This window comes from Neofelis nebulosa, chromosome 5 (assembly GCF_028018385.1).
Source record: "Neofelis nebulosa isolate mNeoNeb1 chromosome 5, mNeoNeb1.pri, whole genome shotgun sequence".
NCBI lineage: Eukaryota > Metazoa > Chordata > Mammalia > Carnivora > Felidae > Neofelis > Neofelis nebulosa.
Window position 1 is genome coordinate 41,285,942 of NC_080786.1, and position 288,358 is coordinate 41,574,299.

The window sequence follows — 288,358 nt, forward strand, 5'->3', positions numbered from 1 at the left end:
ACTTGGCAGGCCAGAAGGGAGTGGTATGATATATTCAACTTGATGAAGGGAAACATATGCAACCAAGAATACCTTATCTAGTAAGGCTGTCATTCAGAATAGAAAGAGATAAAGAGTTTCCCAGTCGGAGTTCCGGAAGATGGCGGCGTAGGAGGACGCTGGGCTCACCGCGCGTCCTGCTGATCACTTAGATTCCACCTACACCTGCCTAAAGAACCCAGAAAACCGCCAGAGGATTAGCAGAACGGAGTCTCCGGAGCCAAGCGCAGACGAGAGGCCCACGGAAGAGGGTAGGAAGGGCGGCGAGGCGGTGCGCGCTCCACGGACTGGCGGGAGGGAGCTGGGGCGGAGGGGCGGCTCGCTGGCCAAGCAGAGCCCCCGAGTCGGGCTGGCAAAAGCGGAGGGGCCAGACGGACTGTGTTCCGACAGCAAGCGCGACTTAGCGTCTGGGAGGTCATAAGTTAACAGCTCTGCTCAGAAAGCGGAAAGGCTGGAGGACAAAGGGAGGGAGAGCTGCTGAGCCCCCAGACGGCAGAGCTCAGCTTGGCGGGGAACAAAGGCGCTCGCCAGCGCCATCTCCCCCGCCCATCCCCCAGCCAAAATCCCAAAGGGAACCAGTTCCTGCCAGGGAACTTGCTCGCTCCGCGCAAACACCCAATTCTGTGCTTCTGCGGAGCCAAACCTCCGGCAGCGGATCTGACTCCCTCCCGCTGCCACAGGGCCCCTCCTGAAGTGGATCACCTAAGGAGAAGCGAGCTAAGCCTGCCCCTCCCGCCCCCGTGCACCTTGCCTACCCACCCCAGCTAATACGCCAGATCCCCAGCACCACAAGCCTGGCAGTGTGCAAGTAGCCCAGACGGGCCACGCCACCCCACAGTGAATCCCGCCCCTAGGAGAGGGGAAGAGAAGGCACTCACCAGTCTGACTGTGGCCCCAGCGGTAGGCTGGGGGCAGACATCAGGTCAGACTGCGGCCCCGCCCACCAACTCCAGTTATACACCACAGCACGGGGGAAGTGCCCTGCAGGTCCTCACCGCTCCAGGGACTATCCAAAATGACCAAACGGAAGAATTCCCCTCAGAAGAATCTCCAGGAAATAACAACAGCTAATGAACTGATCAAAAAGGATTTAAATAATATAACAGAAAGTGAATTTAGAATAATAGTCATAAAATTAATCGCTGGGCTTGAAAACAGTATACAGGACAGCAGAGAATCTCTTGCTACAGAGATCAAGGGACTAAGGAACAGTCACGAGGAGCTGAAAAACGCTTTAAACGAAATGCAAAACAAAATGGAAACCACGACAGCTCGGATTGAAGAGGCAGAGGAGAGAATAGGTGAACTAGAAGATAAAGTTATGGAGAAAGAGGAAGCTGAGAGAAAGAGAGATAAAAAAATCCAGGAGTATGAGGGGAAAATTAGAGAACTAAGTGATACACTAAAAAGAAATAATATACGCATAATTGGTATCCCAGAGGAGGAAGAGAGAGGGAAAGGTGCTGAAGGGGTACTTGAAGAAATTATAGCTGAGAACTTCCCTGAACTGGGGAAGGAAAAAGGCATTGAAATCCAAGAGGCACAGAGAACTCCCTTCAGACGTAACGTGAATCGATCTTCTGCACGACATATCATAGTGAAACTGGCAAAATACAAGGATAAAGAGAAAATTCTGAAAGCAGCAAGGGATAAACGTGCCCTCACATATAAAGGGAGACCTATAAGACTTGTGACTGATCTCTCCTTTGAAACTTGGCAGGCCAGAAAGGCTTGGCACGATATCTTCAGTGTGCTAAACAGAAAAAATATGCAGCCGAGAATCCTTTATCCAGCAAGTCTGTCATTTAGAATAGAAGGAGAGATAAAGGTCTTCCCAAACAAACAAAAACTGAAGGAATTTGTCACCACGAAACCAGCCCTACAAGAGATCCTAAGGGGGATCCTGTGAGACAAAGTACCAGAGTCATCACTACAAGCATAAAAAAATACAGACATCACAATGACTCTAAACCCGTATCTTTCTATAATAACACTGAATGTAAATGGATTAAATGCGCCAACCAAAAGACATAGGGTATCAGAATGGATAAAAAAACAAGACCCATCTATTTGCTGTCTACAAGAGACTCATTTTAGATCTGAGGACACCTTTAGATTGAGAGTGAGGGGATGGAGAACTATTTATCATGCTACTGGAAGCCAAAAGAAAGCTGGAGTAGCCATACTTATATCAGACAAACTAGACTTTAAATTAAAGGCTGTAACAAGAGATGAAGAAGGGCATTATATAATAATTACAGGGTCTATCCATCAGGAAGAGCTAACAATTATAAATGTGTATGCGCCAAATACCGGAGCCCCCAGATATATAAAACAGTTACTCATAAACATAAGCAACCTTATTGATAAGAATGTGGTCATTGCAGGGGACTTTAACACCCCACTTACAGAAATGGATAGATCATCTAGACACACAGTCAATAAAGAAACAAGGGCCCTGAATGATACATTGGATCAGATGGACTTGACAGATATATTTAGAACTCTGCATCCCAAAGCAACAGAATATACTTTCTTCTCGAGTGCACATGGAACATTCTCCAAGATAGATCATATACTGGGTCACAAAACAGCCCTTCATAAGTTTACAAGAATTGAAATTATACCATGCATACTTTCAGACCACAATGCTATGAAGCTTGAAATCAACCACAGGAAAAAGTCTGGAAAACCTCCAAAAGCATGGAGGTTAAAGAACACCCTACTAACGAATGAGTGGGTCAACCAGGCAATTAGAGAAGAAATTAAAAAATATATGGAAACAAACGAAAATGAAAATACAACAATCCAAACACTTTGGGACGCAGCGAAGGCAGTCCTGAGAGGAAAATACATTGCAATCCAGGCCTATCTCAAGAAACAAGAAAAATCCCAAATACAAAATCTAACAGCACACCTAAAGGAAATAGAAGCACAACAGCAAAGGCAGCCTAAACCCAGCAGAAGAAGAGAAATAATAAAGATCAGAGCAGAAATAAACAATATAGAATCTAAAAAAACTGTAGAGCAGATCAACGAAACCAAGAGTTGGTTTTTTGAAAAAATAAACAAAATTGACAAACCTCTAGCCAGGCTTCTCAAAAAGAAAAGGGAGATGACCCAAATAGATAAAATCATGAATGAAAATGGAATGATTACAACCAATCCCTCAGAGATACAAACAATTATCAGGGAATACTATGAAAAATTATATGCCAACAAATTGGACAACCTTGAAGAAATGGACACATTCCTAAACACCCACACTCTTCCCAAACTCAATCAGGAGGAAATAGAAAGCTTGAACAGACCCATAACCAGCGAAGAAATTGAATCGGTTATCAAAAATCTCCCAACAAATAAGAGTCCAGGACCAGATGGCTTCCCAGGGGAGTTCTACCAGACGTTTAAAGCAGAGATAATACCTATCCTTCTCAAGCTATTCCAAGAAATAGAAAGGGAAGGAAAACTTCCAGACTCATTCTATGAAGCCAGTATTACTTTGATTCCTAAACCAGACAGAGACCCAGTAAAAAAAGAGAACTACAGGCCAATATCTCTGATGAATATGGATGCAAAAATTCTCAATAAGATACTAGCAAATCGAATTCAACAGCATATAAAAAGAATTATTCACCATGATCAAGTGGGATTCATTCCTGGGATGCAGGGCTGGTTCAACATTCGCAAATCGATCAACGTGATACATCACATTAACAAAAAAAAAGAGAAGAACCATATGATCCTGTCAATCGATGCAGAAAAGGCCTTTGACAAAATCCAGCACCCTTTCTTAATAAAAACCCTGGAGAAAGTCGGGATAGAAGGAACATACTTAAAGATCATAAAAGCCATTTATGAAAAGCCCACAGCTAACATCATCCTCAATGGGGAAAAACTGAGAGCTTTTTCCCTGAGATCAGGAACACGACAGGGATGCCCACTCTCACCGCTGTTGTTTAATATAGTGCTGGAAGTTCTAGCATCAGCAATCAGACAACAAAAGGAAATCAAAGGCATCAAAATTGGCAAAGATGAAGTCAAGCTTTCGCTTTTTGCAGATGACATGATATTATACATGGAAAATCCGATAGACTCCACCAAAAGTCTGCTAGAACTGATACATGAATTCAGCAAAGTTGCAGGATACAAAATCAATGTACAGAAATCAGTTGCATTCTTATACACTAACAATGAAGCAACAGAAAGACAAATAAAGAAACTGATCCCATTCACAATTGCACCAAGAAGCATAAAATACCTAGGAATAAATCTAACCAAAGATGTAAAAGATCTGTATGCTGAAAACTATAGAAAGCTTATGCAGGTAATTGAAGAAGATATAAAGAAATGGAAAGACATTCCCTGCTCATGGATTGGAAGAATAAATATTGTCAAAATGTCAATACTACCCAAAGCTATCTACACATTCAATGCAATCCCAATCAAAATTGCACCAGCATTCTTCTCGAAACTAGAACAAGCAATCCTAAAATTCATATGGAACCACAAAAGGCCCCGAATAGCCAAAGTAATTTTGAAGAAGAAGACCAAAGCAGGAGGCATCACAATCCCAGACTTTAGCCTCTACTACAAAGCTGTCATCATCAAGACAGCATGGTATTGGCATAAAAACAGACACATAGACCAATGGAATCGAATAGAAACCCCAGAACTAGACCCACAAACGTATGGCCAACTCATTTTTGACAAAGCAGGAAAGAACATCCAATGGAAAAAAGACAGTCTCTTTAACAAATGGTGCTGGGAGAACTGGACAGCAACATGCAGAAGGTTGAAACTAGACCACTTTCTCACACCATTCACAAAAATAAACTCAAAATGGATAAAGGACCTGAATGTGAGACAGGAAACCATCAAAACCTTAGAGGAGAAAGCAGGAAAAGACCTCTCTGACCTCAGCCGTAGCAATCTCTTACTCGGCACATCCCCAAAGGCAAGGGAATTAAAAGCAAAAGTGAATTACTGGGACCTTATGAAGATAAAAAGCTTCTGCACAGCAAAGGAAACAACCAACAAAACTAAAAGGCAACCAACGGAATGGGAAAAGATATTTGCAAATGACACATCGGACAAAGGGCTAGTATCCAAAATCTATAAAGAGCTCATCAAACTCCACACCCGAAAAACAAATAACCCAGTGAAGAAATGGGCAGAAAACATGAATAGACACTTCTCTAAAGAAGACATCCGGATGGCCAACAGGCACATGAAAAGATGTTCAACGTCGCTCCTCATCAGGGAAATACAAATCAAAACCACACTCAGATACCACCTCACGCCAGTCAGAGTGGCCAAAATGAAGAAATCAGGAGACTATAGATGCTGGAGAGGATGTGGAGAGACGGGAACCCTCTTGCACTGTTGGTGGGAATGCAAATTGGTGCAGCCGCTCTGGAAAGCAGTGTGGAGGTTCCTCAGAAAATTAAAAATAGACCTACCCTATGACCCAGCAATAGCACTGCTAGGAATTTATCCAAGGGATACAGGAGTACTGATGCATAGGGGCACTTGTACACCAATGTTTATAGCAGCACTCTCAACAATAGCCAAATTATGGAAAGAGCCTAAATGTCCATCAACTGATGAATGGATAAAGAAATTGTGGTTTATATACACAATGGAATACTACGTGGCAATGAGAAAAAATGAAATATGGCGTTTTGTAGCAGCATGGATGGAACTGGAGAGTGTGATGCTAAGTGAAATAAGCCATACAGAGAAAGACAGATACCATATGGTTTCACTCTTATGTGGATCCTGAAAAACGTAACAGAAACCCATGGGGGAGGGGAAGGGAAAAAAAAAAAAAAAGAGGTTAGAGTGGGAGAGAGCCAAAGCATAAGAGACTGTTAAAAACTGAGAACAAACTGAGGGTTGATGGGGGGTGGGAGGGAGGGCAGGGTGGGTGATGGGTATTGAGGAGGGCACCTTTTGGGATGAGCACTGGGTGTTGTATGGAAACCAATTTGACAGTAAATTTCATATATTAAAAAATAAAAAAATAAAAAATAAAAAATAATAAAATAAAATAAAAAAAAAATAAAAAAAATAAAAAAAATAAAAAAAAAAGAGTTTCCCAGATAAACAAAAATCAAAGGAGTTATGATTACTAAACTAGCCCTGCAAGAAATACTAAAGGGGACTCTTTGAGTGGGAAAGTAAGGCCAAAAGCAACAAAGAGGAGAAAGAAACAGAGAAAATCTTCAGAAACAACAACTTTACAGGTAATACAATGGCATTAAATTCATATCTTTCAATAATCACTCTGAATGTCAATGGACTAAATGCTCCAATCAAAATAAATCGAGTATCAAGATGGGTAAAAAAACAAGACCCATTTCTGTGCTGCCTACAAGAGACTTTAAACCTAAAGGCACTTACAGAATGAAAGTGAAGGGATGGGGAAACTTTATCATGCTAATAATGGACATCAAATGAAAGCTGGAGTAGCCATACTTATATCAGACAAACTAGATTTTAAACCAAAGTCTGTAAAAAGAGATGAAGAAAGGCATTATATCAATATAAAGGAGTCTATCAAACAAGATCTAACAACTGCAAATATTTATGGCCCCAACTTGAAATACCCAAATATATAAATCAATAGATAACACACATAAAGAAACTCATTGATAATAATACAATAAATAGTAGGGGACTTTAACACCGCACTTACATAAATGAACAGACAATCTAAACAGAAAATCAACAAAGAAGTAATGACTTCGAATGACGCACTGGATCAGATGGACTTAACAGATATATTCAAAACGTTTCATCCTAAAGCAGCAAAATACACATTCTTTTTGAGTGCACACAGAACATTCTCCAGAATAGATCACATACAGGGTCACAAATCAGCCCTCAACAGGTACAAAAAGATTGAGATCATATCATGCATATTTTCAGATTACGATGCTATGAAATTTGAAGTCAACCACAAGAAAAAAATTGAAAAGACCACAAATACATGGAGGTTAAAGAACATCCTACTAAGTAATGAATGGATTAACAAGGAAAGTAATGGATAAATGAAGAAATACATGGAAACAAATGAAAAGGAAAACACAGCAGTCCAAAACTTTTGGGATGCAGCAAAAGCAGTCATAAAAAGGAAGCATATACAATTACAGGCCTACCTCAAGAAGCAAAAAAAGTCTCAAATACACAACCTAACCTTACACCTAAGGGACCTACAAAAGGAACAGCAAATAAAACCTAAAGTCAGCAGCAGAAGGGAAATAATAAAGATTAGAGGAGAAATAAATGATATAGAAACAAAACAAAACAAACAAACCAAAAAAACCAGCAGAATAGATCAATAAAACCAGGAGTTGAGTTTTCAAAAAAATTAATAAAATTGATAAACCTCTAGCCAGACTTATCAAAAAGAAAAGAGAAAGGACCCAAATAAATAAAATTACGAATGAAAGAGGAGAGATCACAACCAACACCACAGAAATACAAACAATTATAAGAGAATACTATGAAAAGTTATATTCCAACTAACTGAGCAATCTGGAAGAAAGGGATAAATTCCTAGAAACATATAAACTACCAAAACTGAAACAGGTACAAATGAAAAATTTTAACAGACCCATAACCAGCCAAGAAATTGAATCAGAGTCCATGGCCAGATGGCTTCCAAGGGGAATTCTACCAGATATTCAGAGAAGAGTCAATACCTATTCTTTTGAAACAATTCCAAAAATAGATATGGATGGAAAACTTCCAAACTCCTTCTATGAGGCCAGCATTACCTTGATTCCAAAATAAGACTAACACCCCACTAAAAAGGAGAATCACAGGCCAATATCCCTGACGAAAATGGATGCAAAAGTTCTCAACAAATTACTAGCAGATCTGATCCAATAGTACATCAAAAGACTTATTCACCTTAATCAAGTGGGATTTATTCTTGGGCTGCACGGGTGATTCAATTTTGCAACTCAATCGAGATTGACGACATTAATAAAAGAAAGTGTAAGAACCATATGATCCTGTCAATAGATGTAGAAAAAGCATTTGACAAAACACAGCATTCATTCTGGATAAAAATCAAAGTAGGTATAGGAGGAACATAGCACAACATCATAAAGGGATCCATAGCTAATATCCTCAATGGGGAAAAACTGGGAGCTTTCCTCCTAAGGTCAGGAACACAACAGGGATGTCCGCTCTCACCACTGTTGTTCAGCGCAGTAAGTTCTAGCCTTAGCAATCAGACAACAAAAAGAAATAAAAGCCAACCAAATCAGCAAAGAAGTCAAACTTTCACTATTTGTAGATGACATGATGCTTTATGTAGAAAACCTGGAGGACTCCACCAAAAAAACTGCTAGAACTGATACACAAATTCAGCGAAGTCACAGGATACAAAAATCAATGTACAGAAATCTGTTGCATTTATACACATCAATAATGAAGCAGCAGAAAGAGAAATCAAGGAATTGATCCCATTTACAATTTCATCAAAACCCATAAGATACCTGGGAATAAATCTAACCAAAAAGATAAAAGATCTCTACTCTGAAAACTATAGAATACCTATGAAAGAAATTGAAGAAGACACAAAGAAATGGAAAAACATTCCATGCTCATGGATTAGAAGAACAAATATTGTTAAAATGCCTATGCTATCTAAACAATCTGCACATTTAATGCAACCTCTATCAAAATACCACCAGAATTTTTCACAGAGCTAGGACAAACAATTCTAAAATTTGTATGGAACCAGAAAAGACCCCAGATAGCCAAAGCAATCTTGAAAAAGAAAACCAAAGCAGGAGGCATCACAATCGCAGACTTCAAGCTATACTACAAACCTGTAATCATGAAGACAGTATGGTACTGGCACAAAAACAGACACATAGATCAATGGAACAGCATAGAAAACCCAGAAATGAACCCACAACTAGATGGCCAACCAATCTTCAACAAAGCAGGAAGAATATCCTATGGAAAAAAGACAGTCTCTTCAACAAATGGTGTTGGGAAAACTGGACAGCAACATGTAGAAGAATGAAACTGGACAATTCTCTTGCACCATACCCAAAAATAAATTCAAAATGGGTAAAAGACCTAAATGTGATACAGGAAACAATCAAAATCCTAGAGAAAAACACAGGCAGAAACCTCTCTGACCTCAACTGGAGCCACTTCTTACCAGATACACCGCCAGGGGCAAGGGAAATAAAAGCAAAAACTGAACTGTTGGAACCTCATCAAGATTAAAACCTTCTGCACAGTGAAGGAAACAATCAACAAATCTAAAAGGCAACCTATGGAATGGGAGAAGACATTTGTAAGTGAAATATCTGGTAAAGGTTAGTATCCAAAATCTATAAAGAACTCATCAAACTCCACACCCAAAAAAACAAATAATCCAGTAAAGAAATGGGCAAAAGACATGAATAGACATTTTTCCAAAAAAGACATCCAGATGGCTAACAGACACATGAAAAGATTATCAATATCATTCATCATCAGGGAAATACATATCAAAACCATGATGAAATGTGACCTCACACCTATCCAAACAGCTAAAATTAACAACACAAGAAACAATAGATGTTGGCAAGGATGCGGAGAAAGGGGGACCCTCTTACACTTTGGTGACAATGCAAAGTGGTGTAGTGACTCCGGAAAAGAGTATGGAGGTTCCTCAGAAAGTTAAAAATAGTACTGAGCAATTGCACTACTAGGTATTTGTCCAAAGGATAGAAAAATGCTGATTCAAGGGGGCACATGCACCCCAATATTTATAGCAGCGCTATTAACAATAGCTAAATTATGGAAAGAGCCTAAATGTCCATCTATGGATGAATGGATAAAGAAGATCTGGTGTATATATACAATGGAACATCACTAGGCCATTAAAAGAATGAAATCTTGCCATTCGTGAGAATGTGGATGGAGCTAGAGTGTATTATACTGAGCAAAATAAGTCACTCAGAGAAAGACAAATACCATAGGACTTCACTCATACGTGCAATTTAAGAAACAAAACATGAACATAGGGGAAAGGAAAAAAAAGAGAGGGAGGCCAACCATAAGAGACTCTTAACTATAGTAAACATGCAGCAGGGTACGTTGGTGGGGGCTTGGGCCAAATGGGTGATGGGTAGTCAGGAGAGCACTTGTTGTGATGAGCACTGGATGTTATATGCATATGATAAATCACTAAATAATACTCCTGAAACTAATATTACACTATACGTTAACTACACTAAAATTTAAATAAAAACTTGAAATACTAAAAAAAGAGCAGGATGATACCTTAACAAAAAAGTCTTAAAAGTGCACACACACACACACACACACACACACACACAAGCCAATACAACTGCACATTTTCTTTGTTTAGAATCTTTTCTGTGTAGTTCAGAAAAAAAAAGTTGGTTTAGTTGGCTGAAGGGAGGAAGGGTTAAGGGTGGAGAGGGGTGGAGGAGTTATTTGCTTATTGAGTTGGGTAGGGGAAATCAGCAAAGGAATTGAGCCAGTTGTTATAAAATTTAGGAATATTGGGGAAGAGAGATAAATACTGTAAACTTTTAGATCCATTTCCTGAGCATTAGCAAGGTGATCTCTCTTCGCTTCTTCCTCAAGTATTCAACCTTTTTAAAACTCCTTTACATACAGAGAAGATCTATATTGCTCAGTGAGTTCTGGAGTACCATTTTGGAGTATTTTGTTTCACAAATGAAAATACAGGAAGCCCAGTTAAATGTGCTTTTCATACAAGCAATGAAAAAAAAAATTTTTCTGTGTGTAAGTGTCAGATATTGCCTGGGACAATCTTTTACTAAAAATGGATGTCCTCAATTTGAATTTAACCAGGCATCCTGTATTCCATCTAGCAATCATATCCATCTAGCTAAGACATAGATAAAACAAAAAGTTTATTTTCTCGGATTACTTGCAAATTGGAGGAAAGTTTTCCAGAGGTTTTCGGGAAGTAACAGCTGTTCCCAAACTTGGCTGTCCGTTGGAACCATCTGAGGAACTCCAGATTCTGGTGGTGTTGCTCTGAGATTCAGCCAGGACATGGAATTTTTCCAAGCATTCCAGGGGACACTAATGTGCCACAGAGAGGAGCTGGTGACTGATGTCCATGGTTCTCATCCTGCACAACACAAAACAGACCTAAGGATTTTTTTTAAAAGTACCCATAGCCAGATCCCACCCCAGAGCAAATAAATCAGTATGTGTATGGGAGGGGGGGAGGAGCAGGCCCCTTACACTGCAATTTAGGAAAAGCTCCCAGTAAATGCTAATGTTCCTTTAAAAGCTGGAAGCCCTAAATTATAGCTTAAACTATGGCATCCTAAGGAGGGCTATCTATAGGAAACTTTTAAAAGTTTATCTTTTGGGGTACCTGGCTGGTTCAGTCAGCTAAGTGTCCATCTTTGGCCTAGATCATGATCTCACCGTTCCCAGGTTCAAGCCCCGCTTTAGGCTCTGTGCTGACAGCTCAGAGCCTAGAGACTGTTTCAGATTCTGTGTCTCCCTCCGTCTCTCTCTCTCTCTCTCTCTCTGCCCCTCCCCCACTCACACTTTGCCTCTCTCTCTCTCTCTCAAAAATAAACATTTAAAAAAAAATTTTTTTTAATTTTTTTTTCAACGTTTTTTATTTATTTTTGGGACAGAGAGAGAGACAGAGCATGAACGTGGGAGGGGCAGAGAGAGAGGGAGACACAGAATCGGAAGCAGGCTCCAGGCTCTGAGCCATCAGCCCAGAGCCCGACGCGGGGCTCGAACTCACGGACCGCGAGATCGTGACCTGGCTGAAGTCGGACGCTCAACCGACTGCGCCACCCAGGCGCCCCTTAAAAAAATTTTTTAAAATAAAATAAAAAACATTTATCATTAATATTTTAAACTAAGAAATTAATATTTATTATAATCAATTCAAGCCATAGAAAAGTACCTAGGGGCACCTGGGTGGCTCAGTTGGCTAAGTGTCCGACTTCAGCTTAGGTCATGATCTTGTGGTTTGTGAGTTTGAGCCCTGCGTCGGGCTCTGTGCTGACAGCTCAGAGCCTGGAGCCTGTTTCTGTTCTGTGTTTCCCTCTATCTCTGCCCTTCCCCCACATGTGCTCTGTCTCTATCAAAAATAAATAAATCTAAACTATGAAATATTTATTGTAATCAATTCAAGCCATAAAAAAGTATCTAAAATAAAGATGAGTCTCCCAATTCTACTTTCCAGAGGTATCCACCCTCAAAATCTTGATCTGTTTTTCTTATGCCAGGCATATAGGGAGGAGGAGAGAATCAATGAGAGGCACATGATATGTGTTAGTTATCTTTTGAAGAAGTTGCCACACTTCATTTTTTTAACTTTTTAAATGTTTATTTTTAAGAGAGAGAAAGAGTGTGAGCAGGGGAGGGGCAGAGAGAGAGAGGGAGACACAGAATCTGAAGCAGGCTCTAGGCTCCCAGCAGTCAGCACAGAGCCTGATGCGGGGCTTGAACTCATGAACCCCGAGACCATGACCTGAGCCAAAATTGGATGCTCAGCCGACTGAGCCACCCGGGAGCCCCCCAAAGTTGCCACACTTCACTTTTAATGTACCAGAACTTTGTCGTGTCACCACTTCAAGGAAATAGTGTGTTTATTCCAGGCTTCACTGTGAACCAGTGAAATCAGGAGCTATAGAAGGGGAGAGGGAGGGGAGTCTTGAGGAGACAAAACAACCTCTACCACAATCATTTTCCACTCCTGATATTTGGGAGCATTCCTGGCCGTCCTCTGCCCCCTCATGTACTTGCCTCGGGGAGCGGGGATGAGTTACCCAGCTAGCAAGTTTGGAAAAGGAACTGGGCATAATGTCTCAATCCATCCTTTTTGTGTCCCTGTGGGGGGGCAGCTTGTCTGCAGAAAGCACACATTCCTCGCTCCTCTGTGGGTAAGTTTATAGGGGCAAGCCTCCACCAGGGGGCCTTCTGGTTTTCCAGCTCTACCTGAGACAGAGAGGGCAATTGTGATTCTACACCTTTTTGTAAACGTATTGCTGCCAGAGAACATCACGTGTCCTTAAAACAGCCTTATCAGAATAAAAGTAATTTGTTTCCTTCCTGTATCCACCTCACAAATGAATTCATTCACAAAGTAATCTCTCAAAACACCAGTAATATAAATATAGTTTCCCTTTGAAAGTTATAGAGCTATCAGTGAACAAAATAGCGGAAGTTTTCCCTGATTTCCATGTCAAGGCAGGTCCTGTGAGCAAATCTCAAACAAGTGGCACGAATATGTCATAAACAGAAAATCACAAAGCCATATAGAATGGGGAGAGATACACAAAGACACGAAACACAGAGGAAAATAGAAATTTTTTTTTTTTTTTTTTTTTTTTTTTACTGGTAGAGAAAATAATAGTGAAGCAATTGAAGGGGATAAAATAGACACTGAGCACTACCAGGAATACAGCTGACTGTCATCCCATAAGCCTGATTCTTGAATAAAATATTCCCCATCCAGCTATGTCGTCTGTATGTCACCTGCCAGGCCAACAGGCAGACTAGGTCACATCTAGGCAAGAGTGTGCTCAGTTGCTTATTAGCTTTATTACCTTTCCCGACTTAAGGTAATGGCCTGATTGTCTTTACTCGACTGACATTCCTTTTGAACCAACAATTACATTGTTGGTTTGTAACAAACAACAAAAGGCATATATTTATATATAATGTGTAAAAATATATAAGTATATATAAACTATATATATACACACACTATATATATATACACTATATATATGTAAGTATAGTGTATATATATATATATATATATATATATATATATATATATAAAGAAACTGAACTCAGGTGTAATTGGTGACTACAGAAGATATTGTATCAGTGGATGAATGGATGACTATAAAAACTTTTATGGGACTCATGAGATAAACATCTTAAATGTTTTTGCTGTTGTAACATACTAATCCAGTTTCTTCTTTCTAGTTAGGAGACCTCTGAGAAATTACTCTGCTTTCCTGAGGTAGACTGTAAGTATGCGCTTAAAATGATTTAAAACATTGGAACACAGAAGGCAGCGCCGCCAGACGCGGACCACAACTCGGAGTCCGCCGCTCCCCCTGCTGCCAGGGCTCCTGGCGCTGGGCCTGGGGCGCGTCTGCTGGGCGCCGGGAGCAGGTGCGAGGCACCAGCCTCGCTCTCGGGGACGTTCCTGCGATGTGGACCTCGACAAGTGCAGGGACTGCACGTTGTGCCCCCAGCGACTTCACAGTGGCTTCTGCGTGGGCTGCTCCCCAGATCCTCCAGCCTCCTGCCCCTTGCTGCGGCCCATCCTGAGGGGCGCCCTGAGCCGAGCCCTTGTGCTGGGACTGCTTTCTGGCTTCCTGGACTGGAGCCCGTGCTGCAGGGTAGAGAAGTTGACGACTCCCGTCGAGGAGTCTGGAGGGAAGTGCTGTCCTGAAATGACGCTGATCTAGGGACAGCCCACTCACCTGCCAGCAGGAAGCCCCACCCACTCATCATTCATTCATTCATTCATCCATTCATCTGGAGCCAGCCCCTGTTCCCCGAACTCACCACCCCCACAGGTAGCCCCACAGACAGCCAGAGCCAGATGCTACCAAACACAGAGGTGTGGACGGAGAGGGGAGGAGCGAAGCACCTCTCCAGGCCTGGGCCTCGGCCTCAGAGGAGCCTCACAAGGTGTCTGATCGCCCCGACTCTGGCGCCGGGATAGAAAAGGAGACCCGTGCTGGCTCACACCAGACAGGTGACACTAAGGAACCTCGGCATTTACACAGGCCGCCCACTCTAACTCCCCCCTCCTCCCCCGCGGCCCCGGGGACCAGGCTGACCTAAGGGACAGACACAACACCGGGTCCCACCCGCCAGATGTACTCAGCCTGGGAGGTTAGGAACCTGTTCCTAACACTAGGGGGCTGGCCCCAAGACACTGCTCCCCGACCCTCAAACGAGCGGATATTTCTTTATTTTGGGGAGAAAGTGTGAAGGGAAGAGAAAATTTATTAATAGTCTTTAACTTAGAAAAAAAGACTAGATTTAGAACATTAGAAAAATTTGAAGCAGCGTGTTTTTTTGTTCTGTTTTTTGTTGCTCACAATTCCAATGTTGTGAAAGATGTTGCATCACAATGTTTTAACTCGCTGTTAAATTTTGGGGGTGGTGGAAGGACACTGGAATAACAAATGGAGATGTGTGCTTTCACTTCTGGTTCTACTCCTAATTCCTGATGTAACTGTGGGTACTACATGGGCCTCTCTCTGTTCCCTCATTTCTATAGTAGGATGTAGAGCACATAGTCCTTAGTGCCCCTTCTAACTCTAGCAGCCTTGGATTCTTTCATTAAAACTTCTAGATTAGTACCAATATCCTCTTGGCTGAAGAAAAAAAAAACGAGCCTAGTTTACTGAGTAGCCCATGGGCCAGTGCTGCCCCCTGCAGTGGACTGACAAGGGGGTGGGGGGCCGCTAGCTAGATCAGCATTTCATCATTCCAATTGCTCTCTCAGTCACTCTCCATGGGCGTATTCTTGCATAATCAAGAGTTTTAAAAACGAATTTGTTTGTTTTTATCAGTTATAATGGAAACAATTAAAACCCACATAAGGTATGTTTAATAGCTATTAGCTAAGATAATTTGAGTAAACGTGTCGTTAAAACTACTCAAGGAACGGACTCTTTCCATAATTTTCCAAAATTCATATATCTAAGCCTGGGTTACAGAAGAGCTGGTTCCATTTTAGACGAACCTTTTTGATCTAACAGTATTAGAGACATTCAACATAATGTTGAATGTGAAGAGAATGTTAAGAGAATCTGGAATGCAATCCTATGATGATAGATAATACACTTCAAATAGAAAATAAAAAAATTAGTTGTAAATTAAGTCTAACAAAGAGTAGTAATATAAAAGTTCAAAATTGTTTTAAGTTTTGTCTTTGTGTTAAAGCATTATCCCATGAGTACTTTATAATAAAATTGTGTGTTGTTAAAAAAGAAAAATAGATCACCGGGGCGCCTGAGTGGCTCAGTTGGTTATGCGACCACCTCTCAATTGAGGCTCAGGCCACGATCTCGGGGTTGGTTAGATGGAGCCCCAAGTAGGGCTCTGCACTGATAGCACAGATTCTCTCTCCCCCTCTCTGCCCCTCCCTTGCTTGTGCATATACACACGCACACTCCACTCTCTCTCAAAAATAAATAAGCTTCAGAAAAAAGGCAAAAAACAAAAAAGAAAAATAGATCAGTTCCATTGCTGCCAATGTTGCAAAGATCATCTTAAAACCCTTTTGCCATAGAATGCCTAGAAAGCCTAAAGTGTAACCCAAAGCTATGTCAATGCGAAGTGTAACTCCTAAGAGAGTAAGAGGATTTAGTAGAGGTCAAAATCATGAACAATCTGAAATATCTGACTATTAAACACAGACTGATACTTTCTCTGTAGCCCAGAGAAAAGAGTTACCAGTCTTTATTGGCCAGGGGCTTAGATTTCATCTATCAAGATGAGACAGGAGATGAGCCATGGCTTAAAGCGAAGGTGTGGCAGAAAACAGAGACTACCACTAAAATGGGAACTTTCAAAGAGACATTCCTTACATTGTAAAGGAACTAGAAAAAAATTCACCTACTGGCAAACAGAGATCAGGGAAAGCTTGGCTGTTTTGGCTTGTACACCATAGGTATAGAAAAAATTGTTCCCTAAGAATTTGTAACCAAGATTTATGCTCACTATTTTGGTTTTCATATTTAAAATAAATACGTGAGTTGGGAAGCACTAAACTAACAGAATAACATAAAAGTGGTCTTTGGTTGGATGCACCACCGGCATACCAGCAGAATCAAAAGCACATCTCTAGGAGAGAACCAGACAAAACCCCTCAGAGCCTCATGGGCTTTCCCTCCATCATCCTAAACTTGAGAGAACCATTTTCCTCTATTTCTGTTTCCCCGTATTTCTGAGTTAACATATAAAGAAACCACATATCGCACAACAGAGGAAAGAAGCATCGGGGACGGTATATTGCATGTAGCCTCTGGAGTCACCTGTAAATAATCGTTCTACGGACATAAGCTAGCTGGGTCACCTTATGCAAGATACCCAAATCTCCATTTTCTGGTCTGTAAAATGGGGATTATTATAGTACCCTATTTTACAGGGTTTGAATTGAATGAGTTAGTATATAGAAAGTCCGTACAACCAGAATGCTGTCTGGAATATAGGAAGAACTAGAAAGAGATCCGATTATCATCACCATCAGTCATTAGTTGGTTACATTACACCCCCTGTCTCGTGATTGGGCTGGTTTTCCTCTGTGTGTGCCCAGATGCATATTCGTCTACCCTGCGATTATATCTTGAGGTGAACCCAGCAACTACACATCTCAACAGTATATGAGTTCATATGACTGGCTCTCTTATTGAGAAGCAGCAGAACTAAGAATTGCAAGAAAATTTAATGGGCCATCATGAAGCTAGCTGATTACAGAATGTTTGTAGAATACACTATTTACTTTGTTTAAATTTTTTTAAGTGTTTATTTTTGAGAAAGAGAGAGACAGAACGGGAGCAGAAGAGGGGCAAGACAGAGGGAGACACAAAATCCAAAGCAGGCTCCAGGCTCCGAGCTGCCAGCACACAGCCTGATGTGGGGCTTGAACCCACGAACCATGATATCATGACCTGAGCTGAAGTCTGATGCTTAACTGACTGAGCCACCCAGGTGCCCCTACTTTTTTAGTTATTACGTGAAGAGGCACCACCACCACCCCAACCTTAGCACTCACCCCACCTCTGTCACCACTACCACCCCAACCCCCCCCAGTGAACACTCACCACCCACCCATTCTGGACAACTGGGAAGGAGGATGAGGAGAGAAGGCTGCCTGACCAAATTTCTAGTTGGACCTCAAGACTGGGCAGCTCTACAAGCCCTTGCATTGAATACCACCTGCTGTGCTCTCCCCCTTCCAGGGGCTGTTATGTTTCTCACCTTTTATACATTCAATTTTCCTTCATTACAATTACAACTGGAGAGCATGGAGATTCATTGGCGTCCAATCTCTTTCTATTACCTCTTGACGAAGTTTGTTTCTTCCTCTGAAAAAGGGGTATTGGATGTTTATCTCATGATGCGGTTGTGAGAATCAAGTAATATACATTTTCAGAAAAAATTTATTTTATGCAATAATTCTTCAAACGTGTGCTGCAATTGCACACTTCCTTGCTTTATCCTTGCTGAGGGACAGAGGACTACCTTTGCATTTCTGTCTCCTTGAACGCCTAACAGTGTCATACACACATTAGAACTATTTTCACTCACTCAACAAATATTTGTTGAGCATCACAGAGGTACCACTCTCTTGGGCTCTGTGTTTACTGTAATAAGAAAAATCAACCCCGGTTTTGTGTGATGAAAATGTGCTAAATTGACCTTTTCGATTGTATTTACTGTGTACTCAGCTGGCAGACAAGACCGTAAAATGTAAAATCTTACCTCCAGCAGGGCCAGGAAGTGTACTTTGGCAAATGACACAACCCGCCCATCTAAACTATCTGACTAAATGGGACAGAAAGAATTAAATAGCACCTGAGATGTTACCAGTGACGTGGCCTCTATGTGCCAACATCCCATTGAACACAGGTCCATGGTCCTCAAAGATGTGTATGTAGTTTTTAAAAGTCTGTCTCCTCAGTTAGCCTGTGACCCCTGAGGATGGTAATTATGTATTTTTTATCTTTGCATTTCCCTCTGCCTTCAGGAATAACCCAGTGCCTGGATTTAGTAGATGCTCACTAAGGTTAAGTATTAGTGCAATGAAATACTGGAGAGGAGGGTATACATTTTGAATGGTCAACCTTTTTACTGGCTACTATAGTAAATATTCCAAAAATAAATCCACTGATTGTGTTGTTATTCATTAGGCAGATCCTGAGTGAATGCCTATCACGTGCTATTATTAACCACGCTAAATGTTATCATGTAGCATTCTATGCTGCCTCACTTGACTACACTTGAAATGTATCATTTTGTTTTTCTCTATTCTGGGATTTACAATTTAAGACGCCTAGAGGCAAGGAAAAGGGAAACAGACTCTGAAGGTCAACCAAATTATGGTAAAAGATCCATGTTCAATATTAGTTATCACTAGCCGAAGAGTTGAATTTGGTATTAGTTTATTGAATCCAGACCTATGGGTTTTCCGAGTTTGCATCTTTCAATATAAGTTAAATTAAACTTATATGGCAGGTACTGAAAAGTAGCCAATTGTCCCAGCACCAAGATGCCATTCTCTGAAATCACTGTTTATTCTAGACTTGAACTTAATTTAACATCTAGTTGGTTGAAAAATTCAGCTAGTAAATTAGTCTGGTAACCAGTTTTTGTGTAATTTCTGGTAAATGTGATTGTTAAAATTGTTTTAAAATGCATCCTTCACTGACAGTGATAAATTCTAGCAGCTTTCCTGCATGATATACTCCTATTGATATCATACTTAAAATTTAAATATGCCTTGAGTAAGGTATAAGAAATAAGCATTTATAAATAACTTCGTTATATCACAAAGCTAGTTACTACTATAAAACATTACAAAATGACTTTATTAGAATTAAACCTATACAAGAAAACAAGGACCCTGAATGCAAACCTGACTGATAATTAATAAGAAATTACTTCACAAATCCCTTTGAAGTATTAAAAACCTGTTTTAGTCCATTTTGACTGCTGTAACAAAAATCCCATATAGTGGGTGGCTCATAAACCACAGAAATTTATTTCTTGCAGTTCTAAAAGTCCAAGCTCAAGGGCCCAGCAGATGCTGTATCTGGTAAGAGTCCACTTCCCAGTTCATGATGGTGGTCTTTTCACTGTGCCCCCACGTGGCCCCCACTGTGCCCCCACGAGGGACAAAGGAGCTCCTTGCCTTTCTTTTATAAAGGTACTAATCCATGGGGCACCTGGGTGGACCTGTTGGTTAGGCTTCTGACTCTTGATTTCAGCTTAGGTCATGATCCCAGGGTCGTGGAATCAAGCCCCTTGTTAGGCTCCATGTTGAATGTGGAGCTTGCTTTTGAGATTCTCTCTCTCTCTCCTTTTGCCCCCTCCCCTGCTCACACACACTCTCTCAAATAAACTTTTTAAAAAGTATATAAAGGTACTAGTCCATTCATAAGTGTTCCACCCTCCACCCTCAAGTTCTAATCATCCCCCAAAGTCTCACCTCCAAATACATCTCATTAGGGGATTAAATTTCAACATATGAATTTTGGGGGACACAAACATTCAGTCTATAGGATTCCATCCAGGTCAGGACAAAATTTCATGTCCTTCTCACATGCAAAATACATTCATTTCATCTAAACAGCCAAAAAGTCTTAACTTGCTCCAGCATCAACTCAAAACTCTGAAAGTCCAAAGTCACATCTAAATAAGATATGGATGAGACTCAAGTATGACTTATCTTGAGGCAAAGTCCTCTTCTTCTGTGAACCTGCAAAAACAAACAATTATGTGCTTCCAAGATACAATGGTGAGACAGGCATAGGATAGACATTCTCATTCCCAAAGAGAGAAATAGGAAAGAAGAAAGGAGTGACAGGCCCCAGGTAAGTTCAAGACCAAACAGTACAAACAACATTAAACCCTAAGGCTCAAGAATAATCTTTGACTCAGTGGTTTGTCTTCTGGGCCCTTTGGGGTGGCCGTATTACCCACAGGGCTCGGCAGAATGGCCTTCCCTGCAGAGACTCACTGCCTGGGCCCTGTGGGTCTCCAGGGCTGGGGTGCCAAGCCCAAGGCTCTCCCAGATGGCCCTGTCCCTAGAAATCTAGGTGAAGGTAGCCATGCTCCCTTGGCTTGTACACTATGAGCATAAACAGAAATGGGGCCATATGGACCCACACTTTCTGCCTACACCCTCTGGACACGTGGCCACTGAATCTCATGCCATACTGGGGCCCAGCAGAGCCACATCTGGGGTGGCGGAGAAGCATGGTGAGAGAGTGCGGAGAGCAGAGCCCCCCGTGTAAGGTAGTGTCACGTAGTGTGCAGAAAGGTCCCACAGGTGCTGAAGGCCCCTCCTTTGGATCACTCAGCCTCCTCAGCCCTTGTCATCAGGGCCTATAATGACAGCAGCAGCTCTTTGGATCACTGAATCGCCTTCAGGGTCATTCTTACATTGTCTTGGAGAATAGTTTCCTAGCTTCTGTTCAGAAGGCTCAATCATATTAATTTCTTTATCAGTACCTTGGCCACATCCTCAATGTTCTCATTTTTTGCTATATGGATAGGCTGCAAATCTTCTAAGTCTTTAAGTTCTGCTTCCTTTTGTTTAACAATTCTGCTTTTAGGTCACTTCTCTCTGCTTGCATTTGACTGTAAGAAGTCAGGGGGACCCTAACTGCACCTTCAACACTCTGCTTAGAACTCTCTTCAGCTAAACCTCTAGTTTTATCACTTGCAAATTCTATGTTCCACAAAACACTAGAACATGAACACAATTCTGCCAAGTTCTTTGCCCCTTTGTAATAAACAGGGCCTCTCCTCAAGTTTCCAACAACATGTTCCTCATTTCCATCTGAGACCTCATCAGAATGCTCTTTACCAATTCATGTTTCTACCAACATTCTGTTCAGGATTAGTTAGCTATTCTCTAAGAATACTGAGGCTTTCTCTATGTCTATCTTTTCTTTCCAAGCTCCCAACAGCATCGCCTTTAAAGTTCTGTTAAAATATCTAGGCTTTTTCTAGAATGCATCTCAAAATCCAGCTTCTGCCTATTACCCAGTTCCAATGCTGCTACCACATTTGTGTGTTATAGCAGCACGCTCACTTCTCAGAACCAATTTCCGTCATAATCCATTTGGGCAACTGTACAGTACTATAGACCAGGTGGCTTACAAAACAAATATTTATCTTTCACATTCTGGAAGCTGGGAAACCCAAGATCAAGGGACTGACAGATTACAAGGACACTAATCCCATTCATGAGGGCTCCACCAGCATGTCCTATCACCTCCTAAAGTCTCCATCTCCAAACACCATCACATTGGGGTAATTCATAAATCTGGGGGGAAATACAAGCATTCAGTCTATAGCAAAGACTCAATCACAAGTCAAAAAATAAAACAGTATTTCACTATAAACCATATTATATTTATTTAAAAGCCAAAAACAATATGATGAAGCATTAAAATACAAAGAGAGTAGCTTTTTTTTAGTGACTCTGATCAATTTTACACAATGAAATACCATTAAGAAATATGAAACTATAATATGAACCATAGTATAAAAAAATAAGGCAAATAGTATTACTTTTAAAGAAAGAGGGATAATAACTGTAAGAGACAACTTAATGCCATGAAAACTTTGAACAGAAACTTAAAATGTCATATGTTAAATAATCTTTTCTTAGCATTATGCAGCAGGTCTTGGGATGTAGGGATGCGGGCAAGTAAAAAGGAAGTTTGTACAGATCAACTTTCTCAATATTATTGTCTCATTTCCTATATAAAATGTCAGATATTATTATAAGAAATAATATGTATGTCTAAGACTGCAATCGTATTTTCAAATATAAGGTAATTGTACTTTTTAGAAAAGCAGCAGTTTAACATTTAAAAAAAAAGCTAGCAGTAGCACCTAAATATAGAAATTACAAGAAGCTGAATAAAACAACTTTACCATGAAGAGATAAATATAATTGTAAAATGAAGCACCTTTTTTTGACTTCAACAGGAATTGTGGGCAAAGTCTGTCATCTCCGAGTAATCCCATCAGAGAACACTTAGAGTTGCTTTATTTAACAAGGAGAAGAATACATTTCATTCTACATACTGGCTGTGTTGAAAAAACACAGTCCATGTCCAGATAGGAAGGTAGAGTACAAAAGACACAGGTTGATTCATCAGCAACTATTCACCAATACACTGTGCTCTTAACTAGCTAATAACAAGTATGCTTATACTGGAACCATGTCGATCCTACAGAATTTTACTGTTAAGCTCTAGTTCACAGAGAAGTTTTATTATCTTCTTTGCACAGGCAGATTTATCTATCATCTAAATAAAAAGCAGCTAAGAAATATTTAAAAACGTCAAAATTCATAGTTTTGCTTTTACAAAGTGCTACACAGAATGCCACATTTCAAAATTTAGAAACCCAACTTCAACTCCTGCAGTTAGAAAAACATGGTGATTATCAGTGATCCTGAAAGAAAGAAAAATAAAAACTATCTCCTCTGTGTCACACCCCATGAGATATGAAAGTTCAATAGGCAATCTTTGAGATTTGGCCAAAATATTTCATATGTAAGGCATCTGTGGCCAAGAGAGATTAAATAGATTAAACGCAAGCTCCTCATAAGGACACTGATGTCTCTGAGTTGCTCAGAGATCTAGACAAGCTGTGGCCCTTGTCACCTCTTTTCCTGATAGGATGACCCTGACTCCATGTCCAGGCAGGTCCTGATAGACCACGCTAGTGAATGAGGGAATAGGTATGGAAAATAGAACCTTACGATTTTTAAAAAAATGTTTTGTTTGGTAATAAAATCAAATTTTCCATTGAAACTTATAAACTTTCAGAACAAGGTTTGATACATATGCACAAGTAAATTTTTCCTTGTACAATAACACACAGTATTTCTGCCTACCTTCCTTTTTGTTTTAAAGGTCAAGAGTATTATTCTTTTCACTTAGAATCAAATTTATCTTCAGTAACAGGACAAGTTGATGGAGAGGACAGGTTGGAGAGGGTTGGGGATAAAAGCTGTTTTATTCTATCTCAAAGACTGCTCTAAAAAGCTTGCCATTTCATGACCCATTAATGTGAGAGCCCTGGGATTCATTTTCCCTTATCTCAGGGTAAGTAAAGTGTTTTCAAGCTCATTGTATTATGTTTACTTGGTTAATGAGTTATAGCTTTTTCAAGGTGAACTCCTAGTCTACCATGTAGACAGAGAGACAATCAATTAAAACACATGGTTCAATCAATTAAAACACGTGTTCTTGCCCTTACACTCAGCCTACCTGTCAGAGCTAATACCCAGTAAAAATAATCTGCAAAAGCAGATACATATATTTGCAAATAATTCAGGGGATTATAAGCCCAATCCAACTTCTCTAATTTTTTTTAATTAACCATAATTGTTGATTTGCTGTGTCCATCTATCTTGATGAACGTCGTGGTGATCTTTCAAAATACATGAAGTCCTGAAATTAGAAAAAAAAATATACATATATATATATAATATATACATATATATATTAGAAAAAAAGAGACAACTGTATGTATACAGATGGATACATAATTAGATGCAATGCATAAAATATTATCCTTTATAATTTATCAGGCAATCCTCTTTCTAGTTAAAAATAAATAAATCTAATGAAATCTTTATGAAGAGGACCTAATATGAAGAGCAGCAATTAAAAAGTTGGAACTATTGGTAGCCAACAACCTTTCCATTTGGGGGTACCAGTTAACTAAATTTTCATTGTTAAAAAGACGAAAAACTTGACAATCAAAATTAAATGTTAAATATACCAATTGCAGTACGTTAACTACATTTTTAGGGTAAATATTTTCCATTTCATTTCTATGCTTTACTTATGAATATTAGCCATTAATCAGCCAGTAATACAGCAAGGGAACTGTGCCTACTAAACCTAAGGAAGATACAGCACCAAGGAGTACAATGACAGAGAGGCAATAAGGTGGAGGGAAAGGAAATCAGCTCTAGAGTTATTTTATTTTCTCAAGAAGTCAAAGGACAGGCATCTTTAAGTAATGAGAAAGACAAATAACATGCTGTGATGACAATCACACCCACTGGATGTCTAATATTCTCCAAGCACTCTTCTGGCCCCTGTACTCAGATGATAACTAATGTTCATCACCCTGAAAAAATCTAAGTATTTTTGTCTCCATTTTACAGATAAAAAGAATGAGGCCGGGAAGTGTTCGACACTTTGCAAAACATGTCACTAGTAAGTGGTAGAGACAGACACTGGCCTAGTTGCAAATGTTATTGCCTTTCTATTATACTACACTGCATCTCATTGGAAAGAATAACTCACTCAAGACAAGTCAAAAGGAAAAGGCTTACAATGAGGAAGCAGGCTCCAAAAATCATGGCTTTCATCTTCACATCCATATCTAACGGGAAGTGAATTTCAAACTGGTCAGCATCCCCCATTGCTGATAACAGACCGTTCCACTTCCTAATAATACTGCCGATGTTGGATACACCATCAAGGGATTTGACCTAGAAAGAGAAGCATGCGACTTAATGATGATTAAAAAGTACTATACGTTTCATTCTTCTACTTAGAAGCACTTTACACTGAGATAAGCATAAATACAGTACAGGAAATTAATAACAGTAATAACATAATTTCAAATAGGGAATTATGGCCAAGATGGGTTAGGTGCCTTGCAACTGGTTAATAACTGAGCTGGGATCAACAATAGCCAGGTTAGCCAGGGAGCCCACCTGTCCATCAACTGATGAAAGGATAAAGATGTGGTACGTACACACACACACACACACACACACACACACACACACACACACACTGGAATACTACTCAGCAACGAAAAAGAATGAAATGTTGCCATTTGCAACAACATGGATGGAACTAGATGGTATTATGCTAAGTGAAACAAGTCAGTTAGAGAAAGACAGATATCATATGATTTCACTCATATGTAGAATTTGAGAAACTCAACAGATGAATATAGGGGAAGGGAAGGAAAAATAAGATAAAAACAGAGAGGGAGGCAAACCATAAGAAACTTTTAAAGACAGAGAACTGAGGGTTGCTGGAGGGGAGGTGGGTCAGGGATGGATTAAATGGGTGATAGGCACCCATTAAATGGGTGATAGGAGCGCACTTTTTGGGATGAGCACTGAACATCGTATGTAAGAGAGAACTCACTGGGTTCTACTCCTGAAACCAAGCCTACACTGTATGTTAACTGACTTGAATTAAAACAAACAAACAAAAAACTCAAAAAACAGAACTGGGGCCTATCTGACAGTTCTCAGGCCAATGCTCTTGTTTTCAAGAGCAAATGAGGTATGATTTGAGGGAGATACGATTTGAATTGATTTTGAAATTCTTCTTCATATAGTAAAGGGTGGGAATTGGGGATTGGGAGGGAGTCTCTACAGTCTAGAGAAACACATGAACAAAAGTAAGGAAGCATAATTCTACGTATTTCACAAACTTCATATAATCAGTCAAGTTTTTGTGGGTCAAATCCACCCTGTTGTATGTCAGAATTCCGAAGAGCTTTGGCTTCTCAAAGGGGGACTCAGGCACTTGCTAACTTTTGGCGATCAGAATGATCCTATATACTCTGCCCCTGAAATGTGGCTACATTTTCTATTTCTCTACAATGGTCTTTTAACAAATAAGCAATGCCTGGAGAACTAAAAAGGTTTATTGGGTGTCATAGAAAATACTTGAATGAGCAACTTTAGATAAAGAGCCTTGCTGAATTGCAAGACATCTTCTAAGAAGCTCAGGAAATATTTCTAAGAATCTCCTTTGTCAAATTCATAGGATAATAAGCAATCATTTTGTAGTCAGTGAAATGAAGGCAAAACAGGAGGATTTTTCATTTTTCTGAGAAAATGTTATAATCTATTATGAGTTTTAACTATGTTATCAGTGTTATCCTGTCTCTTGAGGACACAGACTTCCACCATGCAGATAGACGATTTGCACAATCTCGGGGTGATCCATATGTTCTGTGATCTGTTGGGCACTTTCATTGCTCAGGACCTGTATCCCAATCCTGCAAATCTTTGGTAAAAATGGTTAATTAAATACAACCAAGAACAAAATAAACAGAATCTATTGGGCTATTTTCTTTCAGGTTTAGTGTTTTACATGGGTCTTTCTCATCTTCATCAAACACTGAAATCATAAACAAAGTAGCTCACATTTTGGGAAACATTAAGCAATCCACCAACAATAATTTGCAAATATGTCAACCGATAACTCTTTCCTCCTTCTACTTTATTCATTCATGTGAAAAAATAATCTAAAACCAAACAATTCTAAGGTCTGTCTGTACATGTTGAAAAAATACTAATAATGTTATTTTTACATTTACCTCAAAAACAGAATCTGAACCACAGCCATAGGTTGAACATGGCCCACGTACTCGCATCACATTTTCTTTCTTCTCATTCTGGATGCTGTAAACTGCCCTGCACAGGTTCCAGTGTTCTGCAACAAAGCCAATGGTGACACCAGGAGGACACTGCACCTCCAGCTGCAAAGAAGCAGTGACAGAGGGAAGGAGGCTACATATATACCCGTACGCACACACACCGTACGTTCTTCCCTCATGCAAGGACTGGAAAAAATGTTAATGATACAGACTCTTCCATTGTACCCCAGGCTATTTCTTAGGGGTGTATGTCAGTGAAAGGCCTTGAGAGGTGAGGTCACATTTCCCTTTGGGACAGACTTACTGCTTGTTATACAATGATCATTTCTCCAAGCTCAGTGCTTCTCAGCTGTATGCACACCTGCCCGCTCCTCTGAGTTAACCCCAGAGAACTTGGGGGCAAGGGGTCTATACCAACATGCGGCTCCTTACGCTGGTACTGCTTCCTGTGCTGTAATAAGGTTCTCTGTCTCTGCTCTAGGTGCCTCATGTCTTCTGGCACGGTCCATGACAAAGTAACAAGGTAACTTCCTAGACTTAAATCTCAGACATGACAATTGTAATAGAAAAGAGAAAGAGAAAAGAGGCATTCTGTAAACTGTAGACTGTGGAAACAAAGGATGTATGTATGAATATATAAAGCCATTTTTCCAAGTTTTAAAATTGTCCACTACCCTGTTTTAACTAATCATCTTTAATAATATTCCTTTGTGAAGAACTAAGATCTTCATATTTAATAATAACATGAGCCATAAAATTAAATTATTTAGTAAAAGCTCAGAGTTGATGGCTCTTCTGGTGTCATTTATACTTTTCTAACAGTTTTGAGTCCACTGGGTCTCAAGGGCAGGACTACACAGCTTCACAAACTGCCAAATCAAGGCATTATTTAAAAAAAAAAATATTGTTCACATATATACATTCAAACATATACATAAGCATATAAATTTGATAACTTCCTAGGATTAAGATCTCATATAAGTTTAAGCCTAAGGGGGAAAAAAACTGTAAACAGGTAAATTACTTTAAAAAAAAAATTCATTTGAGAAGAAAAAACCGAACTCATCAATACGAAGAATTCCTTGTATCGTCAAAAGGGTTGAGGATTAAAGGTGAAGATTCATCTCAAATTTAAGGCTGTTATTATAGGGCGCCTGGGTGGCTCAGTCGGTTAAGCGGCCGACTTCGGCTCAGGTCATGATCTCGCGGTCCGTGAGTTCAAGCCCCGCGTCGGGCTCTGTGCTGACAGCTCAGAGCCTGGAGCCTGTTTCAGATTCTGTGTCTCCCTCTCTCTGACCCTCCCCTATTCATGCTCTGTCCCACTCTCTTTCTTAAAAATAAGTAAACATTAAAAAAATTTTAAAGAGAAAAAAAAAGAAGTGTGGTAAATTGTATACCTTTTGTTTCAGATTCTGTGTCTCCCTCTCTCTGACCCTCCCCTGTTCATACTCTGTCTCTCTCTCTCTCAAAAATAAATAAACGTTAAAAAAAAAATTTAAGGCTGTTATTACAAACACAGTAGTGAGAGAGAAGATACCTGGGAACAACAACTAACATTCTCTGAGCGCTGTACTACCTGCCAGGTACTGTAACGACAGTTAACATTCATTTACTATTTAATCCTCAAAGCAATCCTACGTGATGGTACCATTATTATCTCCATGTTATAGGACATCAAAACACAGAAAGGCTTGTAAATAAACTAACATTCAGGAAGTGCTGGTACTGAATATAATCTGTCTTTATATATCCCAGTAATTCCACGGGATATTATGCATAGTTATGTACGGAAGTACTGAGGCCCAATGAGGTTAAATAAATTATACCAACATAAATAGAAGGCGTATCTAGAATTCAAAATTCTTGTTGACCTCTGTCTAAAGCTGCTTCTTTTCACTGCAGCAAACAACCTTCCTAGAGCCTCACAGGTTGTAGAAGAGGAACCCAGCTGTAACTCAGAACACCTGCTTTCTAGTTCCAGTACTTGGTGGAGTGTAGCACGCTCATCAGGTGCTTAACTTTCTGAGCCACCCTTTCTTTATCTGTGGCAAGGTGTGGATTGGGATGGACAGTGTACAGTTATCTAAAGTGTCTTCCAATTCTAGGGGCGCCTGGGTGGTTCAGTGGGTTAAGCGTCAGTCTTCAGCTCAGGTCATGTTCTCGTGGTTCGTGAGTTTGAGCCTCTCATCGGGCTCTGTGCTGACAGCTCAGAGCCTGGAGCCTGCTTTGGATTCTGTGTCTCCCTTTCTCTCAGCCCACCCCTGCTCACACTCAGTCTCTCTCTCAAAAATAAACATTAAAAAAAGAAGTTTTTAAGTCTCTTCCAATTCTGAAAGTATACAATTATGTCTAGGGACAACTTATCTGGGGATAGGTAGGTGCATTTAGACAAATGTGTGTGACTTCTGTTCTAGGTAACAGATACATTTCTAACTCAGTAGACACAACCGACAGAACTGTGGTCACCAAATAAACAATCCTGATTTGAACCTGAGCCCCAACTAGCAGAAGACAAGAACCCACAAGAAAAAAACCCTCTGTGATTTTCCTCAGGTGACACAATTTGGCGGCCCTCCTCCCCATCCCCCTTCACCCCCTCGGCTCTCTTCTTTCAGTCTGACCAGCAGAGCCAGTGAAAACCCCCTCATATGTCATTCTGGAAGGAGCACAGCAATACTGTCAAGAGTTGGATCAGGAAGAGACAAGGAATTAGACTTGTGTTCTCTGACCTCTTGCCTGGTGGAGGGACAACAGAAGCAACAGCAGGTGCATCTGAAAGGCCTCTGCATGGTCATGATTTCTCGGCCCATACAGTCAGTGACCCGGAGGACAAAGGGCCTTAGTGTCCGATAAGCATTTCTGGTAAAGTCGTCTGTGTCTTCATTTACGATGTAAACCATCTGGTCCAGGTTGTTTTTAATATCATATCCATTATTAGTTTCAAAAGATGTGATCACTAAAAAATAAAATGAGAAAGCCACTTTAAATTAGAAGCAGTTAAAATGGGCCTCAAGAAGTCCTTTTGTAGTATTCCTTAGGTGCTTAAAGCAAAATAGCTTTTTAAAATTTTGAAGTGAACTATATTCAATTGATTAGGACACCAGATAATTCACTTGCCCAAAAAGTATTCAGTAATTTTGAAAATGTTAAATGAAGGTCGGTATAAAATGATTTAAAACATTTTTCCACATAAAAGCAAAGACTGAAACTATATTCCTGGTGTATCTGAATTCAGAAAGCTTTCATTAAAAAGGCATTTAAATAAAAGTATACGTTTTACCATAAATGAATCAGCTCATGAAATATACTGAGATGACCAGGGTCATTACCAATTGCAATGAAGAAAGTCAGAGACTGTATGTGGTGGTCAAATGGATGTGTGGAACTGGGGATAAAGTGAAGGTTAATAATCAAGTGAGGATGAACTGAGACCAGGCATTATGTTGACCGTGATTCCTTTTTACTTCCAAAGCAAGGGCACTGGACTAGAACTTTGCAGATTTAGATTCTATGTCCAGCGCTACCACTCATTAGCTGTGGTGCCTCTGGCGAACTCATTTAGTGTCCTGGCTCCTTCTTTTCCTCTTCCATTAAAGATGAATATGTAGAATATGGTATGGGGGTTGACCAGATAAAGTGTAAGTCTTTTTCAAGTCTACGAATGTATGTATCATGTATAAACAGATAAAATTATACAAAATAATTCCCTTTCTTACTTTCTTGAAAGGGTGAAAGAAGACAGTCTTTTCACTTCGAACCACTAAGAAATGACCAATATAAATAAAGAACAAGATATTGGGTAATGTCAATTTCCACCTGATTCAAATTTCCACCTGCTGAACACTAACAAAATTATACATACTTTCCAGAGGCTCAAAATGCTGAAGGACGTGAATGGTGTCCAGCTGTTGGGATAGAACAAAGCAATTAGGAAAAAATAATCACAGAATTAAATCAATGTTAGAAAAGGAACTGATGAGATGGGTATGAAAAGGTTATCAATTGATACCAAAATATCTTTTCAGCATTGAATGGAATAAAAAAAAAAAAAATTAGTGGAAGTAGCCTGTCTGCACCTGTTCCGCAGAGGAACACAGGAAAACCAGTGTTGTCCAGTTCTATGTTAAAAGACAAACAGTTGCCTGGTAGATCAGAAAATCATTTTCCTGCTGCAGTAACAGCATCCAGAAGAAGCTGTGTGGATGTAGATTGTTTCTAGCTCAGTCCCAACTCACTGGTCTTATCGACACGTCACTCACAGACTGGAGTTGCTGGGGAAGTTCAAGACAGTTTAACGTGGACCAACCACACAGTAGGCTATTTTCTCAGCGGCTTACAGAGAGCAACTCAGCCAGGGACCTCACACAGGAGTATCTAGTTTTATCTTATTTTCACAGGTACCTCTGGAAGATGTTCACACACTGACTTCCAATCATTTGAGCTACTAATGCCAGGGTCTTCACTAGGTGCATGCTTTAATTAAAGGAGAGGGTCCACAAGGGCTGGAAGCATGTGATTGTATTAGGGCAAAGGGGAGGAAACATTCTGGGATGGGATCTCTTGAAAAGGGAGCTGGGAAAACAACTAGATAAACTTCTACCTTAATACCACTTAGGAATCACCCTAAAGTCAGACAGTTTGTTGGGCTCATTACCTGATAGAGTTGAGAATATTCTAGCAGAAAAGAAGAAACTTCTTTGAGGACAGAGTAATCACATCTATTTAATTTTATTTTTAATTTTTTAATATTTATTTTGAGAGAGAGAGAGAGAGACTGTGTGTGTGTGCGCGCGTGAGCCGGGGAGGGGAAGAGAGAGGGAGACAGAGGATCTGAAGCATTTTCAATGCAGAGCCCAATGCAGGGCTTGAACTCACTGTGAGATCATGACCTGAGCCAAAGTTGGGACACTTGACTGAGCCACCCAGACTCCCCTCTATATTAAATTTTATTTTTTAATTTTTTTTTGACGTTTATTTATTTTTGAGACAGAGAGAGACAGAGCATGAAGGGGAGAGGGGCAGAGAGAGAAGGAGACACAGAATCGGAAGCAGGCTCCAGGCTCTGAGCCATCAGCCCAGAGCCTGACGCGGGGCTCGAACTCACGGACCGTGAGATCGTGACCTGAGCTGAAGTCGGACGCTTAACCGACTGCGCCACCCATGCGCCCCTTAAATTTTAGATATATAGATCATTCCTAATCCCTGAGACCAGAATATCGCCTGAAATGTCATATTTCACCGAATATTCATTGAATACAATGGCTAATAAAAGAATACGTGAATGTGGTAATAAAGAAAGTTAAAAATAACCAGACATAAATGTTTTGTGGTGTTTAACTGATTACGGAGGGTATGGAGAGGATACAACCCTTCCTTCATTAAAAAAATTTTTCTGATATAAAAACACAATCCGGTGAGGGGGTGTAAACACATCTTATAAAATACCAAAAGTGGTCACTAAGATGGTTTATAGTTCCTTTAAAAATCCAGAATTAAAAGTCAAAATACTGTTGATAAAAAGCATCCACTTGCTGAGTACAATATTCTAAAGAAATAATGCCTGTTAATATAAAAGAAGTTTGTCCAGAAGACACTATGGCTGTTAAGGAGCAGTTCTCTAACAAATTGGTGGAGTCACTGGCCACGCCAACCCTCTAGAAAGAATATAATCCTGCTACTTTGGATGCTCCAGAGTATTGAGAGTCCCGATAATGATTCATGGAATCTGCACAGGAGACTGCAAAAAGGACAGGATAAGGAAAATGATAAAGCAAGGAAGGGCTGTTTGCATAAAAGTGTTTCCACTAATAACATCCACACAGCTACCACCTGTTGGATGGACCCTGTGTGCCAAAAATAATAAGCACAGTATAAAGCTTTCCTTCTTAAAAATTCTCCTAACAACCCAATAAGGTATGTATCGCTAGTACTATTTTATTGATGATGAAATTCAAGCACCAACAGGTTATAGAAGTTATTGAAGGCTGCATAGTGAGGAGGAACGACAGCTAGAATTTAAAACCAGGTTGGTCTGTCTCTAAACCTGTTTTGTTTCCTTTCTCACTTATTTTTTTTTATTCAAAACAAACCTGAAGAAACAGAATTCATAAAATGTGTTAACTTCTGTCAGAATAGAAGAAATTAAGAAACTGTTTTTTAATATTTAGATGAACAAAATTAAAGTTATACATTTAGAAAAATGACTGCAGATCTTGGATTTCTAAGGACAATTTCTATACTTATCATCTAGTATAAAAAAGGAACTTTTAAAACGTGATTAACTATAAAGCATTTTTTAAGCTTCTGAAATAACGTAGGGGTTTACTCTACCACTGTACTTGAATGACTGGTGCTGTAGTTTGTCAGTATTTTGCCAAAACAAAAACTGAATAAAATTTTTGGCTCATGTGAAATCTCAGTTTTTGTGATCCAACTGTTTTGACTTTGAAATATCAACACTATAACACTGTACCTATGGTTCTCAATGCACAGGATTCAGAAGGTCCCTGTCAATATATAAAATGGAAAAGAGAAACACATCAACTCCAAGGAGTATTTGGTTATGTGGGGAGACATGTGTTGAACTGGCAAGTCCCTTGCTTATAATGTATTTCAAAATGTCTTTATTTACTTATTTATTTTTAATTTACATCCAAGTTAGTTAGCACATAGTGTATTAATGATTTCAGGAGTAGATTCCAGGGATTCATCCCCTACATATAACACCCAGTTCTCATCCCAACAAGTGTCTTCCTTAATGCCCCCTCCCCATTTAGCGCATCTTCCCACCCACAGCCCCTCCAGCAACCCTGTTTGTTCTCTGTGTTTAAGAGTCTCTTCTGTTTTGTTCCCCTCCCTCTTTATGTATTATTTTTGCTTCCCTTCCCTTATGTTCATCTTTTTTGTATCTTAAATTCCACATATGAGTGAAGTTATATGATATGTCTTTTTTTTTTTTTAAGTTTATTTATTTATTTATTTAAAAAAAATTTTTTTTCCAACTTTTTTTTTTTATTTATTTTTGGGACAGAGAGAGACAGAGCATGAACGGGGGAGGGGCAGAGAGAGAGGGAGACACAGAATCAGAAACAGGCTCCAGGCTCCGAGCCATCAGCCCAGAGCCTGACGCGGGGCTCGAACTCACAGACTGCGAGATCGTGACCTGGCTGAAGTCGGACGCTCAACCGACTGTGCCACCCAGGCGCCCCTATTTATTTATTTTTGAGAGAGAGACAGAGAAAGAGTGCACAAGTGGGGGAAGGGCAGAGAGAGACAGAGAGAGAGAGAATCCCAAGCAGGTTCCGCATTGTCAGTGCAGAACCTGATGTGGGGCTCGAACCCATGTACCAGGAGACCATGACCTAAGCTGAGATCAAGAGTCAGATGCTTAACAGACTGAGCGGCCAGGCGTCCTTCCTTTTTCTAAAATCAAACATGATTCAATAGGTTCTAAGTTATTTCCAATACTAGCTTTATCTTATTTTCACTAAGCAATATTTTTGAGTTTCTGACATGTGGTTTTAAAAACACCATTTGGAACACTGATTTGACGTACTGACCCAGTTTCTGATCTGGATACCCTGGTGCCTCCAGAATGTACATAGAGGTGGAAAATAAGAATTCACTGTGTTGTGGGAAGAGATTCTCTGGAACTTGGCCTGAAGCAAAACCCTTGGTAGGTCTCCTCTTTTGGCTTACATTTTATGTTTGGAGGGTGGCAGGGAGTGGCTAATGAAAATCATGGGTAATGAGAAAAAAGGATGGGCAGAGACCCCCAGTGATTCACTCACGGTCTGTTCTGTTCTCTTTGATGTTGTTTTTCCTGGTGTTAACTCTTCACTTCTATGCAAATGAGAACTGGCGTCTTTGATAGTTTTTCCTCTAGTCCTGTTTTTGAAACCGCCTTCAACAGGACACCTTGCAAATCTTAAAATTCAACATACATCCTTCAGAAAACGGTGCCGATCCCACCAAATACATTCCTGTATTCCTCATTTCCCCTTCATATTTCTGAAATGAGTACAACTCCCATGGTCTCACAAACTGGACCTCTGTCATCACTGACCTGTCACTTTCATCTACTCTATCTAGCTTTGTATCTCTTCTTGTCGGATCCCCGGTCATACTTCATAAGAAGATCATTTGGATTTGTGAGGACTACCTGGGTTAAGTATTCCAGACCAGGAGGACAGTTTGGTATAGGAGGAGGCCCTGGCATCCATGTTACTGAAACAGGCTGATTTGACATATGGTATTTGCCAGGCTGGAACTGGATAGGATGGGCACCACCAGCTGGCTGGTATGAGAAGAAGGTACCGGGCTGCTGTGGACTGTTGTATCCCATAGGCAAGCCTCCTGCGTAGCCTGCAGGAGGAGGGACAGCTGGTCCAGGGGGTCCTGTATCCAAAAACAAATGGAAGTGTTATACACTATTAACACTGTAACACAGCAGAAGTTAGAATGACCTTTTCCATAACAAAGACAGGTATCCCACAACATCCACTTAAGAATAAAACATGATCCATTTTCTGAATGTGTACCATGTACCAACAATGTACTCAGGGTCTTCACATATTACCTCATTTAATCCTCTTTAACCTTAGAAGACAATTATGCTACACAAAGGTACAGAAACAAGATCTGAAACACCAAGTAATGTGCTGGCCTCTCTCTGTATTAGGTTCCTCCTTTGGAGATATCAATAATATACCTACTTCATTAGGTTATAGTGGGCTTAGCCCAAGACCTAGCACATAACTGGCACTGTACACTGATGTTCTTAAGGTCATTGAGATAGTAACTCAAAGGGGTGCTTTTAATGATGGCTCGATCATTCCAGAACAGTTTCATCACCCCACAAAGAAAATCTATACCCATTAGCAGTCATTCCCTATCTTCTGCCCCAGCCCGCGGAAACCACTGTCACCACAGATTTGCCTAATCTGGACATGTCATATAAATGAAATAATGTAACATACAACCTGTGTGTCAGGTCTCCTTCACTTCGCATAATGTTTTCAAGGTTCAAGTGACCATGTGGTAGCATGTACTAGTACTTGATTCCTTTTATCGCCGAGTAATATTCCGTTGCATGGACATAGCACATTTTACGTATCCATTAATCAGCCAATGGACATTTGGGTCATTTCTACTTTTTGGCTTTTGTAAATAATGCTGCTGTGAAATTAGTGTACAAGTTTTGGTGTGAACCTAAGTTTTCAATTCTTGAGTATATACCTAGGAGTGAGAAACTAGCCTTAACTTTTGGAAGAAACGGCCACCCTGTTTTCCAAAGTGGAAATTCACTGGTTAATACTCCTACTGCTGAACTCATTTATTAGTGCTAATTGTGTGTGCGTGTGCACATGTGTGTGTGTATTCCTTATGATTTTCTATATATAAGATCATGTCATCTGCAAACAGAAATAGGTTTGCTTCTTCCTTTCCAATGTGCATGACTTTTATTACTTTTCCTTGCCAAATTGTCCTGGCTAAAACCTCCATACAATGTTGAATAGAAGTGGCATGAAGAGATATCATCTTGCTCTTGAGACATCTTGCTCCTTTCTTAGGAGAAACACTTTCAGCTTTTGCTATTAAGCATGATGTTAAGCTGTGGGTTTTTCATAGATGACTTTTATTAGGTTGAGGAAGTTCCCTCCTATCCCTAGTTTGTTGAGTGTTTTTTATCATGTGGGATGTTTAATTTTGTCAAATGCTTTTTCTCTATCTACCGATATTATCATATGATTTTTGTAGTAATATTCCATTAATATGGTACATACATGGGTACATACATATGATTTTCATATGACAAACCAACTTTATCTCATATTTGGGATAAACTGCACTTGGTCATGGTAATAATTCCTACCACATATTGTTAGATTTGGTTACTACATTGTTAGTATTTTGTGGAGCATTTTTACATCTATATTTATAAGGAATATTAGTCTATGGTTTTCTATACTCTTCTTCTGATTTTGCTAATAGGGCAATACTGGCCTCACAGAATGAATTGGGAAGTGTTCACTGTTCTGTTTCTTGTAAAGGACTGGTATTAAAATCTTCATTAAGCATTTGGTAGAATTCACTAATGAAGCTGTCCAGGCCTAGGCTTTGTCAGAATTTTTTTTTAAATATTTATTTTGAGAGAGAGAGGGTGTACATGCGTGCACATGTGCAAGGGGGAGGAGGGGCACAGAGAGCAGGAGAGAGAAAGAGTCCCAAGCAGGCTCCACACTGTCAGCAGAGAACCCTATGTGGGGCTTGAACTCATGAACAGTAAGATCATGACCTGAGCTGTGATCAAGAGTCTGTTGCTTAACTGACAGAGCCACCCAGGCACCCCTATCAGAAATTTTTAAATGACTAATTCAATCTCTTTACTTGCTATATAGCTGCATTCAGGTTTTCTATTCTTCTTGGAGCCACTTTCAGTTGTTTGTATATTTCTAGCAATCTATTTCTTCCGGTTTTCTAGTTTGTTGGTATACAATTGTTCATAGTATTCTTTTACAATACATTTACATTTTTGTAAGCTTTTTAGTAATGTCTCCATTTTCATTCTTGATTTTAATATTTTGAATCTGTGTTTTTTCTTGGTCAGTCTGGCTTAAGATTTCTATTTGTTGATATTTTCAAAGATCCAACTTTTGGTTGTGTCCATGTGGCCCACTGCTTTTCTTTTTCACTATTTTATTTACCTCTACTTTAAATTCTATTATTACCTCCTACTTAAGGTTTGGCTTCTTTCTAAGGTGGAAAGTTGGGTTGGTGATTTGAGATCTTTTTTTAAAAAAAAGTTTTCTAATGTTTATTTATTTTTGAAAGAGAAAGAGATAAAGTATGAGTGGGTGAGGGGCAGAGAGAGGAAGACATAGAATCTGAAGCAGGATCCAGGCTCTGAGCTGTCAGCCCAGAGCCCGATGCAGGGCTGGAACTCATGAACTGTGAGATCATGACCTGAGCCAAAGTCGAACGCTCAACCAAGTGAGCCACCTAGGTGCCCCTCCTCCTTTTTAATGTAGATGTTGATAGCTACAAATTTCTAAGCTGTTTTAGTTATATCCCATAAGCTTTGGTATATGGTGGTTTCATTTATCTCAAAGTATCTTCCAATTTCTCCTGTGATTTTTTTTTTTTTTTTTTTGCCCTTGGTCATTTAAGGGTGTGTCAATTTCCTCAGATTTCCCAAATTTCCTTCTATTTTTATTGATTACTAACTTTAGTCCATTGTGAACTCTATATGATTTCAGTTGTTTGAAATTTACTGGGATTGTTTTATGGCTGAGTCAGTAGCTCTATCCTAGAGAATGTCCTATGTGCACTTGAGAAGAATGTATATTCTATTGCTGTTGGGTAGACAGTTGTATATATGTCTATGTTTAGTTGGCTTTATGATATTGTTTACAGCCTCTAGTTCCTCTTTCATCTGCTGCTTAGTTGCTCTGTCCATGACTGCAAGTGGGGTACTGCAGTCTCCAACTGGTATTTATTGAATTGTCTATTTTGCCATTTAATTATGTCAATTTTTGCTTCATATACTCTGGAGCTCTGTTTTTAGATGTATACAATCGTTATGTCTTCCTGATGGACTGACACTTCTGTTGTAAGATGTTCTTAAACTCTATTAAACAATTATTGCCTTAAGGTATATTTTCTCTTATGTAGGTATAGCTATTTCATTAATTCTTAACAACTGAGAAACATTGTTTTAATGCAGCATTTTACAATCTGTACGTACATCAGTGGGCTGTAAAATCAATTTAATGATTCACAATTGCAATTTTTAAAATAAGATTTACTACATTAGAGGGGCGCCTGGGTGGCGCGGTCGGTTAAGCGTCCAACTTCAGCCAGGTCACGATCTCGCGGTCCGTGAGTTCGAGCCCCGCGTCAGGCTCTGGGCTGATGGCTCGGAGCCTGGAGCCTGTTTCCGATTCTGTGTCTCCCTCTCTCTCTGTCCCTCCCCCGTTCATGCTCTGTCTCTCTCTGTCCCAAAAAATAAAATAAACGTTGAAAAAAAAAATTAAAAAAAAAAAAAAAAAAAAGATTTACTACATTAGAATAAAGTAAAATAGAAAAAAATCAAACTGTATTGCCTGAATGCTGTATACTCACTGAACTGAGTGCTGCTTGGTGAAATGTTATATATAGCATATATATAATAAATATTATATAAATATTGTTACATATATACATATACGTGTGTGTATATTTATTTATATATATATTTATATATTTATATATACATTTATATATATTTACTGTGGGTCATAGTAGGTTGTCATCCAGAATGCTTGAGGGGGCACTTGGATGATTCAGTCAGTACAGCATAGGACTCTTGATCTTGGGGTTGTGAGTTTGAGCCCCACATTGGGTGTAGACATTACTTTAAAAAGAAAGAAAAGAAATTTAAAAAAAAGAATGTTGGAAAGCCAGTGATTTAAAGACCCTTTTGTTTAACCAATGTAAAGAAAGAAAAGGTTCTATTCTAGAATGGAAAAGATGGGGACAACGTTACAAAACTACGATGCATAGAAGTTTGTTTTCACCATGGTTGGAAATAGTTTTGTGGATACTCTCCTCAAAGGCAAAAAACAGATCTTATCTAAATATAGGTTAAACTAAGTGTCTCTCTGAAAATTGCTATTTATTAAATTACTGCTTATAATGTGCATATATGCATGTATCTGTGTTTTCTTATACATGTGCTCAAAAATTACTACATGTTGGTACAAAAGACAGCAAGGAGTGTTAGAAGGCAGGATTCACCTCATGTCTAAGTAAGTATGCTAAAGGGAACAAGACGAAGATAGTTAAGCTTGGACTGTGATGTTGAAGCCCCACTGATGGTATCCTATTTCCCAAAGTAACCCAGGCATTGGGCACTGTGGGTCTACAGACTGGGGAATCGGTTTTTGTTATCAAAAAGCAATGCCACACAGCTGTGTAGGGCAGGGACTGATATTTCCTGAAAAATGGAAACAGTCCCTTAGTAGCTGTTCTTTGAAAAGGTCACTCTTACGGAATTAAAAGATTTGAAAGAGCAGGTTAAGGTGGAGAGTACTCTCTCTCAAGAGAGCCCAGAGAACCAGGTACTGAACACCATGCACCCTAGGAAGGAACTCCTGTTAGAGGAAACTATGTTTACTATTTTTATAAGAGGGAAAATAGTTAATACTTACTGAGCTTTATTATGTTCCAGGCACTGTTCTAACTACTTGACATCACCCTTCTATGGTAGGGACTATTATCCTGAATTTACAGAGGAAGAAATTGAGGCATAAGGAGGTTAAGTAACTTCCTAAAGAATCAATGGTGTCAATATGTGACAGACTCAGAATTAAAACTCAAGCATTCTGACTGTAGATGCCCCTTAATTAAAATACTCCCTTTAGATCAAAGGCTAGGTAGAGGCTAGGAACACCCAAAACAGGACTCTATGGATGGCCTTGGCACTATAGACTGGAAGAGCAACTCTAGCTGGCGGCTGTTTTTTTTTAGGCCTTAAGTTTTGTGTACACACACACACACACACACACACACACACACACACATACACACACCCCTCCCTCCTGTGGGATGTCATGGTACAGGAAAAAACAGCTTAGCTAGCAGAAAGCTGGCTTCAGAAAGAGTAAGAGGTGACCAGCATAGAGGCAAAGCAGTGGTCTGGGGTCCGCCAATGCTGACGAGACCAAACACCACCAGGAAGGGACACTCCCCCAAATTTCCAGAAGTTGTTTGGGATGAGAAATAAAGAGAGATGATACTTTTTGAGCAAGGCAAATTGGACAGAGGGTCAGATTCTGGAGAGCTGGGCATTAAAGGGGAGAGTGGCTTTTGAAGCTCATGAAGTCTGGGACATTTTGGTTACTCACAAAAACCCCACTCATGAGCATCATGAATTGTAGAACTATTTCTTCAATACTCACTGAGAACAAGGCTATGAAATGAATCAAGCATTCCTTTATTTGGGAAACATCCCACAAGCCCATTTCAAGGACGTGCTGCTGTGACTGCTGCTAGAGACAGAAAGAGGTAGAAAGACACATCTGTCTTCAAGGACGTTCAGTTCTGCGTTGAATACACAGATTAAAAAATAAAAAGTGAATGGTTATCATGAAGCAAGTAACTTGTGCGATCAGACGTGGATTCACGGTGTGCGAAGAGATTAGAGAGGAGCAGTGCAGGGTACCTAGGCAGAGGAGGTACCCTGTGGGTCTAGTGCTGACAGGTTAGACCCAGCCGGCACCTCCCCAACGGGCAAAGGTTTTATGCGGGGGAGCAGGTGCGAAATGAACAGCTGCACAGGGGAAACCCATAATTGCAGGGGGGCAAGGTTATGTATGGAGACTGAGCAGACAAGGCTAGAAAGGAAGGAGGGAGTGATGATTATGAAGGATCTATACGCTGTTCAAAGAACCTAAACCGTACGCCAATAAAAGAGAAAGTGAAGTGATCAGACTTACACTTGGACCCTTTGTAGATGAGGTTAGGTTAGGCAGGAGGTGCCTGCTGTGGGAGGGTCGACAGAAGGCAATGTAGGAAGTCTAATAAGTAACACTGAAGGGACAGTCCCATCTCAGTAACAGACTGGATATGAGGAAAGATTCTCACATTCTGACATGGGTCCCTGTGGCCTCCAGAAGAGAGAAAGAATAGAGGGAATGTGTTCCGGAGCAAGATGCCCAAGCTTTATTGCAGACCACTTAGCTTGAGATCTGGGGTCCTTCCAGGGGAAGTGGTCTACAGGCAGGTGGAAATGCAAGTTCAGACCACAGGAGACCGATATGGGTGGGGGCTAAGGGAGGCTTAAAGTCAAAGGAATTAAGGGCATTAAAGACAAATACTTTATAGTAGTTCAAGTTCCTTCATGTTAATTACAGGGATCTAATTTGCATCTGTCATCATAGATAAGTACATAATTCAGCCACTAGGTGGCGATCACAATGAATTTTTGTTACTATATTTCATAACTGAAAATTCAGTTGTATGCTCTACTAGATAATGTTTTTCAATTTATCTAGTCATTTGATTTAAATGACATATCCTACTCTCTTGCTAATTTTTTTTTGATACAGAGGAAAAGACACTTTCCCAGATGAGCAGAACATGGTTACAATCAATGTTACTTAAAAATGGTAGAGGGATACCTGGGTGGCTCAGTCGGTTACGCGTCCGACTTTTGGTTTCAGCTCAAGTCATGGTCTCACAGTTTGTGGACTCCAGCCCCACATCAGGCTCTGAGCTGACAATGCAGAGCCTGCTTGGGATTTTCTCTCTTCCTCTTTCTCTCTGCCTCTCCCCTGCTCAAGCTCTCTCAAAGATAGATTATGTAGATCATGTTGACAGTCACTGAAGTAAATTTAGAGAAATGGTCAGATATAGCATGATTATAATTTAGGACTGTCAACATTGTGGACTTAGTAGGAGTTGAGCTAGTAATGAGGGGTTATATTGGACCAGATCTATACAACATGCATATTTATGAGGGAAAGGGGAAAAGGAAACCCTGCTGTTTTCAGAAAACACCTCAAGGGCACAGGTTAACTGAGCTCCATGGATCTTGTGTCTAGAGCCAAAACAACATTTTTACCATGATCCTGTGGGTACTGAAGTTTCTTCTCCTCTCTCACAGACTAACTCAATGGTTTCCACCTCTAAATATACATTTAAATATATATTTAGAGAAATATTGCAGGGTGCCTGGGTGGCTCTGTCGGTTAAGGGTCCTACTTCATCTCAGGTCATGATCTCACAGTCTGTGAGTTCGAGCCCCGCATCGGGCTCCCTGCTGACAGCTCAGAGCCTAGAGCCTGCTTCAGATTCTGTGTCTCCCTGTCTCTCTGCCTCTCCCCTTCTCTTTCTCAAAAATAAAGATTTAAAAAAATTTAAAAAAAGAAATATTGCTACACTTCATCATTTTCTAAGTCATTAAAATGTATTTATGTAGAATCCTATTTCTTTCCTTACTTCAAAAGTAAGTGTATTTCTAATTTAAAAAATTTTACACATTGCCCAATTACTTTCTTTCTTTTTTAAAGTTTATTTATTTTTGAGACAGACAGATAGAGTGCAAGCGGGGGAGGGGCAGAGAGAGAGAATCCCAAGCAGGCCCCATGCTGTTAGCACAGAGCCTGGTGCACGGCTCGAACTCACAAACCACGAGACCAAGACCTGAGCTGAAACCAGTTAGTTTGATGCTTAACCAAATGAGCCACCCAGGTGCCCCACTTTCTAAAAAGACTGTAATAACTCAAATTTCTACTAACATCATGAGCATCCATTTCATTGAGTCACCAACAAGTAAACTCAGACTTCTAAAGATATTAGTGTAACTCCTTAGCACCCAAGGCCATTCACCTCCATTTCTCTTGCATTTGTCCCATGCATGTCTCATACCGGACCTTCATAACCTCATGCTTTTGTACAGATAGTTCTTTTTTTTTTTTTTTTAAATTTACATCCAAGTTACTTAGCTTAGTAAGCATAAAATACAATAATGTTTTCAGGAGTAGATTCTAGTGATTCATCCCCTATGTATAACACCCAGTGCTAATCCCAACAAGTGTCCTCCTTAATGCCCCTTGCCCATTTAGCCCACCCCCCCCATAGCCCCTCCAGCAACCCTGTTTGTTCTCTGTATTTAAGAGTCTCTTATGTTTTTGTCCCCCGCCCTGTTTTTATATTATTTTTGCTTCCCTTCCCTTATGTTCATCTGTTTTGTATCTTAAAGTCCTTGTATGAGTGAAGTCATATATTTGTTTTCCTCTGACTTATTTCACTTAGCATAATACCCTCCAGTTCCATCCACGTAGTTGCCAATGGCAAGATTTAATTCTTTTTGATTGCCGAGTAATACTCCATTGTATATATACATCACATCTTCTTTATCCATTCATCCGTCAATGGACATTTGGGCTCTTTCCATACTTGGGCTATTGTTGATAGTGCTGCTATAAACATGGGGGTGCATGTGTCCCTTCGAAACAGCACAGCTGTATCCCTGGGATATATACCTAGTAGTGCAATTGCTGGGTCGTTCTATTTTTACCTTTTTGAGGAACCTCCATACTGTTTTCCAGAGTGGCTGCACCAGTCTGCATTCCCACCAGCAGTGCAAAAGAGATCCCCTTTCTCCACATCCTCGCCAACATCTATAATTGCCTGAGTTGTTCGTGTTAGCCATTCTGATAGGTGTGAGGTGGTATCACCTTGTGGTTTTGATTTGTATTTCCCTGATGATGAGTGATGTGGAGCATTTTTTCATGTGCCTGTTAGCCATGTACAGATAATTCTTCCTGCCAGGCATGGTTCCTTCCTCCTTTTCTTTGAGTGAGAAACTCCTCAGCAAGCCAGAAAAATTTGACTTCCTCAGTTAGGTCTTCCCTCAAATCCTTGTTAGAGCCAGTTACTGTCATCTTGGCCCTACAACATCTTCTTCATGTTTTCATAACGGAGCAAAGAGAATGCCATCAGGATTTGTACAACCTCCTTCCTCAGTAGCCTACAAATATATTCTAATTGACATCTGGTAAACTACTTGGCACCCTGGAAGCTTTCGATACTTATTTACTCAATCACTCAATTAATTACTCTTAAAAGCAGTCTTAACTATTATCGTTTTCTGGAGAGGTGAAAAGAACCTTTCTGAATATTTAACCCACCTGGTACAAAATGGGAATTATAGTCAGGAGGTGCATCAGGCCTTTGATCAGGAGACTTTGTCTGATTGTCCTTCTCATCTGCAGGTTGTTCAGGGGCTGTGGGGATCACACCTTGGGAAAGGGAGAGGGGACATGATTTACAATGGAAGTGATAATGTAGTAACAGAATATATTCATTTTTTCTTATCCATGAATCTAACTATGAAACACACTACTATATTTTAAAGACACGACTCTTTATGTATATTAGCTTTTAACCTCTTAATATGTATTGATGAATTTTCAGGCTGACTATAGATTTAAAAAAAAAACTAAGCGATTATTCACATTGTGCTATGATCAAAGCGACACACTTTTACGTTAGTGGTCTGGCTGACTTCATGCTGATTCCTACCTACTTGAACTCCTTGCACATTTGCAAAAACTGTTTTCCCCACTGTATGTTATGGATAACACAGTCATATATAGAGTGAATCTTATTTTTTCCCTAACCTCTTTTGGAAAATGACTGTGTTTAAATAAATTCAAAACATAACATGATAAATACGTAATGGCTTACAATGCAGTGGTACCACACACAACACATTTAGAGGTGGTTTAATCTACCTCTCCAGTAAAAGCAACCTTGCTTGCTGTAAATACTGCAAGGGAGGAACTGAACTCACTTTCCATGACGTTATCTTGTCCTCTTGTTGCAATCAGAGAAATGTCTCCTTGTATTCCCTACAAGGAAAAATTCTGAATCTCTTCACTAACTCACTTTTATTGCAAGAAAAGCCCAAGTCCCATAAATGTGGTGTTTCTTGCCTTCTGTCATCTCCTGCATTGCTGGGAAATGCAGGCCTGCTTTTGAGCCCTCCTCTATGCAGGCAGACTGTCATCACAGGTTAATTAAGATTATACTCGGGGCGCCTGGGTGGCGCAGTCGGTTAAGCGTCCGACTTCAGCCAGGTCACAATCTCGCGGTCCGTGAGTTCGAGCCCCGCGTCGGGCTCTGGGCTGATGGCTCGGAGCCTGGAGCCTGTTTCCGATTCTGTGTCTCCCTCTCTCTCTGCCCCTCCCCCGTTCATGCTCTGTCTCTCTCTGTCCCAAAAATAAATTAAAAAACGTTGAAAAAAAAAATTAAAAAAAAAAAAAAAAAGATTATACTCCTCTTCGCAGACTTACTTTCTTACTTTTGTTTCCTTTACTTTATTTTCCCCACATATTTGAGAGATCTTTCAGTACATACGTGCCCACATAACTCCCTTTTAATCCTTTTCTGCCAAAGGTAGATAGAAATGTTCACATGTATAAATGAACATATACATGTTTTCTCCAAATGCTAAAAATAAGTAAATAAATAAACCTCAAAAGGAAATAAACTCCAATTTTTTAGGAAAAAAATCACACAATTCACATTTGAAAATAAAGCGTATTAAAATTTATTCATAAAAATTTACCTGACATTTTGAAGAATTCCAATTAGTCCTGAAAAATAAAACATTTTTTTAAGTTTATTTATTTTGAGAGAGAGAGAGAGAGAGAGAGAGAGAATGAGCAGGGGAGAGGCAGAGAGAAGGGGACAGAGGATCTGAAGCAGGCTCTGAAGCAGGCTCGGTGCTGACAGCAGAGAGCCCGAAGTGGGGCTCGAACTCACGAACTATGAGATCAAGACCTGAGCCAAAGTTGTACGTTTAACCGACTGAGCCAACCCAGGCACCCCCAAAATAAAACATTTTAATACTTTAAGATATATGTATGGTTACTATTATGCCTTAGTGATACATGTAAAGATCTGTAATTTTTTTAGCTGTCAGTTACCTTTCATTCATTCCTTCATCAATTCAACAAATACTTACTGAGCACCTATTACGTATCAGGCACTATTATGGATGTTGAAAATATAGCAGTATGAAACTAATATAACACTGTATGTGAACTATACTGGAATTAAAATAGAGGAAAATAAAGAAAGTATAGCGGCAAACCAGATGGGCACTCCTGAAGCTTATATTCTAGTGGAGTGAGACCTAAAAACATGTCAAATACATAAGTTTAAATTTAGATACAGATAGTAAATTTAAATTTAGTTTTAGATAGTCACATAATTTCCATTTGAGATAAATCATAATAATGTGTTCACAAAAGACCTATATACCTGGCTGACATTTTTGAAGAGTTCTAATGAGTACTAAAAATAAAATGTTTTAAAGCTCTATTTACATCAACTTATATATACATTATTACTTAGTAATACAAGTAACAGGTTTTGTGGGGTTTTTTTAAGTTTATTTATTTCATTTGAGAGAGCACACACATGTGAGCAAGCGAGGGAGGGGCAGAGAGAGTCCCAAGCAGACTTCATGCTCAATGTGGAGTTTGATGCAGGTCTCAGTCTCACAACCGTGAGATCATCAGATACTTAACCAACTGAGCCACCCGGATGCTTGATTTTGTGATTTTTGTCTACAAAAATTACATTTTGTAATTTGAATTACATTTGTAATTCATTTGTATTTTTCAATCACAAATTCAATTACATTTGTAATTACATTTGTAAAGTGAATTACATTTCACTAAGTTTTGTATTAATTCAACAAATATTTACTGGGCACCTATTGTGTAGGCACTACTATAGATGTTGAAAATACAGTAATAAACCAGAGAAACAGTTGCCCATCATGCCGGAGATCCTAATTTAGTGCCATGAGATTAAAAACACATTAACAAATATTTCAGATTAAATTGAGGTAGTACAGTTATAAAGAAACAAAGTAAACAGTTCAGGAAAAACATGGATGGCAGTCCTAGGAGGTAACTTTGAGCTATTTGAACTACAAAAGGCGGCATTACACTAAAAATGTAGGAAGAGAGTTGCAGGACAACAGGAAACATGTGCAAAGGCCCTGAGGTGGCACTGAGTTCGGAATACTCAAGGGTGACAAAGAGGTCAGGTATGACTGGGACACAAGGAATGAGGAGAACGGAGGGAAGAGATGGAGACAAGCCTGATCACACCTGAAGGCTGAGGCAAAACATTTGCGATTTGCTGTAACTGCAGCCGGGAAATCTTCGGAGGACTTTCATCAGTGGAGTGATGAGATCTGATTATACTCTATCTTGAGGGGGCAAGAGTGGAAGTATGCAGTGAAGACGGGATGGCAGCAGTAATCCAGGTGAGCCCGATGCTGGCTTAGACAGGCAGGTAACACGGAAAGGGTGAAATGTGGTCAGAAGCAGAAGCTGCAGGAGTTTCTGATGCACTAAGAGGAGTCAAGATTGGGTGTCAGTGTTCAGGCCAGGGTATCTGAGTTGATGACAATGCCATTAACTGAACTAGAGAGGAAGATGGTAGGGGAAATGGCGGGGACTGGGGAGGGCAGGAATCAAAAGTTCAGGGGCGCCTGGGTGGCTCAGTCGGTTGAGCGTCCGACTTCGGCTCAGGTCATGACCTCATGCTCGTGAGTTCCAGCCCCGTGTTGGGCTCTGTGCTGACAGCTCGGAGCCTAGAGCCTGCTTCAGATTCTGTGTCTCCCTCTCTCTACCCCTCCTCCGCTCATGCTCTGTCTCAAAAATAAATAAACATTAAAAAAATTTTTTTTTAAAGTTCAAACTAGGCATGTTTTAAGAGACCAAAATAAGTTTATTTCATTTAAATAAACAGTAGATATATGTAAACATTATGAGAATAACTCAAGAGAAATAAACCAGAAGTTGAGATGGGATTTGAAACAAGGGGTGGGGAGAGATTTCAGGAATTCATTCAAGATAATAAAAAAAAAAGTTATTATCAGGGAAAGGAATTTTAAGATTTTTGAGTTCTGGATGGTACCAATTAACAAGGAGAACATCAACAAAGGCTATTATTTACTGAATGCTTATCTAATGTCAGACAACAGGTTGAACACTTTCCATATATTATTTTTAATCATATTATCTCGCTCATACATAAATGGTCAACCCTGCTAAAATCAAGTACTTCTTAATTCAAAGTTTCTTTTGGATTTTCATTCCAACGTTTCGACCTATTCATCAGATCACAAAATGTGGTCATTTGTGTAGTTCGAACTGAGTAGCAAGTTATCAATGCAGAGTAGGTATGTCGAAGAAACATCAGATCACCATGTAAGACAGTAGTCAATATGGATACTGAGTCGACTCACTGAATACCACCATGGCATAAGCCAGTGTGTAGATTTCCAGCTCACGTGACTGTCTTGCCAAGCATGGGTCAAATACCATCAACCTTGTACCATTTCCACTCACATCTGGAACTTCAGCTAGTTGTACAAAGTCCTATGTGTCTTAAAGGCTAAAAAAGTATTCTGGGGCACATCAAAAAACCAGACCCAATTGCAGACCAACCAAGGAGGACACGGAATGGATCCTATACCTTCAGTGATGGTAACTTCTGGTATTTAGAAAATGACCACACCTTTCTAGAATCTTAAATTCTGGACACTCCTAGGAATATACCCTCAAGTGACTCTTATACATTTACAGAGAAGGTATATACAAAAATGTTGACAACACTGTTCATATTAAAATAAATTCAAAACATCCCTAATGTCCATCAATGATACATTGAATAAATAAATTCTGCTACATTCATATGATACAAGACCCTACTGTAGTGAAAACAAACTACAGCCATACACATCAAGAGAGATGAATCTCAACACTACTACGACACTAACCAAAAAAAAAAAAAAAAAAAAAAAGCCATTGGAGAACACATATATATCATTTAAGAATGTTCAACAGTGGAAAAATGAAACACAATATTTTTTCTCTGATACATATATGGGGGAAACTTTAAGGAAATGTTAAGGAATACACAAAATTCAGGAAAATGGTTTCATACGGAGATCCGGTGTGGGGCAAGTGCTCAGTAGTGGCCTACAGGGGCTTGATATTCCTCCTAATCTAGTTCTAACAGGGTGGTGGAAACAGGAGTGATGGGTTCTTACTAGTCTTTAGAAGGTACATATTTGTTTAAATAGGCATGTGTCTGACATGATTTCACAATAAAAAAGAACTATTTGACAGTTATATGTGGGAATAACCTTCTAACTAAACATATGCTTTTCCTTTCTACCTTAATCCTGGGAACTGTACACCATGAAGAAACAGTGATGGAGACAAATTAGAACAGATTAAGTGCCTTAATGAAAAGGAGTAAATTATCCATCCATCCATCCATCCATCCAAACTATCTATAGTGGCAAACGGTAGAATGCAAAAGCAGAAAATTTTAACAACTGCTGAATTTAAGTCAAGATAGAGATTTGAATATTTTTTATGTTCAAGATAAAAACTTGAAAGAAGAAACACAGAATTCTGGACCCCAAACATGAAGCAGTACCTCTGGGGTCCAGGTCGGGAAATCTGTACTTTTAATACAGCCCCAAGGGATCCTTATGTTCAGGCTTGTTTGAGGCTGATCTTGTGCAAGGAAAAATAATAGCTCTCAACCATGCCAGGCAGAACTTAGAATTCAAATCTGATTTAAGTGATTGAGTAGCAACTTGAAAAAATCTTTAAATTTTAAAAAATTTATTAAAATCTTTTACAAAGCAACAAACATCAAAATCAAATGTATGTAAATACTACCTCACAGGCTGCAGGTGTTCACAGAATTCGTTTACCTCTCCTCTCCTTTGAGATGCTCATTTCTTTTCCTTTTTCACCCCAAATTCTCTTCCCGCTGTTATAAAATTTTACTATATGGCTTTATCCAGAATGTTACATAAGGCAGGATAATTTCCAGTTGGTACGAGCATGAATGTTGTAACTTAATCCTCCCTTAACATTCAATGGATTGTTTCAGATTTCCCAATCACCGAGCAAGGACAAAAAGTGCCATAGGTTGACAGGAGGCTGAGTTTTGGCTTTACATCAGATGGAATTCAGATTAAAAAACTGAACTGTGTCTCCATAACAAGTCAGCGTGACGTGGTCCCAAGAGTTATGAATTCCAAAGGTCTTTTGCATTTTCAGGGCTTAGGCTGCATACGAGGGAATCTAAGCCAACTGGCACGTAATAAAGAGGGAAAGGAGACGTGGGCTGGATAGGACGAGATGGTTTGCTGTTTTGCAAGGCAGCAAACCTGATAGCGTAAATGGAATCCTACAGCAAGAGAGCATTTACATGGGTTCCTCTTGCTGTGTAGAACACTGCAGCTGTACTGTATCTTGCTTGTCAGTTCCACCTTTGTGAACAGTGACATACTAGGAAAGCTCAATGAAACCACAAGCTCCAGAGCCATAACATGGTTATTTGAAACTTCAATCATAAAACTGAGAATAATGAGAATAATGGTCAGCTTTTTACAGTTGAATGTTTACTGGAATCTGTCCTGGCATCTTGGCAAGGGAGCCTCTGGACATGTGATAATCTTGCAATTTTCTAGGCAGAAGTCTTGGAAATTTGCTAATGCAGACTAAGACCGCGGGCTCTGCCCGTTTCCAGTGCCTTCAACCGTGAGAGGAGAGAAACGCAAAGCAGGAGGTCACTGTCTGTACAATTCCTCTGTTTCTTCCTGGAAGGGCAGGAAAAACAGCTGGTTCCTGCAAAGTCGTAGTCCATCTACCACAATTGTCCATTTGGGTTTAACATGGAACTTCTAGATGACATCCTTTGTATTCAAGGGAGGAATACTTGAAGGAGAGACTGGTGCACACCAGCACACTTCACATAGTATGAACAGTGGTTCAGATAGAGACAGATCCCAGGTATCCCTAACGGCTACGTGACTTTGAATGACTACTCTGCTGTTGGGTTATCTGTTGTGTCATGGGCAGCATGGCAGTTGGATCCACCTCCAAGAATGAAATGGTACACTCAGATAGCACTTAAAACAGTGCCTGGTACATAGCAAATCCTCAACAAACATGCATTATTACTAAAATTTCACTAGGTAAAATAAACCAGCTGGTGAAGAGACCAAGAATAAGTTACAGCATTCAAATGTAGTATAAAAAAAGAGCTGTCTGCCATTCAGCCATTTAATATGCATTACTAAGCATCCCTGGTGAAGACTTTATACTGGGTTTCAAGCTGACACCAGTAACTCCCCATCTTCTGCCACCAGTGAGTATGGTTCTAGCAGACATGATTTTACGAGCACTGTAATGAGTTTCAAATTGGAAAGGACTAGGAGAAAATGGAGGCATTGCTAGAGGGCTTTTTCTATTTGTAGCTTAATGAAAGACAAATGAGTTAGAGTACATCTTACATGTTCCACAGGATTTGCTTTTACTTTTTAGTAAGGTAGTGACATTAATTATATTATTCAGATGAATGGATTTGTCCAGTAATTGACTTTAAAAATAGAAGACAAAGTTATGTTAAAGACATCTTCTAAAAATTACAATACTCATTACAGTTCCAAGATATAAGTATTGAAGTTATTTTTTTAATTATCCTGCATTATGAAAAACTGAGTATTTTATGTCTATATTAGTGTAATACTTCATGGTATATATTTGAGATAATATATGTGTACGTGGTTAGAAGTAATATTACATTTGATTTATTTGAAAATCTTCATAAAACTTAACAAATGTAAACGTTGGTTTTTGGGTTTTTTTTCAAACATTCGTACTTTGTAAACCTCTTATTTCATAATAATCCATGCTGGGTAGATATAAAATAATATGCTAATAATCCTAGGAATGTATATATGGTTTGCTTTAAAAAGAAATATCTATTAGGCTTTGATTAATCTCTCATGTATTAACCATTTTTTTCCATTTCCACAGGAAGTGATGACTACTCACTTGCGGTTGTTACATATAACTTAGTGATATATATGAAAGATTTTGTCTGGCTTTTGACCCAGGATCTGGGAGAAACTTCCAAACCCTTGGGATCTCCTGTGTGATAGGAGTGTCTTTTTTTTTTTTTTTTTTTTTTTATAATGTTTATTTACTTTTGCGATAGAGAGACAGAGTGCCAGCAGGGGAGGGGCAGAGAAAGGGAGACAAAGAATCCAAAGCAGGATCCGGGGTCTTAACTGTCAGCACAGAGCCCGATGCGGGGCTCAAACTCACGGAACTGTGATCATGACCGGAGCCAAAGTCTGACGCCTAACAGGCTGAGCCATCCAGGCACCCTAGGAGATATCTTTATTAATCATGGTAGGCCCTTGGATCACACTTAGGATTATGCTAAGGAGATGTCACTGAATGGGGACCAATCATACCAGAAAGATCACCATGTGATTAAGAGGGTGGTATTTTATTGATCTCATGACCTCTGGGGAGATGGACGGGGCTCTAGATTTAGTTCAATCACTTGCCAATGTCTCAAGTAACCATGGCTATGTAATGAAACCCCAATAAAAACTCTAGCCATCAAGGCTTGAGCAAGCTTCTGGTTGGTAAACACAACTGTATGTTGGGAGGGGACACATTCTGACTCCACAAGAAAGAGGCATGAAAATTTCCATTTGAAACCCTAAAAGACCTCACCCTATGTGTCTCTTCATTTGACTGGTCTTGATTTTTACGCTTCATAATAAAACCCACATTGTAAATGTAACACTTAGAATTCTGTGAGTCATTATAGTGAATGATCAAACCTGAGGTGCTGAGAACCCCTAAATTTGTAGCCAGTTGTTCAGAAGTGTGGGTGACCTGGGGATCTCTGAACTAACGGGTATCTTATGGGGTGGCAGTTTTATTGGGTATTGTACCTTTATATTCATGCAGTCTGTGTTAACTCTGCGTGGTTAGTTTCAGAACTGACCTATACTTAAAAGAGTTTTTGAAAAGTTGCTAAACTATTACAAATAGAAGCACATATATATATATATTTCTGATTACAAAAATAAAACATCATCATTTGTAAAACATCAGTAAGTATAAAGAAATGAACAGAACTCTTAAGGCAACCTTCCAAAAATAACTATTCTTAAAATGTGGGTGAACGTCTTGTGTGTGTATGCATGCATGTATGTCTTTGTTTCTGTGTGTATGCATGGGAGGGGTTTTATAATAAATATTATTAGAAATACTGTGAACAAATATGTGCTTAAGTAGAAGGTACCAATACACTACCTTAACTTATTCAAACTATTCAATTTTTATTGTTCACACTTTTCTGGTATTATGACTAATGTTACATGATTTCCATTTGCATAAATAATGGCACAAACTTCTGACTATTCCCTTATAATTAAATAATTTAAGAAGGATGTGTATTCTACAGGTCAATGTTTTTACAACTTAGGAAACATTTTGCCAAGTTATCTTCTTTTTAGCAAGGCTCCTTCAGTTTAAACCCAAATCATGTGAGTGACCATCTCAGTGTTAATAAATAAAATTTTCCTTTAAATTTTACCAATTTGGTAAGTGAAAAATTTATTTTGTATTACCATGCCATTAAACATAATTCTTAATTCAGTAACTTTTAAAAATAATTTGCTTCCTGAATTTCTTGAGAGACAGAGAGAGAGAGAGAGAGAGAGAGAGAGAGAATCTTAAGCCAGCTCTGCCCTCAGGTGGAGCCTGATACGTGGCTCGATCTCACAACCTTGAGATCATGACCTGACACAAACTCAAGAGTCGATACTTAACCCACTGAGCCACACAGGCACCCTTTGAAAGAGAAATTTTAACTGGTATGGTGTCTTATAGATTTTAAATAATCACTAATGCAAAAATATTACAAAATAGCAGGTACTCAAGTACTGTATGGAAGGAACTTTTATTTACACATTCAAAAGGACTGTTCATTCTTCCTTTTTAAGTGACCCTTTAAATACCTATTGCTAATTAAACATATAAAGTTTGTATTCACTTCTTTGAAGAAGCAAGACAAAGACAAACGGACATTTAATGCACGCCTACAGAAAGAGCTCCCAAAATTGGAGGTTTAAAAGCAACAGATGCATTGTTTCTATTTAGCTTGCCCATGGATTCTGGATTGAATATTAATATAACTAATGCGATTACCTTTCTGAAAGAGAGAAAATCCAAATTAACACATGTTAAAGGTACCCTCTGTGAAATCACTGCTAAAGAAGAAATTACTTCCAATCAGATTTGACAGGAATACCCAAAAATATGGCCTCTGAGCCTCCTTAAATCTTATACATTTAGGGTTTAACTAGGTTTTCTGCAGTAAATGCACTAGACTTGTTATCTGTTCTTTTGCCCACCGCCTTTTTTTTTTTTTTTTTTTTACATTTTTTTATCTTACATTAAGAGATGAAAAAGGTTGGGCTGCCCAAGAACTGATCATTATGTTTTTTTAATTTTATTTTTTTAATTTACATCCAAATTAGTTTATAGTGCAACAATGATTTCAGCAGATTCCTTATTGCCCCTTACCCATTTAGCCCATCCCCCCTCCCACAACCCCTCCAGTAACCCTGTTTGTTCTCCATATTTAAGCATCTCTTAGGTTTTGTCCCCCTCCCTGTTTTTATATTATTTTTGCTTCTCTTCCCTTATTTTCATCTGTTTTGTCTCTTAAAGTCCTCATATGAGTGAAGTCATGTGATTTTTGTCTTCCTCTAATTTCGCTTAGCATAATACCCTCCAGTTCCATCTACGTTGTTGCAAATGGCAAGATTTTATTCTTTTTGATTGCCGAGTAATGCTCCGTTGTGTGTGTGTGTGTGTGTGTGTGTGTGTGTATATATATATATATATATATATATATATATATATATATGTATGTATATATATATATATCACCTCTTCTCTATCCATTCATCCATCGATGGACATTTGGGCTCTTACCATACTTTGACTATTGTTGACAGCGCTGTTATAAACACTGGGGGGCATATGTCCCTTTGAAACAGCATATCTGCATCCCTTGGAGAAATACCTAGTAGTGCAATTGCTGGGTCGTAGGGTAGTTCTAGTTTTAATTTTTTGAGGAACCTCCATACTATTTTCCAGAGTGGCTGCACCAGCATGCATTCCCACCAACAATGCAAAAGAGATCCTCTTTCTCCGCATCCTCACCAATGTCTGTTGTTGCCTGAGTTGTTAATCTTAGCCATTCTGACAGGTGTAAGGTGGTATCTCATTGTGGTTTTGATTTGTCTTTCCCTGATGATGAGTGAATATTGAACATTTTTTCATGTGTCAGTGGGCCATCTGGATGTCTTCTTTGGAGAAGTGTCTATTCCTGTCTTTTCCCCATTTCTTCACTGGATTATTTGTTTTTTAGGTGTTGAGTTTGACCGGTTCTTTGCAGGTTTTGGATACTAACCCTTCATCTGATAAATCGTTTGCAAATGTCTTCTCCCATTCTGTGGGTTCCCTTTTAGTTTTGCTGATTGTTTCCTTCGCTGTGGAGAAGCTTTTTATTTTGACGAGGTCCCAGTATTCATTTTTGCTTTTGTTTCCCTTGCCTCCACAGACGTGTTGAGTAAGAAGTTGCTGCGGGCAGGATCAAAGACGTTTTTGCCTGCTTTCTCCTCGAGGATTATGATGGCTCCCTGTCTTACACTGAGGTCTTTCAGAACTGATCATTATTTTTATAGCCAATGTTTCAAATCAGAATCTGATCTATTAATAATGATCCTTTTTTATCTTTAAATTGTATTCAATAGGCAGTACACAGATAGTAATTTCATAAAAAGCTTTGGATACTATGACAGAGGTGGAAACAGAGGCCCAGAGAAGTTATTTAAAGGCTTTTCCCCAAGGTTGTACAGCCACTGAAGTACTGCCAGCATGTGACCAACAATCCAGTCCCCCCACTGCCAGACTACAATGTGTTGCTATCCACCTGTGCCTTCCTCTTATCTACCGCAGCCACACCAGAACTCTTCCGTATTTACCTCTGAGGTAGGGTGGAGTGGAAAAATAATAAAAAAACAAATACAATTTAACGAGCCATTTTTCCTTGTTTCTGGTGATAGCCTTGGTAGAATCAAAAGGCAGACACAACTAGTTCAAGTATGCTTCTTTTTGAATATGAAATTCATTTCATAACCAAGTAGGTCTGGCCTTTGAATCATTCCTACGGTAATGGGGATACATTTATATTAATCCATCTATTTTGGCTCAGGACAAGTTTTGTGGATTACAAATACACTAATTCATATGTGATATTACCATGGATAATGTTAGCTGTAAATGTTAAACTCAGTCAGTTTACTTATTTTACTGAATACAATGAGTATGTGAAGAATTCATTCCTTTAAATACTACTTTTTAAATACTTTTTTTTTAATTGTAGAGAGAGAGCACAAGTGGGGGAGAGGGGCACAGGGGGAGGGAGGGAGGAAGAGAGAGAGAGAGGGAGGGAATCCATCTTAAGCAGGCTCCATGATGAGCATGGAGCCTGACGTGGGGCTTGATCCCACAATCCCAGGATCATGACCTGAGCTGAAAACAAGAGTCAGATGCTCAACCAACCGAGTCACCCAATCGCCCCTGAAGAATTCATTTCACAGAAAAATTCTACAGTAAGATTTCTCATGATATAAACAGAGCTCAGGAAGAAAGTGCTTTTCAAGGGCCTCCTCAACCTTCCTCCCTGGGAAAATGGTCCAAGAGGAGATCATGTTTATAAAAGGGAGTACTAGGGTCTCACCTACTCTGCTATTGCCCAACAGATCTGCTGGACCAAAATGAAAACACTTTTCTGTCTTGGAGGTGGTATCATGTGGTGGAGAGAGTGTAGAGGAGTGAAGAGTGGCCTCCTGGTAAGGAATCTTAAAGGGAATGGGGTAAAGAAAATTAGCAGCAGCTACAAACAGAAACAGTTTTGAAAAAGTAGGGGCTTTAAAGGGGATTAAATTTTGGTGGAAGCCCTACTAGAATGTAAGTCTCCTAAAGGAAGAGATTTTTACTTATATAACTCCTTACACATTCTGGATCATGACAGAGCACAGGATTTATGTATTTTACAGGCATCAGTTTCCCTGCATTAAAAAAAAAAAAAGTGTTGTATATTCTAAATAAATTTAGAATTAAATTAAATTTCCTTTTTTTAAAAATTCTTTTTTAATATTTACTTGAGAGAGAGAGAGAGAGAGAGAGAGAGAGAGAGGGAGGGAGAGGGAGAGGGAGAGGGAGAGGGAGAGGGAGAGGGAGAGGGAGAGGGAGAGGGAGAGAGAGAGAAAGCACAAGCAGGGGAGGGACAGAGAGAGGGAAACACAGAATCCAAGGCAGGCTCTGAACTGTCAGCACAGAGCCCGATGTGGGGCTCAAATTCGAGCTGTGAGATCATGACCTGAGCCAAAGTCAGATGCTTAACCGACTGAGCCACCCAGGTACCCCAAATTAAATTTCTTTATGTGAAGGCTTTTTTGAATGTTAGTTGACTCACATGGAGATATTTTCCCTAATTTGCTCATTTTTGTCACTTTTGCACTAGGCTATATTATTACATTGTTCTGCTCACAGTATAAATTATAAAATGAAATTCTCTTGACCACATATGACTTCTACAACCCTGCTATGTAGAAGCTACTGAAAATGTTAATCTATTTATACACAACATACTACTTACCTATATTATATGTTGCACACTTACCTATATTTATATACTATTTATATGTTACATATTGAAATACACCAGAATACTAAGTCACAGTGCTGAAAAGAGTAAGCAAACCAGTCATGTTTTTAAATTCTCAAACAGAAATCATCATTACATTCCTATTTAAAACTAACTGCAATGAGGCCAAACAGAAAACATGATTCTTTTCAAGTAAAAAATTTACCACTTTTTAGAGAAAATTTAAAGTACTCTTCAAATTAGCAGTTAGCTATAGAGAATTGTGAGGTTATGTACTGATTAAGACCCCTAATAAACTGGCATAATATGTTTAAAACACTCAGTTTCACCGGGTTTCAATTTTAGATATCAGTTACTAATTATCTAGGAGGTGCCAGGAACTTTGTATATTTTGAGTGAGGTGGGTATTATGGTTTTCATTACACAGATAAGGAAAGAGAAGCTCAGAGTTTAACCTGTTCAAGGTCAGTTTTACAAACTGGGGAAACTACGGTTTAAAACACTCTCATCAGGGGGCGCCTGGGTGGCTCAGTCGGTTAAGCGTCTGACTTCAGCTCAGGTCACGATCTCACAGTCCGTGAGTTCGAGCCCCACGTCGGGCTCTGGGCCGATGGCTCAGAGCCTGGAGCCTGCTTCCGATTCTGTGTCTCCCTCTCTCTCTGCCCCTCCCCCGTTCATGCTCTGTCTGTCTCAAAAATAAATAAATGTTAAAAAAAAATTTTTTTTAAATAAAAATAAAAAAATAAAAATAAAACACTCTCATCAGAGGCCAGACTACTATTCTAAACACCACTGAAAATTGCCTTCTGTCTCCTTGTTGCCCTCTCTCTCCTATGCCACCCCCCTCACATTGCTTTCAAATTATCCCGCTCTCCTACTATCCCCTATAATATGAAAATTAGGCCTTTCTACTGAGCTCCCTGTCGACTTCCATTTTGTAAGGTTGTTGAAATATATTTTAAAAAATATTTGAAATGTATTTTGAATATATTTAAAATATATTTTGAAAAAAAATGATAGGTTACATGTTCCAGTTCTGGGTAAGATCTAGTAAACCTACATCACCCTCTCTCTCCCACTGAATACAATTAACTAACCTAGACAGAATGATTTGGCAGCTATTTGAAGACTCTGGAAACCAAATGGGAGAAGAAGGCCAGAATTGGAAGTACCATAAACTGGAATCAGGCTCCTGGTCTGTCTCTGGTATCCCTAACCTGATATATTTCAAGGCAGCCCAAAGCACGGCAGGAGGCACCAGGCGCAGAGACAGCTCCAGGACAAGCCCTCTGCTCCTGGCTTGAGAAGCAGGAAGGGAAACTCCTAAAGCTCAGAAAGAGTTGGAGAGTTTCCCAATACTTTTTCTTTTTCTCCACTTGCTCATGCCCCAGATCCTCACAATCCTACTGTGGAGAAAGGTGTGATTGCATCCAAGGAGGCTCACAGGTGCCTGGAATACTAAGAGAGGGAAACCTTCCCCTGGATATAAGGACCTGGGGTCCCAAGAGGATGCGGTGAAACTTCTCCCTTGGTTTCCTTTCTCTCTGTACCCTTTAACTTGGCTGTGTACGCAAGTTAATTTGTGGGAAGCACACAGCAGAGAAAGGTAAATAAAATCTCATTTTTCTGGTTCAATAACTGAAAAGGAGGCCGAGAAAACTGGTAAGGAGATGGTAGAGGAGAAGCTTCAGAAAGTGTCCCAGTAAAGTTATTTATAAACTTCTGCATTCATCCCTGAGTGATGCACACATGGATCTGATCCTAACAAAAACTTTGAGAACTGAAGGGAGACCACAGCCCAGGTCTCAGGCTGGCCACTGCACTGCAGAAGAAATCTAAATGGCAGGGCCAAGACTCTGAAGATCAAAACCGACACTCACATCTCAATGCACAGAAGGTTGGTAGAACCTGTGGCCTGAACCCAAACGGGTCAACAGCCTGCCAGAACAAGAAGAAAATCGATTTCCTCCACAGCATCTAAATCAGACTCAGAACTTTTTTAAACATAATATTCAAAACACAGTATCCAGGATAGAGTACATGTGTGCATAGAACCAGGAAAGTCTGAACTCATGTGGGCTGAGAGCCACCACTAAAAACACTAGTCACAAGATATAGTCCAGAACGCAGTAACAGATTAAATACTACAAAAAGATGGAAATAATGCTGAAAAAGACAGGAAATGAGACACAGAGGAATGAAAAAGAAAACAAGCAGGTATAAATTGTAAATATGTCAATAGTTACATTAAATATAATGTACTAAGCCTACCAATGAAGAGACATAGATTATCAAAATAGATAAATGGATGTGTTCTTATAATGATCCAATTACACGCTTTCTGAAAGAATTCACTTCACATGTAATGATAAAGTAGACTAAAGGAAAGAAGATAGAAGAGATATACCAAGCAAACATGTACAAGAAAGATGGAACATAAATAAAAAACAAGTGCAGCTGAGTGTCATCAACAGATGAATGGATAAAGACGTGATATACATATAAACCGTATGTGTGCATGTGCATGTTGGAATATTATGCAGCCATAAAAAAGATGAGATCTTGCTATTTGCAACATGGACAGACCTAGAAGACATTATGCTAAGTGAAATGAGTGAGACTGAAGGACAAATACCATATGATTTCACTCATATGTGGAATCTAAAAAAAACAAATTAACTAACAAAAGGCAGAAACAGACCCATAAGTACAGAGAACTGGTAGCTGCCAGAGGGAAGGGGGGGGGTAGGAGATGGGCAAAATGGGTGAAGGGGAGTGGAAGATAGAGGTTTTCAGTTATGGAATACGTAAGTCACAGAAATAAAAGGCACAGCATAGAAAATATACAGTCAATGGTACGGTAATAGCAGTATATGGTGATAGATGGTAAGTACGCTTGTGGTGAGCAAAGCAAAACGTATAGAGATGCTGAATCACTATGTCGTACACCTGAAACTAATGTAACATTGTGTGTTTACTCAAAGTAAAAAATTTAAAGAAAATATTGGACATAAATCCTACCTTAATGGGCATGTATTGAACAATCCAATCAAAGACAGAGATTAGCAAAATGGGTATCAAAGAAAAAAAAAAAAACATGATCCAACTACACACTGCATGCAAGAGACATCATTTGGATTTAAAAACAAATAGGTTGAAAGTAAAAAAAAAAAAAAGTACATACCATGCAAGCAAGTGCTAACCAAAAAGGGCAGTGGCTATATACTTTAAGACAAAAACTATTTTAGGAGATAAGGAAGGATATCTTACAATAATGAGGGTCAATCCACCAGGAAAATAGAACAATCAAACACATAACAAGAAAGCCACAAAGTACATACAAGCAAAACTAGACAGAATTGAGAGAAGAAACAGTCAATTCAACAGCAACAGTTTGAGACTGCAATACTCTATTTTCAATAATAAATAGACCAACCGGGCAGAAGATCAATGAGGAAATAAAGGACTTGAACACTTCCATGAACCAACTAAATCTACTACTCATTTACACAACACTGCACCCAACTATAACAGACTAGATTTTTCTCAATGTATATATATGGAACATGCTCCAAGATAGATCACTCATCAGTCCATGAAACAAACCTCAATAAGCCTTAAAAGACTGAAATCATATAAATAAAAAGTGCTCTGAAAATAACAGAATTAAATTTAGAAATCAAAAACAGAACAGAATTTTGGAAATTTATAATATGTGGAAATTAATACGCTTCTACATAAGCAACAAATTAGCAAAAAATTCACAAGGAAAATTAGAAAATGCTTTGAAATGAATGAAAATAAAAAGACAAAATGCCAAAAAACATGAAATGCGGCTAGCACCATGCTTAGAAGCAAATTTATACTAGTCAATGCACATGTTTTTAAAAAGATGGCTCTCAAATCAATAACCCAAGCTTCCACCTTAAGAGCAGATTAAAACCAAAGCAAGCAGAAGGAAAGAAACAGTAAAGATTAAAGTAGAAAGAAATAAAATACAAAACAGAAAAAAAAAATAACAAAACCAAAAGTTTTTGCTTTGAGAAGATCAACAAAAGTGACAAACTTTTGGCTGAACTAATGAATAAAGACAGAAGACTCAAATTACTAAAAGCATGAACAAAAGGAGGCATACTGCTATTGACCTTACAATGAAAAACAAAAAAAAATTATGAAGTAATATGAGCTACTATATATCAACAAATTAGATACACTAGATAAAATGGCCAAATTACTAGAAAGATATACTCTACCAAAACTAACAGAAGAAGAAAAAGAAAATCTGAATAGAATCATAACAAAATATTGAATTAGTAATCAAAAAACTTCCCACAGAGAGCCCAGGCACAGATGACTTCTTTGGTGAATTCTACCAAATGCTTAATAATAAATACTAATCCTTCATAAACTCTTCCAAAAAATAAAAGTGAACATACCCCACCTAATTCTAAGAGTCACTGTGACCATGATATAAAAACAAAAGACATCACAGAAAAGAAAGCTACACTAATACCCCTTATGAATATAGACACAAAAATCCTCAACACTAAGAAACTGAATCCAGCAACACATAAAAAGGTTTATACACCATGACCAAGTAAGATATATACCAGTGATAAGATACTGGTCTAATCCAGATAGTAAAAAGACACATGAAACCATGCTCAACGTCACTCATCATCAGGGAAATACAAATCAAAGCCACACTGAGATACCACCTCACACCGGTAAGAGTGGCTAAAATGACCATATCAGGAAAATATAGATGCTGGTGAGGATGTAGAAAAGCAGGAGCCCTCTTGCCCTGTTGGTGGGAATGCAAACTGGTGCAGCCACTCTGGAAAACAGTGTGCAGGTTTCTCAAAAAAATTAAAAATAGAACTATCCTATGACCCAGCAATAGCACTGCTAGGAATTTACCTAAGGAATACAGGAGTGCTGATGCATAGGGGCACATGTACCCCAGTGTTTATAGCAGCTCTTTCAACAAGAGCCAAATTATGGAAAGAGCCTAAATGTCTATCAACTAACAAATGGATAAAGAAGATGTGGTTTGTATATACAATAGAATACTACTTGGCAATGATAAAGAATGAAATCTGGCCATTTGCAGCAACGTGGATGGAGCTGGAAGGTATTATGATAAGTGAAATAAGTCAGGCAGAGAAAGACAGATACCATATGTTTTCACTCATGGGTGGATCCTGAGAAACTTAACAGAAGACCATGGGGGAAGGGAAGGGGGGGAAAAAAGTTACAGAGAGGGAGGGAGGCAAGCCACAAGAGACTCTTGGATACTGAGAACAAACTAAAAGTTGATGAGGGGTGGGGAAGAGAGGAAAGTGGGTGATGGGAATTGAGGAGGGCATTTGTTGGGATGAGCACTGGGTGTTGTATGGAAGCCGATTTGACAATAAATTATATTAACAAAAGATACTGGTCTAACACACAAAAATCGAGGAACGATTTAATAAGAAAAGTCAAAAGCACCACAGTCAGCTCAATATATGAAGAAATGTATCTGACAGAATTCAAAACCTTATCTGATTTTTTAAAAAGTCCAGTCAACAACCTAGAAATGATATGAAACTTCTTTAATCTGATAAAAAGCATCCATACAGTGCCCCACTGCTAACAGTATGCTCAATGGAGAAAGACTGAATGCTTTCCCAAGACCAAAGAACAAGACTAGAACATCCACTTTCACCACTTTTATTTGATTGTACTACAACTTGTATACAGGGCATTTAGGCTAGAAAAAATATAATAATGAAAGGTATCCATCCAGACTGGGAATGAAGAAATGTGACAAGTCTTGCATTAAGATGCTCCTAGGAAATCCGCTAAAAACTATTAGAACTAATAAATAAGTTCAACAATGTGGCAGAACATAAAAGCAATACACAAAAGTCAAATGTGTTCTATACACTGGCAATGAACGATATAAAGAAACCAATTCCATTTACAATGGCATCAAAACGAATAAAATACATAGAATAAATTTGACAAGAAAAGTTCAAGACTTGTGCATTGAAAACTAAAAAATAATGTTGAAATAAATCAAATGAGATTTAAATAAAAATGCAGATATCCCAAGCTCATGGATCAGTCAACATGATACAGTTAAGGTGGCAATACTCCCCAAATTGATCTATAGATTTAACATAATCTCATTCAAAATTCAAGTTGCCTTTTTTTAGGAACTGACAAGCTATACATAAAGTTCACATGGAAACAAAAGAAAACCGTAACAGCCAAAACAATCTTGAAAACGAAGAACTAAGATGGAGACCTCATACTTCCCAATTTTAACCCTTACTACAAGACCACGGTAATCCAAGTAGTGTGGTACTGGCCAATGATAGGCAAAGACGGAACAAACAGAACTGGATGCCAAGACCATACAATGAGGAAGGAATAGTCTGTTCAACAAACAGTGTTGGAAAAACTGTACATCTATATACAAAAGAATGAATATAGACCCCTACGACATCTGATACAAAATAATTCAAAATGGACCATAAACGTAAATGTAAAAGGTAAAACTAAGAAATTTTAGGGGGCACCTGGGTGGCTCAGTCGGTTAAGCATCCAACTTTGGCTCAGGTCATGATCTCACAGTTCAAGTCCTGCGTCGGGCTCTATGCTGACCGCTGGGAGCCTTGAGCCTACTTCAAATTCTGTGTCTCCTTCTCTCTCTGCTCCTCCCCCACTCATGCTCTGTCTCTTTGTGTCTCTCAAAAATAAATGTTAAAAAAAATTTTTTTTTAAAAGACAAAAATGGGAGTAAATTGTCATCACCTTGGGTTAGGCAATGTTTCATAGATATGACACCAACAGAATAAGCGACCACAAAAGAGAAAGAGAGAAATTGGACTTTATCAAAATTGTAAAAGTTTGTAGTTCAAAGAATACCATCAAGAAAATAAAAAAAATAATCCACACAATGAGATAAAATATTTACATATCATATATGTGGTGAGGGACTTTTATCCAGAATACAGAAAGAACTCTCATAACTCAATAATAAAGACAAATACCCCAACTGAGAAACAGCCAAAAGGATTTGGACACTTCTCCAAGGAAGATATATGAATGCTAATAAGGATGTAAAAAGATTTTCAACATCATTAGTCATCAGAGGCATGCAGATCAAAATTACAATTACTTTTCACATCTACTAAGATAGCTATAATCAAAAAGAGACGATAAACAAGTGTTAGCAATTATATGAAGATACTGGAAACCCTTATTCACTGCTGGTGGAAATGTAAAATGGTGCAGCCACTCTAGAAAAAAGTCTGGCAGTTCCTTGAAAAATTAAACACAGAGATGAATACAGTTAATACAGTAAACATATGACCCAGCAATTTTATTCCTAGGTACATACTAAAATAAAAATAAAAAACACTTTCACAAAAACATGTTCATAGCAGTATTATTAAAAATAGCCAAAGAACAGAAAAATCTCAAATGTCTACCAACTGATAAATGGATAAATTCATGGCTGCAAAAATCTGTGAATACAATAAAAATCAATAAACTTCAGATGCGTGAATTTTATCATGTGAATTATATCTCAACAAAGTTATTAAAAGAAAGCTGGATATTAATATTCCACTAGATTTCATAGCAAACAAAAAAATTATCAGAGATAGAGGACCATCACTCACAAGTAGAAGTCAATACACCAACAACACACAGCAATCCTAAATGTGACTGTGCCTAAAAAGAGGACTTCAAAATCCATGAAGCTAAAACTGACAGCACTGAAAGGAGAAACAAAGTCCCAACTGTAGTTGGCAGACTTGAACACTTCCTGCTCAGGTAATCTACAGCACCAAGTGGGGAGAAAGTCAATAATGATACTAAAGAACTAGAGCATCATCCTCAACCTACACTGACATTCGTAGGGCACTCCACTCAACATCAGAATGCCCACCCTTTTCAACACATGGGACCTTCACCCACACAGACCATTCTCTCTGGGTCATAAAACAAACCTTTAAAAAGTGCAAAGAATTTTTTTCTTAATTACCAAGGATTAAAATCAAGCAAAGTGTGTTTTCTGATCATACTGTAATGTAGCTGGAAATCACTGAAGAGTAACAGGAAAATCTCTAACCACGTAGAAATAAAAACAACTCACTTCTAAATAATCCAGAGTCGAAAAGGATGTCTCAAGGGAAATAATATTTTGAACTGAATGAAAACAATAGTTCATGAATGTGAACTCTTGAGAAGTATGTAGATTTTTTAAGGATTTTATAAACTTAAAGTTATTCATATAGCAACTTCCCCCAAGACTGACCTCGTGTGGATTCCAACTACAGTTAACGTAACTTCCTAGTATAGCTCCAGTATACTATTTTTTATTCTCTACTTGTAAACTAATTGATTTATGCTGTCCATTTAAATTTGGAGAACCATTTTAAAACATTAATAGACAATTTCCTTCTCCCCTTAAAAATGTGATTGCACCATGGCAAGTTTATCAAGGTCAATCGCTTTCTGAGATTTAGCTATTGCAATGATTATATATTAGAGTCCAACTGTGTGGGGTCAATTCTCACAATAAAATATTCTGCAAAAACACTGCATACCTAGTTTAGGTTAAGGACTTTTCACATATATCACAAAGCAAATAGCACCATGAACCCAGCAAAATCCACCTCATCATGCCTCAATAAAGTTATCACCTGTTTAAATATATCTAACTATCCTTCCTTGGATAAGGACCTAACACTTACCATTTGGGAAAGGAAAGAAAAAAAAATTAAAACAATGAAATACTTTTCTACTGTGAATATTTAACTATTCAAATACAGAAACATGTGTATGTACATATTATAAACAACGAAGAAAATGATACCAAAAATCTGGGACATAATCAAATTTGCGGGTCCTTTATTCTTTTTTACTTTGGGAAAACTTCAAAACTTTTATAAGTATATAAGCCTCCAAAATTATAATACAAATACAACTGAGAAAATAAAATTGAAATAAAAATTAACACTTTCTCCAACCAAATGTAATAGAGGTGTTTTGTGTAGATTATTTAGCTGGATCTAGTTACTAAGGATATTTTTAAAGTAAATATTCTTCGATTACAACATTAAATCAAGTAGGTTTTAAAAAACTTGTATTAACATGCTATTCAAAGCACTTGACATAGAAATTTTTAAAAGATTTATTAATAGAATATGCAACTTTCCTACAAGAATTTTCAAAATATTAACTCACCAGATGTTAACATTTCCAAAGTAAATGTAGACATTTATCTGCCTTCTTAAACCAATACTGTTAAGGTTATTTAAGAAAGTCAAATTGGCTAAACACATAATAACGTGGTCCAGTTTGTTCTTGTGACTTAAAATTAGGCAGTCTTCATCACAATGAAATGAAAAAAAAAAAAAGCAAAAATTTCATAAAGAGAACTTCAGTCACACACAGAACATACACTAGACAAGTATGAAAGTTTGAACAAATTGATTTCCAAAGTTCCTCCCCACACAAAAATTCTGTACCTCAGCAATCAAGTACAATAATTCTCAAGGAAGAGGGAGTGGGTGTATAAAAGAAATCCGAAACTATTCCAAATATGCCATAGAGCATATCAGACCAGGTGATGCTGATGCTGCTGATTCAGGATCATACTTTGAGAACAACCAATCTAGGGGACTTCTTCCAGTGTATGAGGTTTGAAACCATTTCCCAAGTGATTTTGATATACCCCTCACCACACACCCACCCACCCAAAGTTACAGATCTACATCTCTTTCATCAGTAAAAATTCATCTTCAAAGGGAATCATTATCTTAATACTCAATTAAATCTTCAATTTACTAATGTCATACCTATCTAAATTTTTCCTCAAACCTCATTTGTACACACAAGTAAATTTCTTCTAAAGTTCAAAAGAAATCCAAAATACGCTATAAAATTTTTTTAGGTTTATTTATTTTGTGAAGCGGAGGGGGGGGGGGCAGAAAGAGAGGGAGGGAGGATCCCAGCAGGCTCTGCAGTGTCAATGTGAAGCCCAGTGTGGGGCTCAAACTCATGAACCACGAGCCCATGACCTGAGCCAAAGTCAGATGCTTAGCTGACAGACCCAGGCGTCCCTTGCTGTAAAATTTTTAAGTGATACATTTCACTCTCACAGAAGGAATATAATCTAATAGATTTTATAATCCAAATTGAAAAGAAAATAAAAAGAAATAGAACTGAAATAGAAAATACTCTCTTGTAGCGTATCTATAACTATAGAGATGTCAGGTTCACCAAAGATGAAATGTTTTACTCACCCTTCCAAGTTACAATTCTCTTTGTAGACTTTCAGCCAAAATTTTGGCTCTTGTAAGTATGTATAGTTATGTGGATTCGCTTTATGGGTTTCTTGGTTACTAGGGAACTGGACAGATGAGTGGGTTTAATATGAATGGATTAAAGTCCAATGATTATGAAGATTTCAGTCATTTCCTGTTCCACACCGTGGCAACTTAATAAGCTGCTGTCACATAGCTAGAATTAAGAAAACTATCCTACTCGCAAAACAATTACAGAGGTTTGCACTAACAAGATAAACCGAGGTCTGTTATATGGGAATAAAATATGCAGAAGTTTTTGTATTTGTCCCCAGTAGAAATGTCCCAAAGGTACACAGAATCCCTCATTAAGACTATTTGTAGAACATCTATTTATTTAATTAAATCAGCCCTACGGAGAAAATGTGATTAATTTCCACTGGGAACAAATACAAATGGTGGCAAAATCTAATCTATTTATATTATGTTTTGAGAACTTATATAAACATATTTCTTATTTCAGCCACATGGTTCCTCTTAAACAAAGGGTTTATGGTGGGATATTTCCTTCTTTTTAGCAGATAAGAATCTTGGAGGCTGGTTATTTGGCTTTATTTTAAAATAAAAGAATGAGATTGAATGGAAGCAAAGTGATAGCCACAGTTCATAAATATCTTTAATTAAACATATTAAATTAGTTTAAATCATTTAAAAGAATATTAGGCCTCTCCATTTTGGCTTTCAAGGGTAAAATGTTTTTTTACTTAGAGTACAAAAAATATCAGAAGAGTAATATTAGCATACTATTTATACAATGCATTTAAGAAAACATTACCATGCCAGTTACGATACCTGAAAGATTACCAGAGAATGCCTTATTGCCTCATTTTCTGGCTAGTCTTCTAGTATTAAAAACTAACAAAACAGGATAGCATGTGACCTACAATGAAATCATTTCGATAAGAAACCTTACATTTATAAAAACATATTTGAAAATAGGTATTATCTGCAAACGCTGGAATTGGAATTAATCAAGCACCAAGGGGTACATGTATTTATACCACAAAAAAGTAAAAATCCCTCGTACCTAGATCCCCATTTTCCATTTCAAAAGGCAACGAGTTTGTCTTCCAATAGATTAAGTATACACAAACTAATAATATGCCTTTTAATACAAATGAGCCTTCTATATACCTTTCTGTATTTTGTTTCTTCATTTGTTAAAGTGTCTTGATGTTGACTACAGTTCATATAACCTTATATTTTTCAATAGCTAGACAACGGTTTATTTATTTTTGAGTGAGTGAGTGAGTGAGTGAGTGGGAGAGAGAGAGAGAGAGAGAGAGAGAGAGAGAGAGAGAGAGAGACCCAGAATCTGAAGGAGGCTCCAGGCTCTGAGGTGTCAGCAGACAGCCCAATGCGGGGCTCAAAGTCATGAACAATGACATCATGATCTGAGCTGAAGTCAGATGCTTAACCGACTGAGCTACCCAGGCGCCCAACAACAGTTTACTTAATTGGCCCATTTTTTTCAAGTTTTTGTTTAAATTCCATGGGGCGACTGGGTGGCTCAGTCGGTAAGCATCCGACTTCAGCTCAGGTCATGATCTCGCGGTTCGTGAGTTCGAGCCCCGCATCGGCCTCTGTGCTGATGGCTTGGAACCTGGAGCCTGCTTCGGATTCTGTGTCTCCCTCTCTCTCTGCTCCTCCCCCACTCACACTCTGTCTCTCTTTACAAAATAAATAAACATTAAAAAAATAAATAAATACAATAAATACAATAAATTCCAGTTAGTTAACATACAGTGTTATATTAGTTTCAGATGTACAATACAGTGATTCAACACTTCCAAACAGCACCCAGCGCTCATCATAAGTGGACTACTTAATCCCCATTATCTGTTTCATGCCCCACCCCCATACGCTTCCATTCTGGTACCATTTTAATTGGCCTATTAATGATGAAAATTTAAATTGTTTCCAAATATATGTGATTAAAAACATGCTAATATATTTCTTTGTATACCTGTGTATTAAATTCCCGGAAGCACAGCTGCTGGCTCAAATTTTGTGCATTTTATTTTGACATGCATTGTCAAACAGTACTCCAAAGAATTTGAATCCATTCATATGCGAGACAAAAATGTGTTTTGTCTCGCATTCATATGCGAGACAAAAAATACTATGATTTTTTTTTTAATGTTTATTTATTCTTGAGACAGAGACAGAGCATGAACAAGGGAGGGGCAGAGAGAGAAGGAGACACAGAATCCGAAACAGGCTCCAGGCTCTGAGCTGTCAGCACAGAGCCCCACACGGGGCTCAAACGCACGAACTGTGAGATCATGACCTGAGCCAAAGTCGGACGCTTAACAAACTGAGCCACCCAGGCACCCCCCCTAGTATGATGTTTTAACAATATTTTTGTTATTGCCAATCTGAAAGGTAAAAACATTTTATTTTACAAATCTTATGTGGAAGTTGAGAAGTTTTTATGTTTAAAAGTAATTTTCATCTCCATTTCTGTGCACTGTCCAATGGTCATTTGTCCATTTTTCTGTTTGTTATTTTTTAAAGATCTTTTTGCTATTTATATGAATAGTATTAGAACTTTAAGAATTTTCTTCCCAAATTTGTCATTTGTTTTTTTTGTATTTTTGCCATACGTTTTACTTTTTATACTCCAATTTTATTTTTCTTTTTAAGCATCTCTCTCATCCTGAAGAACTATAAAGGATAATTTTAATTTTAATACAATGCTGACATAGATAAAACAGGAACACTTCTGCATTTTTGTTTATAAAAAAAGTTTACATGCTGTGAAATCCCTCGGGCAAAAGTTTTTAGTTATATGCCTCTAGGAAACATCATAGCACGCAACATTAAGGATGGAGATAAAGGAAGGCACTTTCAAAGGAAGAAGCTGAAAAGGGGCATTCAAAAATGAAGTAAATGAAGAGAACAATATAGAAAACTCTGTGAAGGAAAATATGTTTTTTCTACATTGAATGACAACTAATATATCCAGAAAGGTATGATTCTATATAAATTACTAATTACACTTTCAGGATCTTTATTATTTTGTAATTTTTCCTACTATAATATCATTTTTCTTTAGACATGTATACATTATAGAACTAAAAGGGGGCACCTGGGTGGCTCAGTCGGTTAAGTGGCCGCCTCTTGATTTTGGCTCAGGTCTTGAAGTCATGGTCCTAAGATCTAGCCTGGGTATGGAGCCTGCTTAAAAACTCTCTCTCCCTCTGCTCCTCCCTCTTCCCTCTTCTTCTCTCCCCACCCCACCCCACACAAGCAGGGGCACACGAACCTGCAGGGTCTCTCTCTCTCTCTCTCTCAAAAAAAAAAAAAAGAAAAAGAAAACATGAATATGCAAAATATAATTACTTAGAAAAATGTTACTGTATATATATTCTATATCTATGTGTATACACACACACACACACACACACACAAATATATACACACACATACATACTGTGTTTCCAATTGTTTTTTGTGTTCCAAAGTATAATATACTTTGGACATATTTCTACTTTACACATTATCCCACCTTTGGATATACCATAAATTATGTAACCAAATCCCAATCAACAGTTATGAAATTGTTTCCAGGTTTTCTGTTATTAGAAACACTACTCTGAACATCTTTGACACATTTATTTGTACACTGAACAGCATGATAAATTCCAAGAAGTGAATGAATATTTGAAAAATTTAATAGGGGCACCCGGGTGGCTCAGTCGGTAAAGTGTCCAACGTCGGCTCAGGCAAGGATCTCACAATCCTTGAGTTCAAGCTCCACGTCAGGCTCTGGGCTGACAGCTCGGAGCCTGGAGCCTGCTTCAGATTCTGTGTCTCCCTATCTCTCTGACCCCCCTCCCCACACTCATGCTCTGTCTGTCTCTATCAAAAATAAACAAACATTAAAAACAATTTTAATAAAAAAAAGAAAAATTTAATAGCTATCACCATTAAAAAGTTTTATCAATATATTTCCACTAAGAGTTTGTTAGAGTGTATTTCTCTCAGCACATTATCAACAATACTGAGTATTATCAGACTTTCAAAATCACTAAAATGTGCAAAAACTGTCTTACTTTAATTGCATTTTTTTCTGATAATTAGCCTGGCTGAGTCTTCATATAGCTTCTCATTTGCATTTCTCTTGCTTTGAAGGACTCTGTATAGTCAAATTGGGTTGTTGATTTTAAAAGTCATTAATGAGAGTTCTAGGCATATTAGCATAATTAATTCTTTTTCTGTTAACAACGCCCCAATTTGTATGTTTTCTGCGTGCAAATGTTCGTAAAAAGAATCATGTTCCTAAACAGGCTGTAGGTTTGTGTATCAACCTCAAAAAATGTTTTCCCCAAATGCTATGCTTACAAATATTCATTCAGGTTTTCCTCTTTTACTTTCAGGTTTCACACATTCAGATTCAAATTAGTGAGTCATCTAGATTACATTTGTGTGCAAAGAATGAGAGAATGTTCCAGTTTTATTATGTTTTCCCCAATACCTGATTATTTAAGCATGATCAATTAATTACATGTCATTTCTTCCCCACTACGAGATTTAAAATGTATGTTTTATAAAATGGCAGCACTCCTTTATGCTTAAATCTGTCTCTGTAGTTTCAGCGATTTTTCTGGTCTATTCCCTATTCCATTGCACTATAGCTTTGATTATACCTTTTATCATATAGTAAGGTATACATACTGTTTTTCCACATGAACTGAACAGTTGATTTAGAAACAAAAAAAAAAATCAGGAATCTATTTAATTTATATATTCTCTTAGAGAAATTAGACCTTTTTTAAATGTTTATTTTTGAGAGAGAGAGACAGAGAGAGACAGAGAACGAGCAGGGGAGGAAGAGAGAGAGGAAGACACAATCCTAAGCAGGCTCCAGGCTCCGAGCTGTCAGCACAGAGCCCGACGCAGGGCTGGAACTCACTCAGCAACTGCCAGATCACGACCTGAGCCACCCAGGCTCCCCATGGCAGCTACATTTTTAAATATGCAATATAAAATTAAAAACTCAAGTTGTTGATTCTAAGAGAAGATAAAAAGACCAGAAAATAAATGAAAGAAAAATCTGTCTTAAAACATAAACGTTTCACTTTACAGAAACAATGCAAGTACACCCCGAAATAAATTACACCTCCCCAGTGAGCCCGCATTTTTAGAATGAGAGAAGGGTCCTCTTTTGCAACCCCCGCCACTCTGCCCGCCAAGCGTGCGAAGTTACTACAAAACCCTTCACCTGCGAACCAGCCTAGCCTCCGTGCGTGGTGAGCCAAGGGAATGCCTGCGAGAGCGGCAACGGGAGCCTGATCAGGCAGGACCCGGCCTGAGGTACAGAGACCCGCGGGTGGCGAGAGCGACCCGGGCAATGCACCTTCTTCCCGCAGGAGCAGCTAGAAAGGGGCCAGGGAGGGCCGGGAAGCGCAGCCAGCTCTCCCAGAGCGCGTTATTGCTGCGGCACAACGGTCTCCCCACTCGAAAGCTTTCACCCCGGGACCAATGCGGCAGACGTTAAGGTCCAGGGGTCCCGACCCCCATCTCAGGGTTGGAAAGAGGTCTCTGCTTGTCCCGCCTCCTCTCGCGGCGGCAGAGGCGCTTCGCAATCCCGCGCCACCTGCGGGAGCAGCGCGCCGCCGAGGGCCAGCCCAGGACGCCCGCAGGCCCCGACTACCCCCGCCACGCAGCTCGGCGCCCACCGCCCGGACCCCGCTCTTCGCCCGCCCTGAAGGCCCACTCACCGCCGGGCCCGCAGTCCGCTCGGCACCCGCGACGCCGGGCCGGGGTCTAACTTTCCTAGCGGAGCCGAGGAAAGAGGAGGAGCGGAGGAAGGGGGCAGGAAGAGGAGGGCTTTCCAAATTAAAAACAAACTAAAGCCTGGAGGGGAGGGGGCGGTGCGGGGCTCGGGGGCGTGGCCCCGGCTCGCCCGGACCCTCCCCCGGGGCGCGCGGCCGCCCGGGCCTCCGACCCCGCCCACCGCCCCCCGCGCTCCGCGCTCCGGCGCCGCGGGTCTGTGGTCCCGGGAGGCGTGGGCTTCCGAATGAGAAAGGAGCGGGAGGGGGACCCGGGGAGAAAGGTTGTCGCAGCTCTAGAGTGAGAGGAAGAGAAAGGTAAGGGCAAGTCGACGGTTGCATCTAGTCAGAGACGCAGGTTCCACAGCCTGTGAGGAAGAGTTTTGCTGACCGAGATTACAGAGCATGGAAAGGCTCTTTCGCAAGAGCCTGTTAATTTGCATCTGCTCCCACCCCCAGACCCTTGGCTTGGAGAATTGGCCTTGGCAATGCAATGCTAGCTGGAAACACAGTGCAGTCCCAGGCATTTTGTTTTCTTTTCCACAGGTTTGGAGGAGGCCAACTTGATGTTGGAGGGAGGGAGTCCGGGAATGAGGGGAGGGGAGCAGGGTTGCCTAGTTTTCTGACCTTTGGAGAAAAATGCCATTTGTTAATTACCATTGTTAGGCACAATGCTTTTTTTTTTTTTTTTTAAACTCCTAGGGTTCAGGTTTGTGGTGGTCCCTGGGAAGAACAAGTCACTGACTGGAACTAGGGGAGTCTAAAGGCCCCTAACGTTATAAAAAAAAAAAATTCAGAACTGGGCAGAAGTAAATTAGATTAAGCACTGAGAAGTACTTGGCAGTGCTCCACTATGGGAGAAGTTTGGAAAGGGGAAGGCATACGGGAGGAGAGTTCTGGAATTTTCCATTTTCTTTTGTATGTATGCTATTTTGTTACTATGCATGTAAGAATAGGTTTTAAAAGTTCATATTGTATTTCTCAGTAATCATTGCACAAGGCATTACATAAATACAGAAAGAAAGCCACATGGAAAGCATAAAAGAAACTAGTGCCAAAACTACAGCAAAATATAACACTATTTATTAGCTTTGTTCTAAATTCCTAAGAGTGGTCAAGAAATTGAGCTTATGAATGCAAATATCCACAATGGCCACATGAAAGATAACAAACAATTCAAAAGCAAGACATGTCTTGTGAAACACACTGATTTGAGGTGGAGGGAGGGAGAAATAATGGAAAGTGTGTCTTGTGCCCAAATCAGAAGTTTTGAGGGGAATAAAAATGATTCAAACCCTTGTCTTTCTGAAATTCCTAATCTGATGATATCTCTACTTGAATACTTCGAGGGATGACAAATTCATTATTGTTTTGTACTAATCCTATTATAGTTGCTCTGCTCCTTTGCTACACCTCTTTGTATTATTTTGTTTGTACCGGTTGTTCTTAAATCACCACCATCTTAGAGTTAATATTGTACATCTTCGTATAAAATTAAGAAATTTGCAACAGAGCTTTTTGGTTCCTCAACACTATGTGCCATTGCTCTCATGCTTAACCTGCACACAGATTATAGACCTCAGAATAAAATGTTATGTTTTGATAAAGTAGTCAGTTGTCTTTTACAGAGATTGAGAAAAGAAAAAGGTAACTTTTAGATTTACTCACATATGTATAATTTTTGCTTTTCATTTTTTCTTGTAGATAGAGACTTACCTCGTTTCCCTTTGGGCTGGAGAATTTCTTTTGGTATTCCTGTAGTATAGGACAACTCCAGACAAATTCGCTCAGCTTTTTTAATCTAAAAATATTTTTATTTTATATACATTTTAATGGTATCTTCACTGGATATAGAATTTTGGGTGAACAGATATTTTTTTCTTCCCCTACAATTTACATTTTTAACCTCCATTTTATCTGATGGGATTCGTATTATTGGTTTTTGAGATGAAATGTGTCAGCTTTGGTTTTCTGCAGTTAGTTTATGATGTGTGGTTTTCTTTGTATTTATCCTACTTAGTTTCCTCTGAGTGTCATAGATAGGTAGGTTGATAGTAGTTAAATTTTCAACCCTAATTCCTTTAAATTACTTCCCAAACTGATTCTTGTTCTTTCCTTTCCTCCTGTGAATTCAATTAAATGTATATTAGACTACTTACTGTTACTTCATTGGTCACCAAGACTTTATTTACTTTTTTCCAATTTTTTTTTCTCTCTCCTTCTAAATGTTTATTTATTTATTTATTTATTTTTTTGAGAGACACAGAGAGAGCATGGGAAGAGGGGTAGAGAGAGAGAGGAGAGGGAGAATCCCAAGCAGGCTCTGGGCTGTCAGCATGGAGCCCAATGCAGGGCTCTATCTCACGAACCATGAGATCATGATCTGAGCTGAAATCAAGAATCCAACGCTTAACCGACTGAGCTACTCAGGCACCCCCCAATTTTTTTCTCTCTAAATTGAATAATTTCTATGGTTTGCTTTTCATAATTTACTGGCCTTATTTCAATCTGTTGTTAAGCTCATTACAGATATTACATTTTTCAGTTCTTGTATTCCTATTTGGTTCTTTTTCACAGCTTCTATGTACCTGCTGAGATTGCACACCTGTTCATTCATTTTGACCATCATTTTCTTTAAATTATTGAACATATTTATAATACCTGTTTACTACTCTGTTCCAATATTTGTTTCACCTTGGGCTCTATTTGCATAGGTAGCTTTTTTTTTTGACATAGCCACAATTTTCTGTTTCTTAGGATGTATATTAATTTTTTATTGTGTATAGGATATTGTGGATAATTATTGTAGAATTTCTGATTTTTGTCTTCTTTCTCTGAAAAGGATTAATTGTTCTCAGACATGTAGCTGAAGGCAGATCATCTTTAACTCCTGGACCTTTGGTTTATACTGTGTTAAGGCCAGTCTATCAAATGCCTGAAGGTTTTACCAAGCCCCACTATCCTTGGCAGTCCTCATATTCCACACTCTATTTCCTGGCACTGAACAGCAAAAGAAACCTCTGTCCAGTCCTTTTAGCTGTTACTTTCTGCTGTCATCACTGGGGACTCCCCAGCGCATGTATAGTTCAATGGTCAGTGAAGAATTATAGGGTTTTTTACAGGCAAATGTTAACGTTCTTCCCTCTGTATCACCTTACTTTCTGATATTACCCTCAATGCGCAGCCTGTAATCTCTTCACTGACATCACAAGTCAATAAAACTGAAGCATTCCACTTGAGTTGTAGCTGCCCTGCACCTGAGGACTGGGGACTGTCCACAGGGAAGTGGCTGTATAAACATGGATCTCACTCAGTTATTATAATTCTCTTCTTTTACTGGTCAAATCCTCTACAGTTTTAGACTGCTTTTGACAGCTCTCCAATGTCTTCAAGTAATTGTTTCAGGTTCATTATTATCCATGGGATAGTTATTCCAGTACAAGCTAACTTATCTTTTTTTTTTTTTTTTTTGAGAGAGAGAGAGAGAGAGAGAGAGAGAGAAAGAGTGAGCCAAGTGGGGGAGGGGTAGAGAGAGGAGGACAGAGGAACCTAAGGAGGCTCTGTGCTGACAGCAGCAAGCCCGATGTGGGGCTTGAACTCATGAACTGCGAGATCATGGCCTGAGCCAAAGTCAGACTTTCAACTGACTGAGCCACCCAGGTGCCCCCAAGCTAACTTATCATTACTGAAATTCTAACTCTCACAGACTCATAACATTTTCAAGTATTTCATTGCTAGAGAAACCAAACTGTTTTAAAGTTCTTTTTATTAAAATCTATATCCACAAGACATTCTGCGTTTTTGCTTGCTTCTACTTTTTGTTCCAAAAGATAATATATTTCTTCCTTTAATTCAGTAGCCTTTTAAGTTTTTGTAAATTGCTATCCACTTTTCCTTAAATATTTTCTTCTGAAGACTGAACGCTCTTTCTTTTTGCTACTTCTATTTTTTCATGATTGCAGATTCCTTACATTGAGATTAGCTTCCTTAGAGTTATTAATTACTTTTTAATAGTTGGTCTGATACTGTGTAACACAACAAAATATCAATAGGACCCTATTATTGAGGCCCAATTATGTTAGCTTTATGGGCATAGTAACCATTTCTAGTATATTTGTGGTGATTAAACCCCAACATTAGTGACCCTGGAGTCTGTCTTTTCATTGTATACGACAGAAATTTTACTTATTAGTATTTGGTAGATGATCTTTTATTTCCTGACCTCCGTTCTTTAGTCCAGTAAGGTCTATGCATAAGATGTAAGGGAAATGGAACCCAAAGAATTTTAACAAAAGAGTAAACAAAAATCATAAGAAATGAGAGTAGGCTGGGGCGCCTGAGTGGCTCAGTCAGTTAAGTGTCGGACTTCGACTCTGGTCATGATCTCACGGTTCGTGGGTTCTAGCCCCAAGTCAGGCTCTATGCTGACAGCTCAGACCTGGGGCTGCTTCGGATTCTGCGTCTCCCTCTCTCTCTGCCCCTCCCCTGCTCACGTTCTGTCTCTCAATAACAAATAAACATTTTTTAAAAATGAGAGTAGGCTGAAGTTGGGGATGGAAGGATATGAGCATGGTGGAGAAAGGCTTTTCCCAGCAACTAAAGTATTCCTTGATTTTTTTTTTTTTTTTTTTTTTTTGCCAGCAAATAATATTAGGTGAATTGCCCAGATTTCAATGATCATCCTCCTAGCTACTCTCAAAAATTTTGGAGTCAGAGTACTCCGTGGCCCCTACAGCGTTCATACATTATAACATTGACGGAGAAAATGAACTTTCCTTCCAACTAATCAGTGTAAAGAGAGTACTTGTACAACTGGAAATATTTCTATTCGTGTGCAGCATTAGATAGGAACAGGATGCCAGCAACAAAATGCTTCAGGGTAAAGTTTCTCATTGTCAGATTTCTCCTTATGGATGGACTTGTTACAAATGTTGTGTTTCAAACTGACTTCTCTGGCACATTAACCAGGAAAAGTCAGTAAAAACAGAAATCCTTGTAATGAAATTGTTTCTCTCCGGAGTGCACATAATGGAAGTTTTTTTGCTCTCTTTGGAATCTTACCTGCTGACTTAGGGCTAATTTAGCAGGGGTTTCACCCAGAAACTCATTTAATGGCAATTTAAGAACACAATGTGGCTATCCATTTATAGACAGTATCCTCAAACCAGCTCTTTAAAGCTATAGATACAGAGTCTGTACGGGCAACTGACTTTTTTATTTTAGAAAGAGAAACTTGTATTTTGCCTATATAATTTCATTTTCTTCATTAAATCCATTTAGGTCCACAGCTTTATGACTAAAATTAGATGTAGCCTATTAAGGTTAATTTGAATCTGTATTTTGTTAACCTTTTGTGTTAGCTTTTTTCTTAGATTTTGTCATATACATTGACTTTTTTATGTCTACTTTTTTAACGTCTACATTTATGTCACTGATACAAATGCTGGGATAAATAAAGAATTTGATAAGTTACCACTAGAGGCTAATTTCAGGATGAAAGAAATTCAGTAATTAATACTTTTGATAATTGTTCAACCAGCTAAAAATCCACTTAGACTGTCCTGTTATATAGCCACTTTTTTCTTTCTTGCCCAAAGCAATTAAAATGAACATTTGTGCTACACGTATGTTAAAAACAATGTTCATCATGGTGGTCCCATGATCTCTCTATAGTAACAAGCAGGAAAGGAAAATGTGTCCACTTCCTAAGTTTGATATTTGAGAACACAAAATTGTTAATGTTTACCACTCCTTTTGCTAAATGCTCACATTCTATTATTTAAAAAATAATACTATAAATTTGCCTGAAATTGATATTGTAGTGTATTGTGCATTGAATTGTATCCCCCTAAAAGATCTTAATGCCCTAATTTTTGGTACTTGTGCCTGTGATCTTACTTGGACATAGGGCCTTTATGAATGTAATCAAATTAAAGTGAGACCATACTCTGGGCGCCTGGGTGGCTAAGTCAGTTAAACACCTGACTTTGGCTCAGGTCATGATCTCACGGTTCATGACTTCAAGTCCTGCATTGGGCTCTGTGCTAACAGCTCAGAGCCTGGCACCTGCTTCACATTCTGTGTCTCCCTCTCTCTCTGCCCCTCCCCTGCTCACGCCTGTCCCTCTCTGTCTCTCAAAAATAAACATTGACAAAAAAATTTAAATGCAACCATACTAAATTGGAGTGGTCCTAACCCAATGACTAGTGCCTTATAAGAAGAGAGAAATTGGAACACAGAGACAGACGAAGGAAAGCACCATGTGACAATGCAGGCAGAGAGCGGAGTGACGTGTCTATAAAGCCAAGGAGCACCAAGGATTGCTAGCAACCTCCAGAAACCAGGAGAGAGGTATAGAAGTGATTCTTCCTCTGAGTCTGCAAGAATGAATCAACCTTAATAACACCTTTTCTTCAAATTTCTAGCCTCCAGAACTGTGACAGAATAGAATTCTGTTATTTAATGTGATCTGGTTTGTGGCAATTTGTTAAAGCAACCAGAGAAAATTAAAATAGAACGTGTGTGTGTGTGTGTGTGTGTGTGTGTGTGTGTGTGTATAAGATTTCTATAAGTCAATATTGCACTTTTTTCTCTGTGGAAATTGGGAGAGTTTGCCTTTCACTAGTTTTCTGAATGTTCACATGTTCTATGATGTTGAAAATATAATTGACAGTGGTTTCAAAGAAACATCTACATGTTATTTTGTGCCCATGGATGTAGTTTATATGATTTTAAAAGCTTGTATTTAAGGTGCTTGCATGGCTCAGTTGGTTGAGCACCAACTTCGCCAACCTGAGCATGGCTCAGGTCATATCTTGCGGTTTTTGAGTTCAAGCCCCGCATCAGGCACTGTGCTGACAGCTCAGAGCCTGAACCTGCTTTGGATCCTGTGTCTCCCTCTCTCTCTGCCCCTTCCCCACTAGCACTCTGTCTCTCTTTCAAAAATAAAATGAACATTTAAAAAAAAAAACTTAAAAAAGCTTGAACTCATTTATACCATCTATTCAAATTTTCTTTGATACATGAAGTGGAAAGTGGGTTGCATCTTCAAGAATACAGCAATAAAGAATGGAAAAGAATGACTGAAGTGTTTGGGGGAACACATGAAACCCAATCAAAATTATTTCAATATCACCTCAAGGAAGCACAAATACAAATGATTTATCAAGAAGAAAGAGAATTTCAATCTTATTGAAGTAAAATTATACTAAAAAACATGGGGTGATTTTTAAAAAATATATCTCAAGGAACCTGGGTGGCTCAGTTCGTTAAGCCTCCAACTCTTGATTTCAGCTCAAGACATATCTCCTGGTTCCTGAGATCAAGCCCTGCACTGATCAAGTTCAGCATGGAGCCCACTTAGGATTCTCCCTCTCTCCCTCTCTCTCTGTCCCTCCCCCGTTCACTCACTTGCAAATAAATAAATAAACATTAAAATAAATATTAAAAATATTTATATTTCTCTATAAACAAACAAACAAGTCCACAAGGTGTTTTGCAGGAAGAGAGAATCTAGAGCCAGAAAACTAAAAAAGTTACAGAAGATTTGGAGTTGACTTTACACAGTGAGGAATATAAGCTCATACTCATACATAATTTGGAAAGCTAATAAATTCAACCTTTGGAGTTCTAATAAAACAAGAGAGTTGAAGCACACATCAAATTGGTATTCTGTTATCATTTCATTCAACAGATATTTAAAAAGTATCCTGAGCCATCTCTTTGGGTTCCTTGGAAATCAAACTAAGGGACAAATAGTGGGGTAATGCCTCCATTTGAAAGCACTAAACTTAAGTTGAAAAAAAAACATTTTTGTTAATGTATAAAAAAACAGGAATAACAAACCTGATTCAGAAACATGTGTTCTCTGTCTTACATGTAGGAAGCCATGGGTAGAAGAGACTCTGGGTTGCATCTAGGTGATAGAAATTTCCCTCGTGGCCTTAATAATGCAGTAATTCCTGCCTGCTTCCCAACTGGCCTCCACTTGCTCCCACTATACCTCTGTGTTATGGGATGCTATTCACTCTCATTATCAGTTCTTAGTTCCACATCTCTTCCACATTAATACTTTTCCACCTCTACTAAGCTCCAGGGGTTAGGTGAATATACCATATCTACAAAGCAAAGCAAAAAGAAATCGAAATCCTTGACCTGTAAAGAAAAAAAAAATGGGATTACTGTTATCTTCCATTTTTCTTTTTTTTTCAATATATGAAATTTATTGTCAAATTGGTTTCCATACAACACCCAGTGCTCATCCCAAAAGGTGCCCTCCTCAATACCCATCACCCACCCTCCACTCCCTCCCACCCCCCCATCAACCCTCAGTTTGTTCTCAGTTTTTAACAGTCTCTTATGCTTTGGCTCTCTCCCACTCTAACCTCTTTATTTATCTTCCATTTTTCAAAAATACCTCAATCTTGCTACACTTTCTGGTAGAGAAGGGCAGAGGAAGGACAGGGAACAGAGAGGCTATGTGACACAGAGAGGTAGCCTAAATAGTTTGTCCAGCAGTAGACAGCTGTACAGTGTCTTTAAGGCTCATATTTCAATAAAAATGTAAATCTACAAGACAATTTGAAGAAAACAAGTCTCATTAAATTAGTACATTGATTGGGCGCCTGGGTGGCCGCAGTCAGTTGAGCAGCCAACTCTTGATTTCGGCTGAGGTCATGCCCTCACACTTTGTGAGATCGAGCCCCGTGTCAGGCTCTGCGCTGACAGCACAGAGCCTGCTTGAGTCTCTCTCTCTCTCTCTCTCTCTCTCTCTCTCTCTCTCTCTCTCTCTCTCTCCCTCTATACCATGCCCAATCCAAGTGTGCTCTTTCTCCCTCTCCAAATAAATAACTTAAAGAAAAAAGGTTAGTACATTGATGTGTTCATTGAATTGTATGGGAAAGACTTTGTAAAGAGTAGTCCATCATTTTACAGTGGAGGGGAGATAATACATGCCTATTGGACCAAAGAATTAAGATTTCTGAATGCATGAGAAGTGTACTGAACAACATCACAAGAGGAGGAACACGATAGCTTCATAAGAGTACATCCAACAGACCTCCTGACTTTCAGTTTAATTTGTATGGAGTGTACCTGTCAGATGTACCAGAAGATGAAAACAAGTGCAGAAGTTTCGTGGAGACACTAGTGGAGAGACTATCCAGTTGGGCTGCAGAAAATCTGTGCTGATTCTTTCACTAATTTGGAAGAAGTCTGAGCTAAGCCAAGCACAGCGCTTGACACATAACTAGCACTAAATTATTTGCAGAACAAAAGTATGAATCAAAGTAAGGAAGTAAAGAGGAGCACTCCTAGTTAAAATTACTGTTACTTGTTTGGGGAAGTTTATGAAATAAGCAACCAAGTTACATTAATTCAAACTATAAATTATTTAAGCTAAAGAGAATAGAATCTGAATAGTATCAGTTGAAAATTTATCTTTCCTAAGGCACCTGGGTGGCTCAGTCGGTTGGGCGTCCAACTTCAGCTCAGGTCATGATTTCGTGGTCTGTGAGTTCAAGCCCCGAATCAGGCTCTGTGCTGACAGCTCAGAGCCTGGAGCCTGCTTCGGATTCTGTGTCTCCCTCTCTCTCTGCCCCTCCCCTGCTTACACTGTGTCTCTCTCTCTCTCTCTCTCAGAAATAAATAAACATTAAAAAAATTATTTTTTCTTCCCTGCTTTAAATTTCATTTACAGTCTTGACAATAGATTTTTGTAAATTACAACAAAATTACATCTTTATGTTTTGGAAAAAAACACCAAAAAAAGACTACAAACATTTAAGTTCCAGTTTGATCTGTGACAAACCTTTAAATCTTTATTCTTATTTGTCATTGACATAATGCCAATGCTCCTCTTTCAAAGAAATTTTGATGATTTAAGACTGAAGCTCCCATCAGCATAGTTTCTTTTATTTATTTATTTATTTATTTATTAAGATTTTTTTTTAAATTATTATTTTTAAGTAATCTCTACTCCCAACATGGGACTGGAACTTACAACCCTGAGGTCAAGAGTCTCATGCTCTGCCTACTGAGTTAGCCAGGCACCCCAGCCCAGTTTCTTCACATCTGAATCTCCATGAATTAGTATAATCCTGGCACTTTAGCCAATTAATAAGTACTTGTTGAAGATTTCACAACTGAATAGTAATTCAAATGAAACTTTTCAGCAACATGGAAAAGAAAACTTCTCTTTTGAATCTTTCTAGCTCCTGGTTTGATTAATTCTGTGTTATACTTTTTCAGATTACCTGGCCATCATTTCTGAGCTGATAGAATCAAAAATGTCTGTCAAATTTACAAAACAATATTTCCTCCCAGTGTGAGAGTACATTAAAACATTCCTTACTTTGGATACATTCCTCTTCTAGGCTGTTTGGAAGCAGTGAATCTGTCCACCTATAAGAAAACAAAAGAATTCCCCACCTTTTCATCAAACGATTCTTGGTCTCCTAAAAAAATAAACAAAAAATGAAAGGTTTGCAGATATCCATAAATGTTTGACTCATTGAATGGCACCAAAAGAGAAATTTCAGTCAATGAAAGAGGAAGACACAGTTAAAACAGAGGGAAGAGGAAATGAGATTAATTCTGGAGTACTAACAATTACTCCATTAAGTCCACTCCAATGGACTCCAATGAGTCCATTAAAAGCAATGATAGCAAAACCAAAATGTAGGGCTGCTAAACGAACATTTTGGTAAGAGAAGTAAAATTTGGTATGACCCCACTTGTTGAGTTCTAAAAATATATATATTAAAAATTTAGTAAACAAATCTTGATTGTTCTGTTTTATGACAGATTCCCGAGAATTGAAATATACTATACAAAAATGACTAACCAATCAAACAAACTAATACAGTGTACAAAATCAGTACTTCAAGAAGAGATCCATTGACTGTAATGGAAACCACTCTGACTTCTAGGGAATGTTGGTCAACCATGCAGATAGCCAGATACACAGTCACATCGAGTCTTGAAGGAAATACAGTAACCGACCCCTGGGTATGAATGTAAGAAAAGTGAACATCATCATCTCAGAATGAAGGCATTATGATTGTTTTTATTATTTGAATCAAGGGAAATATTTGGATTTACAATACTTACCTTTAGTTTATGACTAAGCAAACTGCTGGATGTTAACAGGCAGAATCTAAATTATGTGAAGATGCCCTTTGCAAACATAAATATCTCTCTTAGTGATAGATTAAGAAAGACATTAAGGTAAGAAAGCTGAGTGATGTGAGCATTGCTTCTTCTTAATTTGGATATAGCAAGTAAGTTACCAAGTTAAAGAGAAAGGGGTTTATAGAAATGAAATTAAAAAGAAATTATGTCCAAACCAGATTGAATCTTGCAGTGCATGAAGTGTATATCAAGAATCTATAGCAAATACCAGAAGAAATATGTGAAAAGCTCATCAAAGAATGAGAAAAACAATAAAGATTTGGCTCAAGGTTTCAAAGGGGGGAAAAGGAGTCAAAAGAAGTTTTTAAAAAAAATCTGACAAAATCAACACTTGGAAGATTGTACTTTTCATGTAAAAAAGATAAAAATTTCATTAATTTTTGGTGTCCACCTTTCTATAAACTTACATGTTCCCTACTTAAAAGGCAGATAGAGGTGGTAGAAACATCATGTTCCTGAACATCTGCAGAAACTGGTAACACTTAGGAAGTAACTGTAGTCATTGATCTCTGGACAGTGGAACCGGGGAAATTCTGCAGTTTCTTATGCTCAGTGTTGAAAACCATGAAACTGAGACTCCTACTAAACTAATACAATTACGTATATTTTGTTTGTAACCCTGAAACTTTACCTTTGAAAAAAAAAAAGGCAAACAAAACAAAACAAACAAACAAAAACCTCTGGTCAAAGGAATGACAATTCAGAAATGTGCTGTAAATTTCTCTCCGAGACAACTGATCAAAATGTAACATAGCATTAAAACAATTTTTTTTTAATTTTCCATAAAGTTTATTTATTTATTTTGAGAGAGACAGAGACAGCACGTATGGGGGAGGGGCAGAGAGAGAGAGAGAGGGAGAAAGGGAATCTCGAGCAGGCTCTGTGCTGCCAGCGCAGAGCCCAATGCAGGGCTTGAACTCACTAAACCATGAGATCATGGCAGGGCCAAAACCAAGAACCAGTTGCTTAACTGACTGAGCCACCCAGGCACCCCAGCATTAAAACATATTTTAATGAAATATGGCACCTACGATATATTTTAAAATTCTGGTGGAGTACATCAACTAAGAATTATTTATTGAACAGATACAGGGGTATCTTTCAAGCCCTCCTTGTAGATGCATTTGGGCCTCAGCAACTGTCTAAAACCATGGTTCTCAAAGCTGGCTTCCCCGTAGACTTACCCACCAAGATTTGTAAAAATATCAGTGTTTGGGCTCTTTATCCACAAAGATTCTGATTTAATTGTTATGGTGTGGACCCCAGAAACTAACGACTAGGTCTACCTCTAATATTTTGGGGAAACAAGTAAATGCTCTCTCCATCTCTTGTCTCTCTGTATTTTCTATTGTTCTTTTTGTTTTATTTATTTATTTTATTAAGGTCTGGCTTTCTCTGCTTCTGTATTCACATGACAGAAAACGGTCCCTGAGCTGATCATCTGTGATAGAAATGCTGGTCATCTTAGGAAAGTATGGATGCTTTTCTAGTACGTATAGGTAAAGATGTAGAGAATGGTAAGTGGCTGGCTTTAAAAAAAAAAAAAAAAAGCCCAAATAAAGCAGGTAATATAATACTGTTCAGTTATAGAGAAATTATCTTGGATCTCTAACTCTCCTTCCTATGCTGACATGTGAAATAGGACATTTCAACACAACTTCTGTACTTACATTTTCTTTAATACTTTTGAAAAAAGTATTAAAATTCGTAGGCACACTGAAATTTTACTAATAAAATCATTGTTTCCTTTAGGTGTAATTCTTTAGTAGTTTTCATGAATAGGCATATTTCTTCTGCTGTGCAGACATAGCACCCCTCATTGTGAACCATCCTGTTCCTGGATCTCAGTTTGCTTGTTAGCCTCACCGAGGGGGGGTGGTGACAAGGTGGAGGGATGGGGACTAAGGAATGTGAGAGTGTGAGAGAGGGACATGATTTTTCTTTTTTTGACTACCTAGTAGAAACAAACCCAAAGCTTTTCTAAGTTCTAAGTAGATCTGCTAATCTTTAAGCAAGAGTTTTGTCATCTTTATTATTGTCGATGTCTCTCAGACTACAATATAATCTCCTCCCACATTATGTTCTTGAAACTAGTCCTTCCTTACTTTGTAATCCGTCATCAGAAGAGCATTCAGGTTTGGCTTTTCACAGTTCTGAAACCACGATTTGTGCCGTTAGAACAAAACACGATCTGGTTTTCTTTACTGCCATGGGCACTTTAGCCTACACCTCTGCATTCATTACTCTGCTGATGGGCCTTGGCAAAGCAGGGAGGGGTTTTGGCAGTGTCCTTGGTACAATCACAGCCTTCCAGGAACATTAGAAAAGCACTCATCCTGGCTTCGTTTTGGCCTGGGTCAAGCCATAGCTGTAGCCATTGTGTCACAAGGGACTATCACCCTCAATAAGTCCCTACTTGGAAGTTGTTCTCAAAGCAACTTGGTTTTGCTGTGATAAACAATAAACACTGTCAAGAATTGCAGCCCTGAGATCTTAAGGGAGTCTGACATTCTTTGACCAGCGAGTCTAATTACCATAATTTGAAGCTACCAGTGACGAACTAAGAGCATCACCCGTTCCTCCCTCTGCCCGTCTCTGCTTAAGAAGCATTAACTGACTTTGAAGTATTTCTGTTTAAAAAGTCAGGCACTCATCTTTCCCGGAACACCAGGATAATTGTTCACTTCCCCAACTGAGATTGAAATAAATGATATCACTGTAGTTTGCAAAAAAGCAATTTTACTTCTTCATGAACAAAACACCAGTTACTTCTCAATATAGTCCAACCATATTTTTTGTATATTTTTAAAATAATATAATTGCTAACCCTATCTCTTGGCAAAAGTCTTTTAGCAATGAAATAGTTGGGCAAAAATCACATGATGGAATCAAAAGGGGTTAATGAAAAGACTCTCACTTTAAGTTTTCAAAAAACAATACTTAATGATTACACAAGTCTTCAGAAACTCCTTTTGTATACTTTATCTTCAATCTTCATCAAGCTTAATTTAAATATGAGAAAACAGAGAGGTAAAATAAAAAATTTATGAGCTTGTTGTATGTTGTTGAATGAGTTCTTGAACGTTGTTGTAAGAATTCAATCCAAATACTCTGACTTTAAGTCCGGTGCCCTTTTCACTATGTCACGTGACATCCACTGAAAAGCAAAGAAACAAAACCCTAATTAGTAAACTGCCAAAATCCACGCAAGATAAACAAAATTCCAAATGATTCCATACACTCCACACTCAGTATGATTCAGTCATCTCACGTGGGTGGATGCAAACTTAATCTACATTAGCAGATAGATGTCCAGTGTCCAAGCAAGGAAGGTCCCAGGCAGTTCACCTGTCCTCTGCAATGCAAAGAACGTGTCTGAAATATCATTTAGTTCTCAGGGCCTCATCTCAAATAGAGCTGCAGAACGTAAATTGTCTTAAAGAGTCAGTAGAGTGAGAGTGCATCTGGATATAGCTTCATTTGAAAAGCAGCTAAAGCCAGAAATATTTACACTGGAAAAATAAAGATTTAGGAAGAAGGAAGAATGGGCCAGTTGTTTTGAAGTATTTGAATTACATACAAGTAACTTTGCATTGCAATGTGTTGGTGCTAAAAACAAGGAATAGAATTTTCTTTTTTTTTTTTAATTTTTTTTTTTAACGTTTATTTTATTTTTGAGACAGAGAGAGACAGAGCATGAACAGGGGAGGGGCAGAGAGAGAGGGAGACACAGAATCAGAAGCAGGCTCCAGGCTCTGAGCCATCAGCCCAGAGCCCGACGCGGGGCTCGAACTCACAGACCGTGAGATCGTGACCTGAGTTGAAGTCGGACGCTTAACCGACTGAGCCACCCAGGCGCCCCAAGGAATAGAATTTTCAAAGGAGGATGAATGATGTTCCTTCAGTATACCACTTTCCAATCATTACAGCTCTCCAGAAGTTTCAAGGGACTACCTCACGAACAGGGTTCAAAGGGTGCCTGGCCAGTACATTGTACAGAAGATTCCAGACCTGCCCACCTCCACCCAGCTCCCAACAGTTTAACCCAAGAAGGAAAGACTTGAGAGGTTCACTTGTTAGTGCAAGAGATCATACCTAACACTTTGACCATAGAAAGAGTTTGCCTACAAATACTTATAATAATGATTATAATAATGGTACTTGCTGCTGCTGCTGCTGCTGATAATGAAGATAGGAAATTATACCAGTCATTTGAGAAGCTGAGTATAGCGCATTGATTCTCTGGTTCTTTATCATTCTTTTTTTTTTTTTTCAAAATAATACCCTTGGATGTTCAGGAGACAGACTGAAAAGCAGAGGCTCAGTTAATGCCCTCAATTTAGAACTACATCTCTAAGAGAGACAGTGCCCTTGAGCTAAAAATGTAATTCTTGGCTTGGAGTATCCTGGCAGAGATCAGAGCAGACAACTGCTCCTATATGCTGCTCTCCATTGAAACAAAGCTGTGTGATGCTCACTGAAACAAGTCTTGAACTGCTCTGCTCCTCTGTCTCAACAGGTCCCCTGGAACCGAGGATTTTGTAATACAGCTTTATATCTTTGCAAAGGTTCTGTGGCCTTTGAGTGCCTCTGCCTTTGTTGGGTGGTTTTGTAAACAGTGACTGGATGTTAGGTCCCCTGGGTTAGAGGCAGACAAGATCAGTCCTGCCACTCTACATGTGTGTGCCCCCTAGATGTCCTCCCTTGCAATAGTAAAATGTCAGTAATGCTTACTGCACTGGCTTGTTTGAAGGACTGAGGTAATCACATGCATAAAGGATTTAGCATGATGTATAACAAATAAGTGCCGAGAAGGTATTCGTTGTTTTAATCACATTCATACTCATTGTTTCAAGCAAGAGTGATTCCACAACCTCAGATAGTTCTGCGAAGAGTCCAACTACAGTTTTGTTGTAAACAGCTAAGCCTTTTTGCCTATTGCTTACAATAAAGTAAGGTTTGTTGAACAATATGATGTTATATAAAAGTCATCGTAAAATATCAAATAAATACTTACAATAAATGCTATGTATCGGGATATAGAAATTGCTTCGTGTTAACTTGTGGCTTTTTATTTTATCAATTTCTTTGAAATATGGGGAGGTGAGAATAAAGAGACATTGTGCAACTGGACCAAGATAAATATAGTTTTGGGTTCTGAAGCAGGAGCTTCCGGGAGGGTGATGACTGGAATTAGCTCCCTTCCCTGTGCCACCAAATCCTATGTGTCTGTTCTTCCTGAGTCAGATGGAAGCTGATGTTTTGGGAGTCTGCGGGCCACTGAGGCAGTGTGTTCCACAGTGGCCTTGGTGTGGAAGCTAATGCGCAACCATGAACTCTTGGGCCGGATCAGTCTCTGAAGCCAGGGTTCCTATACTAAAGCCAAGAAGAAACTGAATCATGGGCAGATCCCTCCTGCCTTGTGTGCAGGAGAATAAGAATAGAATGGGTCATCAAGAGGTTTTCTTGACGGGCACCTGGGTGGGTCAGTCAGTTAAGTGTCAGACTTTGGCTCAGATCATGAACTCTCAGTTCATGAGTTCGAGCCACACATTAGTCTCTGTGCTGACAGTTCAGAGCTTGGAACCTGTTTCAGATTCTGTGTTTCCCTTTTTCTCTGGCCCTCCCCTGGTCACACTCTGTCTCTGTCTCTCTCTCAAAAATAAATAAACATTAAAAAAAAAAAAAAGAGGTTTTCTTGAGGTGCTACAGTAAAGAAAGGTTGACTTGCTTGCTTTTACTCTATCAGTCTCAGAGGAGAAGCCACAGACCCCATAGTGACCCATATGCCCTAGCAACTCTGATCTCCTCCCCTATTCCTCTCTCTCACTTGCTTCTGCTCCAGTCACACTAGCCTCTTTCTGATGCTTAAATGTCAGAATCACACTCCCACCCCAGGATCTTTGCAATCATTACACCCTCTGTCTTTCTCAATTATGTAGTATACTTATTTTAAATTCTTATATTTATGAATGCATTTATTAAATTTATTTTCTGCCTCTCCCTCTTTTCGCCCATATTATCTTCATTAGTCCTAGAAAAGAAAAGAGTAAAAAAAATAAATAAAATTTTATGCACAATAGGGGCACCTGGGTGGCTCAGTCAGTTAAGTGTCTGACTTTGGCTCCAGTCATGATATCGCGATTCATGGGTTGGAGCCCCGTGTCGGGCTCTGTGCTGACAGCTCGGAGCCTGGAGCCTGCTTCGGATTCTGTGTCTCCTTCTCTCTCTGCCCCTCTCCTGCTCATGTTCTCTCTCTCTCTCTCTCAAAAACAAAATAAACATTACATAAAAAAATTAAAAAAAAATAAACATTAAATTTTTTTTTAAAAATTCCATGCACAGGGCCGCCTGGGTGGCGCAGTCGGTTGGGCGTCCGACTTCAGCCAGGTCACGATCTCGCGGTCCGTGGGTTCGAGCCCCGCGTCGGGCTCTGGGCTGATGGCTCAGAGCCTGGAGCCTGTTTCCGATTCTGTGTCTCCCTCTCTCTCTGCCCCTCCCCCGTTCATGCTCTGTCTCTCTCTGTCCCAAAAATAAATAAATGTTGAAAAAAAAAAATTAAAAAAAAAATAAATAAAAAAAAATTAAAAAAAAAAAAAATTCCATGCACAATAGAGACAACTTTGGAGTCACTAAATTCTATTCCTGAAACCTTTATTACACTATATGTTAACCTACTTGGATTTAAATAAAATCTTAAAAAAAGTAATACGTTTAACAAGAAATGGATAGAACCTTCATGAAGAAGACTGAAATTTCAATGCTTGTTGTAAAATATAGGAAATGTAAGCAATGCTTTTCAATGGGAAGACTCAAGATTTCAAAAATCAATACATTTAAAGTTAATATATTAATTTAATACAAAAAACACTTAACTTTTAAAAAATTGCTAAAATGGTCTTCAATTACATGAAGAAAAAAACTAAATGCCCAAGAATAGCCCAAGAAAACACTGGAAATGTAGTTTAATATATAGTTCACAGTAATTGAGCTATTGAATATTTTTTTACAATGATTCAAATGATTTTGAAAACAATGTCTCTTAGCTTTCAATAGCAGATTTCTTTGTAAGCAATTATATATACTCACAAATATACGACAGTTGTTAAGTTTGCTAACCTATTTTCTTAAAAAAATTTTTTTTTAAGATTTTTATTTATTTTTGAGACAGAGAGAGACAGAGCATGAGCAGGGGAGGGGCAGAGAGAGAGGGAGACACAGAATCTGAAAGGGTCCAGCCTCTGAGCTGTCAGCACAGAGCCCGACGCGGGGCTCAAACTCATGGACTGCGAGATCATGACCTGAGCCGAAGTCGGACGCTCAACCGACTGAGCCACCCAGGTGCCCCTTGTTAACCTATTTTCTACTCTGCTCTTGTTCAATTCTCATAATATGTTTCTTCCTATCATAATTATACTGTGATGAGTTTTAAATTTGGGGGACATAAGACTACCAGAAACAGGTTTGTTTATAGGCTCTAAACATAAATAATGCAAAATAATAGAACATTTGAAAATGGCTACTTCCAGTGAATACATAGAATTTCTTTGCTTTCAATGTTTGTATATATTTTTCCTGTTTGTTTTTTTTTAAATTTATTTATTTATTTTGAGAGACACAGGGGCTCGGTGCTCTCAGCCCAGAGCCTGATACAGGGCTCAAACCCATGAACTGTGAGATCATGACCTGAGCTGAAATCAAGAGTTGGATGCTCAACTGACTGAGTCACCCAAGAGCCCCTATATTTTTCTTGTTTAAGTGTATGTTACCTGTGGATTTGGTGCCTTCCATGTTACTATGACAAGAAAGAAACTGTCCGTTCCCCACCCACTGAATTTAGTCAGATATTTTAGTCAGAAGTCAGTCAACTTCTCCAGGCCATTGATTCTTGTTAGGTTCGTAATGGAAATATTTTCAATATTTTTCTGATTGTGAAAATGATCCAGACATATTATAAAGATTGAAACAACACAGAAGAGAGGGAGCTAATGTGTCAGATGGAAACACACTCAAACACACACAAATGCAGGATAGAAGAAAGGGCCCAAGGCATTCTTAATTTCAAGAATATATTTACCACATACAAAACAAACAAGTCCAGTCTGGAGACATGTGAAATTCAGATGTGGTAGCCTGGTCCTGTTGACTCGATCTCAATTAGCCGACATGTGCCAATACACTGTGCCAGCCTTTGGACCTTAGGCCATATAGATAGATAGATAGATACAGATAGATACAGACAGACAGCTATTTCCAGATATATAGATATTTCTTTCTGGATTGAGAACATGCACCAGAAACCACCTAGCCTTTTGAAATGTCCACCTCCAATATCTTCAACTCTTTCTTTTTTCTTTCTTCTGCTTAGGCAAAATTTAGGCTTTGCCCCTGATCTGAAAAAAGTACTCTGTTGTCTCCGTTTCTCCCTATACACCATGGAGACTTTTCTCTTTCTTCTCGACTGAAAAGCATTTCTATCTTATTTTCCATTCATTTCTCAACTGCTTGCAATCTGGCTTGCTTTCTTAATTCTCCATGGAAATGATTCTGGCATAGTTCACGAATGACCTCTGTATTTCCAAATTCAATGGAAACAATTAAGTCTTTATTTACTGACCCCTCATGGCTCTCTGCTCCTTGACATCACACCCTCCTGGTTCTCATACTTTTGCAGTTCTTTGCCTCTTTCACAACTCCCCCCCCCCTGCCCCCCCGCCACATAACCTCTAAATGTCCATGTTCCCTAGGATACATTACTTGACAAATCCTTGTTGGGTAATCTCACCTTTTCAAATGTTTTGTGACTACCCTTGTATTGAAATTCCCAAACCTCTTGATTCCACAGAGAGCCCATCCTCAGCTATAGACTCATATATCCAATTGCTTACTAGACATTCCCATCGGGGCCTGGCAATGGCATCCCAAATTCAACAGATTCAAAATAAAATTGATTTTATCCCAGGCATGTTTTTCTATGTTTCCTGTTTTGATTGGTGGTACTATAATGCACTTAGCTAGAAATCAGGAGTTTTCCTTGAAACTTACCTTCCACTAATTAACATCTAATCAATTGCTATATGTGTGTAGATCTTGCCTCTTAAATAATTGTCCTCTTTTCCTTCTTTAATACCACAAAGGTATGCAAACTGTCTTAATGATTGTCTTAATCATTGTCTTAATGATGTCACCAAAATACAATTCAAACCACATTAGTCCCCTGTTTAAATCCTTCATTGCCTTGGGGCACCTGGGTGACTCAGTCAGTTGAGCTTCTGACTTCTTTCTTCTTTCTTTCTTTCTTTCTTTCTTTCTTTCTTTCTTTCTTTCTTTCTTTCTTTCTTTCTTTCTTTTTCTTTCTTTTATTTATTTTTGAGAAAGAGAGACAGACACACACAGAGCGTGAGTGGGGGAGGGGCAGAGAGAGAGGGAGACACAGAATCTGAATCAGGCTCCAGGCTCTGAGCTGTCAGCACAGAACCCAACGCGGGGCTCGAACCCAGGAACTGTGAGATCATGATGACCTGAAACAAAGTCGGACGTTTAACAGACTGAGTCAGACTGAACAGACTGTTCCTCTTTTCATATCATCCCCTTATTTTGGAATCTTCTACTTCCATCCCTCTTCTATTTCTGCCCTTTACCTGGGTAACTCCTATACAAATCCTGGCTCAGGCCTTACTCCCCAAACCTTTCCAACTCCTCTCTGCTATTCTTCCTTCATCCCATTGGGTTAAATCCTCTTTTTATGGATCCTCCGGCACCTCTCCCTATCATCATCCTCACACCGTATGTTACAATTAGCTTTGTGGGCTCATGGGTAGACTGTGTCCAAGGTGGCACCTGTGTAATCCCAGTTCTTAGCACAGTGGCAGGCACATGGTTGGATTCAATACATATCTTGGATGGACAGATGTATGGTATCTTTTACTAGATTTCTTGAATAGTCACTTAGTGAGTGCCAACTAAATGGAAAGTATCACAGGCATTATCGTCGCCAAGGACATACTGTTTGTTCCATTTTTCTAATTTTCACCTCTTTTTGATTATATTAAGATCCAAGAACATTTGAAAATGTTTTGAAAATGAATTAACAATACACTGAAAACTAACGATCCACTGAGGACGTATTTGTTAAACAATGTTTGTGTGTCAGCTGGTGTGGTACTTGCTTCCTCCATTACTTTGGTACACATCCAAAGAGGAGGTTAAAACCATTGTTTTATTTAACCACGTTTACACATTCCTGTTCCTTTACCTTGTAGAAGTTTTCAACAAACTTAGAACGTTCTTGGACATAGGAGCAACTATGATACAATCTACCACAAAATTAGCCATGGCTGGACATGATCTAATAATATCCATTATATGTTTATTTTACATTGTAATATTTATTTGTGTTCTGCCAGACCTGAGCCAAGTCTTAAATAATCTGCTTAAATGATTGGCTTGAGTAAATTGAGTCATGCCTGAGCTTCATACTGGTCAAGAAAAAAAAAAAAGGAGATGTATTAACAACTACATTTCATATGTCTTTGAAAATAATTGTAGAACAAAAAATTAGTTTAGGTAATGATTTAAAGAAAACATTTTATATGAATCATATCATTAAATTCAGAAAAATATGATTTTGGGGGACATGCTTTTGATATTCCTGATGACTCTGAATACCCCGGACTGGAAAATAAACTCTTCACTTTCTCATACCAGCGGGTGGGTGCTAACATCATGCTTTTCAGATCAAGAAAACCGGTGTAATCCCTCTGCTGCTCTCTTAGATCTACGATGTCTTAATAATAACTGGATGATAATGCTGGATGCCATAGCTGAGAGATGCAATTTCACTTTTAGTTCTGCATATCCACAAAAATTTTGTGTTACCACTAAAGATCCTAGGATTACTAGGTACACAGATTCCTGTCACGTTCTTTCTCTTTGATTTTCTATCTGTCCCAACATATACTTTTTAAAAGACTTATTTCGGTAGATTTTTCATACCATAAAAGCCACTCTTTCCAAGTGTGCTGTTCGGTGGTTTTTGGTATATTCAGAGAGTTGTGCAACCATCACCACTGAGCAGAGATAATAAGCCCCAAACACACAACATTCTGGCTGTCATTCCAGCCCATCCCTACTCTTATGTTCCTGGACAGCTAACTCTTAAATTCCATCTCCATCTGTTTCCTGACCTTTGATCCTTTTTCTCATTTAACACTTGCTTCTACCCTGGAGACCTGGCATTTGTATTTTGTCTCTGATTTCTGACAGTCATTAAGGACTTTGACTTAGAATTGCTCGCCAGCTCTCTCTCACCAGTTACTTCTGGGACTTCTCTTGCTTTAGCTGTTCTTTACAAATCTATCCATGCATACAACCCACCCCAACCACTCCAGCCAGTCAGGTGTTTCCCAGAAGAGGGTCATTCAAACACTTTGCTTCCAAGTTTTGTTTCTTGGGACTCAGCTCTTGATGAAGTTATAGCAACTTGAATGAGCTCAGAATCTCTCATATGGCTTGTGAATCAAGAGCTGAAAGAAAATAGGGATCTTGTTTAGGAGAAATTTAGGGCATGCCTTCAGAAACTGGGAACTGCTTCAAAACCAGGCACATAAAGATATGAGGTACAACCTGGTGAGGCACAGATGAATTGCCTGTGGATCCTAATTCTAGATTACCCCTCAAGGCTTTGCATGGATATATACTGCTGATTCTTAGCACAGAATGAATCATATCTCAGAGTTCATATTGGAGATGAGAGGGGGTCTTTAGGGAGCCCTTGTAGTTGTCACTTTCACAGGGACATTGCTGATATCGAAAGGACAGGGGCCAGAGATGCTAGACCTCCTGCAATGCATAGGACAATCCTGCACAAAGAATGTTTGTTGGTATCCTGAATGACTTTGAATGCCTAGTGGGGGGCATGAAAACAATATGTGTTTAATTATCGAGTGTATCAAGTATTTCATCAGTCTGATAGGTTGAAGACTACGGACTTAAAACATTAACTGTCTGCAGTTCTACTACCTTTGGCCTCACAACCTGCACTAACAAGTGACTTCGGTCACAAACCCTGCCCTGCCCTCCCCTCCTGGCAATGCCCTGAACATCAACCTGAGTCCTGATGGGGAGATCCCTCTTTACCTTTCCCTCAGAATAAACTGGTTATGTGGCCCAGGAAGAGCTATGGTCAGACAGTTGTCCCAGCACCTCCTGAGCTAGCAAGTGAGTTGAAGTACAGCTAGACAGTAGGAGCAGGGACTCTGGACCCAGATCAGCTACTTTTGAACTCCAGCTTTGCCACTTACAAACAGACCTTGAGGAAATCACAAAACTTCCCCTTTCCTCAGTCGCTTTCTCTGTAAAGAATAGGCAATATTGGTACCTGTTCTAGAGGTGTGTTGCAGGATTAAATGTCAGTAAATATAAACTGCCTGTGAGAGCATCTAGTACAAAGTAGTATGTCAACTATTGTTATTCAGGAACCTATATCACTGATGAATTATCCTCGAATAGGAAGGTCGAATGCCACGTCAATTCTCATCATTAGATTTGTGACTTTGGGCATTTCATTTCAGCCATCTGACTTTGTGTTTCTCATTGGTAAAACGAGATGAATAATTCATGCCCCTGTTATCCAACAATGACTTAAGGTCTATCTTGTAAAGGCTGGGGGCACACAGCAGCAAGCATCACATAATGCACATGGGAACTCAGAGTGTCAGCAGGAGCATGAGTCTCCCGTTTTTGCAATTTCCTAGAGGAGTGTGCTTGGACAGCGGGGCTGGGTACTGGCAGAAGTACTTGCCCTTTGCTGCTGTCTCTTTTTAATGGAGAAAACATAACAGTGATCTTGCTCAGGGAATAGATACCTTGAACCTTGGTGCCAGTTTTTTAATGATGTACCAGAAAATCCAGCTTTCTAGGACCTGGAGACAGTGGAGGAAGTTGCCATACTACCCAGAGAGAGAGGTCCAGAGGCAGGAACCAGTACTCCTGTTTTTCTGTACAGCAGTGACAGATAAAACGTAGATAGATTTTTTAAACTGTTAAGCACTATGTACATTAAATTTATCTATGAATATCAACAAGTAATGGTGAAAGATTACCATGAAGAATACAGTATGTGGAATATACAATGTCTATGACATTATGTTCTTTAATCCCAAATACATAACTTTTGTTTAAACAAGAAATATTTCTGATCTTGAAATGATTTTCACGTTTAATCAAACTTGTGCTTGGCAGCTCACAACTGAGATGAGGAATGAAACTGATGGCCAAGAGGGGAAAAATAAAGAAGAGGAAAAAAAAAGTGTTTCAATTAGTGTAATTCTTGTTCTGAAACTAATAGCAAGATTTCTAAATCATTAATTTTCATAATTCTTCTTTAGTAATACACGTAGTTATTTGTAGAGTCACCAGAATAAAATTCACATGTGTAATTTACGTGATGCTGGAACTTACAATAGAAGCTTAATTTGCAGGACTACATTTCAGTGAGGAAACTGAAAATAACTTGCTCCAAACCCAGGAGCTGATAAGTGATGGAGCCAGGACTCAGATCTACATTTATTACATTCCGAAGCCTGTAATTGCCTAAACCAGACAGAAATGGGGAATACTTCGCTTGCTTCAATATTTAGAGTGATACTGTCCTCTGGCCAGGACTGGCTTCCAGGACCCCAGAGCAAGTGCAATTGCCCAGGGCACCACATGTGGCTTAAAGCCTACTATTGCCTCCTTGAAATTCTTAATAATTTTAATCAAGGGACCTAGCACTTTCAGTTTGCCCTGGGCCCAGAATTATGTAGCTGGTCCTGCTTCTGGAAAAGTCCTGCACAGCTTTTTAAAGAGTCTTCGTGTTTGCAATGAGTGTCACAAAATCTAGACTTATCAACTAGCAAAATTGTTCCTGAACATCTTTGGGAGTGACTCATTTCTTTTCATTTTGGTAAAACAGCTTCACCTCTCAGACATCAGTTTTCTCTTTTTCTCTTCTGGAATTCCCCAAAGAAAGGCACCCCACCGGTTTTTTCTATAGTTATCTAGAATGATCTTTTGGCTTGAGCAAACCACAGGACTTGAGACAAATGTAACTTCCTCTAGTTTCCTGAAGGGATATGTTGACCCTTCTCAGCAGTTATCTTCAAAATACAAAAGCTGAGAGATAGGAAGAGAGAGAAACTATAACACTGTTTCTGGACTGTCTTCTACCTAGAAAGAGTGTATTAATCTCTCATTGTGTTCCTACAGCACCTGATATATACCTTGTTAATCGCCTTTGTCACCTGGGACAGGTTTAATTGTGTTTCTCCTCTAGTAGACTACTTTAAGTGGTAGAACATATTTTTGTTCATTTTTTAAATCTTTGGAGCACCAATATTTAACAATATTTTAGTGAAGTGTTTGGTGAAATTAAATGAATTGCCAAATTTCTCCCCATATTTCATGACTTTGGCAATTACATATTTCAATCCCAATTGTTTGTTTTTCATATGAGTTTACGTGAAAAATTGTCCCCTCCAAAAACTTAATGAATCCCCAAAATTGATGTGTAAGTGCTTCATTACCTAAAAGCAATGTTTCCAATTAGTTTCTGCCTCTGCTGCCTCTGGGTTTTATTTTCCCAACCCGATTTACCTAAAGCTTTAGCTGAAGAGAAAAATGAGCCACTGATTAAATTAATGTCTTATCATAAGACAAAGTGAATTACTATTAGCATAAATCCTTCTTCAACAACATTTGACAAAAAGTACTGCTAGTTATCTAGTCAATGCTAGATAAGGACATATTCCAACTAGAGTTGGAATATGGCACTCACATTAAACAAGAGTATCTTTTGAAAGACAGTGTGGTTGAGGTCACCTTTCTTGTAGAAGAGGAAGATTTCTGTGCATCAGAACACGTAATTTTCAAAATTGATAGGATCAGGGTCCAAACTCGCCAATCAAAATCCTGTGAATCTTTAAAAAATTTAAGAGGAAATAGCAATGCTAATCTGACAGTGTTCTTTCAGGAAATAAAGCATGATTAGCCTACTGCTCTGCTAGGGCTGCCATAATAAAATGCCACAGACTGGATGGTTTAAGCAACAGAAACTCATTTTCTTATAGCTCTGGAAGCTCAAGTTTCAAGATCAAGGTGTCCTCAGAGTTGGTTTCTTCCCCCCCCCCCCTTGTTATTATTTTTTAATGTTTATTTGTTTTTGAGAGAGACAGAGCATGAATGGGGATGGGGCAGAGATAGAGAGGAAGGCAGAGAGACTCTGAAACAGGCTCCAGGCTCTGAATTGTCAGCATAGGGCCTGACATGGGGCTTGAACTTGGGAATGGTGAGATCATGACCTGAGCAGTCGGACACTTAACTGACTGAGCCACTCAGGCTCCCCCCTCAAAGTTGGTTTCTGATGAGAACTTTCTTCCTGGCTTACAGATGGCTGCCTTCTGTGTCCTCACCTGGGTTTTCTTCTGTGCACATGTGGAGAGAAAGAACTCTCAGGTATCTCTTTCTTTTTATAACACACCAGTCCTATTGGATTAGGGCTCCACCCTTATAACCTCATTAACCATAATTACCTCTCTAAAGGCCCTATCTCTGGGGCACCTGGGTGGCTGTTGTTCGGTTAGGTGTCCAACTCTTGATATTGGCTCAGGTCATGACCTCATGGTTCCTAAGAACAAGCCCCATGTTGGGCTCTGTGCTAACAGCACAGAGTCTGCTAGGTATTCTCTCTCCTTCGCTCTCTGCCTCTCCCCCATGTGCACACAAGCTCTCTCTCAAAATAGATAATAAATGTTAAAAAAATAAAAAAAATAAAGACCCTTTCTCAAATACAGTCACACGGGGGGTTAGGACTTCAACATATGAATTTTGCAGGGGCACAGTTTGGTCCATAACAATCCCTAACTGGTTTGATGAAGTCAGAACAGAGGTAGGTTGGGGTCAGCTTGCACAGGCTCACAAGAACCAACTGTGAGCATCTCTTCCTAACTCTGCACTCAGTGACTTAAAATGTGCTTAAGTAGGAGTACTGACACTATCAAAACCATCAACCACTACCATTCAACATCATTTAAGATACATTATCACTGAATGCATAATCATATATAACAATCACCATTGTATAACAACAAAACTAAATAATAATGCCAACAAGCATTGCAGGTATACGTATTAGCGAAACACTAAACATTTGGAAATTGCAAAACAAATAAAATCTTATATGCATTCTCTCTGACTAAATTTACTTTGAATATTGTGTTCCACTTGACTAATGAAATGGATTTTATAAATAAAACAACAGATGCATTGGTTTTTCCCAATATTTAATTGTAAAAATTTTCAAATACACAGAAAAGTTGAAATACATTATATCAAACACTCATATATCCATGATCTGGATTTTACAATGATCATTTTACTATATTATATTTTACTATATTATATTACTATATTATATTCATTATAATGAATACTATATTATACATAATACTATATTATTATATTACTATATTATATTCATTATACTATATTGTTTTACTATAGTTGCTTCATCATCCATCTATTCCTTCACCCATCAATCAAAGCTTAATTTTTTTTTACGTATGTCATAGTAAGTTGAAAACACCAATACACTTCTACTAGATACTGCAGCATGCCTGTGATTAACTATTATCCAATATTTTTATTGGGTTCCTTTTTTTCTTGAAAGGTAAAATTTCTATATGGTAAAATGGATAAATCTTAAGTGTATCACATGTTGAGTTCTTACAAATATATTCACTTGCGTAACCTACACCATTATCAAGATACCGAACATTAGCCTCGGCACTGAAAGCTTCCTCATGCTCCTTTCAAGTAGAGTCCTGCCCCACCCTTTACTGGCAACAACTGTTCTGATTTTTTTCTTACCATAGAAATTTGTTGCCTATCAAATTATTGATTCTATACATGGAATCATACAGTATGGATTCTAGATATGGAGCTTTTTTTCTTTCATTCAGCAGAGTATTTTTGAGATTAGTCCATGCTGTTGTATGTACCAATAGTTCATTCTTTTTATTACTATGAAGTGTTTCGTTGTTTGAATGCAGTACAATTCTTTATCCATTATCTTCTCACGGAAACTCAAGCTCTTTCCAGGCTTTAGCTGTTATGAATAAAACTCTCTAAACATTATGTACAAGTGTTTTTGCAGACATATGTTTTCATTTCTCTTAGGAATTGAATTACTGTGTCAAAAAATAAACATATGTTTAGTTTCATAAAAAAATTGCCAGAGCTTTTTCCAGTGTGGTTGTACCATATTATATTCCCATCAATAACGTATGAGAGGCATAACTACTCTACGTTCTCTCCAACAGTTAGGTCATTAGTTAACCCATTCTTTTTTGTTTTAACCATTCTGATGAGATGTCTGGGTATCTTTTCATGATTTTAATTGACATTTTCCTGCCATAAGCAATACTGAACATTTTTATGTGCTTATTGGACACTTGTACTTCTTGGCCAAATGTCTGTTGAAATATTTTGCTTACTTTGATCCATTTTTTGTCGTTTAATTATTAAGTTTTAAGAGCTTTTTAAAATATATCCTACCAGTCTTCTATCAGATACATGTTTGTTAATATTTTTTTCTGAGTAACCTATACATTTTTAAAAATGTCTTTTAAACATTTTTTTTAACATTTTATTTATTTTTGAGACAGAGAGAGACAGAGCATGAACGGGGGAGGGGCAGAGAGAGAGGAAGACACAGAATCGGAAGCAGGCTCCAGGCTCTGAGCCATCAGCCCAGAGCCCGACGCGGGGCTCAAACTCATGGACCACGAGATCGTGACCTGAGCTGAAGTCAGATGCTTAACCGACTGAGCCACCCAGGCGCCCCTAAAAATGTCTTTTAATGACAGAAGTTTTTGTTTTCCATGAAGTCTAATTTACTTTCTTGCTTTTACAGTTATTGCTGCAAGATCTTTACTTAGGTCAAAATTACAAAGATACTAAACTATGCTTAGGTTTTAGGCTTTATAGATTTAGCTAATATATTTTAGCTTGAGTTCATTTTTGTGTTTGGTATTAGATAGTCGTTGAGGTTAATTATTCCCATATGAATATGTAGTTGTTCCAGCCATTTGTTGAAAAGATTTTTCTATCCTCCTTGGATTCATTTGGCACCTTGTCAAAACTTAATTTACTACCAACACATGACTGTATTTCTTGATTCTCTATTCTGTTGGACTGATCTGTGTATCAGCCCTATGCTAGTTCCATGTTGTCTTGTTTACCATAGGTTTACAGTAAGTCTTGAGGTTAGCAAATGTAAGTCCTCCAGATTTGTTCTTTATAAAGATCACTTTAGATATTCTAGGCCATTTGTGCTCCTGCATAAACATTAGAATCAATTTCTACCAAAGCACCTGCTGGGATTGTGTTGGAATTGAACTGAATCTATAGACCAATTTGGAGTGAACTGATATCTTAATGACTTTAGGTCTTCAAAATCAATAAACTTCATTATGTGGACTCTAATTATTTAGGTCTCCTTTATCAACTTTCATCATTGTATTACAGTTTTCAGTGTGAATGTCCTTTATATCTTTTGAGAGATTATTTCCAAATATTTTATGATTTTTGATGCCAACATAATAGAGTTATTTCTTTAATTTTATTTTCTAACTTTTTTTTTGTTATTAGTATATATAAATGCAATTGACTTTTAGTTGTATACTGTGACCTTGCTAGCTCATTTATTATTTTTGGTATCTTAATTGTATTTTCCTAAGTTTTTTCTATGTTAAAAATTATGTCATATACAGATAGAGACAAGTTTATTTGTTTTTGAGTTTTAGGCCTTTTAAATATTTTATTGCCTTAGAGCAATCAGGACCTCCAGCATAAGGTTCAGTAGAAATGGTGGGAGTGGGCATCCTGGCTTTTTACAGATCATGGTGGAAAAGCACTAAATATTTCAGCATTAAGTAGCTTCTTTGATGCCACTTGTCAGGTTGAGAAAGTTTTACTATTCCTACTTTGCTGAGAGTTATCATGAATAAACTTTGAATTTTGTCAAATGCTTTTTTCAATCTATTGAAATGATCATAGTGACTTTGTCTTTTATTGTTAATATGGTGAATTACATTGGTTGACTTATGAATGTCAAACCAGCCCTGCCTTCTTAGAATGAACTCCTCTGATCAAGATGTATTCTTCTGCACTCTAAATCACTCGACTTGATTTCTTAGTATCTTGTTAAAAATCTTTTGTGACTTAGTTTATGAGAGATATTGGTTTAGAGTGTTCCTTTTTTGGTAATATTTTTGTCAGGTTTCAAATCTAAAGTTATACTGGCTTTATAAAACCAATTGCAAAGTGTTTCTCTTCTCTGTATTTTCTCAAAGAGTTTTGTAATATTGGTATTATTTCTTAAGTATTTGTTAGAATTAATCAGCGAACCATCTTAACCTGGAGATTTCCTTGTGGAAAGATTTCAATAAGAAATTCAATTCCAGTATTAGACACAGGCCATGTACATTTTCCACTATATCCTGCATTAGTTTTGTGAAGTTGCATAGTTATATTTTCAAGATATTTATATACTTTATCTTGTTTATTCAATTACTGATAATCATAATTTCTTTTTCTTCATGGTAAGTCTAGGTAGGTTTATTTTGTTGAGGTTTTCCATTTATATTTAAATTTCATTGAGTTCGGATATATTTATTTTCTTCGTTATGTGTACTTTGAGTTTTTACTTCCTTAGGTGGGGTCTTAAATGGTTCCCTCTAAAGAAATTTTTCTAATATAAATAGTTTAAGATACAAGTTTTCCTGAAAGTACTATTTTAGGTGTACCACACAAATTTTGATATGTTGTATTATTATAATTCATTATCCTTCCTCTTTTGATTTCTTCTTTCTTCCATAGATTAGAAATATGGTGTTTAAATTTTCAAATATTGCCAGTTTAAAGATATTTTATTAGTAATTTATACTTTAATCCAATAATGGCCAGAGGGTATACTCTATGATTTCAATTCTTTTAGGTTTACTGAGACTTATTTTATAGCCCTGCATACGATATATCAGAATGAATATATCATTTATAATTGAAAAGAACATGTATTCTGTAGTTCTTGGGAAATATCAATTAGGCTAAGTTAGTTAATAGTGCTATTCAGATCTTGGTTATCTATCTATCTATCTATCTATCATCTATCTATCTATCTATCTATCTATCGTTCTCATTGTTCTATCAATTACTGAGAGAGAGGTTTTTTAATCTCCAACTATGATTGTGGAAATGTCCATTTCTTCTTTTAATTCTTTCAAATTTTTTTCCTGAATCATAAGGCTGTTTTCAGGTATACTGAAGATTGCTGTATCTTTCTATATTATATCTTTATTCAAGATATAGTAGAATATTTTATTATTATGACATGCCCTTATTTATCTTTGATAATATCTTTTACTTAAATACAACTTTTTGTGATATTGATATCATTCTCCAGCCTTCTTATGCTTACTGTTTGCTTGGTACATTTTTCCATTCATTAATTTCAGTCTTTCTGTATCTTTAAGTTTTTATTTAAATTACAGTTAACATATGGTGCAATGTTAGTTTCAGGTGCACAATATAGTGATTCAACACTTCCATACAACAACCAGTACTGATCACAAGTGCACTCCTTCATACTCATCAACTATTTGACCCATCCCCCCACTAACCTCCCTTCTGGTAACCATCAGTTTGTTCACTGTAATTAAGAGTCTGTTTCTTGGCTTGCCTCTCTCTTTGTTTTTCCCCTTTGCTCATTTGTTTTATTAAATTCCATATAGGAGTGAAATCATATGGTATTTGCCTTTCTTTGACTTATTTCACTTAGCATGATACTCTCTAGCTCCATCCTTGTTGCTGCAAATGGCAAGATTTCGTTCTTTTTATGGCTGAGTAATATTCCATTGTATATTTACACCACATCTTCTTTATCCATTCATCCATTAATAAACATTTAGGCTGGCTTCATAATTTGGCAATTGTAGATAATGCTACTATAAACACCAGGGTGCATGTATCCCTCTGACTTTTTGTATTCTTTGGGTAAATACCTAGTACTGCAATTGCTGGATCCTAGGGTATTTCTAACTTTTTGAGGTCCATATTGTTTTTCAGCATGGCTGTACCAGTTTGCATTCCCACCAGCAGTGCAGGAAGGTTCCCCTTTCTTCACATCCTTGCCAAAACCTACTGTTTCCTTTGTTGCTGATGTTAGCCATTCTGACAGGTGTGAGGTGATATATCATTGCGGTTTTGACTTGCATGACTTGCATGATCCTGATGATCAATGATGCTGAGCATCTTTTCATGTGTCTGTTGGCCATCTGGATGTCTTCTTTGGAAAAAATGTCTGTTTATGTCTTCTGCTCATGTTTTAGTTGGATTATTCATTTTTTGGGTGTTGTTATAAGTTCTTTATATATTTTGGATACTCTTTATCAGATATGTCATTTGCAAATCTTTTCTCTGATTCCATAGGTTGCCCTTTAGTTTTATTGATTGTTTCCTTCATTGTGCAGAAGGTTTTATTTTGATGAAGTTCCAACAGTTTATTTTTGCTTTTGTTTCCCTTGCCTCAGGAGACATATCCAGAAGGAAGTTGCTATGGTCGATGTCAAAGAAGTTATTGCCCACGTTCTCTTCTAGGATTTTTATGGTTTCAGGTCTCAAATTTAGGTCTTCAATCCATTTTAAATTTATTTTTGTTTGTGGTGTAAGAAAGTGCTCCAGTTTCTTTCTTTTGCATGTTGGTGTCCAGTTTTCCCAACACCATTTGTTGAAGAGACATTCTTTTTCCCGTTGGATGTTCTTCCTTGCCTTGTTGAAGATCAATGAACCATATAGTTGTGGGTTCATTTGGGGTTTTCTATTCTGTTCCATTGATCTATGTGTCTATTTATGTGACAGTACCATAATATTTTGATTACTACAGCTTTGTAATATAACTTGAAATCTGGAATTGTGATGACTCCAGCTTTGCTTTGCTTTTTCAAGGCTGCTTTGGCTATTCAAGGTCTTTGGTGGTTTTTGTATCTTTATTTTTTTATAAGGAATTAAAAAATTTTTTTAACGTTTATTTATTTTTTAGAAAGACAGGGACAGAGAGTGTGTGGGGAGGAGCAGAGAGAGGGGGAGACAACAGAATCCAAAGCAGCTTCCAGGCTCCAAGCTGTCGGCACAGAGACTGACATGGGGATCAAACCCAGGAGCCATGAGATCATGATTTGAGCTGAAGTTGGACGCTTAACCAATGGAACCACCCAGGAGGCCCTTGTATCTTTGTTTTAAAGTGTAACATCTATATGTAGTATATAGTCAGTTCTTTTTTTTTTTTATCCATACTGAAAATTTCTGGCTTTTAATAAATCTATCGAATGTTTAGTTATATTCATATCTAATTTTTAGTGGGTTTTTTTTTCTGGGATAACAGTACATATCCTTAACTTTTCACAGCCTATTAGAGCTAATATTATAGTACTTCATATTAATGTAGAAACACTAAAAATATGTGGGTCCATTTAATCATTTGTGTGACAATTATCATATGTAGAATCTCTTCTATATGTTATAAATTCCTCTGGGGTTATAATTTTTGGTGTAATTATTCATAAGAATTTAAAGGACTTAAGAGAAAAAGGTCTTTCCATGTGCCATTTCAATGATCTTTATTCCTCATGGATATACAAGTTTTCAGCTGGCATAATTTCCCTTCAGCCTGAAAGACTTTCCTTAGCATTTCTTGTAGTCCAGGTATAGTAGTGAAAATTTCCACTTTACCTTAAAATATCTTAATGCCATCTTTATTTCTAAAGCATATTTTCACTCAACATAGAATACTAGACAACAGTTTATCCTTCGCTACTGAGTTTTGTGAGTTCTTTTTCTGTTCTAGATAGTTGCCCGTTTTGGGATATGTAATTAGCAAATTTTTCTCCGAATCTTAGCTTATCTTCTTACTTTCTTTACAGACACTTTTGCAAACCAGTATGTTTCAGTTTTGATGAGGTCCAATTTATCAATTTTTTATGTATTGTGATATTGTTGTCAAGTCTAAGAACTCTCTGCCTAGTCCTAGATCTTAAAAACTTTCTCCATTTTCCTAAAAATTTTATAGTTTTACATTTTTACATTAAAACATCTGGTGCATTTTGAGGTATTTTTGTGCAAAGTATGAGGTTTATGCTGAGATTTATATTTTTGTCTGTGGATGTCCAACTGCTCCGGCAACATTTATTGAAAAAGCTAGGGGCGCCTGGGTGGCTCAGTCGGTTAAGCATCTAACTTTGGCTCAGGTCGTGATCTCACAGTCCGTGAGTCTGAGCCCCCACGTCGGGCCCTGTGCTGACAGCTCAGAACCTGGAGCCTGCTTCAGATTCTGTGTCTCCCTCTCTTTCTGCCTCTCCCCTGCTCACACTCTCTGTCTCAAAAATAAATATTAAAAAAAAAAAAAAAAAGCTATCCTTCCTCAATTGAACTTTTTTTTTTAACCTTTGTAAAAAAATCAGTTGAATAAATTTGTGTGGATCTATTTTTGGATTGCATATTCTGTTCCATTCATCTATGTGACTGCCTCCACCAATACCACACAGTCCTCATTAGTATAGCCACATATTAGGCCTTAACACTGGGTAGAGGGAGTTCTACCTCTTTGTTCTTTTTCGTCATTTTCTTTTCGTAGCTCTTCTAGGACCTCTGCCTTTATATACAAATTTTAGAATAAGCCTGTCTACAAAACAAGTTTTTTGGAAACTTAAGAGGCATTATATTAAAATTATACATCAATATGGGGAGAATGCCTTTACTATGTTGACTCTCCCAATACAATGTAACAGTATACCCATCTCTTTATTTATATCTTTGGTAACTTTCAGCATACAGATCTTGTGCATGTTTATGAAATTTATGAATAAACTCTGAGTTATCATTCTGCCTAAAATCAAGGCCTGGAAAAGACTACCTAAGTCTTATCTTCCTTGGAGTCATTGTAAATGGTATCATATTTCTAATTTTGTTTCCTACATGCTCGTTCTTAGTACATACAAATGCTACTGATTTCTATAGCTTGATCTGTGTCCCGTGACCTTTCTGAACTCATTCATTAGTCCTAGGAGTTTTAATTGGTATGTAGACTTATATTGGGATTTTTCTTGCAGACACACATGCCAGCTTCTTGAAACTGCGGATTTACATATTTTGTCAAAACTTGGGAAGTTTTTAGTCATTGTTGTTTTGGTTTTTTTTTTAATACTCTTTCAATCTCTATCCCTTTGTCCTCTCTGATAACAAATATTTTGGGTTCTTTGTTATTGTCCCATGGGTCCTTGAGGTTCTGTTCATTTTCTTTTCATCAATTTCCTCTTTGTTGTTTGGATTGGGTCAGTTACATAAAGTTCATAGATTCTATCCTCTCTCATTTCCACTCTACTACTGAACCCATGTAGCATGTTTTTTGTTTGTTTTTAAATTTCTGTTACTGTATTCAGCTCTACCATTTCCATCTGGGTCCTTCGGTTTCTGTGCTGAGATTTTCTATTTTCCCATCTCCTTGAAGAGAATTTGTAATTGTTTATGGAATCATTTTTATGATGATCGTTTTGACATCTTTGTGAGATCATTACAATATATGATTCATCTTGGTGTTGGTTATCAGTTAATTTTCTATCCTCATTCAAGTTGTGATTTTCCTGTAATGAGTGACTTTTAAAAAACTGTATCCTGGACATTTTGGCTTCTTTATAAGGAGGCCCTGGGTTCTTTTTAATTTTTTTGTTTTAGGAGGCAGTCCCCTATCTTTGGCCTAATTCTATGGGCCATGGTTCCAATAACCCTATTATTTTCAGAACCAATACAGTGCTATTTTGCTATCTGCTGCTTGCCTTAGTTTGTAACCTACAGTCGTCACTGGTCCCAGCTGTAGCTGTTTCAAGAAGTTGAAGGAGCTTCCCCAGGCTGAGTGCCTCTTGCCTATAGAGAAGAGATGCTCTAGCACATGGGACAGTGAACATTTCCCAGGTTGGGTGTTTGTCTTATTATGATACCTTTTGCCAGTGTTGCCAGCTAAATGACGTTTCCGGGCTCGGGAGAAGAGTCTCACGCCCTGTGGGAGATAAGAGCACTTCATGATCTAGACATGTGTGGTGGGATCCCCCTGGTTGACGTCCTATAACTACCTGATGTCTCTGGGAGGAAGAGCACAGTCTCAGGCCTGAGAGGGAAGAAGAGCACTTCCTCTGGCTATTTAAAGTCAGGGGCTCTTCCCAATCTGTCCCTTGTGATTCAATCAGTGTCCCCCGGCATTGCGGATGGGACTCCTGATCAGTCAGGAAGAGAAGTTTCCCTACCTGGGCCACACTCTGTTCTAGGCTGCCATCAAGAAATGCCAGAGCTGGAAATCTTCTTATATTGGGTGGGGATTGTAAGATACCGGCTGCTGTATTGTTCCCCCCCACACCCATGCTGGGGTCCCAAACAAGTTCCCCATTCTTTACCAACTTTCAGTTATCGTTTGCTGTCTCTTCAGTTTCCTCTAGTATCTAGAGGAAAGAGCATGAGGAGACAAATCTATGCCATCCTGTACAGACCAGAAGTTACATTTAACTTTTCTAGCATCATTTCTATGACTGCATAGTACTAAATTATAAAGATATGCAATTAACACATAAAGTGAAGTCTTGATGTATCCTATCTTTGAACAGGGTTGCATTCAAAGAAAACATATTTTCAATTCCAAGAGCACTTCAAAAATAATGTGCTTTTTATCAATGAGGAGCCAGACTTTTATGAAGCATGTGTTATATTTGAGTTACACAGAAAACTTAAAGGTCTTCTAACTTCTGTAGTCCAACATTTCATCATTTCTTTGCAAGACACTCTGAACTGAGGTTAAGGAGAAAGAAAAAGGAAAGAAGATGAGACAAGGAGGTAAAGCAGAAAAAAAAAAAGAGGAAGAAGATAGGCAGGAAGTAAGTTGGAGGCCTAAAAAAATAGCAAAGAGCTCAGTGGAAAGCTTATGTGAGGAAGATCCATGAGAGGTAAGGGAAAGAAGGCAGTCAACAGGGAAATGGGAAAAACGGTAACAAAATTCACATGGTGTTCTTACAAGAAGAGGAGATTAGGACATAGAGACACCAGATTCACGCCTGCACAGATGACCATGTGAACACAGTGACAAGGTGGCGGCCATCTGTAAGCCAAGGGGAAAGGCCTCAGAAGAAACCAAACCTGCCAACAGCTTGACCTTGAACCTCTAGCTTTCAGAATTGTGACGAATTACATTTTTATTGTTAAGGCCACCCAGTCTGAGGTATTTTGTTATGGGAGCCCTAGCAAACTATAACAGTTGCATAACTCTGAAAAGATACTGAATGCCACTGAATTGTATACTTTAAATGGGTGAAACTTATTATATAGAAATAAAATCTCAATAAAGCTGTTTCTAGAAAAGTACCATAGGCGATTCCCTCTCCCAGAAATGGTTACAAACTATGGGCTAGACCATGTTAACAAACAGTCCTGACATTTCTGTGCATGGCCCTGAACTCAATGCTGCTAGGTTTTGGGTTTGATCAGATGCTCAAGGACCTCACAGTCCACTGTATAAAACTGTTCAAGAACCAGAAAGTGTGACTACTGTTTGGAGTGAATCTAAAATGTGAAGGGCCAAAGCAGATCAAATTTTGCAAGCCCTCGTTAAGAAACATACTACAGAATTATGTGTGAAAGTGAGTATTGCTTTAGATTTATAAAAGAGATCACAAATTTTACAAATTGAAAATTAAAAAAAACCTGACGAATGCCACAATCATCCTCCAATCCAGAAATATTTTTATTCATTACAAAATTCACAAATCAAATTGCAACTGTTTATGAACAAGCAACATAGAAAATGGTAAAGCAGCTCAAATGATTGCAATTTGACTTGGCTGATTTTATAACTTTTCCGTTACTGTGTAATTAATGATTGCAAATTTAACAGCTTAAAACAACATACAGTTATTATCTCATAATTTCTGCGAGTCAGGAGTCCGGGCACAGCCTAGCTGAGGCCCTTGCTTAGGGTCTTACAAGGCTACAATTAAGGTGTTAGGCTGCGTTATCCTCTGGAGGCTAGACTGGGTGAATGTGTACCCAAGCCTTTTAGGTTTGTTGGCATAATTCACTTCTTGGCTGCTGTGTGACTGAGGTGTCGGATTGCTTGCTGTCAGCTGAAGGCTACCTGCAGTTCTTTGCCACCTGGACCTCTCCCTAGGTTCACGTACAGTGTGGTAGCTTACTTCTTCAGGTCAACAATAGAGAAAAATCTTTCTCTAAGACTTCTCAGCTAAGGTAAGAATGACATCCCATACCTTTGTTATATACTGTAACCTAATGAAGAAGGAGATACCCCATCTCATTTTAACATCCTATTGTTTTAGAGCAAGTCTTGGGCCCTGCCTACTTCCAAGCTGTGATAAGTGGTGTCATAAACTGATGTAATTGCAATGTGCTGGAAATTACTCAGTAAAATTATGCAATTACCTAGGTTAATGGCAAGATTATGTATTAGACATCACATCATGGCCCATAAGAACCTTGTATGCTCTTGTCTGCTGTACTTGTTTGCTCTTTGTGTGAGGGCAAGGTATTGAGAGGTATCAGCCTGAAGCATATATATGAGAGAGAGAGACTCAAACTACCTGGAACGTGAACCAGAGCATCCTATTTTGTGCCAGGCTTTGGGTAAAAGAAAAAGAAAGACTGTAGTGATTCAAAACAGGAGTAAAAATGATATGAAAATATAAAAGAGACAGAGAAACCATGAATACACAAGACGTAAGGATTCCATGGATGAGCTGCCCTCATGCGGAAGCCCTCTGCCAACTTCACGCATGGGCCTATGAATAACACAACATTCCTGAACATTTTTAAGTCCCCCTGAACAAAGGGAAATGACCAGGGAATCCTGTGAAGACTGTGGGTATAAAAAAGAGAATGCCATACCTGTCCATCATGTTAATAAACATTACCTAATATTGGAACTTCAGTTTTCTTATGTACAAAAATAAAATATTATTATCTGTGAACAATATTTTATCTATGAACTAATAAAAAAGTTTCTCCTAAAGGTCAAATTCTATGATTGTGTAAATGCTCTCAAATATTCCTTATTGTACTCTGAAGAAAGTTTGTCACATATTTGAGATGTAGAAGAAGCTGAATTATGGACTTTGAACTTAGAACAAGTCCTCAAGAAAACTAATATTGGGGAAAATAATGCTGGAAAATTAACCTGAAGAATATGCAGTTTGTTTACATAAGTACCCACAGAAAGAATTATAGTTATTATCTGAATTAAATATTGACAACTAGAAATACATCACAAATATTCACCAGTAGGGTAGGACAGCATCTATTTGCTCAGTATGGAAAATGCTAGATTAGATATATACCCAATATCCAGAAGTAATAAAACTTTACTTTCTTATTATTTTTCTAAGACATTTATTTCCCACTTAGAGCACTTATGCATTATCTGAAAGCTGTAAACAATGTTTATGGTGTAGTGTCATTTATCTAAATAGAGTTGAGAATCACGGATACATTAATAATATAAATAACAGTAATAATAGTAAAACATATTTATTTAATCATTATGAAAACCCTAAAGAGAGGGAATTATTACCCTTACTCATCAATGCTTAGGGAGGCTTCATTAAGGGTTTTGTACCAAAAGGACAGTGCCAGATTATCAAACCCAGGTCATATTTGGATTTCTGAAGCAAAAATAGTATCATTTTACATATTTCTTACATATAATAATATGATTAAATTCAACTATTTATATTTATTCCTAATTCCCAAAGAATGGATGAAATCAAACCACTACTAGAAGAGAGATTTTGCTGTTAATTCTCAAAATGCTGATTCCCATAACGCACTGGGGCATGAACATAAACTTTGCACTTCTTTCTTCAGTTGAAAAAGACACATCAGTTCCATACTTCACATGTGGCAGTATGTGAACTGTACAATAAAACAGGACAATGCTGGAAACCAAGAAACAAAAATGCACCTACCCGTTGATAAATTGGTTCCATGGATCTATGTTCCTTGAAGCCAGAGACCCTGTGGTCTCACATGTTATCAACATTCAGGTGTCTCAGTCACCTGTACTGGAACACTATCTGCCTGATCACTTGGCAGAATTCTAGAAGATTTTTTCCACAATTTGACCAAGTGAGAAGTTCTGGGATACTATACACATTAATGAGGAGTATGAAAAGTCAATTCTTTCTCTTAAGGAAGGGCTTGCTTAACTAGTACTCAACCACATTTTCAGTAAGAAAATGTAATAAATTATTATTAGTTCAAATCTGTGTTTCCATTGCATGAAGCTCACATTTTTTCATTCTGCCAATCCTAGTTCCTTCCTACATTCTTAAACATGTGTTAAACATTGCTCATAAAAATGCCACGTATGGTAAAACTAGAGAGTCAGTCCCTGGATATGAGTAGCAATTTTATAACACAGCAAAGAACAAAGGAATCTGGTGTATATTGTCCTGCAATTTCATGTATGCGCAATTTAGAAAAACTCAAAGTACAAAATATAAGCTCACTTCTGTTTGGACTGGCCTTCCTCATCTTTAAAATTTTTTTTTTTTTAACATTTATTTATTTTTGAGATAGAGAGAGACAGAGCATGAACGGGGGAGGGTCAGAGACAGAGGGAGACACAGAATCTGAAACGGGCTCCAGGCTCTGAGCCGTCGGCACAGAGCCCGATGCGGGGCTCGAACTCACATACCGCGAGATCGTGACCTGAGCCGAAGTCGGACGCTTAACCGACTGAGCCACCCAGGCGCCCCCCTCATCTTTAAATTATTTCCCAGTACTGGGCAACTAATACTTACTACAAATTCAATACTACATAGCTTTTAAATAACTTCATAATAATACTTTTGCAAAATGATTACATCTCATCAAAGTAATCCCATACATACATACACACACATACACAAATCAGATGCAAGAAAAGATCTGTTTGCTTCTTTTTTAGCAGAGCTTTACCTTGAGGTTGGTGGCATAAAGAACATACAAGAAGTCTTTTTGCCTTAAATAAGCAGTAATCCTACAGAAATTTCTTAGACAATAAAAGGATTAGTTAACTAGTTATTTTGAAAAACATGAATTCTTATCAAGAAAAATGCTGTTGTTATGAAATGCAAGAAAATATCCCAAATAATGTCAACTTAATTATCAATGTTACATAAACTTAAAACAAAAAACAAAAGAAATGTTACATAAACTTCCTAAGTACTTGTACTTACATGATTTTTGTTTGGTAAGACTTACCTTTTTAATTATATAGAAAATGGCACATTAACAATTTCATCCATCTTTTACATAATTACTATATTTATATTCACATATGCATATATACACACACAGAAAGAAAACAAATTTACTACTTAAATTTTCAAAATTCTTTTTCCAACAATCATTAGATTTTGTTCACTAAGACAACAGTTCTCAAGTGTGGTCCCCAGATCAGCATTACATTGAAAATATTTAGATGTGCACAACCTCAGACTCTCTAAACCTACTGAATGAGAAACTGTGGAGATGGGCCCAGCACTCTGTAATTTATCAAGGCCTCCAGGTGATTCTGAGGTGCTGTTGAGGTGGAGAACCACTGCTCTAAGAGATCTTTAGCCTAAGGGTTAGTTGTAATGAAAGTATTTCTTCTGTTGATCCAAAATTGAATAGAAAAAAATATTTTTCAGCATTTTTTTTTAGAATGGGATAGCAATTAAATAAGCTAAAAAACTGAACTATGCAGGTGTGATAGAAATCTCAGATATCAGGCTAATAATATAGAGTATCCTTTCAAAAGTAAAAGAAACATAATAAGTGCTAATGCCTTCGCATTGTTTGCTGTCTGGGTGCCAGACATGGTCCTAAGCACTTTATTTATAAGATATTTAATCCTCAAAACAACTCATGTAGCTTCGTACTGTTATCCTGCTCATTTTACAGATGGGGAAACTAAGGCATGGAGAGGTTCGCTGTGACTGTCCAAAGCATGCACTTGGTAAGAGGAAAAGTGAGGCACAGAGTAACAAGTGGCAGAGCTGGGATGCTAATTCTATTTTTTTAATGTTTATTTATTTTTGAGAGAGAGAGAGTGCAGGCACAGGGAAGGGGCAGAGAGAGAAGGGGACAGAGGATCTGAAGCAGGCTCTGTGCTGACAGGAGACAGTCCAATATGGAGCTCAAACTCACGAACCGTGAGATCACGACCTGAGTCGAAGGCAGACCCTTAACCGACTGGACCACCCCGGCACCTCTGGGATGCTAATTCTAATTGGATATTTCCATAGTCCCTAATCTTAATTATGAGGAAATTTATTATAAGCTTATAAAAAATTATTTTAAGTACTTAATTTTTATTAATAGACCATTTGTTTCTTTGTTTCTGAAGAGTAGTGCATAGGTATAAAAATACTATTTGTAGATGAGTGAAAATGGAGAACTTTGGGCCTAATCAGAACAATCCAACTGTTAGGATTTGGCCAGCAATGTAGTTTGCTTATTTATTTGTATTTGAGGCATTAGATTGGGCTGCACTCCCTCCCTCCGTCTCTGATGTCCTATATTTGCAGCACAAAAAATTCTGGTTCAAGTAAACAAAAGCCAAATCTGAATCATAAGGATGGTCACAGCCCCTCAATCAACTGCCAGACTCAAGCCAGTTTATATACCCAAAACCCCATGAGTGAAGGGGGGACCAGGTCCTGTTGAGGAAGGACCCTGAGATATTACTAAAAATATTTACTATTAGGGGTGCTGGGTGCCTCGGTTCATTAAGCGGCTGACTCTTGGTATCAGCTCAGGTCATGATGTCAAGGTCATAAGATCAGGCCTCTGCACTGGGCTCCACACTGAGCTTGGAGCCTGCCTCAGATTCTCTCTCTCCCTCTCTCTCTGCCCCTCTCCTGCTCATATGTGCTCTCTCTCTCTCTCTCTCTCTCAAAAAAAGAAAGAGGTTTTTTTTGTCTTACTGTTAATATTTCTTTCAGACTTCCCCAAAGGGACCTATGGCCTTTTACCAGCATAACTAACTGTGTGCATTGAGGAAAAGGAAATAATCCGACCATTTGGGGACTACTTGTCACTGCCTCTGAACTAATTCCACAAGACCCAAAACGTCACTGTGGCCATCAGTCAGAGCAGAGGCTTAAAAGGTCAGGTGGCTGATGGAGTTTTTAACTCTGTCTCTCAATGGGAGCCCATCCTGTGGTTATTCCCCAGCTCCAGAACGCGCAGTTGGAAGATATATTCAGCAGCTGGCACAATTTCCAAATTGGTTCCCTGACATGTGGAACGAAGGCTACTATGGTGGAAAAAGCCAAGTTGAAGCTACTATGGCCTCCTCTACTCAGCAACACAGTAAGCCAAAAGCATTATTCCATTCCTGGAGGTATCACAGAGATTAGTGCCACCATCAAGGACTTGAAAAAGAGTAAGAGTGGTGATTCCCACCACATCTCCATTCGACTCACCTATGTGGCCTGTGTAGAAGACAGATGGATCTTGGAGAAGGTCAGCGGATTGTCATAACTTTAGCCAGATGCTGACTCCAAATGCAGCTGCTGTACCAGATATGGTTTCATTGCTTGAGCAAATCAACCCATCTTTGGGTACCTGGGATGCAGCTACTGATATGGCAAATGTCTTTTTCTCTATCCCTGTCCATAAGGTCCACCAGAAAAGCAGTTTGCTTTCAGTTGGCAAGGCCAGCAATACACCTTCACTGTACTACCTCAGGGGTATATCAACTTTCTAGCCCTGTGTCATAATTGAATTTATAGGGATCTTTATCACTCTTTCCTTCCATAAGACATCACACCAGTCCATTACATTGAGGACATCATGCTGATTGGACCTAGTAAGCAAGAAGTAGCAACTATTCTAGACTTACTAGTAAGACATTTGCTATCAGAGGATAGGAAATAAATCCAACAAAAATTGGGTCTTTTACCTCAGTGAAATTTCTAGTGGGTCAGTGCTATAGGGCATATTGAGATATCCTTTCAAAGGTGAAGGATAACCTGTCGCCTCTGGCCCCCCCTACAACAACAAAATACGTGCACAATGCCTAATGGGACTCAGGATTTTATTTTATTTTTTATTTATTTATTTTTTTTTTTAATTTTTTTTTTCAACGTTTTTTATTTATTTTTGGGACAGAGAGAGACAGAGCATGAACGGGGGAGGGGCAGAGAGAGAGGGAGACACAGAATCGGAAACAGGCTCCAGGCTCCGAGCCATCAGCCCAGAGCCTGACGCGGGGCTCGAACTCACGGACCGTGAGATCGTGACCTGGCTGAAGTCGGATGCTTAACCGACTGTGCCACCCAGGCGCCCCTGGGACTCAGGATTTTAGAGGCAACATATTCCTTATTTGGAAGTGTTACTCCAGTCCATTTACTGAGTGACCTGAAAGGCTGCTAGTTTTGAGGAGGACCCGGAACAAGAGAAGGCTCTGCAACAGGTCCAGGCTGCTATAAAAGTTACTCTGCCACTTGGGTCATATGATCCAGCACATCCAATGGAACTTGAACTGTCAGTGGTAGATAGGAATGCTGTTTGGAATCGCTGGCAGAATTCACCTATAAGTGAATTTCTCTGCAGGCCCTTAGAATCCTGCCATCCTTTGCAGAGAAATACTCTCCTTTTGAAAAATAGCTCTTGGCTTGCTATGAGATTTAGTAAAGGCACCCAGTCACCATGAGACGTAAACTACCCATCATGAATTGGACGTCACCTGACTTAGCAAGCCATAAAGTTGGATGTGCCCTGCAGCACACTATCATCAAATGGAAGTAGTACATGCAGTGGGCCCGTGCTCATGGAATTCACCACCATTGCCATGTTCCTCAGCATCCTGAAGCAGTTGGCTTGATCAAAATGATGGAGTGGCCTTTTGAATACTTGGTGATAGCACTGAGTGGCAATGCCCTGCAACTCTAGGGTAAGCTTCTCCAGGAGGCTGTATATACTTAGAATCAGCATCTAATATATGGTACTGTTTTTCCTATCATCAGGATTCTTGAGTCCAGGAATCAAGGGGTGGAAATGGGAATCGCACCACTCACGATTACCCACAGTGACCCATTAGCAAAATTTCTACTTCGGTTTTGCAACCTTATGCTCTGCTGGCCTAGAAGCCTGAGTACCAGAATGAGGAATGGTTATACCAGGAAACAAAGTAATGATTCAACTGAACTAAAAGTTAAGACTGCCACTCTGGCATTTGGACTCTTTATGCCTTTAAATCAAGGCAAAGAAAGGAATTAGTGTGTCAGTTGAAGTGAATAATCCTGGCTACCTAGGGGAAATTGGACTGATATTCAACAATGGAGGGAAGGAAGAGTATCTCTGTAATACAGAAGATACGTTAGGACATCTCTTCGTATTACTGTGGCTGTACATTAAAGTCAATGGAAAACTAAAATGACCCAATCCAGACATGACTACTAACGTCCCACATCTTTTAGGAATGAATGTTTGTGTAATTCCACTAGGTAAAGAACCACGACCAACTGAGGTGCTTGCCGAAGGCAAAAGTAATACAGAATAGGTAGTAGAAGAAGGTAATTACAGATGTCAGCTATGACCACAGAAGAGACAAGAACTGTAATTGTTATGAGAGTTCCTTCTTACTTTGTTATATGTTATGTGTATGTGAATAGGAAATATATTTGTTCCCTTATACCGTAACAGGCATTGACTTATTACCATGATATTTAAATATTATTAATTTTATATCATGGTATGTAAGTTACAGGATATCAGGGCAAAAGTAAACATCACTTAAGGACTTTACCTTTTCTTCTGGAATGGGTTAGTGCATTTTCAATGGGAGGTAGTATAGTTGTATCATGTTAGGTGACATGACCTTGTTATTGTCTATATCTGGAAACTAAGTATGGTTTAAGGAGATGTGTATTGGTGTTAAGTTGACAAGGAGTGGACTTGTGATGGTTAATTTTATGTGTCAACTTGACAGGGCCACGGGATGCCCAGATATTTGGATACACATTCTGGGTGTGTCTGTGAGGGTGTTTCAATTCGAGATTAATCAATTCGAGATTAATATTCGAATTGATAGACTGAGTAAAGCAGAGTATTGCCCTTCTCAATGTGGTTGGTCTTCATCTAATCTGCGGGATGTCTGAATAGAAAAAAAAAAAAAAAAAAAAAAAAAAAGGTAGGTTAGGGGAAATTTTCTCTGTCCGCTTCTCTGAGCTGGGACACCAGTCCTCTGCTGCAGTCAGACTTGGACCTGAACTGGACTGTACCATCAGCTCCTCTGGGTCTCTAGTTTGCCAACTGCAGATTGTGGGACTTCTCCGTCTTCATAAGCATGTGAGCCAATTCCATGTATTTATTTTGTCTCTCTGGAGAACCCTAATAAAGATAATTTCTGAGATTTATCCATCATCCAGGTTGTACTGTAGATCAGTACTTTCTCCTTTTTGTCACTGCATGGCATTTCATTCTGGGAATACACTTTTTAAAAAAATCTATTCTCCTAGGGGCGCCTGGGTGGCTCAGTCAGTTAGGCGTCTGACTTCGGCTCAGGTCATGTTCTCATAGCTTGTGAGTTCAAGCTCCAAGTCGCGCTCTGTGCTGACAGCTCGGAGCGTGGAGCCTGCTTTGGATTCTGTGTCTCCCTCTCTCTCTGCCCCACCCCTGCTTGCTCTCCGTCTCTCAAAACTGAATAAACATTAAAAAAAAATGTTTTTTAAAATCTATTCTCCTATTGATGCACATTTTGGGATCTCTGCATTTGGGGCTATGAATATAGTTGCTAGAAACACTGGATATAACCTTTGGTAAACATTTGTACTTATTTTTCTTAAGCATCTATCTAAAAGTTAAGTAGCTGAATCACAGAGAACTTATATGTCTGGTTTTATTAGATACTTACAAATGACTTTCCAAAGTGGTTGAAACAATTTGTGAGAGTTCCAGTTGCTCCACACTTTCACTAACACTTGGTTTTTTCAGTCTTTTTAATTTTAACCATTCAGGGTAGGCAAATTGTGAAGTAAAAAGATATTTTTGATACCCCTGTCTATGTTCAACTAAGCAGCTCCACTGTAGGTCTTCCATTTCCCTTATCCCTAGGGCCTTCCACTGCCTTTATGAAGCTGGTAGATTTACCCTAATTTCTACTTAAGATGTTAGTTGATAAAAATGACAAATTAGAAGCCAGCAAGCATCATTAATGTAAAGATGCTGTTTCTTTTTTTAATTTTTTAATGTTTATTTATTTTTGAGAGAGAGAGAGACAGAGTGTGAGCACGGAATGGCAGAGAGAGAGGGAGACACAGAATCTGAAGCAGGCTCCAGGCTCCGAGCTGTAAACACAGAGCCTGACATGGAGCTCGAACTCACCAACTGTGAGATCATGACCTGAGCCGAGGTCAGTCTCTCAACTGACCAAGCCGCCCAGGCGCCCCTGAAGATGCTGTCTTAAAAATGTAACTAGTTGCCCACATTAATATATCAATTTCACATAACATTCTGTATTGCAGGTTGTTTTGAAGAAAAATAAAACAAAAATTAAAAACCAGGACATTTGCCAAGTCGTCATTAGTGTTATTTACAAACTCTTTTCTTTCCTTCCAAAAATATTCTAAGATTGCATCTTTCTGCTCATTTGAAGTTGGTTGTTTCTACATGGCTTGCACTGACCAATGAACTGTGACTCCAAGTGAGATGTTCCACTTTCGGGCAGAAAACTTAAGAACCAGTGTGCAAGTTGCCATGTGCACTTCCCCATGTCTTCTTAGCACTTCCGTAAGATTAGGTCAAGATAGAGTCTGTAGTAGCACAAGTCCTTGAGAGACTGTGATGAGCAGAGGTGTTCTGATAACTTGCACTTGGACATACAGGGTAAGAAAGGAACAAACAGGGACGCCTGGGTGGCTCAGTCAGTTAAGTGCTGACTTTGGCTCAGGTCATGATCTCCTGGTCTGTGAGTTCGAGCCCCACGTCCGGCTCTGTGCTGACAGCTCAGAGCCCGGAGCCTGTTTCGGATTCTGTGTCTCCCTCTCTCTCTGCCCCTCCCCCACTCACGCACACATGCGTTCTCTCTCTCTCTCTCTCTCTCTAAAGTAAATATTGAAACAAAAAGTTTAAAAAAAGAAAGGAACTTTTTTTTTCTTATAAGTCACTAAGACTGTGGTGTTGTTTGTCATCACAGCATAACCTAGCCTCCCCAGAAAGGCAGTCTGTCCATGTAAACCTCACTCTGGATGAGTCAATTTGCTTATGCTAAATATCTGGGTCCCTCTTTAAATACCATCTGTAGTCTCCAGTTTGCAGCAGTTCCTGGTAATTCTTCCTCGCTCATTTATATCCCTTATGAGGCCTCTAGGAATTTTGTTTTTAGTAGACTACTTTTCAGAGCAGTTTAGGGTCACAGTAACATTTATGAGAATAGATACATATCAAAATGAGTATATTTTAATAAAAGTATTTTTTAGTAAAGAAGCTATAAGCTAGTTCTATCCCTTTTAAGGCTTGTTTTAGTTTTATGGTGAGGAGGGCAAAAGGCAGCTAGCAGCAATAAATTATAAAACTATGTAAGTATTTTGTCATTTTAATTATTCTCTATGGCATCCCTCATCTCCCTATCCTTGCACAAATAAGAGTCTCTAACATTGTTTATTTTCTAAATCTGTTTTATTTTTAACAAAACAGAAACAGCATTCAATGAGTGTTAGCTACGACAAGTTAGCAAACACACTCTTGAAACTTTCAGGAAAAACATGGTTTCAGCATTTTTTCCAAGACAAATTTTTCTGTGCCTCGGATTGTAAAACAGTTACCATAACATTAATTGAATGAGGTTTTACCTAATCAAACATTAACAGAAACAAACATCTCCAGAGGATCGGAATTCCATACGAATTCCACAGGGCAGAAACATCACATATGTCATCTCAAATAGAAAACGAGGAAGTGTCTTTTTAGCTATTGCCAGCCATTAATAATTCACATGAAGAAAATTATTTTAACTGTTACACTGGTGTTTGAACATTCTGTCTTATGTTCTTGACACTAAAATCTGTGCACCTTTTTAACAATTTTATCACTTCCAGTTCTGGCAAGGTTGCAAAGTAGATAATGTGCAAACCTAAAAGTGCTAATGAAAATATAATTAAAACCTACTGACATGCAAAGTCAAGCTCCTAGAAAAGTTCTAGTAATCTGTGGAGCTAAAGGGAAAAATCTGAAAATCCTGCGTATTACACAGAGGCTGACACGTCTTTGGCTTCTGAGAGGTGTCAGTCCTCCTTTAGCCAGGGGATTTGATTTCTCTAATCATGGCAGGGCAGTGGTGGGGCCTTGGGCCTGAGCAGTGGGTGTTGTGTACTCTATCATTGATCTCCAATAAGGTGGGAACCCTCAAAGGGAGACAACCCGGTATAAAGGGTAGACTAGACAACAAGGATTAAAAGAAAGCTCGACTGTTTTGGCCTGCAGGGCCAAATCTAAGAACCGCAGGAAATTTAATGGTCAACCATTACCCTGTCTAAATACAGAACACGTGTTTAGAACTTGCTATTTATTTTTTATTTCTTTTTCAAGCTTACATAGAGATTTCAATACTTAGAGATTTTGGCAGGGAAAATTTGATCACTGAGAACTCACACATCAAGATGTGCACTCATCATTTAGGGGTTTATATTCAAAACACACACATGACTTGGGAATCTCCAAATTGGAAGAATAATATAACACATGGTCTTCCATTGGCTACATCATGGGACACCAGCAGAAGCAAGAGCAAGCCTGTCAGAGAGAGCACACCCGTAGACAAGCTGTCCTCGGAGCCTCATGGGCTCAGCCTCAGGGTTCTAAACTTGAGAGTGCGTGAAGTAACCTGCCACCATTTTACTCCATTTCTGATCTCCTGTGTTTACACAGAAAGAAACTAAATATCCCACAGATGAAAGACGACACAAGGCATAGTGGTTTAAGGTGTAGCCTCTGGAGACACTTTCACATAATGGTTTTGTGAGTGACTTTGCACGAGATATCTAACCTCAGTTTTCTCATCTCTAAAAGGGGAATTATATTTTTTAAATATTCATTTATTTGTTTTGAGAGAAAGAGAAAGAGAGAGAGAGAGAGAGAGAGAGAGAGAGAGAGAGAGAGAGAATACACCAAGCACTGTGAGCACAGAGCCAAAATTAAGAGTCGGACGCTTAACCAACTGAGCCACCCAGCCACCCCTAAAAGGGGTATTATCATAGTATCTATCTAATGGGTTTGTTATACAAATTAAATGAGTTAACATGTGGAAAGTAGTTAGGACCAGAACCGTGCCTAGAAGGTAGGGATCACTGGAAAGGACAGCTGCTCTTATCATCGTCAGCATCACCTCAGTCATCACTGCTGCTATAGGTCACTGGTTACATTATTCCAACTATTCCATGATTAGGATGCTTCTTCTCTAAATTTGCCCAGATGCATATCCTTCTGGCCTGGAATTAAATCTTGAGGTAAACCTAGCAACTATACATATCAAAATTATATGCCTTTGCGCGACTGGCTCCTTTGTTGAGAAGCAACAGAACTAAGAACTGCAAGAAAATGTAAGGGACTACCATGAAGCTAGCTAATTACAGAACATGTGTTTAGAACCTGCTATTTATCTGTTGTTTCTTTTTTAAGCTATACTTTTATATAGATTTCCAGTGCAAATCATTTGCGTTGTAAGTGTATTCTATTAAGGTACATGCATCTTGGTTCCTTAGAATCACGTTACGCAGAAAAATCCTCTAAGATATACACCTGGTTGAGTACATTGGAGGTAGTGTTTACCTCAAGAGTGGATGCATCGAGGTCATCCCAGACCCAGCACCGTCTCCTGCCCCCACCACACACACCAGTGGCCACTGACCACCAGACTACTGAGGAAACTGGGAGAACATGGATAGGACAGCAGGCTGCCTCACCAGGCTGCTGTTGGGGACTTTGAGACTCATTAGCTCGACAGCTCTTGTGTCAGCTAATTCCACCTGCTCTGCTTCCCTCTTCCAGGAGCTCTCATGTCTCTTTCTTTCTGACTCCCTGCATTGCAATTACATCAGAGGGAAGAAATTCCTCAGCACCCAATCCCCTTCCTGTTAACTCTTGATAAATTTCAGCTTTGTCTCTGAAAAATGAGATTAGTAGATACCTGTCTCATGATGTGGTACATATGTGCAACATGATGAATTTGCAACTATTTTGTATCAATGCTTTTTGAGTCTCACACTCTAATTCTGTATTTGCTTATTTTACATTTGGGACAGAGTACTATGCTGTATACCTTCGAGTCTCCTTAAATACCTAGCATAGTATTTTAAATATTTCATACTGCTCTATTTATACCTGATTTTGCAAACCTCATTTCACTTACATGGAAAAGTGTACTGAAACAAGATCATTCTGAGGTTGGTTAGTCCATGTAGAAAACACTCTGAAAACATTTTAATATTAGGTTACCTCAAAAGCAGAATCTGAACCCCAGCCTACGCACTCCCATCACTTTTTCTTTCTTCTTGCTTTGGATGCTATAAAGCGTCCTGCACGGGCTCCAGTGCTCCAGAGCAAAGCCAGCGGTGACACCAGGAGGCCACTGCATTTCCAGCTGCAAATGGGCAGAGGGGAGGAAACGACACAGACATGTACACATGTACACAGCACCCAGATGTGCTCTAAGCCCTTCAAGGACTAGGGAAATTACTGCTGGGCAAGATAGTCCTCCGTGGGCCTCTCGTACTCCTCCCCTTCTCACTGTGCGTGCCAACAATGCAAGGCCTTGACCACTCTTTCCCTTGGCCATTTGTCAGGGTTGACTTTGCAGGGAGCAACCTTAAGGGATGAGGTCACATCTTCCTTCAGGACACAGAGGAGGACTAAAGTTCCTTCTCTAATTCTATGGTGGGTGTGGTTATGAAGAGGATTTTTGTGGTGAAGGAACTGTCAGGTATCTGTATCTTGGCGGTAGAAAAAGGAATCTACACAGGTGATCAAACCTCCCAGGACTAAAAACACGCGCATGCGCGCGCGCGCACACACACACACACACACACACACACACACACACACACACGAATACAAGTACAACTGGAGAAATGAGAAAAAACAAATCTATCATTGGTTAAATGTTCCATAAATTGAGTATTTTCTAATTTTGATGAGCTTTGCCACATCATGGCTTACTGTAATCTTGGAAGGCTGCATTATAGGATTTGAGGGAAAAAGTCATAAATATGAAGAATTCCTTGTATCTTTTTTTTTTAAATTTTTTTTTTTAACGTTTATTTATTTTTGAGACAGAGAGAGACAGACCATGAACGGGGGAGGGTCAGAGAGAGGGAGACACAGAATCTGAAACAGGCTCCAGGCTCTGAGCTGTCAGCACAGAGCCTGACGCGGGGCTCGAACTCACGGACCGTGAGATCATGACCTGAGCCGAAGTGGCCGCTTAACCGACTGAGCCACCCAGGCACCCCAAGAATTCCTTGTATCTTCAAAAGGATTGAGGATTAAAGGTGAAGATTCACCTCAAATTTAAGGCTGTTATTACAGGGCGCCTGGGTGGCTCAGTCGGTTAAGCGGCCAACTTCGGCTCAGGTCATGATCTTGCAGTCCGTGAGTTCAAGCCCCGCGTCGGGCTCTGTGCTGACAGCTCAGAGCCTGGAGCCTGTTTCAGATTCTGTGTCTCCCACTCTCTGACCCTCCCCTGTTCATGCTCTGTCTCTCTCTCTCTCTCAAAAATAAATAAACGTTAAAAAAAAAATTTAAGGCTGTTATTACAAACACAGTAGTGAGAGAGAAGATACCTGGGAACAAGAACTAACATTCTCTGAGCGCTGTACTACCTGCCAGGTACTGTAACGACAGTTAACATTCATTTACTATTTAATCCTCAAAGCAATCCTACGTGATGGTACCATTATTATCTCCATGTTATAGGACATCAAAACACAGAAAGGCTTGTAAATAAACTAACATTCAGGAAGTGCTGGTACTGAACATAATCTGTCTTTATATATCCCAGTAATCCCACGGGATATTATGCATAGTTATGTACGGAAGTACTGAGGCCCAACGAAGTTAAATGAATTATACCAACGTAAATAGAAGGCGTATCTAGAATTCAAAATTCTGGTTGACCTCTGTCTAAAGCTGCTTCTTTTCCCTGCAGCAAACAACCTTCCTAGAGCCTCACAGGTTGTAGAAGAGGAACCCAGCTGTAACTCAGAACATCTGCTTTCCAGTTCCAGTACTTGGTGGAGTGTAACACGTTCATCAGGTGCTTAACTTTCTGAGCCACCCTTTCTTTATCTGTGGCAAGGTGTGGATTGGGATGGACAGTGTACAGTTATCTAAAGTGTCTTCCAATTCTAGGGGCGCCTGGGTGGTTCAGTGGGTTAAGCGTCAGTCTTCAGCTCAGGTCATGTTCTCGTGGTTCGTGAGTTTGAGCCTCTCATCGGGCTCTGTGCTGACAGCTCAGAGCCTGGAGCCTGCTTTGGATTCTGTGTCTCCCTTTCTCTCAGCCCACCCCTGCTCACACTCAGTCTCTCTCTCTCTCAAAAATAAACCTTAAAAAAAAAGTTTTTAAGTCTCTTCCAATTCTGAAATTATACAATTATGTCTAGGGACACCTTATCTGGGGTTATGTTGGTACATTTAGACAAATGTGTGTGACTTCTGTTCTGGGTAACAGACACATTTCTAATTCAGTAGACACAACCAACAGAATTGGTCACCAAGTAAACAACCCTTATCTGAGTCTGACCCTCCAACTAGCACCAGAAGACAAAAGCCACAAGAAAAAACCCTCTGTGATTTTCTTCAGGTGACACAATTTGGCATCTCCCCCCCACCCCTTCCTGCTCTCTTCTTTCATTCTGACCAGCAGAGCCAGTGAAAACACCCTCGTGTGTCATTCTGGAAGGAGCAAAACGATGCTGTGAAGAGTTAGATCAGAAAGAAACAAGGAATTAGACTTGTGTTCTCTGACCTCTTGCCTAGTGAAGGGACAACAGAAATAACAGCAGGTACATCGGAAAGGCCTCTGCATGGTCATGATTTCTTGCCCCATATAGTCAATGACCTGCAGGATAAAGGGCCTTAGTGTCTGATACACAGTTTTGGTAAAGTCTTCTGTGTTTTCAGTTATGGTGTGAATAATCTGGCCCAGATTGTTTTTAATATTGTATCTATTATTAGTTTTAAAAGATGTCATCACTAAAAAATAAAATGAGAAAGCCGCTTTATTTTTAAAATTTTTTTTAATGTTTATTCGGTTTTTGAAAGAAAGAAAGTGTGTGTGTATGTTATGTATGTGTGAAGGGGGGGGGGGGAAGGGCAGATAGAGAGGGAGACACAGAATCTGAAGCAGGCTCCAAACTCTGGGCTGTCAGCATAGAACCCAAAGAGAGACTCAAACTTGCAAACTGCGAGATCAGGACCTGTGCCAAAGTTGGACGCTTAACCAACTAAGCCACCAAGGTGCCCAAGAAAGCCACTTTTAACTTAGAAGCAGTTAAAACGGTCTTCAAGTATTTGTCTAGCATTTTTTAGTGTATAAAGAAAAACAGCTTTTTCAAAATATCATTGAAGCATATGCAATTCATCAGAACATCAAAATATCTTATAACCCTTGTAAGAATTTAAATCCTTTGGGATTTAGGGGCATCTGGCTGGCTCAGTTAGAGGAGCATGTGACTCTTGATCTCAGGGTCATGAGTTCAAGTCCCACATTGGATAAAGGATTATGTAAATAAATACAAATTAAAAAATAACTCCTTTGGGATTTAAAATATTTAAGCTCAGAGCACAATCATTTTAAAATGTTTATTCACATAACAGGAAAGACTGAAATCATTTTTTATAAGATATTCATGTTTTCTATAATACTTGCATTCAGAAAACTTTAGTTTTAAAAATATTTTAATGTCAGGATGAATTTAAAATGTTGTAACTGAGATACAAAATACACTAGATATAGTGACAGCATGAAATGAAGAAGCAGAGGAGGGAATAGGTGAAACAGAAGATAAAATTATGGAAAATAATGAAGCTGAAAAAAAGAGGGAAAGGAAGTTACCAAATCATGAGGGGAGACTTAGAGAACTAAGCAATTGCATGAAATGAAATAATGTCCATATCATAGGAGTACTAGAAGAGGAAGAGTGGGGAAAGGAGCAGAAGGTTTATTTGAACAAATTATAGCTGAGAACATCCCTAATCTGGGGAAGGAAACAGACATCCAAGTACAAGAGACACAGAAAACTCCCTTAAAATCAACAAAAACAGGTCAATACCATAGCATATCATAATGAAACTCACAAAATACAAGGAAAAAGGGAGATTTCTCAAAGTATCTAGGGACAAAGGATCCTTAACTAACAAGGATAGACACATAAGGGTAGTAGCAGACCTATCCGCTGAAACTTGGCAGCCCAGAAGGGAATGGCAGGAAATATTCAATGTACTGAATAGGAAAAATATGAAGCCAAGAATCCTTTATCCAGCAAGGCTGTCATTCAGAATAGAAGGAGAGATAAAGACTTTCCCACAGAAGCAAAAACTAAAGGAGTTCACGACCACTAAACCAGTCCCACAAGAAATTTTAAGGGGGACTTTCTGAGTGGAGAAAAAAAAAAAAAAAAGACCAAAGCAGCAAAGACTAAAAAGGATCAGAGAACATCACCAGAAACATCAGATCTACAGATAACAGAATGACACTAAATTCCTATCTTTCAATAATCAATCTGAATGCAAACAGACAAAAGGCTCCAATCAAAATACACAGGGTAGCAGAATGGATTAAAAAAACAAGATCCATCCATACGCCACATAAAAGAGACTCATTTTAGACCTAAGAACACCTGCAGATTGAAAGCAGGGGGATGGAGAACCTCTATCTATCTATCTATCTATCTACCTATCTATCTAGATGGAGAACCATCTATCATGCTAAAGGAGGCCAAAGGAAAGCCAGACTAGCCATATTTATATCAGACAAACTAGATTTTAAAACAAAGACTGTACCAAGAGATGAGGAAGGGCATTATCATAATTAAGGGATCTATCCATCAAGAAGATCCAACAATTGTAAATATTTATGCCCCCAACTTGAAAGCACCCAAATATATAAAGCAATTAATCACAAACATAAAGAGACTCAGTGGTAATAATACCATAATAGTAGGAGACTTAATATTCCATTTACAACAATGGACAGATCATCTAAGCAGAAAATAAAAAAAGGAAACAACAGCTCTTAATGACTCACTGGACTGGATGGACTTAACAGATATATTCAGAACATTCACCTTAGAGCAGCAGAATAATATTCTTCTCAAGTGCACATGGAACATTCTCCAAAATTGATCACAAACTGGGTCACAAGTCAGCCCTCAATAGGTACAAAATGACTGAAATCATACCATGCATATTTTCAGCTCACAACGCTATGAAACTTGAATTCAGCCACATGAAAATATTTGGACATCCTAGTAAAGAATGAATGGTTAACCAGGAAATTAAAGAAGCAATAAAAAAATACATGGACACAAATGAAAATGAAAATACGACAGTCCAAACCTTTTGGGATGCAGCAAAGGCAGTCTTAAGAGGAAAGTACACTGCAGTTCAGTCCTAATCTCAAGAAGCTTTTAAGAAAGGTCCCAAATATTCAACTTAACCTTACACCTAAAGGAGCTAGAAAAGGAGAAGCAAATAAAGCCCAATGCCAGAAGAAGGGAAATAATAAAGATTAGAGCAGAAATAAACAATACAGAAACAAACAAAGACACAGTAGAACAGATCAATGAAACTAAAAGCTGGTTCTTTGAAGGAATAAACAAAATTGATAACCCCCTAGCCAGACTTATCAACAAGAAGACAGGACCCAAATAGATAAAATCACGAATGAAAGAGAAGAGATCACAACCAATACCACAGAAATACAAACAATTCTAAGATAATACCACGAAAAATTATATGCCAACAAACTGGGCAATCTGGAAGAAATGGACAAATTCCTAGACACTCACCTACTACCAAAACTGAACCAGAAAGAAAAGAAAAAATTGAACAGACTCATAACCAGCAAAGAAATTGAATCAGTTATCAAAAATCTTCCAACAAATAAGAGTCCTAGGCCAGACGGCTTCCCAGGGGAATTCTACCAGACATTTAAAGAAGAATTAATACCTCTTCTTCTCAAACTGTTGCAAAAAAATAGAAATGGAAGGAAAGTTTCCAAACTCATTCTATGAAGCCAGCATTACCTTGATTCCAAAGCCAGAGACTCCATTAAAAGGAGAATTACAGGTCAATATCCCTGATGAACCTGGATGCAAAAATTCTCAACAAGATACTAGCAAATTTAATACAAAAGCACATTAAAAGAATTATTCACCGTGATCAAGTGGGATTTATTCCTGGTTCAATATTTGCAAATCAATCAATGTGATACACTACATTAATAAAAGAAAGGATAAGAACCATAGGAGCCTCTCAATAGATACAGAAAAAGCATTTGACAAAATAGAGCATCCTTCCTTGATAAAAATCCTGAAGAAAGTAGGAATAGAAGAAACATGACTCAGCATCATAAAAGCCATAAATGAAAGGCCCACAGCTAATATCATCCTCAATGGGGAAAAACTGAGAGCTTCTCTGTAAGGTCAGGAATATGACAGAGATGTCCACAGTCACCACTGTTGTTCAACATAGTACTAAAAGTCCTATCCTCAGCAATCAGACAGCAAAAAGAAATAAAAGGCATACAAATTGACAAAGAAGTCAAACTTTTACTCTTTGCAGGTGACATGGTACTCTACATGGAAAACCCAAGAGACTCCACCAAAAAATTGCTATTGCTGATACCTGAACTCAGCGAAGTTATAGAATATAAAATCAATGTACAGATATCAGTTGCATTTCTATACACCAATAATGAAGCAGCAGAAAGAGAAATCAAGGAATCAATCCCATTTACAACTGCACCAAAACCCATAAGATACCCAGGAATAAACCTAACCAAAGAGGTAAAATATCTGTGTGCTGAAAACTAAGAAGACACAAAGAAATGGAAAAACATTTCATGCTCCTACATTGGAAGAACAAAATATTGTTAAAATGTCGATACTACCCAAAACAATCTATACATTCAAAGCCATCCCTATCAAAATAACACCAGCATTCTTCACAGAGCTAGAACAAACAATCCTGAAATTTGTATAGAACAAGAAAAGACCCCTAATAGTCAATGTAATGAGAAAAAGAGAGACAAAGACAGAGGCTTCATAAATCTGGACCGTAAGCTGTATTACAAAGCTGTAATCAAGAGAGTATGATACAGGCACAAAAACAGACACACAGATCAATGGAACAGAACAGAGAACCCAGAAATGGACTCACAAATGTATAGCCAGCTAATCTTCGACAAAGCAGGAAAGAGTATCCAATGGAATAAAGACAATCTCTTTAGTAAATTGTGCTGGGAAACCTGGACAGAGACATGCAGGAGAATAAAACTTTCCCATACCATTCACAAAAATAAATTCAAAATGGATACAAGACTTAAATGTAAGTCAGGAAGCCATCAAAATCCTAGAGGAGAAAACAGACAACAACCTCTTTGACCTTGGCCACAGCAACTTCTTACTCGACACATCTCTGGAGGCAAGGGAAACAAAAGCAAAAATGAACTATTAGGACCTCTTCAAGATAAACGCCTTCTGCACAGCAAAGGAAACAATCAGCAAAACTAAAAGGCAACTGAATGAATGGAAAAAGATATTTGCAAATGACATATCTTATAATGGGTTAGTATCCAAAATCTATAAGGAACTTATCAAACTCAACACCCAAAAAATAAATAACCTAATAAAGAAATAGACAAAAGACATGATAGACACTTTCCAAAGAAGACATCTGGATGGCTAACAGACACACAAAAAAATGCTCCCTATCATTCATCATCAGGGAAATACAAATCAAAACTACAATGAGATACCACCTCACCCCTGTCAGAATGGCTAAAATTAGCACCTCAGGAAACAACAGATGTTGGCAAAGATGCAGAGAAAGGAGAACCCTTTTGCACTGTTGGTGGCAATGCAAACTCTGGAAAACAGTATGGAGGTTCCTCAAAAGTTAAAAATAGAACTATGCTATGACCCAGCAAATGTACTGCTAGGTATTTATGCAAAGGATACAGGAGTGCTGATTCGAAGGGGCACATACACCTGAATGTTTTTATAGCAGCACTATCAACGATAGCCAAAGTATGGAAAGAGCCCAAGTGTCTATCAACTGATGAGTGGATAAAGATGATATGTTACACACACACACACACACACACACACACACACACACACACACTGGAACATTACTTGGTGATCAAAAAGAATGAAATCTTGCCATTTGCAACCACCTGGATGGAACTAGAGTATATTATGCTAAGCGAAAGAAGTCAGGCAGAGAAAGACAAATATCAAATGATTTCGCTCATTTGTGGAATTTAAGAAACAAAATAGATGAACATAGGGTAAGGGAAAACTAAGATCAAAACAGAGTGAGAGGCAGACCATAACAGCCTCTTAAATACAAAGAACATACTGGGGTTTGCTGGAGGAGAGATGGGAAGGATGGGCTATATGGGTTGATGGGTATTAGGCACTTGTTGGGATGAGCAGTGGTTGTTATAATAGTAAGTGATGAACCACTATTACTACCCTGTATGTCAACTAACTTGAATTTAAATAAGTAAATTTTAAATATTTTAATAAAATTATACATTGCATCACAAATCATTCAGCACATGAAATGTGGTAAGATGATCAAGGTCATCACAAACTGCAGATAGAAAAAGGAACCAAGAAAGCCTTATGTCATAGGCAAATGAATGTGTAAAGTTGTTGCTTTAAGGGTCAGGAACACTTTACTGATGAATAGAGGACAGATTTCATGTTTATTGTGCTCATTTCTTCCCCCTTCCAGTGAATCTAGATTCACTTGTCCCTCACTAAGTTCCTTAGTTTCTCTATTCTTTTCCCCCCTTGTCTATAATATCTATGATGGGGGCAGAAAGAGGGAACAAGTGTAGTGGGGGTGACCAGATAATATGTAAGATCTTTTTCAATCTAGATCTAATAATAAATGATTTATAAATAAATAAAATTATACACAAAAATTCCCTTTTTTAGTTTCTAGGACAGTCTTTTCTCTTTGAACCACTAAGAAATGGCCAATATGAAGAACTAACTGGGTATTCAATAATGCTGATTCAAATATTGCTGATCACCACTGAAGTATACGTATTTTCCAGGTGTTCAAAATGCGGAAGAATGGGTATGTTGTCAACTAATGTGATAGAAAAAAGTTAATTAGGAAAGTTAGAAACAACAGCATTAAAACAATTAGGCTTAGAGAAAAAACTGATGATATATTACAATGTAGCAATCAATTTTTAACGTATCTTCAATGTTAATTACTTACAAATATATTTTGTCAAGTGAAATTAGCCTATTTGCACCTGACCACATATGAGGAGAGCTGTCTAGATAGGAAAGGCGCTTTCTTCCAGCTCTACTCTAGAAGACTAAAATATTTAATAATGTTTCTAATAAAATTTCAGAAAATCATCTTCCTGCTACACTAATAGCATCTAGAAAAAGCTGTGTTTACACAGATTGTATCTAGCTCAGTTCCTATTCACTGGTCTCATTAACATGTCACCTACGGATGAGTTGCTCAGAAAGTTCAGGATGGTTTAACACGGACCAGCCACACACGATGCTATTTTCTCAGTGGCTTAGGGAGAGGAATCAGCCAGGGTGAACCTCACACAGGAGTATCAAATTTTCAAGGTGCCTCTGACAGATTAACATTCTGATTTTTGTGTTCACTTGAGTTACTACACACCAAGCTCTTCCCTACGTGTTCCCTTGTAATAAGAGGAGGGTCCAGGAGGGCAAGAGGCTTATAAACAGGATGAGAGGACAGGACAAGAAACTTTCTGGAATGTGTTCTCCTGAAAAGGGAAATTCATACTATCATTAGACAGATTTCTCACTTTAGTCTTACTTAGGGATTACTCCCAAGACTCTTGAATCCTTCTAGTGGAAGAAATCTCCTTGAGGACAGACTGATCCTATCTTACACAATTTTCTGTCATTCCTAACTTCTGGGCACAGGACATGGACTAGAATGCCCTATTGCCTTAAATATTTTTTGAATGAGTTAATGAATGGTTTTTTAATATTTTTTTAACGTTTATTTATTTTTGAGACAGGGAGAGACAGAGCATGAACGGGGGAGGGTCAGAGAGAGGGAGACACAGAATCTGAAACAGGCTCCAGGCTCTGAGCTGTCAGCACAGAGCCCGACGCAGGGCTCGAACTCACGGACCGCGAGATCGTGACCTGAGCCGAAGTCGGCCGCCCAACCGACTAAGCCACCCAGGCGCCCCAACGCTGTGCAATTTTAAAAGAAGGGGAAATGGTCTAGGAGACCACAGACTTACAAGGTCAAATTCTTATATAATCGTACAAGCATAAAAAAGATTTTCTAAAATTTATTAACTATAGGCATCCAATAAGCTTCTAACATAGTTAAGGGGTTTACTCTAACACTTTAATGACTTCATGTATATTTTATACCTATTTTATGAAGGGATAGTTTAATAAAATTCCTGGCTCCTACAAATTCCAATTTCTCAATCCAATTTTACTGCATTTCGCACATCATCTCCATAGCACTGTATCAATAGTTTTCAGTGCACAAGATTAAATATATAGAACTGCAAAGAGGAACTTGTCAACCTCAAGGAATATTTTATTGATCATGTGGGAAGACAAGCATTGAATTAGAGTTCCTTGCTTATAACGAACTTCAATACCTCTTGTTTCCAAAACAAAAAGAGCCAGGATAACAGAAGAGTTTCCAATAGTAGCTGTATCTCAGTTTCACTAGATACATTTTTTGAGTTTATACTATTTGAGTTTATAACCAAATCTGCTTATCCCTTGACGTTAGGACCTGGGTTTCAGAGTGGGTTCACAATTTTTAAACAGAAAGAGTTTAGGGGATCACCACTTTACGGTAGAGGGCCTCACGGACTTGGCTTGAAGCTATGTGTGTTTGGTAGGCACCTTATGTTTCCTTGGTAATAATAGATTTTTATGAGGGCTAGAGCAGGTGATGAAATTATGGGTGGTGAGGGAAAGCAAGGGGCCAAGGCACCTGATGAGTTTGTCACTGAATGTTCTATTCCTTCATGTTGCTTTCTTGATGTTTACTCTTCCAATTAAATGACATTCCAGTTAGGATCTATGTCGACTTTTTCTATTCCTACTTTTCTAATTTCCTTCAAGAGGGCATTTCAAATATCTTACCACTCAACATTAATCCTTTATGAAAACCATGCACAGTCTTCCCACGAAAAATATTCCTATACTTACGCTTCCCCTTCACAAATCTGAAATCAGGACCACTGCTCCTACAGCCTCACAAACTGGGCCTCTGTCATCACTGACCCACCACCTTTGTCCACTCTATCCGGCCTTGTGTCTCTTTTCTGTTGGATCCTCAAGGTCATATTTCACAGGAAGATATTTTGGATTTGTGTGGAGTACCTGAGCTAAGTCTTCCAGACCAGGAGGGAAGTTTGGCACAGGAACTGGCTCTGGCACCCATGCTGTTGGAGCAGACTCATTTCACACTGGACATCTGCCAGGCTGGTGCTGTATAGAGTGGATGCCACCAGTTGGCTGGTACAAGGGGAAGGCACTGCGCTGATGCAGACAGCAGTATCCCATTAGCAAGCCTCCTGGGTAGTATGCGAGAAGAGGGAGTGTAGGTGCTGGGGGCCCTGTGTTCAAAAACAAATGAAAAAATTACATGACTGTAACTACAATATATTGGAACTTAGCATACATTTTTACACAGATGTTACATGGGTCACATGGAGGCTTCCTAGAAAGAGTCAGAGCTTCTATTTTCTGAGGGAAAGGAATACCACATCCCAAAAACATAGTAGGGGGATTTCCAGATTACTAACTCATTGAATCCTCTTAAGCTTTATGAGATAGTCATGTTCACTTCACAAGTGCAAAAACTAAGGTTGAAGAGAGGAGGTAATTTGATAGCCTCTTTATGCCCATCTCATAGGGCTGCTGCAGGGATAGCACAGGACGTGGCTTAAAGTGAGCTCTGCACAAAGTTCTATTTTTATACTCTTCATACTATTGTTAAGTTTACATAGATAAAGCAAGTGGTAACACTGAGATTTGAAAGCACATCTTGACTTCAAAATGGTGATCTGAAGACTATGCTACATTGCTGCTGACCCCGTCACTTCTTTATATCCTCACCATCTGGTTCTCACACTGTTTTCCTCCCAACGGGGGGTCTGTTAAGTTCTAACTTGGTCAATGTAAGTAAGGTCACAGTCAAGGAAACCAGATTTCTTTAAATAGTCACAATACTTAAGAAGAGAAGCACTTGAAATCATGAATTGGTAGGAGGGTACCATCAAGGTAGGACTTTAGATTTTGCTTCTTTTATCAAATGTGCCTTAAAAGAAGCAATAATACCACACCCCTCCCTCAGCCAGGATGGATCAGTGCAGGCCTAGTAAGGAGGCTGATCTCCTGCCCAGCAGTGACAAGGATCTTATTTCTAGAATGAAATAACATCTCTGCAATCATCTCGTAGTTTGTTTTTTTTTTGTTTTTTTTTTCCCAAACTGTGAACTTTTGCCTCTTCTTTATACTTACTGGTACGAAGCCTCATCCAGTTGGGTTTACTGTAGTAACTTCTTAACTAGTTTCCCTTTTCTTGCTTTCTCTCTGTTCCAGTGTTTCCTTCACACTGGCCCCAAGAGCTATCTTATCAAACATTCAATCACTTACTCACTGGACATTTATTGAGTGCCCTTTAGGCACCAGACCATGTGCCAGAAGCTGGGAAGAAAATGATGAAAAAACAAACTCAAGTATCTGCTTTAAAGTCTTCTTTTAAAAGTCTATTTATTTATTTTGACAGAGTGTGTGCGCTCAGAAAGGGCAGAGAGAGAGAGAGGGAGAGAGAGAGCGCATCCCAAGTAGGCTCCGCACTGTCAGCACAGAAGCCTGATGCAGGGCTCGAACCCACAAACCGAGAGATCGTGACCTGAGTAGAAGTCCAACACTTCACTGACTGAGCCACCCAGGCACCCTAAAATCTTGATGTCCCACTTCGGTGGCTCAGTTAAGTACCTACTTCAGCTCAGGTTGTAATTTCACGGTTCCTGAGTTTGAGTCCCACATTGGGTGAGCTCGAGCCCCGTTTTGGGTGAACACAAGCCCCACTTCGGGTGAGCTCTGCTTCTCCCTCTCTCTCTGCTCCTTGTGGGATTCTCTTTCTCTCTCTGCCCCTCGCTCACTTGTGCCCTCTCCCCCCACCAAAAAAAAAAAAAAGTCTTGATGTCCTGTTAAAAAGCATCTACAGGCTCTCAAAGGCTCCAGGATAAGATGCAAACTACTTAGTCAGCACTGGAAACCGGTCACCTCCACCTCCGCACTTCTGCCTTTTGATCCAGCCGGCCTTCCTCAAGCCCCAACCACACCACTAGGCCTTCATGACCTGGTATTTTTGGACAGGTTTTTCTTTCTCCCAAACATTCTCCCTTCCCCACCTATTTTTTGATTGAGAAACTCCCTACCATGCCAATAAAACTTGACTTGCTCAGGTAGGCCTTCCCTTTAACCCCACAGTCAGTTACTCTGTCTTCTGGGTCCCTACAACATTCTCTTCACATTTCCATAACGGCATGCAGAACACCACTGATGTTTGCACAACTTCCTACTCCAAGCGATGTAAAGGCAGGAATGTTCTACTTGACATCTAGTAAAGTATTTGGTATCCAGTAGGTACTCAGTATTTATTTATTGAAACAATAAAGTAATTAGCTAAATGAGCAACTTAACTCTTAGTGTCATTTTCTACAGGGGTGAAGAGATTCTTTCTGGAGATTTAACTTACCAGGTAGAAAATGGGAATTCTATTCTGGAGGGTCATCAGGTATTGTAACTGGTGAATTCAAACGGCATCTGTGATTAGGAGCAGCATGAGGTACTGGATCCAAGGACTTTGTTTTATTGTCAATGTCATCCGTCGGTTCATCAGTGTTTGTGAAGACCAGCCTTGGAGGAAGAGGTCATGCCCAACTGAGAAATGGAATGATGTATTACTGAAAATACTATTTTTTTCTCATTGGTTTGCTAAAACATCAGTGTACGTGATCATTGTTAAATATACTACTCTATTTCTTACAACGTACACAATACATGCATATGATATACTAGGCATGAATTCACAATTATGGTAAATTGTTAGGCTGAACACAGAGTAAAAACTATGGCTGAGTAATTATACTGTGCTTGTGATTAAAGCAATGAACTCTCAGGCTGGCAGTTCGGCTGCCCTGATACTGACTTTTATTTACATAGACAAATTCCTTCCAACATAGCAGAAATTGTTGTCCTATGATGTAGTATTGAGAGCATGCCATATGTGGAGTGAATCTGATTTTTTCCCCACATCTTCTTTGAAAAGTGGCTGTGTCAGAGTAAATCCCAAACAAAACAACACAAATACTTAATGGTTTTAAAAGCGGTTTGCCATTCATAACTCACCGAGAGGTGATTTAGATCACTTCCCCAGTGACTCCTATTTTGACTTATTCTTCCTAAAACAACCTATGTCACTGTAATTACTGAAAGGAAGGTGCTGAGGTCACGTTTCATGTTACACCCTGTCCTTTCATTGAGATTGGAGACACTGCTCCCTGACCTCAGTGTGAGGAACGGCTCAGTGTCTCTGAAAGAACTGGTTGACTTTTAACTCCTAGAAAACATAAGTCCCATAAATGTAATATTTCTCACCTTACATCATTTGCTAGAAAACTCAGGGCCCACTTTTCAGACCTCTTCCATCAAGGAAAGCTTTTTATTACTATCACCTCTTGTGTTAGACTTTTTTCCCTACCCTTAATTTTCCTACCTCATTTGTCTCAAGTATTTTAAGTATCTTTCTTTAGACGCAACCAATATAAGTCTCCTTTAGTCCTTTCTATGCCAAATATAGGAAGATAGGAATGTTCATATTTATAAATGAATGGACATATTTACATTATCCAAATGTTAAACAATAAAAGCAATTTCCAAATGAAACAAACTGAAAGTGCTATTAAGGAAAACAGTCCTATAATTCACATTTGAAACAAGTCATAATAGGGGTGCCTGGGTGGCTCAGTTTGTCAAGTGTCTGATTACAGCTCATGATCTCGCAGTTCATGGGTTTGAGCCCCGTGTTGACAGCTGTGGTGACCGCTCAGAGCCTAGAGCCTGTTTCGGATTCTGTTGTCTCCCTCTCTCTCTGTCCTCCCTGGTTCCTGCTCTGTCTCTGTCTCTCAAAAATAAATAAGCATTCAAAAAACAGTTTTTAACAAGGCATAATAAAGTTCGTTCACAAAAGACATGCTGATATTTTTGAAGAATTCTAATGAATACTAAAAAAATAAAATGCTTTAATGCTCTAAGATATTTATACAAATTTATATATTATGTATATATTACTATTAATTCATGATACATGTAACAAGTTTTATGACTTTTTTTTTTGTCTCTAGTTACGTTTCATACATTTTTTCATTAATCCAACAAATATTTACTGGGCACCTATTGTGTAGGTACTACTATAGACGTTGAAAATACAGTAATAAACCAGAGTAACAGTTGTCCATCGTGCCGGAGATCCTAATTTAGTGCCATGAGATTAAAAACACATTAACAAATATTTCAGATTAAATTGAGGTAGTATAGTTATAAAGAAACAAAGTAAACAGTTCAGGAAAAACATGGATGGCACTCCCAGGACGTTCAGGGAAAGCCTCTCCCAGGAGGTAACTTTGAGCTATTTGAACTACAAAAGGCGGCATTACACTAAAAATGTAGGAAGAGAGTTGTAGGACAACAGGAAACATGTGCAAAGGCCCTGAGGTGGCACTGAGTTCGGAATACTCAGGGGTGACAAAGAGGTCAGGTATGACTGGGACACAAGGAATGAGGAGAACGGAGGGAAGAGATGGAGACAAGCCTGATCACACCTGAAGGCTGAGGCAAAACATTTGCGATTTGCTGTAACTGCAGCCGGGAAATCTTTGGAGGACTTTCTTTTTTTTTTTTTTTTTTTTTTTTTTCAACGTTTTTTTTTTATTTATTTTTGGGACAGAGAGAGACAGAGCATGAACGGGGGAGGGGCAGAGAGAGAGGGAGACACAGAATCGGAAACAGGCTCCAGGCTCTGAGCCATCAGCCCAGAGCCCGACGCGGGGCTCGAACTCACGGACCGCGAGATCGTGACCTGGCTGAAGTCGGACGCTTAACCGACTGCGCCACCCAGGCGCCCCAAAAAAAAAACACATTAACAAATATTTCAGATTAAATTGAGGTAGTATAGTTATAAAGAAACAAAGTAAACAGTTCAGGAAAAACATGGATGGCACTCCCAGGACGTTCAGGGAAAGCCTCTCCCAGGAGGTAACTTTGAGCTATTTGAACTACAAAAGGCGGCATTACACTAAAAATGTAGGAAGAGAGTTGTAGGACAACAGGAAACATGTGCAAAGGCCCTGAGGTGGCACTGAGTTCGGAATACTCAGGGGTGACAAAGAGGTCAGGTATGACTGGGACACAAGGAATGAGGAGAACGGAGGGAAGAGATGGAGACAAGCCTGATCACACCTGAAGGCTGAGGCAAAACATTTGCGATTTGCTGTAACTGCAGCCGGGAAATCTTTGGAGGACTTTCATCAGTGGAGTGATGCGATCTGATTATACTCTATCTTGAGGGGGCAAGAGTGGAAGTACGCAGTGAAGACGGGATGGCAGCAGTAATCCAGGTGAGCCCGATGCTGGCTTAGACAGGCAGGTAACACTGGAGAGGGTGAAATGTGGTCAGAAGCAGAACCTGCAGGAGTTTCTGATGCACTAAGAGGAGTCAAGATTGGGTGTCAGTGTTCAGGCCAGGGTACCTGAGTTGATGACAATGCCATTAACTGAACTAGAGAGGAAGATGGTAGGGGAAACGGCAGGAATCAAAAGTTCAAATTAAGACATGCTTCAGAAAAGGCCAAAAGAAGATAAATAATTAACAGAAAATGTTGTGTGCGTATGTTTGCAAGTGTACTTATTTTTCTATTACGAAAGATGTTTTTACATCTTAAAAATATAAATGTTCTGGCTAGGGAGAGACTAACTCTCTCAGGGCTAGCCAATTCTTAGAAATAGCAAAGGGCTCTGACAGGAACATGCCTTTGATACAAGCGAACTGCCCCAGAGCTCTACCTACTGCCTTTATCCGGCCTGTCCACCCCAGGAGGTAACATTCCCTCACTTTAATCTTCCCGGGGCCAGGACCAGGTAACTAGAAGCTATTCTTTGGCTTAGAGTTTGCCAGAATTATTCAAACCAGCCATTCCTCAGTTGTTTGCCCTGCATTGCCTTGCCCTCACCCCTCTACCATGGTCCTGCCAAACCCCAATAAAGGCCATAATCTAAGGGCTGGCTCTTCTAGCTCCTTCTGCTTCTTCCTGATCACAAGTGGTGTTCCTTCTGTGGCTCTGCATTGTGTCCCATGCCTCTCATTTCTAGGGAAACTGCACCACTACTTTTCTTTCAAAAGCATTAACCTATGTTGTCAGTCATCTTTATAAATTAAGGCGAACATAATCTTTTTGCTGGTGGAGCATTTGTGTCATTGTTGATGGCTGCTGACTGATCAGGGTGGTCACTACTGAAGTTGGGGTGGCTGTGGCAATTTCTTAAGATCATGAAGTGTGACCCATCAACTGACTTTTTCTTTCACGAATGATTTCTCTGCAACATGTGATGCTGTTTGATAGCATTTACCCAGAGCGGAACTTCTTTCAAAATTAGTCATTCCTCGGGGCGCCTGGGTGGCTCAGTCGGTTAAGCGTCCGGCTTTGGCTCAGGTCATGATCTCGCGGTTCGTGAGTTCAAGCCCCGCATCGGGCTCTGTGCTGACAGCTCAGAACCTGGAGCCTGTTTCAGATTCTGTGTCTCCCTCTCTCTCTCTGACCCTCCCCCGTTCATGCTCTGTCTCTCTCTGTTTCAAAAATCAATAAACATTAAAAAATAAATAAATGAATAAATAAGTCATTCCCCTCAAATCCTGCCACTACTTTACCAACTAAGTTTATGTAATATATTTTTTTAAGTTCATTTATTTTTTTTAGTAATCTAAAAATCTAACAAATCCAACATGAGGTTCAACCTCACGACCCTGAAACCAAACACTGTATGGTCCACTGAGCCAGCCAGGAACCCCTACGTAATATCTTATTTTTTAAAAAAAAATTTTTTGTTAACGTTTATTTATTTTTGAGACAGAGAGAGACAGAGCATGAATGGGGGAGGGTCAGAGAGAGGGAGATACAGAATCTGAAACAGGCTCCAGGCTCTGAGCTGTCAGCACAGAGCCCAACGTGGGGCTTGAACTCACAGACCGCGAGATCATGACCTGAGCTGAAGTCGGCCGCTTAACCGACTGAGCCACCCAGGCGCCCCCCCTACGTAATATTTTAAATCCTTTGTCATTTTGGCAGTGTCATGGCATCTTCACCAGGAGTAGATTCCTTCTCAAGCAAAAAAGCAAAGAAACTCATTCATAAGAAGTAACTCATGTGTTAAAATTTTAATTCAAATATAGTAATAATTTAAATTCAAATATAATAATGTAATTCAAATACAATAATTTATTTGAATGTAATTCAAATATAATAATAATTTAAAAAATGAAACATGAGAATTACCAAAATGTGACACAGAGACATAAAATGAGCAAATACTGTTGGGAAAATGGCACAAATAAACTTGCTCAACAATACAGGGTTGCCACAAACCTTTAATTTGTTGGGGGAAAAAAAACAGTATCTGCAAACACAATAAAATGAAGTATGCCTATATGTAATCCTGTTCTCCAAAATAAAAATTAAGACCAAAGCACAAAACATTTATAAGTGAACATTATGAGAATAACTCAGGGTAGGAACTAGAAGTTGAGATGAAATTTTTAAGAGGGGGAGCATGCAGATTTAGTTAATTCAATCAGGCAAGGAAAAAAAGTGAGGTTATCATCAAAAAAATGAATTAATAGTATTTCCAGATTTCTGAAGATGATGACAAATAACTAGAACAATACTAACCAAAGCTATAGTTTAGTGAATGCATAGCAAGGGTCAGGTAAATGGCCAAGCAATTTGCATATTATCTCTAATTATAACGTGTCTGTAAGGTACAAACTATTATCCCAGTTTTATAGATGACAAAACAGACTCAGAGCAATGAAACAAATTAACAATGTGCTTATTAAGTGATCAAGCTCACTAAAGTCAATTCCTTCTGAATCCAAAGCCTATGTTCTTTCCACTATGCCATCTTGTGGATCAGAATTTAGAATGTGGTCATTTGTGCTGTTCAAGCGAAGTGGAAAGTCACTGATGTAGAACAGGTCAAGGAACAGCATGTGAGTGATCATTATGAACACTGAGTTGACTCAAGAATGTTGTCATGAGGTAAGCTAGTATATAGATTCTCAGTCCCGATGTTGTCCCCTAAGTATGGAACAAAGAGACCCACTAGGCTTGGACCATCGCCACTCTGTCCCTTAAGCCTAAGTTACTAATACGGTGTCTCAAGAGGTATAAAAGGATTCTGCAGCACACCAGAAAGATGAAGTGTGCAACTGTTGGCCAGCCAAAGGAATTCAGGACATTGGTCCTACCTTCCAATGATAGGAATCCCTGGGATTTAGAAAAACAATCATATCCTTCTAGAACCTTCATTCCTGTACATCCCTAGGTACATACTTTCGAGCAACTCTTGTACGTGGTACACAGAGGATATATATAAGAATGTTCTTGACACCACAGTGCATATGAAGATAAACTGAAAACATTTTTATTGTCCATCAATGACAGACTAAATAAATTTTAGTCTAATCATGTAAATACTACACTGCAGTGGAAACAAATTAGAATCATACCTATCATCATGGATGAATCTCAAAAATATAACATTGAGCAAAAAAAGTAAGGCACTAAAGAGCATGTATGATTTTACTTTTATGTTTAAAGGCAGAAAACTAAATATGTTTTTCAGATATATACGTGAAGGTGAAACTTTACAAAGAAGCTAGTGACATAACACAATAACCAGTCAATGTTTACCTGTGGGGGAGTGATGAGGAAAAAGGGACTCTAGTTTCCTGCTAATGTACTAAATCTTTTTTTTTTTTTTTTGAACACACTGGTTTTTTAAAAACTTTTTTTTCTTCCAAGATTTTATTTAAATTAAAGTTAGTTAACATATAGCATATAGTGTAGTATTGGTTTCAGGAGAATTTAATGATTCATCACTTACATATAACACCCAGTACTCATCCCAACAAGTGCCCTCCTTCATGCCCATCACCCATTTAGCACATCCCCCACCTCCCTCCCTTCCAGAAATCCTCAGTTTGTTCTCTCTAGTTAAGAGTCTCTTATGGCTTGCCTCTTTCTCTGTTTTTATCTCAGTTTATTTTTCCTTCCCTTCCCGTATGTTCATCTGTTTTGTTTCTTAAATTCCACATGTGAGTGAAATCATACGGTATTTGTCTTTCACTGACTGACTTTTTTCACTTAGCATAATACACTCTAGTTCCATCCACAGAAGGGAAATAATATAGAGCAGAAATAAATGATACAGAAACCAAAAAATACAGATCAATGAAACTAGGAGCTTGTATCTTTGAGAGAAGTAACAAAATTGATAAACCCCTAGCCAGACTTACCAAAAAGAAAAGAGAAAGGACCCAAATAAATAAAATCAAGAATGCAAGAAGAGAGTTCACAACCAATACCACAGAAATACAAATCATTGTAAGAGAACATTATGAGCAACGATATACCACCAAATTGGGCAATACGGAAGAAATGGATAAATTCCTAGAAACACATAAACTACGAAAACTGAACCAGGAAAAAATAGAAAATTGAATAGACCCATAATCACCCAAGAAATTGAATCAGTAATCAAAAATCTCCACACAAGTAACGGTCCAGGGCCAGATGGCTTCCCAGGGGAATTCTACTGAACATTTATAGAAGAGTTAATACCTACTCTTCTAAAACTGTTCCAAAAAATAGAAAGGGAAGGAAAACTTACAAATCCTTCTATGAGGCCAGCATTACTTTGATTCCAAAACTAGACAAACTAGACAAAGACCCTATTAAAAAGGAGAATTACAGACCAATATCCCGAATGAATAAGAATGCAAAAATTCTTAGCAAGATATTAGCAAATCGAATCTAACAGTACATTAAAAGAATTGTTCACATTCTTAAGGACAGGGAAGATGGGTTGTTATTCTGTAAAAGATACATATATGTTTAAATACATGTTTTCAGATGTATGACTTTACTTCACATTAAACAAGAACCATTTGACAGCTACATGTTGAGAGTAATGTTTTTCTAACTAAAGGTTTGTTGTTACCTTCGAGGTTAAGTTTAGGAATTTCTAACTTCTAGGGATTCATAATGAAATTTATTAGAATAGATTTTAAGGGGCCTATTTCTATCTATCCATCCATCCATTCATATATCCAGTAACTTACCATAATTTTAATGACCAATGAATCTAGATAAAAATACAGATTTGAATTTTTTTAAAAAATAAGTATTATTGAGAAAAAATGCAGAATTCTGTACTCTAAGTCTTAGGTAAAAATCTGTATTTTTGTCAAGAGACAGCATGTAGTTCTTATAATCAAGCATGCCTGAAATTGATAAAGAAATTTAATAGTTCTCATAAATTAATAGCTTTCAATTAAATCAGTCAGAAATTAGAATTTAAACCTGATTCAAGTAAAAACTAAACCAATCTACAAAGATGTTCTAAAAATCAACTAGTATCAATGAATTTAAACAAAGTAAAATATACCTGCACACTGCCTCGTATGCTGCAAATGCTCATGGTTTAACCTTCCCTCTCCTTCGAGATGCCAATTTTTCCCCACCACCTAGTGTTCTCAATTCCTTCTTATACAATATTTCTTTCTTTTACAATCTCAGAATTTGCATACTATCTGTTATTATAACAACATGTCTCTATTTAGTTAGCATGTTACATGAGGCAGAATAATTTCCAGTTGATATAAGCATACATATTGTCAACATAACTGTTCCTTAACATTCAGCGGATTGTTTTCAGCCTTCTCCATCTCTCAGCAAGAGCAAAAGGTGCCATAGGTTGAAAGGGGGGGGGGGGGGAACTAAGATGGCAGAGTAGCAGGAGGACCCTAGACTTGCCCCAGACCTCAAGCACAGCTAGATAAATATCAAATCATTCTGAATACCCAAGAAACCAATCTAAGGACTAACAGAACAAACACATCTGGGGCACATCTGGGAGAGGGGTATTGCCATTTCACTCCCTTACCCCTCAGCACAGGTGCAGAGACACCTGCTAAGGGCAGCTAGCCGGGACACTGGCTCTTTGCTGTGCTTCACTCCAAATTCCATGCCCCTGTGCTTTGGTGGGACTGCCCTTCTGGGACAAACCTGCACCAGTCCCAGAGTAATGAGACCCTCCCCCAAAGAACCAAGCGAGGGTCCCTGCCATGCCAAATCTCTAGTTTGGAATTTTAAAACTCAGTCGGCCTGCCTGGGATAGAACACAGGTGCACTGGGCTACCAGGCCGGCAGATGGCCCAGACAGACATGGTGAAGGCAGTGATCTAAGAAATGCCTGGGACACAAACAGGGGAGATTATTAGCTCTTCTGGGAAGGATTCCCAGGCAGCAGCAGGTGTGCACTCCCCTCTGTGCGGACTAGAGAGTTGGCTGGAGCCATTTTCCTCACCGCCCCTTAGCATAAACTAACTTCAGTAAGCAGCACAGTGCCAACAATGGTGGTCTGAACTACCTACACCAAGCCCTGCCCCCTATGCTCTGCTCATGCTGCTTTTCTGGGGCAAATGTGTCTGACAAACAGAGCAGTGGGCCCCTCCCCCGGAAGACCAATACAAGCCCTTGCATGCACCATCTCCACTGACCACAGAGTGCTGCAAAGCTTCAGCTTTAGTGGAAAGAGCAAGTGGACCAGAGAACACGTAATTAAAACCTGCCACACTCTGGCCAAGGTCCAAACACTCCCCACTGCAGGCAAGGGGAAATTCCGGAGAGGAGTGACCTAAGGGAAAGAGTAGCCAAAACACAGCAGCAGAGTGCACATAGCATACACTGGAGACACTTTCTGAAGGCACCGGGCCCTGGACAGTGTATGACCTCTGCTTCATAAAGCCATTACTCTCAGTAGCAGGAAATATAAAAGGCTTTCCTAATACATAGAAAAAAAGAGCTAGAGAAAATGCCAAGAAGGAGATATTGATTCCAAAAGAAAAAACAAGAAGAGGCCACAGCTGGGAATCTAACTGAAACAGACATAAGTAATATGCCTGAATCAGAATTTAAAGTAACAATCATAAGGATACGAGCTGGGTTAGTAATAGAAAAGACCCCTTCTACAATGTCTCCATTTTATTGTAGCCCATTCCAGTATTATGTTTAGTGTAAAACAATGCTCCTGAAAATTTACCTGCTAGAATTATAAACAGCAGAGGTGAGGAGGAAGTTAGTGGTGACAGCGGGAGGGAAGAAGGAAGGAGCCATGAGGCTGGACAGGACGAGGTTGGTGAAGTTATGGTTTGCTGCTTTGCAAGGCAGCTCTGATGGCATAGAAGGCATCCCACAGCAAGAGAGCATCAACATGGACCCCTTGCTGCATCCAACACTGCAGCTGCTCAGTATCTTGCTTTTCAATTCCAACTTTGTCAACAGTGATGGGCTAACAAAGCTCAATGAAAACACAAACTCTCAAGCCCACACCATGGACATCTAAAACCTCAATCACAAAACTAGAATGGTCAGCCCTTTGCAGCCGTGTATATATTGGAAGGTGTCCTATCCACTAGGCAAAGGAGCTGCTGGATACGTCATCTTGCAATTCTTGAGGCATGAGACGTGGGAACCTGCACATGCAATCTAAAACCCTGGGTCCTGCCTGTCTCCAGTGCCTTCAACTGTGAGTGGGGAGAAAAGAAAGCCAGGGGGTCACCATCTGGACAATTCCTTCTGATTCTTACTTACCAGGAGCAGGGAAAATGGTTTCTGTAAATCTTCTGCAGCTACTACACTCCATCTTCCTCTATGGGATTAACACGGATACATGGGATTAACAGCCACTGCTGGCACACTTCAGATGGCGTGGACAGTGGTCCAGAGTGTGGGTTCAAGTTCCAGAGATGTCCTTAATGGGGGTGAATCAGGCAATCTCCTTGTTGTCGGGTTATCCTATATAACACGGTGTGATCATAGTTAGATCCACGTACAGAACTCTTGTTGTAAAGATGAAAACTACCCTGTGTAGAAAGCATTTAAAACGGTGCCTGGCACAGGCAAGCCCTCAATAAAGTTTCATTATTACTATTATTTCAATAGATAAAATATATAAACTAATAAAAAGACCAAGAATAAATATCTATATTCAAGAATAGCCTATAAAAAAGCTGTTAGCCTTTTAACAAGTATTGAGCACCCATGCATAAGATTTTATGCTGGGCTTCCTGCTGTCTCCACTAGCTTCTTCCTCACCTCCACTGTTTATAATTCTAGCAGGTAAAGTTTCAGGAGCATTGTTTTACACGAAGCATTAATACTGGAATGGACTAAAATAAAATGGAGACATTGTGGAAGGGGTCTTTTCTATTCCTAGCTAACTGAAAGACAAAAGAGAGTGCATCTCAAGTGTCTGCAGGGTTCGCTGTTAGTTGAGTATAGCTTCATCATGTCGTATCATTCAGATGAATGGATTTAGATAGCAATAGCAATAGACTTAAAAGAGCAGGTGATACAAAGTGTTAAAAACACCTGAAAATTAGGAAAATATAATATCCATTAAATCTTTAACATAGAGGTCTTTTTTTGCAACCCTGCAATATGAAAAATAGAGTATTTTTACTCTATGTTACTATAGTAGGCTTTACGATATAAAATGAGAGACTATTTATACAATTATGCTTGTTTATGTGAGACCCTTGATAAAGCTCTTAGTAAATAGGAACAATACTTTTAAAGTGTTCAAATTTCCTAACTCATATTTCGCAGTAGGGATATAGGCTGGGTTCATACATGTTAATGTGCCCATAATCCTAACTAAGTAAGTATGCTGTGCTTAAAAATGAATCATTTAGTAGTCTTTGCAGTAAAAGGTTAATACGTTATTTATTTTTCTATATCCATAGACAGATGTTCCAATTTAATTGTTACAGGTAGATTAAAGCTTAGTTCACAGCCTTGGTAGCTTCTGGAATGCAATCTGAAACCAGTCTCCACAGGCAGCTGGGGTGGGGTGGGGGGGACAAAAAGGCAGACCACTCCAGATTGGCAGGTAGCAAGTTTAATAAACAAGGGACCTTACACACAAGGCTGGTCTTGGATGGCTGCAGGCTGTGAGTAGATCTTTACACCCACCACCAGAATCTTACAAGTTCATATGGAGGACTTACCTGGGTTGTCATGTACACCATCCATGAGGTCTCAACACCACATTACTATCTCAACGCTGTGTCCTGAGGCAGCTGGCGAAAGCGCGTAGAGTACACATTGCAAGGACAGGAGAGGGGATGAGTCACAAATGCCCAGGTCCAGCTCACAGGTCAAATGGTGGTCACATCCTCTCGATGACCTCCTCCAGCATTAGCATGCTGAAAATTTCAATTTTTTAAAAATGTTTATTTTTTTTATTTTTGAGAGAGACAGACAGAAAGAGACAAAGTGTGAGTGAGGGAGGGGCAGGGAGTGAGGGAGACACAGAATCCAAAGCAGGCTCCAGGCTCCGAGCTGTCACCACAGAGCCTGTTGCGGGGCTTGAACTCACTAACTGTGAGACCATTACCTAAGCCAAAGTTGGGTGCTTAACGGACTGAGCTACCCAGGCACCCCAGCATGCTGGAAATTTTAGAAAATTATTACAATAACATACACATACAATAAAACATTGTTTTTATTATCAAAGTAATAAGTATCTACAGAAAACAAGAAACGCAAAAAGTCATAAAGAAGAAATGAGCTACATCATTGTTCTTACCTTCCCAAAGTAATCATCCCTAAAATGTTGGCATAATCCATTTGTGTGTATGTGAATTTCTGTGTGTATGCATGCAGAGTGAGTTACAATACATCTTACAATAAAATTAGACTACAATTATAGTCATACATTAATGAATATATATTTTGGATGTAACAAATATTTCTCAAACCACAACTTTAGTAACTATAAAGCAATCTATTAATGGCTTTACCTTAACTCATTCAAACTATTTTGTTATTGCTTTAATTTTTCTTGGTATTATGATTAATACTATAAAATAGCCTTTCACATAAATGTTTTTACGTACATATGGTTATTGTCTATTGCCTTGGTATAAAATAATTTATGTTAAGATTTTGGGTCTATAGGTGAATTTGGGAACATTATGCCCAGATATTTTCTTTCTAGGAAGGGTCCTTCTGTTTAAGCCCATATCACATATGAATGAACATCTTAGCACTGAATATTCATTTCCTTTAATCGTTGTCAAATTACTACATGAAAATTATGGCTATTGTTTTATAATACCATTAAATAGAATTAATTCCTTCTAGTACTTGAAAATACTAGTAATACACTGCTCAAAACAAAATTTAACTTATACTGGCTTAATAGATTTCAAAAAAATGCAAGACATAGTGTAGAATAGCAGATATACAGTACTGTTATGCAGTTTTAACCTCACATTCAAAAGGATCTGATTCCTCCTTTTGTAAGAGACACTTCAAATCATCTATTGCTAGTTCAAAACTATATAATTTATTAATTTCTTCAAATGAAGCAAGATAAGGACAAATACAAATGTAATGGGTACTTAGGCAAGCAGCCTCTCCAACTGGAAGTTTAAAATAACAAATGCAAAAAAATAATAATAATAATAAAATAAAATAACAAATGCAACGTATCTCCATTTAGCTTGCCTGTGGATTCTGTATTGAACATCAACATAGTTGAGTTGCTAGCATTCTATAAGTGAATAAATCAAAATTAACACATATTTTCCAGTACAGGCACAGTGAAATTGTTAATAAGGAATGATTCAAATCAGATTTGGCAGGGAGACCCAGAAATATGGACTCTGCTCCTTCCCAAGCTTACACATTGAGGGTGTAACTAGATTCTTGTGGTGAATTCCCTAAACTTAATAAGCATTCTTTTGCTTACCTTCTTTTCTGAACATTTCTGAAACTTCTTAAGCTTACATCAGCGTATGGGGAAGGCTAAGATACCTGAGATATCCAAAACTGATTATTATTTTTATGGCCAATCTATCGAATCAGAATTTGATCCCATCATTATTGACCATCTCTATCTTTAAACTGTCACTTCCCCTGCACCTTCGAAGACAGTTTAGAAATATCAATCCATTTCATTTTGTAAAAAGTTCTAGAGAACAGGTAGCATAACAGAGAGGGAAACAGTAGCACAGAGAAGCTCAAAGGCATCTCTCCAGGACCCAAGCATGGGCAATCTAGCTCCCTCAAAGCCACAGCTCCGCATGTGCCTCAACGGCTGCAGATGCTTGCCTTTCAGCTACACCAGATCCCTTTGGTACTTGCCTCTGAGGTAGGGTGGGGAGGGAAAACCAACTAGAAAAGTAAATATATTTTAATGAGCCACTCTTTAGTGTCTCTACAAAACCTAGCAGTTCTGGTGACAGATTTGGTAGAATCAAAAGTGGAAATGACCCGTTCAAACATATGTTTCTTTGAATTTGAAGTTCATTTCATAATCAGGTAGGCATGGTCTTTGAGCTATTTTGAAACGATCGTATTTGGTTAATTTCTTTTTTCTTGAAGAATATTTGGCATATAATATTGTATTGGTTTCAGGTGTACAGCACAATTATTCAATATTTACATACACTGCTAAAAGGTCACATTAAGTCTAGTTCCCATTTGTCACCATACAAAGTTGTAACATTGACTATGTTCCCTGTGTTGTACATTATAGCCCCATCATATTTATTTATTTTTTATAACTGGAAAACTGTATTTCTTAATCCTCTTCCCCTATGTAGTCCATTCTCCTACCTAGAAGTGGGATTGCTGGATTGTATGGTAATTTTTTAATTTTTTGAGAACTGCATACTATTTTAATAGTGACTGAAATAATTTATATTTCCAACAGTGCACAAGGGTTCCCTTTTTGTCACATCCTCACCAACACTTGTTATTTCTTGTCTTTTGGTAACAGCCATTCTGACAGTGTGATATCTCATTGTGGTTTTGATTTGCATTTTCCTGATGGTTAATAGGCGGTACATCTTTTTGTGGGCCGGTTGGAAGTCTGTATGTCTTCTTTAGAAAAATGACTGTTCATATTCTCTGCCCATTTTTAGCCGAACTTTTTGTTTTTTTCATATTGAGTTATAGGAGCTCTTTATATGTTTTGGACATTCATCCCTTATCAGATATATCATTATAAATATCTTCTCCTATTCAGTAGTTTGCCTTTTCATTTTGATGATGGTTTCCGCAACTATGCAAAAGTTTTTCAGTTTGATTTAGTCCCACTTGCTTATTTTAGCTTTTGCTGTACTTGTTTGATGAGACAGATGCAAAAGTATTATTAAGACTAATGTCAAAAAGCTTACTACCTTTGTTTTCTTCTAGGATTATTATGTTAAATTATTTACAATATCAAACCACAAGGCTGGAAAAGATAGGTTAAATAGCCATATTTCAAAATTCCTGAACAGATAACTCTTGTTAAATGTAAAGTTAAAACTAACTTCAATGACAAGAACAAAGAAATTAGAATTTTTTAAAGAGAAAGATTGAAATTTTTTTTTCAGAAGTTTAAAGTATGTTTATAAGGAGTGGTTAGATGTATAAAGATGCGGCATTTATATACCGATAATTTAAGACCCCAATGATCAGAAATATCAGTTTATGGGGTTTTAATTTTTGAACATTAATTACTAAATATATATGTTATATTGCATGAAGTTTGTTCTCTGACCATAATGGAATTAAACTAGGGACCACTAACTAATGGATAAGAGAAAAACCTCCAAAACTTAGAAATGAAATATTTCTCAATAATCCATGGGAAATTAGAAAATGTTTTTAAATTAATAAAAATAATAGGTCTTAACTATGGTGAACTCTCTGGGACTGTTTATTTTTCAAGGATCTGCTCAACTCAAAGGCGATCATGCAGCAGTATCCCTGAAACTGACCTCATATTATACTGGGTTTACTCCCAAATACAACTTGGGATTGTATACAAATAAGCATAACTTCCTGGTACCACTGAAATATTTACTGATAACACTATTCTCTACCTGCAACCTGACTGATTTACATTTCTCTTGTACATTTAGAGAACCCTTAAAATATAAACAGAAGCTTTCCTTTTCTTCTTAAAAATGCGATTACACCGCTGTCAATTTATCGAATTCAAGACTGAATAGCTAGCTGGGATAAAATTTAGCTATGGGCAATGATCATCTATTAGGTCATATTGGCATCCAATCTCAAGATGATGAAATTTGCTGCAAAAAAACGCTACATAGATGGGTCTTAATGAAGGACTGTGCACAGGTATGACAAACTGTCATGAACCATGGCGGGCACCCCAGATTTCACTTCTGTCATCTCTCAAGTCATCATTTGTTCAAACATAACTATTACTATTCATTCCTGGGACAGCTGTCTGTCTCTGCTACCAAAATCCAATCCAAGATAAAAAAAAATAACTTCTGCTTTTTAAAAAAGGAATTAGTGTCTTTTTAATTGTATGCATGTACTTACTCAATTACAGAATTATAGAATTACCTAAAGGTAAGTAATTATGACCTAGGGGAATGATCCCAAGAACCTAAGACATGATCAAATTTACAGATTATTTCTTTTCCCTTGGGTACTTTCTGAAAAACTTGCAGCTGTATAAACCTTTGATATTAAAATAATACAAAAATAATTGAGAATAAAATTGAAATACAAATTGAAACCTTCTATAGCAAACTTTAAAAGAGGCATTTTGTTGTGATTTTTGTATTAGGTCAAGTTGCTGAAGATTTTTTTAAGTAAATATATATTCTTATATTGTAACATTAATCATTTACTAAACCAGTTAAAATACTATTCTGGAGTATCTAAAATAGTAAATATTTTAAAAATGGATGATTAATAGGATATATACTGTTCCTACAAACAATTGGCTTATCTCCCAAACTTTTTGTCAATTTAATGAAAATATCTCCAAAATGTTTAGTCATCTTCCTACCTTCTCAAGCATGTAAATATTATCCAAAATGCTTCAGAAAAAGAAAATGGCTAAATATATATTTTTTTAATATTTTATTTATTTTTGATAGAGAGAGACAGCACAAGTGGGGGAGGGGCAGAGAGAGATGGAGACAGAGAATCCGAAGCAGGCTCCAGGCTCCGAGCTGTCACCACAGAGCCTGACGCAGGGCTTGAACTCACAAACCATGAGATCATGACCTAAGCCAAAGTCAGATGCTTAACCGACTGAGCCACCCAGGAGCCCCAAATATATTTTTAAACAGTTATACTTGAATTTGTTCTGGACAGTGTAAACACTGCGTATTTTTCATCATGTTGAAACTCAAGAAAAATAATGCACATATTTCATAATGCTTAAGTAAATAAATTATAGTGAAACCCCCTGATACAATCTTATTGCCAACTATAAAAGGTATGGTTCCTTTTGCAAAAATCATAAAATGTTTATAATATGAGTAATTATAATGTGGATAATTTTGTTTTTAAAAAGTCTGAAAAACCTAGAGGAAAAAAAATGTAAGCAATGTATAATAGATTGTAATAATCTGAATAAGTTGAAAAAATAATAAAAATAGAACTGCCACTGCACCATACACTTAAAAATGGTTAAAATGGTACATTGTATATATGTATATATATTTTATAACAAATTTTATATGTATATTTTATAGCAAAGCAAAGAAAAAAAGGCAAGAATCACTGTAATTTGAAGTCATCTATAGTAGCAGCAAAAACGCCTATTTACATTTAGAACGCCCAATACCACTAAATTAAAAATATAAAAGTAACATGTATTTGTTGTGATGACCTTGAAAAATTAAATAAAAGTTAATCTATTGAAAACCCCAGAACTGACAAAGTAGTCTCTTGTAGTGAATCTGTAAGTAAAAAGACCTTCTGAGTTCACCAGAGGCATAGTTTATGCACACTCTTTCAAGTTCAATTCTCTTAATAGGTTTTTAATCTTGGCTCTTGCAGTATACTGTGTTGATGAGTTTCATCAGTTTCTTGGTTACTTAAGATCTAGATAGCTGTTGTTAAAAAAACAAAAATTAAAAATCAAAAATTAAAAAAAAAGGGGGGGGGCGCCTGGGTGGTTCAGTTGGTTAAGCATCCAACTTTGGCTCAGGTCATGATCTCACGTTCCTGAGTTGGAGCCCTGCATCGGGCTCTGTGCTGACAGCTCAGAGCCTGGAGCTTGCTTCCAAATCTGTGACTCCCTCTTTCTGCCCCTCTACCGCTCATACTCTCTCAAAAAATAAATAAATGTTAAAAAAAAATTAAAAAAGAGAAAGATCTAGATAGCTGTGTGGGCTCAATAAGTCAAATCCAACGACTATGAAGAATTCAGTTACTCCTATTCAGCACGTTGGTGTTGGCACCTTACTAGTTTCCTGTCACATATGCTGGGAATAGAAAAACTAACCTAAAAGTCACTATATAGGCTTTGCACTAATAAGATAAATAAACATTTATTACTATGAGATAACATAAATATACAGATATCCGTAATTTCACGGTATCTTTTATTATTAGAACTGTAAATGTAATGTATTCATTTAATTATGTATTATCATGGTATCGATCATTAAAAAAAAAACTTGAGAAGTGAATGCTTTTCACTAGGACTAAATGACATTTGGCAAAATCTAATCAATTTTATATTACCATTTTTGTAATCTACATGAATATATTCCTTATTTTATTCATGCTATGACTGTCCAAACAAACGGTATATGATAGAATATTTCCTTCTTTTCTTTTTGGTGAATGTTAAGGATTGTAAAGGTCAGCTTGTGGCTTTATTTTAAAATAAAAGCATGAGACTGAATGGAAACAAGCCTATAACTACAGTTCCTGGATAAATTTTATTAAGTATATTAAATTAGTTTAAATGCTTTAGAGACTATTAGGTCTCTCTCAATCTTAGCTTTCAAGGAATAGTTTTTGCCATTATGAAGTATAAAAATATTGGAAGAACAATGTTCTCATGAGGTTTATATAAGATGTATAATAGACTTACTATGTTAATTATATCTGGACTATTAACAGATAACATCTTATTGTATTATTACCCATCTAGTCTTCTAGTATCGAAAATTATAACAAAGCAGGAGATCATGCGGCCTATGAGACTGAATCACTTTGACAAGAAATCTTACATTTATAAAAATGGACTCGTTTTGAATAGGTGTTATCTGCAGACAAACAATAACAAAAAATTCAAGCGGTCATGGAGTACTCATATCATGAAAAATAAGGATTCCTTCTGGCCACATTGTAGAAAGAGCCCAAAAGTCCATCAACTAATGAATGGATAAAGATATGTGTGCGTGCATGTGTGTGTATTATCTATATACACACACATACACGCACATACACAATGGAATATTACTTGGCGATCAAAAGAATGAAATCTTGCCATCTGCAACAATGTGGATGGAACTAGAGTGTATTATGTTAAGAAAAATAAGTCTGAGAAAGAGAAATGATTTCACTCATATGTGGAAACTCATTTGAGAAACTCCAAAGATGAATTTAGGGGAAGGGAAGGAAAAATAAGATAAAAACGGAGGCAAACCATAAGACACTCTTAAAGACAGAGAGAAAATTGAGGGTTGCTGGAGGGGAGGTGGGTGGGGGGTGATGGGCATGAAGGAGGGCACTTGTTGGCATGAGCACTGGGTGTTATATGCAAATGATGAATCACTGGGCTCTACTCCTGAAACCAGTATGTTAACTAACTTGAATTTAAATAAATAAATTTAAATAAATATTTAAAAATACTCTTTGGAATAGGTGTTATCTGTAGACAAACACAACATAAAATTCAAGCAGTCATGGAGTACTTATATCATGAAAAATACAGATTCATTCTGCCCCAATCCCCATTTCTTATCTTTAAAGCTACTCTTTAGAGATACCAGATACTTTGTCTTCTGGGAGACATTCTAAGAACCAAACTAATATGTACACCTTGTGTCTTAGTCCATCTGTGCTGCTATAACAAAAATAGCATAAACTGGGAGGCTTATAAACCACAAATATTTATTTTTCACAGTTCTGGAGGCTGGAAGTCCAAGATCAGGGGGCCAGCCTGATTTGGTGAAGTCCCTCTTCCCAGATGCAGACTTACTGTAACCTCACAAAGTGGAAGGGAGAGAGATCTTTCCTTGCCTCATATTTTTATAGGAGGCCATTCATGAGGGTGGCATCCTTGTAAACTCAGCATTTCCCAAAGGTTCTACACTATCACATTGGGTATTAGGACTCAATATACCAATTCTGAAGGGACACAAATATTTATAGTACCTTATAATACACATGACAGTCTTGTGTGTTTATTTGTTTTTAAACTTACTAAAGTCTTCATATTGATCACATTTCAATTCATACAAACCTTGTTCTTAATGACTGCAATTAACTGGCTACTTAATGGAAATTTAAGTTCTTTCAAAATTTCTGCTATTTCAAAAAATGTGCAATATATGTGTATTTATTTCTGTTGGGTATATACCTCGGAGAATAGCTGGATCGGTTTCTTACAATAACGAGGTTGACTAATTTTTGTTGTTTGAAAGTCAATTGTATCTCCTTTTTTACAAGCTGCCATCTGTCCATTTTTATCTTAGTTTTTCTTGTTTTCGATTTGAGTTCTTTATAGAAAGATTATGAGAACTTTATCATACGTTGAAATATTTTTGAAATGTATCATTGGCCTTTACTTATTGGAATCTGCCATGCATTTTTTTTATTTTATGCAGTCACATTTTAGGTATTTTTGTTCTTATCACGTGTTCCCTCATCCTGAAGAATGAGAACTATCAAGCTAAGTTTTCATTACGGCATGCAAGAGGAGTCGGTCAGGTGGAAACCTGCCAGGGGACAGAGACGCAGAGGTGGCGAGAGTAGCCCGGCCACGGGACTTCTTCCGACTGGAGGCGCAAGAAAGCCGGGCCGAAAGCACTGGGAAGCGCAACCTGTTCTCCCAGGGCGCACACCTCCCCGTCGGTCCCGCCTCCTCTCGGGGAAAACGCGCTTCGCAATCCCGCGCCACCTGCGGGAGCAGCGCGCCGCGCAGCGGGCAGCCGAGGGCCAGCCCAGGACGTCCGCAGGCCCCCGCCTCCCCCCGCCACGCAGCTCGGCGCCCACCGCCCGGACCCCGCTCTTCGCCCGCCCTGAAGGCCCACTCACCGCCGGGCCCGCCGTCCGCTCGGCACCCGCGACGCCCCGCCGGGGTCTAACTTTCCTAGAGGAGCCGAGGAAAGAGGAGGAGCGGAGGAAGGGGGCAGGAAGAGGAGGGCTTTCCAAATTAAAAACAAACTAAAGCCTGGAGGGGAGGGGGCGGCGCGGGGCTCGGGGGCGTGGCCCCGGCTCGCCCGGACCCTCCCCCGGGCGCGCGGCCGCGCGGGCCTCCGACCCCGCCCCCCGCCCCCCGCGCTCCGTGCTCCGGCGCCGCGGGTCGGTGGTCCCGGGAGGCTGGGCTTCCGAATGAGAAAGGAGCGGGAGGGGGACCCGGGGAGAAAGGTTGTCGCAGCTCTAGAGTGAGGGGAAGAGAAAGGTAAGGGCAAGTCGACGGTTGCATCTAATCAGAGACGCAGGTTCCACAGCCTGTGAGGAAGAGTTTTGCTGACCGAGATTACAGAGCACGGAAAGGAAAAGAAAACAAACAAACAAACAAACACCCACTTCGCCCGAGCCCTGTTAATTTGCCTCTGTTCCCACCACCAGACCCTTGGCGCGGGCCCAGGCATTTTGTTTTCTTCCCCCAAAGGGCTGGAGGAGGCCAACTTGATTTGAGAGGCAGGAAGGGAGGGACTCCGTGGGTGAAAAAGGAAGAAGTAGGGTTGCCAGTGTTCCCTGACACGGGTGGAGGGGGGATTGGGGCCGTTGGTTAATTACCACCGTTCAGCACAAATGCTTTTTTCTAACTCCTGGGTTTCAGGTCTGTGGTGGTCATTGGGGAGGAGCACAATCCACCGATTGGAGCTAGAGGAGTCTAACGGCCCCTGACATTATACAAAAAATCAGAACTGGACAGAAGTAAATTAGATTAGGCACTGAGGCGTACTTGGCGGTGCTCCACTACGGGAGAAGTTTGGAAAGGGGAAGGCATATATGGGAGTGGAGTTCTGGAATTTTCCTTTGTATGTATGCTATTTGTTAGTATGCGTGTGAGAATAAATTTTTAAAATCCTGTTGTATATGCCGTTAGCACAGGACATTTCTCAAATGTAGAGATGGCATGTTAATGTATAAAACTAAAAAATAAGCACCAAAGCTTTGGCGAGCCAACGTCAAGTCTTAAGGACATGATACGATGATGTTCCTACTTGAATAAGTCAGGTGATAACTGCATTACTTTTTAAAAACTATTTTACTTGATGCTTTTTAGGTACATCTTTTCATATTTGTTGTTATTTTTAACTGGTTGCTTTTATGTTGCCACAATCCACTTAAAGTTAATATCACTTAGTAAAAAAAATAGAGATTTGCAACAGTGCATTTCATTTCTTCAATCCTTTGTGTCACTGTTCACATATTTTATTTATACATAAGATATAAACTCCATGTACATTGTTAAAATTTGGCTTTCAGAGTGAGTAGTCTTTTACAGATATTAGGGGAAGGGGAAAAAAGGATAGCTTTTATATTTACCCCTATGTGAAGGGAAACAAAAATAATATAAAAACAGGGAGGGGGACAAAACATAAGAGACTCTTAAATATGGAGAACAAACAGGGGCACCTGGGTGGCTTAGTGGGTTGGGTATCCTACTTTGGCTCAGGTCACGATCTCATAGTTCGTGGGTTCGAGCCCCCAATAGGATTCTGGGCTGACAGCCTGGAGCCTGCTTTGCATTCTGTGTGTGTGTGTCTCTCTGCTCCTTCCCTGCTCACACGCTCTCTCAAAAATAAAATGATTTTTAAAATTAAAAAAAAAAAATAGAGAACAAACAGGGTTGTGGGAGGGGGTATAGGCTAAATGGGTAAGGGGCATTAAGGAATGTATTCCTGAAATCATTGTTGTACTATATGCTAACCAATTTGGATATAAATTAAAATTAAAAAATAAAGAAAAATGGTAAAATATATTTACCCCTATGTGCACAATTCCATGTGCGCTTCATTCTTTCTTGGACATTTGAGTTTTATATAGTGTCATCTCCCTTTGGGGTGAAGAATTTCCTTTTGTAGATCTTAAAGTGCAGGTCTGCTGGCAATAGATTCAGCTTTTATTAATCTGAAAATATATTTATTTTGCCTTCATTTTTTTTTTACATGTTTATTTATTTATTTTGAGAGAGAGGGTGAGTATGAGCAGGGAAGGGCCAGAAAGAGAATCCTGAGCAGGCTCCTTGCTGCCAGCACAGAGCAGGAACTAGGGCTCAATCCCAGGAGCCATGAGATCAATTCCTTGGGCCGAAGCCAAAAATCAGAGCTTAACTGACCGAGCCACCCAGGTGCCCCTTGCCTTCATTTTTAAAAGTCATCTTTACTGAATATAGAACTGTAGATTGGCAATATTTTGTTTTAATTCCTACCACGTTAAAGACATCATACGTTTTATCTCCATTTTTATCTGATGGCAGTAGGATATCACTGCCTTAAGATATCTTTTTCTGTTTGGTTTTGTGCAGTTAGTCTATATTACTTGGTTTCCTTTGTATTTTTCTAGCCTGGGGTTCTCTGAGATTCATGGATTTGTTTATATTTCAACCGTTTTTCTTTTAAATTTCTTCTCCATTTTTTCCCTTCCCTTTAATGAATCCGACTGTATGTATGCTAGAACTCTCGGTATTGCCCAACAGATCACTGAGGTTTGCTTATGTTTTCATTCTTTTATTCTTTTCTTAGAATTGGATAATTTCTATGGTTCTGTCTTCAAGTTATTGACCTTTAAATCAATCTGCTATTAAGCCTGTCCCATGATTTTTCCATTTCAGATGTTATATTTTTTAGTTCTGGTATTTCTATTTGGTCATTTTCTCCCCCACATTTGTAATACAGTTTGATTGACTGTAGTTGCCATGCTTTACATTACACCTGCAGGACTCATTTATTTTATAACTAGAAGTTTATACCTCTTGATCACTTCCCACCATTTGGCCTACCCCTCAACCCCTTCCCCTCTGGCAAACACCAGCCTATTTTTTTTGTATCTATGTTTTGCTTTGCTTTGTTTGTTCATTTGTTTTCTTCCTTTAGACTCCACATATAAGTGAAATCATGTGGTATTTGTCTTTCTCTGACCTATTTCATTTAGCATAATACCCATAAGGTCTATCCATGTTGTCACAAATGGCAAAAATTCATTTTTTATGTGACTGAATAATCCATTGTGTACATAGACCACATCTTTATCTGTTCATCTATCAGTGGATGCTTAGGTTGTAAGTAATGCTGCAATGAACATGGGGTGCATATATCTTTTCAAATTAGTGTTTTCACTTTCTTCAGATTGATGCCTAGAAGTGGAATCGCTGGGTTGTATGGTAGTTCTATTTTTAATTTTTTGAGGAACCTCGTTACTATTTTTCATAGTGGCTGCACCAATTTACATTCCCACCAGCAGTGCGCAAGGGTTCCCTTTTCTCTATATCCTTGTCAACATTTGTCATTTTTTGTTTTTGGATAACCACCATTCGGACAGGTGTGAGGTGATATTACATTGTGGTGTTGATTTGCTATTTTCATGATGATTAGTGATGAGCATCTTTTCATGTACCTCTTTGGTGGGCAAATGTCTATTTACATCCTCTGCCTATTTTTTTTAACTGGAGTTTTTGTTATTACTGAGTTGTATAAGCTCTTTATGTATTTTGGATATTAATACCTTAACAGTTATATGATTTGTAAATATCTTCTCCTATTTAGTAAGTTGCCTTTTAAATTTGTCAATGGTTTCCTTTGCTATGCAGAAGCTTTTGAGTTTGATGTAGTCCCATTTGTTTATTTTGCTTTTGTTGTCATTGCCTTTGATGTCAGAGCCAAAATATATAAATCACCAAGAGAGATGTCAAGAGATATTTTCTTCCAGGGGTTTCATGGTTTCTGGTTTTATATCCTTTAATCCATTTTGAGTTAATATTTGTGTATGGTGTAAGATAGTGATCCAGTTTCATTCTTTTGCATGTGGATGCCCAGCTTTCTGCATATCATTTTTTGAAGAGACTGTCTCTTCTCCCATTGTATATTCTTGCCTCTTTGTTTTAAATTCATTGACCATTTATACTTGGGTTGATTTCTGGACTTTCTCTTCTGGTGTATTGGTCTGTGTCAATACAGATAGCTTTGTAATATAATTTACATCAGCAAATGTGATGCCTCCAGCTGTGTTCTTCTTTCTCAAAATTGCTTTGGCTATTTGGAATTTTTTTTTGGTTCCAAACACATTTTACGATTGTTTGTTCTATTTCTATGAAAAATGACACTGGAATTTTGATAGGGATTGCACTGAGCCTGTATACTGCTTATAGTTGTATGGACATTTTAGCAGTATTAATTCTTCCAATCCATGAGTACTGTATATGTTTTTATTGATTTGAGTCTTCATTTTCTTTCATCAATATCTTATAGTTTTCAGATTATGGATCTTTCACCTTCTTAGTTAAATTTATAACAAGATATTCTATTCCTTTTGATGCAACTATAAATGGGATTGTTTCCTTAATTTCTCTGATAGTTTGTTGTTAGTGTATACAAAATGCAATAGATTTTGGGGTGCCTGGGTGGCTCAGTCGGTTGAGTGTCCGACTTCAGCTCACGTCGTGATCTCGCAGTTTGCGAATTCAAGCCCCACGTTGGGCTCTCTGTGGTGACGGCTGGAGCCTGGACCCTGCTGCGGATTCTGTGTGTGTGTGTGTGTGTGTGTGTCTCTCTTCCCCTCCCGTGCTCATGCTCTGTCTCTCAATAATAAATAAACGTTAAAATTTTTTTTTAAATGCGATAGATTTTTGTATATTGATTTTATACCCTGCAATTTTTCTGAATTTGTTTTTTTAGCTCAGGGTTTTTTTGGTGGAGTTTTTAGGGTTCCCTGTATATATGATCATTCATCCACAAATAGTGATAGTTTGCTTCTTCTTTCTAATATGGATGACATTTATTTTTGTTCTTGTATAATTGCTCTGTCAAGGACTTCCACTACTCTGTTAAATAAAAGTGACGAGAGTGGGTATCCTCGTCTTGTTCCTGATCTTAAGGGAAAGCTTTTAGGTTTTTGCCAAGAAGTATGATGTTAGCTGTGGGCTTGTCATATATGGCCTTTATTATGTTGGGGTACGTTCCATACATACTCACTTTGTTGAGATCATAAATGGATGTCAAATTTCATCCAATGCTTTTTGTATATCCATTGAGATGATCATATGATTTTTATCCTTCATTTTGTTAATGCAATGTGTTACACTGATTTGCAGATGTTGAACCATCCAAGCATCCCTGGAATAAATCCCACTTGATCATGATGTATAATACATTAAATGTATTGTTGAATTTGGTTTGCTAGTATTTTCTTGAAGAGTTCTATATCTGTGTTCATCAAGGATACCAGCCTGTAATTTTCTTTCTTTCTTTTTTCTTTTCTTGTACTGTCCTTAATTGGTTTGGGTATCGAGTTAATGCTGACCTCAGAAAATGAGTTTGGGAGTGTTCCTCTATCTTCAATTTTTTGCAAGAGTTGAAAAAGATAGGCGTTAATTTTTCTTAAATGTTTGGTTGAATTTACCAGGAAAACTATTTGGTCCTAGGCTTTTCTGTATTGGAAGGGTTTCATTACTGATTCAACCTCTTTATTCTTTATTGGTTTGTTTAGATCTTCTATTTCTTTATGATTCAGTGTTGGTAAGTTGGGTGTTCCTAGGAATTTAACCATTTCTTCCGGATTGTCTAATTAGTTGGCATATAATTGTTCATAGCTGTCTGTTATGATTCTTTGTATTTCTATGGCATCAGTTCTAGCTTCTCAGTTTTCATTTCTGATTTTATTTCCTTGGGTCCTTTCTCCTTTTTTCTTCATAAGTTTGGCTAAAGTTTTACCAATTTTGTCTGTCTTTTCAAATAACCAGTCTTAGTTTCATTGATCTTGTCTGTTGTCTTCCTAAAGTATTTCATTTATTTCTGCTCTAATCTTTGTTATTTCCTTCCTTCTACTCACTTGGGACTTTGTTTTTTATTCTTTCTCTAGTTCCTTCAGGCGTAAACTTAGGTTGTGTGAGATTTTTCTTGTTTCTTGAGATAGGCTTTTCTTGCTATACACTTTGCTCCTTGTACTGGTTTGCTGCATCCCGTACACTTTGGTATGTTCCATTTGTCTCATGGTATTTTTTAATTTCTTTTTTGACCCATTGGTTTTCAGTAGCTTGTTTGATCTCCACATATTGATAATTTTTTTCAGTTTTCTGCTTGTAATTGATTTGTAAATGTATACCATTGTGGTTGGAAATGATATTTGATTGACTTCAGTCTTCCTAAACTTACCGAGACTTGTTTTGTGGCTTAATATATGATCCATCCGATGGGAATGCAAGCTGGTGCAGCCACTCTGGAAAACAGTATGGAGGTTCCTCAAAAAATTAAAAATAAAACTACCTTTTATTTTATATTTTATATTTTATTTTATTTTATATAAAACTACCCTACGACCCAACAATTGCACTACTAGGTACTTATCCAAGGGATACAGGTGTACTGTTTCAAAGGGACATATGCACCCCAATGTTTAAAGCAGTAGTATCAACAATAGCCAAAGTATGGAAAGAGCCCAAATGTCCATTGATGGATGAATGGATTAAGAAGTGGTATATATATACAATGGAGTATTACTCGGCAATCAAAAAGAATGAAATCTTGCCATTTGCAAATAAGGAATCTACTCCTGAAATCATTGTTGCACTATATGCTAATTTGGATGTAAATTAAAAAAAAAAATAAAATTATAAACAAACAAACAAACAAACAAAAAAATACCCCAGGGACTTAATAAACTGATTTGTATTTTTTCAAATAAAAAAAAAAAACCTTAAAAAAATTAACAGTAGTGGAGTTTTTAAAGCTTGAGAGATACTTTTGGGTGAGGCTAGAAATTTGGCACAATGAATCTGTGCAAATAAAATATTGGAATAAAAAAACAATGAAAATTATGACTTATGTAAAATGTGTACATGCAGAATTTTTGAGAAGCACCATTAATGACTGTAGTATTTTGCAAGAACTGCCAACACATAGTAGATTAAAGAAGACAAATTACCATGATTGCAACAAAATATTGTCCCCACCCCAGAAAGCAATAAGAATTTAGCTGTAGCCTCTTGCCTATATCATTGAATTAAATAAAGTGGGGGGGGGTGGTTATTGAGAGTCTTTTAAAAAATGATTTGTCTAGTAATGTATATCTCTAATTATTAAAAACTGTTAAATTTTGAAAGCTATGAAATGACTGAAAATTAATTTTCCTTTTAGCTTTAAGTTATTTTCTGTAATTTAATAGATAAGATTCCATCCAAATTTTAAGAGATATCACATAATTCAATTACTGTAGTCAATGTCATTATTCCAAAAGGAAACTCATTTAATATAAATGTAAGGGTACTACATGCTTGTGCCCACACAGATATATACATCATAATTTGTTATTTACATCTAAATTAAGCCACTCCTTTGAACAGATGTTAGCAAAAGTATTGATATAAAATATATACACGTATGCCGGCAATGAGTGATTTTCTAAGTTGAAGAGAAGGAATTAAATAACAGGCAAAAGCTTTTCTTTCTAAATTTTGGAACTACAGTTTAACTTCTGTACAACTTAATCACATTGATATAATATCAATCACATTGATATAATATACAGATTTGGTAATTATTAAACAGTGTCGATAAGCCAAGAGACAGATACAACTGAGCTAAAATAAAATACTCTGATTCTCTCTGAAAAAAACAAATAAATATGACTGTACCTTTTTTATATTTACAATTTAAAGGGTATTTGTGTTGGTTAATTAGTGAAAATATCTGCATTTCACTCATTAATTTAAGAATTTTAGGGAGGCAATGTTAGTTTTCAAAAAAAAAAAAAATAGAAGTCAGAGAGCTGAAGTTTCAAGTCCCACCGTCATCAATTCAATTCACAGAATTCAAAGCCCTGTGAATTTTGGCAGATTCTTAAAACCTCACTGATGTCATTTCATTTAAGAACATACATCTAATAGTACTAACTCTAGAGTTTTTAAAGAAGATAATGTGTAACACTTTTAAAAATTTTTTTTAATTTTATTTAAAACCAGGTTGGTTGGCATGTAGTGTAATAATGATTTCAGGAGTAGAATTTAGTCATTCATCACTTACATGTAATACCCAATGTTCATGCCAACAAGTACTCTCCTTGGTGCCCATCACCCATTTGGCCCATCTCCCTGCTCAACACGCCTCCAGTGGCCCTCAGTTTGTTCTCTGTATTTGGGAGTCTCTTGTGATTTGCCTCCCTCTCTCTTTAAAATAGTGCAGGGGACACTGTTTATCTCTTAGCAAATTTTGGACATGTATGCTTGTGGAGTCATGGTTTTTTGTTCCAAGATGTTAATTCTTTAAATATATATAAACATTGATCAAGGTAATAAGCCTTAGTAGAATTAAAGAGTAAAATTAACAAAATAATTTATAAATAAAACCATACTCCAGGTATCTACAAATTGTTCTTTGGGCACAGACTAATAAGTTAAATGCTCAGGAAGAAGGTTATTGCCAAAAGAATAGCTATCTGCTAATGAAAAATTAATCTGCTTTGTGATAATGTCTTTAAACATTTAAGCAATAACTTCATTAAGATTTCTTGATGGCCATCCTGTTCCTACCTTAAATATTGGAGCAAACATTCATCTTCTTAATTGGATTGACTCCTGTATGATTCTGTAATGCTCATTTTTGTCTTTTATTACAGTCTTTGTTTTAAAGTTTGTTTTTTCCTAAGTGAATCTACCCCAGCTTTCTTTTCATTTCCATTTGCATGAAATGTCTTTTTCCTTCCCTTCTTTTTCAGTCTGTGTGTCCTTACATCTGAAGTGACTCTTTTTAGACAATATGTAGATGGGTCTTGTTTTTTATCCATTTAGCCACTCTGTATCTTTTGACTGTAAAATTTTGTGTATTCACACCTAATTTTTGTAGAGCTATATACTTATTGACATTATTTTAATTGTTTTCTGGCTGTTTTGTACTTTCTTTCTGATTCTTTATTCTTTTCTTTTTATTAAAAAAATTTTTTTTAACGTTTATTTATTTTTGAGACAGAGAGAGACAGAGCATGAACAGGGGAGGGGCAGAAAGAGAGGGAGACACAGAATCTGAAACAGGCTTCAGGCTCCGAGCTGTCAGCACAGAGCCCGATGCGGGGCTCGAACTCACGGACCATGAGATCATGACCTGAGCTGAAGTTGGATGCTTAACCGACCAAGCCACCCAGGTGCCCCTGATTCTTTATTCTTCTCTTGCTTTTTTCCTTTATGGTTTGATGACTCAGTGGTATTATGCTTAGGCTCTTTTTCTCACTATCCTTATTGTATCTTTTATAGGTGTTTGTTTTGTGGTTATGATGAGGTTCCCATATTCCAGCCTCTGTACACACATACATACGTCTTTTTTAAGTTGACAGCATGTTAAGTTTGAATGCATTCTAAAACAATGCATTTTACTCCCTCCCTCCCATTTTTATGTTTTTGATGTCACATTTTACATATTTTTATTTGGTGTATGCCTTAACTAATTATTGTAGTTATTGTCATTTTTACTACTTTTGTCTGGCTTTAAAAATGATTAATGTAATTCCTTTTCTATATGTTGACATTTACTAGTGAGTCATATATATATATATATATATATATATATATATATATATATATCTTTTTCATATATATGTATATATACATATATGTATATATATATGTACATATATATATATATATATACTTACATATATTTTCTTGTTGCTAATTACTACCCTGTCTTTTAAGCTTAAAGCAGTCCCATTAATGTTTTTTTGTAGGGCTGGTTTTATGATGGTGAACTCCTTTAGTTTGTATTTGTCTGAAAAAAAATTTTTTTTTTTTTTTTTCAGTTCTGTAATGGTAATCTTGCCAGGCAGCATATTCTTGGTTGGAATTTTTTTTCCTTTCAGTATTTGAATGCCACTCCCTTCTGGCCTGAAAAGTTTCTGCTTTGAAATCTGTTGATGGCCTTATGGGAGTTCCCTTATATGTAACAAGCTATTTTTCTCTTGCTGTTTTAAGATTCTCTTTTTATCTTTAACTTTTGATATTTTAATTATGTGTCTTGGTGTGGGTCTCTTTGGGTTCACTTATTTGGAATTTTCTAGAATTCCTGGATCTATATGTCCATTTCTTTCCCCAGGTTTGGGAAACTATCAGCCCGTTATGTTTTCAAATATGTTTTCTGCCCCTTTCTGTCTTTTTTTTTCTGGGAAAACTATGATACAAATGTTATTCTGTGTGTCTTCCCCTAAGTCCCTTAATATTCATTCATAATATATTCATTTTTTAAGATTATTTTTCCTTTTGCTGCTTTGTTTGGGTAAATTCCACTGCTCTGTCTTCCAAATCACTGATTCTTTCTCTTGCTTCATCTAGTCAGCTGTTGGACCCTTTAGTGTATTTTTCAGTTTCATTATTTTATTCATCAGTTCTGTTATCTATGTTTCGTACTCCTATATTTTTGTTCTCTTTGTTGAAGTTCTTGCTGTGTTCATACAGTTTCCTGACTTTGATTAACATCCTTATGACCATTACTTTGAGCTCTTTGTCAGGTAAATTACTTATCTTCATTTCATTTCTTCCCCCTGAGATTTTATCTTGTTCTTTCATTTGAAATATATTTCTCTGTTTCTTCATTTTGCTTGTCTCTCTGTTTGATTCTATGTGTTAAGCAAAACAACTATCTTTTCCAGTTTTGAAGGAATGACCCTGTGTGTGAGGTAAATCTTACTCTTTAACCATGCCTTAGTTCTTGGTTATCTCTCAGGTTGTCTCTCTGTTTCAGACCCCTGAGCTCCAGAAATGCATTCCTTCCTTCCACCAAAACATGGTGCTCAGGAGGTATCCCCTGTGTGGGCTGCATGTGCCCTGTGACTTGGGGGCCATGGAGACAGGGTGCTCTCCCTTCTGTCCTGGGAGAGAGTCCCTATAGGCTTTTGCCCTTTTGGTAAATGCTTTAAGATTAACAAATGAATTTCCTTCACATGTGGTCTAGACTTTTCAAACTCTTGCTTTTACACTGGGAGCCAGGATGAGTGATTCTACATATGAGCCCTTTATGAGCAGAATGTCTATTCCTTACCCCTTGTGGTTCTCTTGGGTGCAAGCTTGTTGGTTCTCAAAACTAGACATTTTGGAGGCTGATCCCTCCAGTGCAGGTCCCAAGTGTTGGGGTGCCTGCTGTGGGGCACAGACCCCTCCATTCCTCAGGAAGAAATTCTATATTTGTAAGATCCCTCTTGCTTGTGGGTCACCACGACTACTGTGGGTTTTCAGGAGATTATGTGTCTGCCTCTCCTATCTGTCTTGATATGGCCCTTCTATCCTTTGTTGTGGGGAAGCTGTTTAGCTAGTTCTTGGTTCTTTTCAGAGGAAATTGTTCCATACGTAGCTGTAGATTTTTTTTTGTCCATGAGAGGAAGTGAGTACAGGATCTTCCTGTGCTGCCATCTTGAACCTCTTCTTCTGCTTGGTTCTTTTTTGTATCTGCCATGTCTCAGCTGAGATTCCCCATATGTGTATTTAGCATGAACTTCTTTTTCGTTCTTGAACATACGAAAAGTTTTACAATCCTTATTTGTTTTTTCCACATCTAAGTCATCTTGGCTGTATTTCTATGGGTCCTTTTTTCTTTTTCTAGATGACAGATCATAATTTCTTGTTACTTATGAGGTATATTGAGTCAACTATGTGATGAAATACTGTTTGATATTAATGTATACTGTTAATAGACTAATTTACAGCCCTTCCCCTATTGCTGCCAACATTCCTCCTCCCCAAAAGCAAACCCACCCCCCACACCCCCCACACACACCCCCCCCACACACAAGCCAGAGGTAGAGAAAAGGAATAGGAAGCTTAGACAGGTGCATAGATAAATGATAGATCAATAAATTCTTATGTGTGCGCTGATATATTTGCCAGAATATTCAATAAAAGAAGTGATTGGCTAGAAGATCACTAGGAATAGAAGGATAATTTTCACTCTATGCCCTTATCTATTTTTAACACCTTTATTGAGATATAACTCAGGTGCACAAATCAGTTGCTTTTAGTATATTTTCAGGGTTGTACAACAATCACCACAACCAATATTAGAACATTTCATTACCTTCAAAGGAAACCCTGTATCCCTTACCTTTCACCCAGATGTTTCCCATTTTCCACCACCCCCAGCTCTAGGCAACTATTAGTCTACTTTAGATTAGTCTCTGTAGATTTGCCTATGCTGGACTTTATGTATAAATGGGATAATGCATTATGTGATCGTTTGTGACTAGCTCCTTCAACCTTCATCTGCCTTGTTGCATGCATCAGTACTTTATTTCTTTTTGCCGCTGAATATTTCATTGTATTGATATATCACAATTATTTATTCATAAATTGATGGATTTAAAATTTTTTACCATTTGTATGTATTATCTTTCCAAAAAGTAAGGCATTATTATTGAAACCCAAGTAGTACAATGACTTTTATAATTATGCTTTAAGTTTATGATCCATGAGCTTAAATTACTAATATACGGAACTCTGCAAGCTTTTAAACATTAAAAGCTGGGGACGCCTGGGTGACTCAGTTGGTTAAGCGTCTGACTTTGGCTCAGGTCATGATCTCACGTTTCGTGGGTTCCAGTCCCGCATCCGGCTCTGTGCTGACAGCTCAGAGCCTGGAGCCTGCTTCAGATTCTGTCTCCCTTGCTCTCTGCCCCTCCCCCACTCATGATCTGTCTCTCTCTTTCTCAAAAATAAACAAACATTAAAAAATTAAAAAGAAAACATTAAAAGCTGAATGCTGCAATGAATGTTCATGTGCACGTATCTTTTATCAAATGTGTGAATATAAGTGTGATGGTTAATTTTATGTGTCAACTTGACTAGCCTTGGTGCCCAGATTAGACATTTCTGGGTGTGTCTGTGAGAGTATTTCCAGATGAGATTAGCAGTTAAATTGGTGGATTTAGTGAATTTTCCTCCTCATTGTGGGTGGGCATCGTCCAATCACTTGGCTTGAGTAGAACAAAAGACAGAGAAAGGAGGAGCTTGGCCTTTCCCTCCCTACCCCCCCCCCCCCCCACTTCATTACTTGAGCTGGCACATCTCATCTTTCTTTGCCCTCAAACTAGGATTTACACAGTCTGCTTCCCTCATTCTTCGTATTTAGATGGAATTACACCAGGAGCTTTCCTGGGCCTCCAGCTTGCAGATAGCTGATTATAGGACTTCTCAGCCTCCACAATCATGTGGCTCATAATAAATCTCTGTCTCTCCCCTACTGTCTCTCTCTCTCTCTCTCTCTATCACGTATCATTGGTTGTGTTTCTCTCAAGAACCCTGACTAATATGTATAGGATAAGTTTCTGATAGTTTAATGAAATGCAGTTATATTGATAATTTAATTCATCTTTAATTCATTCATATATCCACATAATGGGAACCACATATATCAGAAGGGAGCTTCAACACTTACCTTTATTAGCTTATGATAGTTTTGTCATTATTTGGTTCACATAGAGGCAGAAATGAAGGCAACCCAATAAGTTACCCTGGGCAAAAATATGACTCTTCTTTGAAGTATGTGCTTCAAATATTTCCAGCACTTTTTAATGGGCTCGGGTGGTAATGGATTTTAAGTCACTTCTAACTTACTTTCCAAACAGTTTGTCAAAACTGAGTCTTATCTGAAAAAAACTATAGAAACACTTTTTTTTTTCATTTTCCCATAATTTTTATTCTCCCTTCCATTTTCTTCAATTTCTTGAGCCAGAAAATTTCTTGGTCATAGTAGAAGGCTTACAACTTGAAAGATACAATTGACCTTAAAACACAATGGGTCTGAACTACTCAAGTCCACTTACACATGTATTTTTTTCAGTACACTACTCTAAATGTATTTTCCTTATGATTTTCTTAACATTTTCTTTTCTCTAGCGTACTTCATTGTAAGAATACAATATATAATACGTAAAGCATGTATGTGTTACTCAACTGTTCAGTGAGATTTTTGGTCAAGACTAAGCTATCAGTAGTCACGTTTTGAGGAAGTCAGAAGTTACATGTGGATTTTCTGCTGTGCAGTTAGTTGGTGCCCCTAACCCCTGCATTGTTCAAGGGTCAACCGTATAGTACTCGCTTATTCCCTTTAAAGTGTGCACCATGGGGCACCTGGGTGGCTCAGTCGGTTAAGCGTCGGGCTTCAGCTCAGGTCGTGATCTTGCGGTCCATGAGTTAAATCCCTGCGTTGGGCTCTGTGCTGACAGCTCAGAGCCTGTAACCTGCTTTCCATTCTGAGTCTCCCTCTCTGTCTGCTCCTCCCCTGCTTATGCTCTGTCTCTCTGTCTCTCAAGAATAAATAAATATTAAACAAAAAAAAAAAAAAAAAAAAAAAACTTAAAGTGTGCACCAGGTGTTACTTGGTTTTGTTATTTTGGCTAGACCATAACTATGTGAAATAATAGAAAGCTATTGGTAAGAAGCCAGCAAAAGCAACTGCTATATTTCATTATAGTTGTGGCTTACGTTTTTACTACTTGATCCTTCACTTGACAAATTTGTTCCATTTGTGGGCTTTTCCCCAACAACTTCCTGGCTAGCCCTTTCCTAATCCTTTGTTTATCCTCAGACTAAATGTGGGCCTAGATATTCCTAAAGTGATTCCTAAAATCTGTTCTGCAGATGGCTTTTCTAAATTTAGTCTTCATATTTAGATTTTAAATTGAGCCTGGAATCTTTTATTTCATGTACATTTTATATTTCACCTATGTATGTCCTGAAATATTGTACCGTGTACAATATAATCACATTACTGTATAGCAAGGGAAAAGATAACAGTTGTTTCAACCGAATATGTAGAGTATTTTGCAAAGAGGAAGGATCTAGAACTAGAAAAATGAAGTCATGGAAAATTCAAAGCTGAATTTATACAACTGGGAATATCAGCTAGCTCTTAGAATATGAAAAGTTAATAAATTCAGCATTTAGAGCTCTAATGGAATAAGGAAATTAAAGCATATCAGGTACCTATTCTGATATAATTTCATTCACCAGAGAGTTTTAAGTCTCTGCTATGAACCATATATTTAGGTTCCTTGGACATCACAAAGAGGATGAATAGTGAATAGTGTCTTCTTTTGAAAGCACAAACTTAAAAAGATTTCTTTGGATCTGTGAAACAAAAATGAGTAACAAAAACTGACTCAGTAGCATGTGATCTCTTACACGCGTGAAGATCTGATTTATGGGCTGGGCTGGGTTCAAGTGATATACATTCTATAAGCAATAATTGCTGCCTACCTCCCTAGTAGCCACCACCTGTTCCCACTTTTAAACTGATTTTTTAAAGTTTATTTATTTTGAGAGAGAGTGAGAGCAGCACATGTGACTGGGAGATGGGCAGAGAGAGGGAGAGAGAATCCCAAGCAGGCTCTATGCTGCCAGCGCAGAGCCCATGGGGCTCAAACCAATGAACCATGAGATCATGACCTGAGCTGAAGTTAAGACTCAGATGCTTACCCGACTGAGCCACCCAGGCACTCCCTGCTCCCACTTTTAAAGATAAACAAAGCTGGACACTAGTTTAAGTGGTAAGATCAAATTTTAATTAGTAATATTCTATTGTAATAGGGAAAAGAGTTTAACATGGCTTTAACTTCAATTTGTATAGAGGGTGACTGGGTGATACAAAAGGAGTACGAGGGAATAGGACAGGAAATGAGTGAGGCCTCAGTGAGTCAGGGAAGTCAAAATTACAAAAAGTGGGAGGGGGGATTGGTTTAGTGAAACCCCCTTGGGTTTGATAACCTGTGACTATTGACGTTAGGCTCCTAGTCTCCCACAGAAGCTAGAATACCATATCTCAAGTCTTGACCAGAACAAACAGTAAGTTCTTTTGGCAGCCTTGACTTTTCTCAGGCAGGTACTTTGAGGGGGCTGAGGGTCATCATCCTAGGGATATGCTCTTGGGCTGTTAGTGTTTTGCTCAAGTCTTTGCAGGCCAAGGTTGTAGTCCCATCAGGAAGAGGGCTGAGCAGAGTCTGGCTAGGGTTTGGCCAAAGAGAGAGTTTGTCATCACTGCATCTTGATATTTCAGGTGCTTTGGCTCTCACTACGAGTTCCCAGTTTTACATCTCTTCCACATTATTACTTTGCCTCCCACATACCGAGCTGCAGGATGAACCCACCATATGTAGAAACAAAAAGATAAAAAGACATTCTTGATGTTGAAAGGAAAAATAAAAGAATTGTCATTATTACCTTCCATTTTTCGCCCATTTCTCAATCTTGCCACATGTTGAGGGTGGAGAAGAAAGGGAGAAGGTCAGGGAGTGAAGAGACGATATAAGACAGGATAGTGTGATGGGGCACCTGGGTGGCTCAGTCTTGAGCATCTGACTTCAGCTCAAGTCATGATCTCAAGGCTGGTGAGTTCAAGCCCCACGTCGGGCTCTGTGCTGACAGCTCAGAGTCTGGAGCCTGCTTCGGATTCTGTGTCTCCCTCTCTCTCTGCCCCTCCCCTGCTCATGCTCTGTCTCTCTGTCTCCCTGTCTCTCAAAAATAAACAAACAAACAAAAAAGACAGGGTAACCTGAAAATATTAAAATTCATCTGGCAACAGGACCCATAGCAATGTAGTAGGTGCTTAGAAAGCATTCTAATGAGGAAATCTAATCCTTTCTTTATGAATCTTAAAATGTGTTGGAAGGTAAAAAGTAATGCAGTTCATGATAATGTAAATATGGAACTCAATTTCATGAACATAAGGCTCAAATTGGTATTTTGACATGTTCGCTACATTGTGTGAAAGAGGGTTTGGAGTGGGTGGGTAACAATTTTACAGTGGAAAGGAGATAATATATTTATATTGGGCCAAAGAATGGCTATGTCACCTTGTGCATGAGAAGTAGATTGATAATGCCACAGAACTGGGGACACTATAGCTTCAGAAAGGCAAACCCAACAGAGCCTGTGGCATGCAGCTTAGTTAGGATGGAATGTTGCTGTCAGATGCTCCAAGAGATGAAAACAGGGAAAGGATTTAGCAGAAAGAATATCCAGCTGGGTTCCAGACAGGCTGTACTGGTTCTTTCATTATCCTGGAAGAGGTTGCAGTACAGGCAAGCATAGTATATTTATTTATAAATTAATTATTTATTTGAAGAATGAAGGCCCCAAGTTTCCAAGTAGGGAACAATGGATTTTTTGCTTGGAGAAGAGATTGCTGCAAAATAGGCAATCAAGTTACATTAATTCAGAGTATAAATTACCCAAGTGAAAGGAATGAAAACAAATGATTCCATCTGTTTTATTTTCTTTCTCGGTTTATTCTTAATATCTTGATAGCATGGCTTTTTAAAAACGACAATAAGATTGCATCTTTATATATGAAAAAGCCCCCAAAAGGAATATGGAGGTATGAGTTCCAGTTTGGCCATGGACAAGACATCGAATCTTTATTCTTATGTATTATTGACATAATAATGCCAACTTGCATGTTTTAAATAATCTTTGTGAAGATTAAAAGAGAAAGGGCTGCAAACCCCATGAGGGCGGCTTTTTCAAATCTGTGTCCAGGGATTAGTACAGTTCTGGCACAGAAGGTAATTAATAAGCACTTGGTGAATATTTCACAATTGAATAGTTATTCGAATGAAGGCTTTTTTAAAGTTTTCTTTATTTATTTGAGAGAGACAAAGACAGCACAAATGGAGGAGGGGTAGAGAGAGAGGGAAGAGGGAGTTCCAAGGAGCAAATTCAATGCAGAGCTTGGACTCATGAAACCGTGAGATCATGACGTGAGCCCAACAAGAGCTGGACGCTGAACTGACTGAGCCACTCAGCTGCCTCTGAATGAAGGTTTCTTAAAATAACATTGGAAAGAACACTTTTCTTTTGGATTTTTCAGCCTGGCTAGTTTGATACTTCTGTGTTTTATTTGTTTAGATTACATGGTGATTGTTTCTCAGCTAATAGAATCAATAATTTCTGCAATATAACACTTTTCCTCCAGTATAAGAACATACTAAAATCTTCCTTATCTATATATTTTGGACAAGTTCCAGGCTATTTGAAAACAGTGAATCTGTTTATAAGAAGATGAAAGAATTCCCCATCTGTCAATGTTTACTTCTCTAGCTCTTGGAAAATAAACACAAAGGTTTGCAGAAACTCATAAAGCTACTGACATATTAAAATTTCATCAAAAGATAAATTCCAACTCTTGGAAAATAACAAAAAAAAGTGGTATATATTTTGGGATATAAATCATTAGAATGAGGCAATGAAACAAAATAATAGGAAAACCAAAAGCCTTAGTTAGTCTATGCTAAAGAATTTTTCACATGAAAAGTAAAGTGGTACATTAGCCCACTATTGTGTTCTAAACAATCTTGAGAACTGAGAGAAAATTTTCCTTTGCTGTTATTCATGGAAGCTTCAAGAGAATTGAAATGTGATATTTAAAAACAACAACAACCAACTAAACAAAATGTATAACAACCGTATTTCAAGAAAGAACTGACTGTGATGATCCTGATTTCAACGTACAACATGTCGTAGAGAAAGTTGTTTAGTTATGTAGATGGATAGATACACAGAACCTTGAAGGAGAAAGTAACTGGTTTCTTTGTCAACATGAGAAAAATTCACAAACTCATTAAACAATTGAGAGACTAAGAGAAAAATTACCAGGTGTACTCACAACTGCAAAGAAAAGACCTCCCACCCCCCCACCCCCCCAATTCCCGAAACCAGCCAGGGCGTACCCGGTTGTAGTTTGACATAAAGGCGGGAACAATCAAGTTCTGCTGAGTGGTTTGAAATAAAGGCGGGAACCAATCAAATTCTGCTGAGCGTTCAAATTTAAATGTCAACCAACAATAGCTCTGTAACCTCTAAAAAAATCCCTATAACTTGTTTGTGCCTGTCTATAAAAGAAGCTGTAAGATCCTTGCTCGGGGCCTCTTAGTGTCACTGGCAACGAGTGTGCGGAGGACCGGGTTCGAACCTGCAATAAACGACCCTTGCCGCTTGGCTTTGACTCTGGACTCTGGTGGTTTGTTTTCGGGGGGTCTCTCGAATTGGGGCATATCACAATCAAGGCATGGTGATATTTTTTATTGTTTGAATTAAGGAGATGTTGGATTGACTTACTATACCAGTATGATTATCTTCCAAACCCAGCAAATTGATGGATGTAGACACAATCTGAACTCTATGAAGATTCCCTTTGCGTGTATCACTGTAATTCGTCCTCAGCAGGGAAAGAGGGAAGGTGAACTACAACAAAGCTGAGTGATGCAGTACTGCACCTTCCTACTTTGGATGCACAAAATTCTGGAACAACAGAAGGAGTTTTTTTTTTTTTTTAATTTTTTTCAACGTTTTTTATTTATTTTTGGGACAGAGAGAGACAGAGCATGAACGGGGGAGGGGCAGAGAGAGAGGGAGACACAGAATCGGAAACAGGCTCCAGGCTCCGAGCCATCAGCCCAGAGCCCGACGCGGGGCTCGAACTCACGGACCGCGAGATCGTGACCTGGCTGAAGTCGGACGCTTAACCGACTGCGCCACCCAGGCGCCCCCAGAAGGAGTTTATAAAAATAAGATAAAGAGAGATTGTGTCAAAACTGATTAAATCCTCTAGTGTTTATCAAAAAGCTAGAGCCAATGCCAGAAGAAATATATGACGCTCATCAAAGAATGAAAAAGATAAAAATTTGGCCTAAGGCTTGAAAGGGAAAAAAGAAGCCAAAAGAAATTTTCCAGTAAGTGTGACAAAATCAACACTTGGAAGATGATTCTTTTCAGAAAAGAGGTACATTTTAAAATAAATTTCTGACGTTCATTTCCCCCTAAAGTGTACTCAATGAGAGTACACATGGTTCCCAAATACAGGGTAGGTAAATTTGATGAAAATATGAGTTTCATCCACATCTGGGAAAGCTAATCACATGAAGCAATGATTGGCATTGGTCTCTGGAGGAGGAAACCTGGGAAATATCATACTGTCTTCTACTCATGGAGAAAGCAGAAATGAATCGTTGGGGGAAGAGTCTCAAACTCTCTCATCTGTGTTGAAATTCCTTGGCGACAGATGCTCAGAGGGAATGAGAAAAAAATACTTGAAATTGCAGCTAGACAAGGATGATGCAAAGTGTGAAGGATAAAAGGTAGATTTAAGATCCCATATATTTTAAATATATCTAAGTTTTTTTCCTAAGTTTATTTCTTTATTTTGTGTGAGTGAGAGCATGAGTGGAGGAGGGACATAGAGCAAGAGAGAGAGTATCCCAAGCAGGCTCTGCACTGTCAGCATGGAGTATGATGCGAGGCTTCAATTTCCCAAACTGGAGATCATGACCTAAGCTGAAATAAAGAGTCTGATGCTTAACCAACTGAAGCACCCAGGTGCCCCTATTGTATATATATTCAAATGAAGAGATATACAAACACTTTGTTATTAAAAAATTTGGATCAGATAAAATAGTATACATGAATGTATTTTGGAAATATATTGAGCCAAGACAAATTTGGATTCCTCATAGTTTATATAATCTGAAGCTGAATTCTCTGATGAGCTAATAAGGACCAAAGAAAATTCTTTTATTCACCTCTTGGCTCTTTGTCTCCTCATTTAACATTATGGCAAAGATAATGTGAATAGTGAATAAAAAAGCAGATAAAAATGTTGGTGAAAAATAATACAACACTTTCCCCAACTACTTATTTGCTACAACAGCCCAGTAAGGTAAAAGGGTTTTTGTTAGGACTCTGCCATTAACTTCTATTCTGTAAGCAGGCTTTTGTTTTGCTTTGTTTTGTCTATAACAATGAAGTTTAGCATGCCTTAGGCCTGAAACCTAGACTTCTAAAGAAATTCCATTATATGGACTACAAGGTCTTTTTCCTTGTTTTTTAAAACCTCTGGTCAAAAGAATCACACTGTAGGTATATGACAAACTTCTTTTTGAACTAACTTCTTAAGATGTAACATTGCATTAAAATGGTATATATTTGGGGCGCCTGGGTGGCTCAGTCGGTTAAGGGTCCAACTTCGGTTCAGGTCATGATCTCGCAGTTTGTGGTTTCAAGCCCCATATTGGTCTCTGTGCTGACAGCTCAGAGCCTGGAGCCTGCTTTGAATTCTGTGTCTCCCTCTCTTTCTGCCCTTCCCTCGCTCGCTCGCTCTCTCAAAAAAATAAACATTAAAAAAATAAATAAAATGGTATATACTTGCCGTTTGCTTTGCTATCTCTCTGCAGCACTTATGTTACATTCTAAAATTTTGACAGAAGAACTATGTTAGTTAACAGTAATGTACTGAATGAATACTGAGGTATTTTCCAGGCTCCAGATGGCAAATGCGTTTGAGCTTCAGAATCTATCTAGAATCATTATTCTCAACCCTAGCTGCTGCTTAACTTAGTCTGACGGGAGTTTTAAAAAATCCACACTCCACCCAAAGAGACTCTGACTTAATTATTCTGGGGTAGGGACCAAAAATTAAGTATTGCTTCTAGATGTAGTATTTGATGGAACCATTATATCTCCTCTTTCTCTTACTTGCCTCTCTGTATGGTATTTGTTTCTCATTACAGCCTGGCTTCCCTGATTTCGATGGTCCCTGAAGCAACTGACTGTGGAATGAGGGGGTGGTCATCTTGTAAAAGCCTGGCTCCCTCTGTCATAACCTCTAGATGAAATGTGGTCCATGTCCACGAGGGGATATGCAGTGCCTAGAAAAAGGGACCCGGAGCAGCTAATATAATAGCACCCGGTTATAGAGGAATTACCTACGGCTTTTACCTCTCTTTCCCATGCTGACATGTTAAATAGGGCGTTTCATCAAAACTCCTCTAACTACATTTTTTAACTAATATTGTTGATTGATTGTTTTCACTTTCATAATGAAATTATTTTTCCTCTGAAATGATTCAGTTTTGTGTTTATTAGTTTTCACGAAGACTTTTTTCCTCTTCTATGCAGATACATGTATCTGCCACATGGTGGCAGCCAGCATGTTCTTGAACCTTAAGTTCATCTGCTGGAAGGGACTGCAAGGGGTGAAAAGATGGGGAGAAGGTGTGGGAGTGTTGGTGAATGGGATGGGGCATGATTTTCTTTTGTGACTACCTGGTAGGGAACCAAGAGAGCAACAAAGCCTCTCTAAGAATAAGCTCGTTGATCGTTCAGCAAGAATTTCATAATCTTTGAAAATTGACGACTCCCAGACTTAAAGTGGAATCACCTGCTTCCTTCTGTTCTTGAAACTAGTCCTTTCTTACCTTTTCCCCATCATGAAAAATGTATTCACGTTTAGCTGTTTAAAGCTTTTGAAGCTAAGACTTGTCCAGTTAGGAAAAAATAAACAAATATAATGTTTCGGGGGCGAGTTGTTTGGTTCTTTGCTACCAGGTGTGTTTTATCCCGCATATCTCTGCATTTATCACTCAGATAACGGGCTTGTCTGATAAGGGAGAGGGGGGTTTTGACAGTGTCTCTTCAAAAAAACATTGGAAAAAGGCTCATTTTGACATCAATTTGGGTCTGTGCTAACTCATAGCAGAAGTCATCAGGTCACAGGAGATTGGCGCTCCCTGCAATGTCCACACTTCTCAAAACCACTAAATTTTGCTGTGATAAACAGTATGTGCTGGTTAGAACTGCAGCCCTTGGTAAATAAATTCAATGCACTGAAACCTTTTCGGAATCTGACACACCTTGACCAATAGGTCTAATTCTCATAATTTGGGGCCACTGTTAAACTAAGAGAATTACCACACCACTATGAGCCCATTGACACACACATTTATTTAAGAAACATTAACTTGATTTGAATCATTTCTGTTTATATATAAGGCACACATTTTTTCCCACAGTCTTCCTCTATTAAAATTAAAATTAATTAAGAAAATAACAGGATAATAATACACAATGTCTGTCTCTATGAAATCCAGAGTGATGCTAATGCTGTCAGTGTGGGGATGCAGGATTGTGTAGTTTGATAACTTAGACTTTGTGTTTAGATGGTGCCAGGTTCAGATTTCAACTCTATCATCATGCAACATTGGGAAAGCTACATAACAATTCTGAATCTCACTTCTTGCATCTAAGAATGATATTGTGGTCTTTGATAAGAGTGTTTTATACTTTAGATGGGTTACTGAATGTGGCCAGGAGGTAACACTGGGCTGGGAGAGTTTTTATAATGGTATTTCTCTAGCAGCAATCTGATGCCTAACTTGACCTCAGAGTTCCTGTAAGGAGGCTCTAGGAGAAATATTTACACAAATCGTTTAAAAAATTTTTTTTAATGTTTTATTTATTTTTGACAGAAAGAGAGACAGAGCATGAATGGGGGAGGGTCAGAGAGAGAGGGAGACACAGAATCGGAAGCAGGCTCCAGGCTCTGAGCTGTCAGCACAGAGCCGGACATGCGGGGCTTGAACCCATGAACCATGAGATCATGACCTGAGCCGAAGTCGGATGCTCAACCGACTGAGCCACCCAGGTGCCCCATACACAAATCATTTTTAAATGAATTTTATTGAGATAATAGATTCACATGCTTTGTAAAAAAAAATAATATAGAACAATCTTTAAAACTTTCACCCAGTTCTCCTGCTAGTCATTTTGTAAAACTAGTTTAACACTACATCCAGGATATTGGCCTTGATACTATTGAATCTTACTTAGATTTCTCCAGCTTTATTTACACTCCTGTGTGTGTGCATGCGCACACGCATGTGTGTGTGTATATGGGGGGATTTAGTTGCATACAATTTTATTACAATTGTAGGTTTGTATATCTAGTACCGCAGTCATGATACCGAACAAGCCATTATCACAAATATCCCTCATATTGCCCCCGTATAACTACCCCCACCTACTTCCAGTTGTCCCATATACCTTATCCCCCTCACTACCACTAGAAACCGGGAATCTGACCTCCATTTCTAAAATTTTACTTGAAAGTGTTGTATAAATGGAATCATGCAGTATGTAACCTTGGGGATTGGCTTTTTTTACTCCATGTAATTCCCTGAAGATCCACCAAAGGCACATGTACCGATAGTTTGTTTTTATTGCTGAGTAGTATTACTTGTATGCGTACCACACGCTTTGCTCTTAACTATTCATCTGTTGTAGGACATCTGGATTATTTTTAGTTTCTGGCTGTTATGAATAAAGCTGCTATGATTTTTTGTGTGAATATACATTTCTTTTTCGTTGGGACACATGCCTGAGATTCTGTGGTAGTTGCATGTTTTTGTTTTATGAGAAACTGCCAAACTTCGAGAGTGTCTGTATCATTTTGCATTTTTTACCAGCATTGTATCAGTGAAACGTTTTCTTGGATCTTTGCAACATTTCATGTGGTAACCATTTTTCTTTTGGCCATTTTGATAGGTATATAGTAATGTCTCATGGTGGTTTTAATTTATATTTCCTAACGGCTAATGATGTTGAACATCTATTTTTTCATAAGCTTAGTTGCCATCTGTATATCTTCTTTAGTGAAATATCTGTTCATGTCTTTTACCATTTTCTAATTCATTTTTCTTATCTTACTGTTGAGTTTGGAGAATTTTTAAATATATTATATGGGTCTTTGTTGGTTATGTAGTTTGCAGTTATTTTCTCCCTGTCTGTAGCTTGTCTTTTCATCTTCTACCTTCCTTCCGCTTGCCATTAGGCTTACCTTGCCCCCTTTTATCTAATTTCCGATCAGATATATGATTTGCACATATTTTCTCCCATTCAGTAGATTGCTTGTTCATTTGGTTGATAGTTTCCTTTGCTGTGCAGAAGCTCTGGAACTTGATGTCGTCCCACTTGTTTATTTTTGTTTTAGTTGCTTTTTTTTTCTTCTTTTTTTTTTGGTGTCAAATCTAAAAAATCATCACCAAGACCAGTGTCAAAGAGCTTACCACTGTTTTCTTTTAGGAGTTTTACAGTTTCAGGTCTTACATTCATGTCATTAATCTATCTTCAGTGATTTTTTGTACATGGTATCAGATAATGGTCCAGTTCATTCTTTTGCATGTAGCTGCCCAGTTTTCCCAGCACCATTTATTTATTTATTTATTTTAACATTTATTCATTTTTGAGAGAGAGAAAAAGAGAGAGAGAGAGAATAAACAAGGGAGGGGCAGAGAGAGAGGGAGACACAGCATCCGAAACAGGCTCCAGGCTCTGAGCTGTCAGCACTGAGCCCACCACGGATCTCTAACCCACAAACCGTGAGATCATGACCTGAGCCAAAGGTGGACGATCACTCGACTAAGCCACCCAGACGTCCCTTTCCAGCACCATTTATTGCAGAAACTGTCCATTGTATATTCTTGGCTCCTTTTTCATAAGTTAATTGACCTTATTTGTGTGGGTTTGTTTCTGGGCTCTCTATTCTGTTCCATTGATCTATGTCTGTTTTTATGCTAGTACTATGATGTTTTAATAAGTAATATTTTAAATTGTTGAATACAATGTAAATTAAATGACTATCTATGAGTCCCCCAAATAATGGTGAAATGTTACAATAATGAATATAATATGCAGAATATATAATTCACATGATATTATGTTCTTAATCCTAACTCCATAACTTATTTAAATACCGTAAAATCTGGTCTTAAAATGATTTTTTAGTGATCTAACTTGTAATTGGTAGCTCACAACCAAAATGAAGGATGTCAACAAAAGGCAAGGAAATTTTTTAAAAAAGAATGGATTGGGGCGCCTGGGTGGCTCAGTCGGTTGGGTGTCCGACTTCGGCTCAGGTCATGATCTCACGGTCCGTGGGTTTGAGCCCCGCGTCGGGCTCTGTGCTGACAGCTCAGAGCCTGGAGCCTGTTTCGGATTCTGTGTCTCCCTCTCTCTCTGACCCTCCCCCATTCATGCTCTGTCTCTCTCTGTCTCAAAAATAAATAAACATTAAAAAAATTTTAAAAAAAAAGAATGGATTGTTTTAATAATTATTTTTCTAAAACTAGTAGCAATACTGTAAAGCCACTAATTTTCACAAACTTTTTATAATACTTTTAATTGTTTGTAAAGTCACTAGAAGAAAATGCACACGTTTATTCATGTATATTATTAGAACTTGCAATGGAAGTTTTCATGGCCACATTTTAGTGAGGAACATGGAAAATTTCATAACTTGTCCAGCATCTAGTAGGTAACATGTGATGGAAGTAGTATTCAGACCCACACTTGCTGCATTTCAAAGCTCATGGTTTCTCATTCTAAACCAAATGACAAAGATTTAGCTTGCTCCAGTACATAAAGTGATACTGCCCTTCGGTCAGGACTGGCTTCATGGGCTTGAGAACTATGTAGTAATACAGAGCCCTGTACTGGGTTTAATGTGCAGCTACTGCCATCTTGAAATTTCACTTGTGTTTGAACAAGTGACACTGCATTTTTAGTTTGCACTGGGAAAACTTTAGATATTTCTGGAAAATATCTCATCAGCTCTTTTAACAGTCATCATGTATAAAGATATGGTAAAACCTATCCTAATCGATAAACAAGATTATTTTGGACAATTCTGAGACTGCTCCATTTCTTATCATTAGAAAAACAACTTCACCTTTCAGATATCCATTGTCTCTTTCCTAGGAGAATGGTATTCATTGACCATGAATGTGCTATGCTCACTTGTTGCTGAGGAGCTCTTCAACAATAGTAATGTTTCTGGAGTTCTCCAGAGGAAGATATCCCACTGGGAATGAATGCCCCTTTATTTGACTTGAGCACCCCTTTTAAAAGCAAACAATAGGACTTGGAGCAAAAGTAACTTCCTCTGGTTTATGGAAGGGATACTTTGACCCTTCTTTATATTTTTTTTGGTTACTTAAATTTTAATTTATTTTTTATTATCATTATTACTTTTTAAATTTACATCCAAATTACCTAATATATAGTGTAATAATGATTTCAGGAGTAGAATTTAGTGACTCATCTCTTACATATAACACCCAGTGCTCATACCAAGTGTCCTCCTTAAGGCCCCTTGCCCATTTAGCCCATCCCCCCCAAAAAACCCCTCCAGCAACCCTCAGTTTGTTCTCTGTATTTAAGAGTTTCTTATGGTTTGTCTCTCTCCCTGTTTTTGTATTGTTTTTGCTTCCCTTCCTTTATGTTCATTTGTTTTGTATCTTAAATTCCACATGAGTGAAGTCATATGATATTTGTCTTTCTCTGATTTTGATTAACATAATACACTCTAGTTCCATCCACATTGTTGCAAGCATCAAGATTTCATTCTTTTTGATTGCCGAGTAATATTCCATTACATAATTTTATGCGTGCGTGTGTGTGTGTGGGTGTGTGTGTGATAGTACTGCGATAAACATTGGGTGCATGTGCCCCTTTGAAAGAGCACTCCTGTATCCCTTGGAGAAATACATAGTAGTGCAATTTCTGGGTCATAGGGTCATTCTATTTTTAATTTTTTTTTAATGTTTATTTATTTTTGAGAGAGTCAGAGCACGAGCGGCAGAGGGGCAAAGAGAGAGAGGGAGACACAGAATCCGAAGCAGGCTCTAGGCTCCGAGCCATCAGCACAGAGCCCAATGTGGGGCTCTAGCTCACAAATCGTGAGATCATGACCTGAGCCGAAGTCTGATGCTCAACCTACTGAGCCACCCAGGCACCCTTCTATTTTTAATTTTCTAAGGAACCTCCATACTGTTTTCCAGAGTGGCTGCACCAGTTTGCATTCCCACCAGCAGTGCAAAAGTGTTCCTCTTTCTCCACATCCTTGTCAACATCTGTTGTTGCCTGAGGTGTTAATTTTAGCCATTCTGACTGGTGTGAGGTGGTATCTCATTGTAGTCTTGATCTCTATTTCCCTGATGATGAGTGATGTGGAGCATTTTTTCATGTGACTGTTAGCCATCTGATTGTCTTCTGTGGAAAAGTGTCTGTTCATGTCTTTTGCCCATTTCTTCACTGGATTATTTGTTTTTTGGAGGTTGAGTTTGATAACTTCTTTATAGATTTTGGATACTAACCCTTTATCTGATGTGTCATTTGCAAATATGTTTTCACATTCCATCAGTTGCCTTTTAGTTTTGCTAATCATTTCCTTTGCTGTGCAGAAGCTTTTTATCTTGATGAGGTCCTATGAGTTCTTTTTTGCTTTTGTTTCCCTTACCTCGAGAGACATGTCACCAAAGCTGGAGGCATCACAATTCTGGACTTCAAGCTGTATTACAGAACCAGAAGAGACCCCTAATAGCCAATGTAATGTGAAAAAGAACGGTAAAGCTAGAGGCATCATAATTCTGGACTTTAAGCTGTATAACAAAGCTGTAATCAAGATAGTATGGTATTGGCACAAAAACAGACACAAAGATCAATGGAACAGACAGAGAACCCAGAAACAGGCCCACAAATGTATGGCCCACTAATCTTCAACAAAGCAGGAAAGAGTATCCAATGGAAAAAAGACAGTCTCTTTAGCAATAGGTGCTGGGAAAACTGGACAGTGACATGCAGGAGAATGAAACTGGACCACTTACTCATACCATGCACAAAAATAAATTCAAAATGGATGAAAGACCTAAATGTATGACAGGAAGCCATCAAAATCCTAGAGGAGAAAACAGGCAACAACCTCTTTGATCTCAGTTGCAGCAACTTCTTACTTTGACACTTTTTTTAATTCATCTTCAAAATAGTTAATTTGTTGATGGGGAGCAGTGTGGGAGAGAAAAAGAGAGAGACAGACAGACAATAACACTATCAATAGACTTTGTCTCCCACCTAGAAAGAATGTATTGGTCTCACATTGTGTTCCTATAGCACTTTTTATAAATCTCATTAATTGCCCTTATCACCTGTTAGTGTTGTTATTAGTTTAAATGTGTTTGTTCCTTGCTAGGTTCCTGAAGTAGTGGAATACATTGTTGTTCATCTTTTTTATTTTTTGGACCCCTAAAGTTTAGTCAAATTTTGATGGAATGTTTGATGAAATGAAATGCCAGATTTCCCTTGTACTTATATTTTGGTAATTATACATCTCAATCACAATTATGCATTTTTCAGTTGAGTTATATGAAAACTTCCCCAAACTAACACTTAATGAATCCCCCAAATGGATGCATAAGTGCTTCATTACCTAAAAGCAATGTTTCCAATTAGTTTCCACCTCTGGATTTTATTTTCCCACTGTGATTTAGCTAATGTTTTAGCTAAAGAGAAAGTCAGCCACTGATTAAACTAGTGTTTTAGCGTAAAACAAAATGAACCATTATTAACATAAATCTTTCTCCAATAGCATTTGACAAAATCCACTGCTAATTATTTAGCCAACTACAGATGTCCTTGTCAGGTAGTAGGATCATAAAGATTCGTTTTGCTTTTTGCTTCATTTGATTTTCTTTTTCCTGGAATATGTCAATATGTCATTTACATACTAACTGTGCACTTCTCTTGAAAGACACAGTGCAACTGATGATATGGTCTTCACAGAAAAGGGCAATTTTTTTTTTTTTACATTAAGAAAAAAAAATATACATATATATATATATATATATATATATATATATATATATATATATTTCAGGAGTCATAAGACCAAACTATTCAAAACCTTGTGACCAGTAAAAAAAATTTTAAAGCAGACTTGGAAATACCAATATTGCACCAATTATCGAGTATAAAGCATGACAGAACAATTCTGAACTTTTTTTTTTTTTTTTTTTTTGGTCAGAGCAATGGAATGCTGGAGCCAGCTTGCACAGGCTAACAAGAATGAAGTATGAACTTGTCTTCCCAACTGTTTGTTCAGTGACATCACATGATAGATTGAAATCAGCTGTCATGGGACTTTATTCACCAAGGTAATCATCAACCGCTATAAACCAAGGCCTTTTATCTCCCTGGAAAGCTAATGATTGGACATTTACCAGCAGACCACTGGGTAAGATTTGGCTTGATTTCACAACAAGAAAATTACAAGAAGATAAAATTACAGACTAAAATCACTCATGAACATAAATGTAAATATCTTTAACAGAATATCAAATAATTAACCCAGCAAAAACAAACAAAACATTATGATTGATATCATCCCACATCAATCAATGTGGTTCACCAGCCTATCAGAATAAGGAGAAAAACCATATTACTTTATCATCAGATGCATAAACGTCATATAATTAAATTTAAACTGGTAAAAATCTCAGCAATTTAAGAATAGAGTCAAACTTTCTCATTATGACTGAAAGTATTTGCCAAAACCATAAAGCTAACAACACATATGAGTGAAATATGAAAAAAAAATCTCACCTTAAAGAAAGTTGGGAACAAAGCAAAGGTATCTACTGCCAATACTTTTTTTTTTTCAATTTACTTAATTATTTTAAGAAAGAGAGAGAATGTGAGCTGGGAGGAACAGAGAGAAGGAGAGAGAGAGAGATTCCCAGCAGGCTCTGTGCTGTCAGTGTGGAGCCTGAGGCGGGGCTCAAACTTATGAACCATGAGATCATGACCTGAGCTGAAACCAAGAGTTAGATGCTTAACTGACTGAGCTACCCAGGCGCCCCAGCTGCCAATACTTTATTCACTATAATATTGGAGACCCTATCTGATTAAAAAAAGCAAGGGGAAAAAAGCAAATCCATAAAGACTGGGGATTATAAAATATAATTATTTCTATCTGCCAACAACAATTGTGTGTACAAAAAACTCAAAAGACTTTACAAAGAAACTACTAGAACTAATAAGTAAATTTAGCAAGGTGATAGTATACAAATCAATATGCACAAAATGAATTGTTTTTCCATATACTAGAAACAAAAAAATAGAAAATAGAATTTAAAAGATGCCATGTACAAAAGCACCAAAACATCAAATATCTAGTAAAACATGGTTATGAAAAATGTGTAAAAGCTCTCTACTCTGGTAACTATAAAACCTAGATGACAGAAATTAAAAACATAAAAGATATACCATGTTCTCAGATTGGACGTTTCAATATTGTTAAAATATCATTTCTCCACAAACTGATTTATAGATTCAACGAAATTCCAAACAAAAACCCCAGCAAGTTTTCCTTTACTTGCTTTTGTCGAAAATGTAGAGTAGCCAGAAAACTCTACGTGTTTTAGCTGTGTTTGGCTTTAATGACTTTTCACATGCTGTTCACTAATACATTAAAAGTTAATTTTTAAAAATTCTCCACGTATCCCCAAATTTCCTGCTATGTGACAGATAGTCCAAAAGAGAACCTGCAATGTAAACTTGAGGAACATCAGTGCATAAGGAATGGCACAGGAGGAAATCTAATAGACCGGGAATGAGTGAGAAGTGGGGAATCAACCCCAGGGACTGGGTTGTCGGGAAAATAATGAAAGGGAAGAGTTCAGAAGTTAGCACCAAATGCCCAGAGAAATCGAGTAAGGTAAGATCTAAAAGGATCTCTTGTTGAAGATAAGAGAATGGTGGAAATGCAGAAGAAATCACAGTGACTGGGTGGTAAAAGGAGGTGAGTAAGTGGAGAAAGAAAGTAGGGAATAGTCAAGCTTATAAGTGAAAAAACAACAAAAATTTTAGAGGTAGATATGCAATTGAGAGGAATTGGAAGAAAGTAAGAAAATTCTATTGAAGTACTGATAAGAAAAATATTTTGGAGAGTAGTTCCTAAAGTTGGCTGCACATGAGGCTCACCTGGAGAGCTTTTGAAAATTCCTGTATGTATTTAAGTGCAGAAGGTATACAGGAAATCTCTATGCTGTGAACCTGAAACTGCTCTTAAAACTAGTCTATTTAAAAAGAAATCCAGTACCCAGGCTGTATCTTAGAGGAATGAAATCAATCACTGGAGATAGGACCAAAGCACCGATAGCTTTTTTTTTAAGCTTCCATGTGATTCCAATGTGTAGATAAGTCTGAGAACCACTGCACTATTCTAATGCTTCTCATACTTGTGACAAAATTATCTGAGAATTTGTCAAAACAGAGAGGTCTAGGGTGGGGCCTATGAGTTTGCCTTTTCTAAAAACTCCCAGATTGTGTTGAGGTTCATGACTCATAAACCACACTTCCGGGAACATTCTCCTCCAGGGAAAGAGATTGAAGATAGAGAGAAAGGAGTAATCGAGTGGGCAAGATGCTTTGGCGGGGGAGGTGCGGGAGAAGCATGTAGATCACCAGTGGCTTGGTTGCTTTTCGGATGGGAAGAAAGGCAGGTGCATGTGACAAGGAGAAAAAAAAGGAAGTATCAATGTGAATTCAAATAAATTCGTTGGTGGATTAGCAGAAAGTGAAGGAAGTTCTGCTTTCATGACTCCAAGCATTTTAGGCTAGTACTGGGGGTATAGAATGGTCAGATGTATCTAACACATACATAATCATGAAATGATCATTTATGACAATTACTCAAGTGGCATCAAAATTAAATTCCAGACAACATCCAGGTTACATTGATGTGTGTATGTACATTGATGTATATAATCAGGACACATTAGCCCAAGAAAGTGTGTGCAGCTGTAACCATATTGACTCTAGCATTTGTTTTCTCACATAAAAACCAAGAAAGCAGTGCTGTACTACCAGTATTCCCAATATCTGCCCAAAAGCAAAGATGACTCTTTTGCTTAGAAAAAGGACAGTCATTCAATAGATTTTTTGGGTGTAAATGTATGGAATCCATGCTAGACCAAACTAATCCAAACCCAAAACTTTTCTAGTCATCCAGTAGTTTGAACACTAATTGTCCATAATTATCCTACAGGATTTGTTTGTGGAACAGATGCCAGCTGATCCAATTGCATTGCTAGTTGCACCGGGAATGATGGTTTTACAGGATGGTTGTGGAACAGTTCTGAGAACACAGTCCTTCAAGAATAGAAAGGGCCAGGGGCACCTGGGTGGCTCAGTCGGTTGAGCGTCCTGACTTTGGCTCAGGTCATGATCTCACGGTCTGTGAGTTTGAGCCCCGCATTGGGCTCTGTGCTGACAGCTCAGAGCCTGGAGCCTGCTTCGGATTCTGTGTCTCCCTCTCTTTCTGCCCCTCCCCTGCTGGTACTCTCTCTCTCTCAAAAATAAATAAACATTGGGCGCCTGGGTGGCTCCGTCAGTTAAGTGTCTGACTTTGGCTCAGGTCATGATCTCACGGTCTGTGAGTTTGAGCCCCGCATTGGGCTCTGTGCTGACAGCTCAGAGCCTGGAGCCTGCTTTGGATTTGGTGTCTCCCTCTCTCTCTGCATCCCCCCCCCCCCTCCGCTTATGCTCTCTCTCTCTCTGTCAAAAATAAATAAACATCTAAAAAAATTAAAAAAAAAAAAAGAATAGAAAGGGCCAGCAAGGTTGACATCTCACACGCACTTTCAAGGGCAATAAATACTGGAGTTTGTGGTAGAGATGGGAAAGTTCTCAATGACAGTTCTTGTGAGTTGACAAAAATGTTATGGTTTTATTCCATCGATGATGCATCCTGCAGTATGTACCAGAAGATACCACGATGTTTAACCAAACAACCATGATGTTTAAAGATAGGGCCATTTGGATGACTCTGGTGGTCCTCTAAATTTTTAATAGGCCTTTATGATCTGCTCAATTTGGTCCCTTCAGCAGCTCACAGAATTCTAGCTGAAATCTGGTAACGTATTCCAGTGCAAAGGTTCTCAAAGTGTGTCCTCATTAGCAATAGCAGTAGTGTCACCTGGGAACTTGTTAGAAATGCAAATTATTACCAAGACTTATGGAATCAGATACTTTGGTGTTGGGGTACAGCGATCTGAATTTTAATAACCCCTCCAGATGATTTTGATGCATGCTAAAGTCTGAGGACCACTATTTTAGTGAATGACCAGAAGTTAATAACCAGGAGCCCTGGGGTTTTCCAAAAAATGTCAGCACTCACCTGTCAGTGAACTATTTTGGTGGAGGACTTGGAAAACACTTTCTAGCATAATCTACTTTTCTCAGAGAGTGATAGGGTGTCATAGCCACCTACATAGTTGCTGACACTAACAGGTAATATATTTTTATAATCTTCTATAACGTCTTATTTTGGAGCACATTTTAAAATTCCAGTCGCCTTGTTCTAAAATTCTATTGGATTGGTTCTGTCAGGCAATTAAAAATCCCGTTTGCTCCCTATCAGATGTACTCCCTGGCTGGTAATTGTGTGAGCATATGTGAGTCCCACATTTTCACATGTTCCATATTTTTTTCAATAAATAAATTTTTTTCAATAAATTTATTCAATACATAAATTCACTAAATTTCAATAAAGAAATTTATCCAATAAATTTTAAAAATTGAAAAAAAAATGAGGCACCCCATTAATGCTGCTTCTTGGCCGTTTCACATTCAGAAAACAAATACACAACAAACTCACTCCAGTTTATGTAGCTGTTATCTTCAATAATTGATAGAAATCAGGTACTCTTGGGGCGCCTGGGTGGCTCAGTCGGTTGAGTGTCCGACTTCGGCTCAGGTCATGATCTCACAGCTTGTCAGTTCGAGTCCTGTGTCGGGCTCTGTGCTGACAGCTCGGAGCCTGGAGCCTGCTTCGGATTCTGTGTCTCCCTCTCTCTCTCTGCCCCTAACCCACTCGCATTCTGTCTCTGTCTCTCCCAAAACTAAAAATAAACATTAAAAAAAAAAAAAAGAAATCAGGTACTCTTTAACGTGTTAATAACAACGACAGCTATACTTAATGCAAATACCCGCTGGCCTCAATAGCTTCGTCCCTGCTATTAGCAGGGCTTCGCTACTCCCCCAGCCACTCCTCATGTCATCATGTCATACCAGACGCTATACTCTAGAGGTACTCCATGTGTTTTCAAAAGGCAGTCTGTGCCTGTTAGTTCCCCCACTGCATGCTATTCTCTGGTTCCTGTGCTCTCGCTTCCATTTATCCATCTCTAAAATCATCTGAAAAAACCTCAACTACTCCATAACATGTTACGAGAGTGTCAGTGTTCATACCAAGGACACTGGGTGTAGGTGCTATCAAAGCTTCCAATCCTCAGGGTGTTAGAAGAGCATCACATCATCGATAAAAGTAGGTGTAAACTTTGTCCCGGAAACTATTTCACCTGTGTCAGAATGCCTACATGGTCTCTTCTTGATCAGCTTTACCAGATTCTGGCCCCCAGTGCCAAAACCAGAAAGGATGGGACGGGAAAGAGACGCCATAGCTTATACATCTTTCTCCTTCTCCTGTAACTCTTTTATTGCCTGAGATGTATTTGAGAAGTTGTGAGCTGAAGACAGATTTGTTTTTTCCAGCATATCCTACATAAATAGTTTAGAATCTTGTACTGGAATGTGAGCATTGAAATCTTAATGTTTTTTGCTTAGTCTTCGGATGCCTGACCAAGGCAAAAGCAGATATATTCAATTTTAGCATTCTCTTAACAACTTCAGACAAAATTCCTTTCTCCTCTAAAAAACTGTTTATATCTCTATAAATTGAGGCAAACAAACAAGATACCAGTTTGTGAATAGTGTGTTAGTATTTCTTCATGTTTTGTTGTGGATATGTGGGTATCTGAACTATCAACATTCAGTTAAATGTGGCTCTAATAACACCGTCTAACATATACTAAGCATTCAGTATGTATGAGGCATTGTGCTAAAAATTACCTAATTTTGGGGTGCCTGGGTGGCTCAGTTGGTTAAGCGTCTGACTTTGGCTCAGGTCATGATCTCGCGGTGCGTGGGTTTGAGCCCCGCATTGGGCTCTGCTGACAGCTCGGAGCCTGGAGCCTGGTTCAGATTCTGTGTCTCCCTCTCTGCCCCTTCCCTACTCATGCTTTGTCTCTCTGTCTCTCTCTCTCTGTCTCTCTCTCTTTCTCTGAAAAATAAACATTTAAAAAATTATCTAATTTTATGTTCCAAACAATGCTGTAAGTACTTTTCCACATAGAAAATTTAGACAGGCTGAGTACCTTGCCCCGCTGATGCCAAATGCTGATCCAATCAGACCTAGATGAAGAGGGAAAACTGGATGTGTCTTCCAGATGTTGCAGGCAGATAAGTTCACAGAAGAATTGTGAATGAGACAGATAATGTGGAAATGAAATTGCTGCACAAAATTTTGGAGTAAAAAAATCATGTTAGTTTTTCTTCTTTAAATTAATTTGCTTCCAAGTTTTTCTCACTAAGAGAATTCAGTCTTATGTATTTTTTCCCTGAGGGTGTGTGGGCTATCCTCCCGCTAAAAGGTCTTTGTGAAGACTACCAGGGAATGTAACAAGAAACTTGGGAAAAAGTTCATAGGCCAAGATCCTGTAGTCCTCTATAAAGCAGGAAAATATGATGTTCTATATGTGAATCTCCCAGGCCACAGCACCAAATAAACATTTTAGACGTACGTGTGGGTCCATTTACCTCAGAAGTGGAGTGCATGACTATTAGATGAGCCATTTTTGACTCCTTCACATTTTTTATTTCATCTTTCTAGAATGATCTAGGTAACATCTATTCGAAGCATGAGCTTTTGCAAACAAAAAACTGCTCTGTTCTTCTGCAGACAGAGATCCCTACCACCTGGACAGGATTTATCCAGAACATGAAATGGCAAGCCCTAGTGACAAGGGCTGCCCTATCCAGACGCTTTTTGTAAGGAAAAGTAACCTTCATGTGGAAATAGTCAAGCCTCATTTTATTAGATTTCACTGAGTCTCTATCCCTTTTGGTTCCCTTCAGAAAGTGTCTGTGTAGTTCTGATGTAGGGTGACCTGTTCTTTGGAACTTACTGTTCATCGAAACCAACCATATCTAAGAGGCATCATAAATAATTATTAGTTAATTACACAGTGAGGTAGAATTGAAAAATAAAATCACATAAGAAAAACTGTTTCATAGGTAACACCGTCTCAGTTTATTTGGGCTATTATCAAAGAACACCATAGACTAAGTAGCTTATGAACAACAGAGATGTATTTCTCACTGTTCTCAAGGCTGGGAAGTCCAAGGTCCAATTACTGGCAGATTAAGTGTCTGGTAAGGGTCCACTTCCTGATTCATAGTTGGCTGTTTTCTTGCTATATATTTATTTTATTTTATTATTTTTTTTAATATATGAAATTTATTGTCAAATTGGTTTCCATACAACACCCAGTGCTCATCCCAAAAGGTGCCCTCCTCAATACCCATCACCCACCCTACCCTCCCTCCCACCCCCCATCTACCCTCAGATTGTTCTCAGTTTTTAACAGTCTCTTATGCTTTGGCTCTCTCCCACTCTAACCTCTTTTTTTTTTTCCTTCCCCTCCCCCATGGGTTTCTGTTAAGTTTCTCAGGATCCACATAAGAGTGAAAATATATGGTATCTGTCTTTCTCTGTATGGCTTATTTCACTTAGCATCACACTCTCCAGTTCCATCCACGTTGCTACAAAGGGCCATATTTCATTCTTTCTCACTGCTACGTAGTACTCCATTGTGTATATAAACCACAATTTCTTTATCCATTCATCAGTTGATGGACATTTAGGCTTTTTCCGCAATTTGGCTATTGTTGAGAGTGCTGCTATAAACATTGGAGTACAAGTGCCCCTATGCATCAATACTCCTGTATCCCTTGGGTAAATTCCTAGCAGTGCTATTGCTGTGTCATAGGGTAGGTCTATTTTTAATTCTTTGAGGAACCTCCACACTGTTTTCCAGAGTGGCTGCACCAGTTTGCATTCCCACCAACAGTGCAAGAGGGTTCCCGTTTCTCCACATCCTCTCCAGCGTCTATAGTCTCCTGATTTGTTCATTTTGGCCACTCTGACTGGCGTGAGGTGATATCTGAGTGTGGTTTTGATTTGTATTTCCCTGATGAGGAGCGACGTTGAGCATCTTTTCATGTGCCTGTTGGCCATCTGGATGTCTTCTTTAGAGAAGTGTCTATTCATGTTTTCTGCCCATTTCTTCACTGGATTATTTGTTTTTTGGGTGTGGAGTTTGGTGACTTGCTATATTTTTATATGGTGAAAGCACAGGGGAGTTCTCTGGTGCTTCTTGTAAAAGGGCACCATTGTCATGAGGGCTCCACTCTCATGACCTAGCCATATCCCAAAGGCCATTATCAAATACAATCACACTGGGGATTTCAACATATGCATTTTGGGGAACGCAAACATTCAGTCTATAACAAACATAAATCAAGAAACATCACCTGTTCTGTTAATTGTGATATTATACAATGTCACAATAATATATTGTGCTGCAAATAAGTAACATTTTGCAGTGACTCCCATAAAGAAATTGAGTCTATTTTTCCATTCCTTGAATCTGGACTTGGCTGTGTGACCTGCTTTGTCCAATGGGACATTAGTAAGCATAACTTAAGCAGAGGCTTGAAATGAGCTTGAACATTGAGCTTGCGTTCCTGATGCCTTTGTAACAGAGTTAGTCATCATGTGTAGAAGCTTTGGCTAGCCTCCTAGATGATGTAAAATATGAGGCTTGGTGCTTCTATTGTCTCGGACAACATATGAATGAGGCCACCTGGGATGAGACAGTCCCCAAGCAATCTGTTAACTGAATGTACACGCAAGAGTGAACAAGGTCTTGACCTGGAGAACTGTACAGCAGAATCCTGGGCTAAATAAAATGATCGCTTCAAGTTCCTAAATTGTGGTGTGGTTTATTATGCAGAAGAAATTTATACAAATAATTATAGTGAAATAAAACTTTATTTAAATATTCTCAGTGAAAGTTGTTTAATTTTGCTGAAAGCTGGCAAAACTTATGGCCAGTGTTCAAAGTACATGTAGTCCTAGAATAAAATGAAAAAGGAATGTAATTAGGTTGGTTTTTAAGGTGCAGGCCTTAGACATGAGAGTGATTTTAGGGTCCTGTGTTATAATAACGTGATTATAAAACCTATTAAAGGAGAATTCTGAGAATCAGACCTAGAAGAAAGCAACTTCTAAGGGAATAAGAATATTTGTCTACTCTCAAACACACCAAAATAATAAATTTGAATATAAAGGCCCTTAGAGAACAGCAATTAATTCTACTTCATTTTTTGTATATTTTTTCATCATGTATACTTAATATAAAAAAGTGTAGGAATAGAGAAGGGAAAAAGTTGTATTTCCAATCCTTGCAAAACTACCACTAATATTTTGATTCAAAGTCTTTCCAGACATGCACAATTGGTATAATAATATGCTTATAACCTATTATTTTTACTGCATAATATATTCTGAGTATTCATGCCATTAAAGTTCATTTATTGAACGTTTAGTTTGTCTTTAACGTTCTGTTTTAGAGATGTCTCATAATGTGTTTTTAATAAATCTCATACTGTATATTTTAGGTTGTTTTAGCTTTTTAATTTATTAGAGTGATGTTTGCTACATAGAATATACATTGCTATTTACTAGAGTACACATAATTATTTTTCTGCATTTGTATTAGTTTTTTAGAAGAAAGTAAAGCATATGAAATATATGAACATTAAAAATTTTAATGCAAAAAAAATTTTTAATGGATGTTTTCAGTTTGTTCCCCAAAATTGTACCTGTAGCTCATGACTGCCTGATTTCCTAAACTTTCATCAGCATTGAGACTTTGTCATTAGAAAAAATGAAAAGGGGTATTTCATTGTTTTCTTTTTTTGCTTCTCTTCATATGTTTTTGAAAACATTTTCTTATGATTATTGGTTATTTGTATTCTCTGTTTAGTGGTTGTATGAATTATTTTTTATATTCCTTTTCCATTTCTGTTGGGAATTTGATATTTTTTTCTCATTTAAATAAAATTTATATTAATATAAGGATATTATTTATTCCTTGGTCATATTTGAAGTACATATTTCCTTTATTGTTTGCTATTAAATATTTAATATTATAATTTATTTTAAGGTACAGAAGTTTAAGGTATTATAATTTAGTAGTTTGTTACTTTGTGATTTATTTACTTTAAAAATTCTTTCCATCTAGAGACCACGGGTGGGTGCTGTTTGTTCATTTATCTTTGGTCAATAATTCACCATCTCCTTCCTTGTGTTTGGTCTGGGTTTGTTCTGTTCTTTTACAAACCTTTTAGAGATGAAAGTTAGCTCATTAATTTTCCACTTTTCTTCTTTTCTTTAGCAAGTATTTACAGTTATACATTGCTCTTTAACTTTACTTGCATCCCAAAAGATTTGGTGTGTAATATTTTAGTATACATTTTGATATATTTTGAAATTTTATTATGTGTTACTTTTTACCCCTGAGTTATGTACACATTTCTATATATACAAAATATTTTAAAATGTGTATCTTTATCAATTTCTAATTTAAATTTTTGTTTTTAATGTTTATTTATTTTTGAGACAGAGAGAAACAGAGCATGAACAGGGGAGGGGCAGAGAGAGAGGGAGACACAGAATCCAAAACAGGCTCCAGGCTCTGAGCTGTCAGCACAGAGCCCGACGCAAGGCTCAAACTCACGGACGGTGAGATCATGACCTGAGCCGAAGTCAGATGCTCAACCGACCAAGCCACCCAGGCACCCCAATCAATTTCTAATTTAATGTTATTTGCTGTGACACCAAGGTCCAAGTGACACCAGTTCCCTGAAATTTGTTGAGACTTATTTCTTGGCCCATTATGAGAATAATTCTTGTAAAAACCTTTTTTTGAGAACAACTTATATTATCTACTTGTTTAACACAAAGTTCTACATGCATCCATTAAATCAACCTTACTTTTTTTGGGTCAAATTTTAAATAATTTTACTACATTTCTGTCTCCTACACCAAGTAAAAATCGAAAGGGGTGCATAAATTTCCCACTATGATGAACTTGTCATTCTCTAACAATATAACATTTTTCTCAATGTTAAACATTGATAAACATTGTATAACATTGATCTTAGGGGCACAAAGTCAAGAATTATTGTATTTCTTTTGAATGGAATTTTTATTATAATGTAGTTACCTTCTCGATCTCTGTCCCTAATGTTTTTTTGTCATAAAATAAATTTTTTTTGTATTAGCTTTACTAGCTTTTGTGGTTAGTATTTTTCTGTTATACATTTACCCATATTTTCTTTCTTTACATTTTTTTTCATTAATTTAGATTTGTCACCCAATAAGAACCTGGGGATAATTAGGGGCTCCTGGGTGGCTCAGTCAGTAGGGCATCTGACTTTGGCTCAGGTCATGATCTCGTGGTTGGTGGGTTCAAGCCCCACATCAGGATCCCTGCTGACAGCTCAGAGCCTGTAGCCTGCTTCAGATTCTGTGTCTCCCTCTCTCTCTGCCCCTCCCCCACTCATGCTCACTCTCTCTCTTTCTCTCAAAAAGTGAATAAATAGTAAAAAAAAAAAAATGTTAAAAATCTAACCTAACACTTTCTATTTTTTAACTTGCAAGTTTTTCCCATTTACATTTATTGTGAATATTGTAAACAAAATTGTATAGAACATATTTAATTGATATCTTGATATAACTGAATAATTATTTTCTACCATTTCAATTTTCTATTTCTTTTTGCCCCAACTTTCTCCATGCTTTTCTCTCCTTTTTCCCCCACTGTGGGTTTTGTTTGTTTGGTGGTTTATTTGCTTTCTGGTATTTTATTCCCACTTTTCCTCTATACTAGTTTCAAATTTCCAGTCTTTTTGTTATTTTACTCATTACCCATGACATTTTAACATGCACATTTAACTTATCTCCTGAACAATACAAAGACCTTAGAACATTTTAATTCTAATAACTTCTCATAACTCATATATTTTTATTAGCTAGTATTTGTTTTGGGTGTTTTTGACCTCACAAATTAGATATTTGCTATTATTTTATTTTTAAAAACATGTTTACGTTAACAAATGTGTCTAGCATTTTATTTGCTTATGAATGTTATTGAACCTCAGATGATCGTTTTCAGAGCATGCTCCTTCTTCCTGAAGTGTTGTATACACTTTACAATAATATAGGTGTTGTAAAAATCTGGGTTTCTTGATATGCAAATTTACTTATTTTACTTTCATCTTTAAGATAGTCTTGAAGAAAATAGAATGTGAGAGTTAAGATTTTTTTTTTAATGTTTATTTAGAGAGAGAGAGAGGGAGGGAGCGTGAGTGGGGGAGGGGCAGAGAGAGGGAGACACAGAATCAGAATCAGGCTCCAGGCTCTGAACTGCCAGCACAGAGCCCGATGCAGGGCTCAAACCCACAAACTGCGAGATCGTGACCTGAGCCAAAGTCGGACCTTAACCACTGAGCCACCCAGGTGTCCCAAGATTGTTTTTTTTTTTTTTTTTTTTAATTTTTTTTTTTTTTAACATTTATTTATTTTTGAGATAGAGAGAGACAGAGCATGAACGGGGGAGGGTCAGAGAGAGAGGGAGACACAGAAACTGAAACGGGCTCCAGACTCTGAGCAGTCAGCACAGAGCCCGATGTGGGGCTCGAACTCACATACCGCGAGATTGTGACCTGAGCCGAAGTCGGACGCTTAACCGACTGAGCCACCCAGGCGCCCCCCAAGATTGTTTTTTAATCAGTACCTTGAAGATACCATTCTGCAGTCTTCTGGCTTCCACTATTTCTGTTGAGAAGTCAGTTGTCAGTCTCATTGCTTGCAGGTGATTTGTCTTTGTGGTTACTTTGTGGTTACTTATTTTTCTTTGCTATTCTGCTTCACTATTAACATCTATATTTAGATGTTAATCTTAAATTATATTACTTAGGATATTTGTCCTTTATGTATCACTGAGTTCATATTTCTTGGTTCTGCAATTTTTTTTAGGAGTTACCTGTTCTCCTATCTTATTTGGAACTCTTGATTTTCATATTGATTTGTCTTTCTACTACCTTATGAATCATTTTCTCTACTGCATTTCTTTGTTCCCTTTTTCTTCAGTTGTATTCAATCTACTACTTAATCTGTTTTTTTTTCTGTTTCTCCAAATTTTTAATACTATTTATGAGGCATTGTGTGACCCAGACCTGCATATGTCTCTTGCCATTTTTTATCATTTCATAATATTTAGAGAATGAAGGTAATTTCTTATGTTCATTTGGCTCCAAAAACCCTAATATAATCAAGAGCAATATTTTCCTTCTTAAAATGTCTACATATCTGTAGTTTCCAAATTAACAGTGATTACAAAAAGAAACATAACATTTTTAAATTGTAGGAAATAACAGTAAGTTACAATGAACAAGCCATTTTGTTCCTATTTTTAGCAATTTAGTCTTATTTTTCATCAAGGATTTCAACTTTAGTGATCATGTTTACAGGACACTCTAGCTTTTACACCCTTTGCAATGGGAAAACTAAATCCATGATATGATTTTGGGGACTTAAAACTAGACCAAAAACTACAATTTGTGGTCAATCTAGATTTGAGCAAACATATTAGCAAAGGTGCAATGGTAATCTCAAAAAATATGATTTTAAGCTAAATAAAATAAAAATAGCCTCACAATGAGGAAACTTGCTCCAAGCATCAGTGCTTTTATCTTAACATCAAGATTCAATGGAAACTGGATTCCAAATTTATCAGCATTGGTGAATAGTTCCCTCATAAATCCAGCCCATTTTTTTGAAATTTTGCCAAGAACTATTTCTTCATCCAGAGACAATAACTAAAAGAAAAAAATATATATATATGTATGTATGTATGTATGTATATATATAATCTTAGATGAAAGATCTGAAATAAAAATAGGTATTCCTATCTCGATTTTAGTAATTAAATATAACCCATATGAGTTATAATCGTGTTGGTCGTTTCCTGCAATAAATAGAATGTGCAATATGACACATAATAACTTGGAAAAACACCTACAGACAATATCTATCTAAAAGAAGATGTTCAAATTATTGTACACAACTGATTATACAGTCTACCCTTGAATAACACAGGGGTTAGAGGTGCTAAGACCCCTGGGCAGTTGAAAATCTGTGTATAACAACGGATTCCCCAAAACCTTAACCACTAATAGCCTACTATTGACAAGAAGTCATACTGATAACAAAATTAATATATATTTTATGTTATATGTATTATATACTGTATTCTTACAATAAAATAAGCTAGAAAAAAGAAAATGTTATTAAGAAAATCATAAGGAATAGAAAATATCCTTACACTACTGTACATATATTTATTGGCAAAAATCTGCATATAAGTGGACCTGTGCATTTTAAACCTGTGTTGTTCAAAGGTCAGCTGTATATGATACATATGGTATTTTATATGTGATAACTTTATATGACATATAAATTATATCAATATATATGCTTAATAAATATAATTGCTTAAATTTGACTTGAGAATCAATTTAACTTTAAATGAAAACCACTAGTTTTTCATCTGTTTTACACAGTTAGCTCTTTATTGAGATCTTAATTTTCTGAATCCCTCTACACTTTCTCATCCCCTTTTCTCCCTACTTATCTAAATTCCCTAGAGCATCACTTCTCATACCAACTAATATTTATTTCTCAATATAAGAGATATTCATATAAGATAATATTTATATAAGAAAATAAATTTATCTCTGATAACTCCTACTACTTGTCTGGTAATGAATGCCATGGAGGAAAAGGCAGGCTGATGTAATGGAATACAGTTGGGAGATAATAGGCAGGCTTAAAGAATTGGGGGGGTGGTGATTTTACAGGAAGCCTCTTAGGGAAAGCACCATTTAAGTTGAGACTTAGAGGATCAATAGGAATTAGTGATCAGGGTAGTAGTGAGAGAGTCAGCAACATGTGAAAAGGCCCTGAGTTGGGAGGGGCTGGAGCAAAGTGGAGAATGGGGCTAGTTGCAGAAAATGAGAAAAGAGAGGTATGCAGAGATAGATCGTACATAGCCTTGTAAGTAACATTAAGGAATTTGGGAAAAGAAAGATATGGAAGAGTTTTGTGTAATCTTGTCAAAATTTCTCCAGCGTTTTCGTAACTAACTGGCAATGCCACTCTCCCTCATCCTTAGCCTAATATCTTATATTTTACATTGCAAAGAAAATGGAAACTACTTGACAGGAACTTACTAATTCCTAGAACGTCATCTTCTCTAATAACATGAATAGTCAATTAACATATATTTTGTATGTTATATATATCATATACTGTATTTTTTTTATTTTAAAAAGAGATAGTGTGCACATGTGGGGGAGTAGAGCAGAGAGAAAGATAATTTTTTTTTAATGTTTATTTTTGAGACAGACAGAGAGACCGAGACAGAGTGCTAGTGGGGGAGGGGCAGAGAGAGAGGGAGACACAGAATCCGAAGCAGGCTCCAGGCTCTGAGCCATCAGCACAGAGTCTGATGCATGGCTCGAACCCACAAACTGTGAGATCATGACCTGGGCCAAAGTTGGATGCTCAACTGACTGAGCCACCCACATGCCCCAAGGGGAAGGGAATCTTAAGTAGCCTCCATGCCTAGTGAGGAGCCTGATGTGGGGTACAATCCCATGACCCTGGGATCATGACTTGAGCCAAAATCATGAGCCAGACATTCAACTGACTGAGCCGTGCAGGTGCCCCTCCTATATATATTTTTACAACAAAGTAAGGTAAAGAAAAGAATATGTTTTTAAGAAAGTCATAAGGAAAATACATTTACATTAATATATGTGTGTGTGTGCATGTATGTATATATATATATATATATATATATATATATATATATATATATATATTGAAAAATATCTACATACAAATGGACACAGACAGTATTGTATCCATACCAACACTCCCTACTTCCTGTTATGGTGAATATGATGAATAAACTATTTCTGCTCCCATTTGAGGCTTATTTCCTATATGTGCATTAGGTCCCATACCAAGTAAGAGCAGAATTCATCAAATATTTAACATCTGCTGTTTCTCCACACTTTCCCTCCCATTTGGAGCCTTTCCTTCAAAATCAAAACAGGCTGAGGATATACCTTTCAAAAATACCTTCCTATCCACCTTGTGCCCCATTCAGCCAGGAATAGGATTAGGGTAAAGCAGTGAGATAAGTCACACAAGTGCATAGTCAGTTTCTGTCTTAAATTTTTGTTTATAAATTTGTTCATAATGGATATGCATTATGATTTTAATTTTAAAAAAGATTGATTTTAAAAAAGATTATATTCAAGTTATCATTTGCCTGAATTATTCAGTTTTTTGGTGCTTTCTTAAATTTTGTACCCAAGATGAATGGCTTACTTCCCTTACCATAGTCCCTGGTCCTGTAACTCATTCCTCCTTTATCTCTTTCCTACTCTTCATAACCAAAAGTATTGAAAGGGCTGCCCACATTCATTCACAACATGACTTTTTCACAGAATTGTACTTCCCTTTCTTGCTCATTCTTAGAGTTTACCCAAAGAGTGCCAGCTATAAAATCACTTTATTTCACGCTTAGAAGAAAGAGGAAGTATTTTATACAAAACCTTAGAGAAGGCTCCGAAGATATCTGAATAAGGTAGGATTTATTATGTCGTGTAAGATATAAAACAACACACGGAAAGCATTTTGTTTTTTTATGTCATTAATAATGAACCACTGTAGCTTTGGCTTCTAGAGTTTTATGCATAGGCCACTCTGTTCCATTGGTTTTCAACTTGAAATACAAAAGAGTAGAATCCTGTGTGTTCATTTTATTCATTTTTGAAACTAACCATGTTATTGTCATAATTCATTTGCTTAAATATGTTTTACTTAATCAGTACATGCAGGTGCCAATCAGATCAGTAATTACTAAACTGAATTAACATAATTCTAGAGAAGGAAAAAAAACGGAGACATGATTTCAGATTAAAAAAACAAGCAAACATGTCCTTAATAGAAGACTGAATACTTTTTTCCAATCAAATATTTTATCAAACCAACAGTATTCTTAGGAATATTGCTTAGGAATGTTGCTTAGGAAACCAGATTTAACTAAGTGTAGTTAGCCGGTTGCTTAGTTTTGTTAACTATATTTAGTATTTTAGTATTTTAGTTAACCTCCCAAATTATTATCTGAATGTTGGCCATAATCCGAGAAATGTATCAGTAAACACATAAAAATTTAACAAAATTGTATCATAAGAGTTTCAGAATTTTATAAAAATTAACATAAATATTTATATAACATTTATATATAACTTATTTATTATATTATTTAAAATTTATAATTAATGCCCAATTTATGTCATTGTTCATTGCAATAAAGCTTAATTTTCTCTTTCACTACTCCTTAAAATATTAAATACCATACTTGTTTAATAACTACATACTTGAAATACAGCTTAAAAAGATGCCCTATGGGCACCTGGGTGGCTCAGTCGGTTGAGCATCTGACTTTGGCTCAGGTTGTGATCTCACAGTCCATGAGTTCAAGTCCTGCGTCAGGCTCTGTGCTGACAGCTCAGAGCCTGGAGCCTGCTTCAGATTCTGTGTCTCCCTCTCTCTCTGCCCTTCCCCTGCTTGAACTCTCTCTCTCTTTCTCTCTCTCTCTCTGTATCTCTCAAAAGTGAATAAATGTTAAAAAAAAATAAAAGAAAACTTAAAAAAAGATGGCTTATAATCACAAGTGTGTAAGCCTCAATGAAGCAAGGAAACTATGTGTTAGAAACTCAATTTAAAAAATAGTCAAATAGTTATAACATCATGATAACATTTTTATCTTATTTTAATCAGATTTATTAATATATTAGAAAATAGTCAAACAACTAATTTGAACATGATTATCTTATAATACTCACATTAAAATCTAGATCCTTGAGACAGCTGGAAAGCATACATGGCCCTCTAATTTTCATTACATCCTCCTTATTCTCATTTTTTATTTTAAACTTTGGCAAAAATGGGTGAAAGTATTGATACACATATCCAATTTTTTCACCAGGAGGAGCTTCAACTTTTAGCTACAAAAGATTGAGAAATGTAGTATTGGTCAAATGAGATTTATTTTGATTTGTAAGCAGCAAATTAGTTATATGCTACCTATTAGTGTTTTGTATATGTGAACAGAACTTTCTGTGTTTAAAACATGCCCTATGTTTGGGAATGGACGTGGAAGTGAAAAAAAACTAGGATGTAGATATTGAAACCCCCAAATTGAGACCTGATGCTGCTGTTCATTTACTACATGAAATGTGGACATGTCCCTAAACTCTCTGTAACTCATTTTCCATTTGCAAAAGGGGGATAATAACATTTTTTAGGTGTTTATGAAGATCACTTTTTAAATTGCCATGCTCATGAGACATGTCTTAAACCCCAGTCACACCAACAACTGTTCTATTACCAATATGTGAAGGACTTTTGTCCCTCTATGCAAATGTAAATTTGAATTCACTAAAGCACTTTAAGTTGATTGTGATTTAACGCCCAGTTCAGGGCGACTGGGTGGCTCAGTTGTTTAAGCACCTTAGGTCGTGATCTCATGGTTGGTGAGTTCCAGCCCTGTGTTGAGTTCTGTGCTGACAGCTCGGAGCCTGGAGCCTGTTTCAGATTCTGTGTCTCCCTCTCTCTCTCTCTGCTCCTCCCCCTCTCGTGCTCTGTCTGTCTCTCGCTCTCAAAAAATAAATAAACATTAAAAAAATTTTTTAAAGTAAAGCCCAGTTCAGAGATTGGTTGTATAAATTATGGTGTACCATCTACACGATGGGTTATTATCCAAGCATTTTTAAGTGTGGAGGAAGCTCTGTACATACTGATGTAATCTTCAAGTTACAGTGTTTTGTGTTAAAAAATTAGAGAAGAGGGGCGCCTGGGTGGCGCAGTCGGTTAAGCATCCGACTTCAGCCAGGTCACAATCTCGCGGTCCGTGGGTTCGTGCCCCGCGTCGGGCTCTGGGCTGATGGCTCGGAGCCTGGAGCCTGTTTCCGATTCTGTGTCTCCCTCTCTCTCTGCCCCTCCCCCGTTCATGCTCTGTCTCTCTCTGTCCCCAAAATAAATAAAAAATGTAAAAAAAAAAAAAAAAATTAGAGAAGAATATCTGCCAATTTTGTTAAAAAGACACATGTATGGCATACATATGTGCATATTACACAAATATTCATAGAATAATGCCGGTAGAATAAACTTGTAATACTAGTTCTTTCTGAAGAAGAATACAGGTGGCCTAAGAAACAAGAGTTTGAAAAAAAAAAAAAAAAAGAAACGAGAGTTTGAGAGGCATTGTTTCTCTGGAATATAATTTTTTCTTTCTCTCTCTCTTTTTTTTCTTCCTTCCTTCCTTCTTCCTCCCTTCCTTCCTTCTTTCCTTCCTTCCTTCCTTCCTTCCTTCCTTCCTTCCTTCCTTCCTTCCTTCCTTCTTTTCTCTCTCTCTCTCTCTCTCTCTCTCTCTCTCTCTCTCTCTCTCACCATGTATAAGTATTCCTCAGACTGCTAAGTCAAGAAGGTGGCAGTGGTGATGTAGCTTATGAATCTTCTCAAAACTCTCAGAGAAAAGGACAGGACAAGTATGATAGCCAAACAAACAAAACCACTGTCAAATTCTTTATCAAAAGTAGATGCAAAAATTATAGCTCCACATCTCAAAATACAAGTGGATGTAGTGAGACAAGTGACAACAACAAGATATTCCTGAGATCCTAGGAATCCAGATATCACTAACAAGAAAGGAAAGAAAGGGATCCCACTCAGTGAAAGCTCAAGGGACCAGTCTGAGAAACACAGCTGAAAATGGGATGAGACTTCACAGCCCCTAATTCATTGACACTCCATTCAAAGGCTGAGAAGTACATGCAGAAATATGCAAATAAAAACCACCCTATTTTAGAATAGAAAACTTTGATAATAAAGATCTTGTGATCTTCATTGCCTGAAAAATATTTACAGTATTGTGTATTATTCTCACTCTACAGGTGTGTGGTACAAATACATAATTCTCTAACATATTTCATTCTGGAAAATTTTGTGTAGCCAAACCCAATGTTGTAACATACTGCTCAGTGTTGAGGCTTTTTTGAAAGAATTCAGATACAATCTCAATCATGTAAAAACGATATTTACTGACCTTTTGTACATAGCAGTTTCTCCAGCAACAGCTACTTCTTAGAGTTCTATGCATAGTAATGACATCACGGCCTACATTATCATAAATTGTCATGGTAAAAGGTCTTGAAGGTCCACAGAGATATTGGAGGAAACAATTACTTCTTTCTTCTGCATAATAAATTCTGTGTCCTTGATTGTTCATGACTTCATATTTTTTACTAGTTGCAAAACAACCGAGAACTAAAGAATGAAACAATGTGGTGTTTTATTAGTGATGGGAGACATGTAAATTGCCTATTAAATTACCTTCAAATATGCAACTTAGGTTTGGTAATAAATTACTTGACTCTAAGTCACTTATCTTCATTGGTGTCTTATTTTTGCCTTAAAAAACTAAAACAGATATAGCTACTCTCTGGTCCCTTTCACTGCTAAAATTCCATAATAGCTTTTTTTTTTTTTAATCATTTTTGAATTTCTGAGAAATTAAAACTCTATTTACTGTCATGTTACTATTATGTTTTGAATTATGTTAAATGTTATTCCTCTTCATCTTTTTCTTCCTGAGGATATGAAAAAGACATTCAGTCTTTAATCTGGATAGTAGAACCCAAGAAAAAATATTTTACTGATGCTAAACTGGAGACAGTAAGCACTTTTATATATTATCCACATAAGATAATAATTAAATTCATCTCTTTTGCAAGCAAATGGAAATGTTATCTTTTGTCCTAATAATTTTACTTCTGTGATCATACAGAAAAAACAGTCCTAAATTTGTTTAAGTGATTTCTATACCAAATGTTCACTTCTGCCCTACTTAGAAAAGTAAAATGGAAACAAAGAAACAAAGTAAATACCCAACAAGAGGCAATAATAGTATCCCCTTTGAGGATTATTGTGTTGCTTTTAAAAATGTTGGGTTTTAAGTATGGAGGGTCCTGAAAAAGTTAAAAATAGAACGACCTATGACCCAGCAATTGCACTCCTGGGCATTTACCTAAAGGATAGGAAAATACTGATTTGAAGGGGCACATGCACCCCAATGCTTATGGCAGCATTAACAACAATAGCCAAACTATGGGAAAAGCCTAAGTGTCTATCAACTGATGAATGAATAAACAAGATGTGGTGTGTATATACAATGGAATATTACTCAGCCATCAAAAAGAATGAAATCTTGCCATTTTCAATGACACGGATGGAGCTAGAGTTTCTTATGCTAAGTGAAATAAGTGACTCAGATAAAGACAAATACCATATGATTTCACTCGTATTACAATTTAAGAAACAAAGCAGATGAACATAAGGGAAAGAGCAACAAAAAGAAAGAGGGAAGCAAACCATAAGAAACTCTTAACTATAGAGAACAAATTGAGGGTTGATGGAGGCAAGTAGGTGGGGGGATGGGCTAAATGGGTGATGGGTATTATGGAGGGCACTAGTTGTGATGAGCAGTGGCTGTTACATGTAAGTGATGAATCACTAAATTCTATGTCTGAAACCAATTCACCATGTATGTTAACTAAGTAGAATTTAAATAAAACCTTGAAATCTAAAAAAAAAAAAAAATGTTGGGTTTTAAGATAAATAAAACCAAAAAAAAAACCCATTAAGTGAATAACTCTAAAAAAATTGCATGGACAATGATTAAAAGTGATTTAAAAAATTCATCAAAGGAATATTTTTAAAAATCCTCCAAAGGAAATATAGCAGTAGTTGTACAAGGATGATGTTTTTTCCTACCTTTTATTAAAATTTCAGATGTTCTTGAATGAGTGTGTTTATACATTTAGCATTTCATTTTAATGTTAACCTTGGAAACAGGTATTTACAGAATTTCCTCATTTTTTAATGATTTTGGTGGCCTATGAACATAATTGTTTTCATATTACAAAAACATTTAAAAGATATTCATTTTTATTTAATATTCAAAGATAAATCCTGATTCAGTATTGATGAAAAAGTATTTTGACTGCCTTTTAAATTTAATTTCTTCTTATGAGTAGGAATTACATAGGCATGGCACGAATTTTAAAAATTTTTTAATTTTAAAATTAAAAAATTTTTAAATGCACACACACACATACACACACACATTATTATATGCACTACTTTGTAATTGTTTTTGATACTTAGCAATATATCTTGGAGCTATTCCTGACAATTCTGTAGAGCTGTCTCATTCTTTTAAATAAATGCACAATGTTAAATTATATGAATGTATCATTTAGAGCAATTTTTAGCCTGCATCAGAACCATCTCAAGGTCTTGCTAAAACACAGGTAGTGGAACCCCACCTCTAGATTTTGTGATTTAGTAGGTCTGTGATGAAGCTTGGGAACTTGATTTCCAACATGTTCCCAGATGATGTTGATGCTGGTGGTCTGGCAACCATACTTTGAGAATAAGTAGTTTGGAAAATTAGTTCCCTATAACATAGATGGTTAGATTTTTCTCAATATTTTTGCTATTTCTGTGACTACTTAAATTGTTAAGTATTATAAGTACTATAAATTATAACTGTGGCTTTTTCTGTTCTATAAATTCTCACAATTGGTTTTTCCTTCTCTCATTAATTTTATGGCTCCATACTATGTATTTTATTTAAGTATATTCATCCACATTTCAGGGAAAGCCCAGGTCTGACTCTTTGATTTTCTCAAATGGCTACCATTGTGTCCTGTTCATTATAGGTGTTCAGTGGGCATTCTGGAATAAATGGTCATTCATAAAATGAGTCATTTAGTGCAGGGCAGCAGGAAAAAAAACAAAGAAAACATTCATTTTTGAATGCCAAAATTGAAAAGTTTTTGTGAATAAAACCAAACCATAAATGTCTATTTTAGTCTTAGATTCTCTAACGTGAATACAAAGAGTCACAATGATGATAATTTTTTTTAACTAAACACTGATTTAATTTTATTTACATGTATCATAGCCTCATGTACTTGAAACAAATACTTGTACTAAGTTGAGGAGATAGAGGTAAACGGTTGCATTCTAAAGAACAATTTCTCAGGCTTGGGAGTGGAATTGAACTGCCCAGAAACTTACCTGGATTCTGCTTCTCCTAGCAGAATTCCTGAAGGATCTGCAATCACTGCTTCTCTGAAATACCTGTATTTGAGGAATTTAGGATGGGAAGACTCTTTCAGGAAATAGACCTACTGTTTAGCAGGACTAAAAGTGCAGACTAGAATTTTTAGGAGTGATCTGGAGCCAATACCTTTGTCCTTTTCCATGAGAAGACTACTATTGTATTTATCTATCATTGACTATGGACTTCTGTATATTCTCATCATATTTCAAGGTTTCTTTTTGCCCAGTCACATGAGGCATTTTAATGTATAGGGAGGGAGTGGCTGAGCTACAGCACAAGTTATACATTCAAGAGTGAATATATCTGTGTGTTTGGTACATACCTTCCAGAAGATCGAAACGTTGACACACTAGTAACTGATTTATCTAATAGAGTAGGAAATAAAGATAGGTAGTATGAAGTAATTAAATTAAACTTAAAGTACCTACCAATAAACATATACGTTAGTACCTATATTTAGGACATTTAAAGTAATTGACCTATTATTGACATCTCTCTATTTTCTGTCAAATGTTATATACTAGTCTAAATGTGAGGTAGGTTTTTTTTGGCCATCCATATACAGTATACTCTAAAAATGTTTTTGTTAAGTATTAAACAATTACAGGTACAGTCAGACATTTATCCAAAGCACAATTACGAGTTAAATATAATTATAAAGATGTCTTAAATAGAAACCCAAACCCATCATGCAAGCAGGTAATGTTCCTCAATGCTCTCTTTAGGGAAGTAGAAGATGTGGGAAAAAAGGTCTTCTGTTCCATGTGAAAGATCGTGAAGACTAGAAGACTTTACATGCTGTAAGTGAAATTCTGTGACCAAATGGATAGGGTTGCTAGATTTAGTAAAACAAAATAAAACAAAGCAAAAACACCAGAATGCTTAGTTAAACTTGAATTTCAGCTAAATAATGAATAATTATTACCATAACTATATGCCAAATAATGCATGAAACATTAACCTAAAAATATTTGTTTATCTGAAATTCAAATGTAACTCAGTGTCTTGTATTTTATCTGGCAATTCTACAAATAGACAAAAGCAAAAAAGAAAAGAGGGACTAGAACTCTCTGCCACTGGTGGGTCACACAGAGACTAAAAATAAAACAATATATATGTACCCTTATACTTATTGCAGCATTACTTACAATAGCCAAGATATGGAAGCAACCTAAATGTCCATCAATAGATGAATGGATAAGAAAAATGTAGTATATATACACAATGGAATATTACACAGCCATCAAAAGGGATGAAATGGTGCTATTTGAGACAACATGGATGGACCTAGAAGATTTATTCCAAGTGAAATAAGTCAGACTGAGAAAGACAAATACATATGATCCCACTCATAAGTGGAATCTAAAAAACAAAACAAAACAAAAAACAAATGAAAGCAGAAATCAGACCTATAAATACAGAGAAAAAACTAATGGTTGCCCGAGGGGAGTGGGGTGTAGGGAGCTGGGCAAAAAAGGTGAAAGGGAGTGGGAGATATAGGTTTCCAGTTATGGAATGAATAAGTCATGGGAATAAAAAGCACAGTGTAAGGAATACAATGATATTGTATTAGTGTTGGGTGTAATGGGACATATGTTAGCTATACCTGTAAACATAGCACAAAGTACAAACTTGTCAAATCACTAAGTTACACATATGACATTAATATAATATTGTGTGTCAGTTACACTAAAAAAAATAATGAACCCAAGAGTCACTACGTTGGTTATTTACACAGACCAACATCACAGTGAGAAAATACAATTACTAATCCAAATGCTGATGCCAGGAAAAATCTAGATTTCCTCAAAGCTAGTTCTGTGAATGTTTTTGAGAAACCTTGTTGATAAAAGGAACTTTTTAGTTTGTAGTATCAAACACGACTACCACAAAGACAAAAAGATAAATGAGCTTGAAACAATGGAAGCAGAAGCAGGTGTTGCATGCACATGAGGAGTTTAAATATTTTGTCTAATGAATACAATGATGATAGAGTCAAGGTCATCTTCTAAGTGGTGGCTCTTAGCCTCAAAGATTTAGATTCCTTTCTAGTTTTTACTGTTGTGTTTTCCAGCTTCTCATCTGGAACATTGGAAGGAGCCTGGGAGTGTGCAAGGGATACCTCACTACCAGAGCTTAACTGCATTTCTCTGAAAACATTCTGAATCAATAAAGGGCTTGCAGGGCTGTCTGCAGAAATGTGTAGACAGATACAAAATAACAAAATGATCTGAATTCTGGAGCATGGGAAATCTGAAAACATGGGAGGCAGTGTGGCTGTGGAGATGTGAAAACAAAAAGCAGAAAAGAAAATGTGAACCAGGAGAGAGTCTAAATGCAATCATCTGTGCAGTGTGAAGGTTATTTCAAAGGAGGCAGGACCCTCTGGTGTGTGTATAAGACTGGTCACACAGGGGCACCTGAGTGGCTCAGTCGGTTAAGCATGACTCTTGATTTCAGTTGAGGTCGTGAGCTCACGAACCAAGAGTGTGGAGCCTGCTTGGGATTCTCTCTTTCCCTCTCTTTCTGCCCCTCCCCCATGCTCGATCTCTCTCTCTCTGTCTCTCTGTCTCTCTCTCTCTCTCTCTCTGTCTCTCTCTCTCTCTGTCTCTCTCTAATAAAAAAATTAAAAACAAAAAATAATGGGTCACACCATGAAACAATTTGGTCTTATACAGTGAATAGCATCTTTAGGTTTCAACTGTTCTTCACTTATTACCATGATTTATATTTAAAAAATTTAAAAAAACAGCTTAGGCAATACTCAGATCCTACATGGTATCACTTTATGAGTTGTTGCTGTGTCCCCACATACACAACACTTACTAGGTTTTGAAATCATTCTAACATTTCTTTAAACCAGATGATCTGGTAGCTGAGGAATTTCGGAGAGAAATTGGGAGACTGATAAGATCTACTCCTTTGGATGTAAGGGAGCATTGCTTATGAAATAATACCCCCACTAAATGAGCTTAATAAGTATGAAATACATGGATGGAGACATACGCTAAACACTAAGAAGTGGAATTATGGGGGCTCCTGGGTGGCTCAGTTGGTTGGGCGTCTGACTTTGGCTCGGGTCATGATCTCACGCGGTTCGTGAGTTTGAGCCCCGCAATGGGCTCTGTGCTGACAGCTTAGAACCTGAAGCCTGCTTAGTATTCTGTGTCTCCCTCTCTCTCTGCCTTCCTCTGCTCGTGCTCTGTCTCTCTCTCTCTCTCTCTCTCTCTCTCTCTCAAAAATAAATAAACATTAAATTTTATTTTAAGAAATGGGTTTATAACTTTCAGTTTATTAGGATAGAAATATTAAGAAGATTTGCCATAGTTAAGGCTTTCTTAAGGAGAAACATATGTCAATTAATTTAAATGTGAAGTTTTAACTTTTTTTTTTTTTTACCACAGGAAAAGGAAATGAAGAGGGGTGGGTTAAATAGGTGTTGGGTACTAAGCAGTGTACTTGTGATGAGCACCAGGTGTTTTATGGAAGTGTTGAATCACTGTATTGTACAGTAATACAACACTGTATGTTAACTGACTGGAATTAAAATAAAAACATAAAAAAAAGAAAAGGGAAATGAAAAACTATCAGTCTGTAAAGTAGGTTCACAAAATTTTTTAAAGACTTATTAAAAATATTTTTTTAATTCAGAGAAATATCTATACTGTAATTGAGAATAAAAAATTTAACGTAGTTTTTACCCTTTACTTATATTCAAAATTGAATCTTCTTAGATTGATATCATTGTTTGCGACAAGTTTATAATTAAGCACTGAAAATGTAAATAACCTTTTTAAGAAGGAACATACTCTTTAGCTTTTAAAGTATCGAAAACTAAGATGAGGCCAGTGATTAGTCATGTGAAATGCCAAACTTAATTATTCAGAGACAGCATTACAGGAAATTAAATCAGAATTGATTGAATAAACAAGATAGTAATTCAGTGTCACTAAATCTGGTAGAGAACTGGAGACAATCTTCCTAGTAATATTGCACATTTCACGATTGCATATCAGGCTTCCCATACCTAAGTACATAGATGAACTGAAGATTCCTGAAGCCAGTTTTTACTTACATTCTCAAATTCCAATTTCCTACTTTAAAAAGCAAGCATTCATTTTTATTTTTTTTTACTTTTTTTTTTTTAACGTTTATTTATTTTTGAGACAGAGAGAGACACAGCATGAACGGGGGAGGGGCAGAGAGAGAGGGAGACACAGAATCCGAAGCAAGCTCCAGGCTCTGAGCCATCAGCCCAGAGCCCTACCCGGGCTCAAACTCGTGGACCGCGAGATCGTGACCTGAGCTGAAGTCGGATGCTTAACCGACTGAGCCACTCAGGCGCCCCGCAAGTGTTCATTTTTAAATGGGCTTTTCAGGAAATACATTTGTAAATGACCATGTTATAACGTCTACAATGTAAATTTACTACTTCACTCAAAATTTTAAATTAAATGTAAAAATCTTAATGTTACAGGTAAAATACTTCAATCCGCAGTCAAAATGCTTTCCTGTAACACACATTGAAACTATCAGATTCATATTCTTGCCATTCCAACCAGAAGCACATTACCATACCTGAGTCAGATATTCCAATCCAGGTGGACAATTGGGTATTGTCCCTGGTGTTTGCATCCATTGTATCGGGGACTGACGATTACGAAAAGCCATAGTCAAGATCATATAAATACTCACGCATGTGACAGATTGAAGAGATTTCTCTTTTTATCTCTAAAATCTAAAATGAAAGAAACATTAACCTGGTTTGAGACAAGAACCAACTTCAATTTCAGGTTCATTTTTCTTTATTTAATGGTATAAACATCACCCATACTGATTTTTTTAAATTGGTTTCAACTGAAATATTTAGAATTTTATTCTCAACTAAAACCAAAAAGGAATCTCAGGCATACAAGAAATCCCAGTTGATACCAGTATCATAAACTGTGTAATTGTTACGCACATTCCTATGTGGCCCTTGATCTTTTTAAATACACTTAATTCTTTAGGTTCAGAATCAATTGACAATGATTAGATGCCTTCTTTCTCTTCAATGTTGAAAGACGTGTTATGGTGGACATGATAACAGTTTGTTCTGCATAAAGATCAGACAAAAATTTTTAAATTGAGGTTTGGAGAACCATCTATCTCTAGTTCTGTGATTCTGACAAACTTAGAATAAATATATATGGAGTCAAATTTTTCTTTCTGGCCCTGAATAAAGTCTCATTATTCTCTGTATTTTCCTCAGGTTGTATCAGAATTAAACTTACAAAATAAATGCACAAACCCGTGCTTCTAGCTCAAAATTTAGGAGGATGATTCTAAGTGCTTATAAACACATTTAAGGTATTACAGAATTCATTACATTGTTTTGAGACAAATATTAAAGTTTACTTTCATTCAGGTACATTAAAATAAAATAAAATAAGAAATAAATGAGATAAAAAAAGAAAAAGAAATAAATAAGCAATGACAACATAAATGCAAGAGATGAACATCAATCATGGTAAGAGAAAGATGTGTTTTGGAAAAACATTTACTACAGAATATAAGAGTGAGTTTTAAATAGATTGCATTCCAAATAATCAGATTATGAAGTTAGAGCTAAGATAAAGAGAAAGGAAGAAAAGATGGTAGCAAAAGAGAGAAAAAATGCAAATTGAGATTTTTTTTAGTTTAGCTGTTTATTTACATTTTTATGATTAAAATTTTGAAGAACAGCAAAATGTTTTACAAAGTGGCTAGCACATTTTACATGAACACTGGCAATGTATGAGAGTTCTAATTTCTCAGTATTCTTGCAAACACTTGTTATTTGTTTGTCTTTTTAATTACAGGTACCCTAGTGGGTTTGAAAACATATCTCATTGTGTTTTTTACATGTCCCTAATGACTAATTTTAGTGAACAACTTTTCATGTGTTTTGGCCACTTATATATGTTTTTTTGAAGAACACTGTCATCAAATCCTTTGCCCATTTTTACCTATGTTATTTGTCTTTTTATTGCTGAATTATGAATGATTTTACATGTAATGCCCCCGATTTCGAATCCGAGAGACCACCAAGGAGCCGATACCGATGCAAACGCACGAGGGTTTATTTGCAAGCTCGAGCTTGGGCCCAAGTATACCCGACACAGCGGAGCAGGGACTTGGACCCCTAGGTTAAGAGGCGTAGCAGTTCTATAGGGGCCAGTGGCCAATGAGATTATAACACACCCAGAAAGTTGCATAGTCATGTCAGTCCACACGCAGGTGGCCAATTGCATTACAATTTACCCTATAGTAACTGTTTGAACTAGCCTATCACTCTGGTCAGAATTGGCGCGCAAGTTTGGCGGGCAAAAGGCGGGGTTTACATTCTTTGGCGGTTAGGGGTTCCGCATTCGTATATGAGCCGGTTTCCAGTAAGGGTGTGGTCAGCGGCTTGACTAGGGTGGGGGAGTGTCTTAAGCAATAAGTAGGTCATGTGGGGGTTATACATGAGATGGTGGGTGTAGCACAAAATGGAGTTAGTCTTGCTCTGCTTGTCCAGGGGTAGGGGGTTTTTGTTAAATTCCTTGGATCCCACATACACATTTTGGATTAAGTCCCATTATAATATATGCACATATTTTTATCTCATTGTATAGGTTGTCTTTCCACTTTCTTGATGTCCGTTGAAGTACAAAAGTTTAAAATTTTTTATGTATTCCAATTTATCTATTTTTGTTGTTATTTTTGTTTATGCTGTAGGTGTCATATCTAAGAAACCATTTCTTAATCCTAGGTCACAATGATTTATACCTCTGATTTTATCCATAGTATTAACGTTTTAGGTCTTACATTTGGATCTTTGATCCCTTCCAAGTTAATTTTTGTGTATTCTGTGAGGTAGGGGTCTAAATTTACTCTTGTGCATGTGGATGTACAGCATCATTTGCTGAAGAGATTGTTTTGTTTTTTTTTTTCATTGAATTGTTTTGGCACCCTTGTTGAAAATCAATTGGCCATAAATGTAAGGGTGTATTTCTGGATTCTCATTCTGTTCCATTCATATATGTCTATCTTTCCTAAGTACCGGTGTCTTTAGTTTGTAGAGGTTTAGAAAGGGAGAAGAGTGAGTTCTCCAACTTTATTTTGCTCCAAGATTGTTTTGTATACTTTGGATGCCTTGAGTTTCCACATAAATTTTAGGGTCACTTCATCAGTTTCTACAAAAAAAAAGCTACCTGTGATTCTGATAGAGATTAATTGATTATGTAGGTCACATTAGGGAACATTGCTATCTTAATAATATCAAGACTTCTAATCACAAGGATCTACAAAATTTCATTCCTTTAGATGTTCTTTAATTTCTTTCAATAATATTTTCTGTTTCAGAATTTTGTGCATCTTTTAAAATTTACTCCTAGATATTTCATTTTTTTGATGTTATTGTAAATATAATTTTTTTTTGGAACAATTCACTGCAAGTTTATAGAAATATAATTGATTTCATTTCATTTATTGTAAATACTGCAAGTTTATGGAACTCATTTTTTAATTCTAATAATGTTTTAGAGGAGCCCTTAGGGTTGCTATAGAAGATTATGCCATCTCCAAATAGAAAAAGTTCTATTTTTCTTTCTAATTTAGTTGATTTTATCCCATTTTCTTGCTTCATTGATCTGACAAGAGCTTTTAAAACAATGTTGAACACAGACACACCTTGTTTTATTGCATTTCCCTTCATTATACTTTGCACATATTTCATTTTTTACAAATTGAATGTTTGTGGCAACACTGCATCCAGCAAGCCTATCAACACCATTTTTCCAACTGCATTTGCTCACCTCATGTCTCTGTCGCATTTTGGTAATTCTCACAATATTTTAAACTTTTTAATTATTACTATCTTTATTATGGTGATCTACCATTGGTGATCTTTGATGTTACTATTGTAATTGTTTTGGGGTGAAACAAACATTAATTGAGTAATGTTTTTTTGTGTTCTGACTACTCCACCAACAGGCCACCCCCCTCCTTTTCTTTCCTCTCCATTGGTCTCCCTATTCTGTGAGACATAACAATATTGAAATTAGGACAACTAATAACCCCACAATGACCTCTAAGTGTTCAGGTGAAAGGAAGTGTCACACATCTCTCACTTTAAATTAAGAGCTATAAATGATTCAACTTAGTGCAGAAGCAATGTTGAAAGCTGAGGTAGGCCAAAACTTAGGCCTCTTACACCAAACTGCCAAGTTGTGAATGCCAAGGAAAGGTTCTTGAAGGAAATAAAAGTCCTACTCCAGTGAACATAAGAATAAGAAAGTAGAACAGCCTTATTGCTGAAATGGAGAAAATCTGAGTGGTCTGGATTGAAGATCAAACCAGCCACAATATTCCCTTAAGCCAAAGCCTAATCCAGAGCAAGGTCCTAACTCTCTTCAATTCTACGATGGCTGAGAGAGGTGAAGAAGATGCAGAAGACAAGTTTGAAGCTACAAAGATTGGTTTATGGGGTCTAAGGAAAGATGCTGTCTTCATAACTTGAAAGTGCAAGATGAAGTAAGTGCTGATGTCGAAGCTGCAGCAAGTTATCCAGAAGGTCTAGCTGAGATCATTAATGAACATGACTACACCAAACAACAGATTTTCAATGTAGATGAAGCGGCCTTCTGTTGGAAGAAGATGCCACCTAGGACTTTGTTAGCTGGAGAGGAAAACTCAATACCCAGCTTCAAAGCTTTAAAAGACAGGATGACTCTCTCATTAGGGGCTAATGCAGCTGGTGACCTTAAGTTGAAGCCAGTGCTCATAGACGATTCTGAAAATCCTAGGGCCCTTAAGAATTATGTTAAATCTACTCTGCCTGTGCTCTGTAAACGGAAGAATCAAGCCTGGAAGACAGCACATCTGCTTACAACATATTTTGCTGAATATTTTATGCCCACTCTTGAGATCTACAACTCAGAAATAAAAATTCCTTTCAAAATATTACTGCTCACTGACAGTGCACCGCTAACCCGAGATCTCTGATGAAGATGTAAAATGAGATTAATGTCATTTTCATGCCTCCTACCACAGCATTCATTCTGCAGCCCATGGGACAAGGAGTAATTTTGACTTTAAAGTCTTAATATTTAAGAAATGCATTTTGTAAAGCTATAGCTGTCACAGACAGTGATACTTCTGATGGCCTGGGCAAAGTAAACAAAACCTTCTGGGAAGGATTCACCATTCTAGATGACATTAAGAACATTTGTGATTTATGGGAAGAAGTCAAAATATCAGTATGAACAAGAGTTTGGAAGAAGTTGATTCCAACCCTCATGGATGACTGTGAGGGGTTCAAGACTTCAGTGAAGAAAATTACTGCAGATGTGAAAATAACAAGAGAACTAGAATTAGAAGTGAAACCTGAAGATATGAATTGCTGCAATCCCATGAAAAACCTGAACAGATTAAGAATTGCTTTTTATGGATGAACAGAGAAAGTGGTTTCTTGAGGGGCACCTGGGTGGCTCAGTCAGTTGGGCCTCTGACTTTGGCTCAGGTCAGGGTCTCGCTGTTTGTGAGTTTGAGTCCCGCGTCTGGCTCTGTGCTGACAGCTCAGAGCCTGGAGCCTGCTTCGGATTCTGTGTCCCCCTCTCTCTCTGCCTATCTCCTGCTTGTGCTCTGTCTCTCTCCTCTCTCAAAAGTGAATAAACGTTAAAAAAAAAAAAAGTGTCTTCATGAGGTCCCAATAGTTCATTTTTGCTTTTAATTCCCTTGCCTTTGGGGATATGTCAAGTAAGAAATTGCTACAGCTGAGGTCAGAGAGGTCTTTTCCTGTTTTCTCCTCTAGGGTTTTGATGGTTTCCTGTCTCACATTCAGGTCCTTTATCCATTTTGAGTTTATTTTTGTGAATGGTGTGAGAAAGTGGTCTAGTTTCAACCTTCTGCATGTTGCTGTCCAGTTCTCCCAGGACCATTTGTTAAAGAGACTGTCTTTTTTCCATTGGACGTTCTTTCCTGCTTTGTCAAAGATGAGTTGGCCATACTCTTGTGGGTCTAGTTCTGGGGTTTCTATTCTATTCCACTGGTCTATGTGTCTGTTTTTGTGCCAATACCATGCTGTCTTGATGATTACAGCTTTGTAGTAGAGGCTAAAGTCTGGGATTGTGATGCCTCCTGCTTTGGTCTTCTTCTTCAAAATTACTTTGGCTATTCGGGGCCTTTTGTGGTTCCATATGAATTTTAGGATTGCTTGTTCTATGACCCAGCAGTAGCACTGCTAGGAATTTACTCAAGGGATACAGGAGTACTGATGCATAGGGGCACTTGTACCCCAATATTTATAGCAGCACTTTCAACAATAGCCAAATTATGGAAAGAGCCTAAATGTCTATCAACTGATGAATGGATAAAGAAATTGTGGTTTATATACACAATGGAGTACTACATGGCAATGAGAAAGAAGGACATATGGCCTTTTATAGCAATGTGGATGGAACTGGAGAGTGTGATGCTCAGTGAAATAAGCCATGCAGAGAAAGACAGATACCATATGGTTTCACTCTTATGTGGATCCTGAGAAACTTAACAGAAACCCATGGAGGAGCAGATGGGGGGTGGGAAGGAGGGGAGGGTGGGTGATGGGTATTGAAGAGGGCATCTTTTGGGATGAGCACTGGGTGTTGTATGGAAACCGATTTGACAATAAATTTCATATATTTTTTTTTAAAAAGTGGTTTCGTGAAGATCCCTTGAAATGGGATCTACTCTTGGTGAAGATGGTGTAAATATTGTTGAAACAAATATGAAGAATTTAAAATATTACATAAACTGGATACAGCAGCAGAGGGTTGAATAGATTGACTCTAATTTTGAAAAAAAAAATTCTACTGTGGGTAAAAGCCTGTCAAAAAGCATCACATACTGCAGAGGAATTCTGCCTTCATGAAAGGAAGAGTCAATTGATGAAGCAAACTTTATTTTTGCCTTATTTTAGAAATTGTCACAGCCAGCCATCCCAACCTTCAGCAAGCACCACCCTGATTAGTCAGCAGCCGTTAATATTGAGGCAAGACCCTCCACCAGCAAAAAGATCAGGGCTCACTAGAAAGCTCAGATAACTAGCATTTTTTAGCAATGAAGTATTTTTATTTTATCCATACCCTCTCTAGCATTTGTTATCTTTTATCTGTTAATAGCTATTCTAACAGGTGTGAGGCGGTATCTCATTTTGGTTTTGATTTGCATTTCTCTGTTGATGAGTAATGTTGAGCAGCTTTATGTGTACCTTTTGATCATTTGTATTTCTTCTTTGGAAAAAATTCCCCTGCTCTTTTTTTAATGAGATTTTTTTTCCTGCTGTTGAGTTGTAAGAATTTGTTATATACTTTGTTTGTTAACCTTTATCAGATGTGTGATTTTTAAATATTTTCTATTTTCTACCATTGAAAGGCAATCGCCTTTCCATTTTGTCGGTTCCCTGTGCTGAACAGAAGCTTTTTAGTTTCATGTACTCCCACTTGTTGATTTTTCCTTTGCTGTTGGTGTCAAATCCAAAAAATCATTTCTAATACCAGTGTCAAGAATCTTAACCCCTTGCTTTCTTTTAGGATTTTATGGTTTCAGGCTTTACTTTCAAGTCTTTCATTCGTTTTGAGTTGATTTTGTGTATGGTGTAAGACAACGATCCAATCTCATTCCTTTGCATGTGGCTACCAGTTTTTCCAAGCACCATTTATTGAAGAAACTATCATTTTCCACTCTATATTATTGAAAAATTAACTGACCAAATGCTCATATGGGTTTATTTCTGGACTCTCTGTTTTCTTTCTTCTATGTGTCTGTTTTTATGCTATTACCATACTGTTTTGATTAGCATTGTTTTGTATACAGTTTGAAACCAGGATGCTTCCATTTTTTTGTTCTCTCTTAGCATTGCTTTGGCTATTGAGGGTCTTTTGGGGTTAAGTTTGAATTTTAGAATTTTGAAAATTTTGTGAAAAATTGTTTTTGAATTTTGATAGATGACTTTGGGTATTATGGGCATTTAACAATATTAGTTCATCTGATCCAAGAATATTTCCATTTATTCGTCTCCTTCAATCTTTTCATTGATGTTTAATAGTTTTCAGTGTAAAGGTTTTTCACCTCCTCAGTTAAATTTATCCCCAAGTATTTTATTGTTCTTGATGCCATTGTAAATGAGATTGCTTTCTTAATTTCTTTTTCAGATAGCTCTTTGTTAGTATGTAGAAACAGAACTGATTTCTGGGGTACCTGGGTGGCTCAGTCAGTTGAATGTCTGACTCTTGGTTTTGGCTCAGGTCATGATCTTGTGTTTCATGAGTTCTAGCCCCACATAGGGCTCTTCACTGACAGTGTGGAGTCTGCTTGGGATTCTCTGTCTCCTTCCTTCTCTGCCCCTACCCTGCTCATGTGTGCATGCTCTCTCTCTCAAAATAAACAAATAAAAAAAAAAAGAACTGATTTCTGTATGTTGATTTTATGTCCTGCAACTTTACTGAATTTGTTGATTAGTTCTAACAGTTTTTTATAGAAATCTGTAAAGTTTTCTGTATATAAGATTATGTCATCTACAGAGAAAGTTTTACTTGTTTCTTTCCAACATAAATGCCTTTTATTTCTTTTTCTTCCCTAACTGCTGTAGTTATTATTTCAAGTACTATGTTGAATGGTACTGGTGAAACTGGGCTCTATTGTCTTATTCCTGATCTTAGAGGAAAACCTTTCAACTGTTCACTGTTGAGTCTGATGTTAGCTGTGGGCTTGTCATATATGGTTTTTAAGATGTTGAGATAAATTCCATCCATACCCAACTAGTTGAGAGTTTTTATCACAAAAGTATGTCAGATTTTGTCAAATGCTTTTTCTGTATCTGTTGAAATGATCATATGATTTTTCTTTTTTATTTTTACTAAGGTGGTATATCACATTTATTGATTTGCACATGTTGGAACAGGCTTTCATCTCTGGGATGAATTCCATTTGATCATAGGATGATTATTTTAATATGTTGTTTAATTTGGTTTGCTAATATTTTGCTGAGGATTTTTGCACCTATATTCAGCAGGGATATTGACTTCTAATTTTCTTTGTCTGTAGTGTCCCTGGTCTGGTTTTGGTATCAGGATAATGCTGGCCTTATAAAATGAGTTTGGGAGTGTTCCTTGCTCTTCAATTTTTTGGAAGTTTGAGAAGAATTGTCACTAATTTTTTAAATGTTTGGCAGAATTTACCAATGAAACCATCTGACTCTGAGCTTTTCATTGTTGGAATGTGTTTGATTACTGATTCAGTCTCCTTTCTAGAAATTGGCTAATTCAAAGTTTCTATTTCTTTATGATTCAGTCTTGGTAGGTTGCATGTTTCTAGGAATTTATCCATTTTAGGTTATCTAACTGATGGCATATCATTGTTCATGGTACTCTCTTATGATTTTCTGTATTGCTGTGGTATCAGTTGCAATGTCTCCTTCATTTCTGATCTGATTTATTTGTTTTCACTTTTTTTTTCCTTAAAAGTTTGTCAATTTTGCTTATCTTTTCAAAAACCCAGTTCAATTTTGCTGATATTTTCTGTTGGTTTTCTGGCCTCTATTTCACTTATTTCTCTCTGATCTTTGTTATTTTTTTTTTTTTCCTTCTAACTTTAGGCTTAGTTTTTTTTTTTTTTTTTTTTTTTTTTAGTTACTTTATGTGTATAGTGGGGATGTTTATTTGAGATTTTTTTTTTCCTCATGTAGCTGTTTATTGCTATAAACTTCCTCTTAGAACTGCTTTTGCAGTTTACAATTTCATTTGTTTTAAGATATCATTTGAACCCTCTTGATTTTTTTGACCCTTTGGTTAAATAATGGTATTTTGCTTAATATTCACCTATTTGTAAAATTTCCAGGTTTTCTCCTATTATTGATTTCTATTTTCATACTATTGTCATTAGAAAAGATATTTGGTATAGTTTCAATCTTCCTAAATTTGCCAAGAATTGTTTGTGGCCTGACATATGATCCATCTTGGAGAACGTTCCCTGTATACTTGCAAAGAAGGTGTATTCTGCTGCTGTTGGATGGAATGTTCTGTATGTTTTTTAGATCCATTTGATTATAGTTCAAGTTCAGTGTTTCTTTTTTGATTTTATAACTGGATGACCTAGCCAATGGTGAAAATGGAGTAGTGAAGTCTCCTATTATTATTGTATATGTTCCTTCTGATTTGTTTGATTTGTTTGATATATTTAGCTGCTCTGATGTTGGGTTCATATATAATTGTTTTATCCTCTTCATGAATTAAACTCTTTATCATTCATTATATAATTACCACCTGTCTCTTGTTACAGGATAAGTCTATTTTGTCTGATATAAATACTGGTATCTCTGTTCTGTTGGTTTCCATTTGAATGGAATATCTTTTACCATCCCTTCACTCTGAGTCTCAGCGTGTCTTTAAAGTGAGTCTTGGGGTGCCTGGGTGGCTCAGTTGGTTGAGTGACAACTTCAGTTCAGGTCATGATCTCACGGTTTGTGAGTTAGAGCCCCACGTCAGGCTTTGTGCTGACTGCTCAGAACCTGGAGACTGCTTTGGATTCTGTGTCTCCCTCTGTTTCTGCCCCTCCCCCACTCCTGCTCTGTCTCTCTCTGTCTCAGAAATTAACATAAAAAAATTTTTTTAAAGTGAGTCTCTTATTGGCAGCATATGCTGAGTTTTGTTTTTGTCCTTTCAGCCACTTGATGCTTTTTGATTGGTCACTTTAACCATTTACATTTATACTATTGATGGATAAGGAATTTCTAATACCATCTTATTGTTTTCTGGGTATTTTATACTTCTCCTCTTGCTGTCATCCTTTGTGAATTGATGATGTTCCATAGTGCTTTGCTTTGATTCCCTTTTCTTTATCGTTTGTGTATGTCGTGTAGGTGTTTGCTTTGTTGTTACCATGAGGCTTACATAAAACATCTTATAGCTATACCAGTCCATTTAAAACTGATAACAGCTTAACTTCAGTTGCATACAAAAATTCTACCTTTTTATTCCTCTCCCTCACATGGTTTTGACGTCATAATATACCTCTTTTTATATTGTGTATTCATTAACAAATTAGTTATTTTTAATCCTCTTGTCTTAACTTTTATACTGGAGTTAAGTGATTAACACACTATCATATTACAGTATTAGAGTATTGTGAATTTGATTATATACTTACCTTTACCAGTATGTTTTATATTTTCATAATTTTTCATGTTGCTAGTGTTCTTTCATTTCGGTTGGAAGAACTCTTTTCAGTTATTTCTCCTTCATTTCTGAAGGACACCTTTTTCAAGTAAAGTATTCCTGCTAGGCAATATTTTTCTTTCTGCATTTTGAATATATCATCACACTCTATCCTGGGTTGCAAAGTTTCTGCTGAAAAGCTGTTGATAGACTTATGGTGGGGGCGGGGGATTCCCTTATGTATGAGATTTTTTTCTCTTGCTATTTTTATAATTATCTTTCAAAAAATAGACAGTTTTTATGGTAGTGTGTCTTGGAGAAAATATTTGGAATTGGAATTTGGGGGGAACCTATGAGCTTCATGAACCTGGATGTCCAAATCTGTCCTCAGATTTGAGAAGTTCTTGGCCATTATTACTTTAAATAAGGAGTATGTCCTCTTCTTCCTTTCTTATATTTCTGGGACTCCAGCAATATTTGGATTGCACCTTTTAATGGTTTCATAAAGTTCACATAATCTTCTTTCATTCTTTTTTCTTTGTTCCCTTCTGACTGGATCATTTCAAATACTTGTTTGACACCACAGATTCTTTCTTCTGCTTGATCAAGTTCTCTATTGATGCTTTGTATTGCATCTTTCATTCCATTCACTGGAATGGATTCTTCAGCCCCTCGTTTCTGTTTGGGTCTTTTTTACGTTTCTATCTTTCTGTGAAACTTGTCATTTGTTCATGAATTGTTTTGCTAATTTCATTGAATCATCTTTGTGTGTTTTCTTGTGGTTCACTGAGCTTCCTTAAAGCAACTCTGTTGAATCTTCATTAGGCAAAAAACAGATCTCCGTTTTTGAGCATTTGTTTATTGGAAAATTATTGTGTTCCTTTGGTGCTCTCATGTTTTCTTGATTTTTATGTTTCATGAAGTTTTGCACTGCTGTCTTTACATTGAAGAAACAATCAACTCTGTAGTCTTTATTGCCTGGCTTTTGGAAGAAATACATTCTGTCAGCCCAACTAGGGCAAAACCAGGCCAGGTGCTGAGAGCCTCCTGTTTGCTTTCCCTAGGACAGAGCTGAATGCTCAAGTCTGTGCAATTTTTTTCCCGTTCTGCATAGTTGGGCCTGCAGAACCAGCCATCTGTTGGGCGTATGAACAGAGAGATGGCCATGGGAAGGGAATATGTATTTGTGAGGCACACGGAGTGTTATGGGTGCCTGTAAGCCAGGTGGGGGGATCTGCAGGGGAGGCATCCCCAGCGGCTTATGGATGGTCTACAGATGGAGTCTGTGACAGAGCTGGTAGGATCCATGTCCTTTGATGCCCTCCCAGAGCCCTAGATGCATTCTCTGAGCTGCGTCCTCATCGTCCCATTCAGTATTCAGGGTAGAGTGAGAAAGAAGTGGGTCTCTTCTTCACATCTGGGGAAACTGGGTACTCGCCCACATATTCAACTTCCCTCCATGCAGAGATCATGAACCAAAAAGGTGTCCTGGCAATGAGCTCTGCTGCCTTGGGGGAAGGGGAAGGGTGATGTGGATAAAGTGAAGCTATTGTTCTTACCCTCTCCAGTGTGTTTAATCTCTGATTTTTTTTTTCTCCAGAGGTATGCTGGAATATCTCTGCTGGACCCCTGAACTTCACAAAGATACTCTCATATATAGGGGACTGTCAAAACCAGTCTTCTTTGGGGAATGTGGTAGAAAACTCTGGTTTTGTCACAGAATTATATTATTCTCCCTCATCACAGTTTTACAGATAAAAAATATGAGCCTTAAAAAGTTTTGTTGTCATTAAGATTTATAAATAGAGGAGCTAGAAAGAGAACCCAGGTATCCAGAAGACAAACAGCAGGAGTCATTGAGATGGATCAAGGAATGGAGTAGGTAGTATGGATGGAGAGAATGCATCAGGGAGAAAAGAGGTGGCTCATGGAGAATCAGTTATATTTTATATATGTGGCTGATTAGAAGTCAGAAATAAAAGATTTGTTACTCAGGAGCTCTGATGTTTATTTTCCTGTTCTCTAGATAGAAATATAAAGGTCTGCTTCCTTCTTTGGATACTGAGCACCTCAGTGGGATCTCAGAGATTTGTCCTAAGCCCAGGAACCCAGGCAACCTCTCCAAAAAGGCAGCCATATTTTCCCTTATATCAGAATAGCAGCAGTAAAGCCTCAGCAAATTTACAGATCCCTTTTCCTAAAGACTACAGTTTCCTAATATGTTATAACATCTCTGTTGGGCCACAAAGAGGACCATAGACATAAAAAGAGGGCAGAAGTCATTTATGGTGACTGAGAACTGGAAACTCCACGTGAAATTGCTACCTGGGAGGTGAATTAGAAGAGGCTTGATCCTCTGTGTGGCCCCCACATCCACAGTCTCTCAAAATTGTTGTGAGGAAGAGATAGGATGCCCGAGCAGTCACAACAAATAAACCTTCCATTCAGAACTTTGAAGCTAATTAGTTCTATGAATGCTTAGATGTGTACCAGGATATAAAGCTGATGGTTCTCCCACACGGCTGGTCCCCACAGTCCCAATATTGGTTTATTTTTTGCACCTTGTGCAAGGGGATGCTGTTGAGAAGTCCCCCTTAATAAGCCTTCATCCTGATTAGCACACTGAAAATCTCTCCATTTTCTGGGTCAGGAAGGTGCCAACGAATATCCCAGAACTATACCCTGTTGGCCCTAGTAACCTGAGTCATAGGTTGCAAAAAACTGAAACAAATAAATGATTAAAACAAATATAGAGACATTGTGTCTGACTTAAATTCTAGTATATCCAGTTTTGAAAGAGACATGTTACCTCTTCACAAACCCCTTTATCCAGAGCTGCCCTCTTAATTTCCTTCTTTTCCAGTCATTGAAAACAATAAGCCATGTTTCCTACTTATATAAAATTATCATGTATATAGAAACCTCGAAAACCAAACTTGCTAAAGGGCTATCTTCATACCATGAGCTGTATCTTAACCATCTTAAAAACATTAGAATCTCAGTTTTCTTACCTATAAAATATACTTTCGGGTTTCATCTAGTTATACAATTCTACAGGTGTGCATATACTCTCAAATACTGCTTTTTGAACACTAAAGGAAATTCAGTCATTCCTGTGTTGGTATGTAGAAATCAACCTGAATTAAAAATATGAGTTCACGGGTGCCTAGGTGGCTCAGTCAGTTAAGCCTCTGACTTCGCTCAGGTGATGATCTCACAGTTTGTGAGTTCGAGCCCCGTGTCGGGCTCTGTGCTGACAGCTCAGAGCCTGGAGCCTGCTTCGGATTCTGTGTCTCCCTCTCTCTGTTCCTCCCCTGCTCACTCTCTGCCTCTCTCTCTCTCTCTCTCAAAATTAAAAGCTAAAAAAAGCAAAAAAAAAAAAAAAAAAACAACAAAAAAAATCTTTTAATAAAATTATGAGTTCACAATTTTAGATAAAACTTTAAGACAAGTAAAATTGAGGAAACAAAAATACGGAAGTGAAACTATGGCGTGTGTAAGTTGTTCAGTAAGTATACACATATATATAATTATCATTTGAATCAAATATCAAAACCTAAACTTATGTCACAAGTATACATTGTAGTATAGGAGAGCACTTATTTCCTCAATGTGGGAAACACTAGTATATCCAATACCAAGACTGAGTAACATTACTTTTTTTAATTGTCTCAGAGCATTTTCTGCAGCATCTGAAATTCACAAGAAATGCTTACAGTGTAACATCATTCTGAGTTGAGAATCAATGGTGCATTAACAATAAACAGTAGTAATGGTAAAACATGCTTATTTAATCCTGACAAAAACCTTAAAAAGAAGTAATTATTAGCCTAATTATAGAAATAGAGAAGTCAAAGTTTAGAGAGGTTTCATTAAGGTTTTTTCCAAAATCACACAGCTAGAAAATTCAGGAGCTGAAGTCAAATCCTGATCGTATTTTGATTTGAGAAGCAAACCGCTGTAGTTTTACCTATGTCTTACATCTCCTCATGTGACTGAATTTAATTATCTACCAGTAACGCTGAATTCCATAAGGCTACACGTGTTGCAGCAAATACTCGGCGCCCAGAAGAGACAAATGACAAGCACTTGGGGAATCAGAAAAGATTTTATTTTGCACCGATGCCGGCCCAGCGGAGTGACCTCCAAAGGCTGAGCATCTGGCTCGGGTTTTACTGATCTTTTATAATATGTGCTTCCGGGTTCGGCAGACTAGTATCGTGGAGCTTCTGGTTCCTGGCTGCTGGCTGATGCAAGAGGCAAGCAAGATTGCAGAACCCAAAAGCATGCAAGGGGAGTAGCCGGCCTCGGATGTCTGGCTGTCCCTTTTTATTTGCGTTTACCAGCTTTCCTCCTCACAGAAGTCAATTATTCAGGAGACTTCTGTTAATAGATTGGTATGATGAATTCTCTAAATATCAACTCCCATAAAACTGAAGAGGCATGGAGGTAAATCTGGCATGAGTTAACTGAAAATTAGATCAGTTCCACCCTTCACACATAGAGATTTGTGACCTATGCAATAAAACAGAAGAGTGCCAAAAATCAAGTATGAAAAAAAAAGAGGCCACTCATTAAATTGCGTTTCATGGACCTTTGTTACTTTAAGCTGGAATCTTGACCCGAGTTTTATCACCTGGGAACACTGTCTGATCTTTTGGCAAAATTCCAGAAGACTTTGTTCCATAACTTGACCACAAGAGAAGACCTAGTTCATTTTATGTCTTTGGACATTATATAATTAACAAAGCGTGATAAGAGTCAACTCTTTCTCTTAAGGGTATGGTTGCTTTAATTATATACATCAACCTTTTCAGCAGGATAAGAAAATGTAATAAAATCAGCTATCAGTTTAAATCTGTTTCTATTGCTGGGAACATCCAGTTTTCTTACTTCAAATCCCAGTCCTTGCCTATAGTCATAAAAAAAAAACAAAACATGATAAATACTGTTCACAAATATGCCAGGTATGGCAAAACTAGAGAGTCAATACCCCGCATATGAATACGTATTGCTACTTTTACAACAGCTGGCAGAGCAATTTTTTCCATGTGATCCTGTTAATGTGAAACAAATTTAAATGAACAAACTCATTTATAAAATACAGGCTTATTATTGTTTCAGTTGACCTTCTTCTTCCTTAAGTTATTGTCTACTCTGCAACTAACATTTATTAACATTTCAACATCAGATAGCTTAAAAAACTTCATAATTACACTTTCTCAAAAAGAATGCCACTTAAAATTTATTTTTAATGTATATTTATTTTTGAGAGAGAGACTAAGACAGAGCACAAGCAGGGGAGGGAGAGAGGGGAACACAGAATTGGAGGCAGGCTCCAGGCTCCAAGCTGTCAGCACAGAGACGCACGTGGGGTTCAAACTCACTCGGGAACTGCCAGATCATAACTTGAGCTGAAGTTGGACACTTAACTGACACCCCATCTAGTAAAAATAATGTTTTAAGAAATTACAAAAAAGAAGAATACAAATAAAATTTTCTCTTTCTGTATCCAAGAAAAAGAAAAGGAGAAAAAAAGAAAGAAGAAGAAACAACGAAAAACAAAACAAAACAATTTAAACAAAAGCAAAACAACCCCTAAACCCAAAGAGATGAACTACCAAACACAATAATGAAACCCGAATAAAGTTACATCCAGTTTCCACTGGCATTCAACCTCTAAAGCACTCTATATTCCATACACTAAGCAGGTGAAGAGACTTGCGGTGGTCTTCTAGGGTGCTTGGAGGGCCCAGTTGGGCGGGGTGTGGTGTAAGGGCTCCATTCTCCAGTAGGTGGCACCGCTGAGCTTACCGGGTGGTTAGATGTGTCGCGCACACGCATCTGTGCGCATGTGCAGGAGAGGTGAAAATGGTGTCACCCAGCTTCCTGGTTTCTGACTCAGGAACTCTGAGCTCTCATTGACCCGCAATCAAGCACCCATCATTTGTCTTGGGCTTCTGTCCACTCTCCTCTTCTCCACTGTCCAGCCCAAGGCGTCAGCCTGCCAGGTGGCACTCCCTCCTGAATTTTATCTCAGATGGAGCTATGTTTCCAAACCCCTTGCTTCTGAGAGTCCTACGGCTTGGACCTGCTCCAACCCTCTGGGGAAGGGTCTCACTGAGCAATGGCTGGGTGCTGACCAGCCCCAGAAAACTTCCTGCGATTGCACAGAGGCAAATTTTAGAGATTACGGTGAATCATAACGCAGAGCAGGCGCCAGGTTTCACTGCATTCTGGCATCTTTGCTCCAATACCAGCAAACGTGGCTGTTCCCCGCCCCTGGGTCTGCGGTGACCTTTGCCTATGGGGAGCCCATAGGCCTCTACCAAATGCCCTCCAAGCAGGGGAACCGCTTCTCCCCATGTGGCTCCCCCCCCACCCCCCCCCCCCCACCTGACCCCTGGGACTTCACTGCCTGCTCCTGGGGATTTGCCCTTCCTTCCCACCAGAGCACCGCCAGGTATTGAGCTCCATAATTTCTGACTCTGTGGTCCCCTGTTTATAGAGTCCTAATGGTATTGAAACCCTGTCCTTTCTTCCCGTCAGTGGTTTTGGAGAACACATTTCTTGTTCAGTCCCTTGTGTGTGTTTCCATTCTTTTTCTTTCTCTCTAGCTACTTTCCAGGGGAGTGCTTTTCCTGTATTCTCCCAACGTGCTGCACTCTACCCCCACCCCCTTTCTCTGTCCTCTCTCTACAAAACAGCTCCCTACCCTCCATGGCTTCTCTCTCCCCCAGTTCACCTCTCTGCACCGCATACCTACCACATCCTGTGGCTCAAGTAATGCAGATTTTTGTATTAGTCCTCAAATCCCTAGGTGTGCAACACTTTTTGCTGCTGATCCAGCTGTATTTCAGGGATGACAGAAAGATGAGAACTTCCATGCTGCTCTGCCATCTTGGCCCCTCCCCCCCAAATTTGACAAACTTCTAAAGTTTTATTTTGACATCCATGTTTCTTGTTACCATGATTTAAATTGTTTGCTTCCAAAACAAAACAAATTAAAAAAATCTAAAATAGATAAAGATACCTGGTAATACTAGAGACTAATTCATTTTAACAAGACATTAAATGTCCTGCTGTGGCATGCTCTTCCCCATTGCCTGCTGTATGGTCCACGGTTAAAAGACACATATTAAAAGGCAGGGACCAAGTAAAAATAATATTCAAGAGAAAATACACTGTCAAGCAAATTTGAAAGGAATTTTTGATATGAAAATATTGAGCAAGTTTTCACCCATATATGGGTTAGTAGACTAGGAGAAGCCAATAAACAGATAAAAAAATATCCATGCAAATGATTCTGGTAAAGGTAAGCATTACCAGCCAGGAAAAAGATAACAATATATTTTATTTTTAATTTTTTAAATTATTATTTATTTGTTGAGAGAGAGAGAGAGAGCGGGGGAGGGATAGAGAGAGAGGAAGACACAGAATCCAAGGCAGGCTCCAGGCTCCCAGCTGTCAGCCCAGAGCCCAATACAGGGCTGGAACCCATCAACCATGAGGTCATGACTTAAGCCAAAGTCAGTTGCTCAACTGACTGAGCTACCCGGGTGCCCCAAAAGTTAACAATTTATTGCTATTAGAGTGCTTATTTATGTAAAATATAATTAGACATCTCTCACTCTATACTTAAAAAAAATCAGTTCCAAGTGGACTAATGACCTATGAAAAACAAACCTGCAAAACAAAAGCAAACACCTCAAAAATGCAGACCATGAAAAAGAATTGATAAATATGGCTATTCAAATTTCTGCACACACACAAAAAGACATCATAAATAACCTGAAATAAAAGCCCCAATCTGGGAGAAGATATTTGCAATGCATATAGCTTATAATAGATTGGTATCTGAAGGGGCCCCTGGATGGCTCAGTTAGTTAAACTTCTGACTTCAGCTCAGGTCATGATCTCATGGTTCATGAGTTCGAGCTGGTGTCGGGCTCTGTGCTGACAGTTCAGAGCCTGGAGCCTGCTTCACATTCTGTGTCTCCCTCTCTCTCTCTCTCTCTGCCCCTCCCCTGCTCACACTCTCTCTCTCTCTCTCTCTCTCTCTCTCTCTCTCTCTCTCAAAAATAAACATTAAGGGGGGCGCCTGGGTGGCTTGGTCAGTTGAGCGTCCGACTTCGGCTCAGGTCATGATCTCACGGTCCGTGAGTTCGAGCCCCATGTCGGGCTCTGTGCTGACAGCTCAGAGCCTGGAGCCTGCTTCACATTCTGTGTCTCCCTCTCTCTCTGACCCTTCCCTGCTCTTGCTGTGTCTCTCTCTGTCTCAAAAATAAATAAACATTAAAAAAATTTTTTTTAAATAAAAAAAATCAGTTGAGAAAAACCGACAATATCAAGATGTGGTGGGTATGTAATGCAATAGCACTACTCATACAATACTGATAGAACAGTAAACTGGTATGACTGACTGTAGAGCAATGTTACAATATCTCATGATAATGAAAACGCTCGTACTTTTAATGTTTATTTATTTTTGAGACAGAGACAGGATGTGAGTGGGTTAGGGGCAGAGAGAGAGGGAGACACAGAATCCGAAACAGGCTCCAGGCTCTGAGCTGTCAGTAGAGCCCAACGCGGGGCTCCAGCCCACAAGCTGTGAGATCATGACCTGAACTGAAGTTGGACACTCAACTTACTGAGCCACCCAGGCGCCCCAACACTCATACTTTTAGAACAACTAATTACTATTATTAGGAATAGCCCCAGAGAACCTCTTCCATATGTATACAAGGAAGTATGCACATACATAAATATTCTGGAAGATTGATTGTAGAGGAAAGTTAGTGAATTAGGATTCTCCAGAGAAACAGAATAAGGGAGAGGAAGGGTGGAAGGGGAGGATGAGAGAGTGGGGGAAAAAGGGATTTTAAGGAACTTGGTTCACATGATTACAGAAGCTGACAAGTCCAAAATCTGTAGGGTAGTCTGACAGATTGGAGACCCAGGAAGATATGATACTGCAGTCTGAGTCTGAAAGTGCTATGTTGTCATAATTCTCTTTTCTTTGAGAGAGGGTTGATCATTTTTTTTTTAATTTTTTTTTTCAACGTTTTTTATTTATTTTTGGGACAGAGAGAGACAGAGCATGAACGGGGGAGGGGCAGAGAGAGAGGGAGACACAGAATCGGAAACAGGCTCCAGGCTCCGAGCCATCGGCCCAGAGCCTGACGCGGGGCTCGAACTCACGGAGCGCGAGATCGTGACCTGGCTGAAGTCGGACGCTTAACCGACTGCGCCACCCAGGCGCCCCGAGGGTTGATCATTTTTAATTAAGGCCTTCAACTGATTGGATGTGACCCACCAATATTATGAAGGGTAATTGGCTTTAGTCAAAGTCTATCGATTTAAATGTTAATCTCACCTAAAAAATACCATCACAGAATCATGTAGAATAATGTTTGATCAAATAGCTGAGTACCTAGGCCTAGCCAAGTTAACATAATGTCAACTATCATAGTTAACAACAACCAAAATGCCCGTCCAGAACAGAATAGGTAAATACATGGTATTATATTAATACAATAGAGTTACTCTATATAACCAAAAGAATGCATAAACCAGAGCTACAAATATCAACATTGGCAAGGTATGAAAGAAAATAGTAATGAAAAATAATTTCAGTTGCAGAAGGTATATATAGTATGCCATTTATATGCTCTTAAGACACATGAAAAGTAATATTCTATGTTCCATACACACACACACACACACACACAAAATGGGAAGAATAATGGCCCCACAGAAATGTCCATATTTTAAACCCAATGTTATGTTACACAGCAAGGGTGAATTAAGTTGCAGATAGAATTAAAGTTGCTAATCAAGTAACCTTAAAATAGGGACATTATCCCTGATTATCCAGGATGGTACAGTGTAATCCCCAGGGTCCTTTAAATTTGGGAGAGCAGAGCAGAATTGGAGTCAGAGTTAGAAATATTGTAATGGAAGCATTTGCTGGTTTTAGATGGAAAGAAATTCTAAGTCAAGGAATCTCGGTAGCCTGTGAAGATGGAAAAGGCAAGGAGGATTCTACTCTAGTGCCTCCAGAAAGAAGGAAGCTCTTTCAGTATCAGTCTTGATTTTGATCTGGTATATGAGTCTGTTTAGGGTACCATAACAAAATATCACAGACTAGAAGTCTTAAACACAGAAATGTATTTTCTCATAGTCCTCAAGACTGGAAGTTCAAGATCAAGGTGCCAACATGATTGGTTTCAGTTGGGAGCTCTCTTTCCGACTTGTAGATGTCCCCTTTTGTGTATGTCCTCACAAGGCCTTCCCTTGGTGCGTGTGCATGAGAAGACACTAATCCAATCAGATCAGCATCCTTTATGCTCATTTAACCTTAATTACTTCCTTAGAATAATTAAGTTATATTGGTGTTAGGGTTTCAACATGATTTTTGTGGAAACACAAACATTCAATTGATGCCTACTAAGACTCATTTCAGACTTTTGACCTCCAGAACTATAAGATAGCAAATTTGTATTGTTTAAAGCCCTTGAGGTTTTTTTCAGTGGTTCGTTATAGCAGCAATAGTAGACTAATATCTGTTTGGGATCTGGAAGTGGGGTGCTACTGCCACAAATACCTAAAAATGTAGAAGTAGTTTTAGGATCTGGAAATGGGTAGAAGCTGGAAGAATTTTGAGGAGTGTGAGAAACAGCCAAAATTGCCTTAAGTAGATTGTTCCCAGAAATTTGGATATTAGGGACTCCACTGTCAGTACTCAGAAGGAAGTGAGGAACGTGGTAGAGAAAATATGTACCATTTTAGAGAACATCTCCATAATCATGAACACACTGATGGTAGAAATATGCATTTAAAGGCAGCAAAGGGGAGGGTTCAAATGAAAACAATAGAAACTAGAGGGAAGGGGATATTTGTTGCATTATGTCAGAAAGCTTAGCTGAACTGTATCCTACAGTAACTGTACAGTTACTGTCTTTTTTTTCTTTAATTTTTGAGAGAGAAAGAGAGACACAGAGCATGAGCAGAGGAGAGGGGCAGAGAGAGAGGGAGAGAATCCCAAGTAGGCTCCACACCGAACGGCGCTCAAAGTGGAGCTTGGTCCTACCACCTTGGGATCATGACCTGAGCCAAAATCAAGAGTCTGACCCTCGACCAACTGAGGTACCCCAGTATAAATTACTATCTTTTTAAAAATTAGTATCTCACAGGGAGTTACCTTGAGACAGTGTAATACAGTATAATACAGCAGCATAGGAATACCACAAGTTTTTACCACTGATTTTAGCAGCCGTTCATGTTTTCTTGCGGGAATCGAATTCTTATGATGAGAACTGGCAAATGGTGATTTTCTAATTCCATTATTTCTTCTACATTTTTTTTAAGTTGGCTTCTGCAAAAACTAACTTTCCTTCCTTCTTTCTCTCTTCCATTCCTTTCTTTTCTTTTTTGGAGCAGAAAAGTTCTTGGGGAGCCTTGAATCATAGTTAAAAAATGCCTTCTTACTCTAGCTATTGGATTAAATGGTGATTTTTGTTTTCGTTGTCGTAGAATACAGGGAGTCAAGATAAACACAGTAATGAACTTGAATTATGAGGAGGACATCCCTTATTCTGCTTCTAACTGGAATCATTAGGTATCTCTACTTGTTCATTATCTTTTGACCAAAAGTTGCTGTCAGCCCTCCTCCCCAGCACCCTATCACCCATCAACTCCCCTCCCGTAAACACACCCAGACACAACAGCTCTGAGATTTCTAGCCAGTCCTGAGCTCTCTGGGAATGCCTGTGGTGCTTGATAGCTAGCTTGGAAAGCCCTCCCCTTCTGGACCTGGCACAAATAATGCCACTAGGAAACAGCGAGGCAAATCCCCTCTTTTTACCTGGGATGCTGTGTGTACCAATTCTAAACTGAACGTGAGTGTTTCGGTTACCTCTCATTGTTGGGATCTGACATGGGGGAATTATTTGGACTATAATGGCTAGTGGTGTTGTTAGGGTTCTACTGAAGATGAACAGGAATCCTTCCCCTAAGTCCTTATTTTCCTAAACACACTTTTCCTTTGCAGCAGCTAAATTGTGGGCTGGACATCTCCTCTCACTCAATCCAGGCTTTCTTACAAAACACAGTATGAAAATTCCTTTGTTTCGGACAGGTAGAAATCTTAGTTTATAGCCCTGGTATGAATTTATGCTTTTGCTCCTTTTAAAGGAGAATTTGTAAGGGTAGAGGTGGTAAATGTGTAAGGTTCAGAATACCATCGAAATTGATTGTTCACAGTTTGTTTAAAAACAAAAATCAAATATGCAAAGAAATAATAATTTTTAATTCAGTTGTTTGATTGTTCATGTAAATAACAGACAGTTACTACAGTTTCTACTCAGATGGAATATATACGTTCTATCTAATACCTGAGTGCTCTCCTAACTATCATGCTCTGTGAAAGACAGAATGAATACAGGAGCTAAGCATTCCACGTGTAAATAATTACTTCAAAAATTATAACAGTCCTCCAGTTCTATAATGAATTTTTAAATGTGTCCTTCTTTAGGACATGTCTTTTTCAGAAAATCATAAAAAAATCAGTAATTTATTTTCTTATCAATAATGAAAATTTTTTTATAGTAGCAGATTAGCTTACAAAAGAAGTTTAATATACTGTGACTTGCTGAACAAAAGACAAATACACGTTTTATTTTTCTTTGGTAATATGAATATTAAGTGTTAGTTTAACATAACTGTAAAGGAAACAAATTATATTCATTTTTAACTTGTTTGAACACACATTATTTGGAAAATAACATAATTGTTATGTGTGAAATAAATTGGAACCATATTTAATAAAATGCACATTTATATTTTAAAATTAATAAGGACTTAATTTGGTGTAAAATTTGAAAATAAAACAGATTGTAGTTCAGAACAATTTGCCGCAGGAAGTTTCGTGATTAAATGTAAAAAATTAACATGTCCTTTCTCTAAAATACACAAGGAAAAACAAAATGTATAAAACAAAACAAAATGCATAAAAACATTTATAGGTAAGTGATATAGAAAATAAACTCTATAATTTGAAAAGTCATCGCATATACCAGGCATCACAGTAGAATTCACAAATGCTGGAAGTCATTTCAATAAAGAAGAGAAAACCAATTAGTTTTTCCTTGACAAAGTCCCAGTAAGTAGGCAGATTTCACACTTCCTGAGGCTTTCGTTGATCCCCTACCACACTCCTTCTTTTTATTCTGTGTTTCCACTCCTTTCAAAAAACATGAAATCCTAGATAAAAACAAAAATACAGAAATGAATTTTCAGCAACAAAGCACAGATCATAAATGGTAAGGGGTCTGGTGAAACATAACATATCTGCTTAAGAGAAAAATTGACCAAATAAGTAGGTCTGGGAAAAGTTGATAGCTTTAGCCTTCCATTTTAACAGCAATTAAATCCTGTAATTCTATTCACTTATTGATTACCTGCATGCATTTACATTAAAAAAAATTTTTTTTAATGTTTATTTTTGAGACACAGGGAGACAGAGTGCAAGTGGGGGAGGGGCAGAGAGAGCTAGAGACACAGAATCTGAAATAGGCTCCAGGCTCTGAGCTGTCAGCACAGAACCCAATGCAGGGCTCGAACCCCCGAACCGTGAGATCATGACCTGAGCCAAGGTAGGATGCTCAACCGACTAAACCACCCAGGCGCCTTGCTCTGCATTCATTTAATTAATCCTCTGGTAATTTCTTTAAATTTCACTTTTTCACATGCCACTTAGAATATTCCTCTTTCAATCTTTCTTCCTTTCTCCTTCTCTAGTAATACAACTTTTCTTGAGAGCAGAATACACTGTACACATTTCAGATTTTTTTTAGAATGACAGCCATCTTAGAGGTAGCAGGCATCTTAGAGTTTTTGGGCCCAGTTTTATGATTTCTCCCGCAAACTGGTCCACCACGGTTTCTCCCAACTATCTCACTACATCAGTGTCTAACCAGACCCACTTCCCTATGATTTTCATCAAGTCCTATGGATTTTCTCTCATGTCTATCATTTTCCCTTATCTGTTCACAAAGAAAAAATTGAATTCTTATCACCATTCACTTGCAATTGCACTATTGCAATTTTACCTCTCGTCAATTCACTTCTCATCTAGGCACCAGGATTTATCTTCCTAATAAAATAACGCTTTTATTTATACCTAGTTTAAAACCAACCAAATAATTGTCAGTATCTTCCCAACAAGAAGTTGTCCAATATTTAGAAGCCCTTTAGAAGGGGCCCAATCTACCCCATAGTCATTTTCTGATAACCCCACCACAAATCCCAATCCCATTTTTCACCTATCCAAACACCCTGGACTAACCTCTCTTCCCTTCGCACACCAGATCTTTAGTGATGGTATATTTACCTTTGGTCAAATGGTTCCCTATGGTTAAGTTTTGATTTTACTTTTCATGTGAAATAAACAGTGAAAACACAATTTTTAAACAGAACTTTGGTTCTATTTTTAATTTATACAGAAAATATTGAGTCTATCCCCAATGAGATAGAATAGCAAAATAAAATCCCAAAGGCCACTCATCCAGCTTTAATAATTAGTTAACATAACCTATCTTGGTTCATTAATTACTCCATCCCCTAGATCCCCCTGCCCTCACTTTCTTTATTTAAAAGTAAATCTTTGATATCATACCATTTTATACTGAAACACACTTCAGTGTGAACCCGTAAAAATTTGGATTCTTGTTTTTATATAAGCCCAATATCATTAGGATATCTTGAAAAAAACAATAATCCATTAAAATATCATCAAATAGCCAATGTTCAGATTTCTCTTAAGTCCTTCTAAATGTGTTTTCAAATGGTTTGTTCAAATCAGTATCTAAATATGAGCTATAAATTACATTGAGTTGATGCCTCTTAAGTCTCTCTCTTATGATGTTATTTTTATCTTTTTATTTTCCCAACATTTGTTTGTTGAAATAACTGGATCCTTTTTCTGTATATTCTCTCACTTTCCACTTTTTGGGGATTGCATCCCCAATGTCAGTGTTTAAGATACTCATCTAGTGGCTCTAAAGCTTCCTTGCATATTGGAATCACCTGTCAGTTCTAAACAGATTGCAGGCCTGATCCCACTTGCCGAGATTTTGATTTACTATCTGGATGTAGTCTTGACCTAGGGAGTTTGGAAGCCATTCAGGTGTTTCTATTATGCAGCTAGGGTTGGAAACCATTGTGAGCCCTTGAACTTGGCTGCATATGGAGCCACCTGGGGAGCTGTACAAACTTCTAATTCTGAGCTTCTAGTTTAGTTAAATTGGGCTATGGCCTGATACTTGTTTTTTGTTTGTTTTTTTTTTTTTTGTCTTTTTTTTAAGTTTCCTAGCTGATTTGATGTGAAAGTAAGTTTGGAATCACTGCTCTGCCGCACATAATTCCTCTCAAATGGCAGTTCCATCTAATGGCTTGACTAGTTATTTACTTTTTGCAGTTTACACTCCTGTAGTAGATGATTTAATCAATCAGGAGGAAATCTTGTTTTCCTGAGTCTATTCCATGTAAGCCTAGATTCAAGCCAAGTTTCTTTTCCAATGCACCGATTTCAACTTTTAAATAAAATTGCAAAGGCCGAGGCCCTTCCTTATCACATGAGGTCTGTTTGTTATCATATGAAATTGCATAGACTCTCTAGAGAAACTAGTTACCTGTGAACCCAGAGTACCAGGAGAAAATGAAATTTAAGGGCTTGAATTAAATGGTGCCTCTTTGAATAAAGCCTATAAACTTAACAAGGTCATTTAAAAATGTACAGTTTACCAAACCATTTCAGAATGGTACTAGAGAAACCACCTAAACCCAAGATTATTACGGATAGACTCACAATGAGGAAACATGCACCAAGCATTACAGCTTTCATTTTCACATCAAGGTCTAAAGGGAACTGGATACCAAAGTTATCAGCATCTGTAAATGCCTCTCTCACAAAACCAGTCCACTGCTTGGAAATCTTGCCAACTATAGTTTCTTCATCAAGAGATTTAATCTAAAATGGGGAAAAAAAAAGATTCTTAAAGAATTCTAGAAAAATGAAAACAAACTACCGTAAAAGTTGAAATACAATGAAATACTCTATTAAAATTATGTACCATGCTTAACTATGAACATTGTATCACTCATTACATATATATGGATTCCTGAATCTACTTTTACATGCATGAAAAACACCTTTGCTGTAGAGAACTTACATGAAAGTAGTTCTGCTTAAATATTTAACATTTCCTATTCTACATTATGATAGGTAGCAATAAATGAATTGATCTAAAACAAAATTTAGGCAGGAAAAGACACAGATATAAAATGTTTCTTAGATGAAATTTCTAGAAGCCATCAGGAAGGTACTAAACTAATCCCCCATGTTACTTTTGTTGTAAGAGAAGCACAGAGAGTTTACATAGGCTGAGCATTTAAATGTGAGGGAGGGTTCATTGCCACCATCAGCAGGAAAATGTGAAATGCATAGATCCTGGAAAAGAGGACTGGCAGTTTTGAGTAAAGGAAAAGTTAAGTAACCAATAAGTAACTTGATGGGATGCCCCGGGTCAAGGGATAGGTTAAGACTGGACAGTGGGGTGGATGGACAGGGAACAACAAGAAGGATACAAGATAAAAAGAGCTCTGAAGTAAAGTTGTTCTAATTTTACAATTCTGCCTGAGGAAAGCCCAGGGCCATCGTAAAGAGTTGAACAGATTGTAGCTGGATAAATGGACCTCACCAAGTTGGCATGTGGGCGGATGAACGGAGCCCACACTCACCATGGCGTGTACATGGAGAGTTCTGTGAAACCAGAGGGGGAAATGTCCTTTTCAAATATGCACAAGGAACCACAAGTGCTAGCAACACCCACTGAAACTCTAGTTCAGGTTGAGAACAGGAAAACAAATGTGGGGAAACTAAAAACAGTTGACTCATTTTATTTTGGTGTGGGTAGATGGGTTCTTTAAGATTTGAAACAAACATCTAATATGAAAACTGTGATAAACTGTGATAAACTGTGATTACCGCTCAGCAAATATTCATGCACTACCCTCCCCCTGACAACTGTAGGCCCAGTATATATCCCTGCACACTGATAGTTAGGCTTGGCCATGTGACTTGCTTAACCAATGGAATGTTAGCAGATGTGACAAGAGAAGAGGGCTTCAACGTGGCTAAATGGTTTGGCCTGGCTCTTGCTCCCCAGTGATCAGCCACTAGAAATGCATGATCCAGGTAGCTGCACTTGCTACAGCTGCAGAATGAATATATCTGGTATAGACCTGAGGCCAATTTCCAGCCCAAATCAGAGCCAACTAGCAGAGTTGGATGGAGTCCCTAAGACAAAGTTGCCCTGCAGATCCATAAGCATGAAAATACATACCACTGTTTTAAGCCACAGAGCTTTAGGGGTTATTTGTCATGCAACACTACTGTGGCTCAACAGACTAACAGAAATCCCTCTTGCCTACCTGTTGTATACACTACTAACTGTCATCAGCATTTGAAGCTAGTAATGAAACCTTACATGTATTGTTAAATTTAATTTCTCAAGTGTTTTTTAAATGAAATATACAAAAGATAAAATAGCAACCATCACAGTCCTGCCACTGGACTTAACTAATATTGACATTTCTCCTTTATATTCCTAGAGCAAGAAATTTAAAAGTTTACATAAGAAGTAGAACATATAATTTTTTTATGAAAAGGCTCAGAAATGGGAATGATTTACAAATGAAAAGTCAATAGGATCAGATAATTTTTACCTAAATTTAGATATTTAAAAATGGAAAATCTATATAATGAAATGGCTGCAACTTCTCAAAATAATGAACTAGTATTATATACCTATGAAGCAAAACTTGATAGAGGTATTCTAAAAATAGATCTATAGGTTCATCTTATAATATAAATATAAATGCAAAAAATTCAAATTGAACAGTAGCACATAGACCTCAGGTAAGTTATCAAAAGAATATACTATAATAAATTGTATAATACTAGAAAATCATAGATTTCAAAACTTAGTGTATCAGACACTGAAAAAGTATTTTATTTACTTGCTAATTAAGCATTTATAGAATATTTAGTATATGTATAACATACAAATGTTTTATAAGTATTAGGTAATTTTTTTCTTCATATCTTTATAAGATACATATATTATTAAACAGTTTTCATATGAAAAAACTGAGGCAGACAGAGGTCAAGGAATTTGTCCAAGTTCACACTGATAAGAAGACATGGGGAGGTTTTCAAACCCAGACACTCTGTTTCAGAGTCTGAAAAACTGAGCTGTCAGCACAGAGCCTGATGTGGGACTCGAACTTGTGAACCACGAGATGGTGACTTGACTGATTGAGCCACCCAGGCGCCTGAGCAAAAATGTTTCTTGAAGTTAAATATGAGAATCCAGTCAGAAGACTGGATAAAAGGTAAACAAAAAAAGTAGTCTTTTTTAATATTAACAACAAGAACCTAACGTATACATTCCTGCTTAGTAGTGATAATGCCTATAAATTACTTAGGAAAATGTTAACATAAAAAAAAGACGGAAGTTTGGGCACCTGGGTGGCTCAGTCGGTTAAGCATCAGACTTCAGCTCAGGTCATGATCACCTTGGGCTCTGTGCTGACAACTTACAGCCTGGAGCCTGCTTCAGATTCTGTGTTTCCCTCTCTCTCTGTCCCTCCCCTGCTCACACTCTGTCTCTCTCTCAAAAATAAACATTAAAAAATTTTTTAAAAAAAGGGTAAAGTTCTATATAAAGAAACCCATATGATCTTATGAAGAATATAAAATTAGATTTGAATGAATAAAAAGACATAACACTTCTGGGATGAGAGAGGTTTAGCATCAAATATGCTAATTAAAAAAAACTGAATACAAATTTAATATAATAGTAGGATTCTATCTTCTGAAAAATTGCCTTACTATTCATAGGAAAGGAAAAATCTGATAATAGCAAAAACCTATGATAAAGAAGAATAACAAGTGGCTGTTTGGCTAGGACTAGATATATAATGCAGCATTAAGTTACCATAATTGAATCATAAGGCACTTGAAGGAACAGATAATTAGATCAATGAAACAGAGACAAATCTAAAATACATCCCATTCCTTGTGGGAATTTAATGTAATGTATTTCAATTCAGTAAGGAATGAATACTTTACTTAATAAATCATGGTGACATAGTTCTGTAGTCACCAGAAAGAAAAAAAATGTTCAATCGTGTATAAATACAATTAACTCTATGAGTTAAAGATTTAAATATAAAAAGATTTAGAAGAGGAATAAAGAAAATAGAAAGTTGGGGGTAACTTTATAATCAAGACAGGAGAATCAGAAGATACTAAAAGAGATATATGTGACTATATGTGACATAAAATAAATAAATGTATATAATAAGTTCCACAAAGAAAGGGTTGATTTGTGGAAACTAAGATCAGAGGACACATGCAGGATCAATGTCTTCAACACACAAATTACATTTATAAATTGATAAGAAAAAAGTAAACAACCCACTAAAAATACAGGCAATGGATATGAATAGACAATTCAAAGAGAACAAACACAAATAGCCAGTAAAATGTTCATAATCCCTAATGGTCAGGGAATTACATATTTGAGATAACCTTCCCCCCTCCCACTTGCTGATTTTAGATTTCCTTTTTAGTCTAAGTTTACATTTTATCTAAGTTGTCTCTGGGTGTCATTTCTTTTTCTGACCCAGAACTCCTTGCACTTTTTGATTCTGAAAATCCATGGCATCTAGTCTACAGAATTCGTATCCATTTATCTCTTTGGATATCATCTCAGTACATTTTCTGTATTCTTTTTCTGTGACTCCTCTTTGGCATATGCAAGAGTAGTTTATTCTAGCTTTCACATACGTTCAATTTTTTTTGGTCCCTTCAAAAATTTTTTTGTTTTAATTTATTTTTGAGAGAGGCAAGGGGCAGTGAGAGAGAGAAGGAGGCAGAGAATCAGAGCAGAGAGGAGAGAGGGAGAGAGCCTGATGTGGGGTTTGAACTCACTAACCCACTAACCATGAGATCATGACCTGAGCCAAAGTTGAATGCTTAACCAACTGAGCCACCCAGTCTCCCCATCCCTTCAAATTTTTATCTTTTCACCTCTCCTATTTATTTTCCTCCTATAGATCGTCCAGTTCATTAATTCCCTCTTCACCTGTATCTAATTTTCAGCTCAACCTTCCCAATGAGGTTTCATCCATGAGTGTTCTTATTTATGGAATTTCTATTTGGTTTGTTTTCAGATTCTCCTGTCCTTTTTAAAAATAATCTCCTTCTTCTCAGTTATTGGAATAATATTACATCAGAATCCTCTCCAAATTTTCTTTCATGCTCAATTGACATCAAATCCATGAATCAGTTTCCCCTTGGTACACTTGTGAAATGTCTCTGAATTATTTCTTCCTTTAGCATGGCTCCTGCTCCTGCTGTGTTCAGGCCATTACCTCTTTCCTACTCTAAGTATCCATGCCATTAACACTATGATGGAGTCCATGTTCCATAGTGGCTCCTCAAACTGATAATTCCTGCTTTCAAACTTTCCATTACCTAGCTTATAGAAAATGATTCAAGGGACTATTTTCTCAATCCCCTCAAAGATGTTACATAGTTAATGCCACCCTAGATGCACAGGAGAGTAGTTAATTTATTACATGTAACAGATGGTTTAAGGCATCCACTGAGAAAGGCTGCTGGTTAGTTTCTAAATTCCTTAGCATTAAATATAAAAGTTTCACAGTCCAGCTTGATTTGTTGCACCAGTATTTTCACTTACTTTCTACAAATATGTCAGCAAAAATTCTGTAATATTCCCTGAAAGAACAATTACCTCTCAGTCCTCTGGCTCATTCATAGGAATGATAACCCCTACATAGAGAACTATTGTTATACAAAAACCTATAAAGTCTTTACACATGCATGGTATATATCCCCCCTACACTATGTATATGGTTTTGTAAGAGTCTTCATGAAGTCTCTACTGTATCACATGTGTTTCCTCAAAACTGCCAGTCTCTCTCATTCTATTCTGAAGTCAGTAAAGGGAAGGATTCACTTTTATACAACTAGGGTCTAACAGAGGAATTGAAAATCATATGACTAGGGAAGCCAGGCAGATAATATAAAAGAATGAAGCTGGACAGTGGCAAACTTTCAGAAGCCAGGGAACAGTGGCAGATTTCATATATCTTATCACAAAGGGGCAGCCCTCCTCAGTTTTAGATTTTTGCCCCTCTTGTGGAAAAATGTTGGTGTAGCTTAACATATTTTGATTTTCCATGAGAATCACGAGAGCAAGATTAAATTATAAAAATCTCCCTATTAAAAACTTTTTTTTAAACTTTATTTATTTTTGAATCAGAGACAGAGCATGAACAGGGGAGGGTCAGAGAGAGGGAGACACAGAATCTGAAACAGGCTCCAGGCTCTGAGCTGTCAGCACAGAGCCTGACGTGGGGCTCGAACTCACGGACCGCAAGATCATGACCTGAGCCGAAATTGGCCGCTTAACTGACTGAACCACCCAGGCTCCCCAAAAATCTCCCTATTTTTAAACATTTGCAACTACATTAATTTGGGCTACAAGGCTAGGACATCTATTGGACAACTGCTGTAACGAAATTCCTCCATGTAATAGATACATAGATTATCATGTGGTTTATAGTGATCTAATTTAATAAAAGGAGAAGGAAAGACATAATTGGGAAGTATGTTTTACACTATCTTTCTTAAAACTCTCTCTGTATCGTGAGCATTTTGTAGGAACTCAAAGATGTCAGAACTTCTGAAGAAGGGTCTAGAGCACTGGAAACCTGTATTTCAGACTAGGGAAGGATTCATATGCTTTGGCACTCAGACCTAGATGACAAGGTTAGCATTTTTTTTTAATGTTTATTTATTTTTGAGAGACAGAGTGTGAACAGGGGAGATGCAGAGAGAGAGGGAGACACAGAATCCGAAGCAGGCTCCAGGCTCTGAGCTGTCAGCCCAGAGCCTGATGTGGGGCTCAAACTCACACACAGTGAGCTCATGACCTGAGCTGAGGTTGGATGCCCAACCAACTGAGCCACCCAGGTGCCCCACAAGGTTAACATTTTATCTTAAATGCATAACATATGGAGCCTGCGTATAGAAACTACCATGGTCAAACATTGGATATTTTGCATATATTTATTTATTTGACTAAGAAGCTCTGCTTCTCTTTTTTCCATTTAGTATAGTCAACACTGATGTGTAATCAGAGCAAAAATCACCTCTCTGACCAAAGTTAAATATATAAGCACACTGACTTCCTCTTGAAATATCAGGATACACAAATTTAATGTATTTATAACATCCTCCCAAATTATATTATTCTTATATGAGGAAAGCAAGACCTATAAATGTTATCACATCTCTTACCTCAAAATCAACATCTGCACAACAGCTGCACACGACACATGGACCAATAATTTTTAGTACATCCTCTCTCCTCTCATTTTGAATTGTAAACCTTGGCAGGCATGGATGCCAGGTCTGAGTAACATAACCTACAGGTACACCAGGAGGAGCATGGACTTCAATCTACAATGGCAAAAGAATATATATAAATCATAATAATTATGATGCCTGGTAATAACTCATTTATTGAATACTTTCTAAGTGTCAGACACTGTTTAAAGCACCACTTAATTCATAACACATCCCTGCAGGGTTGGTACTATCATCCCTATGTATAGAGAAAGGAACTGAGGAAGAGAAGTTAATGAACCTGTATCAAGATTCCCAACTACAAAGTGGAAAAGATGAGATACAAACTTGAGGAGGCTACACGTATAGTCTCCACTCCTAAGCTTTGCTTTACTGGTCTCGTACATTTTTAATCTCCCCATTTATGAAAAATGTCCAAATTGTTAAGGAACTCTTTTCTTAAACTTTAAAAAAGAATGGTGGTTTAGATGTAGGAACATGGCTCTGATCGGTGGTGCAATTTTCAAATATGAATAGCAATGGCGCCAAAATGGAAAGAAAATGAGGCTTGGAGTCTTGGCTCTGCTACTAGGGAGGTGACCTTGAAAGTGCCTCAGTGTGCTCATCAGTAAATGATGACTTCCTAGGTCCGTTTTTTACCATCAAATAGTATAATACATGTTAATGTACTATTTATACTGTAGAGCATATCCCATCAATTTCTCAGTATTTCCTCAGAGATTCCTATGGATAAATATTACTCTATCTAACCTAAAGGACATGGAGAAAAAAATAATTCAGTATGAACAACTTCGATTATCTTCTTAAAATAGGTACAGAATTAGACTTCAAATATTCATGTGCTTGTCACTGTGTCTTTCATGCTGGCACAGCTACCTGTATGGAATGACTGAGAGACCCCAGCAGAGCTGGTCTCAAGCCAATGGGGACACAAGCAAAATCCCACATCTCTGTAAAGTCTCTGTGCCCCGGCATCTCCCCTGAGATCCACATTCTCCATCACTGGGCTGCCAAGTAATATGAAACAGACACTTGGTCTTTCTGGAGCTAGGTACTCACAACTAGTATATGCCCCTTATAGGTGACTCAAATGCATTAACTTTTTTAGGGATTCATAAAAACACAGGCATTGGTATTTTTCAGGGAGGGCTCCTCCTAAGTTAGTTTCTTACGTAGGTTGGCCAAAATTGTGAGATGAACACACTTAAGATATTTTGGGATATTTTTCTATAGTGTCCTTGCTTTGGCTTTGGCCAGGCCTTTCATGTTCATTTTAGGTAAGGGACTTGTCCAAGGTGCCCTACCTTCTCAACTCTCCATGAAGATCAACAAGACTGGTCTCTGAGATCTCTGATCACAACACCATGAGACACACTACTCATGCAACATGGGGCTAACTGCTCAATTGTTTTTCACCTGCCTTTCTTCTTGAACAATTCACTTTCAAGTATAAACCAAGACCTTATGGACCAATTGTCCTTTAAATCTCTTTTGATTACATAAGTTCAATGAGAGGGTAAAAATTCTTTCTGAACTACTTTACAAATCACTCTGGTAATTGCTCACGGACCTCCTGAAGGCAGCAAGGGCAACAACAGCTGTCACACCTTAGTGGTCTCTCCAGAGTTATAACTTCTTGGCCCATATTATCAATAATCCTCATGGTAAAAGGCCGAGAAGCCCCACAGCAATTCCGGGTACAGCAGTCTGTATCCTCTACTGCAAAGTAAATCTTCTGTCCAAAGCTGTTCTTAATTTCATATTTGTTATTAGTTTCAAAACCTGTTATGACTAAAAACATAAAAGAGGGAACCATTATGACCATTATATAAAAAGAATGTTGGATCTATCCTAAGATCCTACAATATGTAGTTACACCATTTTTGGATTATACTTCTAGTAAAACAGGGAGAAAGAAAAGGAAAGGTGTTTAGCGATGATCTAGACAGAGGAAGAAAGGGAAAGGGAAAGAAGAGTTTATTAAGGAATAGAAATTAAGCATCTGTATGTGAAACATGGGAAAGAAAACAACTCACATGTTCCTAACTGCATAGACTTCTTCCAGAAAGACAGACTGCCCCTAAGGGATGGAGCAATGCTGTAGATGATAATAGTTGTGCTAGGTGTATGAACAAAATATCCATCTGTTTGCTATAGTTTTCTTACATTCAGTTATGTAGGGGAATATGAGATGGTTGCTATGTTTATCCTCTATGATATATTTTATCAAATTGGTTTGAGATTATATATTTATGTATACACACACACCCTATGCATGGCTTATCTTTTTTTGCACTGTATGAGGGAAAGTGATGAGAGGGCTTGCTCTTAATGCATACATGTAGGAAGGGAGAGGGTGAAAATGGAAGGTAAATTAGAACATCACATTGGGCCCAGAGGACCCTTGTTTAGCTTAGCGGTAGTTGTTCAGAAGTGGGAGATGAATATTCGACAAGGGGAAGAGGTGCTTGGCAACCAAGGTTGCCACTCACAGGATGTCTAGACCAGTGGCAGCCTAAGTGAGCTCTGTACCTCAGAGGGGGCTAATGTCTTCACAGGGAAACAGAAGTATGCTGGATGCGGACGCTCAAGTGGTATCTTACCAATGGGCTTCCCATACAGAACCACACATTGCAAACCTCTCCTTGCTTAGAGCCAGGAAGGAACAATTAATGGTCTTGCTTGTCTATAATTCTTGTTAACATGGGTCATAGCAGGTCAGAAGCCACGAAAATAATGATTAAAAGATATACAGAGAGACAAAAATCACTCTTTAATATCTGAGTGATTGACTTTTAGTCAGATAGAGATATCCTTCATACATTCCATCATCTTGACCTCCCTTCAGTCCCTTTGCTCTGGCTCAGACAGGCTCTGGACTCTTCCTTTGTAAAAAACACCCTTGACCTGCCAGTTAAATGTTATGCGAGAAAAAAAATAAACTGATTCATAACATGGAATTCAATTATCTAAGTGTTTTACTAAGTAGCTTAATCTCAAAATTCTTCAGCTTGTTCATCTATGAAATGAAATCAATATACAATCTCTAAGTTACTCAAAAAATGAGAATAAAACAAAAGAATTCTATGGCTATCATTGTTTATAAAGTTCTGAAATGGGAACTATTTAAGTGCCTGTCATAGACTCAGATGCTAAAAATAAACGGATTAATCTTCATCGGTCTTTAAATTTTTGTTTAGTTTTGAGAGAGAGAGGGAGGGTGCATGCATGCAAGACTGGGGGAGGGGCAGAGAGAGAGGAGAGAGAGAAGTCCAAGCAGGTTCTGCACTGTCAGTGCAAAGCCCAATGTGGGGCTCGAATTGACTGTGAGATCATGACCTGAGCAGAGATCAAGAGTCCAATGCTTAATGGAATGAACCACCCAGAGGGTCCTAAGCTTTATATCTCTTTATACTGTCATAATGTTACAATACACACTTTCATTGAGACAAGAAAACAGGACAATTAAAGACATCTCTTAAAAAAGAGAAGAATTAGTAACTACTAAATTTGGAGCTTACTTTATTTACATTTCATGATTAACACATACAAATTTCACAAATATATATAAAACTAACATATTTAAAAACTATAAATGGAGTGCTATATAATGTACAGTATCTGTTTTGTTTTGATGTCATAACCTCAAAAACAAATTTCTTAAGATAAAGCATTACAAAATTCAGGGCACAAGTTATCAAACAACAAAGAACTCCTTTCTAGAGAAAGCTTAGTATATACACACTAGCAAAACAAGAACATTATAAGTATCTAACAATGTGCATTATAAGCAATTTAAATAAAACAGGCAACAACTGTATATTCTAACCAAATCTATTACTCTGCTTTTACAATTCATGTTATATTTCTACCAGCAGAAAGGGACTTTGCAGAGAGGTGAAGAAGGACTTAACAGATATATTCTAAAAACTAGCCAAATGTTCATTAGACTCTTTATATCTAGAAGAAAGACACGGGTTCATGAATCCATCCAGTTCTCTTTCCCCTGGCAAGAGTCCTGAAACATCTAACAGCTTAAGTTTATCTTGCATCTCAGGAGTGCTGTACCCAAGGAGATATTTATTGAGGTTAGGTCCCATTCACAGGAGCAGGAGTGCTGTTCTAAGAAGCCAAGCCTCCAGGCTTGCTGGTCAGCATCCTCCAACACTCCAACAGAAGCCTTGCAAACCCAAGGCAGGAATACAATTTTCCAAAATATACCCATCCAAACTGAAGAAGTTTACTTGCTTTAGAAATGTACTGAGGTAACTGAACTACTGCATGTGGCTCTGTGTCAATCTCAAAAACATCACAGACTGGGGAGAAAACAGCTGAAGTGATGAAAGTCATGTAAAATGACAGAATCACTGGAGTGATTTCTAAAGAGCAGGGGGAGCAAAAGTAAGTTTTGTTTGGTTTCCTTCTAAGGTAAGGTCTGTATCATGAGGACAGATTGTCAGAGTAACAGTATTTTACTAGTTGACTCCTAACTTCCAGAAATGAGCTACTGATAATTGTCATCGTTTTGTTATCATGAAGAAGAGAGACATTTGTAAGCAACCAGATTTAACTGTTCCACATCAGTGAAAGCATTACATTTGTGGTTGTTGATATGTGTTTATCTGCACAAATATCTTCTCTTTCTAGAAATATGATCAATACAATGAATACATACCTTCCAGAAGCTCAATTTGCTGATGAACCAGTATCTGATCTATCTATTATAGTAAAAAAAAAAAAAAAAAAAGCTGTAAGTATATTTCCATGTTTTCTATGCCAACTAAATTAACAATAGTGTTTTTATATTTTAAGAAATGCACATAATCACTTATCAATATTTATCAATATTTAATAATATAACTTTATACCTAAAAAAGTATAAAATTAAAGTCAATATATCTTTAATTGAAAATCTATTGAATGTGTTCACTATTAATGTGGGTAAATCCAGGTCAAATAAAACTGACTTACTCTGGAATCCCTCTAAAAATTAAAAAAAAAAGTTCCTTCTTGAAAAGGCTTAAGAGATATTAAGATTCTTTATTCATTTAAAGAGCTTCTGTCCAAATCTAAAAAAAATTTAGAAGTGTGCTTGATATCCTTTGGAGCAGGTAATAATTTCCTCTATATATTTTGTAAGGTCTTGATTTAAAAAAAATGTTTAAGGTATTTCTTGGAAAATGTATGAACTACTAAGAGTTCTTATAATACTTGCTGCCCAAGTGCATTGTGGGAAACTAAATTAGTACAGAGAGTACAAGAGAGATAATTCATTTACTGAAAACTGGATGGTTACCACAGGGATATTTGTTTATAGATTAGACATATAGAATTTCATATTCCTATTCTACCTACCAGATTTCTAACACTAAACAAATACTAGCCCTCACATCGCTGGGATATGGTATCATGCAGTACATTATAATCCAGGATTTTTTCCCCCTTACTGATGGCATTAATAAAATTGGTTCTTTCAAAGCACAAAGCATCATAAAATACACTTGCATTAATTATAATAAAAAAGTGACTCATGTTATACACAAAATATGAACTTTTTTTTTTTTTGGTACCACTATTGACACTCAACACTAAATTTAGTTTAATGTTTCTTTCCACCTCCTTGGATGTTATTTGGTGTTGGGATTAAAGAGAGTGAAATCCAGAACCAAGATTACAGTAGCGAAAAGTCATTCCCTCTTCCTTAGTGTTTTGACTATATAATTTCTCTGGACCTCAGGTTCCTCTTCTGTAAAATGATGGTAATTAATAGTACCTATATTATAGGTTTCTAAAAGGATTAAATAAGTTAATACATATGTCACACTTAGGGACAAAGTCTGGAAAATAGTGCTTAGTAAAGGTTTGCTATTGGTCATTACCATGGATTATATTCAAGATCATAGAAAACACAATTTCCTAAGACATTTGTACTTTGCTTTAAAAGTTAACTTGACCTAGAAGAATTATAGCAATTTGTTAGGGAAAAATGTTTTGCCATTTCAGACTTTTGTGAATTAGTCATTTGTTAATTTCATTAAGTAAACTATAAGCACAGTTTTATTAAAAAATAAAATGAGTGGGGGCGCCTGGGTGGCTCAGTCGGTTAAGCGTCCGACTTCGGCTCAGGTCACGATCTCACGGTATGTGAGTTTGAGCTCCGCGTCGGGCTCTGTGCTGACTGCTCAGAGCCTGGAGCCTGTTTCAGATTCTGTGTCTCCCTCTCTCTCTGACCCTCCCCCGTTTATGCTCTGTCTCTCTCTGTCTCAAAAATAAATAAACGTTAAAAAAAACATTAAAAAATAAAAATTAAAAAAAAAATAAAATGAGTGTTTCATTTACTTGAAATTACCTGACTTAAATATTCCAATCCGGGTGGACAGCCTGATGGAGGTGGTGGTGCTGGCATCCATGGTACCCCTGCAGGTCCACCTGGCTGATTATACACAGGCTGGTGTTGGACAGGAAACCCTACTGGGCCAGCACCTGAATAACCAGCTGGTGGAATTGAGTAGCCAGCCTGGGGGCCAGGATAGCCAGCCTGGGGGCCAGGATAGCCAGCCTGGGGGCCAGGATAGCCAGCCTGGGGGCCAGGATAGCCAACCTGGGGGCCAGGGTAGCCAACCTGGGGGCCAGGGTAGCCAGTATGTCCTGGAGGTCCTAAAATAAAAACAAGTGAAATAATTTGTAACTGCACAGAAAAATGGAAACATGAACTCTTTTGGGATTACTCCTAAAACTCTACAAACTCAAATTGCAGCTCAGATATCTTGTTTCTATGAAGCTTAAACTCTGTGTTTTTATCCTTCAGTGATTTTTCAATGAAGTATCTGTAGTTTCATATCCACTCTTACAGGGTTTGGGGCTGTGAACAGAGTTGGCCCAAGACTTACCCACCATTCAAATCTCAGTTGCAAAGATACTTGAAACCTAAGAAAGTGACAGAAAATCAACAATGGTCTAGAGTCACCTTTATAAGGATTATGGAATGCCTTAAGAGAAACGAAAGATGGCAAGAAAGAGTAAAAGGCCCAAAATAAAGGCTTTGAGTTAGCATTTCTAAAACCAAAGCACTTTATTTTTTAAAAAAAGATTAATTTATTTAAAAAAGATGATTGTTAGAAATGGTACCTCCTTTATGTACAGAACTGGGGGTGGTTTTGCCCCCTCAAGGAATTTTTGGCGAGCTCTGGAGACATTTTTGGCTGTTTATAGCTGGAGGGAAGAGTGATACTGGCATTTGGTAGATAGAGGCCAGGGAAGCTGGTAAATATTTCCTAAAATGCCAGAATAGTATCCTGAAAAAGAAGAATTATCCATCTGAAAATATTAGAGTGCTGCTGTTGAGAAACTCTGGCGTAGAGGTAAAGACACATCCTTACTTCCAGAACTGTCCAGATGCTTATCTGGGTTAACAATTTGCCTGAACTTTTACCCCATGGTGCATTCCTATCCTAAGACTTCCTACATGAAAAGCAAAAAGAAAAAAAAAAAAAGAAATCATTATTGATAGGTTACAAATTTAAATTTCATAATTTACCACCCTCAGCACTCTGGAAAATACAGTTGGAGAACCAAGGAAGATAAAAAGTTACAACAGGCAAACTTGCCTTGAGTATTTAATAAGCACAGGAGAAGAATAAATTTACTAAGTGTATACTTTGTATTCTATGTGAATTTGTAATTACAATGAAGCTTCATAAGCTTATATGAATAGTCCACAGAATAGTAATCCATAGCAATGGAATACAATTTCAAAGGAATGTGTTCCATAATATTTTAACAGAAAAGGCTACGTAAAATTTAATACTTAGATTATACAATTTATAAATACTTTAAAAAAAACCACTGATGGCAAGATACATCCACTATTAAAAAGATTTCTGGGGCACCTAGGTGGCTCAGTCGGTTGAGCGTCCGACTTCGGCTCAGGTCATGATCTCACGATTCGTGAGTTTGAGCCCCGCGTCGGGCTCTGTGCTGCTAGCTCAGGGCCTGGAGCCTGCTTTGGATTTTGTGTCTCCCTCTCTCTCTGTTCCTCCCTTGCTTGCGCTCTGTCTCTCTCTCAAAAAGTGAATAAAGATTTTTTTAAAAATTTAAAAAAAAAGATTTCTTAGGAGATTAAACCTCCTACTAGTATCTTTTAAATATAGTTTTTATAATTCATTCTTTCTCACAACAAATAAATATTTACAGATGTTCTATAATGTGGGTGGCTCTGTTCTAGAATCAGAGGATTCAGTTCTCAACAAGGCAACCTGCCCTCAGGGAGTTTACAGGCTACTTTTGGGAGAGAGGAAATAAATTTTTTTAAAAAGATTTCAGCTTGAACTCACAGAGAAAATGCATGGTGGAGAGGGAAAGGTATCAACTAGGAACTTCAGATAGAAAAAATTCTGTTGAGATCTAAGATATGAGAAAGGTAAAGCTTTGTGTAAAGAGCTGGTAAGAAATGTTGCGGGAGGAAGGAAAACCAAATGCAAAAATCCCTGATTTCAGGAATGAATTTGGCATGTTTGAGGCAGAGAGAAACATCATAAGGGAGAGGAAGAGTGGAAACTGTTGTCAGTGAAAACCTAGAAACAGTTCATCTAGGGAGCCCATTAATAAGGAGCTTAGATTTGATTCCAAGTGTGATTGACAGGCCTTTGAGGATTTTAAGCAGACAAGTGAGTTCCATAATCTGATTTATATCTTACAAAGTTTGTGGGAGTGCTGAGCACTGGGATTTAAAATAAGAAATGCAGATGCCCTCACTGCCTAATGGGGAAGATAACTTCATATTTTATCCTTTACTCTAGGGATCTACAACACCAGTATGATCAACTGATTAACTAGAATCGAAGACAAGCTCTTTGAAAGGAGGGACCAGATTTTTATGACTATATGCCAGAGGAAAGTGATGGGATGGCGAGAAAGAAAAGGGAGGAGTTGGGACAGTTTCCTTGAGGGCTGCCTTTGAGCTGAGATCTAAAGGATACAAAGGAGTAGAGAAGACCAGGGGCACGGAGAAAAACGTTCCACAGACAAGCCCTGGGATAGTAACACATACAGCGTTCCTAATAATCTGTAAAAAGCCAAGTCGACTTGAATAGCAGAGAGCCAGGCTTAACAGACAGGTAAAGAGAAGGCAGGGGAGGCCCTGTCTGGTGAACCAAATTAAGCCTTTTGGCCTTTATCCTAAAAGCAATGAAAAACCAATGATGTACACACTGAATACTGTCTGTAATATGGACAGATAGGCATTTTTAAAGATCACTGGCTACAGTGCAAAGATCAGACCACAGGCAAGCCAATGAGGAGGACGTGTGAGTTCACATTAGCATTATTTTAATCTTCTCAAGACCCTTGGAGAGAGAGGATAGTTGATTATTTCCAAAATAACAGATTAAACATATAGAATTACCTGAAATTTGGATATTTTCATTTGTATAAGGTCTAACTGATTTAACAGATTCTTCACATAATTGCAAATATCTGTCACTCAGTATTTGTAAATCATTATACCAGGCGCTTTACGTATACTCTCATTTAATCTCCAAGCTAACCTGAATGAGAAAATGTTATTCCTGTTTTATAGCTAAGAACTGAGACTTACAGGTATAACGAGTTGTATGAACCACCACACAGCCATTTAGTGCAGAAGCCAGAACTTGAAACCTGATACAGCCTCTCTTTGCCTTTTTCCCACTTGCACACTGGGTACATGATGCTATTTACCTCCTAAGATTGATAGTTAAATGAGTTTATTCACATTATGCACAGTAAGCTCTCAATTTTAAACTGTCACTATTGTTAGCATCATTGTCATATTAAGACCTCCACTATATATGGCCTTGGACTTGTGAAATAAAATTAGGCTATTTTTCTCACAAACTCTCAAGTCTGATTATAACTGAATTTAATTATGTATCACCTCATTTTAACTAGCTGTGGGGTGGATTAAATCATTCTCCAAGTGCCCTGGATGAATATTCCAGCTTGCTAATAATTCATCAAACAACCACCATATAAGAATTTATGGCAGTGGTTCTCAGCCCTGGTTGCACATTACAACTAACTGGGTAATTAAAAAAATTACCAATCCCTGGGTCCCATGACCTGAGCTTCTGCTTTATTCTCCCAGGATAGTGCCCGGGTACAGTGTTTTAAAATCTTCCACGTAATACTTAAGGGCAGGCACCCTTGAGAACTATCTCCTTAGAGATATTCTAGCTCAGATTCTTCTAACTGCAAACACCTGGATGTGATCCAGGCCCCACTGGGAAGTTTCTTGGCTACACAATTAAACAGGCCATTGAGTTCCCAAGCAGAGTTATTCGCTCAGAGTAGAATACAAAATGGATACACCCATCTACCCAAACCGGATAACTTTTGATCCTAAATCTCCAGAGTGGTCTCTCGGTCTCTCAAGAAGGAAGTAGCCTGACTACTTGCAAATCTGGGTACACCATCAATTTTGCCATGTAGTGAAGTTCTAGTAATTCTGATAACTGCATTTGTCTACATGAAAATCTCTGAGGTCTTTCAATCACTGGTTCAAAGGGGAAAATGTACTCCCTAGAATGTAGTGATAGGACTCGATTACTTTTCTGAGATATAAGGCATGATTAAGCATGTGTACAAAAAGCAAAGCTTTCATATATGTTACAAAGTGAAAATGAGAATGAGCCCCAAGCAGCTACACTTTTATTACCTACAGCTTCCAGTTTTAAGCACTCACGTCTTTTCTGTGACTTTCACTGTACACGATTACCCTCAGCTAATATAGGACTCAAAAATACCCAGGGATAAATCTAAATGTGATTATATGATGACAATTTTCAGGACAGATGAAGGATCAATTAAATATTTTACTTCTAATGTATATTTTGATGCAAACTTTATTTGCTACATGTAAATGGACTGTTTTTGTTAACTCTATATCTTTACTATCCTGCATAAGTAAACATTACTTTTATGATATTATTTATGATAATATATAGTCAGACAAAAAAAATCAAGAACTAGGCTGCCAATTTCATTATTATACTTTTAATAAAAGACACTACTAAAATACACAAAGGCAGACACACACCCATACATACGCCCTTTGGGGAATATCAGTAATTGAGTACTTTTGGATTTTTATTCTTAGACAAATGTTTTACCTTGGAGTGTTGCTGAAGGATATTGAGGGGGATAGTCAGGTGGTAAATTCGTTCCTGGGTGAGAAGCATTCATTTGTCCGTCTGCAATTTAGGGAAAGGTAAACATATATTTGCTTTAATGAAATATATATTAGAAAAAATAAGGGGCGCCTGGGTGGCTCAGTCGGTTGAGCGGCCGACTTCGCTCAGGTCATGATCTCGTGGTCCGTGAGTTCGAGCCCCGCATGGGGCTCTGTGCTGACAGCTCGGAGCCCGGAGCCTGTTTCAGATTCTGTGTCTCCCTCTCTCTCTGACCCTCCCCTGTTCATGCTCTGTCTCTCTCTGTCTCAAAAATAAATAAATGTTAAAAAAAAATTTTTTTTTAAATAAAAAAATAAAAAAAATATGTATTAGAAAGAAAAATACATTGTCCTTAGATAATTTCCATTGATATGATCTTTATATGATCTTGTGCTGTACTAAAATAAAGTGATTTCTTCACTTAACAAAAGATGTTTGTTATCAGACTTAATTGGCAGGAGCATCGGTTTCAAACAAATTCCTTTTTGGATAAAATGAGACAGCTGAGTTACCGGGGCTGAACTTCTAGCTTTCAAACATGCCTGATGAGTGTTCCATATTTGGAAGTGTTCCAAGCGTTAATACCTAATTCCATGTTGGTATTAGGGGAAAAAAGTGTTTTAGAACCACATACAGACTGTAAAGGAAGAGAGAGAGAAATGAAACTACTTGGATATAGGGATGATGATGGAAATACTATGATGATTTTTAAAGATACCTAGTTATTGCTATACCAATTAGCCTTTTCCTTTTATCTTTGAGAGGGAGAGCACATGCGCACTCGTGCAACCAGGGGAGGGGCAGGGGCAGGAGGAGAGGGAGACCAAGAATATTAAGCAGGCACAAAGTCCAGCGCAGAGCCCAACATGGGGGCTTGACCTTACAACTATGAGATCATCACCTGAGCTGAAATTGAGAGTTGGACGCTTAACTGACTGAGCCATCCAGGGATCCCAAAGAATTATTTTCAAAATATTTAAAATAGAGCATATATTTCAATATTGAATATCCTTTTTATGCTTACTCTGCAATTACCCAATAAGGTTGAATTCCCAATAAGGAATTCAAGAATATCCAATACCAATAAGAATACCCAATAAGGAACTTCCTAGTATCTGACTGATTTTGCCCAATAAAATCATAACTGACTGAATAACAATAAAATACATTAAACACTGAATATTCTTAATATACGTACAAATGGTTGAACCTCCTAGTCCTTTATATTTGTGTTTCCTAGTCACTCGTTTAGCAGCCGCCCCAGCCAGACAATAAATACTTGTTGGCCATCTCCTGTATTGCCTCTGAGCTAAGCTCTGAGGCTATCCTGGCCCTGTCTTCATAGAACTTAAGGTCTAGTGGACACTACATTTGTCCCATGTTCTCCTCTGGCTCATTATGGCTTGCTAACTATAAACCCAAAATAGTTTCTTATTGAATGATGAGCACATGGCGTCAATACAGAAGAAAAAGTTAGTCAAACTTTCCATCTGATACATTGTCTACACACTTCTTTATCATAGGCCTTCAAAGACTACTCAACTCATGTGGTTTCAGCGGGAAAGCTGGGTTGTGAGCCAGCCTTCTCCTTCACGCAATCAACTTCATGGTAACTTCAGCAGAATGGAGTCCACAGAGCTGGTGCATATTCCGGTAACAGAACCCTCTACTTTCATCAGGGCTTTTCCCTAAACAGTTGCCACAACGTACCCTGACTGATTGCAGATCTCTCAAATACCACAAAAGTCATTCCATCCCAACCATTCCCTTGTTTGTTGGCTTCGAGTGAGTGGCTGAGTTCCTAGTTCTCTAGCTCTCAAGGCTTTGCCCACCGCTGCCACTCCCCACCTGAGCTGGAAACAACCGGATCACGCTTAACAGATCTCAAGGAAAACACTGCAAGTCTGACTAACATACCTACTCTTAAATGATAGGTCACATTTTGGCACCTCTAGGTACCAGTGTTTGAACAACAGTAAATACATATACATATCTAGGAGCTGAGAGATTCAAGAAATTAGAAGCTCATGATCTCTGGGGTTTTGGTTCCAGAGTGTTAATCCTGGTTTTAGGAATTTCAGCAGGAATTCATACAGAGGGAAAATAAGCAAATAAGCAAGTGGTCAAATATACCAAAGATCATATGAATTATGAATGGATTTCTGCATTTGTGAAATGGAACTTAAAATAATTTATAGATACCACAGGACTGTCACATTACTATAAAGATATTTTATTTTCACTTCTAATGTATTTATATACATGTATACATTTAATTCCTATTTATGCACATACACACAGATATACAAACAATTATGTATATGAAGATGAAGAGTTAAAAGGTGACTATGACCGTGGCAAAAAGAATCTTTCTATGGTGATCTGAAGCATCCTAATGCTTGTAGCAGATAGAAAGTGTAATACTGTATCAATTTACATTTAAGAAGGCTTGAGTTTTGTAAGTAAAATTAAATTCATATAGCAATCATTAAGAGATCATGAAGCTTCATGAAGGAAAGCTGAGGTTTCTAGTCCTAAAGAGTATCTCATACAGCTAGTAAGGCTGACATTATGGTGAGAGATAAACATGTCTTCAGTATCTAAACAAAAGTAAACAGATAATGTAAATCTTCTCATAAAACAGGATTTTTTTTTCATATTTTCCCCCATATACATTGCTTTTCTCTTCAGAACTTTAGATTAAAAAAAAAACAAAAACAAAGTCTTTTATTATATGCTTGGTCGATATCCATCTTATTTAGAATTTTCTTGATAGGAAAAAAGCCAGAACGTAATCATTGGTATTTATTAAACCTGTTCATGTGTGGATGTTGTGAAATATGTAGCAGGGATATATCCAAAGATTTTGTTACAATGATCTGACATATTAGATTTATTATCTGGTTAATTTGAGTTGAATGATGTTTATGTATGTAAAATGCACACAAAAAGGGGAAAACTGACCTAAATGGAATATAGTATAAATTATATAACATATTTCCCAGTAAGACTAAAATTCCTTAGGCTTATCTAAGGTTTTATTTTTACAGGAAAAACTAGCAGTAGTGGATATATGTGTACATTGTCTTTACAGTAAAAAAAACAAAAAAATGACCTAGACTTCGGGTTCTGGAGCATAAACAAAGTAAATTACATCCTTTCAGAAACTGAATACAACATCATATAAGACAAAGAACATATTAACAACAGATTTAACATTATAAAAGGAAGTCAACACTTAAATTACTTACTTTGCTTTTCCATGATTTATAGAGTTCTGAAAAAGAAGACCTGATATTACTACATTGTCTACAAATTTATAGGTCAAATATGACTGTTGTAACAAGATATTATGAAACTATACGTACACATAGAATATTCCTCTATTCATCTAGTCTACCAGAATCTGGTTATTTAAACCCTTTGGTCTTGATCCCATCCCCTGTTGATGTGATTCTGAGTATGACTTAAGAAGTTGTGCGTCACCCCAGGATGGTGGACGTTTTCCACAAACCTTGGCGGGGAGAAGGTCCTATAAGGCAGAAAGCTGAGAGGAAAACGCTGTAAACCTAAGACCCCACCTTGTAACCAAGTCAAAAACTGAAGCCTTCCAGTCTACGCAAAGGAGGCTGGGCTCTAGGTTCACGAGGACAGACAGATGGGTTAGCTATCAGACCACACTAATGCAAATATCTCTGGATTCCAGATTCTATGGATAAGTTCTGCCCATCTTGAACAGCAAATTTGAAAAGGCCTGACTCTTTGGTATGTTACAAGATATACTTTTAGCCAGAAAATCCACTCTCAGGGGTTGTCATAGTTGTAGCACCGTCACAATCCAAACAAAACTTTGTGTTAGGTTATTTCTATACAAAATAATCATTAAAAAACCCAAAAAAACCATCGTACTCGGCACTTCTGAGGAGGTTTTTGGGGTGACAGTGGGGTTCGTGGGATCCGGAACTGACAGCCAAGAAAGAACTCTTGGAGATGTTTTTGGTGCAAAAAGGTGATTTTATTAAATAAAGCACGGGGACAGGACCCGTGGGCAGGAAGAGCAGCCCTGGGACTTTGAGGAGAGACTGGCTATATAATAGGGAGTTGGGGGGGTGGTAAAGTCCAGGGAAAGTTTCCAGTGAGATTTGCATATGCTAAAGAAGACTCCCAGGATACTGGAGGCCTAACTGTTGTCAAGCTAAGGTTGTTTTCCCTCTAGGAAAGCATTAGCATTAAGACAGTAGGGACTTCCTGGAGAAACAGTTTACTAGGCCAGACTCAAGTATTTGTCAATGGGCTGCAGGTTACAAGGAAATTTAGTTCTATCTGCCATTTCCTTCTGTTTTTGTCTTCCACAGCACTAAGGAGGGGTGATGCTGAGGCTCCAGGAAATGAGGTCCATCGGTTTCTGGAGATTGAGCTATTGATATTTGTAAAATATTTGTAAATAGATTGGAGACTCAGGTACTGGGCACAATGATCTCTATCAGTTAACCATTTCTTTTTCCCCTTTCCTTTGTTCTTGGGCAGCCAGGAGTGCCTGAGGAGTATCGCAGGGATTCCCCCCGGGGTGGGGGTGGGTTGCAGCCTGTCAGCTTGCCTCATGCTCCCTCACCACTTCTGCCTTCCAGTTCCTGGATTCTTTTCCCCCTGATCTCTCCACTTTTAATCCCAACCCCCTTGATGCCTGTTAATTGCAATTAAGTCATAAGGCAAAACCTCTCCCCAGAGACCCCAGGAAGTGAAACTGAACAGACTCTAAAGCAGAGCTTATTTGTCCCTATTTGCTCTTTTCTTTCCAATTTGGTTACATTATTTTGAGTCTTAAAATGGCACATGTGTGAGAATAAGTCCCTAATGGCAGAACTACTGCAGAACATAATCTGGGTCCTCTCTTTGCTGTAGGTTTTAGTATTTTTGCAGTTACATAATATCTCAAGCACAAAACGTGGCATGTCATAAGTTCTGGTACAAAATATTAAGTGACAGTTGTAGTCACCTGTATGCCAGGTAGAATAAAGCACTTGTGGAATAAAGATGATACCACAACACCCTGTCCGCTCCTGTTTGCTGTTTTAAAGATCTTTTGATATTCTCAAACTTAAGGGTCTATTAACAAGAGGTAATGTCACTCAGTTTTGGAAATGACTAGGCTGAGTCCTGGGTGATTTCATTAATTAATTAACATGATAACTTTTAAATAATATTTTCCACTACTCTTTTTGTTTTAAATTTATTCATTTTAAGTAGGCTCCACACCCAATGTGAGGCTTGAACTCACAACCCTGAGATCAAGAGTCACAGGCTCTACCAACTGAGCCAGCCAGGTACACCCCTGCCTTCCACTACTCTTAATAAGAAACAAATCCTAGAAAATTTTCCAAGAAAAAGAACATCATATTCATCCTGTACTAAAAAAAAGTCTCTAAGAAAGTCATATATGTTGTACCACTGGAATCTTAATTACTTCAAGACAAATATATAGTTTCAAATTATAATCTGATTACTATACACTCCTCCCTAACTCTGCTAAATGAGAGTTTCTGAGATTTAACACATCATATACTATATACAAGTAAGTACATCTCTGGTAAAAATTATTCTATTAGACACCATAAGACCTGATGCAATTTGAAGTGGGGTTCATAAGCAAATGGCTAAGAAAGAATTCCTGAGACATGTTTGGTGCAAAAATATGATGTTATTAAAGCACAGGGTCAGAATCTGTGGGCACAAGAGCTGCTCTGTGACTGTGAGGAGTGATAATGTATTTGAAGGTTTGTGGAGGAGGGGACATAAAGTTAGTTTCTAAGAAATTTCTGTATGCTGAAATCAGGGTCTTACAGGACGAAGATTTAGCTACTGTCAAGATAAGGTTGCTTCTAGTTTTTAATGGAATGTAAACATGAAGGCCTTAAGGCAGCCGTAAATTCCTACGGAATGTTACAGACTGCAGGTCTCTGGTATCACTGGGCTTCAAGCTGTAAGGGGATTTAATTTAAACTACATTTTTTGCCTTTTTTTTCCTCATCAAGACCCATTGCTGCTCTGGGCTATTTGAAAATGATAAACCTCTTCCATCAGGCATAAGGAGAAATGATGCCGGTGACATCAGTCATGGTTCCACAGTTCACAGGACAGTGACATTCTTGACCCATCTATCTCTTGGGGTCCTGAAATTTCTATCTTATTGCTTTCCAAAAAGGTTATTGATGTAAAATCTGGAACCCAAGGGAAGCATCCATAATTTTGGAAGTTCCTAAGACTACTATGCCTATAAACTAGGCATAAACTAGATTTGGATTCTTTATCCACATTTACTTCTTAATTAAGAACAAACCACTTAAATTTTTCTGAGTCCCAAGAGGCAGACACATGTTCTTAATTATTTTAGGAAAACGTTACTGCTCTAATGACAATGGTAGAAATCTATATCCCTAAACTTCCTTTGAATCTGAGAGCCAAAGGTAGTCTAAAATCCACCAGGCCATGGGCTGGGGGTTGAGACAGGTAGTTAGGCATTATACACAGAGGGAACTGTACAAGTCCTGTGGCTACAGGGAGCTTGACTCATTCAAGGAAATGAAAGACTTGTGGATTATAAAAAAAAAAAAATGATAATCAGACATGAGAATAGAGAGGTATATGGGACACAGTTCGTACCCATTTAATGTCTCTCTACCTGCATTCTATGCTCTCAGAGACCAGAATATGGCCTGTCTTGTCCAGGACAAGAGACTTAACTGCTGCTTGTTGACTGAACAATATGTGCACAGTACGATTTCACTCCTTTTGTTCATAAAGAACAGCTCCCTTACTAATGGGAACGCTGCTGAATCTCTGACCCAGCCACTTATTTTACGTGCCACTTTTTGTTTTTTTTAAATATATTAAATATAATTTATTATCAAATTGGTTTCCATACAACACCCAGTGCTCATCCCAACAGGTGCCCTCCTCAATGCCCATCACTCACTTTCCCCTCTCCCTCACCCCTCAGCAACCCTGTTTGTTCTCACTATTTGAGTCTCTTATGGTTTGCCTCCCTCCCTCTCCATAAGGTTTTTTTCCCCTTCCCCTTCCCCATGGTCTTCTGTTAAGTTTCTCAGGATCCACATATGAGCGAAAACATCTGGTATCTGTCTTTCTCTGCCTTATTTCACTTAGCATAACACCCTCTAGTTCCATCCACGTTGCTGCAAATGGCCAGATTTCATTCTTTCTCATTGCCAAGTAGTATTCCATTGTATATATAAACCACATCTTCTTTATCCATTCCTCACTTGATGGACACTTAAGCTCTTTCTATAATTCGGCTATTGTTGAAAGTGCTGCCATAAACATTGTGGTACAAGTGGTCCTATTCATCAGCACTCCTGTATCCCTTGGGTAAATTCCTAGCAGTGCTATGGCTGGGTCATGGGTAGATCTATTTTTAATTTTTTAGGAACCTCCACACTGTTTCCCAGAGCACACATGCCACTTTTTGTATCCACTGCAGAAATCCACTCGTTTCCCTTTTCATTTTAAAAAAGGGAAAGATGAGTAAACCATATTTCTCAAATTGCTCAACTAGGAGAAACAATGCTCGCCAGTTCCTGGAACTGAGAAGTGGCCATTCCAAGATTTACTGGAATAACCCTAGAAATAAAACCATGTGGGAACCAGACTCATGACTTTAGAAGCAGGGATTCTGTCAAGTATCAAACATAATAAAAGCTAACCTTACCGAGTACTCTTGGGGCTAGCACAGCTCCCACAGCTTTACACTAATACACGCCACACTGTAACTCTTGTAACTCTTTTTTGCCCATCGCACAATTTCAGAGATGAGGCCAGGAAAGCACAAGGATGAAGAAACTGGTTCAGAGTCCACAGCAATTAAGTAGTAGAGGTAGGATTCAAATCAGGCAGGTGGACTCCTGAACTAATTAATGGTCTTAGCTTCTATGCTATAAACCAGCTCTATCTTTCCGATTCGTCTGGTGTTCCAGAGTGACTAGCACAGGTTTAGGGTACACCGTACTCCTAATGAATACATACTGTTTTATGACAGCTAAGAGGCCCCACTAATCATCTCTTCTAATCCTCCCAGCGCGACAGCGGACACCCACAGTCCTGGTTCTTGCCGGGTTCTTCAGCGCGGCCAAGAGGTGGGCAGCAGTAGTAAAGGGGCGCTGAGCATGCAAGGCAGTTTCAGGCAAGAAACACCTTACCAGTGGTGCCGGGTGGTGGGGCCTGGGGGCCAACTGGGGCCACTCGCGAGTCGCAGCTCCGCTTCCGGGGGTCGCTTCCCCCCCCCCCCGCCCCCCCGCCGCTCGCCTGCCCGCCTCCTCTACTCAGCTCACCCCGCACAAACACAGCTGGCCGGACCCCGCGCCCCGTCCCCGCTAGCGGCCCCCAGCGCCGCGCAACCGGCCCCGGGAACCCACGCGAGTCCGGCGCCCGGTGCGCGCGCGGGGCCCAAGGCCGAGAAAGGCGCCCGCCCACCTGGGGCTGCAGGTGCTCCGCGCTGCCGAGAACCTCCGAGGTGCGGACACGCTCTCGGTTTCGTTTCCCGGATCCTAGGTACACAAAAGGGCTCTCCCACCGGCGCGCCCGCGTCGCTGCCGGAGGACGTGAGAGCTGCAGGCCCCCGCCCCCTTCCTCGCTCCCCGCAGAGATTCCGAAGTCAGTTCAGTGGCGAGGGCAACGGAGAGCTAACTAACTGGAAGGTGGACGCCCGCTCCGACACGTTAAGTCCTCCGCAGGGGAGTGGCTGCCGTGGGGGTGCTGTCGTGGGCGCCAAACCGTAGGGAACTTCCGTTTCTCGGCTCTCAACCTGCATCACTTACGTTTCTGTTACTTGCAAAGCTTGTGAGCAGCGCTGTTCCCGGGGACAAATGAGGACGGGTCCGGCGTGTTTGTCTCGACGGGGCTTTTTCTCTGTAGCTTTCTGACTCTCTGTCTCTCTCCCAATGTCTCTGTGTCTCATTGTCTCACCCTCTCCTTCTTGCCCGTTTTTCCCTTTCTCTGCCTCCCTCTCTCCTCTGCCCTCTCCCCCACCCCACCCCCAACGCCATGAACAACTTTTAACAATCACCCCGACTAGACGTGTTTAGACTGAATTTTTCTTCACCACCGCCGCCGGACCGGCAAACAGACTCAGTAAACATATTTGTTGAGCTGAGCTAAAGGACTCATTGAGTTTTTTTTTCATGAAATTATTTTATTTGCAAAAGGAACCTGTGATCTTCTACACAATAAAGATGAGTGTGGAGAAAAGGTGAAGCAAACTTTCTCCACCTCCCCTCCCCTTTTCTTCCCATGACTCTGTTGACAGATACTTGAAGGATTACCAAGACACCTCCTTGGAGGAAGGAAGAGGGTACTGGAAGGGAGGGGACTAGAAAGCGAAATTGAGAAAAAAAGTAAGAAAGGAGAGAGGAAACCATCCGCTTGAGTTTGAATCCCTTCTTGTCTCTGTGACTGTGCAAATTAGAATCTCTGTGCTTCTTTTTTAATCTGTAAAATGAGGGCATTTTATCTACCTCATAAGATTTTTATGAGGATTAAGGAAGTTAAAATACGCAAAAAGTTTAAGTGATGCCTATCACAGAGTAAGCACTCAATAAATATCATTAATCTGCCACTGTTCTTCTGCCAATAAAGTTTTACCACCTCTCCACTTCCTGAATATCAATTCTAAATGTTTGCTATTCTAATTGGCAAGTAGGACCTTGTTATTGTTTTTGTTACTTCTGACTGTTGGTGATATTCAGTAATCATTCAGAGGGTTACTGAACATTTTAACATTTTATTCTGGGTTATGTCTGACATTTAATACAGAGTTTTCTGTCAGATTGGGATTGTTTGTTTATTTTTGAGACAGAGAGAGAAAGAGCATGAACGGGGGAGGGTCAGAGAGAGAGGGAGACAGAAACGGAAGCAGGCTCCGAAGCGGGCCTCGAACTCATGCACCGTGAGATCATAAACCGAACCAAAGTCAGACGCTTAACCGACTGAGCCATCCGGGCGCCCCAGACTGGGATATTTTTTGCACTTGCTGATTTGTTGTGCTCTTTACATTTTGTGGACTGAATCCCTCATTTAACAGAGGCCTACTTACTGGGTCTCTGGATTATAATCTTATTTAAAGTTGCTTTCACAACTCTTTCATTTTTAAATCATCTTTTACTGTGTTTTTTACTTTTCACCTCTGGGCTTTCTCTCTTATTTTCAAAAGCCTACTGTACATTAGGACATCCAATATGATTCCTTCCTTACACCTGTTTATTCCTAATTGCCAAGAAGTTAGTATTTTCTAGTTACCTTATTATTTATAGTTGTATTGTGGTCCATGAATATACTATGAATAGTTTTAATCATTTGAAATTTTTTGAGACTTGCATTATGGCCCTTCAGTACATAGCCAATTTTTGTACACACTTTATAAATACTTGAAAAATAGGTATACTCTTCAGTTGTTGAGTATGGTATTGTCTTTTTTTGTGTTAGGGCAATTTCTTTTAAAATGTATTTTTTTTAATGTTTATTCATTTTTGAAAGACAGAGAGAGATGGAGCACAGCAGGGGTGGGTCAGAGAGAGAGGGGGACACAGAATCTGAAGCAGGCTCCAGGCTCTGAGCTGTCAGCACAGAGCCTGATGTGGGGCTTGAACCCACCAACCGTGAGATCATGACCTGTGAGATCGTGACCGGAGCCAAAGTCAGACGCTTAACCGACGGACCCACCCAGGTGCCCCATGTGTTAGGTCAATTTCTTAATTATGCTGTTACCTTAGCTGATACTTTGTTTGTTTATTCTACCAATTATTCAGAGGAATATTAAAATTTCTCATTAGAATGATAGATTTGTTTATTACTTCTTGTTTTGACTTTTTTGCTTATAGTTTTTGGTTTTGTGATTAAGCAAAAACTAAAAGGAGTTCTATTATCCTGGTGAATTGAACCTTTATCAATAATGAAGTGATCTTTATTTCTAGTGATGCTTTTCCTTCAAAGTCCATTTTGTCTGAAATCCATGCTCTTATTGTAAGTTAAGGAGTTTACAATGATACTTAGATCGATCGATTGATCCATCCATCCATCCATCCATCCATCCATCCATCCATCCATCTTTTTGTGCATCCATCTTGGTGCACAACTGGCACCAAGGCCCAGAGGGTAAGTTTTCTCTGTGCCCTTCCCTCCTACATGGTGGAGTTTACTTCTCTTTCATATTACAAGGTGGTAATTCTATGAGCAGAGATTTTAGTGGGGGGTCTTCTCTTAACTTTTCCTTCTTGATGGGCCAAAATTTATCTTTGGTTTTAACACTTTTATAGGAGTCAAAGTAGATGCCCAAAGTCTCCAATGCTTGCAGAAGCTTCTCCTTAGGATTTAGCTTCCTGACTGCTGAACTTCTGCTGCAGATGGGGCAGGAAAACTGGAGAGCTCTAGTAGATAACACTTGCAATGTTATTTTTCAACCTTTCCACCTTGATGAATATTGTTTTTGAATCCCTAGATATTTCCATTCTGTTTTAAACAGAAGTCTCCTGTATCTTGCTTAGGGTGGTACGTACCATTTCCATATTCAATCCATGGGGTAGGTGAATAGGCTTCTTAATTCAGGCTTTCAAGCATTCCTCCCTTTAATTTCTAATTTTAAACTTTATCCTCTCTTTATTTGTCATCACTAAGTGCTCTGTCTCTCTGGGAGTCTGTGGAGGTAAATTGAATCTCAATTATTCTTACACATTTTATAACCTCTTATGTCTTACAAGATAGTTACCACATCTGACTCATCTAATTTCTCAAATTTGTTGAAATCTTGTTCCGCCTGTACATTATTACCTTTTTGTAACCCTTGTGGTTTTTACGTCTTTTGTGTTTTTTTATTTTGTTTTGTCTTGACTGTTTTGTATTTAGTTTTATTATGATCTCCAAAAAAGAGTGCCATCTTTAATTAGAAAATATTTAGGTAGGGTATAAACTATTAGTGGCCTACCCAAAACTTAGTATTTTCTTTTACAGGGTAAAATAGTGGTTCTCAAATTTTAGCATGCAACCAAACTACCTGAAATTCTCCTTAAAACTCAACTTGTGAAGCTCCACCCTCAGTTTTTCTGAATCAGTAAGGCAATAATGGACCTGGAGGGAATCCTACTTTTGTAAGGTATTGGGGAACAATGTGTTTATGGAAGGAAGGTCCTAAAGCAAAAGATGCTTTTTCATTACTAGAAAATCAGCTTCTTTCCTTATGATTGGTTTGCATGTGGGCATATAACACAGATTTGGCTAAGGAAAAATCTTCTAGAGGACTTCTAGAAATCTGCCTTCTCCTTACTTGTATGAATGTATATATGTGTATGTGTGCATATATATATATATATATGTGTGTATGTTTACACATATACACATACATGTAGGCAAACATATACATGTATACACACACATACATATAGGTATGTATATGCCTCCTTCTCTATATATGGCAATGATATGTGGAATTGTCTTGAGACTGTGAGGACAGGTCTTGATGATGATAGAATCAAATTGTGGAAAGATCTCAAGAACTTGATGACACTGAAGAATTACAGCACTTATCATGGACTTACATAGTTCCAGACGACTTGTTCTGTGAAGGTTAGCTGGTGGTTATGGACTCTCCAAGGACATTTATATTTGTTTTCTGTTCAGTTTCATACTCAAAATAAGCAAGCTTCTTTATTGTTGTTCTCTTCTGCATGGTGGTGTGTAGGATTTTTTAATTTTACACCTCGGTTGTATCTCTTAGTGTTTCAGGCTTTTTATTTAAGCTATTTAGGGTTATTTTTAGTCAAAAGCATTGTACCCTTGAGAATCTTGAAGGTATTCTTTCCAAAACTCTCTTTATTGCTCTTAATCTCTGTTTTCTTGTCCAGGCTAACTGCTGTAGATATTAGCTCTAAGAGTCCCACAGCCCCAAGGTAGAATTGATATAGTAGGGCTTCATGGAAACAGCATGAGAAGGTCGTGAAATCTGGGTGCCTTAAGTTTACTTGCATATGACAAAATTTTCTATGTTGAAATATTAACCTTAGCAAAGATTTTTAACTTTCCAGTTAGATTATCAAACGCAAATTCTTTAGTCATCAACATTGGTCCATATTATTTGGGGGTACTGCTGGTGGCATGATCAACCTCCAACTCCAAACTTCAATGACATACCAGAAAGCTTGTTTTTTTTTCTTTTTACATGATGTAACAACCAATGGAGGTGTTCCTATGGTGGGGTAGGAGCTCTGCTTTACAGCATGGCCCAAGGACCCAGGCTAATGGATGCACTGACATCTTTAGTACATAGCTTCCATGATTTTTCTGGGCTTTGACACTGAGTCTGCAGAGAGGAGAAAGGAGAAGTTGGTTGCATAGGGGAGGTTTTTATGGGCCAGGCCTGGAATTGACACACATCATTTCTGGTAACATTTCCTTGGCTGAGCTCAGTTGTATGGCCACACTGGACTGCAAAGCAAGCTGGGAGATGCTATCTGGTGTCTTCCCAGAAATATAAAGAAATACTTTATTATTAAGCAAGAGATTTTTAGATTTTTATATCATCTTCTACAGGTTTTTCTGAAGGTAAAAACAAACCAAAAGCTCCTCTTTTAACAAACTATCTATTGCCAGATGTATGATCACAACTGTTTATAAAATCTTAAGTTCTGTTACTTTACCAATAATATTTTCAGAAATTTGTCAGTGTGCCTGGGTGACTCAGTTGGTTAAGTGTCTGACTCTTGGTTTTGGCTCAGGTCATATTTCATGGTTCCTGTGTTCGGGCCCCATGTCAGGCTCTGTGCTGAGAGCTCAGAGCCCGCTTGGAATTCTTTCTCCCTCTCACTCTGACCCTCCCCTCCTCATTCTCTCTCTCTCTCTCTCTCTCTCTCTCTCTCTCTCTCTCTCTCTCTCTCAAATAAATAAATAAATAAATAAATAAATAAATAAAAATGAAAAAAAAAAAAAAAGTTGTACCAAGAATTGCTCCAAATAAGTCAAGTTTCATTTTCGATACTCATAGTTTTCCCGTCCCACTGAGAGGAGAAATGGTCATTTTTAAAGTAAAAACGTATATAACTGAGTCTATCAAGATTTTCCAAGCACCTGTTACAACAGGAAAATAAAGAATGTATAGAGAGGATATTCACCCAGAAATAAGAATTCTGTGATGGCTTTCTCTATAAAAAGATTTTTCAGCTAGATTTTGAAAGAAGAGTAGAAAATAGCCATAAGCAAAAAGCAGCAGCATATGCAAAGTGAGGACATATATCTTTCAGAAATACAAGTGGTTGAGTATGCTGCAGTGTAAGAGGGGGCAAGATAGGGACTTGAACTTTTGATGTTGAGGCAAAGACAATGACCTGTTTGCCAAAATTTGTGTTTTCTTTTTCTTGGTATAGAATTGCTGCTGAGAAGCGGTCACCTAACATGTGGCAATATGGCAAAATTTTAGCCAATAGAATGTGAAAAGGAACAAAGCCAAGGTTCTTAGGAAGTACGTGAACCTTCACCGTGCTGTTTCCCTCCCATTGACCTGATGCAGAAGATGATGAGACCCTATGAAATGGTGGACCTACAAAACAGAAGGATCCTGTGGCCCTGAAGCACCATGTGAATAAAAACTGCCCACAGACTAGAAACTCCAACCTTGATAAGTAAGTAAGAAATAGCCTTAAATTGAGAAATGCCATTGAAATCTGTTACAATAGTTATGAGGATCTAAACCCATCAGTCCTGGGGCGCCTGGGTGGCGCAGTCGGTTAAGCGTCCGACTTCAGCCAGGTCACGATCTCGCGGTCCGTGAGTTCGTGCCCCGCGTCGGGCTCTGGGCTGATGGCTCGGAGCCTGGAGCCTGTTTCTGATTCTGTGTCTCCCTCTCTCTGTGCCCCTCCCCCGTTCATGCTCTGTCTCTCTCTGTCCCAAAAATAAATAAAAAACGTTGAAAAAAAAAATTAAAAAAAAAAAATAAATAAATAAAAAATAAAAAAAAAAAATAAACCCATCAGTCCTGGAGAAGGTGAGCAGCAAGCCACAGGGAGAAGTTCATACACTACGCTAAAGAGATGGTGTTTGATGTCGGAGGGTGGGTTGATGGCATAATTTTAAGTATGAAAAGGACACTGTTAGGTTCTTGCTTTAGAAAAGCTAAATTAGTGTCAAGAATGATTTGTAGGATAGGAAAACCAAAGGAGAGCATTTTAGTGACAATTCCAGACACAAGATAATACAATATTGAAAAATATAGTGAAGTGTGTTCAGTGAAATTGGAAGGAAGGGGATGTACTCCAAGGATAGAAAGAAAGAAGGAAAGAAAGAAAGAAAGAAAGAAAGAAAGAAAGAAAGAAAGAAAGAAAGAAAGAAAGGGAATAGGTTTTGCTTGGTGACTGATTTTGGGTAGGGAAAGGGGACAGAATTATTTTAAGAATGTTTTCATCTTGAACAATTGAATGAATGGTAATGCACACATATAAATAGGGATCACAGAATAAGATTAGGATAGAGTCCAGTTAAATTAGTTGAGTTTAAGATGCCTATGGGACAAAGGGCAGACAACTGGTAGATTGTTAAAATATTCCTACTTACCTGTTGAGAGAAACAGAAATATGCACAATAATCAAATTTTCAAAACAGGTAGACTCCCATCATTGAAACTTTGCAGCATGAGGAATGGGTCAGGTATGGAAATAAGAGACACCAGTATTTAGAGATCATGGGCTCTTTATCTGTTGCCAAAACAAACAAACAAACAAACAAACAAACAAAAAAAAAAACAGGAATGGCAAACAAGGATGTGTAAAAAAAAGAAGTGTGATAGTTCTGGGACACTTGGGTGGCTCAGTCGGTTAAGTGTCCAACTCTTGGTTTTGGCTCAGGTCACCATCTCCTGGTTTGGTAAGTTCGAGCCCCGTGTCGGGCTCTGCGCTGACAGTATAGAGCCTGCTTGGGATTCTCGGTCTCACCCACTGTCTGCCCCTCCTCTATTCACGCTGTCTTTGTCTCCCCAAAAATAAATAAATAAATTTAAAGAAAAAAAAAGTGTGGTATTTCTAAAATTGAGGTGGGAGAGACTTTTAATGAAGTAATCTCTGGTGTCAAAATCTGCAGGAAGGAAAAGGAGTTGCAGCTGTGGTGCCGAGTGCTGTATGTAGGTAAAACATCATGTTCTTTTGCTTATATCCAATGACCGGAAGAAGTGCTCACACATAACTTCTGGTTAAACACAATGCCTAATTTATTACGCCTTCCACTTCCCAGTTCTAGTAGGAAAGGGTGGTCACTAAACAGAAAACATATCCCATAATCTCATACCACAGTCTGAAGCCTAGTAGGTGGATATAACCAGAGTGGAAAGAAAGTAGGATCTCACTCTATTTCAGGTCCCTTTAATGTACTAGTTCCCATTCCTTTTCAGGCAGGAGACAGAGACACAGAGTGGGTTGGGGGTGGGGATCCTGTGTTCAGTCGGCAAAGTGAGATTAACCAATGCTGCTTTATCAGGTTGTCCTGGCAGGGTTACAGGGCTAAATTTTTTCACGAGTTATACCAGTAGCTATGGTCTATCAGTCACCATCTGATAAGCTTATCTCTTTTAGTTCTTCACTTTGCAAATATCAGTTTTCACTTACTCAAAATCCAAACCAACAAAACAGAACAAAATGGTTGAATTTAGGGCCTAAAAGTTTCCACTTATTTAGCCAATATCAAATGACTGTATATAGGGAGAATTATTCAAAATCTATAAAGAACTTATCAAACTCAACACCCAAAAAACAAAGAATCCAGTGAAGAAATGGGCAAAAGACAAGAATAGACACTCCTCCAAAGAAGACATACAGATGGCCAACTGACACATGAAAAAATGTGTCGTCATCAGGGAAATACAAATCAAAACCACAATGAGATACCACCTCACACCTGTCAGAATGGCTAAAATTAACAACTCAGGCAACAACAGATGTTGGCGAGGATGGAGAGAAAGAGTATCTCTTTTGCATTGTTGGTGGGAATGCAAGCTCATGCATCCGTTCTGGAAAACAGTATGGAGGTTTCTCAAAAAATTAAAACTAGAACTACCCTCCAACCCAGCAACTGCACTACTAGGCATTTATCCGTGGGATACAGGTATGCTGTTTCGAAGGGGCACATGCACCCCAATGTTTATAGCAGCACTATCGACAATAGCCAAAGTATGGAAAGAGCCCAAATGTCCATTGATGGATGAATGGATAAAGAAGAAGTGGTATATATACACAATGGAGTATTACTCAGCAAACAAAAAGAATGAAATTTTGCCATTTGCAACTGCATGGATGGAACTGGAGGGTATTATGCTAAGTGAAATTAGTCAGTTGAGAAAGACAAATATCATAGGACTTCAATCAACTGAGGAATTTAAGAGACAAAACAGATGAACATAAGGGAAGGGAAACAAAAATAATATAAAAACAGGGAGGGGGACAAAACAGAAGAGACTCATAAATATGGAGAACAAGCTGAGGGTTACAGGAGGGGCTGTGGGAGGGGGGATGGGCTAAATGGGTAAGGGGCACTAAGGAATCTACTCCTGAAATCATTGTTGCACTATATACTAACTAAGTTGGATGTAGATTAAATAAATAAATAAATAAATAAATAAATAAATAAATAAATTTAAAAAGATAAAGGGAGAATTATAAGGTTTAGAAAAAAAGGCCAGAAAATCTAAGCACGGAAGCGATTTTTTAAATATACATTTGTTTTGGCTTTCAGTTAAAGAATTAATAGTTTTCATGAAGTCTATCAATTAAAAGGCCATTGCCAACCTTAGCAAGGGCAACTTTATTGGAATGGTGTGGGGGGAACCATATTTCAATGGTTTGCAGAATAAAAGTGAAGACAATGAAATATAAAGTTTAGGATTAAAAGTAAAACAAACTATAATTACTGCTAACCATGCTTACTTAAAAGTAATTATGAGCAAATATCAAGATTACTAACACCAGGTTATAATGAAAGACCCAAAGGAGAATCAAGTTCATTGGACTAAACCTTTTTTTTAGTTGAAAACAAACTTTCCTGGCTGTATCACAAGCAAAAACAAGAGAAGAGATATTTTAACGAAATTCTAAGAACAATTTGAAACCTTGCTAACTGGAGAATTTAATATTCAGATTCTAAGGTTCATGCTTATGAAGTACAAATATTTGGTTACTGAGTCAGTGGCTGAGCTTGTATGTCATGCTTTTTTTTTCATGAGTGCTAAATGTAAACAAACAAAGTAAAACATTACAAACAGAAACCCATAGGTCAACAGTGACTTCAGCTCCTCAATAAGTCATGTCAATAAGGATGTCATATGTCAACCTGAGTTCACTGTATAGATTATATATTCAAAAAGGTCAATGGATAAAACCTCAATTATTAGTTACATTGTATCATGTTTACCTTCTGCTTGCTCTCTCTTCTGTACTTATTTGTACCACCTACAATCAGGTTGCCAGTAGAATCAAACACTGACAACAAATAATAACACGGCAACCATGTATCACAGTTTGGTTAGAGATTAGTTCTACCTACACCAGTTCAGTACTGTTGGTAATTCAATATTTTAACTGCATTTGAAAAAGAAGAGCACCTTGGGGCACCTAGGTGGCTCAGTCGGTTGAGCATCTGGCTTCGGCTCAGGTCATGATCTCACAGTTTGTGGGTTCGAGCCCCGCATTGGACTCTGTGCTGACAGCTTAGACCCTGGAGCCTGCTTCGGATTCTGTGCCTCCCTCTCTCTCTGCTCCTCCCCCACTCATGCTGTCTCCTTCAAAAATAAATAAAAACATTTAAAACATTTTCTTTTTAATAAAAAGAAGAACACCTTGAACTTTCCAGTAATGATATGTCTTTTGTGGTAAAAAGAAGAAATTGCTTGTTATTTGATGTTCAGTGTAGGTTTGCAAATACAGATGTGAACTAAATTCATTTGCAAAGTAATCTTTTAAATGTATACCAGAGAAGGAATGATATTTATTTATTTAGTCATATATTCATCTGTAAAGAGATAATAGTGAAGAAAAACTTTCATAGCCATGTGTGATAAATAGTGATATTAAAAAAAATTTTTTTTTAATGTTTATGTTTTTGAGAGAGAGAGGGCCCACGTGTGTGTGCACACGAGCAGGGAGGGGCAGACAGAGGAAGACACAGAATCCAAAGCAGGCTCCAGGCTCTGAGCTGTGCTGTCAGCACAGAGCCTGATGCGGGGCTCAAACTCACCCACCGTGAGATCATGACCTGAGCTGAATTCGAACACTTAACCAACTGAGCCACCCAGGTGGCCCTAAATACAGTGATATATTAAGGAATGTGATTTGCACTTATTAGCCTGGTAAACAGATTCCAAACCATCCCTTCACTGGGTACTGATTTCTAATTCATTTTTTAGGCTTATAGGATTAGTACATATTGGGGCATTAACAAATAAGGTATAGTCTAGGTTGTGTAGGTGAGGAATTCAAACAATCAAGGATAGATGCTGGTTTTTTTAAAGCTAGTATTGGAAGAAAAAATTTTAAATGAAGTTAAATATTCATTTATTTCTTTTTCTTTTGAATCATTTTGTGAACCTAAATTTCCATGTAAATTTTATAGTCAAAGGAATTGATCATTTTAATTGTTTTTATATATCTTGCTAAAATACTTTTCAAAAGGATTATACCAAATTTATTTCCACCTAGATGTTTATTTATATTTCTACTTATACAATGAAATATTTTTTAAAAAAGGATAGCTTTCCTAAATTAAAACTGATATACATAATGTTTATTAAGCTTTGAGTTAGATGCTTAAATCTAATTTTAATGACATAAAATAGTTTTGATAAATGTAGCCTCTTTATATATAATCATTAAAATAATGAATTCAGTTAAAGATTCTTTCTTATGAACATACATATGAACCTTATTTTATTATGTCAAATGTTACTATAAGGCAATGATAAAAGCATAAATGTTTTGAAAAGTCACAGAACAATCTCTGTGGTTGTCATTTACATAAGAATATTACTTAACATCACAATCCCAGACTTCAAGCTATACTACAAAGCTGTAATCATCAAGACAGTATGGTACTGGCACAAGAACAGACACTCAGATTAATGGAACAGAATAGAGAACCCAGAAATGGACCCACAAACCTATGGCCAACTAATCTTTGACAAAGCAGGAAAGAATATCCAATGGAATAGAGAGAGTCTCTTCAGCAAATGGTGCTGGGAAAGCTGGACAGCGACATGCAGAAGAATGAACCTGGACCACTTTCTTACACCAGACACAAAAACAAACTCAAAATGGATGAAAGACCTAAATGTAACACAGGAAGCCATCAAAATCCTCGAGGAAAAGCAGGCAAAAACCTCTTTCGTCTTGGCCGCAGCAACTTCTTACTCAACACGTCTCTGGAGGCAAGGGAAACAAAAGCAAAAATGAACTGCTGGGACCTCATCAAAATAAAAATGTTCTGCACAGCAAAGGAAACAATCAGCAAAACTAGAAAGCAACTGACAGAATGGGAGAAGATATTTGCAAATGACATATCAGATAAAGTGTTGGTATACAAAATCTATAGAGAACTTATCAAATCAACAGCCAAAAAACAAATAATCCAGTAAAGAAATGGGCAAAAGACAGGAATAGACACTTCTCCAAAGAAGACATCCAGATGGCCAACCGACACATAAGAAAATGCTCCACATCACTCATCATCAGGGAAATACAAATCAAAACCACACTGAGATACTACCACACACCCGTCAGAATGGCTAACATATTTACAACTCAGGCAACAACAGATGTTGGAGAGGATGTGGAGAAAGAGGATCTCTTTTGCATTGTTGGTGGCAATGCAAGCTGGTGCAGCCACTCTGGAAAACAGTATGGAGGTTCCTCAAAAAACTAAAAATAGAACTACCCTACGACCCAGCAATTGCACTACTAGGCATTTATCCATGGGATACAGGTGTGCTGTTTCAAAGGGACACATGCACCCCCATGTTTATAGCAGCACTATCAACAATAGCCAAAGTATGGAAAGAGCCCAAATGTCCATTGATGGATGAATGGATAAAGAAGAAGTGGTATATATACACAATGGAGTATTACTCAGCAATCAAAAAGAATGAAATCTTGCCATTTGGATTGGATGGAACTGGAGGGTATTATGCTAAGTGAAATTAGTCAGTCAGAGAAAGACAAAAATCATATGACTTCACTCAACTGAGGAATTTAAGAGACAAAACAGATGAACATAAGGGAAGGGAAACAAAAATAATATAAAAACAGGGAGGGGGACAAAACAGAAGAGACTCATAAATATGGAGAACAAGCTGAGGGTTACTGGAGGGGTTGGGGGAGGGGGGATGGGTTAAACGGGTAAGGGGCACTAGTTACACTATATGCTAACTAATTTGGATGTAAATTTAAAAAATTAAAAATAAAAATGAAAAAAAAAAGAATATTACTTAAAACAATCTAAAGATAAACTAAGGTAGCAATTTCCCAATGCTTTGTGTTCGTGTTTTTATTATCTTAACTGTCTTCAAAACTCATGTGGTAGTAGGATGGAAAACAGAAACATTTGTTTTGATTTAAGACATAGCATACTCAGTGTCCAGAAAATGCTCACGAGGGATGAAAGTAACAGTGACATGAAGGAGAAAAAAGCAACTTGAGGGGTGTGTCAGTGGTTCAGGCGGTTAGGCATGTGACTCTTGATTTTGGCTCAGGCCACAATCTCAGGGTTTGTGAAATAGGAACTGCAATTTCCAGCCCCAGATGGGTCTCTGCACTGACAGCAGTCCGGAGCCTGCTTGGGATTCTCTTTCCCTCTGTCTCTTCCCCTCCCTTGCTCTCTCTCTCACTCTTTCAAAATAAGTAAATAAACTTAAAAAAAAAAAAAAAGAAAAATAACAAAGTGCCAAATCTAAGTGATGACCCTAGGGAGATATATTATAAACCTAGGGTTTTCTTGACACTTCTGTATTTAGATATTCTTAGAATTTTTATATTCAAAGAGATGTTAGGCCCTTTGGGTCGATTTATTTTGGGAAATGAGGAAACCAAAGTGCTAAAAAATTAATTTGTCAAAGTAATATATAGAATTAATGGCATATGTGTACATAGCAAACTAATTCTACAGAGTAATATTTGCTTTAAGATATCAAATTGTAAAAAATATGTAGACATTTTATAAAACATATAAATAAAAACATGTAAGAATTACTAATAACTCTACCACATATTAATGACCTCTACAACACAACGTATTCCAGTCTTCTTTACAATGTGCAAGTATTTTGTGTTTATAATAAAATTAGACTCAGTGGATACAATTTAGTATCCTCCTTTCGTTTAATATATAGTAATCCTTTCCTTCAAAAATCCATGGAAAGACTGCATAATATTTCATGTAGTAATTGTGCCATAATTTATTTGTTAATATATATAATGCTGTGAACAATCTCTTCCATCAAGTATGTGAGCCTCTACAATTTTTTTTTTGTTTATGTATATATTTTGAGAGAGAGAGAGAGAGAGAGAGAGAGAGTGAGAGAGGGGCAGAGAGAGAGAGAAAGAGAAAATTCCAAGCAGGCTCCACACTGTCATTGCAAAGTACAATATGGGGCTCAAATTCACAAACTGAGATCGTGACCTGAGCCAGAGTCAGATGCTTAATTGGCAGAGTCACCCAGCACCCCTAGAATGCTTTGAGTGGGTTATAATCCTAAACATAAAATTATTAGATATCAGTGCTATTTTTCCTTGGTAATAAATACTTGTACAAAATGGGATTATTCTGCATAGAGAAAAAATATTCAGGCATTTCGTTTTGTGTTATTTAATTGTAGATACAATGTAGGAGCCGATACGTAGCACACAACTTGCTGTATTTCAGCCGTTAGCTGGTTCAGGTAAAACATTACATGGCATGGCCAGGTCTGGTAGTTAGCAGTTGCTTGACTGCAAGCAAGTTGTACTGATAAATTGGGTGTTTACAGTGGATTTGTATTGCTGCTGTTAACAAATGACCACACATTTATCAGCCTAAAATAACTTCACTTTGTCATCTCACGGTTCTGCAGGTCAGCAGTCTGGGTTGGCTTGTCTTGGTTCTCTGATCTGAGTCTCACAAGGTTGAATCATCATCTCTGCCCCTTGGGCTTTTAACTGGAAGCTCTGGAAATAACCCACCTTTCAATTCATTCAAGTTGTTGGCAGAATCCACTGTGGTTGTAGACTGAGACCTCAGTTTCCTTGTTGGTTGTCAGCTGGTGGCCTGCTCGAAGCTCCTCAAGGGTCCCCATACTTCAGAGCCAGTGACTGTCCTTTGAATTCTCCTTATGCCCGGAATCTGTCTGATCTCCGTCTTTGCTGCACCTTTCCTGTCTATCGCCCCTTCTGCTTTTTAGTCCTCCTGTGATTCCATTGGACCCACCCAGACAATCCAGGAGACTAGCCCCATCTAAGGTCAGCTGATCAGTAAATTTCGTAACTTTCACGGCAGGAGCTAGACTGGTGTTTGATCACATAACCAGAAAATGGCAAACTGGGGGAAAATCTTTAGAATTATATCCACTCCAGCACCTATCTTGATTGCTTGGGCCCCATGCCAGATGAGTTATACTTTTGATTTTAATTCCTGAATATAATCTACTGCTGATAGCAGTGAGCTATGGGCTTCACCTTGGGTGTCAGCCCTCTTCCTTACTCACAGTAACTGGTTGAGGGAGCACCAGTTATTCCTGGAGTCCGAACCTTGCAGTTACAGCTGTTTCAGCTTGTGGACCAGTCCTGATTTCCTCTTGGCACTCTACCAGGGGTTCTGCAAAGCTAACTTCCTCTCCAGGGGGACAGCCTCTCAAGGATAAATCAAGTTAAACTTTACCATCGGTTGTGCCTATAAAAATAGTTTAAGCTTTGAGATTTGGGAAAAAGCTGCTTGTTTATTTGGTACTTATCCTTGGGCTCATAGATAATAAGAAATATAGGGCTGCTTTAGCTCCAAATGACAGCAGTAGGTCTCAGTATGATGTGTTGTGGAAAGACCTATTTTTGATTGGAGTGAAAATTCAGAATCCATTCTTCAGAGAAGTGTGAGGCTGCAATAACCATAGATTTGGCTCAGAGCATTTGGGATACAGAGAGATCTCTGAAAATAAGAGCATTATCTCCATTTATAATTAGAGCTGAGCCATTCTTTGCAAGTAATATTTAGAAGGCTCTCTCACACACGTCTGGAATTTTCCTTCGCAGAAGAGCTGGATCATTTTACTTAAAAAAGAGTGCTCGTGAAATGTGAAACAGAACACATAAATTCAGGAAACAAGCTTCAGTTATCCTCTGCCCTCTACCCTTCCTCCGTTCTTGGGAAATGAAAAGAACAACCACCCAGGTTAGCTTCCTCTGGACCAGAGCAGCCTGCTTTTTCTGTGAGTCTGATACCAGTTGCAAATATTACTGCTCTTTCAAATGGCCAAGGTAAACCAGCGTTCCTCTCCTAAGAGGGTGTTCAATTTCACCTTTTTCTCATTTGCATTCTTCTTCCTTTCCCTCCATCCTCTCCTTCCTCTTTTTCCCTATTGTCTTTCCCATTTTTTGCTTGTAAAATTTCTTAGATTTTCTCAATTTATCTTTTATACCCTAACTTAATTGAAAACTTTTCCCTTGTGAAAACTTTTCCTGGGGCGCCTGGGTGGCGCAGTCGGTTAAGCGTCCGACTTCAGCCAGGTCACGATCTTGCGGTCCGTGAGTTCGAGCCCCGCGTCAGGCTCTGGGCTGATGGCTCGGAGCCTGGAGCCTGTTTCCGATTCTGTGTCTCCCTCTCTCTCTGCCCCTCCCCCGTTCATGCTCTGTCTCTCTCTGTCCCAAAAAAAAAAAAAAAAAAAAAAAAAAAAAAAAAAGTTAAAAAAAAAAAAACAAAAACAAAAACAAAAAAAAACTTTTCCTATTGTTCAACACCCTCCCCTCCGCCCCAAGCATGTCCTGCCTTATAATTTCCTATCCTTCCTTCTGTACATTGTTTTTTCACGTCTGAGAGGATATTAATTATGGGGTTTGGGTTTTGTTTTGTTTTGCTATGTTTTTCAGCAGTGTATCTGTTTTTTTTTTTTTTTTCCAAGTTTTGCTTTGCCTTTTGTTTGTTTTTGTCTCTTGTCTGAGGCCGTCTCCAGGTTTTGGTGATTTTTAGACAGCCCCCTTACCCAGATGCCAGAGAAAGTAGAAGAACAGATTTCAGCAGCACGCCTTGCTGATTGCTTTGCCTCACTGGATGGTAAATGAGTAGAAAGCTGCAATTTTTTTTTCTTTCAGGTGCCCCCCACATTTAGTTTTCTTAGGCTCTTCAATTTCCTTGATCCTTTGTTAATTTTGTGACCATCTGCATATTGCAAAACTCTTCTAGCTTTCTTGCATCCTAATGAGAAAGAATAATTAGCAAGCTCAATGTATGTACAATATAAGAGAGAGAGTCTGAGAGAGGAAGAAAGAAAGGAAATGAAAAAGAAAGGTAATTTTGGATATCCTGTTAGGAGAGGACCACAGGTTTGCCTTGTTCATTAAGAACAGAAGTAACCTTTGCGACCAGGTTTGGACTCACCGACTAGGCTCCCTAGTTCAGAGAGTACTAACCTCTTTCTGTAGGCAGCAGTTTAAAGTGGAAAAAAACTAACTTCTATGTAGGTTCTGCTCTTTGAAATCATAGCCAAACAAAGCCACCAAGGAACACAAACTCAGTCACACACTGCTTCATCCTGAGCAA

At 38.1% G+C, this 288,358-nt stretch overlaps 3 protein-coding genes across 6 annotated transcripts; all 3 read right to left on the minus strand.

The window, feature by feature from the left end:
- Positions 1–22,193: 22,193 nt before the first annotated feature.
- On the minus strand, positions 22,194–160,724 carry PLSCR4 (phospholipid scramblase 4). Of its 3 annotated transcripts, none has more exons than XM_058730144.1 (9): positions 160,569–160,724; positions 46,364–46,391; positions 44,922–45,032; positions 39,517–39,640; positions 35,408–35,643; positions 29,976–30,202; positions 27,187–27,348; positions 25,169–25,327; positions 22,194–24,272 (listed from the first exon to the last, which is right to left on the minus strand). In XM_058730144.1, exons 4-9 carry the CDS (start codon positions 39,537–39,539, stop codon positions 24,228–24,230), a joined length of 852 nt encoding a protein of 283 aa, XP_058586127.1. In that variant the 5' UTR covers positions 39,540–39,640; positions 44,922–45,032; positions 46,364–46,391; positions 160,569–160,724; the 3' UTR covers positions 22,194–24,227. The 3 variants fall into 3 exon arrangements, with proteins under 3 accessions (XP_058586127.1, XP_058586125.1, XP_058586126.1); XM_058730142.1 differs by lacking the exons at positions 39,517–39,640; positions 160,569–160,724 and adding exons at positions 31,109–31,151; positions 47,922–48,466; XM_058730143.1 differs by lacking the exons at positions 44,922–45,032; positions 46,364–46,391; positions 160,569–160,724 and adding an exon at positions 31,109–31,151 and having other exon boundaries at positions 39,517–39,599.
- Positions 160,725–199,266: 38,542 nt separating this feature from the next.
- On the minus strand, positions 199,267–231,249 carry LOC131511974 (phospholipid scramblase 2-like). The gene is made up of 7 exons (XM_058730145.1): positions 231,149–231,249; positions 218,208–218,367; positions 213,952–213,994; positions 210,546–210,766; positions 208,285–208,446; positions 204,019–204,180; positions 199,267–199,368 (listed from the first exon to the last, which is right to left on the minus strand). Exons 2-7 carry the CDS (start codon positions 218,310–218,312, stop codon positions 199,339–199,341), a joined length of 723 nt encoding a protein of 240 aa, XP_058586128.1. The 5' UTR covers positions 218,313–218,367; positions 231,149–231,249; the 3' UTR covers positions 199,267–199,338.
- A 9,874-nt stretch (positions 231,250–241,123) lies between these two features.
- On the minus strand, positions 241,124–271,305 carry LOC131511975 (phospholipid scramblase 1-like). 2 transcript variants are annotated; one of them, XM_058730146.1, is made up of 10 exons: positions 271,043–271,305; positions 265,807–265,832; positions 264,266–264,408; positions 262,496–262,576; positions 257,698–258,005; positions 256,024–256,066; positions 252,919–253,139; positions 251,280–251,441; positions 244,692–244,853; positions 241,124–242,086 (listed from the first exon to the last, which is right to left on the minus strand). In XM_058730146.1, the coding sequence occupies exons 3-10, from the start codon at positions 264,303–264,305 to the stop codon at positions 242,048–242,050; spliced, it is 1,056 nt and encodes a 351-aa protein (XP_058586129.1). In that variant the 5' UTR covers positions 264,306–264,408; positions 265,807–265,832; positions 271,043–271,305; the 3' UTR covers positions 241,124–242,047. The 2 variants fall into 2 exon arrangements, with proteins under 2 accessions (XP_058586129.1, XP_058586131.1); XM_058730148.1 differs by lacking the exon at positions 264,266–264,408.
- Between the last annotated feature and the right edge of the window lie 17,053 nt (positions 271,306–288,358).

Coding starts and splice junctions, on each gene's coding strand:
- PLSCR4 (XM_058730142.1), bottom strand. Junction 31,152..35,407: donor GTCTGGAATACTTAACCCAG/GTAGTCCTCACA, acceptor CTATCCCAACAG/CTGGACACCATTCACGTCCT. Junction 30,203..31,108: donor GCATTTTGAGCCTCTGGAAA/GTATGTATAATT, acceptor TTTATTTTTTAG/TGATCACATCTTTTGAAACT.
- LOC131511974 (XM_058730145.1), bottom strand. CDS start 218,312: ATGATCTTGACTATGGCTTTTCGTAATCGTCAGTCCCCGATACAATGG. Junction 208,447..210,545: donor GAAACTGCTATGTACAAAAG/GTCAGTAAATAT, acceptor AATCTTTTGTAG/CTAAAAGTTGAAGCTCCTCC. Junction 204,181..208,284: donor TCAAGGATCTAGATTTTAAT/GTGAGTATTATA, acceptor TTTTTCTTTTAG/TTATTGTCTCTGGATGAAGA.
- LOC131511975 (XM_058730146.1), bottom strand. CDS start 264,305: ATGACTTTTGTGGTATTTGAGAGATCTGCAATCAGTCAGG. Junction 256,067..257,697: donor GATTGGAATATTTAAGTCAG/GTAATTTCAAGT, acceptor TTACTATAATAG/ATAGATCAGATACTGGTTCA. Junction 244,854..251,279: donor GTGCAGATGTTGATTTTGAG/GTAAGAGATGTG, acceptor TCCCCATTTTAG/ATTAAATCTCTTGATGAAGA.